Source organism: Ursus americanus, chromosome X (genome assembly GCF_024610735.1).
Source record: "Ursus americanus isolate L20-20 chromosome X, mUrsAme1.1.p, whole genome shotgun sequence".
NCBI lineage: Eukaryota > Metazoa > Chordata > Mammalia > Carnivora > Ursidae > Ursus > Ursus americanus.
The window spans coordinates 121,110,697-121,398,053 of record NC_142164.1 but is presented as its reverse complement, the minus strand read 5'-3'; the positions used below and the strand labels follow the sequence as shown (position 1 = coordinate 121,398,053).

Here is a 287,357-nt window from a genome sequence, read left to right as displayed (position 1 = left end):
TTATACGACGTGCTTATGCTCCCTCGCAGGGATGATCAGTGAAAATCAACCAATGGGAACACTTTAATGCATAGACGTCTGTTTTCAGCATACTCCCCTATTTTTTTAAAGGATTTTATGTATTTATTTGACAGAGAGAGAGAGAGAGAAAACCCGAGTGGGATGAGCAGCAAAGGGAGAGGGAGAAGCAGACTCCCCATGGAGCAGGGAGCAAAATGCGGGGCTCGATACCAGGACCTCGAGATCATGACCTGAGCCGAAGGCAGATGCTTCACCAACGGAGCCGCCCATGCACCCCCATACTTCCCTATTTTAAACATTTAAAAAATAAACTATGAGCCATGTTTCTGACTCATGGCTTTCGTTCATTTCCAACCTAACATTTAAGACAAATTTATAATAGTTGATTCAAAATATTATCAACTGCAAGTACATTAGCCATGATGCGTCCATCCTTCCACCGTTGAAAAAAAGAATTGGAATCAAAATTAGACTTTTACTCCAAATGTTTATCCAAATACATTTATTTTTAGCAGGAAGATTTTTGGTGGCCAAAAAAGAAATATCTCTCTCGCTCTCTCTCTTTTTTTTTTTTTTGGAAGTAATCCAATGCTTGCGCATAGTGCAGAGACTCTGTTTCGGCTTGATAAGGCATTCAGGTGTTTGCAAAATATTTCCATCCCTTCAGCGATGGGAAAATTGGCAACAGAACTAGCACGACATTTTTGCACACAGAAATTTTGTCGGTTAAAAGCTGCTTGGATGGCGCCTCCAGCTTGAGATTCTTACGTATCTCCTTGCAGGGCTGGGCTGGTCCTTCACAAATGCCGTGCCAAGACGTTGGGATTCTGTGTAAAACTCTTGGTGTGTTCTACGGGGTTGGGTAACCTGCTTCTTATTTATGGTTTTGCACAATTTTGTGCAATTTCAACAATTGTTCATCATTTTAATAAGTTTCTTTTTGCTTAAAGTCTTTCCATCACAGTGAAGCCAAATAGATCCAGGAGTGCCTGGATTCTCTAGCAACATTCCCAGATCCTGGAGATCCTGGAGACTCTTCCCAGTTTGCACATCTGGGGTGTCCCTCCCCCCTTCCTCCCTTCCTCCCTTCCTTCCTTCCTCCCTTCCTTCCTTCCTTCCTTCCTTCCTTCCTTCCTTCCTTCCTTCCTTCGCTGAGAACATTTTTCTAGGCACATAGGGGAGTTGGAAGGCTGGAGCCTTTGTCTTTGCAAGCAAAGCTCCCTGCCTGTTTGAGCAGAGCAGTGACTCTACAGGCAGCATCTGCAAACCCAAAGTCTCTCCTTGAACCCACGTAAGCACATGCACCATGCAGGAGACTCCCTTAGGTGAGGCCAAAGCACATACCCGGTCCGTTTGGTGCAGAGCTCATGGTGGTGTGCCCCATGCAAAGATGCTTTCAGTTGCCAGAGGCTTTCTAGCACCGCTCATGATATGTGGGGGGGGGGGGGAGGGACACACAAAGCACTTGGATTTTGCAAAAGGCTTGCCTACCAAAGCCAGATAATGCATTGATTGGATTGGGTGAAAAGCTCCTTCTTCAGATACCCAATGCCTCGTGGCAGATGGAATCCCCCTTGTTCATAGACACTGAGTACATTTATTCCAGAGCCACCTAGCAAGTGTGGGTGTCACCCTCTGAGCTCCTATGTGACCCCCAGCATCACAGCCTCCCTAGGATGCCCGTTGGGTTGAGTGAGAAGCTGAGGAATGTCATGGTGGCATTAGGAGATGTGGCCCCCAGCATCACAGCATTCCTGGGATGCCCCTTGGGTTGAGTGAGAAGGTGCAAAGTGTCATGGTGGCATTAGGAGATGTGGCCCCCAGCATCACAGCCTCCCTGGGATGCCTGTTGGGTTGAGTGAGAAGCTGAGTGTCATGTGGCATTAGGAGATGTGAGGGAGAAAGTGTGAACAGGACATGCTCTCTGGGCTGGATGGAGCTCCCACCTGGCACTGCACAGAGCTGCCGTCCAGCATTGCTATCGCCTTGCAAGCACAGGTAAATCAGTCAAGGTGCTGTGTCCAGGGGCCACCTGTGTATGCAAAATACAGCTGGAACACCAGAAGGAGGTCTGACATTGCCTGGAAAAATTCCATGAGACTGAAGAGGTGGTGGCCCATGAGCACCTCTAAAGGATGTTTAAGAGTGTGTGTGGCTAAATTGTGCCAAAAGTGTCACAGGACTGAGAGCTGGCATGTCACTTGAGTCCAGTCTCATCATAAAGTCACAGACAAGCTTCATCCACACCTGTCACCGTGCGTTGGCTTCTGGATCCCACACACTTTTCCCCTTGTAATGTTATTCTCCTTGGAGGAAAATGTGTCATCCTTAGTCTATAACCCGTATATCTGGTCAGCCAGACTAATAAGCTAATTATGTGAGAAAATTGTGTCAAGGAAGAAATTGCATTCTGCTGTAAAGGCATATGAAGGCTTTGTGCGAGATAAAAAAAAAAAAAAAAGAACGGCACTTACTTTGATATGGGGATTCAGTGACTCTGTAAGATTGTATAAAAATGGATTCAGCGACTCTCTAAGATTGTATAAAAATTAATTTAGAGATTCAGTGGTGTGTCCATGATTCTAAGAAGCACGGGTCATGTGTATTGGAAGGAGTCACCCTTAAGCACACGGGTGGGGTGCTTTAAAAAGAGAGGGGTGTTTATTAAATATTTTCATGTATGTTTGATGGCAGCCATGTGAAATGTTTGCAAATAAAAACACATACTTATAGAACCTAAAGCTAAGAGTGTCGTTAGCACCAGGGGGTTTTAGATCGGGTAAGGTACGTGGTCTACGGAAAGAAGCACCTTAATGGGAGCCACCGATGAGCGTTGAGTTTACATGCCTGCCAGTGTGAATGACCAGATTATCCTCTATCACTGACTTTGGTGTTTTCCAAACTCTGTCGGGCAATTCCTTCTAACACAAACGACCTGGGAAGCTAATTGCAGTGTCAGCAGGGAGTAACAAAGGCTCTGTGGACCAAAATATATAACAAACACTGGTCTACAAGAAGTGAGCTCTTCGTTTCAGCAAAAGTCTCCTATTCTTTAAACTTATTTGCCAAAATGCAATGAAATCTTCCCCAAGGAAGGGGTATTATGGTATCCGTTCTCGGCTTTCCCCAACGTACTTGACTACAGGACGCTTTCTTGGCTCGGGTCTTGTTATCAACATCTCGATCAGATTGGATCCCAGGGACTAACACCATTAAAATCCTCAGCTTGTTACCTGGTAGACTAATAATAGCGCTCATATAGTTGAGTTGATACGAATTGGGCAAGAGTAGAATGCCTTTCCCAAGGAAGCTGCAGGTGGAATGCACGTACACCGAGTGCCTTACGGTAAAGTAGACGATAGACACATGTATATATATATATGCGTGCATCTTAAATACACACGTGAACTTTTTTCATATGCTAAAATCTTGTGTTATCAGAGAATATTTTTCCTGAAGTAATGGCTTTCTTTCATTCCTCCAAGAAAAGTCTCTTACATCTACAACAAAGTCTTTATGACTTTCCAGAAGTCCTGCGTGTGTCCGGAATACTTAAGAATGTGACGTAAGGGAATATTACTCAGCTATCAGAAAGAACGAGTTCTCAACATTTGCTACAACATGGACAGCACTGGAGGAGATAATGCTAAGTGAAATAAGTCAAGCAGAGAAAGACAACTATTATATGATTTCTCTCATCTATGGAACATAAGAACGAGGATGATCAGTAGGGGAAGAAAGGGATAAAGAAAGGGGGGTAATCAGAAGGGGGAATGAACCATGAGAGACTATGGACTATGAGAAACAAACTGAGGGCCTCAGAGGGGAGGGGGGTGGGGGAATGGGATAGACCGGTGATGGGTAGTAAGGAGGGCACGTATTGCATGGTGCACTGGGTGTTATACACAGCTAATGAATCATTGAGCCTTACATCGGAAACCGGGGATGTACTGTATGGTGACTAACATAATATAATAAAAAATCATTAAAAAAAAAAAAAAGAATGTGACGTAAGGTTTACACCCAATGTTTATACGCGTCGTGCTGAAACCTGGCAGAGTTCCAAGAAAGTCTGGACGCACGGACTTGGTGCCTTGTGACGAAAATGTGTGCTATGGGAAGTACCTACGAGAAAGAGCGTGGTCCCTTCTTAAGATAGTTCTGAACAGTGAAGTTAAAGGACAGGGGAAACAGGGGGTTGAAGAAGTTTTTTAAATCCACGTGTAGGTCTTAGAAATTATGCATTAACCATACTATTTCTGGAAGACATGCAGGTGACATTGGAAAACCCACAGCACCTCTGTGTTTGGGAGAAATTAAATTTGGGAATGTGTGACACGCTCTGAAAATTGTAGGCTTCAGCCAAGGATAATGCCCAATAATTAATTTTCAAATCATTTTGCTTGTCAGGGCATATCTACCATTTCAATTAATAGGGAACTGGAGCACACCCTCTCATGGTTAAATTGTCCAAGAAGTTTCGGGAAAAGGATGAGCATTTTCCAGGAACTGGACAAAGTCACCAGTGTCTGTGAATGAGTTTGGAGTCTGTCATTGGGGTTCCCTTGACCTGCCAGCCTTAAGGAACCCTGGGAGACTTGATTCTGTCTACAACTTTTTGAAGGATTAAAACCATGGTCAAAGTTACCTTTGACCTTATAGCTCAAATAGCGGTCCCTGGACCAGCAACCCCAGCATTGCCTGGAAGTTGGTTAGAAACATAGCATCTTGGTCCCATCCTGATCTGCTCAGGCTGACTCCATGGTTAACAAGACCCCTGGGTGATTTGCATACATATTATGACCTGGAAAGGGGGCCCCTAGAATGATATTTATTCTGATCTGTTAAAATTTAAGAGAAGTGTATTAGTCTCCTACAGCTGCTGTAACAAATGATCACCAACTTTGTGGCTTACGTCAAACGTTTAGGGGCGCCTGGGTGGCGCAGCGGTTAAGCGTCTGCCTTCGGCTCAGGGCGTGATCCTGGCGTTCTGAGATCTAGCCCCACATCAGGCTCCTCCGCTATGAGCCTGCTTCTTCCTCTCCCACTCCCCCTGCTTGTGTTCCCTCTCTCGCTGGCTGTCTCTATCTCTGTCGAATAAATAAATAACATCTTTAAAAAAAAAAGTCAAAAGTTTAAAATCGGTATCACAGGACCACTACACAACCATCGGGACATGAATGTGTTTGGGGACATGAGTCTGTTTGCCATGTGGGGATTGAGACATGGATGTCTTTGGGGACATTATTTTGTCTACCACATGGGGATTCAAACATGTTTGTCTTCGGGGGACATTTTTTAATCTCCCATGAGGAAAACAGGACATGGACGTCTTTGGAGGCCATCATTCTTCCTACCATGTATGGAGAGAACATTGGGTTAACAACAAGGGGACAAAAGATTTTCTGCCCCTCAAAATTTAGAACAGGTGTTCTGGAAATTCAGAAGTGTGTCCTGGACTCATCATGGTTGAGACCCAGCCTAGCTCTTAGGCACCTGGGTGGCTCAGTTGGTTAGGCATCCAACTCTTGGTTTTGGCTCAGGTCATGATCTCAAGGTCGTGAGACTGAGCCCCGCCTTGGGCTCCATGCTCAGCATACAGTCTGCTTGAGATTCTCTCTCTCCCTCTCCCTCCCCCACTGCCCCTTCCCCTGTTCTCTCAAATAAACAAATAAATACATAAATACATAAAATCTTACAAAAAAAAAAAAAAGAATTCCCCTAGCTCAACCTGGTCTTGTAAGAGTTACAGACTCTGAGCCACAATGCTTTCCACTGGAAATAAGGACACTTCTTTGTCTAGAAAATAAGATGAATGGGGTAGTCAAATGAAGAGCCCTATGTGGGTAGCTGTGAAGTGTCAGGCAAACATATCATGTCCCGACCTCACAAAATAGCAAACACAAACTAGCCAACAAAGTAAGAAACCAGTTTGTGATGGAACATCTTGTCCAAAGCTGCGTGGTGCTCAGCTGTGTAGCAACCTGGATCTTTGGAGGACCGTCCCATATTCTTTGCCTAAACTTATTTCTGGTAGAATCATTGCCCAGTCACTGAACATCCCTTCTTAGCGTCTGCAAGCATCAGCAAGAAGGGCCAGCCATTTGTGCGTTCGCTGGAACTTCAGGGGTGGAGAAGTTTGATGTGTTCTTGGCCGGTTCCCTGGAGCAAAGCCTTTATTACAATACAGGTGGTTATTTGTGAAAACCCACTGCAGGAAACAAGCCGGGCTGGAAATCGTAGCAGAGTGGTACTTGGGTCCGCTTAGCTCAGGAGATGGGGATGGATTGTGGGACAGCCACTTGCATGACCCACCGTATGAAATGCACATGGCCAGGCAATGCATCACGGAGAAGACGAGGTGAACGCCCCAGATGGATCGCTCAAACATGTTACTGTTCCCAGAAACCACCAACGATACACACCTGTACAATCTTACCGCCGTCTTCTGTGTGCCTGTGTGTGGCGTGTCCCTGACATAGATCCAACCAGGGGAAAACAATTACCAAATGGGGGTTAGTAAATAATGGAGGGAAAGGAAATTTAAGGCAAAACAAATCAGGGCTAAGTAATGTGTTATGTAAACAGCAAACGGAGATACAAAGGGAATTTTAAAAATTTCATTCAATTTTAAAAACGAGTCTTGCGAAGCTGACGGTTTTTAGAACCCGTTGTGGAAAGAGGCAGAGTCCGCGTGCGGTGCTTGCCGCGGAGTTCTGCGGAGGATATCCAGAGCTGGATTCTGCACGGAGCAAAGTGCATTTGCCCAAAGGCCCAGAGGGCTCAGGACTCAGCTTTAAAAAGCAAAAGCCTGGAGGTGGTAGCTTGCCAATGCCAGTGGGTGATGCTGGAATTCTCCAGCGTGTCGATGCTAATAGGGCCACCTTTCACTGTGTTTCTTGCATCTGTCCACCTCAGTGGTGTGGAATAATTAATTTAATCAGATAATTGCTTGTTTTAACTGATAGAGCAAGCCACGGTCAAAGATGCAGTAAGGTGCAGATTCTAAACACAAAGATGTGATAATATAAAGATAAATAAGAAATAGAATAGAAAGCATGAGGTCTTCCAGGCATTACCAAATGAGCAGCGTTTCAAATATAAAGCATCCCAGACTCGTTCAGACGTTTGTCAACATGGGAGCATAAACAGGATTCTTCTGCTTTCTGGATTTCTAGAGTCGGATGTGCTCAGTTGTTGGGAACTGGGCTGAGAAGGTTACCCACCGTCTTGTCAGTGAGTAACATTCAGTATTGCAACCCGCCGTTTCCAATTTCCTGAACCATCAGGAGAGTATAATCCCTCTCTTTAGTGTTATTTATGAACCATAACTTTTGAACCAATTACACGTGGCTAGAATTTAATCTCTTGTGTGTAAAGTCACAGAAACTCTTTGGAATCTAATTGCCTCTGGAACATATATCTAAGCAGAGAGGACTGTAAAGGGATCAACACATATTGTGCAAAATATGTTTTGTGATTTCTTTGCATCATGAGGTTGGCTCTCTCTCCAGGGGAATATGATTCCTGTCAAAGCAACTGGGAACACAGGTCTCTTCCAACCAAGTTGTTTCCTTCCTTTGGATTTATTCTTTGGTGAAAATAAGAATACACCCATAAATTGTCTGCAGAATGATCCAGACTAAGACAATTCATTCATTCATGGGTGCATTTATTATTTAATGAGTACTGATTCCCCAGGCTATGGCAGGTTTTGAAGTAGACCTGAATATACATGGATGTAAATGTTTGATTTCAGAAAGTAAAGGATGGATGGATGGATGGATGGATGGATGGATGGATGGATGGCTGATAGATGGAAAGATGGGTGAATGGATGGATGGATGGATGGACAGATAGATGGTATGGTGGGTGGATGGATTGGTGGGTAGATGGATGAATGAATGGATGGATGGAAAGATGGATGATGGATGGATGGATGGATGGATGGATGGATGATGGATGCAAAGGTGGGTGGATGGATGGATGGATGGATGGATGGATGGATGGATGGATTGGTGGGTGGATGGATTGGTGGGTGGATGGATTGGTGGGTAGATGGATGAATGAATGGATGGATGGAAAGATGGATGGATGGATGGATGGATGGATGGATGGATGGATGGATGATGGATGCAAAGGTGGGTGGATGGATGGATGGATGGATGGATGGATTGGTGGGTGGATGGATTGGTGGGTAGATGAATGAATGCATGGATGGATGTTTGGATAGATAGTTGGGTAAGTAGAGGAGTGGGTAGATGAATAGATAAAAGATTCTCAACTTCCTGGCTTGCTGCCCAGCCCTTTCCATCCTTCAGGTGTTTGCTGGTCCCATGCAGAGGTTAAGAGTAGGTATGCCGGGGTGCCTGGGTGGCACAGTTGTTGGGCGTCTGCCTTTGGCTCAGGGCGTGATCCCAGCATTCTGGGATCGAGCCCCACATCAGGCTTCTCTGCTAGGAGCCTGCTTCTTCCTCTCCCACTCCCCTGCTGTGTTCCCTCTCTCGCTGGCTGTCTCTCTCTGTTAAATAAATAAAATCTTAAAAAAAAATTAAAAGAGTAGGTATGCCATTTCAGGAACCCCAGGTAATGGCTGTGTTATCTTAGGCATGAAATTCAACCACTCTGCTCCTGCACTGTCATATCCTTAAAGCAGAGAGATTCATAGTGCCCATTCACAGGATTGTCCTGAAGATTGTGAAAGAAAGTCTAGGTCTAGATGGCCTAGTGAGAGCTCAGTCCATGATACCACAGTGGAGAGAGTAATCATTACCTGTGTCGCCTCAAATGTACTTGAGGACATAACTCAAAAAGAAGGACAGTCGTTTTCCAACTGAAAACTCTGTAAATTCACTTATAGTTTTCAACTCAATGATCACAATTTTATACGTACCTCTCATCCAAGGTGAGACACTAGAACCCACAGGTATCTGGTAAGACATGCCACCAAAAAAAAAAAAAGTATGTATGTCCATCAAAATGGGGGAGATGAATAACCGTGTGCCAAACACAAGAACAATGAGCTCTCCCCGCTCAGACTGGTGAACGAAACCAACCAAAAAGGAAGTGACAATGTGTTGGCGGTTCACACATGGGTCTTGCAGTGGGACACCCAGGAGTTTGAATCACACCTGCTCCTAGCTTGTGCTTAGCCGAGCCAAGCAACTTGCATTCATCAGTTCCCCAATCTATAAAGGATCAAGAGCATGCCTCCCTCCCGCTCAGGGGTGAGAAGGAGTCAATGAGGTTACCTTCATCCCGGCAGCGCTGACTATTACACTGTGTTGATGGTGTATTTTTTAGGTATCTTTGTCTTACAACAGAGCCTGTGCTAAATGGAAATGCTTATGCTGGATTAATGCCTTGCTTGGCTCTCTTAGAATCGATTCCGGAAACTGGATCCTTCCACCTCTTCATTTGTAAAGTAAGCGAGGAATGTGTTAGCGTGTTTTCTCTTAGCTTCTCCCAGAACACCAAGCTTTTACAAAATGTACCAATACTCTTGATCGTAAACATTTTTCTCCCAACTACCAATACGGGCACTAGACACTTAGCAAGAATCACCTTCACCGTTTCTTTTAACCTTCATCATTTCTACAACTTTCGGCAAGCGTAGTGAATATACTGTAGCTAAGAGTTTCCGTGTGAATCTCGAAGATAACCGTCTTCCCGTCCTATCACCGCTGCCACAGCAGACACAGCTCCAACCTCTGATCGAGTCTTTTCCGTTTAGAAAGAGAAACATCTCTTTGCCACTCAGATTTTTAGACAAGGTCTAAGATCCTTTCTCTCTTTTTTCTAACGTAAGGTCTCAGAGAGGAGTGTAAATTCTTATCTTGTTAGCTAGCATGCCTGGATAAACTTACAGCCCGTGACTTAATGAGACAATCCTGCCCTCTTAATTCAGCAAGGTCAAACATCTATTTTTTCTAACGTTGTTCCTTGGTGAATGGAATACGTTCAGAATAAGGATCGCCGGCATGTGTTGAGAATTTACACTGGGCTGTAGTCGTTAAAGACATTCAACATATATTAACATTCTTATAACAATGGCCCCATGCAGTAGACGTCATATTATTATCTTTGTGTTTTTTTTTAATTTTTAAATTTAAGTTCAATTAACATGTGGTGTATTATTAGTTTCAGAGGTAGAGTTTGGCAATTCAACCGTTGCATACAACACTGAGGGCTCATTCCAGCATGTGTCCTCCTTAATGTCCAGTTACCCCATTCCCCCACCCCTCTATCTTCGTGTTTTAAATTGGGCCCCCTGGGGTATCCCAGTGATGAGATGCCCAAAGCGGGGTGTAAGGCAGTGAAGCCTGATTCTACACCGTGCTCTTTGCTAGGACTCCCTGACCCGGGGAATCGTCCCACCTTCTCCCACACTCGTGAAAAGTAAGGGAATGTGATTTGCATAATGGTCATGACATAATAGGATACCACTCAGGATTCTCCACGTTCAGGCCTCCCAGGGATCTTAGTATAACGCACTCCGACAACACGGCGGAAGGGCTGGCTATGTCAGGACTCCATCCCTCCGAAAGCTTGGGCGCTTAGTCCCTGACAAATCCCCTATGGGACCACGAAGGAAGCCACTTCTTGACCATGTCACCTGCTCCTTTCGACAAGCCATCTTCCGTATCAAGATTCTGAAGCCTCTTTCCAAAGAGAATATGACAACCCCCACCCAGCCCCTTCCCATACTGGATCCTTTTGTTGGGAATGAGAGTAGATACAGAAAGTATCCCTTAGCCCAGCTTCTCCCATATTTTCCTCCTTTGGATTCATAGTAAAATAAATGCATTCTAACCACAAGAGCTACTGTTTTTTCTTTCACCCAATTGAAATGGTGCTTGTTATATGCACCTTTCCAGCTCCATTCATTAGTGCTTCCACCATGTTCTGGATTCAGCCGAGAGCCTACTTTTCATTTTATGGGGTAGGGGATGTGTCCCCCAGGGAAGCAGGTCAAAAATCAGGCACAGGACTGATGAAAACTGAGGGTAGCGGGCCTGCGCAGTTCTCCAGTGCAGGGGTGGGGGGCTTCCTGTACCCTGCTGAGATATGGGGAAACCAGACCTCATTTAGGAAAATGACCTCAGAAGAGCTCTGGTGTTAAAATCCTAACCAAGTCCTTGCGGTTGCTTTTTCGTCGTGGTGGTGTTAATAGAAACAACACCCTTTCACACCTATCAAAAGCATTTGAGAGGTGTCTCATTCTGCAAAACACACAGACACTAGACGATGCCAACCTCATGTGATAAACACCTTCCTGTCCTTGCCTGTCTGCAGGGACAGTGAATTCTCTGTGCCTCCCAAGCGCAACCGGGCTGGCCAGCATGGCTGCCACGGCCCTGTTACCACAATGAGACAAAGATCCGGACCAACGCCGTGCGGTTTCAAAAATATTTTATTTTCTGGAATAGCCATAATGTCTCAGCTTTGTCTTTGTTGCCTCCCTCCGCGTGGGGACGCAGAAGCTATGACGGGACAACACGGAGGAGCCATACATCACACCTGCGAAACAGAACGATGGTCGCGTTTGAGGACAGTGTATAAAATGCTCACCAGGGTGCATACGGACGGACGGGATGAGGGAAGTGTGGGCGTTGCTGGGTTGCACACTGCCGAGTACATTCATGGAGACGTCCACGCCCCGCGTGGCAGGGCCCACCTGAATTGTCACTGTGTTTCCCTCAGGTTTGAAACAAAGCAGAGGAAAAAAGAGCTCGAAGTCCTTCGTGGTGGCCGGACTAAGGCAATGCAACTCTTGCCACATCATGCCATGGAGAAAGTGCCTGATGCCTTGTGGGAGTCCAAATGTAACTAATGCTACGTGTGTTTCTAGAATGTTCCAGAACTCTCTTATTCCACGTGCAAAGTCTCCAGTCTGAGTCTTACGGGGTTATTCATGTCTTCCAGAACATGGATTTTTCTCCTTGCAACAGAGTGACAAAGATATCTGTCAACAGCGAGGATGGGGACTTTCTTGTGTCTCTTCCTTGGAGCATTTGCTCTGCACACAGGAGAAGGCCAGAAAAGCACTGGGCGCATGTTCGTTTTTTTACAGCGTGGATGGCTTCTGAGATGACGTGAGTCAGGCCCCCGTTACGCCTGCCTTATCAGTGGTATAATCTGAAGCTGACTGTCCTCTGAACGTCTCTAGCTGGGAATAAGAGGAGACACTTCCAATGGGCTGCCCTATGGGCGTTGGAGCCCCTGTGAGTTACGACTAGGCACAAGGGGAAGGCTGATGAGAACTTCACAACAGAGTGGGCCAGGCGGGTGGGCAGGGATGGCTGGATGGGACCACAAGGGTGGATGGAGGTTACAGATGCCAGCATTGGCCCCAGAGGAGACACTGCCCATGAGTCCTGACCGCCTGGTAATGGCTTGGCAAGATGAGTGACAGGGGGATGGCCTTCATCCTCATTGGTGGTCACCCCACCCTTCAACCCCACAGTGCAGCTGGGATGGCATGCTGGCTGGCAGTCTCCAGAAGAGGGCTGAGCAGTGACCTCCAGGGATCTGGCCCTCTACATTGGAGTCCTGGCCTGCCGGTGGCCCACGATGGATATGTTCTCATAACCTCTCGGCTCGTACCTGGAGAACAGGTGAACAAAGTCTCCACAGCCACCAGAGCTCTCCGTCCCTTCAGCGGCCCTAAATAGGTAGAAAGAGAAAGAAAGAAAACAAAAGCGTAAGGGGAAAAATGGTGAGCGGACAAAACCTAAATGTCTTCATTGTGCTGAGAAGCCACTTTACCCAGCATCCACATCTTGGTTCCTAATACATGCTCAAATCAAAGAAACTGGGGCTCCCTGGAGAAGTAGCTAATTCTAGGACTAGGGCTTGGAAGACACAGATTGTGCCTGGAGCATCCTGTTGTCCTAGAAAGCAAGGAGATGCTCAAAACCCCAAAAGTTTGGGGACTTGTCAAAGGGACACAGAAGCCAGCCTGAAAGAGATCCCAATGGCCAACACTGGACCAGTTTGAGAATAACAGTGAAATGCCATTGGGCTGTAACCCAGCATGTGAAATAAATAGCCCATGAGTCCATACTCATGTAAATACATGATCGTATATACCAATAAATGAGGGAGAAGAGACCAATGTCCCATGCAAAAGCACTCCAAATAATTTATGTAGGGACTCCACTCTCAAGAAGGTAAATTCCTATTCCTTGAGCATGGTGCTGCACACGTGACTTCCTTCCAAAGGGCATGGGAAGACGAGGAGAAATTGGACCAATACCACCTCAGCCAGGTGACCATGACCAATACCGATAGTGATAAGTCATATGGATAGTAGGTACCTTTGATAAAATATGCTGAAAATGGCAGTTCATCTCTGTGGTCTTCCTCTCAAAAACCAACCACCCCAGTCTGTTTGTGGCAAAAACAGGCCAGTTCCCATAGAAGACATCCTACAAAATGCCTGACCAGTCTTCCTCAAGCTGTGAAGGTCATCCGGAACAAGGAATCTGGAGAAATTCCTTGAGAAACTGCCTGAGAAATGTCACAGCCAAGAGGAACCAAAGGAGACATGAGAAGTAAAGTAATATGGTGTCCTGGATGGGTTCCTAGGACAGATCAAGGGTATTAGGGAAGAACTAGTGATGTCCAAATAAAGTTTGGAATTTACCTTAACAAAAATGGCAGGAGGAGGCTTGACATGGGTCTTCATAAATAATATTTTCCATTCGTGGATTATTTCTATTCTGCATATGGCTGAACCAAGTGGAACCAAGATCTGGCCATCCGGGGTGTCTGAAGCTTTAGGAGACATTCTGTGTAACATAGAGGGGCACTCTGGGTCCCTGCTACTCTCAGGTCACCCAAAAAAAACAATTATCCATCAAACAAGCAGATCCTTTGGTCGTGTGTAAACCCAGTCAGGTTGTAGGGGAATGTCCCCCAACCAGGAATAGTTTTGGCCAATAATACCACATTTAGAAAACAACCAGATGGTTGATAATGCTCTCTGAGGACACTTGGCCAGGCGGACAGCTGCCCCCACTCTCACCCCCATTGACCACCGGTCTCTCCACTTTTGGCAGCAAGGGCCACAACCTTTTTCCCAGATAGGGTGTTCTGAAAATGGGGGACCAAGCCAGACCCGGTGCCTGGGGGCCTCCTCCTTGTTCCAGGTGGTGTTACCTTGGGCATGAGGATGAAGTCTCAGTCACTTCTGGACCTGATCTGTGGAGTATAAACTGTACTGCAGAGCTTCCTGCCCTGAGGCATGGGGTAGTGTGTGTGTGTGTGTGTGTGTGTGTGTGTGTGTGTGTGTGTGCTGTTTCTCTACCTGGAACGCACTCAGAAGAACCGTTCTTTGCCCTTCAGAGCTCAGTCAAGGGTCATGTCCCCTGAGAACACGTCCCCGTCACTTCCCGCTCCGGTTCTACTTGGGTTCCAACGCCATGTTTCTGTAGCATGGAGACTGAGCGGTCTGTCTACCAGGTGTTCCGTGGCATCCTTCCCAGACTTCTGTTCCAGCATGGATCAAAATGTACCACTATGATCAAATAACCTTGCTGTCTCCAGTCTCCCCAGCCGGGAATTTACACTCAGAGAGTAGGAACCACATCTGGCAGATAGCTCCTGGAATATGGAAGGAGTTCAGGAAAGGTTTAATGGACTGCTATAGGCTGAATTGGGTCCCCTTCAAAAGTTCACATGTTGAAGCCCTAACCCCAGAACCTCAGAATGGGACCATCTTGGGATATGGAGTCTTTAAAGAGGGAATTAAGGTAAAATTAGGTCACTGGACATAGATCCTAATCCAATAGGACTGGGGTCCTTTTAAGAAGAAGGGATGAGGACACAGACACTCACAGAGGGACGACCACATGAGGACACAGGGAGAAGACAGCATCTACACACCAAGGAGAAAAGCCTCAGGAGAAACCAGGCTTGGCCCCGCCTGAATTGCAGACTCCCAGCCTCCAGGACTGGGACCAATAAATGTTTAAGCCACCTGGTCTATGGTACTTTAATTATGGCATCTCTAGCAGAGTCATACAACAATTGAATGGAAAAGCACTTCAAGCAACATTCTAGCTCTGCTATCCAATATGGTAGCCACTAGCTGTGAGACTATTGGCATTTAAATCAATTAAAATTCAACACAATCATAAAACCCAGGCCCTTCGGAAGGTAGCTACCTCCAAGTGTTTGGCAGCCCCATGTGGCTGGTGGTTCCCATATCAGACAGAGCAGGTCTAGAGTTTTCTCCCTCCTCACCCATTCTGTTCTTGGTTGGATTCCTCTTGTCTGACCCTGAAGTAAGCTCTGCTTGTCTCGTCTGCCTTTGTGAACCTGTGGTCCCCTCCCAGCTGTCTCCAGATGGAGGCCCTTGGATGGTTGCACCATCTTGAAATGGTGTTTGTCTTGTCCCTGCTGGGGCTAAGTAAGCAGGTCCACACTGTTGTCCATGGGTGGGAGGAGCACCACCCATGAAGTCCCATCCATGTGTGGGCCACCACTCAGAGCTCACCACATTCCCCATGGGCACATAAACCTTTGCTCTTCAGACTCTGGGAGGGTGGGACCAAGACAAAGGTATTTCTTACAACAGTCCAAGGACTCCCACTGATCAGCCAGGGCTGATCACCACTTCACTACTAGAAACCATTTTTCTAGCTGAGCTTCTGGCTTTTGCTCATTCTTCCACACTTTGAAGCGACCATCTAGTTTCCTGGAAGCTTTCCTGATCAAGGGCTAAGTCTTCCGACACATCATGCTTTGGAACCTGCCACTTTGCCAGAAATAGCATCGTTACAGGATTAATTTGATAGAAGTCCTCAGAATGCGGTGTTACGTAATGGCCCCCAAAGATAGGAGGTCCTAATTCCTGGAATCCATGGATGTTGCCTTATGTGGCAAAGGGGATATGCTACAGATATAGTGAAGGACATGAGATGGGGAGGTGATCCTGGGGTATCCAGGTGGTCCCAATGTCCCAGCCAGGGTCCTTATCAGAGGGAGGCAAGAGCATCACAGGAAGGAGAGATGGTGTGGTCATGAGTCAAGGAATTCAGCCACCTCCAGAGGCTGGAAGAGGCAAGGAAGGATCCTTTCTTAGAACCTCCACAAAGAACCAGGACTGCCAACACCTTGGTTTTATTCCCATAAGTCTGTCTTTGGAATTCTGGCCTCTAGAAGTGCAAGTGAATAAACTTCTGGTATTTTAGGGTGCTACATTTGTGATGAGAGCTCATGGCAACCATGGGAACCGAAGGTAGATGTTATCATATCAGAGCCAGGCCCGGAGCCTGGGGTTGTCTGCAACAGCAGAATGGCATCGTGGTGGGCTACGGGAATGACCAAATCTGGTTCATATCTCTTTTTTATCATTCAGCTGTGTTCTGACCTCTTTGTTTCAAGTGCACCATCTCAGAATTGGAGCAGCCTCTCAAATTGGGGCAAGATCTTCCTCCTGAGAACATCTGGGTTGCATATGGGCAAGGGGATCCCCCTCCCCCACCCCACCCACCTGTGGCTGTGCTGATTCCAGTGGGGAAGTCCCAGACCAGGGCAGTAATGTGACATGATTTCCCACTGTCCCAAACACTGGAGCAGGTGGCCCCACCTCCTAATTTCCAGTTTTACCATTTCCTCTAAACTGTGTGTTTCATTGATTTCTTTTCTTGATAAAGTATTTCAATGCCCTCTCACATAGGGACCCAGAGTTCTTGCGTAACTGTTGGACAAAACTGGATAAGAATGTTTAACATGTGGGTGGCTCAGTCGGTGAAGCGTCTGCCTTTGGCTCAGGTCACGATCTCAGAGTCCTGGAATCGAGTCCCACATCAGGCTCCTTGCTCTGCTTCTCCCTCTACCCCTCCCTCCTGCTCGTGCTCTCTTGCTCTCTCAAACAAATAAATACAAAGTCTTCAAAAAAAAAAAAAAAGAAAGTTTAATATGATGCTCACCCCTTTGACTTATATGCAAATTTTGTTTTGTCTTTGTCCAAACATGCAAGCACTGGGGTACACACACACACACACACACACACACAGTGCCCCTGGGTGAAAATGATCAGTATTCCTGCAGAGAATGAAACTTTGGTTGAAGACTGCCATCGCACGTCTTACTCCCTGAGCCCGCTAAATCACCAGCCAAAATTATACCCCGGGAAATGTCCAATGGGATCAAGAGAGAAGCCATCATTCCGGAATCCAACTAATGACTAAACGGGGCACCCCAGATGATTTCTAGGTTAGTATCTGGACCTCCCTCGTTTTTGCTTTGTTCGCAGACAGAGACACGGTTGGCTGAAGTTCCCTCCACTGGGGATGCCGCCAGGAGTGGGGAAATGTAGGCCCCAAAACAGGTCACCCGGCTCGGAGAGAAAGCAGCTTCTCTTTATAGCACGCTGGACTAAATAAAACTGCGAGTCCGGGAGACGCGGCCTAGGGGACTTTTTTTATTCCAGGAGAAGAATAATTATTTCCTAAATATAATTCCTTTGGTATAAGACAGCCCCTCCTCATGGCTCTGCACCCTAGAAATACAAGGAAATGACAAAGAAGAGAGAGAACCACCAGACAGAGGGAAAACCTCAAGCTGCTAATTCCTGTTTTTCACAGTGACAGTTTAGTTTCCCTGGAGCCTGAGAATTTGTGGCCCTGGCCAACCTGCCTAAAGAAAAAAGCAGAAAACTAAAAGAAAATAAAGAAACACAAAGGAAAATGTCTAGGGTCGGTCCGTTCTGCAATAAGACAACATGTATGTTCCTTGAAATCACGGTGTCATGTGAATCCAAAATAAATACCAGAGAGTTTACAGGGATACGGCATTAGGGTAACACCACCTGAGAAATTTGTCACCAAAGTATGGGAAAAAAGAAATGGGAATCTCAGCAAGGGGTAGGGTAGATCTGCGAATACTCACTGTGTAAGAGACGCAGGAGCACCGCCTTGAACGGGGCCGTGTATCTGGACATGTTTGTTTGTGCGGTTGGACATCTGGAGGGTTTCAGCTTGTCACCATGAAGGGGAGGGGCAGGTGGTCCAGAATCGACAAAATTTACCATAACAGACATCGGTGTGCACATGTGTGTTTGGCTCAGTCCAACTGGGTGTCACTGTCTGGGTTCCCGCACTATTTCTCGCCGATTAACCGCATACGAGCAAACACAAATACTCCAGCATGCTCACTGCCTCTTTCCTGACCACTCAGAGGCAACCTTATATGTTGGTTTCTTACCTTTCCACTCCCTACGACAAAAGTCTACACTCCACACCCCCTTTCAAATATCTGCTTTGAGAAGGATTCATTACCTGTCTGCTTCTACCACCTTATTCGATCAACCCTTTTGTTTTTTCTTGTTGTTATTGTTGTCTTGGAGTTTTTTGCTGACAGGTGATGACGTCTGACTTTCCCGTTGTTGTCATCCCCGCGAGACTCACTCTATGGGTGTGAAAACCGTAAATGATGAGCTATTAGGAGACGAAGTCATTTAGTTGTCATAGGGGTTGTATTTGCATGCCCCAAACATGGTGGTAACATAGGAAGAAAGAGTGACACGCCCATGTGCTGCGTGCAGACCATCCTACGTTGGGAGAGGTCAAGGATGGGTTTCCCCTTGATGGCGTCTGTCCATTTTTTCTGCTGGCGCTCTGTGATGTCTCTGGGGGATGGTGTATCTATGGCACCCATCACTGTGTTTGTGCAAACACCACTGCTCCATGGGTGTGCTTACTCATATAGTGGGTCCCCTGGAGGCGAAGGTGGATGGAATGCAAGGTTTAGTCTGCTCAGGTGGATGGAATGCAAGGTTTAGTCTATGAGTGGTGCACAATGTTGTGCAAAGAGCCATTGCAGACCCCTGGCGGCCTGGCCTCCAGACCCCATAGGACATAGCTCCTTATCGTGGGGGTTGGGCTGGGGTTTCAGCAAAACCTGACAGCACCCCCCAGCACGTGTGTGTACGAATGATGGGAAATAGTCTTCATCCCACAGGAGGTGCTCCATCCATGCCCCACAGGCCCTACGTGGACGGAACGTGTGAATGGAGAATTTACAAAACAAGTGTGCTTGACCTTTCCCTCCGGGACTGCCCACAGATTCAAAGGAGCGTGAATGCTTCATGGTATTGTGGGAACTCTTTTGGAATGGCCTCCGAGCCCTGCCTAGCCCTTCCCTTACGCTCACAGTCTTTGGAGCTGAAAAGCTGCATTTATTAAATTGGCTTCCAAACTCATTCCTCTCCCCGGCTTAGCTCTGAAGGAGGGAGGCTTCAGTGTTTCCAACGCGCCTGGAAGGCACCGCACGCGTGCCCGTGCATGGGGACTCACAGCAGGGCTGGCATGGCTTGAAAGCTGCCACCGCACAAATTCAGAGAGGGGAGCCCCCCGGCGTGCCAGAGACCCAGGCGTGGGCGCGTCCCCGCCGGGGACACCTCCCATGCCCTGCAGCCCCCTTCCAGGGTCAGACCTATGTCCACGTTCTATTCCACGTTCTCAAGACTTTGACACAGAGGAGCAACTGGGAGCTGAGACGCATACGGGCTCCTGTCCCCTGCCAAGCACCTTCGAGCTCTCTGTGACCTTTCTGCAAGCCTGCATTTGTTAGACGCATCTGCAATGCAGCCCAGCTGAAACGTGGACATCTGTGGCGTGGGCCTGGGCGCGGGAAGACACGACAGGATCTTGCCACAGTGACAGGTCTCCGGGAATCACCTGGCAGGCTTGCCTGACTCGTGTAAACCGAACATAGGTGTGGAAGCGAAGATCAGAGTGCCTGCCTATTCTTTTCCCCCCAACATCACTTAGCTTGAATTTTAAAAATGTTCACTTCTGCCAGAGAAGCCTGTCTATAGGGGACGCGCGGTTCTGGTACGCGGACCAGTGGTCTCTTCCTCGATGACAACCTTGAGGACATTGGCTCTCATCGGATGGACCACCAGTCTCTTGTAAATGCCGTCCACATCCCCCTGGTGCTGGATTTTGCACGTTCTTTCTCTCATCGGATGCTTCCAAGCAGACCGAATATACTTATTTCTACTAATTATTCTCCCAAAGAAGCTAAGGATCCCAGGTCGCCCCATTGGAGACCCTCCAGTTGGGGAAGGAAGCCCTAGCCACACGACCCTTCAGTTTGGGGAAGGGTCCCTACATGCGACAGAATCCAAAGCCCAATCCATTCAAGGCTCCTACACATATTCTCAGTTTCAAATACGTGAAGAGTATTTCAACACTGTCCTAAAACACGTGTTTTTTCCTTGCATCGGGAGCACGACCGCCAGCTTCCAAAACACGGGGCACGCTCTTAAATTCATTTTTTCCCGGTCATTCATATGAATGCAGAAATAGGTGGGAAGTAGTTTATTTTTTCACCTGAAACCTGTGTCTGTACTACACTACCTGTAGTGTGCACTACAAAATACACAGTATTTTGTAATCCCTTAAAAAAAAAAAACTTAAAAGAGCAATATGATTGCTAAACCCCAAAGAGCAGCTGAACATAGAAACAGAATTTAAAACTCTTTTGGAAAGGCAATGGATGTGAGATTTTATTGACACACACACACACACACACACGTGCGTGCAGGTCCACAGCCCGGAGACGACCGTGGATTGATTTTCCTGCGATCTTGGGGAAGTTACATGACCTTTCTCCTGTGGTCTCACGTTTCCACTCTGTGTAATTGGGATAATAATGACATTACTGTTGCTACGAGGACGACGAAATGCCGTGTACATCACACCCTTTTAACCTCGCGTCTGGTACTCAGTTCCTCCCTCCGAAGCATGAGATACAATTGTTATTTATAGGAAAACCGTGCTTTGTTTTTCTGGCAGTGTGCAATCCACTCTGTATCTCGTTGCCCATAGACAATGAGGAAGGTGAGACATTGAACAGATATTTCTGTCTTGACACACTGTTCCCGGCTTTTTCCAGCATCACCCTTCTGCTTTGATTCCGGGTTCATGGTATGGGACCCAAGACTGCTTTTTAAAGGACGTTGAGTGCTTTGATATGGATGGACCTTCCCTGTTTAAATTTGTTTTTGGTGTGAGATTCCCCAAATGGTCACCATGATCTCGAGTTTCCCTGGGACAGCCGACGGACCTGAATGTCCCCGGACGGCACACCACAGGGAACCAGGCAGAGAGAGGTCTCACGTGAGAAAGAAATGCACCCCCATCTCCAGCCCGAAGCTGCTGGTGGGAATCTGTCATTGCCCAGGGACGACCCTGCACGTCCCAGCTTTGTGACCTTGGGCAGGAAAGCACTCCACCTGCCTTGGTTTCTGTACCTGAGATGGGGAACTGTGTGCAATGCCCTGGCTTCTTCCCGGGACCGTGACATACCTCGAAAGGGACACCATCTGAGAAGGGCTTCTGCAGACCCCAGAGGGGCTCAGTGAACGTGCATGATTCTGATCCGTTTTGCCTACAGGGTCCTGATCCTATGGTGGGCGACTTGGGATCTGTGCATGGTGGGGATTCGAGCACCCATGATCCCGTACGCCTTGCAGTGTGAACTCTGCAATTCTACGTGGCTGTCACTGTGCGATACACCTGTCAGCGTGGCTGGTCCTGAGTATGAGGTCGGGACATTTCACTTCATTGTGCATGGTTCCCATATATGCCTAAGACGAGTCCCTAATGGATGGGGAGGCATTCTCTGGGAAACCGAGTAAACACTGCTCTGTGGGCATGGAAATTGCATATGGGAAAAATCATCAAGGGGAGGGGGCGTGATGGACACATCAAAGAAATCCCTGGATTTCAACTACTGTGTGCGTGGTGGGGTGGGCATAAGTAGCCGTGTGGACAGACCACCCGGCCGCATGGAAAAATCCTGGCGGGTGTCGGTTATGTAATTTTGGACTATTTTAATTGTCACTGTGTTTTCATGTCCCTCCCGGTGGTGCCCAAGCTCCCCGCACGCCCCCTCCATCACAGTTTCCTCCCGGGAGGCTCACCCCAGAGCCAGGCATCGGATGTCGGTCCTTGCCTCCCGTTTCCCGACTGACGAGCCTACAGGGTATGTGTTTGGTATAATTTTGGATCCTGATTCACGTGCTGAGCGTGGGATGCAGACGTGCGGAGCTCCACTGGCCTTTCCTCCTCTGCGGGAATCGTGCCAGGGCCCCGCATTCTGGAATGTGGTCGCCAAGCTTCCAGGCTCTGCCTGCCAGCTCATTTCACCTGCTACCTGGGGCACGGGGCTGCCTCCAAAATCTATCACAGATGCTCTGTCCACCCTGGTACCAGGGGCTTGTGGAGGACGGAGGTGGTCTTTGGGTATTCGAGCTGGAAGTGTGTATGTGTGCCTGTGGCGGGGGACCCTGGGGAGATCCTGGGTTCCAGGCAGGGCCTTGTAAATATGCACACTGTCCATCTCAAGAGCTCTACGTGGCCAGCTCCACAGAACACCTTAGGAATGCATTTCTACGTGCGGTGGGGGGGTCTCTGCAAACCTTTCCGCATCCTCTCAAATACTGTTCCTTATCTTGAAAATGGGCCTCCCGTCCTCTTGTCCTCGTCCTCCTCCCACAGAGGAACCTGGAAACATGCCTTCCCCCGTTGCAAGATCACTCAGCCTCTCCACACCAGCGTTAACTACAGGAGAAAAACCACACTGACACCAGCCCTCATCCTCCCTCCAGCCGCCCCAAACACACCGCATCAGACAGTCTGGTCCCCCTTGGCTTCCGAAGAAGGTTCCGGGGACAAGGAGTCTCTGCGTTTTTCTGTCTCCTTAACCCTCAAGTGGCTGGACGTGGGGGATAGGAAAAGAATGAGGAGAGTGTGCATGGCACAAAGCAGGATTTGGCAAGCCCCAAGCCCCGGTGTGGGGTGGGAGGGGGACAGCTCCCGCAGCAGAGCCGGGACCCACATCCCCTGCCTGCCCTGATTACCCAGGAAGACATCCCCGTCTCTGCAGACGCATAAATTGGCAGTCTGTTTAAACTCGATGTTTTTCCTCACAGGTTGCATTGGCAAACCAGCTTCAAAGGAAGGCATTTTTCTCGCTAACGAGCTATTTATTTAAGTCACAAACTTGCTCGGCGCACTTGGTGGAAGGCAAACCTTCATTTTTGTCCCATCTGTCGCTCGTCTCCGGGGCAGGGGTGCGGGGACTGGAAAGCGAACCCCCTTCCTGAGCTTTCGACCCCCTCGGCGGGCCTCCCCGGGGCCGTGTGAGCGGGGCGCACCAACCTTCCGACCTGTTTTCAGTTTTGTTTGCAATTGCTCGTCGGAGGTGCCCCTTGGCGGCGGCGGCCGGCGATCGCGGGAACCCCCGCGCCGCGCTTGCCTGGCCGCTCAGCCGTGCGGGGCTGGCTGAGGGGGACCTGAGCGCCCGAGGCCCCGCGTCCTCGGGCGAGGCCCTGGGGAGCGGGCAGCTCGCGGCACGCCCCGGGTCCCCCGCGAGCCCACTCCCACGCGGCGCAGGTGGCGCCCCGAGGCTGGCGCGTCCCGCGTCCTCGGACCCCAGGCGCTGGCGGGACCCGCCGGGAAGGGCCCCCTGGAGTCCCGCGGGGAGTCCGGGCACAACGCCCACCCGGGGACAGTCCCGCGCCCGCACCCCGCGCCCTGGCGAAGTTGCGGCTCCCCGCCCGCGTGCACTCACCCGCTCTCCGCGCTCCGTCCCTGAAGGTCACGGCCCGGCGGCGGCAGCTGCGGGCGTGCGGCGGGGCCCGGGGCGGGGGGCGCGCGGCCCCCATGCCCGGCGTGGCGGCCCTCGGGGCGGGGCGCCCTCCGTGCGGCGGGGCCCGGGCGCCGCGGGGCTCATATGCCGTGGTCGCAGTCCACATCGCGGCAAATGTACCAAAGGATCACGTACAGAATGAGCAGGATGGCGAAGATGAAGAGGGCCACCAAGATCGCCTTGGTCACCGGCGAGATGAGCGACTGCATGGCCCCGGCGGGGCGCGCGGGCGGGCGGGGGGCGCGCGGGGGCGCGGGGCGCGGCGCTCACGACCCCCGAGCGCGCCCGGAGCCCCGCGCCGGCCCCGCGCCGCATCCGCAGTGCTCCGTGCCGGGGACGGGCGCCCGCGCTCGGCCGCGCTGCTGGCTCACCGGGCCCGGCGGCCGCGGGGCTGGGCGGGCGGCGCGGGGGGCGCGGGCGGCGGGCGGGCGGGGGCGGCGGCCATGGGCGAGGACGCGGACGCGGGCGGGGAGCGGGAGGCGGCGCGCCCGCCAAGTCCCCGAGAAGTTGGGCGGCGGCGAGGCGGCGGGCGCGCGGTGACAGGTGCAAGCCCGGCCCCGCGGGGCGCAGCGCGCGGCCGAACGCGGGCGGCGGGGGGCGCGGGGGCGAGCGCGGCGGGTGTGTGTGTGTGTGTGTGTGTGTGTGTGTGTGTGTGTGCGCTGCTGCGCGGGGCTCCTGCGCGCGACCCCTGCGCCCCGCGCCGCCCCGAGCCCTGGCGCCATGGCAGCTTTGGGGTGGCTCCCGCGTCCCTCTCCCAGCGCCAGCCCTCCGAGAGGCCCCTTCTTTCGTCTTTCCGGAGCCCCCTCCCCTCGCGCCGCCGCTGGCGCGCTGCGCTGTCATTACAGAGGAATGGCGGGGTTGGGGGGGGGGGGGCGCTGGTGGAAAGGCGCACCCCTTCCTTCTCTTTCCTGGGGAGGGGGCTGCGGGGTAGTGTCCAACTAACTGCTCGCTGACGCTGCTGGGCAGGAGAGGGTGTGAGGGGCGTGGGGCCCGGGAGCAGGGGGAGTCCAGACGCAGACCCCAGACGCAGGGCTTACATAAGGGGAAGGGGGCTCACTGTTCTGTGATGAATAGATGAGCAGCCTAAGGGGGGTTGGGAGTGGACCTCCAGCAACGGAGATCCAGGCTCCTGAGCCTCACAGGAAGCCCCCTCCCCATCCACACACATACAGTTGTCTCCCACCCTCCCGTCCCGGGGCATGCCAATGAGAGGAGGGACCTCGCCCCCAGCGCGCACGCTCTCGCTCTCTCTCTCTCTGACACACACACACACACACACACACACACACACACACACACACACCTGTCCTGCGGTCTGGGCTGCATTTAGGGCTGATGCCTGGTGGGCACTTTACCAGGGCAGTGAGTAGACAGAGGAGGCCGAAGCAGCCCCTAAAAAAGGCTGACGCAGAACTCTTGGACAAAACAGCTGGTATCCACCCAGCTGGGAAGACTCTGCCCTGTTCCGCATGTGGATGCCGCGAGCTGGGGGTGCAGGACACGGGACCTTGGGGAGGAATCCATGTACACATGAGCAGAAGAACCCCAGTGCCCTACGTAGGACGCGGCGTTCAGGCCCAGCTTGCTCCGAGTCCTGTCTCCACCACCTCCGGCCCCCAACACCAGGGACCGGGGACTGGTCCACCGTGCTGGACAGAAGTTGTCATGTGCGAATGGTGGGCAGAGGCCAGAGAGAGTCCAAGGACCTACAGGGAGCGACCCCACCCCTGATTCCCAAGGAAGGCGGGACGAGAGCCAGGGGTTGTAGTCTTTGTCGGAGCCCCGGGCTGCCTACAAGTACCGGCATCATCCCTGACCTTCAGAGCCTCACATAAAGACGACAAGGGAGGACCCAGGTGCAAAGGGCATCCCCTCAGATAGCAGCTGAGCAGGGATGCAGGAGAAGGTGCCTGGATGCTGGGGGCTGCACTGGTCCGGCGCGGGAAGGAATACATCCACAGCGGGCTCCACGCTGGCCCTGCAGTCCGGCTCCCTACCCTGCTGGTCAATGCATGCACCCCAGCAACTGCTCTCTCCCCAGGATGGCATAGGAAGGAGGGTACCTCCTTTCTGCCGGGGATAAAGAGGGAACTCCCCATCACTGGCTTACAGCAGCCAGGACGGCTGATGCAAGGGTTTTTCTTGGGCTCTGTGGTCTGTGAAAGGGGACACAGGCAGAAACGGGAGTTGAAGGAAGGTCCTTGCAAGTGCAATGAGCCAGCAATAGGATTTCTCATTGGGGGGCTTTTCAATGCCATATATGAATATCTCTATATGCATGTCCAATGACCTGCTGGCATCAGCCCTGAAGTGTGGGACTCGAAGCCATCCTGTGCTTTTCCCAGAGCTCCAGCTTCTCAGTCTGAAAACCACCTGCATTCTCCCCGTGTCTGTGCTCATTGGTTGAAAGAAGAAGGATCATTGAGTGTATATACCCCTTCCCCCATGTCTCTGTCTCACATGCACACACACAGTTCCTATTCTCAGGGGTACGCTAAGGGAGGAGACCCTGAGCTCCTGACATTGTGCGTGAAACTTGGTTCCGTCTGCAGAATGTGCAAGACACCCACGGCAGAGCCCAGGGCGAGAAAGGACATCCAGGTGGAAAGGTAGAGGCAGGTGTCCGAGGAAATGCATCTCCATCGCTTGCATACGCGATGGCGTTTGAGTCTTCATGTAACATGAGGAGCTCCCCTCGTGGACCAGATCCCGGCCGCACCGCCGTGCATTCTGGTCGGTGGCTGTCTGTGACGTGCCGAGCGTGTGTGTCGTGAAAGCGAATTCCAGGGGCAGCCTTAGTTTGGGAGATCATGCCATGCATACCAAGGAGAGCAGTGACGATGGACCACTGCCCACCACCAGCCCTTAAAATGCACAACGTGGGTCGGTCACCCTCGGGTCCAGCCCGCTCTGTGCCACCTTCCTCCTAAGCGATTCACGCACCCAGGCCTCCTTTGGGCTCAGCCACTACGTTATCCTGCGCTCGGACACGCGCTTGGTGTGTTCTACGTCCATGAGCTCCTTCCTGAACCCTGTCCTGCAGGAAGCCAGCATTCCAGGGAAATTGGCTCTCCCTGCAGGGAATTACTTAGGAATCCGATAAATGCTTGGTTCGTAAAGCACAGACACCCTCTCTCAATGTGCAGCCGGCCGGATGGTATTGTTGTGTGTGTGCACTGCAGGCCTCCAGACGGGGACGGGAGTCTGTTGATCCCACTCTGAGCGATGAGGGTTTCCCGTCCTTACAGCTGGAGCACCTCTTTGCCCTAAGTATGTAAATTCCCCAGAAAATCCAGGTCAGACCCTGCAGGGTACCGTGAACATTGCAAAGCTGGTGTAGCTTAATGCATGTGCCACCATCCTGCTTTGGAAACGTTCCTGAAACTCTGGGTCACGACCAATTAGGGGATTGTAGACGTGATGAGATTTTTTTTTTCTTTTAATCCAATGGATTTTAGAAGAGCAGAAGGGGCTACGTGCGGCGAGCTCTTGGAAGTCGAAAGTGTTTGCAGAGCATAGCGGCTGAGGCATCAAGAGGTGTAGACATTCAGGGATGGGGGGTCGAGGAGCCAGGCCATTCACTTTCCTTTGGGTGCAATGGAACCAAGAGATGTTCTTGGTCAAGCAAAGTGATCAAAGAATGTTGGGTCTCTCTGTGAGAGAGGAAGGCAGACCAGCCTCCTGGGATGGTTTTTATCTTATCTTCTTGGTTGATAGGCTTTAGAAACTCGTGGGCGCCGAGATCCCTGGGTTTGGGGTAGGCAGGCTGGGGCAGGGGAGGTCCCCCCGGGACCAGAGTCTCTGGCATGACTGGGGAAGCAGCTAAAGGACGTCTTCGTTTGTGACTGGCCGTGCACGCACTGGCCCCGGGCCAGCCAGACTGGGGTGCAGACCCCAGGCCAACGGCGATGTTCACGTCCGTGCGTTGAAGCGACGTGAGTGTTTTCCTGAATATCTTACAAGTCTTGGGGCTGATCCTGGAGGAAGTTGGGACAGGTCCAGCATTTTATAGAGCAGCTTGGACATCTTTCCCAAGCATTTTTGGACACTCTCGCTTGCCTCAATTTCCTAAAGTAATCCAGTAATAATTGCTTCTCCCCGAGCTTCCCTTTGAACACAAGAAGAATGTGTATTATTTTTTTTTAAATCATAGAAAGCTTGCCCAAATTCTGCACAACGCCGATAGTGTTTTGGAGAGCAGCTGATCTTGGAGCCTCGTCCCCGGGGGGGTCTGCACGCCCTGTCGGCCAACATTCAGCATCCTCGATATTTGGGGAGGGGGTGGTTCCAGCTCCTGGCTCCGCAGTTCATTTACAAAACACTGGATTTGTAAACCGCTGGTTTGTACTTGAATCTGAGTGTATTGGGGTCGGTGGGGTGTGGTAAGGATATTAAAATTAGGGTTATAGTCCTTGGTTGATTTGTGTGTGTGATGATGAGGATGAGGAGAAGGATGGGTTAGGTGAAGTCTAGGTGGTGACTCAGGTGCAAACAGACTTGGTATCTCAGGCCAAAACATAAAGCAAATGGTAAAAACCAACACAAGTCCGTGAAGGGAAGGAGGTTGTTTGCACAGTAGCGGGATGTCGGGATGTCACCTGGAGGCCCGGGGAGCATTTGGCCTTGGTGGTTCGTGGTGCTAGCTTGTCTCTTCCCCCTCCGATCTGGGAACTCAAAGCTGACACGGGGCCACCCCGCAGACGAGAGTGAAGGTTGTATGGAGAGGCTCTTGGTAAATGTATAAACTCACGGGCTTGATGGGTTGCATTTTCATATGAAGGGAAAACAAGCCAGACACTAGAAAGATTTTCATTTGCAGGGAAGCAGAGGTAGCCCTTCTGTCTTTAAGGATGGGCCAGGTTCACAAGGAAACGTGCCTTTATCGTCTGTCTTCATTGTAAACTCTGTTTTCACTTTCATGTGGTTCATAGGTGAAAAAAAAATCTGGAAATTGACAGAGCTGGGGAATACACGCAAAGTCTGACCAGGTGTCGTATGATGATTCCAAGGTTTCAAAATTAGGCTGCCATCTCTCTCTCTTTTTTTTGCAATGTTTTGTTAAGGGCCGTGGGATGTTTTTTGGAAGTGGTGGGTTCTTGACATGTGCGTTGAAAATAAGTTACTATTTGTCTGTGTCTCCACGTCTTGGATGCGAGGGGACTTTCCACTGTGGGAAGAATGAGTTATTCTGACCTATTTCTTTACGCCACTTTGGGAATCCACAGAGCACGGTGCTTGCGTTCAATTTAGAGAAGACGCACCTTGACCATCGACTCATTTATCTGAGCACCCAGCTAAGTGTGATGCTTTGAAGTCAGGCATTGTAATGCGGCTAGCTGGATTTATCGTCTCCGTGGTTTGGTTTTTTAAAGATGTTATTGATTTATTTATTTGTAAGCCAGGAGGAGGAAGAGGAGAGGGAGAGGGACAAGGAGAGTCCATGCATCATGGCCTGACCTGCGATCAAGAGTTAGTCATTCAATGGACTGAGCCAGGCAGCAGCCCCTGTCTCCATTTTTTAAAACGTGTAAACGGCATTGGTAATAATCAATCCCATATCATGCACCAGGATGCCGTGTGCAGAATGCGGGATCTGTTAACCGTGGGCATATGGACTGGTAGCGTCCCGATGAACATTTGCAATGCTCTTCAAGTATGACATGTCAAGAAGGGGTTTCAATCCACATTTTATGGTGCTGCCCTTACTAAATGGGGATTCTTGCTTCCCACCGAGTAGGGGTGTTGGGAGAAATGGACAATCTGTTTCAGAGTCGTTGGAGGAATGGGGGAGAGAGGGTCGACCGCCATGCCTATGACGCATCACGTTGCTTTCTGAAATGATTATATAGGAAATCATAATATCAATGTATTTTTGTAATATCTCATGCCTGTAAAATGATTGATACTGAAAATCAGGGGAAATCCTGCAAATAGAGAACACTGTCCCGCATAATTGTCCCATGGGCAGCTTGTATAAAAATGGCATGTGGGGAAAGCAAAGGGAGAGGTGCCCACGTTTGTGATGAGCTCCGCACCCCCGCCCTTCCAGAGAAACCAGGACAACCCAGGTGAGCCTAGAGGGTCCACCTCGGGGTTTTGTCAATCTGGTGTTGAAGAAGCAAGTTCCCATTCTTTGCAAACATCCCATGCCTGATGTAGGAATCCGCACGTGGTCAACATCCCCGAGCATCTGACGGGATATAAGGGAAGGTGGGAGACGTGCCAGTAGCGGGGAAATGAGGGTCTGGGGGATTGGAGATACAAGCAGATATTACATTAATCAATTACCCTTTCGTGGTGTTTCGTGTGTGTTAAAATATTTCCTGTAAAGCCAATCCCTTTGAGGTAGGCGGTATCGTCCCCCTCCTCCAACCAGAGAGCTGGGGGGCAGCAGGACAAGAGTCACCTGTGGGATTTGAACCCTGCCATCACTTGGGTGGCCGATCGTAGAAGTAATTCAGGGTTACTAGATTATTATGTTCTAGTTTCCAAAAGGCATGAGATGTGGGTCAGAACAGAAGTGTGATTTTTGAAAACCCTTCTGTCTTCAACACAAATTCTAAATTTGCACGTCGCAAAGCAGACTCTGATGCTCATTTGGGGGTATCCGAAAACGCAGCGGTGCCAGTGTTGTATATTTTCCATGATGTCCGGGGTCATCTAGTCATTCTTTACTCATCCTTTGATGTTTGGAGGATGTCTGCCTCCTCCCCGGGCGTTTGTCTGGCTGGTTGGCAACACCGTCGTTTGGGTTCCTTTTGGGGATGGGAAAGATGGTAAGGGAGACGGTTCTGCAAAATCATCAGCAGGAGGGTTTGGCACTGACGGAGACCCCAGGGTGGAGGGTCTTCTGCAGAGGCTCATGTGAATGGGACCTGTCCCCCTTTGCCGGTGGTGATGGCAGCGCCAGAGTCTCAGTTGGGTTTATGCCTGTCTGATGGCTCCACCTAGCGGTCCTGAAGGGCGTGGGCTGCCTGCCTCTTCCGTTTGGTCCCCAGAGGGGCTGGTGGGGGGAGGCTGTCTTGGAGGCCACCTGCAAAGGAGGCCATTTCCTCTCTGTTCAGGTGGGGTTTCCAGTTTGGAGAGGTGGGTCGTCCGGGCAGAATTTCAGCATTTAAGCTTCTATAATAAAGTGAACTGTCTGATGATGTTGCGGTGGGATCTTGAGGGGATGAAGGGGTTGGGGGACACATGGAGGTCTTGCCCCGCAATCCAAGAAGAACAACATGGCATCGCTTGTACCTCTCTGCTACACCTCTCAGTATGAAATGAGTTGCCGTAACCTAGAAGCTTTCATGGCTTTACATGCTAGACGTTTGCTTCTCACTTCCCAAAGTGTCCAGTGCAGGGGCCCCCAGTCGGTCAGGAGACTAAGGTGACTGGGTGGCCAGCTCCCAGCGCCAACGGCTCTGCACCTAGGAAAGCCTGCACGTGGTCTGGTGCCCAACTAGCTAGCCCCGCTGCACGTGTCCATGGTCCTGGGTGTCTAGTCTCGACACAGATTCATACACATTCTGAAATGAGCATAAGTGAATTAACACTCCATCACCATAGTCACCATAGTTAGCATTCTTCCTTCCTTCCTTCCTTCCTTCCTTCCTTCCTTCCTTCCTTCCTTCCTTCTATCCTTCCTTTTTCCCTTCCTTCTAACCCTTCCTTCCCTTCCCTCCTTTTCCCTCCCTTCCTTCCTCCCTTCCTTCCCTCCCTCCTTCTCTCCTTCCCTCCTTCCCTCTCCTTCCTTCTTTCCTGCTGTGGATGTGTCTTCTTTCATCACGGCCACAAACCAGCTCCCTTTTCATACTGTGAATGAGAACGTGTCCTGGGGGTGGACCAAGGGTCTCATTTTTGGCTGAGTAAGTGGCCACCCGAGTTCCCATCACACTGCAGATGACACGTGGATTGTCAACGAGGCAACCCAGGGACACCTTCTGTCCACAGCTGGAGGGGGCCCAATGGGCAAAAAGAAATCAAAGTTCATTTGGTCCTTTAGACCTGGAAGGAGCTCTGAGAGCTCAGAGTTCATCTTGACTGTGCAGATGAGAAGGGTGATGTCTGGGAAAACCAAGTGGCTTGGCCGAGGTCTTCACCTACTTCATGACAGTGTAGCGCCAGGGGTTTCTGAGGGTTCATTGTAGTGATGGGTAAAGGACCAGTTTCCCTTGCTTATGGTTTACCAACTTCCAACAACAGTGTAGAGTCCGTCTCTATTATGCTAACAGAGAGTGGAATGGTGCCCGTAACAAAACACCAAATGCTTTCCCAACCTGGCTACAGCATGGCTCCCAATGGATCCTGACCCACCGTTTGTCTTCCAGAATAGCCCACCACCCCCCACCTTCCCCCAGCTTCATTACGCTTGTGCATGCAGCGGATTATAGCAAAATGGTAGAAATCATTAGCAACTTTAACATCTCAAAACTGGGTTTAGCCTGGGAGGAAAACATTTTTTTTCCGAGTGTTGCTCTTCCGATGAGTTTTACAGAACTGCTAATTTATTTCTCAAGAATCGTTTTCATGGGGCGGGGGAGGGAATCAACTAATTGGCGATGTTCGAAGGATTGCAGACTGGGTGGGACTCACAATTATTGTTGTAACGTGGGGTTTAGATTGTGGTCATGGTGACAGCTGAAGTTGATTACTCAGGGACATGATGACCATAAAGTCAGCATTGTCATGGGCCCTAAGATAACTCCAAAGGAGCTGGAGACATACAACTGAGCTGTAGACACACAACTGAGCTGTAGACATACAACTGGGAGCTGGAGACATACAACTGAGTCGTGGGAGGAGGGCAGAGGGATCCAGGAATGGTTAACTTCATGCACTTTGGAGACGGAACCCAAATCCCATAGGGCTCATTTTTTCCTTATATTCCTACCTATAAAATGGACTGTCTCAGGCTGTTGGGGATGCTGTAGCAGGACACCACAGACTGACGGTCTTAAAAATAACAGACATTTAGTTCTGGTAGTTGTGGAGGCTGGATATCCAAGATCAAGGCACCTGCAGATTCAATGTGTGGTGTAAACCACCTTCTTGGTTCACAGACAGATGTCTTCCCATTGTGTCCTGACATGGATGAAGGGATGAGGGGTCTCTTTGGGGTCTCTTTTGTGAGAATACTAATGCCATCATGGGGCTCCAAACTCATGAGCTAATCCCTTCCCACCAGGGGTGGACCCAGGTCCTACCTCCTAATCCCATCCCACGGGGCATTCAGCATCCCACATAGGGATGTTGGAAGGACACACACATTCCGTCTACATCGTAGAGATAAAGGACCAACTTCGTAAGGCTGTAGTGAAAATAAAATAAGCTCACGGGAAAGACTTGGTAAGTGGGGCTTAAGAACTGTTCCATAAATGTTTAATTGTTCCTGTTAAGATGTGTGGTTCACATAGGAAATAATAAAATAATAGAATAGTGGGTTTGATCCCTCCTATGTGTCAAAAACCCTTGTAGTAGGCTGAATTAGTAGTAGGTTGCTCAAAATTAGGTCCACATCTTCATCCCTTGACCTGTATATGTGACCTTTTATGGATAAAAGATGTGGCCAAAGACGCCATGAAGTGAAGGATCTGAGATGAGAGCATCCCGGATCAGGTTGGCCCTAAATCCAGTGATAGGTGTGTATGAGAGACGGAGGAGGAGAGACACAGAAGAGGCAGGAAGAACCCTTTCCTGGAGCCTCGGGAGGGAGTATGGTCCTGCCCCGCATGGATCTCCGAGACCCTGCCCCGCCTGGATCTCAGCAGCCCTGCCCCGCCTGGATCTCAGACTTCTTGTCCTCCAGAGCTGGATAGATGTGAGTTATTTTCAGCTGCTGGGTTTATCATACTTTGTTATGGCTACCCCAGGAAACTGCTATAGTAACCATAGATCTAGGATTTTTGGGAACTGACTCAGTGGAACTCTTGGCAATTTCTGGACCATCTTCTACCTAATTTCCACTTGTCCCTAAAGATAGTAACTCCGGCAGTCCCCTTTGTTTGAGGGCACTGCCTCCTTGGACCCTGTCTTGACCTATTTTCAGGTCATCATCGAAAACAAGGGGGCCTGTCTTCTGCCCTTGCTGAGAATGTCAGTTTGGAACAAGGGAAATCTTCCCTTAGTGGTCTTAAAAGAACCCATAGTCACCGTCAGGACATCTCCACGAGTGTGACAGGTCCTGAGACCCGATTTATTTCACACCCCTCATGTCATCGGCCAAGTGCCCACCATAGGCTAAATGCCCACCAAATGCCCATGTCCACTTGTCCAATTGGCACTTCCAGCCTCTACTCTCTGGCTTGAGTCATCCTGGAATTCGGCTCCTGCACTCGGTGTCCATGCCCTTTGGGTTCCCTGACAATCACCTGGAATTTAGATGTCCCTTGGCATGTTCCATCACGACTCTTGGATGGGAGGTTTCCCATGGGCTCCTGTGGTCATTGCCACCTACCTTTCCTGGCCACGTGGTATGCTTTCCTGATTCTGCGCGTCTGGCAGTTTGGGGGCCCCACCCCTCCGGGTCTCCTGTGCTTACTCATGTTGCACGATAGGGGGTGGTCGGTGCCTGCTGTGTTCCTACAGCATCCTGTGTCCTCCCTGCCTCTTCCTCCGCCCGTAGCCACCACTTTGGAATTCTGCGCTTCTCCTTCCAAAGTCCGGACCTCATGTTCCTGCTCCTGGGGGATTGAGCTGAAGAGCAGCCCTCTGCACATGCCTCCAGATATCGCCTGTTTTCCTGGGGTGGCGCATTCCTGTGGGTTCCACCACCCAGCAAGGATGTGACTCGTAAGGCAGGTGTTCTGTTCCTTCGGTGACCAATACACCCCATGAGTTGGACATCAAGAAACAATTGAAACTCAGCCCTCCGTTTCCGTATAATCCCCATAGTCCTGAGATGTTCTGTTTTTGTTGGGGAGGGGACTATTTGTCACCAGATTCACTTCCCTCTTCCCTATAGGAACTGAAAGGAGTGACAATCCTGCTGCTTTGAGCAAATCATTCTGAGCCTCCAACAGAAAGGAGTCTGTTAACTCTATCTTCAAAAGAACGGGCGTCTGTCCCGTTGGGGGATAAGTACTTACGTGCTGAGCTGTGGGATCTCTCCCATGCTGCCCCTGGTGGCGCTGACTGAGTTAAGGAGCTGGGAAACCTGCACTTCCGTGCCCAGCTCCCCGATCTCCAGGCACTTCCATGTTTCCCGCAAGCATGCAAAGTCAAGAGTGCAAGGAGCTGGTCCCCTGCCTTTTTTTTCCAGAGTGTAGATTTGAGGTCAGAGCAATGTGTCCGCTGGGGACACCCCCGGCCGGTCTGCTGGGAGCCACGTGGAGCTTGATATCCAAGCATGTGCATGACTTTGCTGTGTGCTGCCCAGGTGGGGAGGTGGGCAGGTGACTTGGAGGTAGAAACACATGGTTTTTGCTAACCCAAGTCCATCTGTCCGGTGGAAGTGAAAGCCAATCACTGAGAGATCAGATTTGAAGCAAGCCAAGGGCTTACTCAAGAGGTAGACAGATGAGCAGCTGGGAGGGTGGAGGGGCAAGCCTTAACTCCACTTCCCTGAAGGGGCAAAGGACAAGTGTTTTATGATCAGAGGGGTTGAGACTGCACACGTTTAGATGAAAAGGGCAGGAAAATGTATGATGACTCATGAGGACGCATGGAGGATGTGCAGGGGGCAAACATGTATGTAACATACATCCCGTGTTCAGTGTGGGGTGGACGGGTAACCCCCCAAGGAGGCAAAAGTTAGCCCCTGCATCAAGAGTTTATCTTAGGACAAGGAGAACGGGCTCTGGGCGTGCTCCCAGAACTGGGATAAGCCAGATGGGGTCTTGGGCTCCTTATCTCTGGTGAGGAATGTTCGTAGGCTACAACCCTATCAGTCCACCTTGGATGCAGGCTTCTGCAGAGCCAGCCAGAGGGTTTGTTAGCGGGGCCTGAGAAGATACGATAGCTGATGAAGGAGACACAATTCTTTGAAAAACAAGCTTTTTTTTTTCTTTTGCTCATTTCAACCTCATTAACCCTATGGGGCATGGTTTTACTCTTTCTTAGTCACGCGTCTGCACTGCCCAAGGGCAAAGACCCAGCGGGGAAAGGGAAGATGTTGCCAGGACATGTTGTGAGTCATTCTGTGCCTCTTAAAAGTGACTGCCCAACAGAACTTTCCAGAAGAGGGAAAGGAGTCGTCGTTTTCCTTCCCCCACAAGGCAGACCCGAAGTCTAGGATGCAGGTGCAATGAGGTTACGTGGGGGATGCCTGTGGTCTGGACCTTATTTGGAAATGAGGTCTTTGCAGATGTGAGTAAGGGATCTGAGATGAGCTCGTCCTGGATCAGGGTGGCCCTAAATGCAATGACAGGGGTCCTGGTAAGAGACAGAAGAGGAGACACAGACACAGAGGAGAAGCCACGTGAGGACAGAGACGGAGATGGGAGGGACGCAGCCACCAGCCCAGGGACGCCTGCAGTCCCAGAAGCTGGAAAGGGCAGGAAGGACCCCTCCTGGAGCCTCTGGAGGGAGCACGGCCCTGCCCCGCCTAGATCTCAGTGGTCCTGTCCCACCTGGATCTCAGGGGTCCTGCCCCGCCTGGATCTCAGCACCCCTGCCCCACCTGGATCTCAGTGGTCCTGCCCCGATTGGATCTCAGACTTCTGGTCTTCAGCGGTGAGACAGGATGGATCTCTGAGGTTCCAAGCTACCCAGTTTGGGGTCCCTTGTTACTTTGGGCAGCCCTAGGAAATGCACACATGTTCCTTGTTCCCTCAGGACTTAGGTCTGTGAGAGGAGAACGTGTCAGCATACCTTCTCAGTGCCTGGATGAGCTAGCAGGTGTCTTAAGTGGACAGTGTCTCAGAGGCTCCAGGCCACAAGCTCCAAGGACAGTTTGGTTTCAGCCAAATAGAATGAGGCTCTCTGTGCCCTTCTCCAGAGGGTTTCTTGTCTGTGGGAGGTGCTGGAATGTCTCCAGTGCTGGTGTGCGCCGGCTTCGTTTGCCTGTGAAAAAAGGAGGCCCCCTCGACCATTCTTTGCTCTCAATGTGGACCACGACCTCTCCCCCCATGCCACGGCATGGAGGTCTCTGTATGGCGTCTTACACATGGAGGGAGGGGTCTCCTCTTGTGGACGTGGTCAGAAAGAGGAATGTGCATAAACTGTGAAGGACGGAATGAACCAGGTTTTGTTCGGGGAGGAGGTGAGGGGTTTGTCTCTGGTATACAGGATCTGCATTCTGGAATGTTCTTTGGTGGAAGGCTCCCAGGGACGCACTTCGCCAAGCAACCTCCCCCATGGGCTAAACGCCCACCTACCCGTCAGATCCCTGCTCCTCTTGTGGGTGTCAGCGGGGCAGGACAGGCAGCTCTGATCTGGGCTGTCCCTGTATTTCCAGCTCTCTGTCCTGAGGACGCACAGAAGGTCCCCAGTGCTAGCCAGGTGTCCTCGGGGAAGAGGGAAACGCCAGTCTCTCTCTGAACGCCTCGACCAACCACCCAAAGCAAGAGTGTTTCCTACCATAGGGGTTTGAAGGAAGGTCACATAAGTCGTTCTAGTTTTTTAGTTTTGTGTTTTTAAACCTCATCCGTTGGAAGAAGCAATTCCGTGTTTTCTCTGTGTTGGGGTTAATGTAGAGCCTGAAATCACTCATCATACCATCTCTTGCTGAAATGTAACGCGGAGGCTGCCGGAGGCCAGGGAAGGTTTGGGGGAAGGGCTTGGCCTTTGGAATGCCGAGGCCTGCGTGAGCACCCTGCCGTTGGAATGCGCGGGGAGTTGCCTCCCCGGATGCTTTCTTAGCCCAAACAGCTGCCCTGTGATCTAAGAGATATAGGCATTGTCCCCTAAGCTATGTTTAGCGGACCTCAAAGACCACGCTGATCCGCACGTGGTTTCATTCCCGTAAGCAGACTCAGAATTCTATTTTCTGTAAGACCCCTTGTCACAATCACATGCGTGAAAAACAGAGTAATAAAGATTTATGATTGTCCTGAAGGACGAATCAAGGCGAGAGCAAAGAAGAGCAAAGGGTCTTTGTCTGTGAGCGTGGACCCCCCTTGCCTGCTCTCTTTCACAGCAAAGTCCGGAGTCATCTTTCATCCATCGGTCCGGGGAGTGCTGGCCATTCCCAGCGTCTCTGGGCAGGGAGGCTTTGCAGGGAGCCTGGCCGCCACTTCTTGGAAGCTGTGCGGGGGAGATGTGCTCTTGCATCTCCGTGCTGCACGTGACTCTTGAGTCGGGATCTATGGAAGTCGACTGTCCGTGTTCCTGGGAAGAATCTTTAACATTTTCGGGTCAGCTGTCCACGACATTCTGAGCCACCTGAAGGAAACGTGGATGAGAAACATGTGGTCGACAGTGAAGAAGGTGGCGCCATCTTCCCTTCCTCGGTGCATGGCAGGGGCCTCCTTGGTCACGTGCAAGAATCAGGACCTGCTCGGGTGAGCTCTCCCAGGGAAGCCAGCAGCAGGTGCAGCTGGACGTTATCCACCTGTAGACTCACGTGTTTTCTCACTACTGTGTAGCCAGCCACATCAAAGTACCTCTAACCCGAGCAGACGTCCTTCCCCCATGGATTTGTGGAAGGTAGCAACCCAACCTCCAGTTTTTCCAAGCCTACGGACACGCGTTATGAAGATGAATCTCCATGGGATGACTGCTTTAAATATTTAATTAGTTCTCTGAACAAACAGGAGAATCTGCGATGCGGAAGGAAAATAGAACGGAAAGCTGATCCTTCACTCAGTTACGTCTCTCATAAATATCTTCCCAGGGGCAGAGAATGTTCCTTTTTAAACGAAAAATATAAAGAAACTCTTGACTTCTCATTAGCCTCTAGAAATATGGTTATGATTTCCATTATATTAAAAACACAAACTTGGAAGAGACACATCTGGGGGAGCAAACGAGACAGAAGGTGGTTTGGCTTGCCTCTGGCCAGGATGGCTGGCGGTTGATTGAGTTTTATTTTTAAAGTGTTCAAGTAATATATTAAGTAAATGGTGAAATTCATATTCAGCCCTGGCTTTGGGCAGTTGAGTGTTTGCAGTGGTTGGGTAGTCTACTGGGGAGGAACCCAATTAAACTGTCCCATGGGCAGCTCACACACAGGGACTTCATGGAACATCCTCATTCCATTTGTCTGGGATGGGATTGTGGCTGTAACCCTTCAAAGATCAGCAGGTGTGGAGAACATTGGACCACAAAGACGCCATGCTCAGTGAAGTGACTTGAGGATCTCCTGGTAAGCCAATGCTCTTGCTGCCTCCTTGCCTTGACCACAGGGACTGTCTCCTGCCCTGTGGTGCTTGTGCTCTGACATGCTTTGCCCTGCCCTGTGGTCTCTCATCAAAAGAGAGAAGTTCTTTCTTCCTCATTTTTGCTTCAGACCCTCTTTCTTTTTTCTGACAGCCACCTGCAAGGGAACAACTTGAGATGTGCCTCAGAAAATGTGTGAGTGAATCCCGCCTGTGTTATTTGTGGTCAATATATAAATAAATATCAATAGATGTTTGGGTAGATAGATAGATAGATAGATAGATAGATAGATAGATAGATATGATGGATAGGTAGATGATAGAAAGATGGTAGATGATAAATATATTACAGATTGGATGGATGAATAGTTAGATGATGGACAGATGGATAGATAGATGATAGATAAGTGGGTAGATGGATGGATAGATGGATGGGTGGATGGATGGATAAACTGATAGAAAGATGATAGATAGATATAGATATAGATAGATAATGGATGAATAGATGGATAGATAGATGATGGATGGATAAATAGATGATAGATAAATGGGTAGGTGGATGGATGGATGGATAGATGATGGATGGATGGATGATAGATAATAGATAAATACGTAGGTAGATATGTAGATTTAATAATGGTTAAAATTAAAGTGTAGATCACAGGTCCCAGCGGAATTAAATGGGAAGCCTTAAGAAGATACATTTTGGGGGTACACGTCAGAAAATGTCAAGGACTGGACTAGTACTGTCCCCAGTAAAAGAAGGAGGAGGGCATTGGGAACATATATATATCTCATCTCCCACTCAACACTGTGGCAGTGGTCAAGAATTTTCAGAATTATGTGATGTTTGTGACATGTCCTTTGCAAGGGAATCAAGGTGGTGCATCCTCATTGTGTAAGTAGGAAGATAAATCAGGTTCACCTTCAGGACATCAGCTCACGGAGTGGGAATACTGCACGCAGGGAAGGGTGATACTTGGCGTTGGTAACAAGTCATCAGAGTACCAGGCTCTTCACACAGATTGCGTGGAATCCTCCCCAAATGCCCCGAGATTGCCACAGCTATGTCCCTTGTAAGACACACCAAAAGTTCAAGAGGTTAAGCAAAGTCTTTCAAAATCATTGAGTCAGAATCCATGGTCCACTGGGAGGGGCAATTACCTGGTCAAGTCATTCAGGTACATGAAGACAGTGAGCGGACAAATCTGACCACTGTCCCCACCACTATCTTGTTGGACTTCCCTTAGCTTAGCTGTCCCCACCACCAACATGTTAGACTCTGACGGCTCGTTATGAAGGTTGAGTACCACCTTCTTCTGGATGCAACGTTCCCACTCCTTTAGCCACGTGCAACTGGTGAACAGTATGGACACAGGCTCCTGGAGGAAGCATGGCCCTAAAATGGAGAGATTTCTTTGCACCCTGACATTAGCCAATATTTGATCCTTAATGGCCTGCATGGCAACCAAGCCCCAATGTCAGTTGACTCAGGACACGGATTATAAGCAGAGTTTCATTCCCAAGTTTCACACATCCCATCCCTGGGGATTTTGTAAACAAGCTGCACCCAAGACCAAATACATCTACGTCCCTGGGCAGGGAGTGGCCCCAGCTTTGGCGTTTTTCAAGCTCCCGAGATGATTCTGTCAAAAGCAGACAGGGCTGGGAGTGACCATAGTCCAGGCTGATATAAACGTGCAAAATTTCCTTGACGACACATTTGTGTTATTGTAAGGTATTTTCTCCCATCAGCTGGAGAAGACATTTTTTTTTCTTAGCATCCTTTGCTGAAATGAGACCCCTCCTACTATATTCATTTGTAATCATTTAAAGCCAATATTCACATCTTTGAGTTGGCCAAACTTCAATTTCTGGAGAGATGAGAGACCATAGCAGATACAATGGTAGAAGACTGCTCTGGGCAATCTCAGGATAGAGGACATGGTGAGCTTAAGGGGAGCAAACTGGGAATGCTTTCCATGACGTGGTCCCTCGTGGGTGTGAGTGGAAGGGTCCCATGGCATTTACTGCATAGCTCACCTCGTCCCGGTGGACCTTGATGTACTTCATTTCTTTGTTTTACTTTTTTCATTAATTTAAACTTTTTCCTTCTTTCCATCTATCCTTCCTTCCTGCCTCTTTCTTTTCCTTCCTTCCTTCCTTCCTTCCTTCCTTCCTTCCTTCCTTCCTTCTTCCTTCCTTCCTTCCTTCTTTCCTTCCCTCCCTTCCATCCTTCCATCCTTGCTTCCATCTTTCTCTTTTGCACTTTTTAAGAAACCCACATTCCCCTTTGGAATAGCAGAAGCGGTGAGCAAACTGAGGTGGATCTATCATTGTGTCCCAATGAAACCTTGCTGGAAGTCTAACTGTGGAGGAACCATGCACCCTCCCTGCTGCTCCTTGCAGGAGCTTAGAGGCTCCTGGGGTCACATAGGGGCTCAACAGACATGGCAGTCAATTCCTAACAGAACTGAAATGAAAACCAAACCCTACCTGCCCCAGGAGTCCCACCTTTTATAAGGAGCCAACGATGCATACAGCTGGAAATCAGCAGGTGTGATTGCGGGCTGCTATAATTTTAGGCTCCCAGGTCAGGGCTGACCTTGGCGACTTCAACTATTCTTGCAAATCTGACAAAGATTCTGTAAATTTTTCTCAGCTTGGGCCACGGTCACTCCCAGCCCTGCTTAAATGCGTAAAACGATGGGAATGTATAGTCCAGCATTTCTGGGGGCCAGAAGTAGGGACTAGGTTTTAGTAGGTCAGAATAGGTTGTTGGCAGGGCGAATGTTGGTAAAGAAGCCATGCTGTGCCTTTTGAAGTGTCCAGAAGCCACCTGCCTTCCTTGGTTGGTAGACCCTTCTTCTGCCTTCAAAAGGCACTGGGGAGATTGGGGAGAGGACTTGGGAGTTTCCAACCAACAAGGGCAACGTCCACATGGGAAGGGAAAGGTATGCCCTGTATCTACAGTAGGATCACGATGGAGAAGTTACCCTTAGGATGCTGGGTGCCAGCAGCATCACTGGATTCCTTCCACGAGCAAATAGCAGTGTTATTTCTCCATCCACCATCGTCTTTTGGTTGTCCTGGTCATCTGCAGTGAGCAGAGACTGCTTTCATGATGGGAAAATGAACTTTGCTCTTCAAGGGTCCAGGGAAGGGCGTTAGCAATGGGGACGTGAGCAGCCGTGTGAGAGCCTAAGCCAGAGGGAGGGAGATGGGCAGCTGGGGGCAGGAAAGAGCTCCCAGAGAGGACATGGGGGAAAGGCAATCATAATGGAAGGCAAGGATGGCCTCTGGGGACAGCCGAAGGGACATTCTCAGGATTGAGGACTGGCCGTGGCCTCGTTCTGCTCACCTTGACTCCATTGCATGGCACACTCTAGGGGGGCATTATTCAGCCTGCTACAGTCCCGTGAATGGGTGTGTTTTCTCCCACCCCCTTAATTAGGTAGAACAAGCTGTTGTTTGTGTCAACATTATTATTTCTGTCATTACTGTGATTTCATTATCCTGCCTACCACAGGTGTCTGGAATTCTGCCCGCTGAATTTTGCAAATCATCTCTGTTGACTTCTTGATGAGATCTGCTCTGAGTCAGTGTTCAGGATCCCCAGAATGGGACCCCAAAGGCTGGGGGACCATGTAGGTGTGACAGGTGTTGGCGAAGGATATGTGACCAGATGAGGTCTTGAGGTGGCACAGAGAAGTGACCCAGGTGTGTTTCTTGAGGAGGGAACGTGGTTCAGCATTGGCAAAAGGAGCAGAAGCAACCTGGGGTGTGGAGAGAAGCCGAGAGCTATAGCTGGATGTTTGTCCGTCTTCTTCTCTGCCCTGAAGGTGTTGTGCCAGGACCTGTCAGTGTGAATGTCAGGAGCGTTCATCACGGACCCTGAAATCATGCAAGACCTCCAACTGCCTTACAGGGTCTGTTGTGGGTGAATGGCATGAGCCGAGCCTACTGAGAATTTCATCCGGATTAAGACTGTTGGAGTGTGATGTTTATCAGACAGAGACATGGGCAAAGTGGGTGTGTAGCTTGTTATTCCCAGGGCTTCTCCAATGGCATGATTTTTTTTTTTGAAGGCAGAAGCAGGAATCAATACCAAGGGTTCTCCTCATTGATGTTTCCAAAGTCTGTGCTTGCAACCAGGATATCCTGGTGGTGAGCCAGCCTCAGTTTACCTTCCTGGTACCCTTGCATAGACTTCATACCCTCTAAGCTCCCTTTCTTGGGTGACTGTATTCTTCTTGGTGGAATCTAAAGACCTCCCACCTCTTGCTCTCCTAGGTCTGAAATGAAGGAGACATGCTTCATCAGCCTCTCTGTTGTGCTGGGGACAGCCCATGCACCATTCCAGCTGGTCTGCTTTGGACTGTCATGCTTTCTAAATTACAAAAAAGAATAAGCAGCAGCAAGCACATGGATGGAGGGAGGGATGGATGGATGGGTGGATGGATGGATACATGTTTGAGTGGATGGATGGATAATTTGAGTGGATGGATAGGTGGGTGGATAGATGGCTAGGTGGATGGATGGATGGATGGATGGATGGATGGATGGATGGATGGATGGATGGATCAACAGATGGATGGATGTTTGAGTGGATGGATGGGTGGCTGGGTAGGTGGGTAGGTGGATGGACGGACACATAAATGGATGGATGGATGGATGGATGGATGGATGGATGGATGGATGGATGGATGGAAGAACAGGTGGATGGATGGATGGATGGATGGATGGATGGATGGATGGATCAATGGATGGAGGTTGTTTGAGTGGATGGATGGGTGGCTGAGTAGGTAGATTGATGGATGGGTGGGTGGCTGGATGATTGTTTGAGTAGGTAGATGTTTGAGTGGATGGTTGGATGGATGCATGGATGGATACATAGAGAGAGAAAGGTAAGTTTATGAAAATGACAACTAGGGTTTCTTCTTTGGGTCAGAAAGGGAGAATTATATCCCCAGCCCTGTGTCATTTCAGTCAGGGTGGGCCCTCCTCTCAGTGTCCTGGTGTCCAGAGAAAACCCCAGTGCAGATGTAGGGCAGTCCTAGGCATTGAGCCCAGCTGCCTCTTCGGCAAGGTGACCTTTACCAAATCCTTGAACTGTCCTGGATCTCTGTTCCCTCTTTTGTCAACCAGCACCTTCCAGACTTCTCCTTCTCTATGATATGTGGTCCTCCAGCATCCAGCTGGCAATCGAAGCCTCTTGGGGCCATGCTGGAACCCTCAGAATGTGCTCAGTTTCCTCTGGTGGGGCCATTTGTGGTAACCCCCACTCCACAAATGCCTTCTCTCACCATTCTTTCCTCACCATTCTGTCTTTCCTGCCCAGTGAGCCACCCCGGGTCAGCAGCAGTGACTCCCTGACACAGGAGCCCTTGTTCAGGGCTTGCTGAGTAGGCACTGTCTCCTGAGTGGGAACCCAGCTGGGCACAAACGACTATAGGGCATTTTTTCCAAAAGTCATGCAAATTCTTGGTCTTTTACATCCTGTCTGCAAACGCATTCACACATTCCCTCCTCCCCATTGGGCACATGCCTTCTTGACCTTTTTACTGCTACAGTGGGAAGGCTGTGTATGCTTCCTACGGGGCAGCCGGAGACATGCCCCCCCTCAAACAAAAGGGTCAAGGTTTTTGGTGTCTCCTAGAAGCCAGATAGTTGGCGCTCGGGGCCACAGCCAGCTGATTCTTGGACTGATCAGCAGGGAAGCTGAGCTGGCACCCAAGGCAATAAGGACGGGGATAGTTGGGGACTGGGTGCCATCTTCCTGCCCCAGTGGATGGCATTTTCATGACCTGGTTCTCCTGGAGTACCCTGGTTCTTTTCCCTTTCCTGGTGGGCAGTGGGGTGTATTTGCCTCCAGCTGGTCCCCAGGGCATCGCCCCACCTCGCACTGACAAAGACGGTACATGGACTAGGAGAACCAGCAGTTTTGGCCAGAGGTGTGTTCTTTTCCCCAACGGTGCCCATCGTTGAAAGAAATATAATAAGAGCGGTAGGATCAATGGCAATAAGGATCTCCCTACAGAGGTAGTTGCAGAAATCATGCCCTCATTATTGGATTTGTCTGCTTGTCTGCCTTGTAATTTCAAAGGTTATGGATGCACCATCTGTGGACATGCTCGTAAAAGTGTGATAAAGTGTAGATTGCTAACTGTGGGGTCTTTCTCTTTATGTTCGAACGAGCCTTTCTTCAGGCTAACTGCGAACCCGGGGTACCAGTCTCGTCCTGCCCGGCAAGTGCTTTGGGTTGCACGTTAACATGGTGTATAAATTTGCCAAGAAAAATACTTTCCACCATTAGGTGGTAATGCAATGTTTTCAGCCATTACACTATAACCAATTTAAAAAATAGAAATAAAAGCTGAATTTCATTTTCTACCCCTGCAGATGCACAGGACCAGAGTCACGAGCAAGTTTTAAGACTTTAACGTGTCCCCAGGGTGGCTTTAATGTGTAAAGAAGAGGGAAAGGAAGAGTTGTAGGCGACGCTGTGGAGAAAGCAGAGCCCTCCTGCTGTGCTGGTGGGCAGGTCTTATGGTGCAGCCACTGTGGGAAGCATAGAATTACCTTATGATCCTTGCGATCCCATCATCCCACTCCTACATGTGTTAACTCAAAGGAACAAAAAACAGGTGTTCACATAAATACCTCTACATCCATGTTCACAGCACTGTTCATAACAAACAGAAGTGGAAACAACACAGGTGTCCATCAGTGGATGAATGCATGAGCTAAAATGTGTTTTTCCCCCATGCGAGGAATATTACTCATCCATGAGAAGGAATGGAGCTCTGACATCTGCTACCTATGTGACTCTGTTTATATGACTCATCCAGGACAGGTGAGTCCACAGAGAGAAAGCAGGTTAGTGGTTCCCAGGGGCTGCTGTAGGGGAACGGGAGGGACTGCTCATGGAGACAGCGTCTCTCTTTAGGAGGATGAGAATGTTCTGGAACCAGATAGAGGTGGGGGTTGCATGACATGGTGAATGTGCTAAAGGCCCTCAATCGTGCACTTGAAAAGGACGCATGTCACATTATGGGAATCTTATCCCAATAAAGAAGAGATCCTAACACCTGGACATGTCCACTTACAAGTCAGATGCATGGCAGACTCAGCCCCTCCCTAGCTCTGTGGAGCCATGCTCGTAATCAGCAACATGCCTGGTAAAGGCCATTTGCTTGCAGGACATTGAAGGCTTTGTCCTGAAGGTGCTGGCCTGTCATTCTCACTGTGCCCAGCCCCACACCTTAGTCTCCACCGCCCTAGAGCCATTCATGGCTTTTCTCTGCTCCTCTCTTCCCTAGAAGCTTCTCCAGGGAATTATCCATGACCTAAAGCCCCTACCTTCCTCTGCCACCCGTTACCTTCCAGAACTTTCTGGAATCTTCTGGAAGAAGCTGTCTCTAACCACCAGCGGGCTGCAATGGTAGGAACTTAACTTTCCGCACAACTCGTACTCTGGTTTGCTCTTGTTCCAACCCAGACGTCATGGTGTTGACTCTCTTGACCCGTAACACATCAGTACTCAGAAAACATAAAGAAGAGGTATGGACCACATTTGGAGTGATAATCTTAATCGTTTTCCATAGAGAACAATCCATCTACAGCTGTTTCTTCCATGTGATTTTGATTCCAATGGAGCAAGAGATACGGCCACATTCTTGTTGCCCCAGCCACATGCTCCTTACAATAAGTTTTATTTCACCCCTGCCCTTGGATGCACACAGAACGGTGCTCTTCCAAGGAAAAAATTGAAAAAAAATAAAAATAAAAAATAAAAAAAGGGGAAAGAAACTAAGCCAAGTTCAGCTGGACCAGGAGTTCTAAGATGGAGTGAATCATCCCACCATCGATGTGGACTAACGGCATTTTCAATACTCGTTCGAAAAGAACATGGCTACTAGCCTGTCCCTTGTTTGCCTACTCGGTGCTGGAAGTTTTGTTCATGACCCTGCAAATATCTTAAAACGCCACAGGTTCTCCTCCTCATCTAAAAGTTACCGGAAATCACCAGGAGACCTGCGTCTGGATCCTTTGATTTGATGGCTATCTGCATGCATTGCACTGTTTGCCGGACACCAGATAAAGTAATGACTTAGCAATTGCCCAGGAGAATGGAATCACTTCTGACAGCTGGAACAGGTCATTCGTGATTTTTACAAGTCGTTTTACACGTGGGAGTTGATCCGGTAGGATTTGCTATCGGGTGTTTAGAGGACGCACTTCCGTGGGAGATTTTCGGCTGTAGGGTTGGTTTTAACACACCAGGTGGGTTTCCAGCAGTGGACGGATCTTATGTTGGGGCAGAACATGTATAGTCTTGGTAAGGAGTTCGTGTAAATTTGTGTGGATATGGGTGAAAATTTGCAATTCTTTGCTATATTCAGTTAAACTATAGGAAAAATTGAAGTATAGGGTCTTTCTTTTGCAATTTCTACACCTCTGCTTTATTCTTATATCATTTCTTAAGAGGCACTAATGTGCTGTTTCACAATTGAAGAATCAATACTCTTCACTGACCCAAAGTCTCAACAGACCCAGGACTATCCAGCTGGGCCTGAGGGGGACAAGCCAGCCTGAATTCAAGTACTGATTAAAATACACTGAAAACAGAATTGCCTTTTGTGAAGAGCTGCTTTACCTCAGCACAAACGTGGAGATGGTGTTCTTGAAACTGTGTTCGCAAACGGACCACTTCTGAGAAATTAGAAACCTATCTGAGCATCTTACGTTCTACTTCATAAAGGATACCCATTTGATTAAGAAATGCAATTGATTACCTGTGAATCAGAAATACAAGATATGGAAGCAACCTAAGTGTCCATCCATAGATGAATGGATAAAGAAAATGGGGTGTGTATATATACACAATGGAATATTACTCAGCCATAAAAAGGGATGAAATTTTGCCATTTGAGACAACATGGATGGACCTAGAGGGTATTATGCTACGTGAAATAAGTCAGACAGAGAAGGACAAATACCATATCATTTCACTCTTACGCGGAATCTAAAAAAAAAAAAAAACCAATGAATAAACAAACAAGCAGAAACAGACCCTTAAGTGCAAAGAACAAAGTGATAGTTGCCAGAGGGGAGACAGATTGGGGAATGGGGAGAATGGGTGGGAGGGAGTGGGAGGCACAGGTTTCCAATTACGGAGTAAGTCACGGGAATGTATGGCACAGCATAGAGAAAGTGGGCAATGATATAATTGTGTTGTTTGGTGACAAATGGTGGTTACACTTGTGTTGACCCTAGCCTTAACATAAGAGAAGTTGAATCACTATGTTGTGTGCCTGAAATTCATGTAACATCATGTGTCAACTAAAAGAAACACAGCCCTATGCAAAAAAATAGGAACGGCCTAAATCCTGCCCCAAATCTGTTTGATTTTTCTCTCTGCCCACAGTTGCGTATCCACGCCCCTTACCTGGAATGATAAATCACTGGAAGAAGACAGAAATGCATTGCTGAGCTCACTTCAGCTTAACCTGTACGCTTCCGTGGTCAGAATGCGGGCATCCCACCTTCCCGGAGCATCTCTGATTCTCCCAGTGGTTTATCGTTAATCTGGCAGCCATGCATGATGGAAATGGGGATTTTCTATATTGTGAGGATGATCTGTTGTTCTCTGGATGGTTGTCAAGCACTGTGGGCTTCGGGGATGGATGGTCCAGCTCCGTTTCGCCCACAGGTGGAGGCTGCCAGTCACCCATTTTGCAGGGGTACCACTCACAGGTATAGTGTCTTGTGGGTATGTTAATCAGGAACTCTGTGGGTGGTCCCAATTTCTCAGCCCAAGTGAGAAGCCAGGGTCTTATCTCTGTGGCGGGGGTGGAGCCCTGCACACCTGCAGAGAAATCTTGTCCGTGGAAGGTGCAGGGATGGGACGCAACTAAGAGCATCTACAGCAGACGCTCACAAGGAATTCCCTTCGCCTATTGACTTTGGTCATGGTGCGTGATCTGAGCAGGAGGGGGACAGAATGAGCATGGTTGACAGAGCGAGGGTCAGGGACCAGACCCACCTCACAGAGGAAGATTCCAAACCTCTTAGGCAGCTGGTTTCTGTTCCTCTTTGGAGGACTGGAGAGTGTGAAGTGATAAGGGACACAATCCTCACAAAATAGCAGGACCCAGTGCATGGCAATGGAAATCACCAAGGGCCATGTTTGTCAACTGAATCATAGCCTCATGTGGGAGGGGACCACAGAGCCTCCTGCTGGGACAGATACCTGGTTGACGAAATCTTGGCATCAGAGCCAAGGGGAGCTCCTGGCACCACCAAGATAGGAGCTGGGTGCAGGTGGCCAGCTCGCGACACCCAACCAGTTGGGTTCTGTCCATGCTCTCTCCATGCAAACAGCTCAGCGGAGGCCTTCTAGCAAACTCACTGGAGTCAACTTTTCGGGTCTATCTGTGCGTGCATGGTTTGCAGAGCCCACTGCTCATCTGGAGATGCAAGACTTTATTCACGGTGAGGACACTGGCAAACAAACACGATGATCTCTCTTCTTTGCACATGCAGTTCTGCTTTGACGTGAGTATAGTGTGCACAGGTGGCCAGCAGGACCAGCCCGTCCACTGGCAGACAGGCAGGAGCAGGAAGGCAAAAGCCATTGTCTCATGTTCCAGGCGGGTAACTCTACCATCCTCAGTGTTTTGACTCATCCAGCCTCTCTGCTCCCGGGCACGTTCAGACCCCCATCACCTGGGCTCTTGGGTTCCATCTTCTCGACATTGCTCCCCCAGGTGTGCTCCTGGCTCCAGCAGCCTCTGCATCCCCCGGGGGCTTGTTGAAGATGCCGCATCGGCCCCACCTGCCAGATGGTCTACACTGGAGGCTGCATGTGAGCACGCTGTCCCCGGGGATTCCTGAACCCATGAAAGTTGGCCACCCCGTGATTTGTCCTGATCACCCATACGGTCCTGGAGTGTGTCTCGGTTTGTTGAGGCTCCTCTTTGTTTGAGATGTGGGTGTGAAGACTCAGAGACCCTTCCAATCTGGAGCGTGTCCTGTCTATTGGAGGACGGTGCCCTTAGGACTATGCATTGCTTATCCTGACCTCACGCGGGGCAACGGGGTAAAGATGGGCCGGTAGACATAGAGTGGTCTCCACGGCTGCGGCTGGCTCGGGCTTAGACACGCAGACGGCTTCTCTTTGCCCAGCGAGTCGCCTTTGTTCCTTTAAAAATCTGCATTGCAGAGAAAACACCTGTTTGAGTTTCAGTTCTGTGACCGTTTGTTTTTACAGAAGCTGCAGTCTCACTGGTCGTCAGCACCTCGTTCTTTGTGGTTGAAGAAGCCTGGTGCACAGCATCAGCAGACTAATGTCTCCACGGGGAAGGCGGAAAGAAAAGCCTCAGAAACCAGAGCCAGCGGAAAAGCCGTGAGCCCTGCGGAGTGGGCGGCTTGGAGGGGACCCACTGGGGACACATCCCGGGTGGGGGTGCTCCTGCTTTGGGGGTCACTTCACTGCCTGACGTGTGTGTTTTAGCAGAAGGTAGTGCAGCAAACCAGCAAAACCCCCACAAGCCTGTCTCCCCTGGTCCTACCCACCCCCACCCCCTTCGGGAGGATGCTTGTCCTATATCCACCAATGCGGCATCCTCACTCCCCCCTGAGGTTGCAGAAGAAAGAGGAAGGACAGGGTTTCCCCGGAGAGTCGCTCACTGATTTGAGGACTCAACGAAGGAGTTTTGTGTTGTGGGATGTCTGGCTGGACTTTGTGGGAGGGCACAGGGAGAGACAGGAAAATGGGAAGGGGAACGGGGTGTGAAATTGGAGAGGGTGTGCTCTTTGGGGAGTGCACACCCTGTGAGTCATCAGAACGAGGGGAAGGAAACGGGGGCGAGCTGGGTGAGTTGGCCATGCGGACGTGTCCTCCGGGGCCCAGCAGGGCTGCACACACCCCAACAAGGTCTAGCTCTCTAGAGCTAGAAGGGAGGAGGTATTTTGGGTGTGGTTCCCCCAAAGCAGACTTGGGGTCTGACCTCAAGCGAGGCCATCCTGTGAGCTGGGGACTGACCCATAGTGAGCCCTGGAAGATGAGTCACACCTTGGAGCTCGTCAGACCCTCCTCCCAGCGGCGGCATTGGGCTGCCCCCAGAGCAGGTGACGTGATCCTGGGTCCAGTAACACCTACCTCCCTGGGGACAGTCACAGGTCCGGCCAGGAAAGCACCCCAATGTCATGGAGCTCAGAAACCTGGAAAGGATCCACGGGGACTGGACGGGCCAGAGGTCATAGCAGCTGGTAGAGCAGATCCCACAGGGTCGGGGGCTCAGCCCTGCAAGACGTCCCTCTTGAAATTCCAGACGCCAATCACCAATCCAGCTGGTCACCTGTGCTGCTGAGCCAACAGCCGCAGATCAGGGGAGGTCCCACGACATCCCCCTCCTTGGGTCCCATTAATCTGCTAGAGCGGCTCACAGAGCTCGGGGAAGCATGTCACGCACTGGATCGCTGGTCGATTAAAATAAGATGTAGCTCGGGAACAGCCAGATGATGAGATGCAGAGGGCCAGGTGTGGGGAAGCACGCACCCCTATCCCCAAGCCTCCACATGTAGGCCAACCCCGATGCTCTCCGAACACCCTCCTTTTGGGTATTTTTTTAGGGAGGCTTCATTGCACAGGCACAATGGGTGAAATCACTGCCCATTGGGGATGGATCCAACCACCAAGCCAGTCAGGGGGCGGGACTGGAAGTTGCAACCCTCCCATCACAGGCCAACCAGCTCCCATCCTTATGGGGTTTCCCCCAAAGTCACCCCATTCACACAGCAGAAGAGCGTTAGGACTGTCAGCACTTAGGACCGTGGAGGGTTTTCCGAGCTCAGCTGCGAGGCTGGAGTGAGGACACGCCAACACTATGCACTTTTTACACGATACAAGTTGGTGTCGTGGTTGGACAAGGGATCAGCAGACGTCTGCTTCTCTTCCTTGGAAAGAGTCCGTAAATGCCAGCCCCCTGCCCCCGGGTCAGTGGGCAAGAGGGCGGGATCCGGTCCTGCATATAGGGAGCGGTCCAGCGTGCAAGGGGACCGCTAGGCTGTGTGGTCCATCTGTTGCAATGACTCAGCAAAGCCGCCCCGGGGCCAGCACAGAAACGGGCGGGTGTGGCCGAGCTCCTTGCACACTTTAGTTAAGGGACACTGAAATTGCACTCGCAGGGCTATAGAACTGAGAACCGGCCCAACCGGGAGGCGCCCGTGCAGGCGTGGCCGTGGCTTCCCGTCCCCGCACATGCTGTGTTGATCAGACGCGGGTGTCGGGTCCTGCCCGCGAGCAGAGGGCACCCACACTCTTGATCTCGGTGCACCTCACCAGGTCTTCGCAATTCCGACACCACCCGAATATCCTTTTAACGGAGAATAGGGTTTTTTTGTTTGTTTTGCAGACTCATTCCGAATTCTGTAGTTGCTTGCACGTACGAAAGGTGATGGGTGCCAAAGGACTCCGCATTGCAGAAAGGTGAGCGGAAACAACGTGGGTGCTCCCTTAGACGGTGCTGCTGGCCCACCCCTGCCTCCCCACCTCCTTGCACAAAAGGATCCGTGACGGGAAGAAAACGATGTGGGTGCAGAGGGGATGTTGTTTTCCACTTGTATCTTGTGTCTGTTACCCAGGATCACAAACTGGGGCTAGGGGTGCCTCTCAAGACAGTGGAAATTTATTCTGCCTGAGGGCTGGCAAGCAGAGTCTGACATAGAGGAATCTGCTGGGCAGAGGCACTCCGGAGGTTCTCGGGGAGGATACGTCCACCCGGCGGGCTCTGCTCCATTCATGTGGGCTCAGAGACCACCTGTCTGATCCGAGAGGTGTTCTGCACCCCTAGGTCAGTGCTCTGCACGGAAAACAGCACCAAGACGGCATCTAACTGCATCCAAGAGAGCGTTGACGATAGGAGTCGGCTCACGTGATGATGGAGGTCGACCAGCGAAACCACCTGTACGCAGAATCCGGAAAATCCGGAAAGCTGGTGGTGTTATTTGCTGTGAGTCCAGAGGCCTGAGAACGTGGAGCTCCATGCGCGAGGGCAGGACAAGATTAACATGTCTGTTGCAGCACAGAGAGATGCCAAATCCCGGTTCCTACACTGCCTTTTGGGGGGGGGGGGAGAGCTATGCTGACCCTCACCTGATTAGGTGAGGCCCACCCACGCCAAGGTGGGCCGTGTGGTTTTTTTTTTTTTTTTTTTAAAGATTTTATTTATTTATGTGACAGAGAGACAGCCAGAGAGAGAGGGAACACAGCAGGGGGAGTGGGAGAGGAAGAAGGAGGCTCACAGCAGAGGAGCCCGATGTGGGACTCGATCCCGGTACGCCAGGATCACGCCCTGAGCCGAAGGCAGACGCTTTAACGACTGCGCTACCCAGGCGCCCCATCCGTGTGGTTTTTTATGGGGGGTTTTTTGTTTTTTGTTTTTAAAGTTTTTATTTATTTATTTGACAGAGAGAGAGAGCCAGGGAGAGAGGGAACACAAGCAGGGGGAGCGGGAGAGGAAGAAGCAGGCTCCCAGCGGAGGAGACTGATGTGGGGCTCGATCCCAGGACCCTGGGATCATGCCCTGAGCCAAAGGCAGATGCTTAATGACTGAGCCACCCAGGCGTCCCCAGCAAAATGAGTTCCTACAACACTGTCTTCACACGGAGAGAAACCAAATGTTTCAGATATAATTACAGAATATTTCAAACACTCATCCACATGGGTTTTTTTAAAAGCTCGATTTTTCCAGAAGTAACGTTTACTACACCAGCGCCACGGCAGAGAGGTGGGGAGGAAGGGACTGCTAGCGTCAGGAAGCACTGAGCTTCAACAAATCAAGTTGTGGGTTTTTACATCAAATTCCCTTGCCGTTGGAAAATAGCTCAATCACTGAAACCTCACCGGGGTGGAGAGTAGGGGGAGCGAGAAATACTTCCCCAAATTCTTGTCCGTGTTTTGTGTTCACTGCTCCTGAGCATAACTTGAAGGGTAGCATGCCCGCTGCTCGCATCATGTTTTATTTATTTTTTCCTTCCCCATGCATTCCACAAAGGATCTGAGAAGGCTTCCAGAAGGAATGCTTTTAGTTTGACTTTTTTTTTTTTTAAGGAAAAAATAGCAACATTGTATGAATTGGGACAAGAAATAAGTGCTTTATATATATGTCAAATATCTAACACCTGTGAATGGGATCTTGTTTAAAAATAGGGTCTTTGCAGGTATAATAAGTGAAGGATCTGAGATGAGCTCATCCTGGATCACAGTGGCCCTAAATCCAATGACAGGTGTCCCTGTAAGACACAGGAGAGGAGACACAGACACAGAGGAGAAGCCACGTGAGGACAGAGGCAGGGATGAGAGGGACACAGCCACCAGCCCAGGGATGCCTGGAGCCCAGAAGCTGGAAGAGGCAGGAAGGACCCTCCCCTGGAGTCTCAGGAGGGAGCACAGCCCTGCCCCACCTGGATCTCAGCAGCCCTGCCCCGCCTGGATCTCAGACTCCTGGTCTCCAGAGCTGGAGGAGCATGAATTCCTGTCATTGTAAGTCCCCAGTTTGTGATAATTGTCACAGCTGCCTGAGAAATTTCAACTATAATCTGCTCTCTTCCCTGAGACCTCAGGCTGCTGCCTTCTCCCCACTATCAGCCACAGTTCCTGACCCAGAGCCCAGTCCCCTGCAGCCACTCTGGCTCAGGGGTCTACAGCTCCAGGAAACAGCCCGGGGGGTGCCCATCCCTGGCTTCCCCATCCTTGCATGGCTTCTTCTAGCCCTGCTCACACCTGGGGCTCTTGGCTGTGTTCCCTTTATCTCATCCCCACCAGGGTAGCTGATAGACCATGCGTTTCCTGCTACCTGGTCTGGCCTGTCTCCTTCCTGGGGACCTGCATTCTTTTTTTTTTTTTTTTTAAGATTTTATTTATTTATTCGACAGAGACAGCCAGCGAGAGAGGGAACACAAGCAGGAGGAGTGGGAGAGGAAGAAGCAGGCTCATAGCAGAGGAGCCTGATGTGGGGCTCGATCCCATAATGCCGGGATCATGCCCTGAGCCGAAGGCAGACGCTTAACCGCTGTGCCACCCAGGCGCCCCGGGGACCTGCATTCTTAACACCAGTTCCTCAGGTGTGCAGTGTTTCTGATGGGGCCAGTTTGATGCCTTCAGTGCTTTCACATCCACTTTCATTTTCTGATCCTATAAATGAACTGGACCCAGCAGCCAGGCATAACTCAAAGCAATGGAATCCCTTCTCCTCCCTCAAGAATTCCTGGAAAGACAATGCAGGGATTGCCACCCTCTGTGGTAATGAAGCAAGACGCTGTGGCATCAATCTGAAAGGGCTCATTCAACCAGCACCATGGGAAATTGGGGACCATGAACATACCCAGTATTTGTTGCATATTTCTCCCAGAACTTAGTATAGAGCTGGCGTTCCATAAATATCTCTTGGTTGGCTGATACACGATAACCTGTCTGCCACGCTTCATGGATACAGGAGTTGGTGGAAACGCAAACACGTCCCAGTGGGTTGAATGGCTGAGTGTTGAGTTGGGCATGGCTGTTGTTTCTTAAGTAGGAGTGCGCTAGTCTTGATGTCTTGGTTTGGATTTCATGGTGTAGCTTCATGGTAAAGTGTTCCATTGACGGGCAGCTGGCTGACACAGGATGACCGGTGCTAATCTTGAGTCCCTGCCATTTTCCGTGAGCCCATAATTATTTCAAAAACGGGAAGTGCTGTGGTGTGTGTGTGTGTGTATGTGTGTGTGTGTGTGTGTGTGTTTAATTGCACTGAAAACAGTTTGGAAAAGTGGTATGTTTTATATTTTGTGGTGTACTGCAGAATCTAAATTCCCTTTGGAATCGTGAAATAGTGGGTCCATCACCAAAAAGTACCGCGTGTGTATCTTTGAAGTCGGTTTGGCGTGATTGGTTGTAGAAGAGAGGCAGTTTCAGAGTGATGTGTGGCGCAGTGAGTTTCCTGTTTCTTTGAAAGCAGGGTTAACCATTCGCCAGAATCCCTGATGAGATCAGAATAAAGTAATGGGTGTGTAAACACAGACACACACACACACAGCAGAACACATGGATGGAATTGCCATTTATTGACTTGCTGATGGAAAGAACACAGAAGCAGAACGTCCAGGCGCCCTGACTCTCCAAGAGATGTGCATGCAGAAATGAGCTCTTTCCAGGAGATGTGCATGCAGAAATGAGGTCTTTCAATGTCACGTTACAAGTCAACGGCCTTGGGTCCGTTTCCTTGATTTTATAATAAGGGTGTTAATTTCCTCAAAAGATCACAAAAGCACTCCAAATGTAGAGCTGGCCATCACCCCACTTGGTATGGCCAATACAATAGGAAAAGAGGAATATGTGGCTTATATTCAAGTAAATGTTTACTGAATCCCTTTGGGTTTCTTCTGCACATAGACAGCCAGTGTAGACCAACTACAGGAATCCTCTGGAGATCTGGGAGGAACCTATCAACCACAGACCAACTCACTTGACCTTGACCTCCAGCAAGAATTAATTATGGAAAGCAACAGCTGGAGAGCTGGTTTGCATTTAGGAAGGGAACATCTCGTATATTTCCCCTTCCTCCAAAACCAAAGGGATTGCAAACTCCTTGGGGATGTTATTTTGAGCCCCTGGAGGTGATAGGAAGAAGGTTGAGGCCTTGGTGAATAGTTAAGAAGGTGCAGACGTCTTGTTGGGAGGAGATGATGCCCGAGGAACTCCAATGTGTGCAGCTGTCAGTTTTTGCAGCAGGACGAAGCCCTCCAAAATCTGGTGTCTTAAAACAACCACCATTGGTTTCATTCATGATTCTGTGTCTTGGCACTTGGGGCTGGGGTCAGCTGGGCAGTTCTCCTGGGGTCAGCTGGACTCACTCATGAGTCAGCGGTCAGCTGCTTGGTGAATGAGGCAGGGCCGATTTGTGCCTCAGCCAGGACAGCGCACCTAGGCTCCACGGACCCTCTCGGACTTGAGCATATGGCGGCCAGGCAGGTTTCCAAAGCAGGGAGCTCAGACACTCAGCAATGTTGCTGTTCCGTCTGCTGCATTCCATTGACCAAAGCAAGTGACAGCATCCGTGCTGGGAGCATGGACTCCACCTGTCTGTAGCACAAGCTGCAAAGTCACCCTGCAGAAAATGCTGACACGGGGAGGGAATTAATTGCACTCACTTTTGCAAACAATCTTCGCAACAGTCAATGCCTGAGGGAATGTCGCTCACCCACAGCGTGTGTTGAGGACTCCCCAGCCTGGGCCCTACTTTGCATTTGCAAAATGAACTGTGCTTTGCATTTCTTAGTGCTCTGTTAAAATAGCGTCAGACCCCTCTGTGCAGGGATCAGCCTTTTGCCGTGGAGGCTGAACTTTATCTCGTGTAAGCTACTGGCTTTACTCTTCTGAGCCATGGTAAGAGGATGCAGTGTGGTCTTCGTATCCCCGAGCCAGGAACACTTCAGAGGAGGACCGTTAGAAGGAGAGAGAATGGGGTGTTTTTCCCGTGCACGCATATTGAAACCTTCCTGCCCACAAGGCACATCACAGGAAACCGCCCACTCTTGGCCAAAAGTCAATGATTTATGGCCGTCCTGTGGTGTAGAAGGGTCTTCCAACCAACAACCGGCGGCTCCCGCCAGCCATCATCCCTAACCGGACATACGTCAATCCCAGGCAGATTGCTTTGGTGAGCCCTGGAAAAGCCAGGAACACTGGCAGGAAGAAATGGGGATTTTAGTGTCTGGGGAGAGGAAGTAAATGTTCCAAAAAGTTGGAAATATATTCTTTACTTGGCTCATAAATAACCTTGATATGAACAAGAAATAATAAATTCCTCCCTTCCCAAGTTCTCTGGAAAGGATCCCCTTCTCTCCACACTGCACGTTAAGGTTCTCAAAATCTCTCTCTGCAGAGACCAGGGGGCTTCCCAGATTTCCTCTTGTTCCCCCACGTCTGCCCCATGAAACCATCCCTTTAGTCAGCCTTCAGTGAGCTACCTGTCTGAACCAAATCTCAGCCTACAGTCATCCACCTTACAGTGTTTCTGGGGTTTCCATTCGTCTCTGGATGACGATGACACTACTTGGTAAACATGCAAATCCATCCCGATCCGGTTCCAGGCTACCTTCCCAGCCAGACCTCCCTACGCTTTCCCCTACTTGTTGCATGCCAAGGATGTTTTTCCCCAGCGTCCGTGTCATTGCTCATGCAGGAAAACCCTCTAGAATGCATCCCCACCCTCTCTCTATCTGGAAACCCCGTAAGAGTCTTCCAAGACATGGTTTAAATGTAATGTCCTTGGTGAAACATTTCTAAGCCCTCGGGCATGGTCTCTGATTTCTCTTCCTTCCCATGGCTCTCTGCTCACCATCATAGTGTGTAGACTGTAGAGGGTTTTCTAGTATCCCTCAAGAGATCCAATGGGCTATTTGCTAACAGGTGAAATGATTTATTCACCTTCCCATGCTCAGTACCTAGGTCAAGATCCTGGGCATACCATATGCTAAATAAAAGTGTGCTGGATATATGAACCTAATTGCACATGGTCTTGCGTTAGAGCCCCATGCCGGAACATGCTTGGGACAGCTGTGCCTCACATACCGTGGATATTTCTGTGTCATGTCCACTTCTAGAGTCTTACCATTCCCATCTCTTGAAATTGGCCGCATATTTGTGGGTGCTTTGAGGAAGAGACACTGCATAAGGGCTGACTTGGTTTTCTCTCTCTCCGTCTGGAAGGTCACTGTGGGAATCCAGCCATCGTGATGTGAGGAAGCCCAAGCCGCTGGGAGGTGTTCTGTTTCACCAAACGTCTCAGCTGGGGCTGACTTCATGGGCTGGCGATCTGTGCAGTTGGGCCTTCTCTCAGAAGGGGGCTCCGTGCTTGGCTTAATGCTCCGTTGCCGCCATCTTGAAATTCTTAATGACGTTTGGACAAGGGGCCAAAGTTGGCCTAGCCCCTGCCAGGTTGCAGATTTTTTTTAGCAAAATGCATGTGTGGCTGCCTTAAACCACTAAGGTTTGGGCAGTATGTGACACAAAACTGGAACCGTGACACATCTTAGAATTAATACGTATGTTAGCTTTTGCCATTTTCATGGAGTTTTACAAATATATACCCTTTGCGTATGTATATATTCACACATGTTCTCTGTGTCTGTGTGTCTGTGTGTGTGTCCCTGTAGGATAAAGAAGAGGACCAGGAGCTTCATCATCTCAATGCACAGCCGTTTGTGGTGAGCTCAGTTTTGCTTTGATGCGTTCAGTGGAGTAACGTCACCTCCAAAGTGCAACGTGTGTGTCTGTGTTGGGCTTTCACCCAGGCGCTGAACTAGAAACACCACTGAGACTGCTCACAGACTTAGCTACACACAAATAAACAGAAATAAATTCAAACAGATCTTGTTCCATGTTCTGTGTTTTGGGAAACCATAGGTCAACTCCCTCTGGCCCATCACCATGACCATCATGGCCAACGTTTGTCATGGAGAAGACCCCACTCCGGGTCCTGGCCACAGTGCCAGCAGCCCACACAGACTGCAGACGTAGAGACAGAGAGGATTCATGTTTCAAATACAGTTCTGTTGTCTCCCCTTATCTGCAGTATGGGAAAGAGATAATCCTCCTGAGGGATCACCGGAAGGTCAGCAGTAGCCCAACGTGAGGTCACAATGCCTACGTCACCCACCTCACTTCATCTCGTCACATGGACATTTTATCATTTCAAGTCAACACAAGAAGAAGAAGGATGCGTGCGGAACAATAAGATATTTTGAGGAAGACAGAGACCGCATTCTCTTAACTTTTATTACAGTGTATTGTTCTAATTTTTCTATTTTATGATTAGTTATTGGGTTTTTTTCCCTTCGCGTGTTTGTTTTTAAGTAGGCTGCATGCAGAGCGTGGAGCCCAACACAGGGCTTGAACTTACGACCCTGAGATTGAGACCCTGAGATCAAGACCGTGAGACCTGAACTGAGATCAAGAGTTGGATGTTTAACCGACGGAGTCACCCAGGTGCCCCTGAGTAGTTATTGTTAATCTCAGGCTGAGCCCGGTTGATAAAATAAACTTTACCAAAGGTATGCGTGTTTAGGGGGAAATATAGTATATACAGTGCTTGGTACCATCTGTAGTTTCAGGCATGCACTTGGAGCCTTGGAACATGTTCCATAAGGATGAAAGGGGGACTCCTGTACCCTGGAAAATTGATTTGTTCTTGATTCTAAGCCAGACTAACCACGAGCTTTAGCTCCTTAAACAAAGTAGTCGTTTGTATGTTACACACCTCCATGATGTCTTTTGATTTCTGCAGGGGACCCAACCCACATTACATTTAAGAGGGGAAAAATATATACACACACATGGACTTTTTGCTAAATCAATTAAATTACTGTTTTTGAAATACACTGGACCACTGACAGGCACAGACCATGAAGTTTCCAATGTAAAAACTCTAGTTTACAACACGCTTTTTATCTTTGGTTGCTGCGAGCGCTCTGAGGAAAATGCCGGTGGTTTGGAGGCAGTCAAAAGGCAGTGAGGTACAAACAGCCTGGACTCAGAATAAAGAAAGTCTTGGTTCTAATCCCAGCCCACCACTCAAGAGGTCCATGGGCTCAGGAAGTTTCCTCATCAACAGAATGGGCTAGTCAGTCCAATACCCCTATTTTATAGCTGTTTCCCAACATGGGCATCAGTTAAATATGGCACAACGATGTCTGGTAAAACGTTCACTTGTTTGTCCATTCATTCACTTATCTATCTATCTATCTATCTATCTATCTATCTATCTATCTATCTATCTATGTATCTATCTATCTATGTATCCATCCATCCATCCATCCATCATATCTATCTATCTATCTATCTATCTATCTATCTATCTATCTATCTATCTATCTATCTATCTATCTATGTATCTATCTATCTATGTATCCATCCATCCATCCATCATATCTATCTATCTATCTATCTATCTATCTATCTATTATCTATCTATCTATCTATCTATCTATCTATCTATCTATCTATCTATCTATCTATGTATCCATCCATCCATCCATCCATCCATCCATCCACTCATCTATCAATCATCTATCTATCTATCTATTTATCTATCTATCTATCTATCTATCTATCTATCTATCCATCCATCCATCCATCCATCCATCCACTCTACCATCCATCCATCCATCCATCCATCCATCCATCCATCCATCCACCCACCCATCTATCCACCCACATATCCACTGACACATCCATCTACCCATCTTTCCACCTACCATTCTACTGACTCAGGAAATTTCTCTTCAACATCTGTTCAACAGGCACCATGTATAATGGCCAGATGCCTCTTAGCTATTTGGACTGCCCATAAGGAATTCACAGCAGGTCTCTAGTATAAACTGGATCTCACCTCTGTTAACAAAGACCAGAAAGAAAAGTGGTTTAAATAAGACTGAAGCAAATCTGACTTTAAAAAAAAATAAGATAAAAATTTTACTTCCCTCTCCCATAAACGAAGTCCAGAGGGTCAGATTAGGGCTGATATGGCCATTCTGCCATGCCACCAACACCAAAACTGGTTTTCTCTCTATGTTCAGTCATCCTTCAAGAGTAGCTCCCATCCTCTGGTTTACCTCCTTCTCCAGGCTGGCTGCTGGGGCTCCAGGCATCACCTTGGTATTCTAGGCAAGCACAAGACAAAGCAGGGAGAAGGCTCAAAGGGCCCCTTGCCGTCCATCCACCCACCTTTTAAGGAATGCTTCACAAGTCTTCTCCAACAATTTCTGCTTACGTTTATTTTATTGACCAGAACTTACTTTTTGGTTATACCTAGCTGCAAGGGAGACTGAGGAAATGGTCTTTTAGCTGTCATATTGCCAACATCCATTAAATCAAAGTCCCTTAGTATGAAAGAAGGTAGAAAGGATATGAGATGGACAATGTGTAGTCTTGCATGTACACAAGATGGATGGATGGATGGATGGATGGATGGATGGATGGATGGATGGATGTTTGGATAGATGGATGAATGGATGGATGGATGGATGGATGGATGGATGGATGGATGTTTGGATGGATGGATGGATGGATGGATGGATGGATGGATGGATGGATGGATGGATGGATGGATGGATGGATGGATGGATGGATGGATGGATGGATGGATGTTTGGATGGATGGATGTTTGGATGGATGGATGGATGGATGGATGGATGGATGGATGGATGGATGTTTGGATGGTTGGAGATTTACATGTAAGGGTAAGTGTGGACATTTATATACATGTATATCTATGTTCGTGTCTCTGCGTGTGCACGTGTGTGCCCTTATAGGCCAAAGGTAATGATAAGAAAGCTTCATTATCTAAATGCTCAGCTTTTCATGGCAAGCTCATTTTTGTTTTGCTTGCATTCAGTGGATTAATTAAGCATCTGAAAGGCAGTCTCTGTGTGTTGGGCTCTCAGCCAGGTGCTGAGATAGAATAAAAAATGTGACTACTCAAAGACTTCGGGGAGACTCAGATAAACACAAATAAATACATGTAAATCTAGGGCTATTAAAACTAAACACTGCTCTCCGAGGCAGGGCTATGGCTGCTTGATTTCACTGCTGTATTCCAGAGTGGGCCCTCGGGCAGCTGTTGAGTGGCTGAGCATGCTGAGTAGTCACGGAGAAGAGGGATCCCAAGGAACTTGAGGAAGACAAGGCTGAGGAGAGGGAGCAGGAGCTGGGTAGGTGGGGACTCAGAGGAGGGAAGTGCTGGGGGGCTTTGCCCTGGTGAAGACATCCTGGCCAAAAGGTCTAGTGCTGCCCAGGCTTAAAGAACAAAACCTGAACCTTGAAAGAGCAGTGGAGCTGATCTGAGTCAGGGTAAGGCACTGGTTATATATACAGATTGCAAATGTGTCAGTTTTCACTGACTATCCAAGAATAATTCAGGCATCAGGAGAAAGTCTGGCTAACAAGATTTGGTGTGACCAGGAGCTAAGAACATCCATCCATCCACCCATCCATCATCCATCCATCCACCCACTAACTATGCATCCATCATCCATCTCCCTGCTTACTTGTCCAGAGGCGAGCTGAGAGGGTAATCAGCCTCCATCTTATCCAGTGGCCATCATCATATTCCAGGAGCTAGCTCCTTCTTGAAGTTAGGGCCACACTCTGGGGACATTCCCCCACATTTTCACTCTTACAGTTTTAAAACACGTTCACCTCTGAGTTAGAAAATAAGGCAGATTCAGCACGGAGAGTTTAGCAAGTACAGATGACAAAGACATCCCTTGCGTTACAAGAAATAATCAGGGCCACAGGTTTGGCGTGTATCCCGCGACGTTCTCTTAGACCCCAGAGAGCGTTTCTAAGCAATGTGTATGGGTTTAGGCTGTGCTTTTTTCATTTACGAGGACTTGCAAATCCTTCAACGTACCGTAATGCTTTCAAAACGCTGCTGTTTCCTGGCGTATGTGGATTACCTGTTGCGTCTGTGCCTTAACGCTTGTGTTGTGGGATGTTTGTGTATTTCTGCTCTTTTGCTGTCGTAAATAATACCCTTGTAAGCGGAGGTTGCTAGGGAGTGAATGTTTGCATCCCTCCAGAAATTCAAGTGCAGAAGCCCTGAGCCCAGTGGGAGGGTATCAGCGGGTGGGGAACGTGACAGGTGACAGGACGGATGTCTGTGGTGTTTTGGAATAATGGCAGCCTGTGCCAGCTTGACTGTGCCCCTACCCAGAACCAGAACGGAGTCTTGTTCTCACCTCTCTCCAGCTGGGTAAACGGGGCCTGGGGTCATGGGGGTGGATGCCAAAGTCCTGGGCCAGCCGGGGCAGGGCTGTGCGTCCGATTCCAAGCACCTGGTCTCGTGCTGGGCTCCCCGCTGCCTCCCTGATCCGTTTCCTGGTGAGGGGTCCCCAGGGAAAGAAATACCAGGCACAGCTTTCTGGACAGAAGACACATCATAGGGCACCTGAGGGGCTCAGTCGGTGGAGCGTCTGCCTTCAGCTCAAGTCACGATCTCAGGGTCCTGGGATCGAGTCCTGCGTGGGGCTCCCTGCTCAGCGGGGAGCCTGCTTCTCCCTCTGCTGCTGCCCCTGCTTGTGCACTCTCTGTCTCCCTCTCAAATAAATACATAAAATCTTTAAAAAAAAAAAACCACCCCAAACAAACAGAAGACAGGTCATTTTAGGTCCCCCCCAAGCATTTTGTGATCTACCGCCGATCGCCTCGACTTGCCCCTGCACACTTCTTGCAGAACTTCCTACGACGTCATCATGACAAAAATATACACAAAGCTCAGCAGTTAATGATTTTTTTTTTTTTTTTTTTTTAGGAGAACGAAGGGATGGAAAAACAAACAGTCTCTACCCAGCCCGGGGCCAGCCTGACGGAATCAGACACAGGAAACCAGGTGTACAACTCCCCTCGCTGCGTGAAGGCTCGAGGTGGACCTGGTGCACATTCTGGAGTCCCTTCGGCAGGACTGCAAACCCCTGTGAGCTCCCCAAACAGCAGACTGGCCGGAGCCAGAGTATTGACAACACTGAGCCTCGCTGACCCTTGTGAGGTCCATCAGCTAGGATCTGGACTCTGTCACCTTAAGAGGACTTCTGCCCCGGGTCCCCCACCTTGCAAGCCCCTTTGTGATCATGCGTGCACCCCGAGCTTCAAACTCCCCCCCGTTTTGTGGTTCGGAGAAGACACTGCTTTGGGAAATTGCAAGGAAAACCCTTCCTTTTCCCGTTCTTTGGTTTGGTTGTGTCTTTGGGCTCCAGGGCCACAAAGAGGCGACCCCAGCGTTGGGTTGCACTGGGGACAGAATTTTCCCCAGGAGATGGGGACAGTCCCCCATCTGCTGCAACCTGGAAAGCCTCTTGGAATGTCCCCCCATACAGATTTTCTGTTCTGCAAACTTTTCTTCCAAAAGCTGAGGTTGTCTGCCACCCCAGCGCCCCCCATGGCTACGGTCTTTTCTCTTCTGCTTTGTAAGTTTCCTTTTTTCTCTGTCCTTTGGGTTCTTGGGGCCCATGTTGAGACCCATTTTCCAGGTCAACAGACAAAGCCCAGTGGTCAACAAAGGATGCTCTCTGAAAGGTGGGAGAAGGACTAGTCCGTAGGTGTGTGCACGCATGTGTGCGTTACAGGGACTGTCAAACACGCCCAGACCTCCCTCCCGTCCTGCGTTCCAACCGGGATAATGCACGCAGAGCTAGAATCCTGCTCCAAAAGGACCTTCCTCCCTCCTCCCTCTCTAGGTCTTAACGTATGCCCTTCAAAGCTCTTTCCAGTGGCGCTTGGATACAACTCAGGAGCCTTCTTCAATTAATTTAATTTTTATTCTGGAGCTTAGAACGTCTCAACGCCAGAGCATCTGCAAAATATGAGGGAAATGTTCACTTTGAGCCAAGGAAGGTGGCAGTTAAAAAAAAAAAAAGGAAAGAAAAAGGCAAAGTCAACTTCACAGATTAGTTAAGAGAGGTGTTCAATATGCCTGTCGGTAGGAAGATACATTTTAAAAAATAAATAAAAGGGAAAGCCTGGCTTTTGGTGCAAGTGACAATACATACTGATGATAGCTGACGATGGGGAACCTAGCCCCTCGGGGATAAAAATGCGAGCCCAGCCTGTAGAATGGGCTGGAACGCTTAGGGTGGCGTGGACAGGGAAGTTTCAGCCGTGGGGCAGCCTAAGGGACCGAAGTTAAAGATTGTCCAGGTTGAGGTTTGATTTTGAAGGGGTGACAGGGCTGAACCGGAACAGTCCGTGGGTGGGAGAGGGGCCTTTGCATTTTGAGTCTGGCCCAAAGTACACTTGGTTTCTTTCAGGCTGCTGACTTAACCTCAAGGTGCCAGAATGGCTGCAGCAGCACCAACATCCCTTTGCTGCCCAAGAAGAGCCTCCTGTGTGCCCAGGCCCAGGGTCCACATGCTGCACTGGCCCTGAGGCTGTGGCTGGGGAAAGGGGAAGTGCAAATGGGCTGCATGGGGGATGAGTCAAGGCTGCACGGGGGACGAGTAGAGAAAGATGTATACAGCAGGTGCACGGGGACTGAGGGCAGGTGGTCTCTGGCTGGGCCCCAGGGGTGTAGTCCAGTGCGCCTGGCCTGCCTTGTGTCTGTCTGAGCCTGGTAGGTGGAGGTAGGTAAGAGCACCTGGACAGATGTCCAGATGCCCTGGGAGGAGGGGCCCTAACTCCTGCAGGGGTGAGGAGAGCGCCCTGGACTGGAGCTGGCCAGTAGGGGGGTAGGGTGTGCAGGGTGCAATGCAGGAATCTGACTCAGGGATTTTTTCCCCTTCTGAGATGTTCTGTACCCTGAAGGAACACGGAGAGAATATTAAGCTAACATTTCAAAAAAAAAAAAAATATTGATAGTCTGGGACGGAGACCAGCCCCAAGACGGGGGTCTGCACCGCCGTGGCCAGAGACCCACCAGGGCGCCAGCCACCTCCCAAGGGGAACAGGAGGGGTTTCCTGCCTCTCCCCCTCTGTGTGAGCGCCCACCGCCCAGCCTGGGGTGGGGTGAGGCTTCCGGAAGCCCCTCCCAGGGAGGTCCTGGTTGAGGCTGGGGAGTAGGGGGCTGCTGTGCATCCCCAAAGCTCCCACCCCTGCTGCAAGCTCTGTCCGTTCAGAATGGACTTTGGGATGGGACTGGGGGCTGCCCCGGGGCCAGGGAACTACATACAGTTCCGGGAAAGGAGAGCATTTCCCTTTGCCCCCCCTTCGGGTTGCTCGTGTCCCCGTTAGGAGATAGGAGCAGGGAAGGGGCTCCGCGGGTGGTTTCGCGTTAGTCACTTGGGCGTTCTTGGGGGCGTGGACCCCGTTAGGGGCTGTGGACACAAGGAGGGGCCCCACTTTCTGGGTGGGGAGGGGGTTATTTGCTCCCTTCCGGGCCGCCCTGGGGTCGTTAGGGGAGGGTAAGCGGCCCCCACTTTCCGAGCAGGGAGAAGGGGGTCACTTGCTCCCTTCTGGGCCGCCCTGGGGTCATTAAGGGCGCGTAGAAGGCCCCCACTTTCCGAATGGAGGGGGCCACTTGCTCCCTTCTGGCCGCAGTGAGTAACCAGGCCTCCCCCGCTCGTCCTCTCCCCTGCGCTAGGCCCGCGCTGGGGTGTCCCGGGCAGCGGGCGGGGCGAGCTGAGGCCAGGGCGGGGCCACGGGGCGCCCCTCCACCTCTCCCGCCCTGGGCCCCGCCCCGTGGGCACTCCAGCCGCCGCAGCCGCCACCGCCATCCGCGGGCCCCACTCCCGGGACGCTTCCTGCGCGGCGCCCCGAGCACCATGGCTCGCCGGGCCGCCCTCGCGCTGCTGCTGGTCGGCCTGCTCAGCACCCTGGTGCCCGCCCGCGGTGAGCGATATGGGGATTTGGGGGGCTTGGAGGGCGGGGCGGGCGGAGTGACCCGGGGGCACGGGCCCACCCGGGGACCCGCAAGGGGACGCGCGCGCCGGGACCCCAGGGAGGGCCTCGGGGACGTCCTGCAGGAGGCGGGCCTGGGAGGGGGCAGCGAGGACCCCCGGGCCCTCCTCCCCGCCGGGCAGGACGCGCCTTGCCAGCGGGTAGCCAACGCCCCAAGGAGGCGTCCGCACGGCCCTCCAACTTTTTTCCTGGGCGGGTTTGGACTTACTCCAGAGGGGAAATGCAGCGTGTGTTTTCAAAATCACAAACTCCGATAGCTGGAGGCACTCGCGCGAGCCGCGGGCCCTGGGTGCCGGCACGCGGGAGACTTCTTAGATGCCCCCATCCGCGTGTGCACCCCTGCAGCGGCCGGGGTCCCCCCTGGCTCGCCCCGGGGGCCCCTGTCTTTGTTGGTGCGCGCGGAGCCACGCCCTGCGTCCCGGGGCCTAAATTTGGCCTGGGCTGTGCCGCCTGCGAGCCGGCGGAGCGGGGGTGGGGGTAGTCCTGAGCAACTTGGAGAGCTGGGCACGTTCAGAAGCACCGAGCGCCCACGCCTGGGGACTGGGGCGCTCGCTGAGCGCGCTGAAAAGAACGGTGTTCGCAGCAGACTGCTCGTGTGCTCCAGTGGAGAATTCAGAAAACACAGAAAAGGTGTCAGGAGAAGGGGAGGCCGGGGAGCCCACCCCCGCACCCCCACGTTCCGCCCTCGCGGCCCAGGCCTGTTTCTGGCTGTGGCCTGTTTTGCTGTCCCTCTCCGTTTCAAGGGAAACTTGCCATCCTGTTTCCCTCTCTCCGTCCTTTCCAAAGCTCGGATTTTTTGCTGGGCATGGCGTTTTGAAAGCTTCCCCCTACCTCACGGTTATTGCCCTCGGCCTCCGGGACCCACCCGGGGACTGTGGCGAGACTGGTAAGGGGGCAGCGGGGCCCACGGCTGCAGAGTTTCAGGAGCCGGGTGCTCCGAGGTGGATACATTTTGCAAACAGGAATCATGACCCAAGGCCTGCACGGTGCTGGGCGTTTTCCCTGTTGTTGGAGGACCTCCAGTTCCGGGCTAAGCGCTTGACTTTAGAGTCCTTGGCACCCCGGTTGTTTTAGGGGAGGATTTGTGAATTGCTGTGGGCGCCTTGTAAATGGGGCCCCGTGGCCTCTGGTGGCTTCAGGGGACATTAAGCCTGGTCTATGGGGGGAACCTGTTGGAACATTTTAGAGCCTGCCGGAGAGGGCCTGGCATGGCTTTCCAGGTTCTCTCTTTCTTCCGGAATAAAGGTCCTTTTTCTTTCGGCTCAGGCTGCTCCATTTCTATGGGTTTGTCCCCCCCTGGGGTTGTCTTCCTGCGGAGTTTGCTTGCATACCTGCTTGGAGGGCTTTCTGTAGATCCCTGTGGGTGTGTTTCTGCACTTTGCCTTCAGCACCTCCCCAGGGCTGGGGTCCAGGGAAATGGATGAGGAGTGGTTCTGGTCCCTCACGACGGGACCGTCCTCTGGGGAATGGGGGCTGCCAGAACGGTGACCGTCTTATCATTCAAGAACTCAGTGCGGTGACGTGGGACATCGTGGTGAGCCGCATGGGGGGCTCCCTCTGCTCCCAGTTCTGCTCACAGAGCTGGGACAGCCTTCTGTTCTTGGGACCCCACACAAGTCCTGTTGTGATGTTGTTGTTTTTTTTTTCTTAGAGAACCCCACAGTGCAATTCTCCGGGAATTATCCGATTTCTGTACAGATCGTGCCGGGCAACTCGAACACGGGGGATGATTTTACGAAAATTACTGGTGGCAGTGGGGTGGGGGCAGGGAGGCGAGGGGAGCTGGCCTCGCCCCAAAACAGCCCAGAAAGGTTGGAAGGATGGAGCTTTAGTAAGTGTTCATCTTTTTAAGAATGCACACCCCCCCCCACACCCGCCCGTACTTGATCCTTCTGGGGTGGGGGTGGGGGGGCAGGAACCAGCTGTTCCAAAGATACAAATGGGTTTTTTTAATCAGGAAAGTGCTTTCCAGTTGGCCAAGGTCAGAACACACTTTCCTATAGAAATATGTGTTTGCTGTGGTTTGCACAATGGCTATAAAACCCCATTGAGCCTGGGGACAGACCTTTGCTTTTAATAGCATGGGGCGCATTTTAAAGTGCTCAGGACCCAGCCACCCCCCAAACCCCCCCCACCCCCGTTTCCTGGCTTTCTTCTGAGATTCCCACGGGAATGGAGGGATGGATGGAGGAGAGGTAGTAAAGATGCATTTCACCTTTCCAAGAGTTGGGTTTTCCCTACCCTGGGGACACTTGGGAAATGCCTGGGGATTTTTTTTTTTTTTTTTTTTTTTTTTTTTTAGCTGTGACGCCCGGGGAAAGGGGTGCCACAGGCAGGTGGTGGGTGGAGACCAGAGACTCTGCTCGACACCGCACCTTGCACAGGACGCCCCACCCCAGACAGTCATCCAGCCCCAAATGTCACGCGCGAGTGTGGGCTTGGGGTCTCCAGTTTCCTGACGGTGGCTCTGGTCTCTGCCCCGGGCAGGCGTCTCCTTCTCTGCCTCCCTCTGGCAGAGGAAACAGCTTCCGCCTGTTTGTCTGCATGGACCGCCTGCCCTTTGGGCTCTGATAAAACTTAATTGCCCCTTGTTGACCTCTGTGCTTTGGAGCTTTTTTTTTCTGTTCTCAGTTTATGAGGCTAATGCTTTGTTTTTTGTGCATGACGAGATAGGAAAATGCTTGATTTTGGTAGACTTTTTTCCTTCCATCTGGATGACATCTTGGCTGCCTGGTCTCATTTAGAAAAGAATGTAGCTAATAGAGCGTTTTACCCAATTGAACGTGGAGGGGCCCCGGCAGGACTTCGTGGACGGAATCTGGCTTTTTGTCTGGTGGATGTCTTCCCCGCGGGACCCCGAGCAGCCCACACGTGGCCGTCATGCTATTTCCACCTCCTGAGATTTTCCAGCGCGCGGTGGCCTCTTTTAGGGGGAAGAATCGGTACGTGTCTTATGACTTACAGACAGGGTAGGGCTCTAAGACGGATGTTGTATTTGGAGGTTCAGAATTACTCAGCATTCCGGGGGCGGGGGCGCCTGGGGGGCTCAGTCTATGAAGCGTCTGACTCTTGATCTCAAATCACATCTTGATTTCGGGATCGTGAGTTGGAGCCCCCTCCCCCCTTAAAAAAAAATTCGTCAACATTGTCGCTCTATGTGGATTCATTCGGATGCCCAGAGACTGGAGGAGTGTTTTATAGGATGCCCAGGCTTTGCGGGGGTCGGAGAGACACACGGCACACGGGACATGTCCGTGTGTCTTCACGTGCTTTGTTTTAACGCCTGGGCGTCCGTCCCAAGTGAATCAGCAGAGACCGCTCTGGGACATGCTTTGGTCCTTTGCCGATTCTTGTGATGGATGACGCAGCGTGTGCTTAGGGAGGGATCTCCAAAAGTCCTTTTAGGGGCACGGGGGATACAGTGGTTCGGGAAATGCTGTCTCCAGATAGAGGCGCATTTTCTAAACATCTGAGAAGGACACACCCTGGAGAACCAGCGGGATTGCCTCCAGCGAGCGTCATCATCCACTCGGAACTTACGGAACCTGGTCCTGCCGATTATTTCCCAGTGGTGTTATTTAGCGGGGACATCTGCAAGGGGACAGGAAGGGTGTTGTTGGGGGTGGTAATCACACGCAACCTCTTCTCCCCACGCAGACGGCTTTTCTGCAGACGTAGAAGGGGCAGAACGCGGTGCTAGGACGGAATATGCACGAAACCCCAATGCCGCGTCCCATCCGCTGGGGTGGGGGACACAGCAAGGCCTCCCGCGTGCACGTGGCTGTGTGCAGACAGCCCGTCATATACGCGAGCGACGTGTTGAGCTGTTGCAATCATTTCCCTACGTTGGACAAACGTGGAGAACGTCTGCAAGGAAGGGCAGGCCTTCCCTAATGTTTCTCCCGTATTTTCAACGAGGACTCTTCCTTTTAATTAATAGTCGCCCTGAAACCTTGCAGTCCAGGGACCCGCGTCAACACGGCGCGTTTCCACCCAGTTAGCAGCTGTGAGGATTGGTGATGCGCCCCGCGGTGGGGGAGGCCACAGGGACCCTCGGCGGTCTTGGTGCCACCATGTCGCTTGGCCGCATGGCCCACCGTCCAACCCCTGCTGCTCTTTGCTGTGTGTGCCAATGTCTGGGGGTGAGCGATGGTGACTCACCCAGTCCTAGTTGTATTGGGGGATTCGTATTATGTCCCACCCGTCCAGAGACACAACACCTCCCTTTCTCGAATTTCTTGCTCTTTGCTGCCGGCCTGGTTGTTAGACCAGTTTGGGGAGATAACGCATGGGTGTGATTCTCGAATGACTCAACGCTGCCACTACCCCTCGTGCGCTCTCGCTCGCTAGCCGTGTTATTAAAATCCCTTAAACAGGAAACCAGACACTTCCTTTTTCCTCCCCCCGCCCCCGCGTCAGTCGCAAGCCTGCAAACCGGTGTGTTTCTCCAACGGCAGCTTGGGACCCATTGATGGGCTGAGAGTTCCGTGTGCGGCCGGCAGCGTTGACAAGTAGAAAATTCACTAGAGGTTTAAGCAGCCGTGTGTTCCGCCAGGAGCCTGGCGGAGTGAGCACCCGTGAGGCTTTTGTTCTGTTTCTGCGCGTCGCGGTGGGCTGGGCCAGGATATAAAATGGATCTGTTGCCCCGGGTGGCAGGCAGAGGGTTTCAACACACTTGCAGCTCCAAAGCCCCAGCAAATCACGTTCCTTTCTCCACGTGAAAGCTTTGGATAGGTCCTCTTGGTTTTGGAAGTTTTGCAGAGGTCCCCTTGGTTTTGGAAGTTTTGCAGAGGTCCCCTTGGTTTTGGAAGTTTTGCAGAGGTCCCCTTGTTTTTCCAAATTTTGCAGAGGTCCCCTTGGTTTTGCAAGTTTTGGATGGGTCCCCTTGGTTTTGGAAGTTTTGCAGAGGTCCCCTTGGTTTTGGAAGTTTTGCAGAGGTCCCCTTGTTTTTCCAAATTTTGCAGAGGTCCCCTTGGTTTTGCAAGTTTTGGATACGTCCCCTTGGTTTTGGAAGTTTTGGATAGGTCCTCTTGGTTTGAAAGTTTTGCATAGGTTCCCTTTGTTTTGGAAGTTTTGGATGGGTCCCCTTGGTTTTGGAGAGGTGCCTTCACATTGCATTGTATCAGGAACTTTGCAAAGAGCCACATAATTGCTCCAAGAGAGTGCTTTTGGAAACAACATAATAATTTTAAGTCCTTAAATGAACTGCTGTCCCAGAGAAGGCGGCTGAAGTAGCAGAGTGGCTGCATTCCGAGGCTTTGGAAGGCATTACTCATCCCGAGACAGCGGGGCCAGAGATTTCTGGCTGCTTCTGTTCACGGCTGCCTTTGCCACGGCCCCTGTGTGCTGGTCTGATTGCTCCCTGGTAAGCGTAAGGGTTGCAGAGTGCACTGGGGCGCACCGTGGACTGGTGTTATATGCAGACAAGGTATTAAGAGGTGATGCTGTCTGGGGGGCACAGGGCCTTGGAGACACGTCGATTTTGTAAATAGTGCAAGAACCCTTCTATTGCCAGTTTCCTTCTGAGACTGTTAGCTGTCTTCTCTTAGAGGAGGACGTGGGTTCTGTGCTCAACGTGAACGGAAACTGTGGCGTTTGCCCCAAACTCAGCACAGAGTGTACCCCAGTGTACCCCAGCAGGATGAAAGGAGACAGCAAGGGGAACCGCCAGCTCTCTGAGGCAGAGCAACACGGTGTCGCAGGAAAGGAAGGACGTGCTGGGGTTTCACTGAGCAGGACGTGGATGAGAACAGCTGACTCTTGCTCAGATCCGGGCTGGATGCTGCATGAAAGACGGGGCCGTGGCCCCTTCCTGCTGGGGAGCTTGCTTGAGGACTCATGGCCTGCTAGACTGAGGTAGCACTTGGAGGGTGAGATAAAGTGTTGATTGATTGATGACTGATAGGTAGATGATAAATGATAGATATAGTACACGTGATAGATGGATGGATACATTGATAATACATAGATGATGATAGATGATAGATAGATAGATAGATAGATAGATAGATAGATAGATAGAAGAATGGATAAACAGTTATAAAGATGGATGGATGCGTAGATAGATAAATCGGTAGATAGATATGATGAACGGATGGAATGATGGATGGATGGATGGACGAATGATAGATAGATAGATAGATAGATAGATAGATAGATAGATAGATACACAGTAGATATGATGGATGGACGGATGGATAGATACATAGATAGATGTACAGATGGATGGATGGATAGATATGATGGATGGATGTTTAGATGGAGGATGAATGGATATATTAGATAGATAGATAGATAGATAGATAGATAGATAGATAGATAGATAGATAGAATGGCTGGCTGGCTGGATAGATAGATATGATGGATGGATGGGTGGATGGATAGATAGCTACAGAGATAGATGCAGAGATGGATGGATGGATGGATGTTTGGGTAGATGGGTGGATGGATGGATGGATGGATGGATAAATGGATAGATAGATACACAGTAGATATGATGGATGGATGGATGGATGGATGGATGGATGGATGGATGGACGAATGATAGAAAGATAGATAGATAGATGAATGGATAAACAGTTATATAGATGGATGGATGGGTAGATAGATAAATAGGTAGATATGATGGATGGATGGAATGATGGATGGATGGACGAATGATAGAAAGATAGATAGATAGATAGATAGATAGATAGATAGATAGATAGATATCATGGATGGATGGATAGATAGGTACATAGATGTAGAGATGGGTGGATGGATGGTTGGAGGATGGATGGATAGATACATAGATAGATGTACAGATGGATGGATGGATAGATAGATATGACAGATGGATGTTTAGATGGATGGATGGATAGATTAATTAGATAGATAGATAGATAGATAGATAGATAGAAGAGAAAGAAAGAAAGAAAGAAAGAAAGAAAGAAAGAAAGAAAGAAAGAAAGAAAGAAAGAAAGAGATGGGTGATAAATAGGTAGACACATAGACATGTAGCTACATAGATACATAGACAGGAAAGCAGACAGAATGGATGGACAGGTAGCTATCCAGGTGATAGGCATGTAGCTGAGAGAGACAACCCAACCTGTCCCAAGTGGCTTCCAGGTGAGGTGTACATGTCTCCTTGCTTGGAAAGCTGCTGGACTCATCACAGAGCATCATAAGCATATCACCAGGTGACAAATGGGTCAGAATCTCTGGATTCTGACAAGAGGAAGCTGGTATGGAGTTGGGGAAAGGACTGGGGAGTGGGATGACAGAGAGGAAGAGGAGCCTTAGCCTGGCACCCTGTGTCTGGCCACAGGGCAGGAAGCTTCTCTGTGCAACTCTTGGGATGCCTGTTCTCCCTCCCCTGAGGTACCAGCCCTGAATATATCTCCAAGTTAAGCTTAATGTAGGTAACAGCTTCTAAACGAAGTCCATCTGGTTGCACCCATGGTGTCTCAGACCAATGCTCTGTATCTGGAACTTCTCATTATTTTCTCCTCAGCTTACGTCTCCTCCTTCATTCCTATCTTTTGTGATATGGCCATTTGCCCAGACTCTTAGACAGAAGAACCACCCTTCATTCCTGCCGGCTCCTTCCTCCCATATTTCATCTATTACCAAATCCTGTTCACTGGATCTTCTGATTCTTTCTTGACTCATGCTCCTTTATTTCTGCCTTTTTTTGGTCTTTCCTTTTATTTTCTTTCTTCCTTCTTTCCTTCCTTCCTTCCCTCCCTCCTTTCTTTTTTTTTCTTTTCTTTTTTCTCTTCTCTTCTCTTCTCTTCTCTTCTCTTCTCTTCTCTTCTCTTCTCTCTTCCTTTCTTTTTCAGACTTGCACCCCTAACCCTGACATTTTTCTCAGATGGATGGAAGAGCCCTTAACTGGACTTCTTCCCTGGACTTCTGAGGCTTTTTTAGGAGGCTCGGTGAGGACTGCTTCTCAGAGTACTTCATGCTTTAATGCACAAGATAAAACATATAACACTGCAGAGGTTATATTAAACCAATTATTTGCTGTTTGGGTGGAGAAGATCCCAGGCTCAGGGCTGTTCATTCTTCCACTTGCTCGCCTTCTCTGCTCTCTGTCCTGATGTCTGAGTGATGGTTGTGATTGCACAGCTGCTCAGGAACCCTCAGTGGCCAGTGGAGGTCCAGATCCAAGATTCTTGGGCCTGGCCCCACAACAGGGTCCCCCAGGAGCTTGGAGAAATCACTCTTGCCCAGGCTTACCTGTGTCATCAGATTTATGTTGGATTACAAGACCTGGGCCTTGGGGCCACTGGGCTCAGTCATTTGACAGTTGCACCAAGCTCTCCAGGTGTCGCTGTGTAGACCATAGAGGGAGATGCCTCTCTCAGTAATGTGGCTTGACAGGGAAATACAGGGGATTGCCCTACATTTAGTGAAACTTAACTCCACATGGACGAGAACTCCACTGAATCCTGATAGCAAACATATCCAATATCAGTCACTGAGGCCTCTTCAACTCCTCATGGATTCCATGTTCTGTCCACCCGTCCATCTGTTCATCTACCCACTTTCCCACTCCCTATGCATGCATGCATCCACCCATCTATCCATCAGTTCATCCATCCATCCATCCATCCGTCCATCCATCCATCCATCTATCCATCCACCCATCCATCTATCCATCCATCCATCCATCCATCCATCCATCCATCCATCCATCTATCCATCCACCCATCCACACATCTATGCATCCATCCATCCATCCATCCATCCATCCATCCATCCATCCATCCATCTATCCATCCACACATCTATCCATCCATCCATCCATCCATCCATCCATCCATCCATCCATCCATCCATCTATCCATCCACCCATCCACACATCTATGCATCCATCCATCCATCCATCCATCCATCCATCCATCCATCCATCTATCCATCCACACATCTATCCATCCATCCATCCATCCATCCATCCATCCATCCATCCATCCATTTATCCATAAGTTCATCCATCTACACATCCATTAATCCACCCGTCTACCTGTCCATCTGTCCTCTTGTCCAATTCTTCATCAACCAACCCACCTACCTATCCATCCATCCATCCATCCATCCATCCATCCATCCATCCATCCACCCACCCTTATATGTATTCATCCATCCATCCATCCATACATGCACCCATCTATCTGTCCAGCCATCTACCTGTCCCTTCATCCAACCATCCACCCATCTATCTGTCCATCCATTGGTTTATCTGTCCACTCATACTTCATCTATCCCCCATCATTTGTTTATAACTAACACCACTTTTTTCTTTTATCTAGGTTTGTGTATCTGTCTACTATCTGTCCATCCATCCACTCATCTATCTACCCACATACCAACTCACCTGTCCATCTGTGCTTTTACCCACACACCCAGCCACTGGCTCTCATGCATGCCTTCGGCCAGCATAGATTGAATTCCCAGTGGTATCTGTATTCTCTCCCTGCTGTGTGCTGGGGTCCAGACAAGAAATACCTGACCCCCGTCCTCTCTTCTCTGCCAGGAGAGAGACAAGCAAGGTATCCCTTCTGGTGCAGTGTGCAGAAGGGGTGCAGTGAAGGGGAGCAGAGACCACTCTCCCCCAGGGGTCAGAGGGGGCTCCTCACAGATGGGAACCTCTGTGGACACCGAGTTTTCATGAATAGACAGAACTTCATAGCGGTGGAAGCCTGACAAAGCAGGGAGAGGGCTTTTCAGGCTGGGGGCGGGGCTTGCAAAAGGCAAACCTAAGTGTGTGAGATTGTGGGTCTCTGGAGGATGAGAAGAGAAGGCAGAAGCAGTAATTAATGCTGAAAGAACGTAGTTTATTTCTAGCTGCAGACTTACCTGCAAGGGGATATGTGATGGGTGGCCCCCGTTGCCAGGATGTGGGTTTGAAACTCACCTGGGGGGTTTTGAGCAACAAGGTGTGTGTTTGCACTTACCTGCAAGAGAGGTAAACAGCACGGGGAGCAGGTTGGAGGGGCAGAGGTGGTTGGTAGAGCCTGGATCAGCGAATTAAAAACCTGCAATGGTGGCCACACATCGGCATCATGTCGGTAAGGCTTGCAGACACTGGTCCCTTAATCCCAGTCCTCAAAATTTCTGATTTAATTCGCCGGGAGCATGAGCTGAGCCTCCAGACTTAAGAAATCAGCCATGGCTAGAGTTGAGAAGCAATCTTTGCAAGCACTGGTGAGGAAATGCTTCATTGTGCCCAAAAGGAGTGACAGAGGGCTTCTCAGAGGAGGCAGCCTTTTCTCGGGGCTTTGAGGTATGAATAGGAGTGCTCTTGGTATGGAAAGAAGGGATTCCCATGTATGGGCAAGGAGAGGATCCGAATGAAGATTGTAGGAACACACAGGCACATGTGTTAGACACCGCAGGAACTCCTGGGGGTACGTTGTTTGAACTGAAGTGTGGTGCACTCTCCACAGTCAGTTTCCGTATTTGTGCATTCGCCCCCTGCTAACATTTCCTTGGAACTCCTGGGTGAATAGCGCCCGTGTTCAGGGAGGACGCAAAAGTGCAAAGTGTCTGAGTCACCGTCCAGCCTCCAGGTTGTCAACAAGTGTCCTTCTCATGGTCTGTCCAGGCGCACGGCTTGTGCATTTTTGTGTCCCGTGCTTGGCAATGCTGACGAATAAACAGCACAGATCCAGTAAGCTCTGCTTAGGCAGAAACACGCAGAACACAAGGGCATGCGTTGACTCGTTGGCCCCAGGCTGTGGGGTCCTAAGCCCATACATCCCTAGGAGGGAAGACGGAGTATCCGTGCATTCAGCATTCCCGACAGTTCATAGAATGTAACTTCCATGACGCATGAGAATTGACTGTAATTAATAAACAAAATGGTCGAGTCTGTTTGGGGACCTTGGGCCAGTTTCCAGAGCCGCAAAGGGCTCCGTGAGCTGACAAAGTGTGGGGCCGTCTAATGGGTCTTTTGGGGCCAGCCCAGGTGGGCAGGGTGGGGTCCTGTGTGAAAGGAGCACAGTTGGGGAGGTGGCTGGGGTTGGAGTGTGGGCTGCTAGTCTGGTTTTGGAGCTCGCCCTGCAGGGAGTAATGCCTTTGCTTCCTGCAGGGGAGAGACCGGATGTCCCTGGGGGGCCTGGAAGGAGCCCCAAGCAGCACCGGGCACAGAGCAGAGGGTCCCGGCTAGAGGGTGATAGAAAGGTGCACAGATGGCAGCTTGGTCTATCAGGAATGCATTGGCACAGGCACCCCCCGAGGACCATGACGGTCCCCAACACCCCACCCACGGCCTCACCAGATTCCTGGGTTTTGTGCACAACTTGGGATACCTGCCAGGGCTGTCCCCAGAATGACTCGAGAAAGACCTTTCCCCTCCTCCTCCAGCGTGTTGTAAACTTACATAAAAGGACCCGGCTCATCCCAGCCCCGGAGCGCTTTCGTCCCGGGGATGATGAACCGGACTGGCTGCTTTTCACCTGCAGCCACACACAGAATCGGGGTCAGGTCGACAATCCACGTGGGATGGAAACATGGACCAGAGTTGACCTGAGCCGTTGGGGTCTTCACGACACCCTAGACTGCCGTGCCCCTGAGCTTGGTTCCTTTTTGTAGCCAAGAGTGTTCCCTGGGGGGACCGCCGTGCCATGTGCTCACGGCCACGCGTGTGCAGCTCGCCAGCTTGGCTCCCGCTGCTGGAGTGGTGGTGAAATTCCGCCGGCTTGGTCTTTGTTGCTCGCCTGTCCCCAAGCCGCTGACTGCATTTTTGTGCACAGCTCCTCACCTGTTGTTAGGACGTCGTGTGTCTTTGGGAAGCTGGACCCGGGACCAGGACTCAAAAAATCTGATGGGCAGGGGCGCCTGGGTGGCAAAGTCCTTTTAGCCTCAGACTCTTGGTTTCAGCACAAGTTGCGATCTCAGGGTCGAGTCCCGCGTCTGCTTGAGATTCTCTCTCTCTCTGTCTTGTCCACCCCTCTCGCTCATGCATGCTCCCTCTCTGTCTCACAAAAATAAATCTTACCATCTGTAGGGCCGACTGTTCAATGACACGTCTGCAGGACGCAGAGAGGTATTTCTAAGCAATGCACGTCTCGCGGCAGGAAACACAGGACGTTCTCAATATGGAAACATAAAATGCAGTCGAATGCCACTCGTGGTCACCACGTCCAGCGTCCCCCTGACCTGCAGAGCTCGGGGTGTCGTCGACACCTGTGTGGGTCTCCGTGCCCCGGGCTTTGTGCCGGGGAGCCCCGTTGGGTGGAGGGGACCCTGCCTCCCGGCCCCCAGGAAGCTAGACGCTGGGTGCTCAAGGCATGCGATGTGACCGGGGGTCTCTTTCACGAAAAGCCTTTGCCTGGTGGCAGCAGACGTGGCACAGAGCATGCACGGCCCCCAGGGCTCCGTGTCATGTGCAGGTGGTTCTGCTGGGGGGACCCCGGGCGCCTTGGGGGTCTGCACTCCTCCTGTCTTCTGTGCAGTCCCTTCACTGCCTCCTTGGCATTTCTCTCTTCTCATCGTTCCCCAATTTATTTTACTTATGTATGTATTTGTCTCTGTGATTTACGGGTACAAATTATAAGATGGGCAATTTGTGTAATTTATTGGGAATAGGTGTCATTTCTTTCTATTCTCATTCTTTTTCTGTAATTCTATTCATATGTTTATATAGTTTATAAGCTCTGTATAAATTGTGATGTGTAAGTATGTATAACAAACATCTATACGTTATCACAAATAATCCTATTTTAGTCCTGTGACTTATTTCTTAAGTCCTGTGACTTACGACTTTTGTTTATAGGGTTTATAAGTTTATGTGTGTATAAATTATGCATTACATAATTTGTAATTTCCATAATTTGTTATGATTACATTTCATTTCCATTCTAGTTTTATTTCTTTATTTTTTTTTAAGATTTTATTTATTTATTTGACAGTGTTAGAGACAGCCAGCGAGAGAGGGAACACAAGCAGGGGGAGTGGGAGAGGAAGAAGCAGGCTCCTAGCGAAGGAGCCTGATGTGGGGCTCGATCCCATAACGCCGGGATCACGCCCTGAGCCGAAGGCAGACGCTTAACCGCTGTGCCACCCAGGCACCCCCATTCCGGTTTTATTTCTATAACTCATTTGTGTTTTATCTTATGTGTTTATTTATATAATTTATAAGTTCTGTGTGTAATTATAAATTACGTAATTTACAGTTTCTATAATTCATCAATATATTTGGTTCCTATTCTAATTTAATTTATATAACTTACTTTTACTTTTAATATAATTTATCTGTTGATTTTATAAAGTCTGTGTATAAGTTATATGATTTGCAATTTCTATCATCTTTATTATAACATTATATAACTTGTATAACAGTATTACATATGTAATTTAGTTTAAATTTATATTACAATTTATTCCATATACTACATATGTGTGTAATATATATAATTTATTCTGAATATATGTCTATAATTTATTCCATAGTCTATGTACAATTCTATATTCTATATATTTAAATATATAATTTATTCTAAATATATGTCTATATTTATTCCATATTCTGTATAGAATTCTATATTCTGTATATATGGAAATGTGTATAATGTATTCCATATATATCTGTAATTTATTCCATATTCTATATAGAATTTTATATTCTCTATGTATGAAAAAATATATTTTATTCCATGTATGTATAATTTGTTCTATATTCTATGTAGAATACTGTATTCTATATATGTAAATATATATTACTTATTCTAAATATATATCTATAATTTATTCCGTATACTATATAGAATTCTACATTCTATATATGTAAATATATGTTATTTTAATTATATATCTATGATTTATTCCATATTCTATATAGAATTCTATATTCTATAGACGTAAACATACATAAGTAATTCTGAATATACATCTATAATTTATTTCTATTGTGTGTTCATATAAGTTATGTTCCCCGTATGAATCCTGTCATTTGTCCTTTCTGTCATTTAGTATTATGCTATCTCTGTCCTGCTTTGTATTTCTGCAATGGTCCAGCATCGTGTTAGCATTTCAGAGAAACCCGATTCTGCCTGGGTTGGCAGGATGGAGACCCAGGTGGGATGGAGACCCAGGGGGGATGGAGACCCAGGGGGGGATGGAGACCCAGGGGGGATAGAGACCCAGGGGGGATAGAGACCCGGTGGGGATGGAGACCAGGGGGGGATGGAGATCCAAGGGGGGGATGGAGACCCGGGGGGGATGGAGACCCGGGGGGGATGGAGACCCAGGGAGGATAGAGACCCAGGGGGGATAGAGACCCGGGGGGGATGGAGACCCGGGGGGAATGGAGATCCAGGGGGGGATGGAGATCCAGGGGGGATGGAGACCCAGGGGGGCTGGAGATCCAGGGGGGATGGAGACCCAGGGGGGATAGAGACCCAGGGGGATGGAGACCCAGGCAGGGATGGAGACCCAAGGGGGGATGGAGACCCAGGGGGGATAGAGACCCGGTGGGGATGGAGACCCAGGTGGGATGGAGACCCGGGGGGGATGGAGACCCGGGGGGGATGGAGACCTGGGGGGGATGGAGATCCAGGGGGGGATGGAGACCCAGGGGGGATGGAGACCCAGGGGGGATGGAGACCCAGGGGGTTTGGAGGTCCAGGGGGATGGAGACCCAGGCAGGGATGGAGACCCAAGGGGGGATGGAGACCCAGGTGGGATGGAGACCCGGGGGGGATGGAGACCCAGGGGGTTTGGAGGTCCAGGGGGATGGAGACCCAGGCAGGGATGGAGACCCAAGGGGGGATGGAGACCCAGGGGGGATAGAGACCCGGTGGGGATGGAGACCCAGGTGGGATGGAGACCCCGGGGGGGATGGTGACCCGGGGGGGATGGAGATCCAGGGGGGGATGGAGACCCAGGGGGTTTGGAGGTCCAGGGGGATGGAGACCCAGGCAGGGATGGAGACCCAGGGGGTTTGGAGGTCCAGGGGGATGGAGACCCAGGCAGGGATGGAGACCCAAGGGGGGATGGAGACCCAGGTGGGATGGAGACCCGGGGGGGATGGAGACCCAGGGGGTTTGGAGGTCCAGGGGGATGGAGACCCAGGTGGGGATGGAGACCCAAGGGGGGATGGAGACCCAGGTGGGATGGAGACCCGGGGGGGATGGAGACCGAGGGGGGATAGAGACCCGGTGGGGATGGAGACCCGGGGGGGATGGAGACCCGGGGGGGATGGAGATCCAGGGGTTTGGAGATCCAGGAGGGGATGGAGATCCAGGAGGGCATGGAGATCTGGGCAGGGCGGCATCCACACTCAGGAGGAGCTGCCCACCCACCCGCCTGCCTGCCCAGGGGTTTTGGGGAATGCACATGGCTCTTCCTGTGTCCCGGCATGACTAGCTGATACAGGGCGGGAGGGGCTGCTGGAGGCATGGTGCCATCAGTGTGACTCATGTGTCTCTCCCTCTGGCCAGGGGCAGCCTCGCCCTGCGTGACTCACCCCTGACTTCCCCTGAACATCTGCAGCTTTGAGGGGGGTTGGAGCCCACAGGGCTGGACAGGCTTCCATGCACAGTGGTCCACTTGCAGCCGGGACCAAGGGCTGCCTACCTTGAATGTTGGACATGGAGTCTAGACTCCTGGTCCGGCAGCCCCGATCGGCAGTTGGCCCCAGAGAGTAGCCAGCAGACGAGAATTTCTGCCGGGAGCCGGGAGCCCCCTGACGTGGCCGCCCGTGATGACACAGAGTCAGCAGTGTTGGCTTGGAACTGGTAGACCCGTGGTGTAGAGGGATAGATTAGGTTAGAAGGGGGTTGGGAGGGGTTACTGCTGGTCAGTGCTGCTGGGTGTTGAATCATTGCATTTCCTGACTGTTCCCGTGGGGGTTCCAGCTGGTTATAATGTGTGTGCATCCTTTTTGCAAACATCGGCACAATCTTGGAACAGCTGGCGTGTTCATGATTGAGTTAAGGGGGGATTTCCATGGGAGCTGGCCCCTCTGTGCCCCTGAATTTCTGCGCAGCTGTGTATGGGAAGGACTCCCGGGGGGCAGTCCTTTGCATTCTGTCACCCATGGTGAGGGTGTGGCTTTGTGACCAGGAGACAGGAGGTCCCCAGGGTACAGAAGGCAGGGAGAGCCCTGAGACATGGGATCCAGGGTGAAATGGTCTCAGCTGAATGCTTGGGAGTCTTGCGTGTTGTCCTCAGCCCGTGGCAATCTTGCAGGGGTCCCAGCCTAGAGGTCAAACTGGAAGCCAAGCTCTCGCTCTGGGGCCAAGTGCATTCTCCTGGGGCACGCTGGGGGGTTGGGAAGGAGGCTGGGAAGGGGACATTCTTCCTTTGCCCGTCCACTGTCAGACCTGCCTGTGGTTGACCTTGGGGTCCTGGGAGCAGTAAGCTCCAGGTTGATTTTGGTGACTGGATGGGGGCATTGCCGTGATCTGAAGCAGAGAGCCCTGGATGAGATCAACAGCAGACAGGGGCAGTCTGGGGGTGTGGGGGGCTGGAGGGTGGTTGGAGAGTCCTCCCCCACCCCTGCTCAGTCTGCTCCTACTCGGTTTCTGTGGGGACCACGTGGGGGTCAGCGGAAGGGGCATGCAGGGGACCCGTGATCTCCTCACAGCAGTGGCGGGGCAGGTTGGGCAGGGCAAGAGGCAGCGGGAGAGTGAGTTCTCGGTCAGTGGTTCTGGTGCACACAGACACGTGCCCACATGCAGTGCATACACACGCCTAACACATGCCCATGTGCACACAGACACGTGCCCACGTGCAGTGCATACACACACCTAACACACGCCCATGTCCACATAGACATATGCCCACGTGCATGCATACACACGCCTAACATGCCCACATACATGCATACACACGCCTAACATGCCCACATGCATGCATACACACGCCTATCACACACCCATGTTCATGCTTACACACGGCTAACACGCCCACGTGCATGCATACACATGCCCTACACACGCCCACGTGCACACATTCTCATGCGAGGGGAGATGGACGTCTGAGAAAGCTCTCTGCATGGTGATGTCAGGCGAAGCGTGTGTAAGGGGAGTGGACAGGTGCGGGTTTCTGTAAATACACACGATGGCAAGTGTGTATAGACATGCAGGTTTATGCACGCGCCCAGTGGGGTCTTTGGTGTTGGTAAAATCCCCACCTGCTCCCTCAGGGAAACCTGCTGCACACGGGACTAGGTATTACTGCATTTGTTGTGTCTGGACCACGCGGTGTAGACATGGTCACTCCAGGGTTTGAGATCATGAATGCAGCCCCATTGTGGTGCTGCTGGGGGCCCCATGCACGCTGTGCCTGAGAGCACCTGCTTCTGCACCTGTTCTTAGTACACACGTACAAACACGCACACACGCACACACACACGCATACAGACATGTGCACACACAGGGACAAATACACCCAAACTAGACGTAGAGACATACAGACCTATGCACATACAGAGACCACACACAGACCTACAGAGATATGCACACACAGGCTACACACACTTACACACGGGCCCACATGCAAACCGTGCACACGTGTGCACAACCACACACACATACCGCACACACACACTTATATCTATGCGCACACGCACACGCATGCCCCACGCACACAGGAGGGAGGACACAATTACAGAGCGTCGCCTGTGTGAGACGTTCGTACGCTGAGCTCATGCCCTCACTGAGGCAGCTCCCACGCGTGTTCATGGACCGTTGATCACCCAGCACTTTCCGAGGTGGGGCAGGTGTCCCCGTAGTTTCTGGACCTTACAGTCCTGTCCCACCTGCGGTCAGTCTCCTCACCGCTGACCACGCAGTCCACGCTGGCTTCTCCAGAGTTTCCTTACGGTGCCTTCTCTGCAGCCCATCGGAAATGGGCAGTCAGCAGCGGCATGGACACAGTTTCAGTGAAAACAGCCGGACCGGAGAGAAGAACAAGGAACAGCTCAGCAGATGCCCCGTCCTCTGCAATCCCAGGAGACTGAAAAACAATTTCTGTGTGTTTCTCACTTGTCTAGAAATTCTGCAAGAAATGTAGGTTGGGTGCGTAGTCAGAGAGGTTGGTCGTGAAAGGGGATTTTTCTGTCTGTGCATGTTTTCCATCACGTACGGGACATCGTTAGTCATTATCGCAAAGGGTCTGCTGTTCATGAATGATGCACGGGCAAAATTACCCTGTTTTCCTACTGCCGTAACTGCAACTAAATTTTAGGATCACCAGCTGCTCCGAACGTTAACTATCATCTTACTTTTCGGCATAAACGTGAGCAGGTGGAAGAAATGAGAAGTTCCGGCTCGTTATACGTTTTAGAAAGCGGCTAACTGCCACAGACATCGTGAAATCCAGAAAAATTTCAGCCTCCCCCCCCTTTTTTGTATTGTCTTCTTAATGCTTACATTTTTATCTCCCCAATTTCTAACTGGTCTCTTTGTCCCCGTAGGTCAAGATTTCGATTTGTCAGATGCCCTTGGTGGTGAGTACTCTTAAGATTTAATATTTGTAAGGCGAAAGATGGAATATTAGAATGTTGACGTGAAACGGACGATGAGTGTTTTGTCTGAACGTAGTAAGGATATCGAAGCGTGTATGGGGGTGAAGGGACTCACGCGGGAGGAGGAACAGCCGGACGCTCTGGGTAGGGGACGTAAACCGAGACCTCCATGCTCTTGGTCTCACCGGAAACCATGGCCAACATGAGCCTGTGCACCTGTCCGTGGGAATCCTGGTGGGCTCAGAATTCACGCTCGAACCCTTGGCCACTGCCACCTGAGCGATCAGGGGGAGAGGTGCTTTGGACATTCTCCGACTTTTTTTTTTTTTTTTAAAGATTTTATTTATTTATGTGACAGAGAGACAGCCAGCGAGAGAGGGAACACAGCAAGCGAGTGAGAGAGGAAGAAGCAGGCTCCCAGCAGAGGAGCCCGATGTGGGACTCGATCCCGGAACGCCGGGATCACGCCCTGAGCCGAAGGCAGACGCTTTAACGACTGCGCTACCCAGGCGCCCCTCTCCGACTTTTTTTAAAAGCGCATAGGGCATCCCCAAGAGTTGGCATGGTTTCTCACCGCAGGTCTTGCTGATTTGATGTCTTTTCTCTCTAGACAACGACAAGAAGCCCACGGCACCGCCCAAGAGACCCAGCGCTGGTAAGAAGCTCCTGTTCACCCCAAGAACTGGTGGAGACACAGACTAGCATAGACACGAGTGGTTTCAGAGGCTCTGCACGCAGACTGGTTCCTACTGGAGCGATGTTGGGACGTCGGCCACAGGGCGCCATGTTTTTTGGGCAAGACTCTGGGCTGATGGGTCTGGGGGCTGCTTTCTGGGACAGCGCATCTAGACGCTTTTGCTCTGGCTTTGGATATGCGTTGTGTAGGACAAGCAAGTTTTGGGGCTGAGATGCCGGTAGAACCCATGAGCGAACCCAGTCGCCAGCCGCTGGGACACACCCGCCCGTTCTTGGAGGGGTTCCTTTCGAATGAAAGTCAGGAATCAGGAACAGGGTCTCATCCATTGCTCCTAAGCCACCCAGACAAAAAAATGATGCGAAAATCATGGAGGTCTTACCGCTGTTGTTTTTTAAATTTGTGTTTAACTGAATAGGTTTAAGGATAGGGCTTCCCGGCCAGAATGTCCCGTCAGGGGTGAAGGGATGGCACCTGTTGCATTCAAATCCACATCCTTGCGCAGCACGGGCGTGCAGGGGACGCTGGATAAGAGATTGTTGAGAACCTGAATGTTTATGGTAGTTCAGTGCCTTGCATCGGGCAGATTTGCCAACGTCCCCAGACGTAGCTGGACCTTGAAAAGGGTTCATAAAACCCAGGCAACCCGCGATGCCACCAGCAGGGGTCCCATCATTTCGTTGAGGGAACCCCAGTGTCGGTGCACACCAGCCCGAATCTGGTGCCTCATTGCTTCACCCACCACGTCGTGTCTGCCTTACAGAGGGCCCTGGCCACGCGGGAGGGGTGGTTTCGAATGGAAGGGCGACAGCAAGGGATTCTCGGCGGGCAGAGTTGGAATCTCAGCTCGGTCCCTGTAGCGCCATGGATTGGAGAGCTCCATTTTGTGGGTTTTGTTTTCTCTCTTGCTTCTTTCCTCCGAGAGGTCAGGAATTTGGCTCTTCTGTCTGGACCTGGATCAGACTGGTATTCGGAGATGTGTTTGGGGAGGCGGGGATGCAGGGATTCCTCTGTTTGTTTAGGGAGCTGAATTCCTTCCTGGATCCTCGGTGTTAACAGCCCGTTTCCCTTGCAGACGATGATGGGTTCAGTCTAGAAGATGCCCTCGGCGGGGGAGGAAACAGTAAGTACCTTTGAGAAGTCTGCTGGCTGGCTGACTTGCTATGATCTCCAAATTATCATCGTTCCCAAGAGTCTTGTCCCTCTGAAGTCAGAACGAGCTGTTACCACAAACACGTAGGGAATGGTGTGTTGTCATTGACCCTTGTTGGGTTTCTCATTGTCACCTGTCTGCTTTTGCTTTTATTTTTAAAAACGGGCTTGCAGCCTTTGGAATGGCATAAGGTCAATGTGAACACCCTTGCCTGGGCCGGTAACCCGCACTCATGCACTCACCAGGAGCCCCAGCTTTGCTGGGATGGTTTGATGCCGCCATATTGAAATTCTCAATGTGGTTTGAATGAGGGGCCCTGCATCTTCGTTTCGCACTGGGTCCCACACATTCTGCAGCTGGTCCAGACACCTGCCTTAGTTTCTAACGGAAATTTATGGAAGTATTTGAAGTGTTCAGTTCTCTCGAAGGTAAGTAGGGCAGCTGGATGATGATGGAAAGGAATGGGCAGGTGGCTGTGTTTGGGAAGCTATGCTCCACTTTCTAGCAGTTTGGGAAACTATCTGTAGGCAAACTGATGGGTTTTGTTTTTTGGGGAGTTTTTTGCTGAGTGCTCACCAACGCAACGCTTATGTTTTACCAACAGACGACCCAGTACCACCCAATCCACCCAAACCAAAGCCGCATCCAAACCCCAACCAGCCTGGATCTTCTGGTAAGACCCCCTACCCTGTAGGTGTTCTGTGCATTTCTGAGAGTATGGTAGTACAGGTTTTCTAAAAGATATTTTTGGTTTGGAATTGACTTTTTGATTTGCTGGGGTTCCCTTCCAAGGTTTTACATAATCCTTCCAAAAATGCAATGGAATAGTTTACTTATTTCTTTTTTATTAATTTTTTTTTTTGACGGAGAGAGAGAGCATGAGCAGGGGTGGGGCAGAAGGAGAGGGAGAATCCCAAGCAGAGTCTGTGCTGAGCACAGAGTCTGACACAGGGCACGATCCCACGACCCCCAGCTCGTGACCTGAGCCAGAATCAAGAGACACCCAACCAACTGAGCCACCCAGGCATCCCTAAATGTATAGAACGGATTTGGAGAAAAGTATCAGCTTGTGGTTTCCCTCGAGGGAAGCTGTTGGATTTTCAGCCTTTTTCCGACACATTCCAGTATATTTAGAATAACCCAACTGGCACCTGTTTTCTGAATTGCATGGCTGTGTGAAGACTTTAGATGCTTAGTGAGTGGGTTTCTTGCTTTAGATTGGTTTAATTTTTTACACATGAAAACATAAATGTCTCCATATTATGCCACCGTCAACATTTCGGCGGTTATGTTCCCCAGTGTTTTAGACGTAAATTGAAATGAGCAGAATCCCTAAGAGCCGGTGGCGGTCTTTCGTTCCTACTGTCCTAACCTCATGTCGAGCTTATTAATATTTCATAAACCTTTTTTCAGTCCATTTGGTCGTTTTCATCGTGCGTCTTAATGTCAAAAATGCTGTGTTTCTTCTGACGCTGGAGAAGTATGATTTGCAAAGCAAACTTAAACCTTCAGGGGCTCCTGGGTGGCGCAGTCGTTAGGCATCTGCCTTCGGCTCAGGGCGTGATCCCGGTGTTCTGGGATCGAGCCCCACATCAGGCTCTTCTGCTGGAAGCCTGCTTCTTCCTTTCCCACTCCCCCTGCTTGTGTTCCCTCTCTCGCTGGCTGTCTCTCTCTGTCAAATGAATAAATAAAATCTTTAAAAAAAAAAAAAAAGAAACCTTCATACCTTCCCTTTCTTATTTCTTAAAAGAGATGGTGGGAGTCAAACAGTTTAGGTCCGTGTGTGCTACTGTTTTTGACTTATTTTTTTTAATTGCTGTCAAAATTATACCAGTGCACCCCAGTCCACCTGTTGGTGCAAGTGTGTGTCTCTCCTGCACACCGTCTCCGGGACTCGTTGTTATCACTTGGAAACATTTGCCAGACATATGGAGTGACAGGTTGCACGGTCCTCGGCCCTAATTTCACGTCTTTAGTTCGGAAATTACAGGAAGTTAATTCGACGTGTCAGTTGGACGTGTCTGGTTTCTCTTTTGGGCGTTGCTCGCTGGTGTCTCTGGTTCTGGGTTACATTCGAGGATAACCGGCATCTCCTTCCAGATCGAGAAGCTTGCTTCATTCACATACAGGTGCTCTTTCCCATCATTTATGATGAAAACATTCCCCCCCCCCTTATTTTAGCCTTTGGGTATTTTTCACACTGCTTTTTTGGTAAGTGAGTCTTTAAATGTGTGTGTGTGTGTGTGTGTGTGTGTGTGTGTGTGTGTGTGCGTGTGTGTGTTTCCTCGTGAGGTCTTTTATGTTTGCACGGTTTCCCTGCGTCTTTGCGGCTCTCCGGTTTTTCCTTTTAATTTAACACTCACTTAGTCATTGTCTCTGATCCCTCTCGGGAGAAAGACAACCCTCCTTGTATTGTCATTTGAATGCTTTCCAACGAGGAATCGATTTGGAGAGTGCTGACCGTTTGCAAAATTGAGCTTTTTTGCTTCGGATTCAGTGTTCTGTCCTGCTTTCTCATTGTTGTTCCTATAAACATCATTCCTCAATGGCTTTTGCCTGTTGGTATTCGTGTCTGTGAATACATTGCACGCCCATTATTTTTCTGCTTATTTCCGTGATACGGAAGCGAATTCCGTGCCTCTTTCCTCACCAGCCACGTCACGATGAATCCTTGCTACCTGTTAATACGTTTCCCTTCGTTGTGTAGTTATCACATTATTTGCAAAATGATTTTTAAATCAAATCTGTATATCTTTTTATGCTTATGTTTCGTCTTTCCAGTTTTCTTGTATTTGAATCATTTTGCCTTGGCTGGAAAACCCATATTACATTTCATCAGGTGCATGTCCTTATCAATGCATACGAGCATATTTTTTTTTCTTTTAACCCGTGAATATGACAAGGTATAATGAAGCCTGTCTTTCTGCAAAATTCATCCTTGACTTTCTGGAATAAACTGTACTGAGTCATGATAGGTGTTGTTAAATCGATGGGTTAAATCTGATATTATCACCTAGCTATTGCTGAAAAACAAAATATACCCAAACCCAATGTGGTTTAAAATTTTTAAAATTGTTATGTTTTGGGGCACCGGGGTGGCTCAGTCTGTTGAGCGTCTGACTCTTGGTTTCGGTTCAGGTTCTGATCTCAGGGTCACGAGAGCAAGCCTCACATCAGGCTTGCACTCAACATGGAGTCTGCTTGACACTCTCCTCCCTCCCCCTCTGCACCTCTCCCTGCCCACTCTCTCTTGCTCTCTCGGTCTCCAAAATACATAAATAAAATCTTGTTTAAAAGATGTGTTGTGTGTCATGAGTCTGGACCAGGCACGGCTGTCACGAGTCTGTGGTCAGCTGGTGGGTCTTATGGGGTTGGCTTGTCCGGATGACCTCAGCTGGGATGACTAAGGGTTCTCTTATGTGTCTCCCACACCCTGCCACTAGCTTTGATGAGCCCCTTTCAAGGGGCAAGAGCATCAGCCCCAACGGAGACTATCTTAAAATATTGACCTGGCTCCCATTTTGCCAACTTACCGTTGTCCAAAGTACGTCTCGTGGCCGGGTGCAGAGTCGAGAAGTGAGCAGAACGTGCCACGCGTAATGGGGAGAGTGAAAACTTAGGGCCGTTCGTGGGTTGAATCTATACCCGACCAATTTACATTCATCCAAAAGGTTGGTGTATGCTTTCCATTTCTTTTGGTGTCTTTTTCAGATTTCCCAGCAGAATGTTTGGTGAGACTAATCTTAGAAAAACAGAATTGGGAATTCAATTGTCATTGCATATTTGAAGGGGTTCTCCGATAAAGGAGAGCCCTTGTTGGATTGCCCCTGCCTGCCCCAGATCTGCTTTTGAGTCTGATGGTGTTTTCCTTCATTCCAAGACATCGAGACCCTCCCGACAGTCCCAATATGGGAGCTGACACTGTGTTTTTGTCTCCTAGGTGGGTTTTCAGATTCCGATCTCATCGACGGGGTTGCAGATGGAGGTATTCTTACTACTTCTTCTCTTTTCCCCCTATCACCCACCTGCTGCACACAACGACACCAGGGTCTACAGTCCTAGCCCTCGGCGAAATCACAGTCGGCTGCTTGGAGATCTCTTCCCATCTCCTCCATTTGTAGATGCATCAAGGACGTAGACTGTCCGGCCTGCCGCACAGAGGCTGGTCCCTGGGAGCTGGGTTAATGGGTCGGGGAGCTCCCCGCCATATGCATGGGGCTCGAGGCCAGCATATTGGGCATTTCTCAGACATCTCCTGAATTTCCCAATCACCTGGTTTTTTTGGTGACTGTTGGGTGTTACCAATGACGTGTGTTCTATTATTGAACGTAGAAATGAAAGCCCTGAGAATGAAGTCATGGGACCCTTGTTGGTAGAGTTACAACTGGAAAAGCCAATTATCTACCTCTCTCTTTAAAATCTTATGTTTTAGAGTAGGGTCCAAAGCAGTACTTAGATATAACACGTCTTGTATAAATAAGTAAAAATATAAGTATACAATAAATATAATAATACATGTGTTCATAGTAGTTGAATATATTAATATTTATTTATTATAGTTACGGGTAGCTCATCGTAATATGCACTCACCGTTGACCCTTAAACAACACGAGTTAGGTCTGCCCGGGTCCATTTATTTCAATAAATGCGGTATAATCCTGTAAATGTATTTTCTCTCCCTGATGATTTTCTTTCTTTCTTTTTCTTATGATTTTCTTAATCACGTGTTCTTTTCCTAGCTTTCTTTATCGTAAGAGTGCAGTATATAACACATAGAACGTACAACATATGTGTTATCGAGTATTTGTGTTATCAGTAAGCGTCCCACTCAACCGTAGGCTATTAGTAAGGAATTAAGTTTTTGGGGAATCAGAAGTTGTTTGTGGATTTTTGACTGTACCGGGGTTTGGCTCTCCTTATCATCTTGCGTTATTCAAAGGTCACAGGTACATGTCCTGGGAGTCAACAGGAATGTGCCTTGGATCACCCTGTAGCCATGGGCCGGGTCTCAGACGGGCTCCAAAGCCCCGGCTGGGATTCTCCCCGAGCCCAGCAAGAGGGGTCAGAATCCATGAGGCACCCAGGACTTACTGGCTCTCCTGCAGCCAGCCCACCATGGGAGGGGAGCTTTGAGTCAGGAGCTGAGCCTGGGTGTCAGGTAAATGGGAGCAAGTCCGATGATACAATGGGCAAAGCAAGGACTCAACAAAGGGAAAGGACTCTGTGAGTTCCTTCACAGCTCAAGGTCCCAGGAGTTGATCTTTGGGATGAGATTTTCTTTACCAAAAATCTTCCCAATGCAACTTGTCTGCAAGCCTGTTTCTCCCCTGTAGGAGGCGGTGGTGGTGGCGGTGGAGGAGGCCAAAAGCCTGATGGAGGGGAGCAGGGTATGTACACATGGTTTCTGACATCTTGGGTTTCTTACGTGCACTGTTGAGAGAAATGGAATGCAGCGGTCAAGACCAAACGTGTCGTGTTCGCTGTGTCATCCTAAAGCTGATGGCGCAAAGCATCAAAGGGCGGTACTTTGCGCTGTGGGTGTCCCAAGCACCCTGCTCAAGTAGCTGGTTGATGTTCTTGAATAGACTCAGCAACGGGGTACTGATGGGGCCCACAGGTTAAGTTCATTCATCTTCCCACCGTAGGAAGGAATACCGTCTACATTCCCTGGGGTCCCCCCTAGAAACAGAACCATTGGGATCTATCTAGATATACATGTAGGTGTAGATATCCAGAAAGAGATTGATTATAAGGAATTGTCCCACATGGTTACGGAGGCTGGGAATTCCTGTGATCTGTTGACGGCGAGCTGGAGGCCCGGGAGAGGCACTGGTGTGGTTCAGTCCTAGGCCCCAGGACTGGGAACAGGAAAGCTGGGCGTGCAAGTCCACACCTGAGTCTCAGATCCCAAGAACTAGGAGTGCCCGTGTGCAAGGGCAGACGAAGACCTCCAACTGTTAGGACCCCTGCGCTGGCCATAGGGATGGGAGGAGGGAGGGTGTGTCGTCCACCGGAAACCCGTTTTGCATTGGAAGCGGTATGTGTAGTCACATGAATTCCAATTCCAGGTGGGACTTTTGGGGAGCAGTCCTTTGTGTCATGCAAATGGATTGGAGGCGGCGTTTGGAGTTGGGCAAGGTTCTAGAGTGGGGTTTCCTCCACGGTCACCCTGGGGCCCTGTGTCTTAACGCTCAATCCCACCTTGTTCCTGTGGGCAGTGCCTCCAGCCACATGTCCTGGGCGTGGTCTGATCTCCACGAGTGTTCCCAGTCACGGTGCCGTGTGCTTCTTCCCTCAGCTGACTCCCCTGGGGTAGTCCCTGGCATCATCGGGGCCGTCGTGGTGGCCGTGGCCGGAGCCATCTCCAGCTTCATCGCCTACCAGAAGAAAAAGTTGTGCTTCAAAGAAAACGGTAAGGTGTTTGCGGCCGCTTCCTGTCCTTCGTGCCCTACTAACTTGAAAGCTGTGCTTTCTCAAAACTAAAACAAACCGGAAGTCCCGTTGGCATGAGACACGTGTGAGGTGGATGATTGTTCAAGAGATCGCTGGAATAGTGGGATCGGACTTTGTAGCTTCCATTCCAGCACTGCCCATGTGGAGTTGTGCAAAGTTTGCAAGTCACTAACCACCCCCGTCTTTGGGTTTTCTGTCTCTAAAGGGGGGAAATGATCGTCTGCACACCATAGGACTTTTGTGAGGATCTATAGGGCTGTGTGTGTAAGTCTTGACAGGTTGGTTGAAGAAATATTAGCTCTTGGAAATGTTTATTCATCCTATTTAAAATTGCTGTCATCCTCATAACCTTTAGGACAAGAGCGATGGCTGAGGGAGCCGCCATATTGTTTTCTCCAACCAAGGGAATTAAACTCAAAACACAGGGTGGCTGATTCCCTTTCTGGTACCACCTCATACCAACAGGTGCTTGGGAGGGTTCTTGGGTGGGATATAAAATTTACAGGCGAATGTGGAGGATGTCATGCCTGCCCACATAGGGATTGGAACTCCATCGTTTTGGGTGTTTGGGGACTGCCTAGGCAAGAGTCTTTGAATTACATAGGATTTTCCCTGATGTCCGTAAATTGTCTTTTGAACATAACTCATGTTCATGCGTCTCTGGGTTGCTCTAAGTCTTGGCTTCTCTCTTGCAAGATGAACATGGGGGTTGGACTCTGATGTGTCTTTAGGGGTCCCGTGGTCTGTGGATGGAGCCTCATGATGTCTGAACTTCTCAACCTACCTGTGGTTTCAAGACCAGATTCACACTTAGCCGTTGACCTCCATCCTCAAGGACCACCGACTGAGGACTGTAGGGAAATTCACAAAAGATTTGAATAGATGGTGATACAAAATTTGACTATAGGGAGGGAGTCTGCCCTTAATCTCTCATCATTCTAGATTTTTAGATTCACAGATTCTGTTTGGAGCCCAAAATTAAAAGTCCCAAACAGCTTGTGGGTTTAGAGATGTAACATAAGCTGCTGTTTGGCATCCTTCTTTTTGCAGTGAAGGGGAAGGGTGCCTGATTATATCTATTTCCCATATGTGACCAGGCGCCTTCCATCAGGGGCGCTCAGGAAACTGTGCTCAGTTGCCTGAATGTTGACCATCCAGCACGTCCAAATGCACAGATGACCAAGGTCAAGGACGTGCCCAAATGGACTTCATTTCTGCCCCCCGCTCTGAAGACACGCTGAGCTCAGAGCATGACGTCCAGCCAGGAGAGGAGGAAGGCATGCCCGCTAAGGAAGGATGCTTGGGAAGCCCGGGCACAACGATTTTCTGAAAATCTGTAGGTGACTTTCGAATCCAATTTGGATTTCCAATCCAGTCGGATTCTGGAGTTGCAAAGCATTTCTGTCACCGTGTGTTTGGGATATATGGCCCCCTTGGATGCTATGATGCCGATTGGACATTCGTATGCCGAGGCACAGGGATTTGGGGAAGGACCCAAGAACCTTAGTGGACTTGACATTGTCTCGTACTTGGAATGGTTTCATGAACTTGGAAAACCAGTGGTCTCCATCCCCCTGAACGCCATTCCTGGGTCTTGGTCTTTCTTTGAAACATTACGTTCCTAAAGGGGTAGAAAACAGAAAGTTCCCCAGGTAGGAACTGTTGAAGTCACCAATTTCAAAAATAACAGCGTCCTTCCTGAAGAGTGGGCTGAGGGCAGCCTGGGACTCAACGTATGCTCTGAGCAGCCAGCTAAATTCATTTATCCAGAATTTCATACAGTTCTTCATTCTGCATGAGCCAAGAGGACACTGGGGGCGACTTCACAATCTGGATTTGCTTTCTGGTTTTTATGGGGTTTATGCTCTTTGCTGGTGTAGATGCACAAAGAAAATGTAAAAAAAAAAAAAAAAAAGCCAACAAGGGAAGGAAGCTGGTGGTTTCGATTTTAGTCACGACGTGCCTTTGTCTGGGGCCATAAAATGCCCAGTGCTAAGTCAAAGAAAATTAGGTGCTCTTTTTCTCTAAACCCCAGGACGCTAACACAGGAGAGTGAGTATCTCTTCCGAGTCTGTGAAGAGACATTTTGGTGTTTTCGACCTGCATTGGCAGGTGAACTCCGTGTTTGTCTCCATGACGCATTTTCTTTTTTTTTTTTTTTTAAGATTTTATTTATTTATTCGACAGAGATAGAGACAGCCAGCGAGAGAGGGAACACAAGCAGGGGGAGTAGGAGAGGAAGAAGCAGGCTCATAGCGGAAGAGCCTGATGTGGGGCTCGATCCCATAACGCCGGGATCACGCCCTGAGCCGAAGGCAGACGCTTAACCGCTGTGCCACCCAGGCGCCCCTCCATGACGCATTTTCATGAACAGACATAGAATTGACGCGTTGGGTCCAGGCATTGGGTTCATGAACATCCTAGAACGTTTGGGGAGTCTGTGCATTACCGCTTATGGGTTTTCTTGTAGGGGCGGTGGTGTAAAGAAGCACATATCCACGTGTAGTTGTGAGCTTGGACGTTTCCTAAGAAGCATGTGGCCACAGCGCGTCCCAGCGCTTGAAGAGACCATTTTTTGGGGGGAAAACCATTGCGCTACAAGCGTGGCTGTTTTTGTAGAGGGTGGTTTTTCCCAGGATCTTGTCATTGTGTTGACTGTTGTAGGGTGTGTTGAGTTGGGCATGAAGGTTAGTCTTACGCAGGTGCTTTTTAGTGTCATATTTTGAGCTGAGACACGGAACAGTATCCGTGGCCAACGAAATTTGGTAGATCGGTCCTTTCCATTGCTGGAGATCGGGACGTGTTTGGATGAGTTTAATGTGGTTTTCTTGCACACGGCTCATGCTGGTCTTGTAAGAGCCGTTTCGGGCGTGGGCTCGTGGCCGGTGTGTATTTTCGTGGTTTGCTGTGCTGGCTTCAAGGGACGGGTTTGAGCGGCAAATGGCATGGAAGGTGACCTGCTGGCACAGAGTGCAGCTTCGGGCGGCTGTCACTTGGTATGCACGAGGCTGTCCTTCCGTGGGCGTGGTGGCTGATTCGTGTGCTCACACGCGTGTCCGCCTGCCGTTTCCAGCAGATGCTTGAGGCGTTGCTGGGCTGAGCGGCTGGCGTGTCCCTTGTCCTTCCCTCCCTCCCTGCTTTCGTCCTCCCTCCTCCACCTCCCTCTCCTCCTTGATTTTGCTTCGGTCTCTGAGCCACGCCTCCCATTGCACCTTGGGCTTTAAGCATCGCTTAAAAAAAAAAAAAAATCCTGGTCTACTCTTGAGCGCGATGAGTGTCTTTGTCACTCGGACGTGCCTGCACCTGTCTCCGAACCGTACCTTTTTGGTTTTTGCGTGGTTTTGTTGTTTGTGCTCATTTCTCGACCTTTCGTTTCAGATGAGCCGAGGATGTAGGGACGAGCGGGAAACCGTGCGCGCGCCTGGAGCTGCCCCTGTGCGATCCGTGTCCGCTAGAGACGCAAAGTCTAAAGCCAAGCCCGGCATGTGCCCTGCTCCCTATGGCTAGTCAGTTGCCATGGTGATGGCATGCCTCCCAGACCGGATTCTGTGTTTCCCCCACCCCCCTACCCACCCGCTTGTACGTGCACGGAAGCTCATACTATTATATCGTATTAACGGGCGGGAAGCTTCAGGACATGGAGAGGAATGCAAATATTTTCTTGTAAACTGAAATCCGAGGGGAAGAAATCACGGTGGGAGGGGTAGCAGGTGGGTGGAGTGGGGGGCGCTTGTATGCATTCATCCCGTTCACGACCGTCTGTCAGGTTCATGTTTGCCGGTGAATTGGGCTGGACGGAGGGTCCCGAGGCAAAGCCCACCTGGTCGTATGGTTTTGCCTCGCAGTGCCATTTTCCACGTCCGATTTCCCCCCTTCTGTAGTTCTTTGATGGGTTGCCCACCCCAAGTCCCACGAAGCCGGTCCTAGCTGTCTCTCTGACCAGTGTTACATTTTTAAAAAATAGGTGTATGTCCCACTTGACCCACTTCTCCAGGTGGGAAAGGAAAAAACACCCACTTATTTAGGAAAAATGAAAATCTCACGATCTTAGCATTTTAAAGTCCGTGGAGCATGGGGTGGTCCTCGCCAACACTCGAGAATCCGCACATCCTGGATCTTCCCGCAAACGTGAAATCATCCGGGGATGTTTCCTCCCCCTGTGCACGTCCGGGTATCTCCTTTCCTTGAGCGTAAAAATCGCTCTTCTCATTTGGACCTCGTGCCGAGCTGCCGCGGGATGTCCGGCCCCGGGGGTGGGGCGGCGGGGTGGTGGTGATGTGAGGGCTGGGTGGCGGGTGGGTTGTGGGGTTAGTTAGCATTGGTGGTTAATGGGGAGGGGAGCTGTCGTGGGCGCTCTAAATGCTTTTCTCATGGGTCTGGCCCCCCTCCGTGGTCACCTTGGCCCCCACCTGGCCTGTTGGAGGAGGTCCCTGCAGGTTTCTCGGTTCTTATAAATAATGAAGCTTGTTCCCCAGTTAGCAAAGGGGTGGGTTTGAGTCCAGTGTGTCTGTGCCCCCAAAAAGCAAGTCCTCAGTGTAGCCTAAAGTCAGGCACTGCTGGTCAGTGGTCCCCCAGGGCTGTGGTCCTGGCTCCAAATGCATGTTGTGTGTGTACGTAAATAGTCCCCAGGCACGGACACCTGCTAAAGCTGCCATTTCCATGACGGTTCTACCAGCGACAAGCAGTCCCTAGTGCAGACGAAAAGCATATGCCTTGCTTTTGTTTATTTTGGGATGTGCTGTGCGTGGCCTTTTCTGTTTTGAAGGCAGGGCAAAGTGGATGGGAGTCAGGGTGCGTCCTGTGGAACACGGTGTCCCCTGAGGGGTCTGCGGCACGATGGGGCACAGGTGCATGGTGTCTCTGGGGCTCGCATAGGCCGCTTTGGGAGATGGGGAATCTGGCTGTTGGGTCCCTGGTGCGCACAAAGCTTGGCCTCCCTTTGAAGTGTCAGCCTCCGCCAAGGGCTGTGTGCAACTCCCGCAAAACACGTTGCCAGCAGGATCTGGGAGAAGCGGCCGGGGGACAAAGCCCCGTCGGAATCACAGCCAGCCAGCACCAACGGTGCTGGTGTTCGTGCTGCATGCCCCGTGCATGCGGATTCTGGGGAGCAGGGGTTGTGTCCTGCTCCCCAGAGGACAGACACCTGTCCTGGGCCATGCAGTGTCCACTGTGCTCCCCATGCATGCAGATTCTGGGGTCCTGCTCCCCAGAGGACAAACACCTATCCTGGGCCATGCAGCGTCCACTCTGCTCCCCGTGCATGGGGATTCTGGGGTCCTGCTCCCCAGAGGACAGACACCTATCCTGGGCCATGCAGCGTCCACTGTGCTCCCCGTGCATGCAGATTCAGGGGTCTTGCTTCGTCCAAAGTGCAGCCGTGACATCGTTGCCTTTGGAAGGTTCTCCAAAAGCCGGCAGTGTGTGACGGTAACGTCAAAAAGCATCAGCAGGGAAGATGCCCTTCTGCGTGTTGTCCCCACACGGCTGTGGCCGTGACGACGCTTCCTTGCGCCAAGTGGCCGTGTTGCACTTTGCTCTTATGTGTGGCCGGATAAGCTGTCCAGCTACAATCTGCTCGAAAACCCGTATGCGCCCACGACAGCCACCTGCCCCCTTCCTGCAGAAGACGCGACATTTGATCGGTGACGGTTCTCTTGCAACTCTGGGTCTCCGGCAGGGGTCTGCGTTTGGGGCTGGGGGGACAGGGCGACTGATGCTGGGCTTCCTTGCATCGGGACCCGTTCGTCCGTGACCTGCAGCAGAATGCGCGTGGCGTGTTCTCGTGGGACGGTATTCTCGCCCCGGCAATGCACTCTGTACAAACTTTCAAGCTCTGTGCACAGTCTCGATGTGGTTCTCTGGGGCCCCTCTGTGGCCGGCGCTCCTGAGACACCAACATCGTCAAGAAATAAACCTCTTTTGCCTGTGACTCTCTCGCTTGTCTTGAATTCCGTCCACGTGTGCCGTGTATCTCGGGAGGGGGGCGAGTGGGGGCGGCGGGGGCCGTGGTCATGTCTGCTCTGATGCATAGTGCTCACATTTCCAAATAGAGATTTCCCCCAAAAATATTTTAATTGACCGAGAACAAGAAAACCCGAAATCAAGCTGATGGGACCCCGCGAGACCCCCTCAGCCTTCGATTCCCTGTGCACGGAGTTGCCCTGGGGCAGGATGGGTAGGGGGGGCGTCTCTGTCTCCATCCCTCCAGGTCCCGTTGATTTTGGCGGGTAGGGTGGAGGATGGGCAGATTCCGCTTGCCGGTGACCTTAGGGGGCCTTCTGTGTATTCACCCCCTTGGGGAATCTTTTGTGCTTCCTTTCAGCCGACCAGGGTGAGCCCAGCCCCAAGAACCAGGAAAGCACGAGCGCGGACCAAACAGGTGAGCCACGGGCCGCCGGCCCTCACCATGTATGTCTCTGCATGAGGTCCCTCCCACGGGACGTGTCCAGGGGACGCCGTATAAACCCTCCAGGGCTTGAGGCTTCCAACGACACCCACTTTTGTCCCTCTTTCCGTGTCAATGGCCGTACGTTCCCAGCGGCACCCCCTGCGTGCACACTGAGCTGGCCGGGCGGTCAGGCGGCGGGTGTGCGGCGAACGGTGAAATGCATCTCTCCCGAGACACAACTTTGTATCGTGATCTTGTGGTTCCTTGTGCCACGTCCTTCCGACCACGTGGAGAAGGTGGGTTTTTTTAAATGAGGGGAATCGTCTGCTATTAAAAAAAAAATTAATAGCAAGACTCGACGAGGTGCCATGGGGACCGCTACCTGTTTGCCCAGAGAGAGGCAGCCTGTGCTGAATGGGACGCGTATGGAATTGACAGAAATGTTTCATGAAATTGTAACGTCCTCGGAATTCTAAAAATAGACACTTTGAGGACGGGTGTGTCTCGCTGTTGCCTCAGATTGGGGACACGTGTGTAAAACGAGCTAGCGTGTTTAGGCGCCCAAAATGCACAAGAGACCTCTAATCCGTAAATGAGTCGGTGAGCAAAATCTTAACCCCAAATCACTTTAAAGCAATAAAAACCACGGAACCGGATTATGGAAATTACGTATGGTGAGATTTGGGGGATCACGGACATTTTGGGCTGCGTTAGAAAAGTCACTAGAAGAAAATGCCTGCTCGGATTTTTTTCCCCTACTTTTCCTGGGTATTTTTTTTTTTCCTAGGAAAATATGCCTTCTGTGTTTCATTCCTATTTTTCCTGGAGTTTTGGGGTTTTTTTTTCTAGGAGAAAATGCCTTCTCCTATTTCTTTTTCCTTCTTTTCCTGGAGTATGTACTTTTTTCCCTAGGAAAAAAATGCCTTCTATATTCTTTTTCCTATTTTTCTTGGAGTACGTTTTTCTGGGTTTTATTTTTGTTTTTGTTTTTCTAGGAGAAAATGCCTTCTCCTATTTCTTGTTCCTATTTTTCCTAGAATATGTACTTTTTTTCTAGGGAAAATAATGCTTTCTGTATTCTTTTTCCTATTTTTCCTGGAGTGCATTTTTCTGGGTTTTATTTTTGTTTTTGTTTTTCTAGGAGAAAATGCCTTCTCTTATTTGTTTTTCCTAGAGTATGTATTTTTCTTTTTCTAGCTAGAGTTGATCGTACTCTGAAATTTGTTGAATTCCCCGCCACCCCCCCCCCCCGAGCAGTAGAGTTGGTTTTTGCTTTCTGTGGACGATGCGTTTCGTGCTCGTTTATCTTCCATAGCAAGGGAGTCACCTGCGTCTGAAATTTTTAAGAACCAGACCGTGACGTGCGGGTTTTGGGGGGAGCTGGGAACGCCTTGTGACGTCTTTCTTTGTCTGTTTGTCCTTGCCAGTTCAGTGGAGTCTTCTGGAAAAATAGCAGCTTGGCTGCAATTTTTGCAGCTTCCTGCAACGACGTTCCCGGGAGGAAGACAAGACTCACCTTCCGTGTCTTCCCGAAAAACACATGCACCAGGGCAGCGACCTCCAAGCCGGGATCCAGCCCCATCCTGCCCACGCCTCTGCTCAAAATGAGACTCTTTGTTTTGACCTTGAGATGCGTTGTGCCCGTTTGCACCATGCTGGGTAGACGAGGGATACTAACGCCGCGTCTTGCACCCAGAGGGGAATTGCGCTCACCCTGCCCGTGGCCGTGAGGGGTTTCCCCGTGGGGTGTGAAAGGCCGATTGTCCATCACAAAGTCGTGCCAACACCGACCCCACTGAAGTTCCCCCACCCGGAACTCTGGGCCGTCGACCCATTAACGTGTGAATTAAACCGAACCTTCCCTGGCGACGACCCTCGGATACAGTGAGATAAGCCTTCCATTAGTGTCCTCAAAATTTCCTTCATTGAGTAGGATTTTTTTTTTTTCACACCAGACTAATAAAAAGAAATAAGAAACCAAGTACTTTTTACTTAAATGTTTTACCATGGGGTAACGTTTAAGAAAGGCTGTGGAAAGTAGTGGAATGGACCCTGTGGTCTCTTTTCTGGGGCTCTGAGACAAACGCTCAACCCAAGTGTATCTCTGCATTTTCGGGATTTTTCTTTCTCTGCCTACTTGCCTCCACTGGCCTTGGTACATCGGGGACAAGGACTTCTCAGCATTCAGATACTCCCCTGTGTTGCATACTTCTCTGTATCCAGATACTCCCCTGCATCCAGATACTCCCTTGCATTCAGATACTCCCTTGCATTCAGATACTCCCCTGCACCAGATACTTCTGTACATTCAAATAATCCTCTGTATTACATACTTCTCTATATTCAGATACTCCCCTGCATTAGACACTTCTCTATATTGAGATACTCCCTTGCATTCACATACTCGCCTGCATCAGATACTCCTGTACATGAGGGTACTCCCCTGTATTACATACTTCTCTGTATTCAGATACTCCCCTGCATTAGACACTTCTCTATATTGAGATACTCCCTTGCATTTAGATACTCCCTTGCATTCAGATACTCCTGTACATTCAGGTACTCCCCTGTATTACATACTTCTCTATATTCAGATACACCCCTGCATTAGACACTTCTCTATACTGAGATACTCCCTTGCATTCACATACTCCCCTGCATCAGATACTCCTGTACATTCAGGTACTCCCCTATATTATATACTTCTCTATATTCAGATACACCCCTGCATTAGACACTTCTTTATATTGAGATACTCCCTTGCATTCACATACTCCCCTGCATCAGATACTCCTGTACATGAGGGTACTCCCTTGTATTACATACTTGTCTATATTCAGATACTCCCCTGCATTAGATACTTCTCTATATTGAGATACTCCCTTGCATTCAGATACTTCCCTGCGTCAGATACTCCTCTGCAGTTCAGCTGCTCCCCTGAATCGGATACTCCCTTGCATTTCAGATACTCCCCAGAATCAGATACTCCTCTGCAGTTCAACTACTCCTCTGAATAAGATACTCCTTTTCATTTCAGATACTCCTCAGAATCAAATACTCCTCTGCAGTTCAGCTACTCGCCTGAATCAGATACTCCTTTTCATTTCAGATACTCCCTTCCATCAGATATCGCCCTGCATTCAGACACTACCCTCTTCCTCCATGTCGGTTTTTTGTGGAAATTTGTTGACTGTCATGTCTTTACAAAGTGTCTTAACTGCTTTGGTGTGAGAGCTTGCTTTAACTTTGGGGCAAAACTGCTTTATGGCAGAGGAGCTCCTGCTGTGTTTCCTAACAACTTGAAATGAACTGAAAGCATACTCTTCCTTCTTGACGAAAATGACTTTGTTTAATTATTTCTCAGCTTTTGTATGAAGACGTCATAGTGTCACGTTTTTGAAATCAGGATTAGAAAATTTATGTAGAGGGACGCCCGGGTGGCTCAGTCGGTGAAGCGTCTGCCTTCGGCTCAGGTCGTGATCCCGGGGTCCTGGGATCGAGTCCTGCGTCAGGCTCCCTGCTCAGCGGGGAGATTGCTTCTCCCTCGGCTTCTGCTTCTCCCCCTGCTTGTGCTCCCTCTCTCTCTGTGACAAATAAGTAAATAAAATCTTTTTTAAAAATCCTTAAAAAAAAAAAGAAAGAAAATTTATGTAGGCTGGCGGGAGACGGAAACACAGTTGGAGGGTTTAAACCTGGGTCATAATGTATTTATTGTCTGAGGTCAGCTTTGTTACGATGTGTGTGTGTGTGTGTGTGTGTGTGTGTAAATGTTGATGGGCACTCCCTAACCGTCCTCCAAGAAGGTTGTGCAAATTCATGGTGCTCCCCGTGATGTCTCAGCTGTCCTCAAATAGCTCTGCAAACATGATGGACTTTGCCAACCCGTTGAAAACATGGTATCAAATCAATGGTTTACATTGCATTTGTCTCAACACAGGTGGGATGGAGAATGTGCGTGTGGAAAATCCATGTGTGCTCCCTTTGTGGGGGAGCCATTTGAACGCACCCTTTGCCCATTTTTACATGTGTCTTTGTTCCTATTGTTAGTGATCTGTGGGAACTCTTTACATATTAAAGACAGTGCTGGTTTCTGACCCTGAAATAGGTAGCCAAAAACTTTTTTCACTTTATTTTTAGCCTTTTAACTGAAGTGATGTTTTCTCCATTCATTGTTATCATTTTTATGTAGTGAAATTACTTAATGGTTTCTGGGCAGGCTGTTAGAGTTAGAAAAACATCAATCTTACTAACATTTTTTTTTCTTTTAAACATCGGGGGCAAATAGGTGGTTTAGTTGGTGGAACACGAGACTCTTGATCTCAGAGTTGTGAGTTCAAGTCCCATGTTGGATGTGGACATTTACTCAAAAATAAAATCTGTAAAAAAACAAAAAACAAAAAACAAAAAAAACCCCGCAAAACCTCAAACTCTGTTCCAACACGTTAATGTGGGTTATTTTACATTAAAATACTCGATCCCCTAGAAATGCATGTTTGTATAGGAAGGAGGAAGAGATTCTGTTATGCGGTTTCCCCCCTCCACCCTCTGTGTAGGGTATCATGCCATTATTCCCAAACCGTGTACCCAATATTCCATATATATGTGTAATCATGGAAGAATATCCCTCTTGATGTCTAAAAAAACAGAATATCCCTCTTTAGAGCTTTCGTCAGGAGTGGGTATCGAATTAAGTGCTTCTGCAGAGTCTGTGGGGATGGTCGTAGGGTTTTCCAGTTTATTCTGCTAATATGATGGATTCGATACGATTCCATGCAGAAGCATCCTCTTGTCCTTGACCTGGGTCTTCGTTGGTGGTGGGCTGGTCACTTGGGGTAGGGCTTTTGTGTCCGTATCCGAGAGTGACCTCGCTCAGTGTTCTGTGTTTGCATAATTTCTGCAGATTCTGATGGACTTTCTCCTTTTCATCCTGAGATATTGGTTTGGCTGCAGCCACCTGAGCCTGGTGTGTGTGTGTGTGTGTGTGTGTGTGTGTGTGTGTGTGTGTAGACGGGATAATTGATTCCTGTCTTTCGTTCCTCTCTTAGGGAAACAGAGATTTAAATTAAAAAAAAAAAAAGCTTTATTTCCACTTTTTCATTGGAAAATCATCCACGTTTCCTGAGCGTTCAAAACACCTCCGCATAAATTTGAACACAGAAGTTCCTCCTAATTGTTCCATATTCTCTGGGTCCACGGGGAACCCTTCATCCTTATGACTTCGGTTTCGGTTCTCGAATAATGGTTGGATGATAAGCTTCGCCATTTCTGCAGTTTGCGCTTGTGACCCCTGTCACTGGCGTTCTTTGGGTTTACCTGCCGTCCATGCAGACGCGCCTTGAATCGAACGCTAATTTCCACGATTTCTCAACGTTTCGTATTGAATATCATAAATATTCCAGGCTCCGGCTTTTCAACGGAGCTCAAGGGTAGACCCAGATCATTCTGATTCCTATTTTCCAGAGAGTCTCCATTTCCCGGTGTTTTTTCTTGCTCGTCAACTCAAGGATTTTGAGAGTTTTTTGTTTTGTTTTTTTAATGACCGCGTGATATTTTTGTGTTCTCTGCTTTCTTGGACGTGGTTACCAGTCTCCCGGCGTTAGACGATGCGAACGTTCTATGTCGTTTTGTTATTTTTAATTTATGTCTTAGAAAGATTTTGTTAATTAATTTATTTGAGAGACAGAGAGCACGAGCGGGGGGCGGGCAGGCAGAGAGAGAGAAGCAGACACCCCGCCGAGCAGGGAGCCCGACGCGGGTCTCGATCCTGGGACCCCGAGATCATAACCTGAGCTGAAGGCAGACAGTTCACCGACGGAGCCCCCCAGGCCCCCCAACTCTAGGCGGTTTTAAAATCTCGTAAGAACAGGCGTATTTTGTGACACGTGATAATGTGGCATTCGAAATCTCGTGTCCATTGATCGCGTGTGATGGACGCACGGACCTACTGTTTTCGGATTGCTCGTGGCTGCCTCCCACCTGTAATGGCCAAATGGAGTGGTTTCCGCAGAGCCCGTGTGCGTGGCTTGCAAAGACGGACACAGTGGCTCTCGGGCTCCGTAGGGCACACAGTTGCTGACAGCTGTCTGACTTCACGCGAAATGCTCGAAACTGTGTCTTGCTTGCCTTGGGCATGATGCCCGGGTCCGCTATGAGTCCGCCGCTTTACGGCACCTGCAGGGACTTCTGAGCTCGGCCGTGCCCGGTTCATTGCTAGCATCTCCGGCCACGAGTGCCTGACAAGGGAATCGGCATGCACCGCTCTGCTGCTCAGAGGACGCCCACGTATGGCCAGACATGACTGCTGCATACAGCCCGGTTTGCTCAAGCCGGCTTTCCGGGGGCTGGCTGCTCCTTTCCTGTTCTGCCCATCCCCTTCTGTTGTCATACCCACCTTCCCGGGCACGTGGCAGGTTGCAGGGGTAGCAAATGCATGGGCTCCCTCCCCCTCTGGTCCTGGGAACCAACGTGGCATCTGTGCCCTGCATCCTGGATGATTACCTGCAGGCAGGAGCAACGTGGTCGGAGGTCCCATTCTGGAGGTCGGCATCCCCCCCAGACAGCTGTGGGCTTCTCTGCCTCCCTGTGCTTTCTTTACTGGCTGTCGGCACGTCACCTGAGCCCTGCATCCCTTGCTCTCTCCTAGTTAACCTGGGGCAATTGAAACAGGTGTTTTATATTCTGTGCACCTTTTTATCTTTATATGCAACCGTATGGGGTCGAGGGAGGCTGTGGACACCCCTTCATGCACGTGGGAGCCCCCCTGCCTCAGCAGGTTAGGATGGGGGTCGTTGGAGCCCGTCGTCTGCTGCAGACAGCCAACGACATAAGCAGAAACATAGGCATATGGTCCTGTCCCACCTGACTCCAGGGTGACCCCATCCTAAGCAATTCCATTTACACCCACCCGATGTGCAACAAAGGTCGTGTTCTGCAGGACGACCAGTGACGACTGCAACGTAGGATTTTGGGGGAGAGGTAAGGGGGCCACGATTCGATTGCATACCCCGGGGCAACCACCCAGCTGCGTTCTGGACAGTTGGTGGACACGGACTCACTCACCCACGACGTGGCCTTCGGTGTCTGTTTTCTGCCCCTGAACGTACACTCTTGAAAGTTTATCCACATCGCGGTGTGTACGTGTGTGTGCCAGACCTCCGTTCCTTTTCGTCATCGCGGAAACGGGGAGAAAATGTCTTTCCGAACGCGTCACGTGCTGCTCTTGACTGTCCCACGGAGAGTCTGGGGTTGCAAATGCAGGTTTCTTTAGAAAGAAACACCTGCGTGCACCCCAATCGGATCTGAGTATCTAACGTCGCTTTATAACAATGCTCCGTGGAGAGAAGCTGAACCGAACAGCAGACACTCAAAGGACACGTTTCTAGGTGCCGAAAAAAAAGTCAGGATTCATTTCCCCTTTCACATCTGTTTAGCCTAAATCCAGCTTTCGGGGGTGGGGGAGGGTGCTATAGAAACAACTTTCACCACCAGGATTTATTACTTTTTTTTTCTTTCTTGTGCACGAATGCCGTTTCTCAGATGGGTTCAAAGCCTTTTGGAGATGGTGAGTTTGTATTTTTCCCCGGCACACGGAGGCAGGCAGCCAACAAGGGTCAGTCAACGTCTGTGTGTGTGGATAAGAGAGACACAATCACAGAGCCTTACAGAGTAAACCTAATAAATTCTGGGGAAATGGGGGGGGGGGGATTTGCCACCCGGCTATATTTATGTCTTCTGCAGACAGATTCCCAACACAAGATGTAAAGAATTTGGTGCTTCCATAAAATGCTTCCGACATCCATGATGTGCACTGATCCATATGCCTTTTGTGGGGAACGAGGTAAAAAAAAAAAAGAGAGAGAGACAAAAGGGGAAATTTTGCAAAGTTAGATGGAGCTTGAAAGCTCCGGCCCTCGGTTTCCATCCTGGATGGCACCGTGGGTCCCAGAGGGGGCAGAGCAGGTAATTACTGCAAATAACATCTCAGACCCTCTTCCAGACAACTGAGAGCCTCTCCAGTGGTAATGACAGCGACTGATGGCGGTATTTATCTGGAGCCCTAGCCCCGCTTTTTTCTCCCATGCCTTCTCCAGCTTGGGGTGGCCACGAAAAAGCTGGGCTCTGTGTCCCGAAAATTGCTCTTAAGGTGAGTGCCTGCGTGTTTCACGTGGGTCAGCGTGTCAGGAAGGACTGATGGGCACTTTGGAAATGCATTCGGTCCGGCTCCAACCCTTTCTCGGAATTATGACGTTGCGTCCGAATCCAAGTGGTGATGGAAGGAGGGGGAAAGAAAGAAAAACAACCCCTCAACACAGAAGAGGTCCATGTGTCGTTCCGTGCAACGGTGCTGATTGACATGACGTGGCATTGACATCGTGGCAGTGGTGATGGTTCCCTGATGCATAGCATGTGAGGGCTTGGGGGGTTATTTCTGAGCTAGAAGAAAAATGCTAATGCTTAGTACTTTTTTGTTCTTTTCTTTCAAAGAAAGGAACATCTGTGAATGTCCCATTCCTACTGTGACAAAGAATCACCAATCAGGTGGCTTAAACCACAGAGATTCATCTCCTCCCAGCTCTGGAGACCAGATGTCTGAGATCCAGGCGGGGTGGGGCTGCTGAGATCCAGGCGGGGCAGGGCTGTGCTCCCTCAGGAGGCTGTAGGGAGGGTCCTTCCTGCCTATTCCAGCTTCTGGAGCCCCAGGCGTCCCTGGCTGGTGGTCGCGTCCCTCCCTTCTCTGCCTCTGTCTTCACGTGGCTTCTCCTCTGTGTCTGTATCTCCTCCTCTGTCTCTGAACCCACCTGGATCATCTTAATTAATTACATTTGCAATGAACCTCTTCCCAAATAAGGTCCCATTTTGAGTTCCTGGCCATTAGGACCATAACACATCTTTTTGAAGAGACACAATTCAGCCAAAAACGGATTTGTGCATCTCCCGAGAGCAGGGTATCTTTTGAGTAAGCTCAGCGTCACATCCCACCTCTGGGCTTGACACCGAGCAGGGAATTGCCAAATAGTTGGTGGGTGACAGACTTGAGTCTTTGAGATGTGAAGAATACTCATGAAACCAGGGAAACAGATGCCCTCCTTACCGAAAAGCCAAGCCATCTTGAGCAAGAGTTCTCTCCTGATGGCAAGCACTGAATGTCACTCTTGACTTTGCTCCCTCATTTGGGGGTCAACCCGACCCACTCTGGACCAAAGACGGATGGCTGGATGGTCACCTCCATTCCCTTCACCAGCCACCTTCATCCGAATTCCCCTCAGTGTAACTTAACGGGTGATTTTTGAACGCGTGCTTTGGGCCAGCCATCATCAGGACAGGTTAAGCACGGACAAGCCTTGGACTCAGGTTGCCATGCTTTTTAAAGATTTATTTATTTGAGAGGGAGGAGAGAGTGCATGAGCAGGTGGAAGTGTAGAGGGAGAGAAGATTCTCTAGTATACTCCCAGTGAAGAAGGAAGCCCCACGCCGGGCTCAATCTGATGACCCTGAGAGCATGACCTGAGCCAAAATCAAGAGTCAGACGCTTAACTGACCGAGCCACCCAGGTGCCCCCAGGCTGCCTGGTTTTGAATCCTAGCTCTGCCATATGCTAGTGACTGAAATTTCTCCAGATCCATAGAAGAGTATTTTGAAGGTCCATATGTGATTGAATATGGGAGCCATGTTTCCATTGGTTCTCTCTCCAAAGAATGCTTGAAACCCGCTGCCCCCCATGACCATTAAGTTTGCCCACCTCTGCTGATGTCACCTCCCCCAGCATGACAGCCATGTCTTTTGTGACCTCCTTGTGTCAAATTCAGCCCCATCTGTAACTCATCTCCTGGCCACTAGTGGGCTTCTCTTCCCATGAGGTCCCCATCTCCATCCTCCCCTGATCACAAGTGCAGTGTGGTCCCCTCTGCCTGCAGAACCGAGATCTTTAAATAGCATTCAGGACTAGCAAAGTCAAGACCTGGCCGGTCGTCATTTTAATCCTCAAGGGACCCAGCACAGACCTTATTATCAAGACCAAACTCAAGAGCACAGAGGTCCACACCTCCAGATTTGCTTGCCCAGAATGTTCTCCCTTCCCTTTCCCTTCATCAGATTTGTACTTGCGCTTGAAGGCCCAACTCAGATGTTTCATGGTCCTGATTTTTGGGGGGAAGGAAGGAACAGCCATAAGATAACTTTCAATAGGTCCTGTGTCTCCATTTCACATGGTCATTACCTCCCTTTGCTACGGGACAAAATGAGACACAATAGACAATGGAACTTGGGCTGCTTTCAACATAATTTGGAATGTGCGCTATCCATAAACGTCGAGTCTGACAAAGTCCATAAATATGGGGGCAAATGCATTCTCTATTCTGATGGCCCACAAAGCAATGAATGTCAGGTCCCAGTGTCAACAGTGCAACACCATTGATATCTGAATGCCACACCCCCAAACCTACATGGACAAGGAATGGCTTAGCAGAGAAAGTATCATCTCCAGGTTGTACAGAATCTCATAAATTCTCTATCAGATGCTGTCACATGGACATGAGCTAAGTCACACTCTAGGTCAATACGGAAAGAGGCAAATAATGGCTACTGTTCACCTCTCGATCATTCGTCCTAGTTGGCATGGTTGTCCGCTTGGGCTGGTATGACAAGATACCAAGGACGGGACGGCTCAAACAATAGACACTTATTTCTCACTATCCTGGAGGCTGGGAGTCTGAGATCCAGGCCGGGCTGAGGCTGGAGTGTGAGATCCAGGCGGGGCCAAGACTGGTTCCTCCCGAGGCCTCTCTCCTTGGGGTGTAGACACCATGTTCTCTCTGTGTCCTCACGTGGTGGACGGAGAGAGCTATGAGGTCTCTATCTCTTCTTATAAGGACATGAATCCCATCATGGTGTCCACCATCATGACCTGATCTCAACGTAATCAGTCCCAAAGGGCCCACCTCCAACTCCATCCCATTGGAAGACAGGGCTGCAGTGTATGAATCTGGGGGGACCAAACCTTTAGTCTGTAACAGTTGGCCATGTACACAGCGCCCCCTAGAGTTGTTCCCCACAGTGGCCCTGGGCTTCCTGTTTCCTACTGAGTGCCTTTACCCCACAACTTGCCCGAACGCTCTGTCCTTCCCATCTTGCGTCCTTCCTACTCAGCTTTTAAAATCATCTCGAGGCTACAACCCTCTCCAGAAGGTCTTTCCGACACCCGGCTGAGTTCAGACTCTGCCAGGTATCCCCCTCCTGCCCAAGACCTCGGTGTGCGCCCCTGAGTTATGCAAGGTCACACTGCCATCGTCTGGTTTAACTTTCGGGGTCCCCTCCTCTTTGTAAACAACGACTCGTTTTTCAACCCCGGCACCCAGCGTGGGCCTGGCTCAGAACAGATGTGAACTGACCTGAAGCAGCACGCCGGCAGTCTCCAGATGTGTGGGCAGAGAGCGTGTCCTCCCTGCGCCCAGGGTTGGCAAAGCTTTGATCTCGAGGCGCCTCCCACGCCTGCAGGGAGCAGAGCAGCCGAGCAGGTGTGCCGGCTTCCCGAAGCGGAAGATGCCCACTGATGCCAGGTGACGCCTGTTTCCCTGCCGTGCTGAGAGCTGGCCGGCGAGCACCGCTGGGGGAGGCCCAGGTCGGCCTTCAGCGTGCATGCACTTGCCTCATCGGCTCCAGGCTGTGGGGTTTGGAATCTGCGCACGGGGCCCATTAGCTTTTGGCAAAGGGATTGCAGCTTGGTTCATACTTTCCGCTTGCAACGTCGCCTCCCTTCCTTCCCAGCTGGGAGACAGGAAGTCAACACACGGAGGGTGGGGTCCGGGAGGCCGGATCTCACGAGCCGCTGGGCTGTGGCCTGCACGGGGGCTCCTTCCTGCGGCTGCCAAGGATGGAGAGCCGGTGGGGCCTCCTCTGTGTCACGGTGCTGGGCTTCCTGATGCACGTACAAGGTAAGAGGCGTCTCGGTCCCGAGGGGGAGCCGCGTGCTGTCTGGTTCCCTCTCGAAACTCCTTCCAACGCAGCTTCAACCACACAAACGGCGAGAAGTTGCCAGGCGGGGTCAGGAGAGACAGGAGTGGTGCAGAGGGGACAGGGGGCCACTTCAGAGCCCGGAAACTGGACCGGGAACCGCAGAACGCGGGCTAACCGCATTTGGAAGCAAGAGGGTTTCTCTGCTTTTCTGCTCTGCGTGTCCGACACGGCCTGTCCTACTCCGTGTTTTAAGCTCGACAGGGTACGACGGGTCCTTTACATTCCTTGTTGCTGATGGAAAACATGAGTTCTGCCCGTTTTCGTGGGGGCAACGCAGAGTTGGCACACGGGTTGTTTCTGGGGGACGGCCTTCCTGGGGCTGTGTTGCTTGAGGGGGGTGGGCTTTGTTTGGATTCAGCAACTTTTTGGATAAATGTCATCCTTCCCTGTGGCAGAGGGAAATCGTGTGACTTGTTTATGCCCAAAGCTGCAGCTGGAGCTCGCGGGCTGTCTCCCAGATGCTGGGGTGGGGTGGGGGTGGGGGTTGTTTGGTTTGTTGGAGGGTGGGGCAGGAGGCTATGAGATACAGGACCAAAACAGCCCCTCTGGTCATTTTAACGTTCTCATTGCAAGCATGGTAGGCTGGGTGGGAAGGAAGCTTGGGAAGTGGTGTTGGTTAGGAATGGCGGGACGGTGGTCAGATGTCCTTGTAGAAGTGCGTCCTGTTTGTCCTGTTCAAGGTGTGTTCAGGGACGAGGCGTCGGTTGTCTCGGGGCCGATGGGATGTGGAGGGTCCCCTGGATATCTCACCCAGCATGAAATGCATTCAGGAGCTCCTGTGTGCAGGGAGAGGCCAGTCCCCACATTGACCCACCCAGGAGCCAGAGGGCAGAGCTCCGGGTTTCACGTAGAGACGTCCAGCTGCAAACCCAGCCCCTCCTCCAGGAAAGCGTGTCCCAGAGTTGACTCTCGTCACCCTGCAGGGACAACGGGAGGTCGAGCATGCCCGCTCAGGACAACAGACCCGCACAGTGCTGTCCATTTGATGCTTTAGGGACAAGAGAGGCAAAGTCCTTCAGCAGCCACACGGTTCCTCGGGCGTCCATGGGAACGTCCCCTGGGTGTTTAGCAGGTGTCCTTGGCGAGGCCCCGGCCCCAGCCCACAGGCACCAAATTCTTTCTGCGACGGCAATGCGTCCTGCACCCCACGCACACATCAGCTTCCCAGCTGATTCTCACGCAGCCCGATGATGGTGCCGTGCTGGCCGCCGCCTTATAGATGGGTAAACTGAGGCATGGGGTGGTGTTCCATCAGGTGCTTGAGGTCACAGTGAGGAAGCAGAAGCAGAAATGAAACTTGCCAAGGCCAGCGTGTGGTTTGGGTCTGTTGAGAAAAAAGGAAATATCTATATCTATCTATCCTTATGCCCCCAGATATATATTATCTTGTGTATATATATTATTGTAATGTATTATTACTTATTTAATCATGGGCTGCATTCGGCTGTGCGGGGCATAGTGCTTTGGTGATGCGCGGAGGATGGGATATGTGCCCAACGCAACAGGCCAGGCCACGCTGGGCCACGGGACTCCAGTCCACACTGGCAGCACCCCAGAACCAATCAAGAGTCTCCCTTGATTCTGCCTCTTTCCTCGTGGCCCCCAAACCACGTTGGATCTAGCCAATCTGTGGGTGTGAAGGCCAAGCCCCAGGTGGGTCATTTAAGCCTGTTTTGTCACCATGCCCATCGGTGGGGCTGAACCTGCCCAGCTATGTAGGGCAGTGGTTCTCAATCCTTGGTATGCAGAGTCACCTGGGAGGGAGCTGGATTAAAGGTGCCACGCCAGACCCCGCCCCTCGAGATGCTTGTGTGGTATGTGGGTGGGGCTTGGGACCTGTAGGTTCAGAAGCACCCAGAGCCATGCCCTGCAGAGTCAGGGCTCCCTCAGAGGGATGATGAGTAAGCATCGGGCCATCTGGTTTATCCTTGGGTGGAGACTCATGCATCGTGGCACTAGGGGGTGGCTGCTCTGGGGTTCCCCATTCAGTGATGCATCATCACCCAGCATGGCCAGGCCAGAAGGGACATTGTCTAGGTAGACAGGCTGCAGTCCGCCATTCTCAACTAGGGGCCACTTTGCCCCCAGGGGACTGGAGTCATGTTTGGCTGTCAGAACTGTGAGTAGGTGGGTGGGTGTCCTCAAATGGGTAGGGGCAATGTCTGCCGCACATGTCAGAGAGGGATCCAGCCCGAAATGTTGCTGGCGCTCAGCTTGAGAAAACTTATGTTAGCACGGGAGACTCCATCTGCCTGTGTGTCTGACCTATGTATCTAAATATTATCCATCTACTATCTGTCCACCTATACATACGTACATCTATCTGTCTGTCCATCTATCCATCATCTATCTATCCATCTATCCATCCATCCATCATTTATGTATTCATCCATCTATTCTTCCATCCATCCATCCATCCACCCATCTATCCATCCATCTATTCATCTAACCAGCCATCCATCCAGCCAGCCAGCGAGTCATCATTCATCTATCTACTCACCCATCCATCCACCCACCCAACCAGCTATCCACCCATCTAACCATCCTTCCATCTATCCATCCATCCATTCATCCATCCATCCATCCATCCATTCATCCATTCATCTATCAATCCATCCATCATTTATCTATTTACCCATCCATCCATCCACCCACCCATCCATCCATCCTTCCGTCATCCATCCATCTATCTATCCATCCATTCATCATTTATCTACCTAACTACCTACCTACCTATCCACCCATCCACCCATCCATCTATCCATCCATCCATCCATCCATTCATCTATCAATCCATCCATCATTTATCTATTTACCCATCCATCCATCCACCCATCCATCCATCCATCCATCCATCCATCTATCCATCCATTCATCATTTATCTATCTACCTACCTACCTACCTATCCACCCATCCACCTACCCATCTATCCATCCATCCATTCATCCACCCATCCATCCATCCATCTATCTATCCATCCATCATATATCTATCTATCCATCCATTCCTGCATTCATCCATCCATCCATTCATCTATCCATCCATCATGTATCTATCCATCCATCTATCTATCTATCTATCTATCTATCTATCTATCTATCTATCATCATTGTCATTATCATCGTCAATCCATAGACTCAAATTTATTTTAAGTAATTGCCCCACAGTACTATGGGGCTGGCAAGTCCAAAACCTTGAGGGCAAGCTAGAAACTCAGCTACGATGCAAGCCTGCTGTGTTGAGTCTGACTCCCTTCTTCTCCTGGAAACGTCACTTATTACATTTAAGGCCTTCAGCAGATCAGGGGAGGCCCACCCACATTACCGAGGGTGATGTGCTTTCCCGGCACGTGACTGCAGATGGCAATCCCATTGACTGGTACAGTGACAGCACACTAGCATTTGACCAAACACCTGGGCACTGAAGCCTGGCCACATTGACACAAAATATGAACCGTCTGGGATGTGTTTATGTTTCCACTTCCACTGCTTGAGATGCCAATTCTGCAGGTTTTCCGGAGGGTTCCACGGTCTTTGTGCCTGTTCTCAGCACCTGGGCTCCCACGGCTGCATAGTCAGAAATACTCCTGTGTGTGTTTCTGCTGGAGGTCTGGAGTGGAGCCAGGGCTGTTAAATCCTTCATCATCCCCAGTTTCCCTATGACCTTGAGCTACGCCCTTGAAGGGGGTGTCTCTGTGGGGAGCACGGCTGCTGCAGAAATTGTCATATTCTTGAGAATGGAAGGGGCAAAGAGTGCAAAGCTGTGCACTTCTGCTGTGAGCATTCAGACAGCTTTCCCAGGCAGCCCTGGAACAGACCATTCTCAAGAGTTTTCAGAACTTTTCTGCCAATATTTTGTTTTTATTCTTGTGGATTGCAAAAAAAAATATATGATCTGGACAAAGTGCTAATACTCAGGGGAGGTTGTTGGGAAACTTTTCTGGGCGGTGGGCGTCAGGATGGCTGGGGGACAGGGTCAAGATGCACAGTCCTGGGCTCCACCGCCCATTCCTGGAGCCCCACTCTGGGTGCTTTCTGAACTTTGCAGGTGGTCCTCCCATGTCGACAATTCGGGGAGCCCCTGCCTCTTTTCTAGGGCATGTGGGGAGCATCTAGTGTCCCCGCCCCAGATGACGTCCATCAGCCTCTCTAGTTGTTAAGACTCTGGGTGAATATGAGGCCAGATTCACCGTATTCAGGGGTCTCTGGGGAAGCAGCAATGTCCCGTATGCATGCAAGCCATACCCGAAAGGCAGTGGGTTTCCTTTTGCACGAGAACAGAGCTGTCTCTACTCAAGACCCATGACCGTCCCTTGGAGTTTCCTAGAGTTACTGACAGAGCTGCCCTGAAGGTGGTCCAAGGGGCATCGACTTGGCATATTTGCACGCTGCATGGATGGAGGTCCCCACGGCGGGTGCAAAGCTGTCTTCCCTCCTGCTCATGGGAGGAAGCAGGCTGGGGTTCTTCTTTGGCTCTTATTTTGAAGGGGGTGAGGACCTCTTGGATCCTGAGGGGTTCGGTGAACTGGATAGAGCAGAGAGGAAGGATGTCTTTCCTGTTCACACGGTGAACATGTAGAGTGGGGTCCCCAGGACAGCAGCACCAACACCCCGTGGGAGCAGCTGAGAAAGGCAGTCTTGGCCTCACCCAGACCTGCCAACCCACAATCTGCTAATAAGCTGATTATGGGCTGATCCACAAGCCCTCGAGGGTCTGAGAGGCACGGAGGCAGAAGTCCTGAGGCTGAGGAACAGTGCTGGTGTGGACCCAGCACTCCCTGCGTGGCTTGTCCTCGTGCAGCTCTGCCAAAAATCTCCTTCCCTTTCCTCCGAGTCCTGGGGCCGGGTGAGGGCCTCCCTTCTCTCCCACCAGAGTGTCTGGTGGTGATTCCTTGGTGGTTCAGCTTCTCCTACTGGTGTAAATCTGTTGTGGGCTGAATGTGTCCCTTCAAAATTCACAGGATGAAGCCCTAACCCCAAGATCTCAGAATGGGGCTGGGTTTGAAGATGGGGGTCTTTCGAGACGGGATTACGGTGAAAATGAGGTCACGAGCGTGGGCCCTGATCCCATAGGACTGGAGTCCTTAGAAGAAGAGGGGATGAGGACAGGCACGGAGGGACGAACATGTGAGGACACAGGGAGGACACAGGGTCTACACGCCAAGGAAAGAGGCCTCAGGAGGAACCAGCCTCAGCCCCGCCTGGATCTCAGACTCCCAGCCTCCAGGACCAGGAGGGAATACAAAGCCCTTCCCCTGCAAAGTGAAGTCCACAGCCCACAGCCTCAGTCTCCCCCAGGAGCTGGAGAGAAACACAGCCTCTCGGGCACACCCAGAGCTATCTTGGCACAGGCTGTGTTTCACCCACATCCCCGGGGGTCCAAATGCACATGTCACTCTGGGAAGGTTTAGGACACAGACTCCAACCCTGCTTTGTTGAACGATCTGCATTTCATGACAGGTGTCTTGGCTTTTATGATGAATGACCATCCCTTAGTCCTTTGTGACCAAGTACTTCCCCTCCCAGGACTGTGCACGTCATCAGGGGGGAGGGCTTTCATCGAAAGGGGACCTGAGGACGCTAGGAACCGGGACAACTGGTTGACCTTGCAGGGTGAGGCTCACTGGCAGTCTGCTGCTGGGCAAGCAGGATGGGGTGGGGCTCCAGGAGCAGCCAGTGCCCAGGGGCCACCTGCTGGGCTCCACGGAGGGTCTGCACTGCTGCCCCTGGGAAGAGTGTCCCTCGTGGTGTCCCCATACATGCATGCTGAGGTGTGCAAGATGAGAACCCAGCCCTCTTGCATAACCCTTGCTGCTGCTGGAAACAGAAACCTCACGAGCACCCCGAGACTCTTACCGATTTATGCACGGCTGTTCCAGCGGAAGAATGCGGAGCCCAGCTGCCATGCACCCACACCCACCTGGGCACGCCACCCCGGGGCTCCTTGTCACTGTCTGTGCAAAGCTTAACGGCTCACCTTGGTGCACTGTTAATTTTCTCTATCCTGGGTAAGAGCCCTGAAAATATGCGTTCTGTACATTTATATATGTGTGTATATATATATATATATATATATATATATATATACATTTTTTTTTTAAGAACAATGGAGCACAGGGCAATGTTGGTCGGAATAATAGCAACTCAGAGCTTGTCTGCATTCATGAGTGAGTGATGGGTCTCGTGATGGACGTGGTCACATAATAATCATGCTGTGGTTCGGTTTTCGGGTTTGTTTTGTTTTGTTTTGTTTTCTCTTTCCTTTACTCCGAGGTTACCCGGGGCTGATTCTCTCCTTTAGATCAGAGTCAGTAATTCAGTAGTTTGCAGATTGCCCTGTGTCGCGTCGACTCGAGGGTCCCCACCGTAGCTGAGAAATTCAGGGCGTGAAAAGTGCAGTAGGAAGCCGATGGGAGTCTCGTGGGGGTCGAGGGGCTAGTGCTCTGGGTTTGGTTCCTAGAGATGACAGAACAAGACCGCAAATAGCTTCTTTTTTTTTTTTTTCTTGGGTGGAGGGAGGGGGGTCTTGTGTATAATGCTGACCGTCAGCCCCGCACCAGCACGAGCCACCGTAAGCCGACATCCCAGGGATCTCAGTGGGATTGCCAGTGTCACGACCCCAGGACGCAGGACGTTGCTTTCTCCCCGGGTCACGGATCCAAAACATGTGGGTTTGATTAAAAGTCCCCGAGCTCGCTAAGCAAAAGGAGAGACCAGATCAGAAACAGGTCTTGGGACACGAGCCGCGTCATGTGCTCCGAGTGGAAAATAATGCTGGTGACAGCACTGGCCTCGTGAGCACCCTCCCTCCCTGGGTGTCTCCAGGGACGGAGCCCCAGGAACAGCCTCGGCAGCCCGAGAGAGCTCCCCGCCCAGCAGGATGTGAAATGCAGGGGGACCCCTGCCACGGGTGGACCATTGCCTCTCCGGAGAGCACTGGGCGCCTGGCCCATTCCACCTGCCTTGCAGGACTGGACGGTCCCCACACAGGCACCTGATGCTGGCCAGAGTCTCCAGCTGATGCCAGAGGTCCCGGGGACCCTCCCCTCCTTGCACGCATGTGTCCTGCTCACACACCAGCTCATGCAGTGCAAACCCCACGTTTGCACATGTGGCTGCCTCGTGACCCGTCTGAGCAGCCAGGCTGCGCGGAGTCCTATGCGTCTGCCCTGGAGGAGGGTGGCCAGAGAGAGCCCCTGGGGCAGCACACGAGGCCCAGGCTGTTTCCGCACCAGGAACAGGCAGAGGCTGGAGTAACGCAGACCCTGGCCAGGCAGGCAGGCTTCCCGAGCGACGTGGAGCCTCATACAGTCAGAAGCGGCTCTCTGCGATTGGCTCTGGAAGGGGGCGCGTCCTCCGGGGCCTCCCGCGTGGACCGCAGGGCTGTTGCTGCGTGCTTCCTGGCCTCCGTGTCCCCCACCCTCACAGGTCTGTGCTTGGCCAGCTAAGCTTGCTGCAAGGGAAGCCACCCAGCGTCCAGGGATCACCTTGTTCCGCGACGCCCAGACTCCTTCCCGGAGCGCGGGGCTGCGAAGGAGGCTGCCTGAGGGTCCAGCGTGAATTCGGACTCTGCCCGTAACGCCCCCGGAAACGCGCTCCTGGTCTGTGCACGAAACCTGCTCCTGGTCTGTGCATGAAACACGCTCCTGGTCTGTGCACGGTAGCCATTCCGGCGTGGGCGGAAGGCCTGCCCCGTGCAAATGGGGAACTGCAGACTGGGCCATGCCACTCCGTAGACAAACCTCAGATGCGTGCTCCGTGGGAGATCCCAGACCCCTGTGATTTCCACACAGGCCACTCTGCAGATGCAGAAGCCCATTCGTGGTCACCAGCGTCTGGGGAGGGGGCTGGAGACGGGTTGCGAGTGGCTCTCCTTTGCAGACAGGGGAATGTTCTGGAAACAGAGGCAGGTGGGAGTTGCAATCCCCCCCCCCCCCCGGGGGAACTTGCTCTGGGCGCCCAAGTGTGTGCATTACGTGGGCGAATCGTCTGCATGGCGAATTCGATCTCCGTGAAGCTGTTTGGGAAAAAAAAAAAAAGTTAGCCAAAGAGGGGATTCAAATGGGCAGACTCGGAAGCATCCTTTGAGGACGTTTCGTAATTTTGGAAGCAGCAAGAGGGGCAAAGCCGCTTGGGAAGGAGAGTCTGAACGAGCAGGAGAGAAACTCGGGGCAGCCCTGGCCACCCTCAGCTGATTTAAAACATTTTGGGTTTTTTGTTTTTTTAGAGAAAATGCATATGGATAAGGGTCTCCAGGGGAGCATATCAGACGGAGAAATTTTGGTAAATGTGGGAGGGGGTACCAAGCACCAGCACCCTGGGATTGGAGAGCCTCTGAGCCGTCTGCCCAGACAAGGGGGACCCGGTCCCCAGAGCTGGAGAGCCCACACTCCCTGCCTCCCCCATGCACGTTGATGCACGGACAGTGTCTCTGAGATGAGCCAGCAAAAAAGCAGAACTAGGGTCTCAGCTCCTCCCCAGATGCCAGAAAGCCGCAGGCATTTCTGAGCTCAGGGAGGAGGGCCTGGAGGCTTCCGGGGGAAGGGCGATGGCAGAGAGCGAGGGGGTGGTGTGTGGCCAGCCGGCATGGCACACCCGTGGGTCTGAGCGCAGAAAGGAAAATAGCCCAGAATTCTGCACATGCATTTCCCGGGAGCATTCCCAAAGCTAGAAACGGGGGTCGGGGCCGGCTCCTGGGGCGTGTTTCCCCAAATTCCTGCAGGGCAAGGACTCGGTCAGAGATCAGGGAAGGCTTTGTTGTCAGGCGCAGTGTGCAAAGCCAAAGTAGCAGTTTGCAAAACGAAAGTAACACCAGGCTGGCTTGCTCGGCAGGGGGAGGCTGGGGCCCGGGGTTAAATAGGGGAAAAGAGCCATGGTTGGGCAGAAACACGTCCCCAACGGTGGCTTGGGGAGCAGAGGGACAAGCAGGGTGCAGCTCGCTATTCCTGCTGTCAGCTTGAGGCCGTGGCCGCCGCTTGGCACAGTAAGTTGCAAAGCTCTTTGTGCAAATCTCGTTGCCTTCTGTGTGGGCTCTGCCGACTGGTTTTGTGCCCACTCAGCCCGATTAAAAATATTAGTTTCTCTCGCTGGACGTGAGGGGACTTATCTCGTCTCTTGGTGCTGCTGTCTGATGATTGGGGTGTTTCGTTCTCTTGAGTAAACGGGCACCTTTGAAACAGCTCACACTCCTCCGGGAAGACCTCCAGGTGTGCTCACACAAGAGGAGCAATTGCACGCTGCCTCGTTTTTGGTCCCCTAGGCGGGGTGCTCATGCATCTGACCCCTGAAAAAGCTGGGAACCAGGGCTTGGGGGTTCACTGGCACACGCCCAGCTCCCAGCGGTGCTTGCAGGATGCGTGGATGCTTGGCGTTTTGGAAACATGCCCGTGTTCTGCTCGGGAGCTAGAAGGAGTTGAGATCCTAGGGGGATTCCTTCCTCCTTTGAGACAGCGATACGGTATAACTTCCTGTAAGATGCGTCTTGGGTGAGGGGCACTGGCTGCTGGGAAAGACGAGATACTTGTTTAACAAACACAGGGGGAGGTCGAGACACTCCGACCCTGCGCTGAGCTCTTGCGGTGGGCCGACCTTTGCGCCTGGCTTAGCACGGGCAGACGGGGCAGAGGGGAGCAGCCAGGAGCCAGGACCCCTGACGCCTCCTGTCCGTGCCACTGACGCCCTCTGTGCCCCCCACAGGTCAGCGTGACTTCGACTTGGCGGATGCTCTTGATGACCCCGGTGAGTGACCTTATTTCGTGGGCTCTTTGCTTCTGTACCGGCTTGGTGGTTGCTTGGGGGTCTGGGGTGCCTCCCTCCCGGCGGGTTCTCCATCCACATCCATGAATGGGGCTGCTCGCTTTCCCTGGAAACAGGGCGTGGGATTGGAGAGACCCCCACGCCCTCTCTGCAGCAGCCTTGAGCCCAGCTTGACGTTCGTGCTGCCAAAAACCTGAATATTCAGCTCCTGGACCTCACAGGAGGGTCTGGGTTCAGGTCTAGCTGGGAGGAAGGGGTGTGGTGGGCGGCACGCACACAGGGCCGGATGGAGGGTCTTCTTTGGAAAGAAAGACAAACGCATTTCTGCTCTGAGCAAGACCGTCAGCGGGTTCTGGATGCAGCAGCAATCAGCAGTCACTCAATGCAGACAGACAAGGGGCAGAAGCAATGAAGACGGGGTGGGAGACCCCTACCCTACAAAGGACAGACACCCTGATACAAAAGCACCTGTCCTGATTTTCCCCGTGCACGGAGGCTTTTGCGGATATGAACCACAGCAGAGCGGATAGGGGATGACGGTCCGTGCAGTTGGAGAAGCTAATGGTGGACGCACGTCGACGTGGAAACTCCGTTTCCCCCGTCAGGCTGCAGTGGGGGTCCTCAGGCTTCACGGTCCCCGCTTTGCACAGCTGCAAGGTCAGGGTAGCCCCAGGGCAGATGGTTGTGGCCCGCCGTCGAGGCCATGGGGCGGCATCCTCCGAAAGTCAGTCTGAGCGGTGGGCACGAGGGGATGGGATGCACGGGGAAGGGCCACAAGGCTGGGGGAGGGGGTGAGGCCGTAGCTCGTTGGAAACAGCACTGGCAGAGGACCCAGCCGTTCCCGTCCCAGGGAGATGCACAAGACAAGGACGCGCGAGGACCCAAACATCCACGTGTGCATGCACGTGGACAGAGGGCTCCTCACAGTAGCCACAAGATGCACGGACACGGTCCATGCACGGAAGGAATCTGACTCAGCCCTGGAAAGGGAGGAGCGCTGACACCTGTCACCCTGTGGATGGACCGTGAGGACACGTGATGCTAACTGCGGAAAGGGAGTCCAAGCATGTGGTCTCCTCTGCTTGGAGGACCCCGGGCTTTGTGCACCGAGGCCGTCCCATCCATGCTCCCTCAGCCTTGTCCATCCTCCCTCCGCTGAGCTCCTGTTGCTCCCGTCTGCCCTCCCAGACCCCACACCCAGGCTCTCCCAGACTGTGCTCAGCACCCTGAGCTCTGTCCCCTTGATGTCCACGCCCTCGAGCAATCGCTTGGGGGGCCGTGTGCGTCCCCGTTACACACCCCCCCCAGCATCTGTGGAAAGTCAGCGTTTGTTGAATGAATAAACACATACGTGAACTATACAGAAAGAAGCAGCATGGTGGGAGCAGGGAGTGTCTCTGTATGCTCGTCTTTTCCTCTCCTACCTCTTCCCACCGGACACACGGCCCCCTTCCTGGTACACTTGGCACCAGGCACGCGCCCACCTGCCCTGGATGCTCTCGGCTAGGTCAACCTTTGTGCAAAGTATCTCTTCCTCGCCTCTGGAAAGGCTTTGCTCTAACTTACGTGCTCATGAGCCCAGGGGACCACCTCACCGAATTTCCCCCAACCCACCCCAACCCTGCACAGCAGCCGGGGAAGACTGGTAGGTATGCATTCCAAGCATGTTTTCTTTCTTTTCTTTCCCCCCTAAATACACGACGGGATGCGTGTTCGAAATACGCTCTACGCAGTGCCTTGATATTTTCACGTTTTGTAAGGCTGTTCACGGTTCTTTCTGTGAGCCGGGGACAAGTCTTTGATGCTGATCGGATTTCTTGTCTCTCTTTGTGCGCAGAACCCACCAAGAAGCCAAGCTCAGGTGAGTGTGAACGCACGGTGTCCACGGGCATCCCAATGAGGACGGCCCGCCAGCAGGAGCGGCAGGGTAAATAATGCCAAATGGAAGAGTGCTCCGGGAGTCGATGTGGAGAGTGCTCCCCACAGGAAGAAAGGAATGTGTGGTAACCGGTATCGATGGGGATGGGTGATAACTGGATTCAGAAAGGGGGAGAAATACCCAATCGCCACCATGTATGCCTGAAACGAATGTCATCCTCTATGCCAATGATACCTCAGTAATACAGGCATAATTTTTATCACATGTGTATTATAATATAATATATAATTATATCGCACATATGTAGGTCACATGCAATACGCATTCTTAAATTGTATATAAAATAAATAACATATACACCATGTAATAAAATATAATATAGGATTATATATATTATGTAGCACAAATATAGCACACATACCATAAGTTATACACGGCACGCACATTATTAAATTATATATAAGGGGCGCCTGGGAGCCTCCGTCGGTTAAGCATCCGACTCTTGGTTTTGGCTCAGGTCATGATCTCAGGGTTGTGAGGTCGAGCCCAGCGTCTGGGTCCACACTCAGTGCAGAGTCGGCTTGAGATTCTTTCTCCCTTCCGCTCCCTCCCCCTCCGCTCCTCCCCTGCTCGCTCTCTCTCTGTCTAAAATAAATAAGCAAGTAAAATCTTTCCAAACATAAAAAAACTGTATATAAATAAATAATATGTTTATATACCATATAATGAAATATATAATTATATACATTATGTAGTATATAATATAGCCATATGATATACATGTAAAATAAATAATATATAATAAAATATAATCTGTAATTTTATATAATTTAGCATATATATTATATAGCATATATACTATATAAATAAATAATATATTTATATTATATGGTATATAATTATATAGTATATGGTACATGTATAACACACATAATATATATTACATGTAGTATATACATTATTAAATTATGTATAAAATAAATAATATATTTCATATATTTTATAACAATAAAATTTATACTTGTATATAATAACATATATGATAGTATGATACATATTATATATAAATAAATAGTATAGTTAAAATGAAAGAAAGAGAGAGATAACCAACAGCCAAGAGAAGAATATGTTTAGTAAGAAAGCACTGACATCAATTTAAAAATACACCAGGAGAATTTTTCTGCCTTTTTTCTTTTTAGTTGCACGCTGGACATCTTAATTAAGCTGGCACCTGCCAGCAACCTGGGGTCATAGCACCCTCTTGCAGGAAAGCGAGCTTCTAGGAACAGGTTGTGTGTCTGTGTGTCTGTGTGTGTGTGTGTGTGTGCACGCCCACCTGTGGGTTTTTTTCTCTAAATTGTAGTTTTGAGATTTTACGTCTATGGACTCAGTCGTGCCCAGGGGGTCGATGGTCATCTGTACCACCGCGAGCAGCCCATGTGAATGAGATAGAAAATCTATAGTCCTTGTTTCCTAGGCTGCTTGAGACAGAAGGCTATTTCTCTCCACTGAAAATGCAATGTCACTTTCCCCGCAGATATCTACCCAAAGCCGAAACCCCCGTACCGCCCCCAGCCCGGGATGTCGGACGACAGTGGAAGTAAGAATTCTCCGCCTTTGGGTTCCTTTCCAACCTGGTTTCCTGAAGCCCACTTTGTCTTTATTGGGGGGAGGGGGCTGTCATCGGGCTGCTTTTGAAATAAGGAGCAGCTCCCTCTGCTGGAAACTGAGTCACGGTCCTAAGCAGGGGGAGCCAGAAGTTTGAACCGACATCACTCACTTTATTTCCCGTTGCTCTGAGCCCTGGAAGATACCACGTGCTCAGGGGGTATTGTACGTTCTTGGGATGGATTTTTAATTAGGCTGAGGACAAGTTCCTTGCCCGCTCGTTTGCAGAGTTCCAGATCACGTCCCGTTCAAAAAGCCCACCTGCATGCCCTGTGCGTTGCAAGTCATTTACCCTCTGGGTCTCCTTGGCTTCAAAAACCTGGCAGACGCGGTTCCCATAGATTTCTTTAAAAACATAAATAAATAAAATAAAAGGAAACATTGTCAATAAAGTCCTTAGCAATCCAACAGTGCCCAAAACCTTAAACCTGCACAGAATTTGAATGAATCGTGATCCTTGTTTTATGTCCCTTTGTTGTCTCTGTTCAAGGAGAGCCTTCTGTATTTTAGGTGATTTCATGTTGAATTCAAGAAATGGCACTTGGCGATAGGATACGTCTACCTGTGAGCTCCCTTCCTATCTCCCTGTCTCCCCATCGGGGTTCAACATGATTCTGAATTTTCTATACATTAGTTCCCTCACTTTGCGTCATTTGGATTTCCCGTGTATATTGTAATGTATACATTACATTGCAATAGACGTATTACATATAGATACAACATATTTCTATCTGTATATGTTGCAATATATACATTACATTGTAATATACATATTATATACAGATATAACATATCTCTATGTGCATATGTTGCAATATATACACTACATTGCAATATACATATTGCATACAGATACAATATATCTCTATCTGTATATGTTGCAATATATACATTACATTGCAACATACTTGTTACATATAGATACAATATAATATTTGTATTACATTGCAATATATATTGCATTCTCTTTTATACCTATTACATATAGATAGAATATATTTATATATATCCATTATATTGCAACATATATATTACATTCTCTTTATCCGTTCATCTACCAATGGACACTTGGGGTGCTTCTATCTGTTGATTGTTATGAATAATGCTTAGTGAACGTGGGGGTGCAGATATCTTTTCAAGAGAGTAATTTTGTTTCCTTTAGATAAACAGCCGGTAGTGGAATTACTGGATCACAGGGTATTTCTGCTTTTAATATGTTGAGGAACCTCCCTACTGTTTCGCACAGTGGCTGCACCAGCTTGCATTCCCACCAAGAGGGTTCCTTTTCTCCACATCCTCACCAACATCTGTTGTTTCTTGTGTTTTTCATGATAGCCAACAGGTGCAAGATGATATGTCACCATGACAATATATTCTTTAGTTTTTATTATGTTTGAGCTTTCTAGCTCGGAAGTAGACCTTCATGAAGCCCAGGATGATTTAGGGATGAGGACAGCCTGTTACTTCTACAGGGGTGGACACATTCTTGACCAGGGGTCTAGACAAGAAAGCCCAGACACAGAGCCCAGGGAGGGTGGAAGGCTGAGGCGTGACCAGGGGTAGGGTGGCAGCTCAGGGACCAAATTACGTCTCGGTACCTGAGAGAGGTCGGAGCCAGCAAACAGTGGGAAGGGAGCACGTCCCGTAAGCAGGGCCAGGGCGAGTGGCTGTTCTCGTGGATAATAGCTAATTCACTCTCAACCTCGTGCAATATTTAAAAATAAAGTCGAGGTGGATTACAAGCCTTAATGTGCAAAGGAACACTTTGCAAGTGTTGGAAAAATAGAGGGACATGTCTCATGAGCTCAGGGTAGAAAGAATCCTCTTCGTTGAGATACAAAACACCACCTAAGTGTCCATCAGTGGGGTGGTTGTGAGAGGCGGGCCACAGAGCCGTGGGTATGAACGCAGAGTCCACGTGCATCACAATGAGGACGGCTCACGGCACAGTTAATAACATCTCATTGTGTGTTGGAAGACTGCTCAGAGGGCAGATCTGAGAAGTTCTCCCTACAAGAAAAAAATAATATTTTGTAGCTGGTATCTATGATGATGGATATTAATTAGATTCTGAAATATGGAGAAATACCCAGTCATCAGGCTGTACACCTGAAACTCATATAATCTTATATGTCAATTATACCTCATGATTTATACCACATATGTATTATAATTATAGAGCACGTATGTAGGTCACATGCAATATACATTCTTAAATTATATATGAAATACTAACATATTTATACACCACATAATAAAAGACAATATAGAATTATATACAATAGACAAGATATATAATACGGCATATATAATATACATGTAAAGCAAATAACATTTAAACAGTAAGATATGATATGTAATTATTTATAATGTAGCATATGTAATATAGTATGTACCATATATACTATATATAAAATAAATGATATATTTATATTAAATGGTATATAATTATATATCATAGAGTACATATATTATACACATGTAATATATATGTATCATCTACATTATTAAATTATATATAAAATAGATAATATATTTATATAACATAAAATTTAACATGTTATATATAATATAGCATATGTAATACGTATCATGTATGATATTTGATATATTATTTGATATTATATCATATGATGTGATATTATTTGATATTATATGATATGTGATGTGATATTATTTGGTATCATATCATATGATATGATATATATACGTAAATAATATAGTTAAAATAAAAGAAAGGGAGAGAGACAGAACCAACAACCAGAAGAAGAAATGTTTAGTAAGAAAGTATTGACATCAATGTAAAAATACACCAGGAGAATTCTTTGCCTTTTTTTTTTTTAGTTGCACGCTGGACATCTTAATTAAGCTGGCACCTGCCAGCAACCTGGGGTCCTAGCACCCTCTTGCAGGAAAGCGAGCTTCTAGGAACAGGTTGTGTGTCTGTGTGTGTGTGTGTGTGTGTGTGTGTGTGTGCACGCCCACCTGTGGGTTTTTTTCTCTAAATTGTAGTTTTGAGATTTTACGTCTATGGACTCAGTCGTGTCCAGGGGGTCGATGGTCATCTGTACCACCGCGAGCAGCCCAGTGTGAATGAGATAGAAAATCTATAGTCCTTGTTTCCTAGGCTGCTTGAGACAGAAGGCTATTTCTCTCCGCTGAAAATGCAATGTCATTTCCCCGCAGATATCTACCCAAAGCCGAAACCCCCGTACCGCCCCCAGCCCGGGATGTCGGACGACAGTGGAAGTAAGAATTCTCCGCCTTTGGGTTCCTTTCCAACCTGGTTTCCTGAAGCCCACTTTGTCTTTATTGGGGGGAGGGGGCTGTCATCGGGCTGCTTTTGAAATAAGGAGCAGCTCCCTCTGCTGGAAACTGAGTCACGGTCCTAAGCAGGGGGAGCCAGAAGGTTGAACTGACATGGCTCACTTTATTTCCCGTTGCTCTGAGCGCTGGAAGATACCACGTGCTCAGGGGGTATTGTACGTTCTTGGGATGGATTTTTAATTAGGCTGAGGACAAGTTCCTTGCCCGCTCGTTTGCAGGGTTCCCAATCACGTCCCGTTCAAAAAGCCCACCTGCGTGCCCTGTGCATCGCAAGTCATGTACCCTCTGGGTCTCCTTGGCTTCAAAAACCTGGCAGACGCTGTTCCCATAGATTCTTTAAAACAAAACAAAACAAAAAAGAGAAGGAAAAGAAAACATTGTCAGTAACGTCCTTCTCAATCCAACAGCCTGAAAACCCTAAACCTGGTAGAGCCCCGTGAGGCTGGGCTAAGTCTGTGCTTGCTTCGTTTTGGGGGCTGGCCCGTGGCCGAAAGCCGCCGTGACTTTCCTAAAGTCCCCCTGCTATTTTCCGACAGGTATCTACCCCAGGCCGAGGCCACCCCCTCGCCCGCAGCCCGGTGGTTCAGACAGCGGGGGAGGTAAGCCCATTACGACGGGATTCAGAAGCGTGGGGGATGGATCCACCGTTCACAGTGACCCTCTCGAAATTCAGTCCTCGATGGTGAAATGACAGTGGTTTTCAAAAGCCCAGAGGCTGTTTTACGAGGCACGCACGCCAATGTCAGGGTTGGAGGACCCAGCCCTAAATCCCTCCATTGGGGTGCACACCCTCAGCTCCGTTTCCTGCAGTGCTCTCTCTACACAGCCCCCTGTGCCCTCCCCAAAATCCCTCACCTTGACATTCAGTGTCCTCCAAAATGTTAATGAGGGGTCCTGACTGACGCTGGTCACGGCTCAGAGATGTTTCCAGAGACGCTCCTTGAAGCAAAATTAATGAGAAATCATGAGCTCTCCAGAGCGTCGAGACTCAGCCTCTTGAAGATGCCGCCATGTCTTCGACGGCTGACCCTTACTGCATGGCAGGACAGGTTTCGGAAACTCCTTTTCCGGGCGTCCCTGCGGCTCTGGGCAGGCGTCTGTGACAGAGCAATTTTTGCTGAAAGAAATCAGGTCACTGACTGATTTTGCATTTTGCAGTTTTACGCAGATGGATTTTGCTGACGATGCTTAGGGCGTCTTAAGCCCCTGTACATGCATCTTTGGGGCCATGTTTTGGCTCTTGGGGAGGCAGCATGCAGGCTTCGGGCATCTGGGAGCAGAGAGCAAGGGGACGCCTTCTCTGGGGTTTTCTGTTGCGTGCACATCTCCCAACGGTGAGGTTGGCTGCCTGTGTCTGCATGGCATTGACGACTGGCCAGCTCCGACGTGAGGGCTGGGGTCTCTGCTAGGACCTAGCTCCCTGTGGGTGCAGGAGGCAGCTGGAGGTGGGCAGCCTGTGGCTTGTGGCCAGGGCAGTAGACAATACACACAGCTTTCCTATCTGGGACGCGATCAGTGCCCACGGGTGATACTACTGTTTCCCGACACCCCCTTAGCATCCCGGCATCCCAATGCAACTCACATCCTGCACCCAGGCTCTGCAGACAGGTGGGCCCCCCGCCTCTCAAGGCCCCCAGGTTTATTCTGATTGCAAACACAAAGGTCCCCCCAAGACCCCAGGGGGCAGCTCAGAACCCCTCAGCAGGCTTCATATATCAGCATCCCCAGAAAACGGTCGGGACATTTGGTGCCTAGGAGAATGTTAACAAAGGCAATCACTGAACCCCAAAGTGAGCGGTGGGGACCCAAGTGCACAGTAAATTTCATTCTATTTTGAGCAAAACAGAAAAGGAAAAGAAAAACCCACAAAACCCAGCTCTGGGAGTAAGCAAGTTTATTCAGAAGAGGGCAGGGAAATTTTGGAAGGCATGCATCACCATATTCTAGGTTCCCACACGGGAACGTGCTTGGTGTATCCGTTTGCTAACACCACCGAGCAGTTAACTCGCTTTGGATGCTCTTGCCCGAAAATAGCACCGGATCCCACAGGGTACGGGCTCCGTCCGAGGACACCGTCCCCAGTTGAGACAAGAGTTGCAAAGGCAGGTGGTCCCCTGAGCTTCTGAACATCTGGCTATAGAGATCGGAGGTTCCCAGGACCCTCTCCCTGGGCTCCGTTAATTTTCTAGAGGGGCGGACAGATGCGGGGAAATACGGGGGCCAGTTTTTCGTACAGGATGTGATAAAGGATACGCACGAGCTATTGGGGGAACAGGTACGTGGGGTGAGGTCTGGAGGGGTCCCAAGTGCAGAAGCACGTGTTCCCGGGGAGCGGCGTTGTGTCCCCCTCCGGCATATGGATGTGTTCACCAACCTCGAACCTCACTGGACCCCGTCCTTTTGGGTTTCAGGCAGGCTTCAATTACATAAACATGACTGATTAAATCATGGGTCATCCCGGGGATTAACTCAACCTGTGGAGCCTTCCCCGTCCCCTGAAGTCAGGGGACGGGATTGCAATTTATGACCAGGTCATCACAATCACGGGGGGCTTGGTTTCCCTGGCAACCAGCATCCGTCTTTTGGGGCTTCCTTTAAGTCAGCTCAGGTGTGTTTCTCAACCTTATGACTTGGGAAATTCCAAGAGTTTCAGTAGTTTGAGCTTGAGGAATCCCAAAGTGTTTATGGGAGTGTATACTGAGTGCCAAGGCTGGTTCTGGGCAGGGGGGTGCAGCAGTGACCACGCATACGGTGTCCCCCCCGCACTATGGAACTAAAGGATGGGTCAGTGTGGGGCCTTTGGGGTCCCACCCAGGGTGGAGGTGGTCTTAGCACAGGGGCTGAGGCAGGAAGGGAAGGGAAGCTTGCATTCAGTGCAGAGGACACGTGCAAAGGTCCTGGGGCCTGGGGGTCTGAGAGAGGGTGGATCACTGTCTTCCTGTGCATTCTGCAGTTTCCATCAGCTCTCAGATCATAAGGGGCCCGTCCCAGCATGTGCCTTCCCTGGGCTGCCGGGTCCCCCGTACGCTCTCCCCGCAGGAAGGATGGTGTCCCACCTGCACAGCAATGGGAACACCTGTGGTTTGGTCCCGGTGTCCTGGCATCCTGGAAGGGGTCTGTCGTGCCCTCCATAAGCTACCCACGGGCTGGGGCTTATGGAGCGCCGTCTGCATAGGGTCTGAAGGAGGGTCTCTGCTCCACCCCTCAGGTTACTTCGGCAACACCGACCGGGATGACGGCCGCTACCCCGCCCAGACCCAAGCCGCCCGCAGGTAAGCCCGTGGCTTCTCTCACTCTGCTGGCGAGGTGTCGGGGAGGCCTGGGTGCAGAGTCGGCCCCGAGCGTAAGATACGGTGCACGGGCCGTCCGCGTCCCATGCCGCAATGCAGGCCGTGCTCTGTGCACCTGTCCCCCCTGGGGGTTTGAGTCGTGGGCGACACTGGCCACGGGGCAGATTGCACGTACAAGGGGTGGTTGTGCCTGTGCACACGTGTGTGCATGTGTGTGTCTGTGTGCACCTGTGTGTGCAGTTCCTTTATAGCTCTGCTCACACCTGTACACGTGCCTTTCTCACGACACTTCTGTACGTGTTGGTATCCCGCAAGGCTTCATGTGTGTATGGCTTTACGGACATGCAGCCCTGCACGCATCTGTACGTTCACGTGTGGATCCCTTTACAGACCTTTACATGTGCACCTGTGTGTACGCGTGTCTCTGGACAACTTCACGTATGCGTATATCCCTTATAGAGAGATGTATATATTTATATATCTTTATATTATGTATGGATCCCTTTACAGACATTTACACATGCGCCTGTACGGACGCAGGTCTCTGTCTAGCTTCACTTATGCCTATGTCCCTTATACACATTTATATAAACATCTTTATATGCATACGTCTCCATAGATCTTTACTTAGGTATTTATACCTTTTATATGGATGTACATATTTATATGTGTTTATACTTATGCACAGATCCCTTTACAGACATTTACATACGCACCTGTCTCTGTACACAGGTCTCTGGACATCGTTACTTATGCATATGTCCCTTATACACATTTATATAATCATCTTTATATGCATACGTCTCCATAGATCTTTACTTAGGTATTCATCCCTTTTATATGGATATACATATTTATATATCTTTATATTTATGTATGGATCCCTTTATACTCATTTACATATGCACCTGTATATACATAAGTCTCCATATTTATTTATGTATATATCCCTTTATATACGTCTGTACTTATTTACATGTCTCTGTTTACATATAACCTTTTATAAGTATGAATCTCTGTATCTCTTCGTTCGTCTGTGTGTGTATATATGTGTGTATATATATATTTCTCGACATAGGAATTACATACCATTATGTACACATATATGTTTATATATAGTGTATATAAATATTTATATGTGTATTTCGATGGACCTTTATATTTCTATATTTTTATATGCATACACACCTCTGAATATGTATATATGTCTCCATTTGCATGTTTATACATATACGTTCATGATACTGCACATCCATATACCTTTATATATGTAGAGATGTATCTTTATATATGCATATATACATTTATATATGCACATTGAGACAGCGTTATATGTGTGCATACATTTTGAGTATACATATCATTATATATGCATCTCTACATATTTATATGTGTAGATATATCTTTATGTATATACTTATATATATATCTATGCTTTTATATGCACATGTGTCTTTATATATGTACTTTTACAGATCTATATGTACCTTTATTTGTGCATATGTGTGTATATACCTTTGCATAGAGATATAAGTTTACTCACACACACACACGTATATATAAAGCTTTTATGTGATGCTCTCTCTATCACTGCAACGGGAACACCTGCAGAGAATTTTCCTATGGACGCAAAAGCATGGCGGTAGGGGACAGAGCTCTAGACAGTCCTGGGCTCCAGGGTGCAGGGCGTGAGGCTTTAGTCATGTAGGCGAGGTTTCTCCCCTGTTTCATCGTCCAATGTGTTTCGGAAGAGGTAAGGCCTCCGCCCCGATACTTTGCCAAGGGGCACATGGGTCTCCTGGGCAGGCAGGGTACAGGTGCACCTTCTTTCTGCGATGTTCAGCACCGTGAGCAAACAGCTTTGTCTTCAAGGTTGTGACGGTCACCATCGGCCAACGGTCACCATGCCTGGCCCCTGATAAAGAACGTTCATGATGGGGTTTGCTTTCCTAGTCGTCTCGTCTCGTAAAGGTGCTTCTGTATGAAGGTGTCCAGTTCCGCTCAGAGGTCTCTGCAGGAGGAGGATGCCCCTGCGTCACGGGGAGCTCTCAGGGTCCCTGTGTGCTCTCTGAAGTCACCGAGCTTTCCATAGGGGGTCTGTCTTGGCGTGAGTGTTCCTACCAGAAAGTTGTGGCATTAGGGGGGCAGCCTTGGATGTGCCCTGGTGGCCCCCGCTCTTTGCCAGCACGTGGGGCTTTCTTTGGGGTGAGTCCTGGGCATGGCTTTGTGCCGTCGCCAGGAACCCCGCACTTCCCAGAAGAGCATCCCTGACATGGACCTTCTCTCTTGCAGCAGGTGGTGGCAGTTACTACCCCAGCCATGACGGGTCCGGAAACACGCACGGTACGCCCAGCACCTGGACCCCGGTGGGCAGTGGGGTGGGGGTCGTCTTTGCAGGGGCTCCCCCTTGCATCCCTATAACAGCCTCCTCCTGGGGTCTTGGGTGTTGGCACTCTGTCTGCTGGCGTCCGGGGTTCCGAGCCTTCTCTGCACTGCCCGTCTGGCTTGGCCACGTCCTGCCGTCCACGGTCCTGGTGTCCAGGTAGCAGGAAACAGACAGGCAGGTAGCCACAGTCTCCAGGGGGAGACCATCCAACACATCGGGCACTTTTTCTTACGCGGCTGACCTAGTGCCAACAGAAAACGCTTCGGGGTGTCAGATTCCGCCAAGAACGGATAGAAATGTCCACTGGTGATTCGAGGGGTTCTTGTCTACACTGAGCTGTTCGTAAATGGATCAGCGGATCTTGAAGCCCTCAGACGCTCTCTGCTTCCGCAAGGGAAGACTGAGAACAAAACGTCATCACTGGGAACACAAAATGCTACGGGTTGATTTTTTTTTTTTTCTTTGGATTGAGATACAATTGACTTGTAACATTGTATTCATTCCGGTGTGCGACACAGTGATTCAACGTTTATTATATGTCGCAAAGGAATCACGGCTCTAAGTCTGGGAAGTGTCCATCAACATACGTAGTTATAAACTTTATTTTTTTGTGTCCGTTGGCACACACAGTTACAAATTTTATTTTTTGTGCCCATCACCACGCACAATTTTTTTTGTACATTGGCACATGTAGTTATAAATTTTATTTTTAAAATTTTTTCAAAGATTTTATTTACTTATTTGACAGAGAGAGAGCAAGCACAAGCAGGGAGAGCAGCAGAGGGAGAGGGAGAGGGAGAAGCCGAGCCCCTACACGGGGCTCGATCCCAGGACCCCAGGATCATGACCTGAGCTGAAGGCAGACGCTTCACCGACGGAGCCACCCAGGCAGCCCACACATTTTGTTTTTTTATTGTAAATTGAGAACCTTAAAGATTATCCCTTAGCAACTTTTAAATATAGGCTACAGGATTGCTAACTACGGACCCCATGCTCTACGTGATGTCCCAGGACTTATCCTGTAACGTCTCGTTTCTATCTTTGACTCCCCTTCTCCCATCAATAGATTTATGGATTGATTTCAAAGCATTATTTTTCTTCTCTGTTTGCCACCTGTTAAGGGTTTTCTGCATCATACGTGAATTGAGTGATTTATCTTCTGGTTGAAACGGATATTTGTATGGTGCGTGTGCAAGGTCCTTTTGGAGATGTGGTCCCAGTAAGGTCCCTAACCTCTGAAGGGCAAATTATTCTTTTCTATCCTGTTTTCCAACATAAAGGTGAAGCACGGTGCTCAAACAGTCTGCTTTAAGGGACAGATATCTGTCATGCTATAGATGGCCCCATCCCCATAACGCTCCCTCCAAGGTGCACAAATTGCTTATATGGGACAGGTGGCATGTAAAGGGTCCTAGTTGAGAGGGGTCGAACGTCGTAGGGTCAGATGACGCCCCCACATTCCTCCAGGCCAGGGAGGTATCCCGATTCCGAGATGCGTTTACCCCATGCGTGTGTCTCTGAAGGTTCTCCCTCCACGAGGATCCTTTCCAGAGCCTCTTGTTTTATTCTTTGCCGGATTCATAAACGGGAAAGAAATGGCTCATCTAGCAGTGCTCTCGGGAGCCCTAAGGATGCCTACATTTTTTCCCCAGGAAATTAGTCAGGACTCTGATCACAGGCCACCATTTCTTGGAGACCTGTCTCCCTGCTGCGTGCAGAAAAGCAGACTCATTAGGATGATTATTCACCCCACGGGCAAAATGTCTGCAAAACAGCCCGTGCTCTCTGGCGGGGCCGGGGTCAAGCGCAGAGAGCTGCAGGACAAAGCCCGGCTGACGTTCACAGTTTTCCGGGGGGCCACAGTCACCGGCGTGTGAGGCTCTTGGCAAGAGCATCCGGCCCCGTCCATGTGAGGACCCCTGTTTCATGGCACTGAGCTGCACCAGGCTGTGAATCTGCTCTCCGATTAGCACTGAGGATTGGGTTCATGCAACAGGGGACCAGGCCACCCAGCTTCTCCATGCAGGTGGCAGAACGCGTTGGGCACCGTCCCTTCCTCCTGCACAGATGGCACCAGTCCTAACAGATTAGTGACCGCCTCCTAGTGACCTCGTTTTACCTTACTTTTGAACGTTGCTACCTTTAAAGTCCCCACCTCCAAGTGCGGTCCTGTTCTGAGGTCCTGGGGAGCTAGGACTTCAACATATGAATTTTGGGGAGGGGGACATGGCTCAGCCTATAACCCCCATCACCCAGTTGGAAGAGACAGTTGATCAAATGACCCATCAGTGTGCAAACAGCGCCCACAAAAACACTCCCGGTTCCAAATTAACAAAATTAGCATCAAGCGGTTCGTTTGTCATCTCATACCTTGGTTGAGAAATTGGTCTCCAGACATCAGAAGAAGTTACCAGAAATATTTCTGTTCCACCTGCTGGGATGGCTAGAGTCTGTGCCCACGGCCCTCCAGAGGTTGACCTCACAAAAAGCGTGTTTGCACGTGAGCTAAGGCAAGCCCCCGGTCTTTGGGGATGAGCGTGGCATGTGCCCCCGTCGCCATGTGCTCCAGAGGGCGTCAGGGGAAGCTGTGCATTGTGCAGGCTGACGTCAGCAGCCGCTCCCTGTGTGGTCAGAGGCCACCCCGTGGTGACCGTGCCCCTTCCCTTTGCACGGGGAGTGTGGCCTGGAAATCTCCGCAGCCTCACGCAGCATCTCGCTTCGGGTGTGCTGGTTTTCTGAGCGGTGTCCCCGAAACTTCTGGAGGGGTCTCTTCCGTTTCATGTGGTCTTTCTGTCCTGCAGGAGGAGGGCGCTCTAGACCCAACTCTTACGGAAATAATTACGGTAAAGGAATTATTTCTTATGAGCTGTGTGCAGAGAGACTGTCCTTGGGGAGAACTAACACCCCGTCCGGGCGCTGGCGGGAAGCTTGTCCTATTGTCCCCTGCGTGTAAACTAACTGACCCGCTGGGACTAATCTGTGTGCTCAGCGGTCAGCAAAGTTCCTTTGCCTGCGTTACAGCCTTACTTTCTTGCAAGGAAGAAAGTCAGCCCTGCTTACGTTTGATTTCTGTGTGTGTGTGTGTGTGTGTGTGTGTGTGTACAAGCTTGTGTGTGTGCGTTAGTGTTCACCTGTGCGTGTGCGTGTGTGAGCGAGTACAGAAGGGTGCTAATGCCCGTGGGTTTGTATTTCGCCTGTGCACACGTGTCCCTCTGGGGGCGTGCGTCTGTGCACAAGGATCTGCATCTAGACGTCCATGTGTCTCTGTGTGCGCACAGTGCGTGTGCAGGTGGAGGTGTGCACGTGTATATGGGTGTGGCGTGTGCGCGTGCCTGCAGGTCTGTTAGCGTGTATTCTGTGTGGACGTGTGCACGCGCGCATGTGTGGAGGCATGGACATGGGTGGAGGGCACGCATGGGTAGAGAAGCGGGCATGCGCGGCTGTGTGCGCATGGGTGGCGGCCTGGGTATGCACCTGTCCACGAGTGTGTGTGCATGAGTGTGAGTGTGTGCTCGTGCGCATGGGAGGACGCGGGCGCACGTGGGTGGCAGGGCGCGTGTGGCTGGCGGAGTGCGCATGCGTGGCGGTGAGCATATACGCATCCGTTCACGTGTGCACGAGCATGAATGCGAGTGTGTGCTCGTGCGTATGGGTGGCGCGCATGTACGCACCTGTGCATGTGTGCCCATGCGTGAACGTGGCTGCGTGCACAGGCGTGTCGCACCTGTAAATGTGTGTGTATATCCACTGCGCCTGGAATGAAAGACGCGTTGCCGTGTCCATCCCTTGCCCCCTCGCACTCTCCAGCATTGGATGTAGCGTCCACACCCCCCTCCTGAGGCTGGGGGTCCGCCCCGTCCTCCGGGAGAAGGTGAGCTCCCTGCACACGGAGATCCCCGGCCGCAGTGCTTCCAGCTGCACGCCCCGCGTCTCTGCAGCGCCCGGCGGTGGAAACTCTGCTGAATAAACCCATGACCATGTGCCTTCCTCTTTACAGACGGAGACGGATACTCGACCTACGGGAACGCACAGGGTAATGGATCTGAGCCATCCCGTCTTTAATAAAAACACGCTCTTGCGTAGCGTTGTGGGAGGGCCCACCTGGGCTTTCATGGAGAAGCAGCTCTTACATTTGGAAACAAGCTCCCGAGCAGCGCTGTCTACCTCTCCAGGGCGCTCAGCTCCCTGGGAGCTCAGAGAAGGAGGGAGGAGGGTGGGTCTCAGACTGGAGGATGTCTCGTGGTTTTGACCGCGGGGTAGGGCTCTGCACCTGTTCCAGGGCCACGAATGGCTCCCAGGTGTTTGAGCAAGCGCCGGAACGGGAAGCCAAGAAGGAGAACCGGAAGAAGGGTGTGGACATTCTGCCCTAGAGAAGCCCCCTAGAAGTGCACTGCACGCCCCAGAGCAGGTCAGACCAGGCAGGGGTGGAGTCCAGAAGGCCCACGCTGGTCATGCCCCTCTTAGCAATCCGGCATTCACGTTGAGGATGAATGCACTCCACCCCCCATGCCAGGCTTCTGTGAGTCATAGATACTCCAGGAGAAGGACGCATGGAAGGGCTTTCCAGCCCCTGCGTCCCCATGTGTGTGCAGAGCCTCGGGGTTGCAGCTTGATGGGTGGGTGTGTTGGTGCCCTTAGGACATCCATCCCTTCTGTTCTCCTCTGGGACACAATCCAGGGGCTGCAGGGGCGAAGCCCAAGAAAAAATCAAGGTGGGACACACGTGGTTGCATGGAACGTATGGGGTCCTGCATCCAGACACAGGGACCGATGCCAAACTGGGGTGGGGAGAGGGCAGGAGATGCTTTGGTATCCAAGCCAGGGTCCCATGGGGGTCACGTATCCATCCCAACAACACACCAGCTGCCTGACCCACTCTGATAGGAGACACAGGTGGTTCTCGCCCATGGAAGCGATGGTTTCTTGTTTCTCGGAAGCGTTGATTTTTGTCTCGCAAGGTCCCACGCAGAAAAAGTCAAACCGTTCGCAGTGAGTTCATCTCAAAGGGGCAGGTGTGTGCCTGTGTCCAGAGCTCTGTGGGCAAGCATATCAGAGCATGTGTGCGTGGAATAGTTATTTTTTGCATGGGTTTAAACATTGTGCTTCGAAAAAGGTACAAATCCTTCAAATTCAACATATGCACAAAAAACAAATCGAGTATTTATTTGCAATACTCTGCCTTGAATGTCCTCAATGGGTAAGACGTCACCAATAATCTCAATGTGGGATAGAAGCAGAATCCTTTCCTCTGGCTCCTTGTTCTGATTTGCTCTTTTTATTATTATTATTATTATTATCATTATTATTATTATTATTATTATTTTCCGTGCATTTGAGGGTGGGAAGGGCCCAAGGTGACATTGTGGGATGATTTACAACGAACAGCGTTCTTGCTGGCCATGTGTTTGTTTTCTGAGACCCTCTTTGGTTTCTCGATCTCGCAGGTAACACAGTAGCGAAAATCGTGTCTCCCATCGTGTCTGTGCTGGTGGTCACGCTGGTGGGGGCGGCGGCTGGTTATTGCCAACGGAACAGAAGAAGAAACTGTTTCAGGGCAAATGGCAAGTTTCTGGCTCTAAAAATACTTCCTGGAGTCTGTCACTGGGCAGGGTTCTTTCTGGGTACGTCCCCTCGAGTGGCCTTGCCTAAGGAAGTGGTTTTAAGTTGGGTCCTCACGAGGGATGCTTTTCCTTTTTTTTTTCTCCATATTTTTAAGCAGCTTTGTGACCTGCAAAACTGGGTGTTCCTGCCAGTAACTCACATAGACTAAAACCTTATCAGCTCAGGGTTGCAATCGGCTGGGCTGATACCATGTCGATGGATCATAAGAGACTCGGAAAGCGTTTGGGTTTGAACCTGCCGTGTTTGTATTCCTCTCCAAAAACAAAAGTATGGAAGGACAGAATCGGAAGGTTTTCTGTTGAATTTGTGCACGGACCTCAGAGAAATGGGTGCGGGGCTGCTGCGGCTTTCTAGTTCAGGATTTTTCGGGGGGGCGTAGGCTCCTGGGTTTGGAGAATTCGGGTGTGGTTGGCTATTCTTGGGGGCAGAGGTGGTGGGTGCTAGGCAGTGGCCGACCCTGAGGACCTGTCTGCAGGGAGGGTCCGGTCACAGAGAGGGGGGCTCTATTGCACAAGAAAGCTGAGGGTGTGTTGAGGGGTGGTCTACACAGCAAGCACCCACATTGGACTCCATCTGGGTTTTGCAGGGTGCCCACATCTCCTTTGTGGCCCTAAGGACGGAAGCCTGCAGGAAGGGTGTTTTAGGTAGGATTGCAAAATCCCAAAACCTGCCCGGGGCCTCCCTCTGCTGGCAGACGGGCAGTACTGACCAAATCCAGACACCCGGGAGCTCAGGTCTACACCACACCTGCCCCCCGCCCCCGGAAAAGCTTGGTGGGGAACCGAGTCTCTGAAAAACCCCTCCTGTGGCTGGCAGCTCCCATGATCCTTGCAGACGCACCTACCGTGACTCTGGATTCCGCCTTCTGCGTGGATACATGGGCATTTCAGAACCCATCGGTGTAGACCTGAGTTGGGTTTTTTTCTAGTGCCTGCCAGAATTTTGCACCCAAAGCCTCACCTTACCTGACTTTCTTTCTGCAACAGATGGAGTCTTTTTTAAAATTTTGTTTTGTTTTAAATGTGGGTCATGGTCTCCCTGTTTATCTGAGACAAAGCCCTTTTTTTGTTTGGGTTGGGTTGGGTTTTCCTGCCTGGAAGCTCTTTTGGTTTTTTGGAGACTTAATAACCCAACTAGTTTTTCAATTATTCTTTTTTTTTTTTTTTAAGATTTTCTTTATTTATTTGAGAGAGAGAGAGTGAGCGTGAGCTGGGGGAGGGGCAGCCAGAGGGAGAAGCAGGCTCCCCGCTGAGCAAGGAGCTCGATGCAGGACTCGATCCCAGGTCCCTGAGATCCTGACCTGATGCTTCACGGAATGAGCCCCGCAGGTGCCCCTCCGTTAGCTATTCTTGAGGGATCACGTCACCGGATCCAGTGGGGACCGCGTTTGCTTGCCCTTCTGCTAAAGCTAGGGCCCTCAGACCTCAAGAGGGCACGCTCGCTCTCACAGCACGAGGGGACCCTCCCAAGGTGGGCAGGGCTCATCCTGGGGCTACCTGGTCTTGTCCGTTGCCAAATCTGCAAACCATCTAACAAGTAGGACCATGGTGAACCCATGTAGGGTTTTATCTGAGACCCGGGTTGTGGAGGGGGTGGGGGTGGGGGTCTCAGCATTGCAGCGAGCCTGGCTCCACGCTCACACTGACGCTGCCCGGCTGTGCGGTTGGGTCCGGGAAGTCACCTGTCTGCTAAAGGACGGCTGACAACGCTGTCTTGGGAAGTGGTAGGGGGATGAGTTTGCAGTGCGCAACCTGCGGAACTGGACAGGTGCAACAGCCCCACCTTGAAGCTGCCACACCTTCTTGGGGACACACTTCTGGGGATGGAGCCTGTTACAGGGCGACAGGTGGACTGTTAAAGCATGATGCTTCCGCTTTATTTTGTAAACTGCAAGTCATAAAATCTCCCGCTTTCGGGGGTGTGAGGGTTAATGAAACCACATCTGTAAAAGGGGGTTTGCACAAGTATCAGCTGCGACCAAAAAGACGTCGTCGGTCAATTCACTGATGATGTTCGAAGCCCTAAAAAAAATGGCAAACCATCAGAAAGGACACTTATGGGTTAAAATCCATCGAGACAGGATTTTTTTTCTTTCGTAGTCAAGACGTGTGGTTCTCCATGTTCCCTTCCAGAACCAGTGCACGTGTGAGGGTTCGAGATTCAGCAGTCGCTGCGGGAGAAGCTCGGTGTGGACCAGAACCCCTTCGGCCGCGCCTGGGACACCTCCTTCCGTTGCCGACGTCCCCCGCCGCCCCGAAGTGTTTTTTCTGTTTGGCACAGATGACCCGTCAACGAAAGCATCCCCCGTCCACTGCATGGGGTGCGTGCATGAGGATAACTGGGCTCCTCCTTGTGTCCTACAAAGATGATTGCTTCATCTGTTGGTTCGATCGTGGGTGTGGATAGATGCCGAGTGTGTCTTGGGTTCCCAGCACTACCTCAGGGTTTGGGACGTGCACCTGGGTGACCCTTGGGTGTGTCACCCCAAAGCCCAGTGGGGGTCCCAGGGCATGGGGTCGTGGGCAGGGGTGCTGTCTTCTTTGGGGGTATTGGGAATGCCACTGGGGGTGGGGGGTTTGCAGCAAGCTCTGGGGAGAAGCTTGACCCGGGCTGAGGGTTCATCAGGGAGCCAGTGCCCACCGGTCTGGCGGATACGGGAATTCCTGCCACTCAGGGCCGGCTTTGTCCAGCCCTCCCTCCCCTGTCCCCAACTTGCACACATGGAGGCTGGGTTTTGGGATTGTGCATGCACAGTCGTTCGAATGCAAGCCGTCTTGGGGGTGGGGTGGGAGTGGGGGGAGGCAGCGTGGGGATGCTTTTCCTTTCCCCGTGACATCTTACGGTTTTGGGATTTCTGGGAAACTAGGGCACGGCGATCGCGATGTGTGTCTCTTGACTGTTCTCGTATTAGTTTCCATCTGATGCTCTGTAGGTCTCTGTTCGAGCAATGCCATCCTTTTTCTTAGTTGATGCTTTGTTCGAGACCCGTAGTAGAGAACCTTAAATGCTCACGCATCTGAAATGCATACTACCTATTTGCTTCTATGTTCATATCATTTTCAGGGCAAGGAAAAAGGACCCTTTGGGTTTATTGGTATAGTTTCATTCGACTTAGGTACCTTCTTATAGAACTTTGGCACTTCACCCCAAATATCAGAATAGAGACAATTATTGCCATGTGGGACTCACGAAGAGGACCTGGAGAAGTCCTAAATATGCATGCTTCATGCTCACCGTGATGGATGGAGAGCTCTGTCTCCAAACAGGGGATGCCGAACGCAGAAAGCCCTAGAAAGAGCTCCCCAAATGCAAAAAGGAGGTCGCAGCTGAGACTCCCCATGGGGCGTCTCACGTGAGGGATCCGTGTACGACTTGAGCCATTCCAAGACGGCGGCCGCAGTTCCTGTTGGGACGGAAATGTTCTAGCCATGTCTCAGCTGTTGGCCCTGGGGGACGAAGCCGCGTGGTGGCCGCACGTTTTCTGCGTGTGAGTTTCCGCGTGAGTGTCTTTTGACTCTGGTTAGAAGCGCGTGTGAATGTGTGTGTGCACGTGTGCGTGGACACACGCATTTTCACCTTTGCATACAGACCTGGACACAACAGAAGCATGTATACAGACATACATCCATCTGGGTTGTTTTTTTCTTTTTCTGTAACTGTCCTACATCAATTTCCACCATTGCCAATACGTGTAAAAGAGAAAAGAATACCCCGCTTGAGTTGCTGTGTTCTTGGTTTCTGTCGTTTCCACCTAAAACGAGGAGGCATCATGGGATAGGTCTCTGACCGACAAAGCTATCTATGCAGCTTTACGGGCATCAAATAGATTCAGTCCTGAGCAGGCTTGGGTGTCCGTTGGGTGTGGGTTTGCCTCCGGCATGATGTCTGCTCCGTTCCGAGGGTCATGGCAGGTGTTTGGGGAGCACATGGGCACCTGTCGCCTTCCCGAGGAAGATGTGTTGTCATTGGCACCATTTGGAATATGGTGGATGGGGGACACTGAAGTGTAGTTACAGAATTGGGGATGAAAATCACTCAAGTGTGGGACGCCTGGGTGGCTCAGGTGGTTAAGTGTCTGCCTTCGGCTCAGGTCATGATTCCAGGGTCCTGGGATCGAGTCCTGCATCGGGCTCCCTGCTCAGTGGGGAGTCTGCTTCTCCCTCTCCCTCCCCCAGCTTGTGCATTCTCTCTCAAATAAATAAATCAAATCTTAAAGAAAGAAAAAGAAAGAAAGGAAAGAAAGAAAGAAAGAAAGAAAGAAAGAAAGAAAGAAAGAAAGAAAGAAAACAAAGAGGAAGAAAGAAAGAAAGAAAAGAAAGAAAACAAAGGGAAAGAAAGAAAGAGAAAGGGAAAGGAAGGGAGGGAGGAAAGGAGGAAGGAAAGGGAAAGGAAATCATGTAAGCGACAAGTGGAAACCGGTTAATGTTCAACCTAGTTAGAATAAGAATATTTGAATCATGGGCACTGGGATGCATATCTTTTTTGGAGGGTAGGGATTACACAGCAGAAGCAGTTGATTGATTGATTGACTGATGACTGAAGTATGGTTGACCCAGAGTGTTACATTAGTTTCAGGTGGAGAGCATACGTTCTTACGGACTCACCCAGGGCCACCAGGACGGCATGCTTTCCTGCTACAAAAAGGACAAATATTGCAATTAGCTGCACTCTGCGTGCCCGTGAAGGAAAGAAAGGATGGTGTTGACTGTATTGTGTAAAAAGCAACACTCCTCTCCTCTTCCTGGGAGATCGAGTGTGCCTGGGGGGTCCAGGCCTGGAGGAACATCTTCACGTTGCAATGGAGAGAAACATGAAATCAAATTTTAGGCGGGTCGAGGGGATGGTGACCCCCACAGGAGTTGTAGATTTATTTCCATTTTCCTGCATGTGCTTAGAAAGAACTCCCGCTCCCTTCTCCAACCCAGTATCCATGGCGAGATGCAATGCTTTGCAGTAGCAGGGGGAGGCATGGTTACGCCGATTGCCGTGTGACTTGTAAAGTGGGGAGAAGAAATCACACACACACACACACACACACACACACAGACCCAAGTTAATATGTTGCAGTTGTAGCTCGAAGCTGCTAGAATGTGACCTTATTTGGAAGTAGTGTTTGCAGAGGTCATGAGCTCAGGTCATCCCGGAGGACGGTGGGCTCTAACCCCATAGGACTGGTGTCCGTGCGAGAGCGGAATGTGGACACAGACACGCACACAGGGAGAATATCATGCATTGCTCAGAGCAGAGGGACCACTAGCCGAGGACCCACCAGACGCTGGGGGTGGGGCCCTATAATCCCAGCCCTGGCCAGATCCCACGCATCTTACCTCCAGAACTGAGAGAGAGAGAGAATAAACATCTGTCGTTGAAGCCCTGAGTCTGTAAGACTTGGTTACAGCAGCCCGAAGAAACTCATCTCTACATCCCTACATGTTCGGTACATGTGTTCCTAATTTAGAGGGAAGGATGGGGAACTCACTGAGCTCCTCTTGGGACGTAGCCGTGAGGCCAGTCAGGATTCATCTCCGGATGCCGAGCCCAAGTCATGGGTTCACAGGCTGCCTTCTGCATTTCCAGCTGTGCAACTTTCGGCAAGTTAAACGACCTCTCTGGGCTTCAGTTTTGTCATCTGAAGAATGAGCCTAAGAATGGGCTCTGCTTCCCCCAAATGGTGAAGGTCAATGAGCTCATATGTGACAGGCGTTCGCAGTCGGCCCTGGTAGGTAGCGAGGGCTGCAGGTGGGACGGAGGAAAAAAAAACACAAATGAAGTTTTTTTTCTTAATATAAATAGAATTAGGCTCATTGCAATAAATAGGATATTTGTTAGAGTCAGGTGAGAAGTTGAGACCATGAAATCAAAACTGCAGACACTAACTAAAAGCACAGAGTGTTCGAGAGTGCAGGTTTCCCTCCCCCAAACCTGTTCTTTCTGTTTTCTGAATCTATAACACTCCAGCTAGGTGCAAGGTTTCCCAGCTGAACTACACTTCCCAGCAACCTTTGCAGGTCGTTATGGTCATGTGACAGCTCTGGCCAATGGCATGCCACCTTGATTTCTGGGGCTGCAGGACCCTCCTGTTTCTCCCAGACTAGCACCTGTCGTCCTGAGGCCCATCAGGAGTTTGGTTTTGGGGAGGGGCTGCTGTGTCACGACCCGGTTGTCCTGATGGAGGGACCCTTCTCCTGTGGGTCCCCACACCCTACCAAACAAAAGGGCACAAGCTTCCAGGGATAAGACCAAAAAGTCCTGGGGCATCAGGATGGTCACTATTCTGCACGGTGCATGGGAAAGTCGCCGAGAGAGCGGATAATTGCGTGCCAGGAGGGAGGCGTTGGCTAACATGATGTTGGTAATCCCATTGCCATGTGGAAATCTGTCAAATCCTCACGGTGCGCGCCTGGCACTTACAGACGTTTCTACGTCGATTCTACAAAACACTCGAGCTGGAAAGCACACAAAAAACCAGTTCTCATCTTCCCGCAAGCAGTTTTGCTGGGAGCGTGCGGGGGTCCCCAAGCCTAGATCTGGCTTGTAGTGTCTTTGGAAAGATGCTCCTGTTTCTTTGCATAGCGGATGCACTATAAATGCAATATTCCGTGATAATTCACGACATGTATAGAATTACATATATACAGTATACGATATGTATACACAATGTATTTATATGTGAATACATGATACAATATAAACTGTATAAAATGAATATACAGAAAACACGTGTGTGTATATAAATACATATATACATTATATATAATTTTATATCCACATGAATCCGGTTCACTAACGGCTTTCCATTTGCGCTGACATTTGGCTATGCGTGGAATGCATACTCATTCCATGCGTGTTCTGGAATCTGACTTTCAAATTGCATTTTTTTTTCCCCCTGACTGCAATGAAGCTTGTCCGTTTTGGAGACTTTTTTTTTTTTTTTTTAAAGATTTTATTTATTTATTTGACACAGAGAGAGACAGCCAGTGAGAGAGGGAACACAAGCAGGGGGAGTGGGAGAGGAAGAAGCAGGCTCATAGCGGAGGAGCCTGATGTGGGGCTCGATCCCACAACGCCGGGATCACGCCCTGAGCCAAAGGCAGACGCTTAACGACTGCGCCACCCAGGCGCCCCCGTTTTGGAGACTTTTTAACAAGCGCTGTCTGGGCACCATTATTTTATCTTGTATCAGATAATTCAGCGTAGTTTGGGCTGCTTTTTTGTCCCAGAGAATTTGAGACTTTATGTGACCACATTCATCATTTTCTTTGAGTTTCTTCCTTGTGATTCGAGGTCACCTGGTCTCATGCTTTTGTCCCCAATTCCAAAGACCCAGCGTCCGTAGCAGCGTGACGTCTACCTTGAGCAAGTATTTACTGACATTGTGTTTGCTTATTGATTTTAGTTACTTTTTCTTTGCATCCTGGGGCTTCGTAGAAAAGCGGCTTTAGTTAGGTACCCCTGAAGATGGGGATTTCCACCCACACCATCCGTTCTTACTGCCTGCAGGGGAGACGGTCGTCCTTAAAGCTTGTGGATTTTTCTTTTTCACGGCTGACAAATGTCATGTCAGAATGTGCTCCCAAGGATGGACTTCAGACCCCGTCAGACTTCTTCCTATCGGGTATTTCAAAACAATGATGAATGTAGCCTCAAGTCTGCACACGTGGGGCTCTGCTCATTCTCATCGTTCTTTAGGAACCAAATTCTGTCTTCAAACCTTGCAATGCTGGGCTCTCGAGGGTAATTTTCGCTCTGCACCCATCAATTTTCCGATGCCTGTTAATGTTCTTTCATGAGGGCCTTGAATTTTTTTTTTGTTTGTGTGAATCTCAGATGGTCAGAAACATAGTAAATAATAATAATAATAAAATAAAAATTTAAAATACCCAGAAACATAGTCAAACAAATCAATTGAAGCAAATAACTAACCTCTGAAAATTGGTGACTTTAGCATTGTTTTAAAAAAAAATTATTCAGTTCTTTTTGCTCATGCACTAGTGATGGGAACCTATTTGGAAGGTTTTAGGAAGAATAGATGTCTGTATTGTGACCCCGGTTCCTCCCATGAAGTTTGCAAGGACAGGAGTGCAGAATGTGGCTTTCCAGAAATTCACCGTTCTGATGCAGGATGCCTATGCGAGGCAAACTTTTCATAGCAGAACTACTTTCCGTATTAAGCACTGTGTTTCTTGAGTCTCTGGGTTTCCGGGCACCCCCTCGATACACATAATGCTTCCACGACCCGTAGCCTTCACCTTGGCCCAAATGTAGTGGTTCTTTGAAAACACCTGAATCTCTTCAGTGGGTTTCTTGACCCTCCCCCCAGCATGTTCCCTTCCCAATGGATGATTTTCCATGTTCTTTCTGCTCTTTTGTAGGAGGCCAAGGGCAGGCCCCCCCCAAAATGCACCACGTTAGCATATGCATTATTCTACCTTTTAAATTTTTTTTAAATTACAATATAGTTAGCACACCCTGTTACATTAGTTTCAGGTGTACGAGGTAGAGATTCAACAATTCCATACAACACCCAGGGCTCATCATGACAGGTGCACCCCATCCCCATTCCCTGTTTCACTCATCCCCTCCCCATGGTAACCATCAGTGTGTTCTGAGTATTTATGAGTGTTTTTGTGTTTGTATCTTTTTTTAAGTGTTCATGGATAAAGAAGGTGTGAGATATATATATATATATATATATATATATATATATATATATATATACACACACATTTATATTGCATTGTGTGTATGCATACAAAATATATACATTGTAATATATTTTATATAATAAATGATGCATATATAATTTACATAATAGATATTGCATATATATTATATTCCATTGTGTGCATACATATATATACATTATATATATAAATGTGTGTATACATATATATACATTACATATATAATGTGTATATACATATATGTATTGCATATATATATAAGGTGTATATATATAATATATATATGTATACACACAATGGAATATTATTCAGCCATACAAAAGAATAAAATTTTGCCATTTGCAAAGACATGGATGTTTCTAGAGAGTATTGTGCTAAGTAAACTAAGTCAGCCAGAGAAAGACAGATACCATATGATTTCACTCATATGTGGAGTTTAAGAAACAAAACATATTATTTAAATAGAAGTTATTTAATACACAGCCAGGGCAAGGATACTCAGACCCTCTTCTGTCCTCCTGAAAGCAGGAAACAGATATTCTGTATGAAAAATGCCCTCCCTGTACTTAGAAGCAAAAAGAAACCCTGGTCACCAGAAACTGGGGCTTTAAAGCTGAGAACGCTAAGTAAATAAAGCTTATTTTTTTCTAATTTGCCTCAGCCCAAATTCTGCTCAGAATTCCTTACTTATTTCAGCTCCCAAACACCTGTTTTGTTTTGTTTTCATGCTGCCCATGCCTCACAAATATGTTGTTTTTTCATGGAAAATGTGTAAAAACTGCCTGCCTTGGTCGTTTCTTCAGGTCTCAAATTTCAACGTTGGGCCTCTGTGCACACATAATAAAACTTTGTGGGGGTTTTGTTTGTTCTCTTGTTAATCTGTCTCATGTTGATTTTATTCCTAACCCAGCTGGAAGACCTTGAAGGGTAGAGGAAGAATTTTCTCTTCCCGACACCGTGAAGGACTTTTCTTTAGGAATTGTGATAAAAATAGAGCTACCCTATGACCCAGCAATTGCACTATTGGGTATTTACCCCAAAGATACAGATGTAGTGATCTGAAGGGACACCTGCACCCCAATGTTCATAGCAGCATTGTTCACAATACCCAAACTGTGGAAGGAGTCAAGGTGCCCTTCATCAGACGAATGGGTAAAGGAGATGTGGTCCATATAGACGATGGAATATTACTCAGCCATCAGAAAGGATGATTATACCCCATTTGCCAAGATGGATGGAACTGGATGGGATTATGCTAAGTGAAACAAGTCAAGCAGAGAAAGACTATCACAGAGTTTCACTTATTTGTGGGACATAAGGAATAGCATGGAGAACATTAGGGGAAGGAAGGGAAAATGGAAGGATGAGCAATTAGAGAGGGAGACGAACCATGAGAGACTATGGACTCCAGGAAACAAACTGAGGGTTGCTGGAGGGAGGGGGTGGAGGGATGGGGTAATTAGGTGATGGACATTAAGGAGGGCGCTATTGCATGGAGCACGGGGTGTTATACACAACTAATGAATCATTGAACACAACATCAAAAATTAATGATATACTGTAGGGTGACTAATGTAACATAATAAAAAATATTGAAAAATAAAAAAAATAAGAAAAAAAAAGAATTGTGATGGGAACGGTCCTTGAATGCAGCTGCATTGCTGCCCGCAAGGTTCATCAGCGTGTGCAGAAGGGATGCTATGTGTGGGTTCTCTCTATGTCTCGGGATGTGCCCAAAATACACCTGCCAAGAGCACAGTGCGAACGTGACACCTTTCCCATCTCCTCGGCCTCGCTGGTGCAAAACATGGTGTGGACGGCTTCCCTGTGGAGTGTGAAGCGAGAGATTCAGCAGTTGTGTGAGGCATTTGGGTGCAGGTGGTAATTGCTTTTGGACACATGAAATGCTGCTGTCCCAGGCAGACAGAGGGTTGTGTATTACACTGTGTCCTTACAGACCCGGGAAAGGGTGCAGAGCTTTCTTGTGGGTGCAAGGGATATGGTGTGGTACAGAGACACGCATTTCATGATATGGCATATATTTTGCTTGTGCACAAGACCTTGGGGCCGAGGGAAAAGGCTGGGTGCAGAATTTCCAGTGGACATAAGCCAGGTTCACTGACGATGGCTACTGTGTTGTCTTATAATTCTAATGCATTTGGCTAAAGGGAAAAAGACATATATTTTGTATATATAATAATATATATTATTTAATAATACATTCTAAATAAATATGAAATATATAAAGAATATATAAATATACATAAACATGTTTATATATTTATACATATAAATTATTATATATCTATATTATATTATATTATAAATATTATAAATATATAAATATACTTATAAATATATAAAATATATGATTTATATATGATTTATACAATTTATATATTCTATATATTTATATTTTACATCTATATTTGTATACATTTTATTCACAAATTTTATTTACAAATTATATGTATAATTTGTATATGTATATGTATAATTACATAATTAAATTAATTAAAAATTGTATTTGTGAGTTTATATTATCTATATATGTATATAGATAATTTTATATTATATATATTTATTTACATATACAATTTATATATAATATAATATATATTATAAATATATATATACACAAATATAAAATATATATTATAATATATATTATAACTATGTATTATAAATATATATAAGTATATGTTATAAATATAGTTATAATATAAAATAAATATATAATAATATAACTATCATATATGTTTACATATATATTACACATGAAATACATTATATATTTATATGTAAATACATATTATAAATAAATATAAGTATATATTATTTAATAATAAATTAATATAATATGCAGGATCTAGAATATATAGAGAACATAATATATTACATAAATTATTATATTATTATATTACATAATATATTATATTGTTATTATATTACATTATATATAATATAGATAGATATACAAGATACATATATGAATGCCAATACATACATGATAGTAGCAGCAATACCGTGCACATATACATTCTATTTCATCAGGAAACTGTGCGAAAAATAAACTGTGAAAATAAATTAGATTTTACACAGGTGCATGTGACAATGGGCATCAATAATATATTGTCAGTAGAGATGCAAAGGACAGGTGCATGGAGCACGAGGAAGGATAGAGTCTTACGGAACCCACCACACGCCCTCGGGGTTAATATGCTAAGCCCAGAGTTCAGGAGGTGTATTTAAAGGCATAGGAAAGTGCCGGGTCTTTGGTTGAGTCCCGGCAATTTGTGGATGGCTTGAAAGTTGGGGGTCGAAAATGCATCAGCATCCATAGTGCCGTCCATGCACTCTACCCAGGTGTGAGGTCTCCCCTGGTTGTCCCGTATCACACCAGTCCCCATTGCAGTTCCTAATGTGGAAGCTTTTGGGGTTGGGGGTGTCCAGCCTGGCTCCCCAACCCCATCCCCATCCACGCCATTGACCCCAACCAAATGCATATACATCAGAGTCTTGTCTATGAGTAGGTCAGGACGCAGAAATAGTCCACGGGGGGACAGACAGGGTTTGGACTTTCCTTCCACTGAAAACATTCGACAAGCACCTGACATTTTACCCTGGGGGGGCAGCCAAACCGGGGGCTGGTCCGGGGGCTCCAGGCAAATTCCAACACCGTCCCCTTTGGCCAGAGACCAAAGAGGAAGCAGGAAGTTGGGACCATTGCAATCCCAGCCCCTTCCCCCAGCATGGGCTTGCCCTCTCCCTCACTCCCCATTCACACCTTGGATTTATATCTCGTATCCACGTCCGGCACACTGAGAACACGCTTTTATCCTGTCTTGTCTGGCTTTTCCCCACATTGGGCTATAAAGTCTGCAAAGATTAGGGGTGTGTCCCCAGCAATTGCAACAGTAACTGGCACATAGTAGGTGGTCAGTAGGTATTTGCTAGTTGCATACATGCTAAAATGAATGAATGAATGTATTTCATTGTGCTCAGACTGCCTGCCTGCAGACTCCCGGGGCGGGGGGGGGATGGGTTTAAACACATAAACAGATGTGGGGTTTTAAAATCATACATGACAGGGATGCCTGGGAGGCTCAGTCAGTGAAGTGTCTGCCTTTGGGTCAGGTCATGATCTCAGGGTCCTGGGATGGAGTCCACTGTCGGTCTCCCTGCTCAGCAGGGAGCCTGCTTCTCCCTCTGCCTGTCGCTCCCCTTCCTTGTGCTCTCTCTCTCTGTCAAATAAATAAATAAAATCTTGTAAAAAAATTTTAAAAATATACATGGTGTAATGAAATATTGCACCTTGTAATATGCCAATATTAGGAAGACCTCTGTTCGACCCATGCATGATATTGCAAAATCATAAATGAATTTAGCAGACCTGTCTGCAGGTCAAGATAAACTTGTGCATTTTGACTTTGTAGAGTAGAAAAATTCACTGATGGGTTCCCAGCTATCACGTCGCTTTACCTTAAAGAAACTACCGATTATCAAGTTTCGGTGTGGCATCAAAGCAGGGGGCTCCATATTAGCTTGAAAAGGCAATTACCATGTTCCTCTTTTCCAACCAGTCCTCTGGATGAGGCCAGATATTTCAGACTAAACGGTGTTTTGAAAACGAAGGAATGTGTAAGCAGGAGTGAGAAAGCAGTCTTCTTCTAGGAACCCAGGTATCGAAGAGATCTGCAAATGTATAAAACAAGGCTGCTCTTCCCCCTCCCCAGAATTTTTGTTTGGGAAAATATATTTATTTTTCTGCTGAAAATGTGTGATTTGTGTAAAACGTAATGGGTTTTTTTTTGTGATTACCTTCAACGTATTACATAAACAAACATCTAAAATTTTCTGGTTACTATTTCTAATACGGAAAATAGGGATGTCGTTAACCCATGGAAACAAATGTCTTGGGGTTCCTCGGTAGTTTTTAAGAGTGTCAAGGAGTCTTGTGACCGGAATGTTTGAGAATGTGTGCTAGGTGGTATGAATCAGAATGTTGAAGTCACAGAAAGCCCATCTCAAAATGGGTAAAACCATAAAAAAAAGTATCACCTAACAAGACCTACTGAGGTTTGAGCCTCTGGGGTGGAATGACTTGAGAGTTCAATAATTTCCTCCAGTGGTCAGTCTCTCTGTTTTGCGACCACACCTGTTGCAAGCCATTAGCCAGTTTTACTCATGGCCAAAGACGGCTGCTGCAGCTCCAGCCATCACTAATATCCGGGATCCTAATTAAAGACCGTTTCCTTTCCCTGCCTTCTTTTAAGGATAGAGATTTCCTTCTGGAAGCTACCAGCCTACTTCTCACTCCTGATCAACACACGATGGGCCCCACTGCAACGTGTGTCTTGATAAGAGCGTAAAATATGGATAGATAATTGCAATCTATATATGGCAAAAATTTTCTCTCATTCTCTTGCTTGTGTTTTAGGTTAATTCATAGGGCCTTGGTCACACAGAAAAAAGCGTGGTGCACAATTAAATTGGCCGGTGTCTTTTTTATAGTTTCTGGGTTTGAAATCTATGCCAACACATGATTACTATCATTATTTTTTTTTAAAGTAAGGTTGTATGCCTGTCCCATAATGCTGTTTCTGGCGTATGAACGAAAAGTCGCATTTTCACCGCAGGGCCCCTTCAGAGAGAACGTGGACTCACTTCTGTGGTTAGCAAACGCCTTTTCCCGGGAACCCAGAGGAGAGCACTCGTTCCGCCCAACGCGCCCACAGTGGATGTCGCCAGGTGTCCCCTCTGCACGGCTTCCTGGAGACCCACCATGCTCAGTAGCCCGGCGATGTCCACGGCAGAATGCCTGCCCTGGGTTTAAAAACAGACCAAGCCTTTGGCTGGGGACGGGGAACCGGGGAGGCTCGCCTGTGGCTTACTGCCTTCTGCCCTGCTTTCTGAGCACAAATTCAGAGCAGCAAGGGTCCCACGGGGCAGGCGGGTGTGTGGGGCAGAGATGGGGTCACGATGGAAGTGTTGGGACACAAGGCAGCTTGCTGGGATGTCCTCATCCTTCTGTTTAAACATCTCTGCATTTTCCCCCATTCCGATGCCCTCCGGGAGCCCTGCATCCTTCCCCACTGTCTCCTGCGACCTGGGGCTCCAGCAGCCCCAGCCTACCTCGTCCAGCAATCAGAGCAGAGCTTGAGGTTTGAGTGTGGGGCATGAGGCCCCCACCGGCCCCCAGACTCAGTTTTCTGATCCCAGGGTCCCAGGGCGGTGCTGGACGATGTGCGGCCCTCCCAGGTTCCCCAGGGGGCTGCTGATTATGCCTGCTCGGGGCTGACCCAGGGCTGGCGGGTGGGTGGGAGGCTTGGAGGCTGGGGCGGGGGCCATGCTTCCTTCTCTCAACCTCACCATGCCCCTGGTGTTGTTTCCCGTTCTGCTGAGAGCGGCTAGAACACCAGCATTCCAACTCCTCCTTTTGGAGAGCTTATGGGGGTGATAGGATACAGAATGGCTGGTTTAGGGACAGTGGGAGCAATGTGGGTTTTCCTCCCCCACTCAGCAGGAAAGCGCTGTTCAACTTTAACCCTCCTACCCTCTCAGGGAAAGGGAGTCCACTCTTGCTTTCAGATCCTGTCTGCGTTTTGGAGGCTGGGGAGGGGGTGCTCCTGGCATCTGGGGGTCGAGACCAGGGGTGCACTCTGAACCCTTCGGTGTGCAGAACGCCCCACCCCAGCAAGGGCTGGAGCCTTTGAGAAGCAAGACCCCAGCAGGGAGCCCAATGTGACCTGACATTTGCTCCTGGTAATTCACCCAGATGCCCGCATGGGCGTCTACACAGGAGCAAGAGGCTTGTGATCTACTTGGAGAGAGACGTGCCTGCCCTGAGGCCACGGGAGAGGCGGGAGGCTGCCCTCTGCATGGCTGACCCACCACCAGAGACTCCATCAAGCACTGGATGGTGACCACTGCATTTTGCCTTCGTCATTCCCCACAGAGACCCCTGAGACATACGTTGGGGAAGCTGTGGGGGTGACTGGGGAAGGGGAAACACCCCCATTTCTTTCCTCGGGGCCTGGCAGAGGGCTCTGCCTGGCTCAGCCCCAAGCTGGCTTCGACCCAGAAGGCTCTCTTGCTACAAGACCGTTTCTGGACCAGGGGTGACTTTGCCCCCAGAGGCCACAGGGCAATGTCTGGGGATATTTTCAGTTCTTACAACTGGGTGTGGGGGTGCTCCTGGCACCTGGTGGGTGGAGGCCAGGGATGGTGCTCAGGATTCTACAGTGCACAGGATGCCCCGCCTCAAAGAATGGTCCAGCCCTGGATGTTAGTCCTGCTGATGCCAAGAAACACTGCTTCAGCACAAGAGACTCCATCCATCCATCCATCCGTCCATCCGTCCATCCATCCATTCATCCAAACATCCATCCATCCATCTACTCATCCTTTCATCCAACCATCCATCTACTCATCCTTCCACCTGCTCATCCATCCATCCATCCATCCATCCATCCATCCATCCATCCATCCATCCATCCAACCAACCATCCATCCAACCATCCATCCATCTGTCATATCTATCTATCTATCTATCTGTCTATCTATCTATCTATCTATCTATCTATCTATCTATCTATCTATCATGCATCATTCTATCTATCCATCCATCCAACCATCCATCCATCCAACCAAACATCCATCCATCCATCTACTCATCCTTTCATCCAACCATCCATCTACTCATCCTTCCATCTGCTCATCCATCCATCCATCCATCCATCCATCCATCCATCCATCCATCCATCCATCCAACCATCCATCCAACCATCCATCCTATCTATCTATCTATCTATCTATCTATCTATCTATCTATCTATCTATAATGCATCATTCCACCCATCCAAACATCCATCCACCATCCATCTATCCATCCATTCATCACAGTGGTTAGCACCCCAGGGGTGATTCTGCCCCTCAAGGGACCATTGGCAATGTCTGGAGTTGTTTCTGGTTGTTACAACAGAGGGAGGGAACACCATGTTCCTGGCATCTGGTGGGTGAAGACCAGGGACCCTGCTCCACACCCTACAGTGCCCAGGATGCCCCACCTCAGAGAGTGACCCACCCCACATTCACTGGTGCCAGGCAGAAATCCTGCTAGTGGGGAACGTCTAACCCATGGAAAGGGGACAATTTGGGAACCTCGCTGCCCAATGTGGTAAAGGAGGCAGGAGCTGTCTGGGACATTTGGAAATAGATCTTTTATTGTTGGAGGTCTGTCCCAGGATCCATTCCTCAGAGGAGGGCCCCTGCACACAGCACTCCACAGTTTGCTCACTTGAGGCCAGAATGAGGCCAACCAGAACTAGCCATGGCGTGGATGTGTGGGGATACCTGGCAAATATTGGAGCCAACAGGAAGACCAGCACAGAGGACAGGGAACATGTGCCTTCCCCTGGAAGCGAGGGGGCTGTCGGGGCCTGAGCAGGACTCACATGGGACCTGACCCTTCCCCCACGTGTCCAGTTTCACAAGAACGTTTCTCCTCTTCCAGGCTGGCAAGCTGGGGATAGAAAACAGGGTACTGACACTGGAGGGGGCTCGCCCCAGATACTTCTCAGACCCTGATGCTCCCACTGCCAGATCAGAGGCTGCAGGGATTTTGAGGAAACTTCTAGAGCCTCCGAAAGCCCTGCAGATACATGTCCAGACTCCAGAAGGAGTCAAGCATGTGCACACAGCCCATGGTGGAGGCAGAGAGCTCTGTGCACCTTCCCGTTGGGACAGGCCAGTGCATAGCAGGTGTGCATTCGGGAGACGGCGAGCGTGGAAATGGTCGGTGTGGTGAGGCAGGCGCTACACTCATGGTTTCTAGATGGCCCTGCCCAGTGCCTGCACCTGCCAGCAATTCCTTAACAGCTCTGGGCCTGTCTGTGATGTGGGGTGAAAATCCCCACCAATATCTATCCCCCAAGGCTGATGGTCATTGTTTGAAATGGAGAGAACCTGGAGCCCTTCCCTTCTCTGTCTCTGCCCCTTCTTTTCTGAGGCCAGTGAGCCCCGATGGCTTTGGAGCATGCCAAGCCCCCGTTCCCCATGGGGTCGCGAGTGGGTGACTTTTCACAATGGGGAACCAGATAAAATCCAGCAAAGCCTTGCTCTAGGAAAGCTGAGATGCTGGGATCATAGTAATAATAATATTGCGCTAATAATAACATTGCTTGGCAATATCCCAGTCTGATGGGCGACGGATGACATCCCCCCCCGACGGTCACGATCGTTAATGAAGTTTAGCATCGGGGATGTCCTCTTGGACCTTTTCCTCTCACTTCTGGAGGCTCCGCTGTGCTGGTTCCCAAAGTGCGGGATGTGGAACCCTAGGTGGGGGTTCCCTGACACCCCCGACGTCTGTGGGGGGTTGAGAGAAGCCGTTTTCGTAATAATACGAAGACCTTGTTCATTGGTATGTAGGCTGATGGTGTAGACATGATGCAGGGTGAACCTGCTGGGCAGGTGGCTGGTGAGAGGGGAGGTGACCCCTCCCCCCCAGGACTCCTCTCTCCCCTTCCCCCACCCCAGCAGGAAGCCCCAGCTGTTTTGTTCCTGAGCGACAGGCATGTCAACTCCCCCTGCAGATATATGTCCCCTGGACACCTCAGCCAGTGGACAATGACAACCTGCTGGATCAAGGAGGACCACAGAGAATGGAGAGTTCCGGAAGTAGTTGCCTGGTGTTTCTGAGCACTGGTCCCTATGCTCTCCTATGGCCCAGCCAAGAGCTGTCTCCTCCCCCAGGAGTTCCTGGCCCATCTGGCAGACGCTTCTCTCCCTCTATGAGTCTCCATGGCTCACATGTCTCCTGTCCTAATACCAACTCCTACCCCACATTCTTCTTCTGACCCTTCAAGGTGTGTGTCCAATATGTTCAGCTCTCCAGGGCAGCATCCCTGGGTACCCACTCCCCCGTGCTCCCCTTTCTCTGTACATTCAACTGTACTGGAGGAAGAGCGGGAGGGTTCAAAATGGCGGCTCCTGGATCCACACCCAAGCCACCTGTCTCCCTGTCCTGCCCAGTTCTGGATGGTTGACTTGAATGACTCCCTCAGTTTTACTCATCACACTGACCGCTTCCACACTAGCGGTCTCCAGAATGAACACCTGCTATGCACACCTCCATTCGTTCATGAACACACGCATTCGCTCATTCCCTTGTTCATGCATTTGATTCATTCATTCACTCCTCACACATTCATTCATTCATGAATACACGCATGCACCCATTCCCTGGTTCATGCATTTGATTCATTCATTCACTCCTGCACACATTCATTCACTCATGAATATTTGCACTCACTCATTCGCTTGTTCATACATTTGATTAATTCGTGCACTCCTGCACACATTCATTCATTCATGAATACACTCATTCACTCATTCTCGTGTTCATGCATTTGATTCATTCATTCACTCTTACGCACACTCACTCACTCATTCATGGATCTGGACCTTCACGCACTCATCCAATTATGCATACATGAACTCACTCATGCACGCATTGAGCCCACGCATCCCGCATTCCTGCATTCCTCCTTCATTCACGCACGCACGCATTCAGGGTTTCGGTTATCCCCGTCCGTACTCACTCACGCACTCGTGCGCGCACATTCCCTCCTCCTTCATGCGTGGATATGCTCCTGCGTTCACGCATGCGGCCGGTCACTCACACATCCAAGTCAGGAGCGCATGGACCGCTCCCCTGGCTTCCCGCTCCACGCCTGCCCACATAGCCGCACTCCCGCCTGCGCACGCGCGCCCTCACCCACGCACGCACTCCCTGGGGCATCCGCCCATGCGCGCCTGGATTCAAGTGCTGAGGCGCCAAGTCTTCATTTATCTTGTGATCCCCTCAGGCGTCCGTGCGTGCGCCCATGCTCGACTCTTTCCTTCGCCTCCCCCTAATTTAGTAAGCTCGAGCGTGCCGCTGTCCCCGAGGGTAGGTTTCCAAACGTGGACTCTCCTGCGCAGCCGGCTGGCCTTGGGCCAGGCCTCCGGGCCACTGCAAACATTTACTCTGGAGCGGGCTGGGTAAAGGTTAAACGTCCAAACCTAGAAACCACGGGCTCCCGGACTCCGCGGGGAGGGGGCCGCAGGGGGCAGGGGCGGGGCGCGGGAACGGAAGGCGGCCGAGGCCCGTCTGCGGCTTTCTGCCGGCAGCAGGACAGGCGAGGCGGGCGGGGGCTGCGGCTCGGCGGTGGGGGACCCGCGCCCTGGAGGCCGAGCGGGGGTGGGGCCGGGCTTCCGGCGAGCGGCCAATCGCGGGCCGCGGGCCGCGGGGCCTTCCCAGCGCCGGCTGGGCGAGAGGCCGCCGGAGCGCGCAGGAGGTGTGGGGCGCGAGGGGTTGCGGGGCGCTGGGGAGGAATCTGCGGAGGGTGGCGCGGGGGCTGCCCGAGCGCCCCGGCTGTGCGAGAGCGCGAGGGAGGCGCGGGGCGGCGGGCGCGGGTAGGGCTGGGGCGGCGGGAGCGCGCAGGAGGTGTGGGGGCGTGGAGGCCGCTTGGGCGTGCCGGGGACTCCGGGGGCGTAGGGCTGCCAGAGAGCCGAGGGACGAGGTATGCAGGGTGGGGCGCGCAGTGGGGTCCTCGCGAGAAAGGGGGTGACTGGGTCGCGGGCCCCGGGTGGGGTCGGGGCCTCCGGGAGCGCGGAGGAGGGGCGGGGCGCAGCCGGGCCGCAGGTAACTGGGGAGCGGCGGACGAGTCGAGGGGCGCCGGGCGGGAGCACACGACCCACGGGAGCCCGGAGGAAGTGCGGGGAGCGGCGGGGACGCTTCTGACACCCGGGTGGGCAAGGGCCTGAGAGTGTCCCAGAACGGGAGTATAGGCAGGGCGCAGAGGGGTCTCAGGTGACTCCGGGGCGAGGACGGGGGTCGAGGGGAGCCTGGCTGGAGGACAGAGGCTGCCCACGATGACGGAGGGTGAGCTGCAGGGCAGAGGAGTCCTGGAGGTCCCTTAGGTTTAGCGGGGCCCAGGTGACTCGGGGAGGGTGGGGGGATGTTGGGCTGGGGCTGGGGCTGCAGCTACGGGTATCTGGAATGCCAAGCTGTCGCCTGCAGGCCCGGAGATCAGCGATCGGCCAGCCGAGGGTCCTCTGAAGACCACGCCTCTGCTAGGCCTTGCTCCGGGCGCCGGAGTCCACCCACCACGCCCAAGAGAGCCCAGGCGCACGTCGGCCCCACTGCGCCCAAACCATGCCGGGTGAGTCTGCGAACGCTTTCCGTGTCAAGCGTCCCTGTTCCTTCTGGCACCTGTGAGATTGATCTGGTCTCCGGGAGAACCCCCGCTTTGCCCGCACAATCACCCCAAGGGCCTCGCCTCCCCAATGCCTTCCCAGTGTGTCCCTGCATTTGCAGAGACTGGCGCTGCCCGGTCAGATGGAGATGGGGTGAGTCTCACCCGCTGGGAGGGGTCCATTGATACCCTGGTCAGGGAGCCTTGAGATTCCTGAATTTCCCTTCTGTAAGAGGCAGTCCTAGGAGTTTAGATGGGCTCCTTTCTTGGGCATAAAATTGCACTGAGTGTGTTTCTGACCGACTGGTAGACAGATAGGAAGTTCATGCCCCTAAAACTTTAGGAACACAATGCCTTTAGGGTTTCCCAAGTTCAGACCACAGGCATAACTCTGTTATTCCAGTAAAGACTGGGGTAATCCCCCAGCAGGACAGCGGGCTTCGAATGGCCACATGGCTGGGGCTTAGGGCAAGGCCTGCCCCCTGCCCCCACGGAGGGTCAGATTCAGTCCTACACACCTGTCCTTTAGGGGGGTTTGTGGACATCAGATGTGGACGGTTCAGAGGGCTAGAAATTAGATAATTGGACTGTGGCCTTAACCCATACGAGAGATGCCTGTCCTATTTTTATCATGAAGACGCCCCATCTTGCACCAGAACAGACCTGATCATCCTTGAGCCCATTTTTTTTTTTTTTTAAGCAACAGGTAACTTTGTATTCAGAGGAACAATCTGGTAAAATCACAGAGCAGCTCCCATGCTGTTTTCCTCCCGTCCGACCTCAGAAAGGACGATGGTTGAGGTGGGGGCCGAGGCATGGTTTCCTGTGGTTCCTCCTGTAGGACTCTGCTCCGAGGAGAGGCAGAACGGTTTCTCTGTTCCAGGGAACGGTTTACAGGTCTCCTGAGTGAAAACCACTTTCCCCCAAAGCCGCTAGGGCCCGTATAATGGCAGCATTCAGCGAGCAACCTTCGGACGCATCTCCATCGGCCCTGGAATGTGCTCGAAGACCCGAAGTGGGTATTTTGACATGTTTTCGGGGAACAAAAGCCACCTTTGAGTAAAAGGGGAGGGGCCGAGGAGGAAGCTGGCCATGTTATTTCGGGGGAAGGAGGCGGATAGAAGATGGGTCGAGTGGAGGACACACGAGGAATAGAAACGGATAAAAATGAACCTTTCTCCCAGATTCGTTACGAAACTCTCGGCCACCACGTTCTTCGGGCTGAACTTGATGTTGCGAGAATATCTGGGTTTTTTTTCCCTTAAACCCGTGGTTGGAGTACAGCCACCCGTGTTCTGTGCGTCTCCCCGCTCCGTGGCAGTGCCCAGAGTCCCCACCCTGGCTCCGTGTTGGGTGGCAGGTGACTCTAATTACGGTGTCCTTGGACGGTCGTGGATGTTCTCCGATGCCACAGCGGGACTCGGTCCTCAGTGCGTCACTTGGGGTCCCCAAAGCCCTTCCAGGGGATGTGCTCCCCCCCATGGACCGTGGAGCAGCTCTGCTCCCAGAACCTCCTGGCCTCCCCCTGCTTCACACGTGACTGTTTCTCACATGGAAGCAGTTGATGTGTTCAGACAAAGTAGATCTGAAACATGAGATGATTGGAAATCTAATTGTTCCGGTGTCTGCATTGATAAGGCTCCGGGGAAGGAGGCCCATCTTTATCAACTATGCCGAGTCAAACCAGACCCGGCCAATGGGATAACAGTGTCCTTCGCAATCATTGAGAGGATAAAAGAGTAGGAATAATCTAGTTGGATGTTTTTCATGTCTTTGTGTTACCTTCCGTTTAGAAAGAATTCGATGTTCTTTTTAGGACTATGCAACCAAGCTCTGCTGCAAATTTTCTTTTTCTTTGAGGAGAATCTAATTTAAATTGTTTACGTACAAATATATAGCCAGTTACAATGATGGAAATGTAGATTCATAGAAAAAGAGTTTCTTGGCCTGAAAAGGGCAGTTGCATCTAAAATTAAACCTGAGTGTGTCAGCAAGTGATTGCTGTGCTCCTTTTCCCCGGTGTGGGTGTGGCATGACTGGGTCTGCTTCGTGTGTTTAATGCTCTGATTTATTAGGGTGCTAGGACTGCCATAACAAATCCCAAGGATGGGGTACCTTAAAGAACACACATTTATTCCTCCCAGTCCTGGAGGCTGGGAGTCTGAGATCCAGGCGGGGCCGAGGCTGCATATCTGAGATCCAGGCGGGGCCAAGGATGGTTCCTCTTGAGGCCTCTCTCCTTTGTATGTAGACGCCATGTTCTCCTTGTGTCCTCCTGTGGTCGTCCCTCTGTGCGTGTCGTGTCCTCATCCCCTCTTCCTGTAAGGACTCCAGTCTTACAGGATCAGGGCCCACCCCAGTGACCTCGATTTTACCTGTATCCCCTCTTTCAACACCTCATCTCCAAATATATCCTCGTTCTGAGTTCCTGGGAGTGAGGACTTCCTCTGAGTTTGGCCAAGGGATGGTGGTGGGGGGCATGTTTCAGCTCATAACACCCGCTGGTTATAGCACTTACATTTATGTCCTTATAAAAATGCAGCAAAACCAGTGTATGCAGTTACCAATTTGGGTGACTTTGCTGTTTGTATTATATTCCACCCAGTACCTTCCCTCGGGCTAATGCAGCTGCACCTTCCTCGTGTGTGGACAACCATCCCGTCGCAGGGTGGTCTGTTCTGGACATGAGACTCCCTTGTCACCCTGAGGTCTCTGGAGGACCCCCGTCTTTGTTCCTATGCCTCAGACATGTCCACGGGGGGTGTCTCCTGTCCCTCAAACACCTCGTAGATGTGGGTAGATACATGATAGATATGATGGATGGGGGATAAAGAAATATGATGGTTGGATGTATGGATAGATAGATGATAGATCTGATGGATGGATAGATATGACAGATGGGTGGATGGATGGATAGATAGATGATAGATAGATAGATAGATAGATAGATAAATAGATAGATACGACAGATGGATGCGTAGATGGATGGATGGATGGATGGATGGATGGATGGATGGATGGTGGATGGATGGATGGATAGATGGATGGATAGGCAGGTGGATGGATGGATAGATAGATAGATACATAGATAGATAGATAGATACGACAGATGGATGGGTAGATGGATGGATGGATGGATGGATGGATGGTAGATGGATGGATGGATAGATGGATGGATAGGCAGGTGGATGGATACATAGATAGATAGATAGATAGATAGATAGATAGATAGACAGACTGACGTAGTGATGGATGGATAGATCGACAGACATAGGGATGGATGGTTAGATGAATAGGTGGATGGATAGATAGATATGATGGATGGATGCATAGACAGACACAGACAGATAGATACATACTTTGGGGGGCTGCGAAGTTGACTTTGAAACTTCACTGTCTGAGTGTAACCCACAAGTCACAGGGGAGACATCAGGAATTTGCACACTCTTCTTAATTCGGGAAAATAGCAGCAGCAGCAAGAACGTGCAGACAGGAGCCTGTTGTAACAGGCGCATTCTGGAATTTACCCCCATGGAATGTAAAAGGTCAAGGAGCCCCCCCGCCCCCCGGGAACCGGGCCTCAGAAGCTTGTGTTTGTCGCGTTATATTTAGCGTGAATGCCAGTCCTTTGGGCCCTGCTTCAGGAGCCACTGGCCCGGGGAGCAGAGGACGCTCTGCTCTTTGAGAAGCGAGGTCTGTGTGTTCTCGCCCCGCAGAGCGTGCCGCGAATTTTAATTTCTGCAGACAGCACAGGAGCCTGCACAGGATTTCTTTAAACTGTTGTCTCTCTCCTGGCAACACGCTCCTGGGGGAGCAGGAATTAAGTTGGTTGGAAGTCCCCATAAAAGCTACCACCACCACGAGTATGCACTTAGACTGGAAATTGCCGTCAATTGGATCCCCCGTCAGCATTTCTTTCCCTCCTAGTGAGACACTGAAACTAGGCAGAGTTTTGTTTTGTTGTCTTGTTTGTTTATTTCTTGTGAGTTGGGCAGGCATCTGCATCCTTGCTGAGATAACTAGGCAGTTGCTTACATGTTTTGTTTGTGTCTCAGATTCAGGTATTTGGGATGAGTTTTTTAGACTTGAATGCAGAGCAAAATAAGGCATTACGTGTAGGCTCCTTACGCTCTGTGTGTGTCTGCATGTGTTGGTGTGTTTTCAAAGGAAAAAGACGTAGGGGGTGCCTGGGTGGTTCAGCATGTGAGTCTTGATCTTGGGACGTGAGTTTGAGCCCCACATTGGGAAAAGAGATAGATAGAGAGAGAGAGAGAGAGAAAGGAAAAGAAAGAAAGAGGGAAAGAGGGAGGGAAGGAAGGAAGGAAAGAAAGAAAAGAAAAGAAAGAAAGAAAAAAAGAAGAAAGAAAGGGAGAGGGAGAGAAAAAGAAAGGAAGGAAGGGAAGGGAAGGACAGGGGGAGGGAGGGAGGGGCAAGAAAGAATAGAAAAGAAAGGAAAAGAGATAAAAGAAAGAGGGAAGGGAAAGAAGGAAGAAAGGAAAGAAGGAAGGAAAGAAAAAGAAAGGAAAAGAGAGAAAAGGAAAGAAAGAAAGAAAGAAAGAGAAAGAAAGAAAGAAAGAGAAAGGAAAAGAAAGAAAGAAAAAAAAGAAAGAGAAAGAAAGGGGGCGGGGCAAGAAAAAATAGAAAAGAAAAGGAAAGAGATAGAAGAAAAGAGGGAAGGAAAGAAGGAGGGGAAGAAGAGAAAGAAAGAGAAAGGAAAGGAAGGGAGGAAGGAAGGAAGGAAAGAAGGGAGAAAATGAAGTGTTCCTAGTGAACATCTGTAATCTATCGAGCAGTTACTTGGTTCGGTGGGTGAAGCTTCAGAGAGAGGGGTGACGGCCAGCCCCGCCACCTCCTGAGATCCCCTGGGAACGTGACTCTGGTGTCTCTGTTCACACCCGCAGTGTCTGACCAGGCGTTCGTGACGCTGGCCACCAACGACGTCTACTGTCAGGGCGCGCTGGTCCTGGGACAGTCACTGAGGAACCAGCGTGCGACCAGGAAGCTGGTGGTACTCATCACCCCTCAGGTGTCCAGTCTGCTCAGGTAAGTCGGGACGACCTTCCCGTGCCCGGCCGGTTCCTGCGGCTCTACGCCTTGCTCTCGGAGGACCGTTGGTGGGTCTGGAGCTCCGGCCGACTTGGTGGGCGTCCGACGCTCGTACGCTCAATTCGTCATCTAAGGAGGCGAGTCTCGTAGAGAAAGTGAGAGATTGAAGGTTGGACGTCGTCGCGAGTCACATGTGGTTCTCCACAACCCTGCAACGTGCAGAATGGATTTCTGCGTCCTGGCGCGTCTCTGTCCCCGTGTAGGATGTTTCCCGGGAAGATGAGTCGCGGTACCTCCAGGGGGCCGTGCCGTGTGCATGGCTGTGTCCTGTTGTGGTGCTGAGTACATGTCTAGGGGCGAAGGACAGCTCTGAGTTTCTCTCGATTGCTCTGGAAAACAAACGCAGGAGGCACGGTGTTCGGCCAGGCTTAGAGACGTTACAGCAGGTGGGACGTGGGGGCCGTCCGAGCGTGGGATCCGTATAGATGAGCAGCAAAGAGCAGAGCCATCAGGCCGAGCGCACGTGCGGCTCCTTAGAGCTGGAACGCGTGGGACACCTGATAGCCACGGGAACAGTGCCACGTGGCCGGCTCCTCTGTGAGCTTTGTACACAAGCTCACTCATGTGAATTGCACGGTTCCCCTTGGGTTGGGTGCTGTTGGTGCCAGGCTTGCCTCCGTTTACCAAGAGTCCTCGGGCAGGTGTAGCAGAGCGGGGATCCCAGCCTGTCCCCACCTCGTCATGCTCCACTCTGCCGTCTACTCCCCATGATGAGAGACGGTGAGCTGTCCGAAGGTCAGCGGTCAGCGAGGCTGGGCTTGAGGGTCTGAGGGAGAAGAGGGGAGACCGAGGGGTGGGGGCAGGGCAGGGCACACACCACCAGCCCAGGATAAGCAAGACTCCCCCTTGGTAGCCAGTGAGGTCACACTCAGTGGACACAAGGTCTGTAGAGGAAAGCATGGTTGGCAGGGACAAGGAAGTGGGGCAAGTTCCTGCCATGATTGGTCCATGATGTGTCTCCTGGAAATAGCCACGTGCCCATGCAGTGATCTGAATGCACGTGACTCCTACAGTCCGGGAATGGCGTGCTCTTGGCTTGAGAGTGCCGTGCTGGCCTTGAGATGGGAGGTCAAGGATGACTCCATGCTTAGATTGATAAGGATGCCCGCAGGTCTATGAGTGTGTGCTCACAGATGCGGACACCTGAGCCTGTTGGCACCCCGTTCTGTAGAGCGGGTTGTGCTTTCCAGCCTGAGTGTGGGGACCTTTCCATCTGTAGACACGCGGTGGTGTCCCCACAATGTCATGAATGGCGTGAGTTCCTTGGGAGACCATTTGTTCCGGATGCTCCCAGGTGATGGCTGTCAGCTCGGAGTAGCCGTGTGCATGGAGACTTCTCTGGGCGGCTGCTGTGAGAGCAGAATTTCATGAATTTGGGGCTTCTGGAGGCAAGGTCGAGATGCCTGGAATTTGGAGGACCTTGCAGTTTGCCACGGGCAAATAAGTGCAAGGAATGACAGAAGAGTTTTGTGATAGACACGTGGGCATGGGGTGTTCTAGTTTGTCCTTGGCTGTGGGCAGTGTGGACAGGGCTGTGGTGTTCATGTGTGGGGTGAGCCTGGAAGGGGACTGGGAGGTTAGAGGAGGCCTTCCTGGAGGCAGGGGTTGGCAGACAAGAGTCGGGCTCTGGGCGGGCAGCATTTGAGGACATGGGGAGGCCCAGAGTTCGCAGAAGCCTAGGAAAGTGTGCATGGGCTCATCTCTGGTACTCTGATGGCCACTCCAGTAAGGGGTTGTCCCAGTTAGCAATGGGGCACCAGGAAAGGAAGCTGGGGCAGGGCCACTGGAATTCAGCCCGGCTGTAGTAGGCACAGAGACTTCATTAGTCAGTGCAAGGATGTGGCCCCTAGAGCGGTTTCCCGCTCTGTCCTTCGCTACTCATTAAATGAGCGATGTCAGGTTCGCTTGGCCAGCTCTCCGGGCTGAGATCTGAAAGGCCAGTTCTGATCCGGACTCGGTAGTCTGAGGGAATAGGGAGAACCCACCCACCCCGTGAGGAGGCATCAAAGTGGGAAAGCCCACTTCTTGTGTCAAGGTGAAGACACAGAAGAATTAAAATCAGCATGGAGCCTGCAAAACATTTCCCCGAGTGAAGGAGAGGACATCATATTAAGTTCAGGGGAGAGACCGTATTCATGAAAAAAGTTAGTGCAGGGAACGGAAGGACTTTGGAAAAATTCCGAGGTGTGCTTTCAATAAAATTCGTGGAGTAGAGACTTGTCACAAATGGAGCTGCTAGGATGGACTGAGTTGAAAGGGGCCTGGTTGTGAGCTGAAGAAATGTTAGCAGCAAATAAAAATTACTAAAAAAATTAAACTTTTTAGAGACTCCCCCCTTACATGTAATCTGCCCTGCAGACTGTGAGAGTCATTGTTACGGAAAATGTCAGATGTTTCCCAGTATTTGATCAGAAGTTTACAGAGTAGGAAGCTTTAAAAGACAGGTGGGCCTGCTCCAAAGCTGAGAGCCAGTGAAACCATCTTGGAAACAAGGATGTATTTGAAAAAGATTTCCCAAGGTGAAGAAACGCCAGGAAACATGGGTACCACCAAGCGTGACAAAAGCAAATAAAGATCCCCAACGTAGATGTCCATATATTGACAACTTTTTAAAGTGGTGGTGATACGGATTTCTGGATACATCCAAGAAGCCATCCAGCCAAGTTCATTGGTCATTAGCAATGTGGTCGGAAGGGCTTCTCAAGCACGCAAGTCCTTAGGGACTTTGCTGCTTAAATAAAAGCTGAATGCTCTATCAAAAAACAGAACTTGGGGCTCCTGGGTGGCTTAGTCATTAAGCGGCTGCCTTTGGCTCAGGGTCTGATCCCAGGGTTCTGGGTTTGAGCCCTGCATCGGTCTCCCTCCTCCACTGGAAGCCTGCTTCTTCCTCTCCCACTCCCCCTGCTTATGTTCCCTCTCTCACTGGCAGTCTCTCTCTCTGTCAAATAAATAAATAAAATCTTAAACAACAACAACAACAAACAACTTAGCGAGAAAGTTCTTTCTGGCAGGACAAGGAGACGAGTAAAAACCTAGTATTGAGGGCAAATAATTGTTGTAAATATATTTATGAAGCTAAGCACATGTAAAAAGGACCCATGTTATCTGATATAAATGTGTATTTTATTTATCAAGTTTTAATTTAAATTCCAGTTAAGTAACGTACCATGTAGTATTAGTTTCAGGAGTACAATATAGTGGTGCAACACTTCCATACATCACCCTGTGCTCATCCCAAGTGCGCTCCTTAATCCCATCACCTGTTTCACCCATCTCCTCTATCTGCTATATTTATTTAATAAACGATGGACAGAGTTATTGGATCACGTGTAGAAGAAAGGAAAAGCACAAACGATCGTGTGGTTTTCTAACGGTAAGAATCCAGGCAAGAGATGTTACATAGTAAAGAGAATTCACATTTCAGATATACCGCTCAAAATCCTTTGCGTGCCAACGATCGCCGTATAACGCACGTCAAGAAAACCCTATTCGATACACAGGCAAATGCAAAGAATGGTAGAGGGAGAGTCTCTTTATATGGTTTTCCTAGTGTTTAACTCACAAATGAAGCGGACACGTGAGTAAATTGATCTAATGAATAATGCATGAGGTATCTCTTAAATGCTATGCATTATGTAAACAGTGATCTTTGTTCTCATCAGACATGGACCACTTAGAAAAATTGATTTTATACTCCTGGTACAAGGAGGCATTTAACGTGTCACTTGAAGCAGGAATTGAGTGTTATAGACTTTGACTATAATGTAATGAAAGTAGGCATTAATGGCAAAACGAATTTAAAAACTGCATTACCCTTAGACATTTTAAATCAGAAATTCCTAAACACTCATAAGTGAACAAATCAAAGTCTGTGGTACTTAAAAAAGTACTAGTAATATGGGCACCTGGGTGGCTCAGTCGTTAAGCGTCTGCCTTCGGCTCAGGTCAGGATCCCAGTGTTCTGGGATCGAGCCCCACATCGGGCTCCTCCGCTGGGAGCCTGCTTCTTCCTCTCCCACTCCCCCTGCTGTGTTCCCTCTCTCAATGGCTGTCTCTCTGTCAAATAAATAAATAAAATCTTAAAAAAAAAATACTAGGAATGTGAATGCTACCTATAAAACCAAAGGGGAAAGCTAGAGTCATTCCAGAGAGAAACATTAAAATCGGTGAAGAAGTAAATTACCGAGTTCAAAACAATTTTACATTAAAACAAACAAAAAATACAGAAGGCAAATAATGTAAAAACTAAAATCAGTGAAGAAATTACCCAGTTTGAAAATTTTTTTTATTAAAACAAACAAAAAATACATTAGGCAAACAATACGAAAATTAAAATCAGGGGCTCCTGGGTGGCACAGCGGTTAAGCATCTGCCTTCGGCTCAGGGCGTGATCCTGGCGTTGTGGGATCAAGCCCCACATCAGGCTCCTCTGCTATGAGCCTGCTTCTTCCTCTCCCACTCCCCCTGCTTGTGTTCCCTCTCTTGCTGGCTGTCTCTATCTCTGTCGAATAAATAAATAAAATCTTTAAAAAAAAAAAAGAAAAAAATTAAAATCAGTGAAGAAATTGTCTAGTTGGAAAAAAATTTAAAATAAGCAAACAAAAAATACATAAGGCAAGAAGGAAGAGATTCATAAAAACTGAAAACTGGGAACAGGAAACAAACCAAGTGTTGGATTATTTAAAAGTAAATTAAGATGACAGAAAACATAAGTATCCAAAATGAAAGTGAAAAAGTAGTCATTTGCATGCAATTTCAATTTTAAAAGCAAATAGGACACAGAGCACTTTGCTGGTAATCCTGACAATATACTAGATCGTTGTAGGGAAGCTCAGATGACCCCACATTGATTCTAGAAGACACAGAAAACTTTGCTCACCAGTGCCCCGGGGTGGAAAACAGAGAATGTTATCAAAGGCTTATCTGGTAGAAGGTTCTGAGCCTGGGCAGTTACAAAGGACGTTCTGTGACGTTGGCCACAATGAATGAATTTCCATGTGATTGGAGCTGTCTCAGAGCTGAGGAAAAAAATGAATGTGTTCATTTATTTTAAGAAACTGTCCTGATCTTGATACCCAAACTTGATTTACAGGTTTGGTTGTGTTTTACATATAGACGAGAAAAGCCAGCGAGTACACAACAGCCGCAACACCTCGAGGTGTATCATAAGGAAATGAATGGTGCCCTAAGGAAGACATTCTTGATCTCCGTGTCATTCAGCCCATCCATCTATCAGAGAAAGGCAGTGATGTGGTCCTTTGAATATAACGCTAAATGTGTACTAAGATGAATTCAAGTAGATTGGGAGTGTGAAGGTAAAGTTTTTAAAGCACAGAGAAATCTTAGAAGTCAGTAGATCAGGGTGTCTCAGCCTGGGCACTACTGACATGTGGGGTTGGATGGCTCTCTGAGTTGGGGAGTCCTGGGCACTGGAGGGTGTGGAACAGGGTCCCTGGTTTCCACCTGCCGTATGCTGGTAGGATCACCGCTCACAACCCACAATCTGCAGAAAAATGTCTCCAGATACTAACATGAATGGATGTTTCACTCATCTGAACGTGGGGAAAGCCATCTTAAATTAAAGCAAGAGAGGACACCAGGACCTCTACAGGTCAGAAATAGTATGTGTAAAAGTAAAAGATCAAACAAAGAAACTAAGGAACACATTTACAAAATCTACAGTGGGGAGGAGGCTTGTTATCTATATAATATTCAAGAAGTCTTCCAACCAGGCTCCACAAACGGACAGACAAACGTAGCAATGGTGGAGGGTATGAACCATCAGTACGTCTACGGGGGATATTTATGACCAGCTAGGTTGGCAACTGTCTTTGTAAATGTTGGTGTTTTGGGGGGCAGACTTTCATCTTTGACATCAGGTGACGTCATTAGACTAGAGGCAAATTGGCTATAACCCATTCTCTCAAAAGTGTTTCAACTTAATTGATACATAAAGTGCACTTCCTCTTGCCAAAAATGAGCTCTTCGGCTCCCAGAGAGAAACACTTTCCCCTGTGTCCAGACCCCTGACTTTCAGAGTCAGACCAGAGGCTCTCGCAGATGCAGAGCTGGGAACACTGACCCTGACATAGACACACGTCCTCATGTGGCTTGTTTGGAACCAAGACAGGAAACATGGGGTCTTTCTTGGTTGCCTGCTGGCCCTTCAGTCCCCCTAGTGATTGGGGCAGTCATTTTTTTTTTTTTTTAATAGAACTGTCCTGATAAAGCCAAAAAGACCCCAGAAGAACACATGATCCTGTCCTCCATTCCTGTTTCCTCAGGGTTGGTAAAAGCTGCCAACACTGACTTTCTTCAGTCTCTTGGTCCACTCAAGGAGAACTGTAAAATATTCAGAAACATCCAGGAATCCTGGGAAGGTTCAGTATTACAGAACCAGTTAGCTTTTATAGGACGCATTACATACTTTGCAGTCATTGGGAGGGCTGAGGAACAGTGCCCTGTGGTCCAGTGACAAACAGTGACAGGTGACCAAACGTGACCGAGGGTGTGGGTATGAGGACCACCACTCTGCTCTTCCAGGCTGTGTGGTCCAAGTGCACAGTGGGGTAATGTTTCTGCAGAAAGCTTCAAACAAATTGTCTTGAAACTTCATTCTGAGCCCAGGCACTTATTTTGAGAAAACAGGCAGAGCTGAACAAAGGAATTTAAGGACCTACATCACGGTCTATTTGTAGCAACATGGAGTGATATTTCTTTTGCCCTCCACTCCCCCTGCTCCCGGATCTTTATACAACCCTAAGGATGCCATAAATTCCACAAATAACTGGGTTAAAAGCAAGGGAAACTTGGCGATGAGGTAGTACTTTCTCAGAGACGTAGGTACTTTCAATACCGTTCGATAAAAAAGCACCGAAAAATTTAAGGTACGAGCCGGTACAGATAGACCCCGGAAGCACCAACATCTGCCTAATAATGGAAGTTTCAAATGGAGCAAAAGAGAGAACAGATTGTAGGAAATAACTCCTCTCCTATTTCAGCTCTGAGAATGCCCCGTGAGCGTTGAGCAGAATGAACGATGTTGATCCCGAGGGGTGGCGTTACAGACCACCAAGAACCGAGAAAGGTCGTCAGGTTGAGAGAGCTGATGTCTCATATGTTCTAGAGCAAAGTAATTTCATGTGTGTGTGTCTTCTAAAGTATACTGACGTAGAGTATTACGTTAGTTTCACATGTACAGCACGGTGTTCGACATTGCAGAACGCTCACCACAGTGAGTATGGTCACTGTACAAAATTATGACGGTATTATTGACTACATTCCCTATGCTCTACTCTTCATCTCTGTGACTTACTCACTTTATATGGGAAGTTTGAACCTCTTAATCGCGTCATCTGTTTCACCCTGCCATCCTCCCATGGGGGTAAAGTAATTTTGGAATGAGATTTCTGTATTCAGCCAAATTAGTGCAATTTGAACGCAAATTAAAGATGTTCCAAATACATAAAAGCTTGTATCTTGGAGGAGATACTTCAGCCTATGAAAACATGCTATTTCTTCTCAAAACCTTTACCCATTGATTTTAGCCTCTACCGATGGATCTTGTCAGCAATAATTATTACTGTGGTATTAGCCTAACTGTGATTTTCTATTTCCCTTGTTCCTGATGCATTTAGTATTTGGAATTCTTCTATAGCGAATTGCTGCTCCTTCTTCCCCATTTACTTATTTTTCAATTATGATATTAGTATGGATCCATGAATATTCATTGTATACTTTAGGTTTGTTATTTGTTTTCTTATTCAAATTTGATTGGCTCCTGATATCCTTTTGACATTCCCCCATCTTTTTTTGGCTCCTCCTTAATTTTTCATCATTGCAAGAAAATCCAGCCTATGATGAAGTAGAATTTAAGCAAAAATAAAAAAATTAATGGACTAGAGGAAAATTTCATTTTGATAAAAAGTACAGTCTTTCAGAATTTGAGTCTTGAACTTGTATGCAACTAACAATGTAGGTTTTGAATACATAAGACAAAAACTGATCGAGATTGTAGTGGACATCTGTCAGTTTCTCCCTGCTCAGCATTCATTCCCATGGCCCGTGCATTTTTCAAAGAGAAGTATCTTCCTAAGGGATAGTGGAATCAGTCTACCTAAGACAATTGTGTACAGTTGTAAAGATTTTCAAGTTTGCATAAGGTTTAAGCATGAGTGGACAGTGTGCAAAGCTCCCTGGGAAAAATAAAGCCTGAACATGAAGATTGTGGTGAATTTGATAGGGTTTTAGATCTGTGTTTCATGTGTGTGAGTAGCAAAGGGGTGTCATCTTGAAGGGGTAGCATGTCCTGTGTTGAGTGTTCCCTTGCTCTCCTAGTACCTGGCGTGTGTCTTTTCCAGGGTTATCCTCTCGAAGGTTTTTGATGAGGTAATCGAGGTGAACCTGATTGACAGTGCAGACTACATCCACCTGGCCTTTCTGAAGAGGCCGGAGCTTGGGGTCACCCTCACCAAGCTCCACTGTTGGACCCTCACCCATTACAGCAAGTGTGTCTTCCTGGATGCAGATACTCTGGTGAGTACAGGGGAAGAATGAGGACCAGACACTCCACTTGATAAGGAACCCCTCAGAGACAATGCCGTTCCCTGTTTACGGAGGCTGCTAATTCTTACAGGTGGATTCCCAGCAAATAACGTGCATCTCTGTCACCAGCATTGACATTCAGTGCATGAAAATCAGGTATAACACAGTGTTTGCACTCCAATAACCGTGCCCAGGACACTAACGGACTTGAAAGCATGCTCCTTCCCTAGGAGGGCTTTATAATGCATGATTTCATCGACACAAAACAGAATAATGAGAAAAAATATTTTGCCTTGATTGCACCTTGAATGACATCGTTCGGGCTGGACCGGCACACCTGGCTTCTTAGGCTGTGGCTAGCATCCTCCACTTGTCATTTCGGGCTAGACCTGCCGTGTAGAAGCCTATGATGACTACTTTCAAAAACAGCCACGGGAAAGTTGAAATGTAAAATGAAGTTTGGGTGTTGGCATCCATTCTAGTTTGTCTCAGTTGTGCCAAAGCAACAGGGTAGGAACATGGACAGGTGCAGAGGAAAATAAGACCAATAACACAATCAGAGACTTGTGTCCTTTTTTCCAAACAGATCACACTTTAGAAAGGCAGTGGGTGTCAGAGGCGTCTGTAATCAGTAGGCAAGTTCTGGAAGGCGACTGATGACATTGTATTGACTTGCAAACCTCTCCCTTCACGTGTTTTCAGAGTTTTCTTGGTCACATTTGCTAGATTAAAGAGGATACACAGTCAGGCGAGTTCCATAGAGGATTTTAAGAACCTTGAGAAAATAATTTAGTTTCAGACGCGGTGTTACTTCAGTCACTTGAAATAAACCGGAGAGCAATCTTACACACTCTTCTCTTTTGAATGTAAACCGAAAATAAGAGTCAGTCCAAAAATCGGGGTGGCTCAGTCTGTTAAGCATCTCCCTTTGTCTCAGATTATGATCTCAGGGTCCTGGAATCGAGTCCCGCACCAGGGCTCCACACTCAATGGGGAGTCTGCTTCTTCCTTTCTCACTCCCCCTGCTTGTGCTCACTCTCTTTTTGTCAAATAAATACATAAAATCTTTTAAAAAATGGGCAGGAGTTTCCAATCACTAGACATTGAGCATCCTCACGTTTCTGCTGCATTTGTCACCTGAGTCCCGGACGTAAGAGAAGTCTTGCTACAGGTCCCATGCTCTGCTTTGCCAGGTGCTATCCAATATCGATGAGCTGTTTGATAGGACAGAGTTTTCTGCAGCCCCCGATCCCGGATGGCCGGACTGCTTCAACAGTGGTGTATTTGTCTTCCAACCGTCTCTGGAGACCCATGGCCTCTTGCTGCAGTATGCCACTGACCACGGCAGCTTTGATGGTGAGTGACGGGAAGCCGGAAGTGGGTGGAAGAGGATGGGGCTGTTTCTGGGACCCGTACCCCTGCCTCATCCTCATTTCCCCCCAGATACGTGAATGGCAAAGACAGTTAAAGAAGCAGTGGAAGAATGTGGCCAGACAGGATGATAGGAATAAGTGAATTTAGTAAGTAAACACGCAACAGAGAAAACCATTGAAGAAAATATCCTTAGTGAGTAGGAAGAAGGGTTCCCCAATCCTGATCATACAGAAATGCATAGGCAAACCTTTCTCTGAAGACCAGATAATAGATTTTTTTCAGCATCACGGGCCATATGATCTCTGCTGCAAATATTTAACCCTGCAGTTGTAGAGTGAAATGACAATACTTACATGAACATGGCTGTGTTCCAATAAAACTTTATTTACAAAAATGGATACAAACGTCTGTTGGCCAGGCCCTGATATAGAATAAAGGGAACAACTCAAGTAAGTAATGAGAAGCTGGTGTCTGACTTGAATGGGCATTAATAGATGGGGAAAATGCTAGGATTGTTGTCACATAAAAGAGTAGACTGGGGAAGAATCATCTATGGGTAAGGACGAGGAGTTAGAGCACTGTGGATGTTGGATACAATTCCTTGCGGTAGGCGTGGAGAATTTGGGGGACAATACAAGGGTTTGTTATCAATGGTTTGGGTTATGGGTGGAGGATTTTGGAGAGAATACGCGCTGTTAAAATGAATGGTATGGGCGATCCGTCCTTTTTGAGACAAGCGGTCATATTGTCGTGGGCAGAGAGGACATAATGGGACCCCGCGTGCAGGTGTGTGTGTTAAGCCCTTCAAACACATCTTGAATTCTTCGAATTCACATGTACCATCCGTGATTAACCTCCTGGAGTGTACGTTCACCGTTTAGGGGCAGATCAAGGCTTATTGAACAGCTTCTTCAGTAGCTGGTCCACGGCAGACATCCACAAGCACTTACCGTTCATCTATAACTTGAGCAGTAACACGGCGTACACCTACAGCCCCGCGTTCAAACGGTAAGTTCTCCACTTTCTAGATCCTTCTACGTCTGCTGCCCTCCGGCAGCCCTGTCTCTAGAATCTTTATCAGCTTTTGGCATTTGGGGAGGAAAAAAAACGTAGATCATCCCTCCGTTTGCCTGTTGCTTCAAATTATAGGTAGTCAAGGCAACAAGTCTGAATGGTGGTGGTTCCCAAAGTGTGTTCTAAGGAACCCCCCAGGGGTTCCCCCACAGTTCTTCGGAAGTCGTTCTGAAGTCAGAACGACTTAAAAGAATAATTCTTCTAAGATGTTATTTTTTCTTCTCATTTTTTTTTTTTTTGTAAGTGTACAGGGGGATTTTACAGAAACTCCATGACATGATTAAACCATGCACTAAAAAAAACAAAACAACGCACTGAACGGAGACCCAGACATGAAAAAGCAGCTGGCTCCTCTTGCGATCGTCAAAGTCATTCTTTCGACCGTTGTGTTTTGAAAGTACAGTTATTTCTCATGAAAAAGTAGGAAATGAACATCCACATCTCGAGGGTTGATTGATTTCTAACGAATTGATTACATCCGTTTTGGGATTTCTGTTTTGTTGTCCGTTGCGATAAATATGGACAGGTAGAATCCACGTGAACAAAGCTCAGCTCTTGGTCCTCCATGTGTTTTAAGAAAGTCAGGAAGTCCTAGGACCAAAATATTTGAGATTCGCTGCGGTGCGTGATGTTGTTATAAACAAAAGTGGAAAATCTGAGCAGAATGTAGGGAAAGAGTAATTCTAGAGCATACATTTTTAACAAACAACACGTTGCCTCTAAGGAGCAGGAATGGGTCCTCAGGGAGTGAAAACATCCTATTCATTTTAATGTATAAAGCAGAGGTGTACGTACAGAACGTGGATATATGGTGCAAATGTAGTGCTAAAATTTCATGGGAAGATGATTATGGGGAAAAAATGCTTAAAAAGGTAGAAAGGAGAAAATTTCCGATCTTGTAAAGAGAAGCCAATTTTCTTGTTTTCAGCTTGCGTTGTCTACTCTAAAAGTGGTGGTTTTTGTTTTTTGGGGTGTTTTTTTTTTTGGTCCCTGTTGTTTCAAAGAGATGTTTTGGGATACCTACCCTACCATCTATCTTTGTAAGACTCTTAATGTATTCTTCTAGTTTGAGGGAATTCCCCCACTGGGTTATGATTATGTTTCTTGGTAGACAGAAAACGAAATACTATAAACGTGGATTGTTTAAAAAAATTATCTTTAGGGAAAATAACCGCAGGCCCCCATAGCAGGGTTGAGACAAGTGTTCGTGTGCTGCTGTGTTTGACACGTCTTGTGGTTGTGGGGAATTTCCGTGCGTGTGTGATCCCTTCCAAGTGGAAAGTAGGATGCTTTGTGTTTCTTCCTTAGATTTGGTTCAAGCGTAAAGGTAGTCCACTTTTTGGGGCCCTCGAAGCCATGGAACTACAAATACAACCCGCAGACGGGCTCGGTGTTGGAGGAGGGCTCCGGGTTGGCCAACCAGCACCAGACGTCCTTCCTTAACCTCTGGTGGAAAATCTACCAGCACAGCGTCCTGCCTCTTTACAGCAGCTTCCAGGATGAGGAAGAGCGCGCGTCTCCAGGACACTCCGTAAGCGGGTGACACCCTCTAAAAGCGGGAGTCGAGGATGGGTATACACTCTGCGTGATCGAATCGATACCCGGTGTCCTTTCTAGACATGCTCCCTTCTGTTTCTACGTGCTGGGTTTTGTAAAGGACGCCAAAGATAGAGACGCCCTGGTTTGTTTCTTTCTGGCTCAAAATCATGAATGTTTAACTAGCCAAAATGTGGCCGTGATTTAGAGGGTTGGTGCATAAATTATTTCGGTTAACCGCCTTCATCAGGGAAAGAGCCACTCGTAGCTAAGTGGCTGCGGATGGTTGATTACCGTGTTGTTCAGGGAGACGCTTGCCAATTTACATCATCAATTCAAGTAGCTCTTGAAGGGCTTTGCTGAAGAGGATTTTTGAAACTCCTGATGGATACCGATTTGACTTTTTTATAAATGTAATGGTAACCCTTCGTGCTCTAAATACTCACATTTGTGTAGTTAGTCTACTATGGATAACACCTGCCGTGCAAACGACCTCTTGAAATTCGGTTCCAGAAAACTTCGTGACCTGATCATTGTTTACCAGGACGTGTCTGAGTACCGTACGGTCAATCACCAGCCACTGCATTGATGGGAAATGGAAGAGAATCCATACTTTGGTCTTGGCCACGGTTTTTGTTGGGTGGAATTAGGTGGTGCTTCTCTTTGGAAGGACTACGTTTCTCCCATCGTTTCTCACGAGGGAGTAAGAGTTTATCTGTGTTTGTGTTACCACTTATGTTCTGCTGGGTGGTTCGCTAGGCATCAGGTTGTATGGGAAGGAAATGAAGACGTAGAGTCAGGCAGTTCTGGGAAATAAGGCATTGAGAGCAGTCTAGGAGATGTGTGCTGTGTGGTGGTTCTCACCAGAATGGTGGCAGCTTCCTGGAGGACCACCTGTCACCTGTTTTATCAGAGCTTACCTTGTGAGTTGTCATGTGGACAGGAGGCCTACGGCCCTGGGGGCTCTCTGTGTCGGACCAGGGGTGTGGGACTGCTTCCTCTTGTTTCCAGAGCGCCAGGCTCTGTGCACGGCCAGCTCAGAACATGGATAGGTTGTTTATAAGTCTGTGTGCTTTCGTGGGCAGGCTTCTGTTTATTGAGTGCAGATGATAGGGTTCAGGAGCTCTGGCCATACAGAGGACGGGATGGGTCCTGGGGTCCCCAGGGCAGCCAGAGAGTTAAAAAGATGTAAGGAGGACTTAACAAGTGCATCCATCTTTCTGCAGGCTGACATCGGGGAGCCGTGTACAAAACCAGCGGTGGGGTCCAGCCAGCCTTGGCCTGCTGAGGGCCCTTCAGAGCAGACTGTGGTCATGGATGACACCCCACCCTCACCCAAGGGATGCCATTCGGAAGACGTAAGTACCCGGCCTCCACACAGGTGTGCCTGGAGAATCAGAGAATCAGACGCTGGCTCCTCAAGGAGACAGAGCTGAGAGCCTGCTCCCGGGGCTCCCGGGGAGGGAGAGGGCATGGCCCCATCTGCAGTCTGCTCTGGCTTCGAGGGGCTCCTGTGTTCATATAGATCATTGCACCATGACCTGTGGGGTACATCCCACCAACATGTGCACGTCCTAATTCTGGGAACCTAAACATGTTACCTTATCTAGAAATAGGGTCTTGGCAGGTGTGGTCAGGTTGAGGACCTCCAAGGAATGATACTGGGTTTTTTAGGTGGGCTCTGTGTGGTCACCAGGGTCCTCTTATGGGGGAGGCAGAGGGAGATTCGCTGATAGAATGTGACGTAGAAGAAGAGGCCAGACAGAGATGGGGAGACGCTAGTTCTGCTGGTGTTGGGGGAATGTGGCCACAAGCCAGGGCTGCAGGGGCCTCAAGAAGTGGGAAAAGGCCAGGAGATGGACTGTCTGCAGAAGCCGCCGGAAGGAACTCACCCCTGTGCACACCTTGACTTCAGCCCAGTGACCCCCATGTTGGACCTCTGACCTCCAGAACTGCAAGGTGGTCAGTCTGCGTTGTTTGAAGTCACCCAAATAGGCAACAAATGTGGGCATTTGTCACAGCAGCTACAGGAAGCTAAGACACACCCTGAGAACAGGTATTGGGTCTCATCCTGATATTGCGGGGTCCCCAAACTTTAATGTTCAAAAGGTGTTGCTTGCATCTCCCTTGAACCCAGCTGCCAAGTCACGTGGTGCTACGTCCGGAGAGCTTTTGCCACGCCCCTGATGCGAATATGACTTGGAGACGAATGTTGACCCATGTGCTCATTTCTACTGAGGCTGGGCCTGCTGAATTCCCGTCCTTGGAGAAGAAAAAGAGTACCGCATCTGATCTGCAGAGGGGTAACACCAAATGAGGCTGTAGTTTCTCCATCCCTGATTTCTAAGCAAATACATTGGAATAATGTCCAGTGTTTAAAGATCTCTGAATTTGAATCCTCACATTGAAAGGCATTTTTATTCCCTTCACTTCTCACCAGAATTATTAGGAGTTTGTCGTTGTGGCTGGGGATGGATCTCAGGAGTGGGTCATGGGACGTCGTATTTTTCTGTGTGCTTCACACGGGTTTGGGAGAACTGTGTCTCATTGATTGGGAGCAATCGATGTTTAAATTTTAGCAAACGTGTCTGTGGACAGCACTCGATTCTTTATTATAATTTGGAACAAATTACATTGTCAAGTTGTTAATAGCCTTTGAGTTTGAATTTCACATCAACTGAAACAAATTGAAAAGACCCTCCGGTTTGTACAGTAAAAACAGTGGTAGTAGAAAGGGGAGCATTTCCTGGTTTCTCATTTCTCCTGATGGTACACTGAGCCCACCACAGTCTGGATGTGGCCCCAGGAAGTGCCACATGTGAGTTCAGTAAAGGCATCTGCTTGTTGCAGGAATGTGAAGAATCAGTGTGTTAAGCTCTTACACTGCGTGTACAGCTGCTCCCTGTTCTGTCCCCAGGAGCCACGCCTGTAAAAATATCTTTAAGGAAATTGAGCATTCCCACCAAATGTTGAGCAGACACTTGGACTCAGTGAAGCATTGCTCAGAAAAACCCTTTCTCCACCATGATGGCTGATTTTAATCTGTCAGCGTGGCTGGGCTACGGGACCCCCAGATAGCTGGTAAAATGTCATTTCTGGGTGTGTCTGTGAGGGTGTTTCAGGAAGTCATGAGTGTTTGAATGGGTAGGTGGAATAAAGAAGATCCCCCTCCACAAGGTGGGTGGGCTGCATCCCAACCCATGGAGGGCTTGAATCGAACAAAAAGTAGAGGAAGGGCAGACTTACTCGGTGGCAGCTGGGACTTGGCATGAGCGTTCCTGCTTCTCCGGTCTTTGGACCCAACTGAGTATCACTACTTGCTTTCCTCGGCTTCCGTCTTGCAGAAGATCGACTGGAACTCTTCTCGGCCTTCATCATTGTACAAGCTGGTCTCTCATAATACATCCCTGTAAATCTGTAAGTCCTATTGGTTCTGTTTCTCCGGAGAGTGCTGACTCATCCACAACCCTCTTTCTAAATCCCCATGATCTCATTGTAATCATGTTCTATCATTTGATAGTGTGTATTAGCTGTTTTCTAGCTGGGACCCAAGGATCATCACTTAAAAGGATGACCTCAAAGTCATTGATAAAAGCCTCTTCTCCATCACATGGACACCACTCCATTCCCAAGGACCGCCCTCCTGTTTCAGAAGCAACTGTGGGTTCCGGATCCTTCAGCTGCTCGTGGGACCCCATGGGTTGTCGCCAGTCCTGAAAATCAAAGAGCGCAGTACAGACAGAGATTTTGCAGAAACGCTAGAAGGCTTGCAGTCCGCGGCCCACGCTATGCCCATCTCAGAAGAACCGGAACCACATTCACACTGCAACGAGCACTTCGGTTTCATTAGAACTGTCTTCTCCACATTTGGTTCATTAATTTCAATTTCCTCGATTGCTGTGGGTTTTCTTGGTGTTTACTTCATACCTTAGTTTTGGCTTCGTAATTGTTGGTGAAGATCTGACATAGACAACAGATATTGTCTTTGCGTCTGAGTGTTTACAAGCGGCGTTTCAATCCAAGCCAGCAGAGCCAGGCCCAGGGGAGCTCTTCCTGCAAGAGGGACCAGGGCTTCTGGGCAAAGCCGATGGAAAGAATCTCCATCTCAGGATGGTGTTCCCTCGATGCCTGCTGAGCTGGACACCGGCAGCTAAAGCGCACAAGTCCGCCACCAACAGCCCACACACGGGGACAACTGGCTCCATCCATGGCAGAAGATTGTGGTGCCACTTGGGCAAGTTTGCTGTGTCCCCAAACCCTACCCCATCCTTAAGGGGCAGTATTGGGGAAAGGAGGAGGGTGGGAAAAGATCCCAAGAATTGGAGAAAAGTGGGTTCAGAACAAGTCCTTATACAAAAGGAGGAATGTCATTGAAAATGAAAGCCCTTCTTGTGTCCCTACAGGGACTGGGGTCTATAGATGGGACCTGGGGCTACCGTCTTGCTGCACTCAGTGGAGTCTGAGCCCAAGGCCAGGGGTCGGTAGAGGGGAGATGACTCCCCAGGTGGGTTGAATGTGTGCAGTTCAGGGTATTTAACTAGTCCTCACAAGTAACTGTGGAACTCCGATCTCTCATCTTGGTGGCTGTAATGGACTGGCCGGGCTCCAGCTCACCTACACGCTCCCAGACGTCGAAAACATCTCCAAAGGTGCAATGAATGATCTGCATCTACAGATTGCAAAGGAAGCAGCCAGAGGAGGGAATACAGAACGATCCACCTGGAGATATAACTTTGATTGGTTTTAAAGTGCTCAGAGGAAGAAGGGGTCCTCCAGGCATGCAGAGGCATTCTTGTCTATTGATGTGTAATTATGACCAGAAGGGTGCCGTCTCTGAGGATCCAAGGGAAAGGGGGGTACTCAGGTATCTGAGGTCCCACTGAGCTCACTCCTCTCTGTCCTGGACACTCAGAGGAGAAGGGGCTCCAGGCAGAGTACTGTGAGCACCCCTTACGTGCATCATGTTTCCCGGGGAGGAGGACACGGATCCAGACAAGAGCTCAGGAATGGACAGCTGCTGGAGAAAGAGCTGGAGGTGGAAATGAAGCCACTTTGATACATAAATACAGACTTGACCCTAAGCAGCTGGGGGAGTTATGTTGGCAGCCCATGGCACATTGAACACTTTGCTGGAATAAAAAGAGTATAAACAAAGAAGAGTGTTTCGGGGTGTCTGCTTCATTCTTTGATCCCCTATTCCCGCCCCCTGTGTCCCCCCTTTCCATTGTACCACCCATTAATAATGCATTGTGGTGATTGACTTTTGAAGAAATCTCGGTGGCTTGACTGAAGAGGACAATGTCTCTAAAAGTGATGAAGTCCTCACCCTTTTATAAGGAAGGGAAGCATCACTAAATTCTACTCCTGAAACGAATATTACACTATATGTTAACTAACTAGAATTTAAATAAAAACTTGAAATAGAAACAAAAACAAAAAAAGGAAGGGAGGCTTTCACAGTATCTGGGGTGTAGTGCCGTATTTTGGAATTAATTATGCAGCATTGCTGCCACCTACCGGGCATGTATTGAATTATTGACTTTGGGGCTACAATTTGGGGAGCTGGAACGCAGTCTAAAAAAGAAAGAAAAGATTATTTTCATAAATTCCTATAAACGTACAAGAGCTGGGTCCTGAATTTGGGATCCTTATTGAAGATAGCAGCCTTCGAATGATGGCAACAGTATTGACAATGTTCAGTTTCAAAAGTAAAGCCGAATGTCTAATTTTCTTCCCATAGAAATTAATGTATTAGAGAAATAATATTTGCCATTTACTGTCTTCACAGCCAAGTGTCTTGTCCTCCAGTATCGTGGGTGGGGAAATGTAGTTAATGAAAAGATTTAGAATGCCCTTTAGTTTTTTGAAGTTATTGGTTGTTTTTGTTGTGGTTTCTTAGAACATCTTATTTTGTTTTTTCATAAAACTTTTTGTTGACGGATAGCATACATGTAAAAAAAAGGGGCACGTATGATAAGTACACATCTTGATGCATTTTCAGAGTGAAAAAAAAAAACCTAAATAGCCACAATCCAGATCCAGAAACTCACCCCAAAAGACCTCTTACATCCTCCTACCCACTAGGAAATGCTATCCTGACCTTGATTCATACCACTTACCTGTGAGTGCTTTTGAGCTCCTTATAAACGGGATCCCACAGTACGTGCTTTTCGGTCTGGTCTCTTTCACTTGACATCTTCAGGAGATCCATTCATCTTGCCGAGTGAATCCATAGTTCATTGATTCTCGTAGGCTGCCTATTATCAAATTGTAGTGAGACATAATGTTTTGATTAATTCTAGTGTTGGTGGATACACTGCCATTTTGGGTAACGCAGGTAACTCTACTAGGAGCAACCTTATACATGCGTTTTGTTGCCTTTGCTAAGCATTTTTGGAGAGGTTATCCTTGATGGCGGGGTCGCTAGATTAAAGGGCATGCCTGTGTACCCTTTTGCGTTAGTAGATTCTGCCAAGGATTTTGCAAGTGGTTGTACCCCTAGCAGGATATAGGGGCCCCGGTGGCTCTTTGTCTTCAGCAACCTTCCAAAGTGCCAGTGAGCACGTGGGGCATCTCCTTGTGGTTTTACTTTACACGTTTGAGATGATGTTGAGTTAACTTGCACCAATTCTTAGGTGCTTATCAAGCTTTGACTCTTTTGGAAATGCTCGTTCCAATATTTTGACCATTTTTTTCCTCCAGTGTTTCCTCTTTTTTTTTTTAAGTTAGAGTCTTAACAATGTGTATATAGTCCAGATGCCAAGTTCTTTTTCAGTGATGGTATAAATACTTTCTCCTACTCTGTTCCCCTTTCAGTCCCCACGTGGCATCCTTCGAGGATAGAAGTTTATAGTGTAGCCAGGTTTTCAGATTTCCTTTATGGGTCCTATGTTTTGTTTACTCTAGGAAATCTGTCCCTAAACTAAGGTCATGGAGATAATCACCTTGGTTGTCTTACAGAATTTTATTGTTCCTGTCTTTTATAGGTAACTGTATAATCCACTTGGAATGAATGTTAGATAATGAATGAGTTTGGAGTCAACATTCATTACTGTTACATTGGGATCTATCATTAACTCAGCACAGGTTATGAATAACACCATTATCTCCCACCTCCTTTGTCATGATTCCTTTGCCCATATGTAGATGGGTCTATTTCCAGATTCTCGATTCTTTTATTTTTCCTTTTCTTGCACTGAAATTGTCGTAATTACTATGGCTTTAAAATAAGTCTCATTATGGGTCAAGCAAGTACTTCAACTTTTTTCTTCTTTCCCTGCCTCTTCTAAATCTCCTTTAAATTTCCATGTGAGTATTAAGATCAGCTTTGCAGTGTCTTGGAAAACAAAAGAAAACAAAATATTCTGGAATTTTGACTGGGATTGCATTGAATCTATAGATGGGTTTTATTTATTTTATTTTATTTTTTTAAAGATTTTATTTATTTATTTGACAGAGACAGCTGGCAAGAGAGGGAACACAAGCAGGGGGAGTGGGAGAGGAAGAAGCAGGCTCCTAGCAGAGGAGCCTGATGTGGGGCTCGATCCCAGAACACTGGGATCACGTCCTGAGCCTAAGGCAGACTCTTAACAACTGCGCCACCCAGGCGCCCCTATAGATGGGTTTTAGAAGGATTAATATCACCGAAGTTTGAGTCTTCCGTTCAATGGACTTAGTATATTTCTACTTTTAGGTCTTCTTAAATTTCTTTCAGTATGTTAAACTTTTTAGTAAAGACCTTGCATACATTTTGCTAGAGTTATTCCTGGTTTTTGGTGGGTTTTGAGGTCATGATAAATAGTGTCATTGTAAACACTAAGATTGTGCCTGGATTCTTTGGGTTATTCTATACACGCCATTACATCATCTGCAAGTGAAAAACTGTCCAGTAATTTCTTTAAATGTTGCTCATACATCTAACATGTGAGCTAGCCATTCCACTCCTAGGTATTTACTCAAGAAAAATGAATGTATATGTTCATACGAAAATAGCAGATTGCGTTGTTTTGGGTTTTGTTTTTTTTTTTTTAAGATTTTTTTTGAGAGAGAGAGAGAACACAAGCAGGGGGAGTGACAGGCAGTGGGAGAAGCAGGCTTCCTGCTGAGCAGGGAGCCTGACTCGGGGCTTGATCCCAGGACCCTGAGATCATGATCTGAGTTAAAGGCAGACGCTCAACTGACTGAGCCCCCCAGGTGCCCTGCAGATTGATTGGTAATAGCTCAAAACGGGACAGGACTCAAGCGTCCATCAGCATGTCAAAGGATAAAGTGTGGTCCATCCATACACTGGAATACTACTCAGTAGCGAAGAGGAATGAACTATCAATCCAGGCAGCAAAGTTGCAAAGGATAATTCTCCCGAGTCGAAGAAGCCAGAGAAACGATAAAACATACCATGAGGTTCCATTTCTGTATAATTCTAGAAAATGTTAAATAATGTACAGTGACAAACAGAAGATGAGAGTTTCCCTGGGGATGGTGGAGAAAGGAGGGAGAGATGATTATGGAAACTTTCGGGATGATATGTGTTTACTCTCTTGATTGTGTCAAAATTTGCCAATGTGTACAGTTTAGTCCAACATATAGTATGGAAATTATACTTCAAAAAAAAGCTGTTAGCAAAGCAAGACATTTAAGGTTACTATATATTCCTGGCACATCTTCCTATTGTTATGAAATATTTCCACTGACGTTTATTGCTTTGTTTTGGTTAGTACTTTCATGGTGTATCTTGTTCTTCTTTTTTCCTGTCAACCTTTCTATGTTCTTATGTTTACGGTGTAACCCTTTAAGATGTTCAGAATGAGGTTTTGTTTTCCTTTTATCCAAATAGTTTTTCCCTTTTAACTGGGGTACTTTGTTGACATGTAATATCATAACTGGTATATTTATGTTTCAATCTGTCCCTTGGTTCGCTCTTTATTATCACCAGTGTGAGAGGTGTTTTTCTCTCTTTTTGATCTGTCTTTGGATTAATGTATTTTTAGGTATCCCATTTTAGTCTCCTTCTACGTATCAGTTTTGCATTATTTTGATTATGTTTTAAATGGTTACCCAGAGATTCCAATTCTCATTCCTAACTTAGACATAATGTAATATATTTAGGACTTCGCCACTTCCGGGAAATAGAAGAACTCCAGAAGGCTTTCAGACTGTTCTTTTCCCCCCGCGGTTGTTCTCTTGTTGTCTATTTTAATTCAATAGCTACTTTACCCAGGCCAAGTTCACTTAGCTATATCATTTTATTCTCATTCCATATTTCATTCTTTCTGTTAATACTTGTCTTCTCCCCAAAAAACTGCGTTTATTATTTCTTTTAATTCAGGCTTCATGCTGAAAAGTTCCCTCCATTTGTATATCTGAAAATTCCTTTCTTGAACCTTCATTTGGGGCCATATTTTCCTGGATGTAGAATTCTCACTTGGGAGTTCTTCTTACAAGGGCATCTTGACGATGTTGTCTGTTAATCTTCTGACTTTCTCTACAAATTCAGTAGCTTGAGTCTGTATTCCTTTTGCCCATTCTGGCTCTCTTGGTCTCCCTCTTTCTCTCTTTCCCTCTCCCCACTCTCCTGTCCTCTTGTAATCCTAATTACACCTTCAGTACGACTTGTTACCATGTTTGCTATATCTGTGACTCCCTTCTCTTAATTTTCCTCCTGTCTATCCATGCTTCTACCGGCCTATTTTCCAGTTAACCGATCTTCTCTTTGGTTGCATTTAATCAGTTGTTAAACCCACGTCCTGAACACTTAATGGCAGTGATTGTGTTTTTAACCCCAATAAACATCAACATTTAATAGGACCGTTTCCACACTTTGTGGAAATGCGCCAGCTTGTCCCTTTATTTCATTTAAAGTATTTCTTACACTTGGTTATGGTCCGTGTCTGATAAATCATAGAGCTGGATTTCATGTGGATCTGTTCTTGGGGTTTGATTCTGTTTTTCCTCTTGCTTTTCATTCATTTGGTCTTGTCTGCCTCTGTGCTAGTTGATTTTTGATATGACACAACACATTGCATGTGAAAAAATTGCAGGGATCACTGGGAGCTCTGAATCATATTATCATCATTCAGAGAGCATTGCTTTTTTTTCCCCCCCCGGAGGGAAGTTTTCATAGAGGTGGTTTGCCCACACCCTGTGGGAGGTTGACCTGGTGTGAAATTGGGCTTCTGTTTTGTAAGAGCTGCTCTATTTCTGGTCCTTCTTGTAGTGTGGTCCCTCGTGAAGGCTTGTGGTGTTCAGAAGGTCCCTCCTGAATACCTCACCATTTATGGGTTCCTCAGCCTCATAGCACTGCCAGACTGCTCAGATTCTTCCTACAGCCCCTTGGTTGCCTCAAGGGGGAATAAGATGCCAGTGCTTTATTATGTTCCTATCGCAAGCACAACTCCGCCTGCCCACATGATTTCTGCAGTGTGTTTGCAGGGACCATTGGGAAATGCGTCAATGTTCTCTAGCCTCTTTGGCAGACAGTGATTAGGTTAGTCTTGCAGAAGCCTTTGGACCATGTATGGCCCCCAGCCTGTGGGCTCAAGCTTGCTTCCTGACCATGAATTGATTAGGCTTTCTGTATGACAATCAGTCCCAAATAGGTAAAAATCTATGTCTATGTCCCAGTCAGCTGTGGTGGCAAAGTCATGCTGGGTTCCATGCAGTCACCAAGGGGTCCAGGATCCTCCTGTAGGTGTGGTCCAACTTCTTCTAGGGTGTCCCTTGTCCCCTGTGGCTCTCTGAGAGAGAATCAGGCTGTCCTGCTGAAGCCAGCCATCACACACAATGCATTATTTTATCTCCTCTGCACCTGGGATGATCTTAGCTAAGGACCATCCTTAGAAGCACTGAGAAAATAGTCACTCGAATTGCTTTCTGTAGGGGTTTGCTTCCTCGTGAGACCCCGGTTGAAACAGGTTGGAGGGATCTTCCTCTTCACCTGACCTGTGAGTAAAGAAGGTAGGAAAAGCGTATCCCACGTCAGTGGAAGTGAGTCACATCGCATCTCAGTGGTGTCAGTGAGAAGCTGTCGCGTGGCTCCACTTAGGTACACAGAAGGCAGGGGCACGTGAGCCCAAGACAAAGGAGCAGACGCAGGAATTGGTGAGTCTGGCACCGTCTGCCCCACAGCTGTTCCTTGTCATGCTGCCTTTGTGTCGTGGAGGCAAACAAAATAGATTGGGTGTTTGCAGACATTTGCAGGACGGTTATCCTAATTTTCTTTTCTTTCTTTCTTTATGACAGACAATAGGGTGGCCTGAACTTGACACATCCGCTGGAGTGAGGTGTGACCCATTGTCGCCACCCTCCCCCCAATGTGCAGACTCCTCAGGGACCCAGACCACCTCGGTACACCTCATTTATACTCCTTACGCACATCCGCAGCTCCTACTGTTGTTCTCTTGGCCTGTCTTTGTCCATCGAATACCAAAGAAGATGCCCCATGCTTTTCTTCTTCATCCCGTGATCCTTCTGAACGGTTTTCCCAACCCTGAATACATGTGTGATTAGTCTATACAGGACCTGGGTGTCTGTTCAGATTTCTGGTAGTCATTTGGTTAGCCCATTTTCCTTCAGGGAGAATCAAAAATGGCAAAGGTGTAACATCACCATGACATATATGTTCCCTTTAAAAAAATTTTTTTTGGTAGGATTTTGGACCCATGTTTAATATCAGTATGGTAGGATTATGAGTCCTACTCGTTTCTGCAAATTTGCCCTCATGAATCTGGGCTTTTGCTACCATGCATCACCAGCAAATTGAGGTCAGACTCTGCTGTGCTCGTTGAGACACGAGCTTAGTAAAGCGTGTGCATGGGCTTTTGGTATAAACTGTCGTCAACCCTTGAGCGACTCAGGGTTGAACTGCATGGGTCCACTTACATGTGGAGTTTTTTCGATTAATACAGTATGGTACTATAAATGTGTTTTCACATCTTGTGATTGACTTAATCACACTTTCTTTTCTCCAGCCTACTTTATTATAAGAATACAGGCTGTGATATATAGAACGTGCAAGATATGTGTTGATCGACTTTTCATGTTATTGCTAAGGCTTTCGGTCAACAGTTGGCTATTGGTAGTTCAGTTTTGGGGGACTCAACAGTTATACTTGGATTTTTGACTGTGTGTGGGTCAGTACACCTAACCCCACGTTATTCAGGGGTGAATGGTAATCGAATCCCTGTCTGAAAAATTAGCTTTGGTGCATTCCATAAACACTTGCAGCATCTCATCTTGTGTGAGAAACGGTGGGTGTCAGGGGAGAAGGTGGAAGTGGGGAAGCTCCCCTTTCTAGTCTTTGCGGAAAGGGCCGTTTGGCACGGCATGTTCCTTTGATCTTATCCCCCCCGCCCCCCGGCAGAGTTCTCTGTCCTTGTGGTGGAAACTGTAGTTGCCTGAAGCCGTCCGCAGACTAACGATGGAATGGTTATGTTTCTAGCAGCCCGCGGATAAAGCAGAAGGTGGCCCACCTGTGGAAACCTTGGAACCAAGCCAGGAGCCCCCTGTGGATGTCACCGGGGACCCCAGTCCTCAGGATGCTTTGGAGGTGGTACCCTCATTGTCCTGTCTGGCACTCCTGCTGGATGCCGTCCGCTATCACGGGGGGCCGCAGTCCTCACGTACCTACCGCTGCCTCAACGTCCGGCCTGACTTGGTTGAAATAAGACTCTGCCTGCCTCTCTTGGTGCTTCTGATGCGTCTTTCTCCTTTCCCGCGTTTGCCTGGGGTGCTTGGTCACTTTCTTTCCCGTCCTTACTCATCACGGCCTTTCTCTCTTTAAACGCTCTTCGCAAAAGTTAATTGACGTTCAGGGGCTTTGCTGTTCTTCTGTCCGGCGGGCGATCAAGGAAACGCTTGCCCAGCGAGCCGTTGTCGCAAATGAAGAGGGTAAAAGCAAAAACAATCCGGGGGTAAATGTTTGGAGCCAAATGGAGCATGCCATGCTTTCCTTCCTCTTCCAGATGTCCTTGTCTTAAATTTCCTTCTTTCCGCGGGAACGCTGAAAGAAAGTAATTGCAAAAAAAAATTTTTTTTTCTAACAGCGATTGAATGACACCTTTTGGTCTTTAAGAAATAGTTAATATGGCTCTAGAGCCAGCATTGGGTGTCTGATAAGTTAGTATGCAGCATGTGTCTGTTTGAGTGGCTGTTAGCAGAATATGATAGCCTGGGGGGGGAGGGGGCTTATGCACATAGTGCATTTTTTTCTCACACTTCTGGGGACTGGAAGTCCAAGGTCAAGGTGAGACCTGCTTCCTGGTTCATAGACCTGCATCTTGTTGCCATGTCTTCACCCAGAGCAAGGGGCGAGGAAGCTCTCTGGGGTCCCTTTTATAAGGACACTCATCCCATTCATGGGGGCTCCAGCATCATGACCAAAGCACCTGCCAAAGGCCCGCCCTCCTCATACCATCCTATGGGGGTTCGTATGAATTTGGGAGGGACACCGATATTTAGTTTATAACAACATTTGCAGTATGGTCATCTATATAATACCTACGTTAGTCTGCACGACGCCTTTACTAGAATGTACTGCTGGAGAAAACGTGTACGCTTTTTCTCCTTCTTACTTTGTCAGAGTCGTAAATGCCAAACGCACCATTTTGAACCGTTGGCAAGTTCATTACCTTCTCTGATCCATGAGGTGGAGATGGGGGTGCCCACCTGGGAAAGTGGGAGGTGGGGGTGGGGATTAGACCCAGCAGCGGTTTGGAGGAATCTGTGATTGTGCCTGGCTCGTACAGATTACCGCCAGCCCTTCCACCAGCGCTGCTCCCAGCGGATGGCTCCTGGGGAGGGAGCGTCATGAGCGCCCAGGAAAGAGGCGCTCCATGACTTGGACGCTTAACTGGGGCACGCTGACTTTCTCCTCCACTATGTGTCTCTACTGTGGATAACCCTCGCTGTTCGGTATGATACCGTGTGTCATCAACCCAAGGTTGTCGGGCGATACTGTACCGTGTGCGCTGTGGGTCCTGTTCATTCCAGAAAGTTTTCGCTCCCAGACATGCACTGAGCCCGAATCCAAGCTCTTAGAGGAAAGGAGGGCTAAGGTCTCATGGAAAATCATTGTTTTTGAACTCTTGCTATTGCCTTGGCCAATAGGATGGCAATGTTTGAACGCGATGTACGGGAACAAGGGTGGAAAACAGAAAGTTATCCGTACAAATTCTTCAAAGGCACTGTTGTAAATAATCAGAGTAGAAAGTCCCATAGGCCCAGTGGCTTTGAAATTCTAATTTCACCATCTGGCATCTGGTATCATCTCACTGACACACACAGCATCTGGGGAATACCTGAGTGTCACCTGTAGGGTGCGTGTGTGTGCGTGTGTGTGTGTGTGTGTGTGTGTGTTATCAGCACATGCATATTTTTAGACCTCTCTTTCTAATCCATGGGAAGAAATCTTTAAAGCAAATGTATTTACTACGTTTGTTGACCCATTTGAGTGCCGAACGAAAGGTTCGTGTGCGTGCGTGTGTTTGCACATGTGTGTGTTTATATATTCTCTCGTATTTTGGCTTTAAGAAGATAAAAACCCTGCCATTTGCAAACAGAGAACCACTGGGGTTATTATTTAAATGGTTTTGGCGGGCTGTCCAAACTACTATAGGTTTTATTCATGTAAGGTGAAATTTTCTTGATTTCATGTAGTTTCATTATATACGGTGATACAAAGCATTGAGGTTTCGGGTGGGTGGAACCATCAGGTCGGTACAGGTGTGTGTGCAAAATGGTTTAGTGGTAAAAAATAAAACACTTCTTATAAAAAGGTGAGCACACGTACAGTGATATTTTATAAGATTTCGCACAATGTGGCCAGGAAAAGCGTCTTAGAAGAGTATTATATTAAACTCCACGTATTTTGTTCAAAAGAACGGAGGTTTGTTTGTAGAACTCGTCATTAAACCGGATACCGTGTTATGCCAGTGATGGCTCCGAAAACCTTCTCCTGTGTGCTTGTCCTCCCTAGGTTGACCTGGCCATGTCTGTTTTCGAGATTTCCATCGAAGAGAAGGTCAAGGAGCTGAGTCCCGAGGAAGAAAGGAGAAAATGGGAGGAGGGACGCATCGATTACATGGGGAAGGATGCCTTCGCCCGCATCCAGGAGAAGCTGGACCGGTTTCTGCAGTAACCCGAGGGGTCGCATTCCGTCGCATGTGGTTAGGCAGTGTTCTGTTGCATGGTCCGTGAATGCGGACATCTCCTCCAGGCCCTTCGAAGGGAACAGGTGTCCAACTATGTGCCTCTATTTATGGCTGACCAACTTGAGTGCCTCACAAAAATAAGGTAGACCATAAAAAACCCAGCTTAAAGCCCCCCTACCCCCTGTGCCCTGCTGATCCAAGCTACCCATGCCTTCTCGGCTTCCCTGAGACATCAGTTCTTCTCAGCAAACGGGAGCAGGGATAAACTTCTGGTAGACCCTTGCTCATGTTCTCTGGTCCTGCTCCAGGGAGCTCCGGGTTGCTCTCTTGGGCGGGTGCTACCATCGCTACCCCACGTAAGGTTAGACGTCACTGCAGATTCTCTTCTGCCCCTAAGCTAATGATACTGGTATATGTATTCAGGACCTCAGGAAGCCTCGACGTTGGAAAGTCCTTTCCTTGAGGACTAGGTAGATGTTCAGACATCTTGAGGGTGACTCTCCAGTAGGCTTCACGGAGCACGTCTGAGCAGCACTACAGCTCTGGTTTCTCTTCTGCAAAACCCAGTGGGACTGCCAAGTGCCGTTGGCGGATGCCCGGTTTGGGAAACGCCGGAGGTAATGCGGAAGGGAGATTCTAGCTGGCTTGGGAGACGGAGCGTCTTCTGGTTGGGAAGAACCAGGGGTTTACTCCAGGTGGTTCTGACGACCCGTCACTCACACTGACAGAGCCTGGAGAGGCTCTTTGTGTAGAGACAGATCCGTTTGCAGTCCATCACCCTGGACCGTGCTCTGCTGGATATCACTACCTCAGTCCTAAATAATGAGTCGAGTCACCGTGTTCTCCAGACCATTTCAACATGGCTGTTTTGGGGAGAATGCTCAGTTTTATGAGACTGGATGCTTTATTCTATGAGAAATCCTCATCTTCAGAAGTATCCTAATTTTGTGAATTCATGCAGTGTGTTGGAACGGCGCACAGGGTCACTGCTCGTGGCCACCAGCATTATTAAAAACGGGCGCCACTGTGCAAGAGAGGGAAATGTGGTTTCTTATGAGTTAGAATGCTTTGTTTTTCGTGCACACAGTGTGGAACAGCGAAGGGTTTCGTACAGACAGGTTTGGACCACGGCGTGATGGCTATGCTGGAACTTGGTGGGTGCGTTTGGCCACATTGTACGTCATGCCAAGCCGCTGAGCCCTTGGGTAAGGGAATCTGGGGGAGTGCGTGACGTTATTTGTGGTGTGAGCTTTTGCAAGAAGTGAGTTACGGAGGGGTGGTTTCCTTTACGTGCGGGTGGCTAATGGTCTGCGGTCTTGACTGGACATCATACATTCGATGCTTCCAGAGCTGCGTGAAGACAACCATATGGGTATAGCCTTACAGAGATTGAGTTGGGATGGTAACGAACCATTAGAGTAACACTATAAACTTGTTCTGGGGAAAGACCGTGGGTGCTGGGTGCTGTGGTGTTGGGTTATGAAAAACAGGAGCCTGGGTCTGACATACTTGAGAAGAAGAAGTCTAGGTGACAAATCTTTGAGTCTGGTTCAGCTTCTGTGGGGAAGAGAATTCCTGTTTCTGGACAGTGGTTCAATGGCTTAAAGTGTCTGTTCAATACAGACTTTTGTTATGCATTCTGGTCTGTATCTTCTGATTTGAATGGGTGCTGATGCACTTTGATTAAAATTTTAAAAGAGCGACATGGTGTCCCTTCTGGTGTGTGTTTGTGTGTGTTCTGAGCCATCAGTATAATATTTTATATGTAACAGAGGGAAGGGACGTGAGTGTCTGTCCTACAGTAAATTTAAATCACTATTTTTTTCAGAATTGCTCGTAGCACTAAAATGTGTAGAACTGTTTACTTCTCACTGTATGAAATTCCCTAAAGTCTTTCTAGGGAAGGTACCCATTTCCCAGCACTGTTTTTCAATGTCACACATTCATTCATTCAATCCATCTATCCATCCATCCATCTTCCAGTCACTCATCCATCCATCCATCCATCCATCCATCCTTCCATCTACTTATCCACCCACCCTTTCATCCATCCATCCATCCAAACATCCATCCATCCATCCAAACATCCATCCATCCATCCAAACATCCATCCATCCATCCATCCATCCATACATCCATCCATCCATCCAAACATCCATCCATCCATCCATCCATCCATCCATCCATCTACTTATCCACCCACCCTTTCATCCATCCATCCATCCATCCATCCATCCATCCATCCATCCATCCAAACATCCATCCATCCATCCATCCATCCATCCATCCATCCATCCATCCATCCTTCCATCTACTTATCCACCCACCCTTTCATCCATCCATCCATCCATCCATCCATCCATCCATCCATCCATCCATCCAAACATCCATCCATCCATCTATCCATCCATCCATCCATCCATCCATCCTTCCATCTACTTATCCACCCACCCTTTCATCCATCCATCCATCCATCCATCCATCCATCCATCCAAACATCCATCCATCCATCCATCCATCTTCCAGTCACTCATCCATCCATCCATCCATCCATCCATCCATCCATCCTTCCATCTACTTATCCACCCACCCTTTCATCCATCCATCCATCCATCCATCCATCTTCCAGTCACTCATCCATCCATCCATCCATCCATCCATCCATCCATCCATCCTTCCATTTACTTATCCACCCACCCTTTCATCTATCCATCCATCCATCCACCCATCCATCCATCAGCCCATCCTTTCATCCAAGCACTCACCCACCCACTCATCCATCCACTTATCTACCTATCATACCTCTTTTCATCCATGTATCCATACATCCGTCCATCCACCCATCCTTTCATCCATCCATTATCCACCCCTATTCATCTATCATCCATCATCCATCCACCTATCTGCCTATTCATCCATCCAGTCAACCAACCACTCACCCACCCATCCATTCATTCATCATCCATCTATCCATTATCTACTCATCCACTCATCATACTTCTGTTCATCCAACTGTCCATCCACTCATATATCCATCCATCCATCCATCCATCCATCCACCCACCCATCCAGCCATTTATCCGTCCTTCCACCCAACTACTCATCAATCCATCCATCCATCATCTACTTATGCATCCATCATACCTCTATTCATCCATCCATCCATCCTTCCATCCGTCCATCCATCCGTCCATCCCATGGTTATTGAATTCTCTGTATGGCAGGCACTGTGACATGTACTTATTCAAAAAATGAGTAGTTCAGAACACTCTGAGGGTTTCTCAATAACATCCGTGTGAGAGGTATAATACCTTACCTGAATAAGGCCAATGCCAGAAACTGTGCTGGGTAAGGTCAGGACTACACAATTGTATAAGCTGAGTCCCCAAGAGGTATGATTTGACCTGTACTGTCACTAATATGTTGGTACATAAAAGGTGTGTGTGTGTGTGTGTGTGTGTGTGTGTTTTGTTTTTTTACACTTTAGTTCTAGAAATATTTTCCAATTATCATTTGGGGACGGGAGGAAATGCCCTGCGGGGAGAAGCACCTGTAGATAGAGTGACTTTGTGGGGCGGGCGAAGGGGTGTAGATATAGACAGAGTATAATATAGTGCCTGGGTCGTATCTTGCTGAACCCATTGTTTGGTACTTGAATGCCCATGAACAGCTCGGTGCCGATGGGTTTTGGCGGGACTGCAAACAAGTTGACACAGAACGGGGTTTCTTTCTGGCAACCGTTCCTGAGTTAGGAGATGCCGACCAATTATCCTTGGATGTGCTTATTAGTCATTGTTACCGTCTTTAGGAAAATGCACATCTTTTGCCCACTTTTTAGAGTGTTTGTCTCTTTGTTATGGAGTCGTATCCATTTGGAAATGTTTTTCTCCCCATCGGCTTATCTTTTCCTTTTCTTCATGGTGCTCGTTGAAGCACACAAGCTGTGAGTTTTGATAAACTCTTCATTTATTGAGTTTTAGAAAGTCGATCAGGCTTTGAGTGTCTTACCTTTAAAAATCTCTTCCTAATCCCGGAGGACAAAGCTTTTGCCCAGAGTTTTGTGGGTTTTTTTTTTTTTTTCCTGATTGTTTCTGCAGATTTTCTCTTTTACGTTTAGGTCTCTGGTGGATTTGGCATTCGCTCTCAGGCATGGTGTGAGAGGTTAAGGGTCTAAATGTGTGTGTTTGCATGTGAACAGCCAACTGTGCCAGGGAACCCCCCTTGGATGTTTAACAGGCTGATCTGTGGGGCCTGCCAAAGCTGACCGTGTCCTGCAAACGTTCCCTAGTTTGGATATTCGAGTGCACACCCAGGCCCCTCAGAGCCTGTGCACACTCATGCAGAGCTTGCGATAAAGGCATGGGAGAGGAGGGCAGCCAGAGACGGGAGCTGGCAGGCAGCCCTGGGGTTCAGCAACAGCCCCTGCAAAGCTCCCTATTTGCTGAGCCTGCAGACGGAGCACCGAGGTCTGTGGGCGGAATCTCGGTTTCGAGCTGGCTCAGAGCAGGCCGTGGAGGGGAGGGGTCTGTCTTGCCTGCGGGGAGCACTGAGTTCAGCCACAGCCCGTCTAACCGGTTACGCCAGTTGGCCTATGTTTCACTGCAAGTAAAGACACAGAGCCCTGGAGATAAGATCAGGCTTGTGCAGTCTGGTGGTAAATCAGCTCGGCTCTGCAGGGGACCCCTGGAGTGCTTCCTGCTTATCACCATCCTGGGGCTCGGCGGCGCCTCCTTCCCTGGTGGGTCTGCAGGCAGCCCCCTTGCTCCGGCGTCTTTCCCCATGTCCCTCCCACCCCCCTCCCTGCTGCACGTCTGATTTTCTGAGTTGGTTTTGCATTTAATATATATATATATAGAGAGAGAGAGTTGGAGGTTTCACTCAAGACTCTTGAACGAGAAGCTGACAAGAAAGTCATAAAAGATGGAAAAAAAAAAAAAGGAAGGGGAAAAAAAGCCCAGAAGGAGGTTTCTTGCAGAAATTCCAGAGGCTTCTAAGCCATCGGGAACGTCTAAATTTGCTACATAAGTAATTTAATTTGGCAATGAAGCGATACATCAAAGACCTTGGACAAGTCATGGTAAAGGCTGTCTCACCTTTAGGCTGATGAGATTAACCTGATTCTACCCCCCCCCCCCCCCCGCAGGTATGTGCCCACTTAGTGCATTTCTCAATTCTTGGTTGTTTCTATGGATGGAAGCAGGAGTCCGGGTTAGGACATATGCAGAATCCCCTTCACAGGGGCTGAGTTAGCTGGGAGGAATGCACTTCTTCCTGCAGCCTGGAATGGCTGTGGGGTCGCTGGAGCGGCTGCAGCCATCCTGAGGCCATGAGGCAGAGGATGGTGGAGCTTGGCATTGCAAGGAGGCTGTCAGCCTGGGGTTGCATTCCACCAAGAGAGAAGACACCCTTCCCTTGTTAATGGCATTTATTCCCCATGTCTGTTACTAGCAGCCCAAAGTAATTTCTACCAAATAAGATGAGGACACAGAGGCGGTGAATGTAATGTGTGGGGTTGAATCAGCCGCTTGAGATCAGTGAACCCTCCACACCAGACACGGAGCTGTTTTATGTTTGCTCCGTCAGCTGAAAAGAGTAGGCTGCAATATGTCTGCCTGCCCTTTTGTAAGGCTGTCCACGGACCCAGGGAAACCCCAGGTATGCTTTAAGATGAATGGGTACAAAAATGAGACATTGGCACCGTGATAACTCCCGAGCTTTAGAAGAGGGTCAGGACCGGGGGCATTACTGGGTGTCCGCTGGGATGGTCTTATGTCACAGATGAGAAAGTTGAGACCCACTGCCTGCCCACGACATGCTCCCCAAGAAAGGGAAACCCAAGCTAAGCTTTTCGGTGTGCCCGTTCTCCCGGGTCCCCTGTCACAGTCCTGGCATTGGGGGGAGCTGTGCTTCTCTCCTTTAAATATTTATTTCGCAACTTTATGGGGGTAGAACTGACCAATAAAATTGTATGTATTTATGGTGCACAGTATGATGATTTGATATACGTATCCATGGTGAAATGGCCACCCCAGTGAAGTGAATTAACACACCCATCACTTAGGGCAGCGATCGGCTTCAAGGTAAATGGTGACAATACCTGACATCTCCTCTCTTAGCATATTTCAAGGATCTAATACTTGGGATCTAGTATTAGGAACTAGAGTCACCGTGCTGATCGAGAGGTCTCCAGAACGTGGGTGCCCTCTGGACGCCCTCTCCCCATGTCCCCCAGCCCCTGGCAGCCACTATTCCACACTTTGCTTCTACCTGTTTGACTTTTTTTATTGTTAAGATTCCACGAATCGGTGAGATCACGCGGTATTTTTCGATCTGTGTTTTGCTTCCTGCACTTTGCATGCCGTCCTCCAGGTCCGTCCGCGTTGTCACAAAGGGCAGGATTTCCTTGCTTCTCACGGAGGAGTCGAGTTGCATGGCATGCAAGGACCACCTGCTCTTTACCCATCCGTCCATCGATGGGCCCTTGGGTTGTTTCCAGGTCTTGGCTGCTGGGAAGAACGCTGCTATGAACATGGGCGTGCAGATAGGTTTCAGATCCTGTTTCTATTTGCTTTGGGCAAATACCCAGGAGTGGAATCACTGGGTCATAGGGTAGCTCTAGTTTTAATTTTTTTGAAGAACGTCCATACTGTTTTCCAGAGTGGCTGCCCCAGTTTGCATTCCCAGCAACAGTGCAAGAGGGTTCCCCTTTCTCCACATCCTCGCCAACACGTTCTGCCCCGTCTTTCTGATGACGGGCATCCTGCCAAGGGTGAGGTCATGTCTCACTGGGATCTCCGTCCTGCCTGCATGCACACAAGGGGAAAGTTCCACAGCACGGCTGCAGCCACGGCTTCCAGATAATGTTGCTCAGGGAAAACTGGGGGGGCACAGGACTCAGGGTCCTTCTGTGCTGTTTCACTGCCTCGCCCACCCGTGCTACCACCACGTGGTACTGGGGTTCGGAGCCGGGGGACAGGGGCCGTGCCTCTGAAGGGTCCCTGGAGAGGTCGAAGAGCAGAGGCGGGCTGTGCTGGGTCACGCCGTCCCCGGAGCAGGGGCACAAGCGTCGGTCGTAGCAGGCCCCTGCACCCTCGGGGTGGAACCGTGGTGTCATGTAGTGGACCTTCCAGAGTCTTCCGCCTAAAGCAGACGGGGAGGTGGTCAGGGCAGGAGAAATGTGCTTGACAGTGAACACCTGACCTACATACCAGCCCTGGGGAAATCATCAGCATCCCACCCAAATAAAAGGAGAGGAGAGAAGAAAAGCAGGTGGCTCTCCCAAGTGCGTATACACGCTGTGCTCCAGGCACACGCAGGGGAAGCAAACAGGACATGGCAGATAAGAAAGCCAATCAGAGGGCGGCACGGGGTGGAGCCCCCAGGTTCCCTTCCCCTGTACATGTGCCCAGCACCAGCCATGGTTCTCCATGATTCACTGATTCTTCTCAGCGTTTCAGAAAGAGATTTGCTCTGTGATAGTGCGTTTCACACGCCATCACGGCCAGGCTATGGCGCCCAGACATGCTGTCAAATACTAATCCATATGTCGCCATCGTGGGGGTTTTTTTTGGTTTTGTTTTGGTTTTTTTCTCCAGTGAGTTGAACATTTACATTACTAGACTGTCCTCCATGCCGTGGGTGGGCCTCACCCAATCAGGTGAAGGATGCAAGAGAAAGCTGACTGAGGTCCCCTAAAGAGGAAGGGATTCTGTCTGAGCTTCTAGCCTTTGGACTGAAGATGGCAGCATCCACTCCTGCGGGACTGCGGGCTAGCGCTGAAGATTTCAGACTCGCCAGTCCCCACAGCCACGTGAGACAATTCTTCAAAATCTCTCTTCTTCTACCCACCCATTCATCTGTATGTCTTTATGAACATGCGTTATCTACCTCTCTGTCCTCTGTCTCATTATCTATTAATCAATCTATCCTATCATCCATCCGTCATCTATCATCTATCCATCCAACCTTTATCCATCATCTGTCTATCCATCCATCCATCCATCTGTTCGTCCATCCATCCATCCATCCATCCATCCATCCATCCATCCATCCATCATATCTATCTATCTATCATCTATCTGTCTGTCCGTCCGTCCGTCCATCCATCCATCCATCTACCCATCCATCATATCTATCTATCTATCTATCTATCTATCTATCTATCTATCTATCTATCGTCTATCCATCTGTCCATCCATCCATCCATCATGTCTGTCTATCTTCTATCCATCCGTCTGTCTGTCCATCCATCCATCCATCCATCCATCCATCCATCCATCTATGCATCCATCCATATGTCCATTATCTACCCATCCATCCACCCTCTTTCTCTTCTTCCCTCCCTCCATCCATCCACTTATCCATCCACCTACCTTCCTTCCTTCCTTTCTTTCCTTCCTTCCCTTCCTTCCTTCCATCCATCCCACACACTCTTGGTTCTGTTTCTCAGGGGGAACCCTGACTAATGCAAGCCCCCCTCCCCTGCACCGGGAGAAGGCATGTACTCACTGTCCTTCTCGTGCCAGCGTGCCGCATGGAGGTACTTCCCACAGTAATGAAACAGGAACTCATGTGCAGAGTGCTCAGCAGTCCCCCGAAGCAAGGGCACCAGGCTACGGCCATCGATCACCCTGATTCAGTGAAGAAACACAGGGAGGAATCAGACCAAGGCGGCTCAGGCTGCGTTGCACCTGAAAATGAAACTCCAGGCTTGTAAGGGCTCCTGCTAAGGGCAAGAGGAGCAGAGCTGGGCTGTCTCCCCAGCTCTGTCCAGACTGCAAGTCGTTGAGCAAGATGCATGTCATTATTTCTAAACCCAAAGTCACTACGTTGTAGGGTCATTTGTTACGCGGCACTCCATACGCAGTGAGCACACAGACATCTACACACCCTTCCGACCTCGCCTGTCATGGCCACGTGACCATATTTCTAAAAAGCCCTCCATCTGAGTTTAGCATACAAATGTAGTATTTTTCTTACAGTTGTAAAACACTTTTAATTATACCCCAATTATGATGGTTCCATTTCCTGTGTCTCCGTGGCTGGGTCATGGTGTTCAGTGAGTTGGTGAAATGCCAGTCTGAGTGTTGCTGTGAAGGCATTTTTTGGATATGGTTAACATCCACAATCAGTGGGCTTTGAGGAAAGCAGAGGACCCTTCACAATGAAGGTGGGCCTCGCAGAATCAGTTGACGGCAGCCAAGAGCAAAGACTGAGGTTTCCTGAGACGATGGAATTCTGCCTCCAGACTGTACCAGGGAAATTCTGCCTGAGCCTGCAGCCTGCTGGCCTGACATAAGGATTTCATTTTGTCAGCCTCCACAACTGCCTGAGCCGATGCCTTACGATAAATGTCTGATTTTATAAACACGCAGACATCTGTACATACTACTGGTCTCTCTTATACGGAGGTATCTATTTGTTTCCTTAAAGGGAGTACTATCAAACCATTATCAGAATATTTACTGCTTTCTTTTTATCTTGTATTAGCAAGAGTCTTTGTTCCTGTGCTAATATCAAGGTGATAGATCATTTTAAAGCCTCTTCAACATATGGGCAAGAGATTTCTCAGGAAATGACAGGGAGATGTGTTTCAATGGATCGACTTCTAATGCTTTCATTTCCCTGCTATTGTGCTGAGTTATGAAATTTTACCAAATGGCAAAACGAGTAGATGGGCACAATATTGTATTTAATCGCGTTTTACTGAATATGATCGTTTTGCATTAGGCTGTCCCCTATATTTGAGGGATTCTACCCTACGTGTGAAATAGTAAAAGGACCGCTGTCAGGAACTAGGGAGGAAGGAGGTCTCATTACACGTGTACCTGTCCTGGGGCACATCGCCGCCCCCCAGCTGGACCACGGTGGGGAAAACATCCATCAGGCTGGTGGGCTCGTGGATCACTCGGCCGGCCGGCAGCACCCCAGGCCACTGGAAGATCCCTGGGACGCGGATGCCGCCTTCCCAGCCCCCCATCCCTTTGCCACCTGTAAGTAAGTGCCATTAGAATTCTCCAGGAGATGGTCCCATCCACACACACACCTGGGCGCACCTGTCTGTCTGTGTACCTGGGTACTTTTGCACATAAAGGCACACGGTGGCAGCCTGCACTTCCCAAAAATGCTGGCAGCAATAATTCCAGAACCTCGTCACACCCCAATGGGCAGGTGGAGTCCATATGCTCTCCTCTTGAGATCTGGCAGGTCTCTGTGACCACCGGAACACACCCCATGGTGTGCAATGTGTGGCTTCAGACGTGTAACTGGCACTGGGATTTCACACCGTGCACAGCTGGTGGCCCCATCTTCCTCTGTCCCTTTTCGTTCTGGAAGGACTAGGAATTGGGTCTGGGACCCCCTGCTTCTCCTCCTCTCCCACCTGCTCCCCATACCATCCACCTGTTCCTTTGCTCCTTTTCCTGGTTCTTCTTCATTTCTGGGACCCTTAGCAATGGGTTGGGGCCCAGGTTGGCTCCTCAGGAAATGCATGTAAGTATTGATAAAGTAACCCTATGTTACCGAAGCAGAGTTGTAAACAGGGAGGGATGTGTTGAGAATCTTGCTAAATAAATGCTTCCTTCTTGCAGGTCACAAAGTGTAATGTGCTTGCCTCTGTTTTGCGCTGCTGTGTAACAAGTTACCACAAATCATCAGCCTCACTCCTGCGTATTAGGTCTCCGTTCTGTATGTGGGGAGTTGGGTGTGGCTTGGTGGGCACTGTGTTCTGGGTCATACCGTCGGAAATCAAGGGGTAGGCTGTTTGCAGAACATACCACCAGGGACGATGAGAGAATATACTCTGCAGCTTGGGGATGTATATGGAGGACTGGAGGGAAAAGCTACTTCCAAGTCAAAGAAAACAGACGCCATCGACTCTCATTATTCCCCGGAGTGATGTTCTGCAAACTCGCCACACAGACCCAGTTAGTACACACTGAACCATGACGCTAACAGAGGGCTCGGTTCCAGGGAGACTCTGTTCCCTGTATTTTCATCAGCCAATTGGTGTATTTCTGTGTGTTTTGGTGGAAAGACTCCTTATTGAGTGGACATCATAATTCACTGGCATTGAACTCACGGCCAACAGCACTAGAACTCCCATCTGGATGAAGCCAACCTAACACCCTCATTTTCTCCATAAGGCTCATGGCAAACCTCTTGCCCTTGGGAACAGGGGACAGCCCTTCAGCACTACGGTCAGGAGCCATTTGAAGCAGCAAAGTCACCAACAAAAAGCAAACAAAACTGCAAAAACGTGGCCACGGAAGAGACCGTGAAAAGGACAGGTTTATAGTCTCAGAGATGAAATGTAGGCACAGGGTAGCCTCCCCCAACCTTAGTGGAGAACACGCACGTTGGGCAGCTAATATGCGTACTGCTGTTCAAATGAGGGCAAAGGCATCGCAAAGTATGGATTTTGGGGTTACAGATAAATTTGAGCAAGGAGATGAAGTCATAAACATGGAATCCATGAATCATGCAGAACGACTGTATCAGGCTTTTAAAAAGATGGCCATATGAAGGTGTCACGCCGTCAATCTCGCATGACATTGTGGAATACAGGGACACGTACAACCGAGGTTGTAGTTACTGTGCTACCCATGAGTTAGGATGGCATTTATTTTATCTTAATTATTTATTTGTATATCTCACTCTTCTGCTAACATGTAAACCCTTTAAGGGAAGTGCACGTGTGTTTTTTTTTCTCTCTCTTGGCATCTGGATAGAATTTGGAGTATAACAGCAGCTCAAGAAATCCCCCTTTACAAGCACACTCTTTTCCCCTCTGCGTGCTCTCCAGCCTATACCGCTGAGAATCGTTAGGGGGGTCCCGTAATGCCTTTTAACCCCCAATATCCATTGGTCTCACCTCTGAATATTCCGTTCCATCCCCCCAGCTGGCCGTGTTCATCTCTTGCCTCCAAATGTCCTCCGTGATCAGAGGTAAAATACGTGAATGTCGTGTTTTTCAAACCGTTTACTTCAACAGCTTTGAGGATTTCGCCTTGAAGAGAAATGGAACAATTCAGGACAGAGCTGGTGACACAGCATCCACGAATTCTACGTAACTTTCTTGCTAGAAAGTCCCATCAGGGGGCTCTGCAGTCACCAGGAGACCGCTGTTATGAACGTGACCACAAAGTGTGAACCCCTATCTGATTTTCCTGATACCACAGGATTCAGAATCTTGTTTACAAAGTTATCACAAATACAGAAAACAGAATAAACACCTAAAGCTAACACGGCAGCAATGGGGTGTTCTGAACGGGCACTGTGGGCTCGCATACATGTGTCCATAATAAGTGCATGCCGGGGGGGCGGGGGCGTGGTAAGAAAGGGTTGGATGGGAGAACCCCATCGAGATAGGAGGAAGCCAGAACTGCAAGGATCCACCTGTGGTTTTGGCACATGGGGGCCAAGGCTCAGGAGAGCACAGCCATCTACAAGCCAACCACTCGCTTTATCCACGGAGACCAAACGCACATGTAAAGCACTGAAAGTAAAGATTTTAAACCACACGGGCATGCATCGCAGTGAAATGCATGTTTTTAAAGCATGATGTAATCCACCCTCCCATTTTGGGGGTGTTTGCCTCTTTAGTTGGTCTACGGTAGCCCTATGCTTCTCCCAGGATCAGCCCTTAGATCCTGCAAGGGTTTAGATGTCTACGTTCTTTGAAGAATCTATATACACTTGAAACTAAGGTAACACTGTGTATCAACTCTACTTCAACGTGAAAACAATCTACAATCCCAACGGATCTCTCCAGGCTTCCTCCAGGCCGTAGGAGGAAAGCGATGTTGGTCTGTTGCCCTGAACGGTACTGTTCTTGCTTCACTTTCTGCAATGTCTCATGATGGCTCCGTTTTCTTTTTTTTTTAAGATTTTATTCATTTATTTGAGAGAGAGATAGAGCATGAGTGTGGGGGAGAAGCAGAGGGACAGGGAGAAGCAGACTCCCCACTGAGCAGGGAAAATGATGTGGGGCTCGATGCCAGGACTCTGGGACCATGACCTGAGCCGAAGGCAGATGCTTAACGGAGTGCTGAAGGAGCATGTGAATGATAAGGGCAACTTCCTCCCTCTTCTTTGCCTTTTCTCTTACTCTTTATTGCAACTTGGTTCCGAGCGAGGCGGCGGCCCATCTGTTACCAAAGCTGAGCGGTGAGGCCGAGACTGAACGAGGCATGGCCGCGCCTTGACTTACCTACAAGCCAATCCATCTCCTCCACGTTGTCGCCATATAAGCCGTGCTGGCTCTTCCCAAGAAAGTGTTTTGTGGTCGCCAGGGGAACGTGTACGTGCAGCAAGGACACGAAGAGGAGGAACGGCCTGTGCTTATTTCTGAAAGAAGAAAAACATCCTTCACAGATGATGACACCTGTTTCAACACCATTCGATCCACCTGAATCCTTGGAACCCGTGTCCCCATTGGGGCTGGTTTAAGGAATCCCAAAGATGATAAAGAGAGTCAGGTGCTAGGAGAACTCGCCTCTTCTTTAAAAAAGGGATTACCTTTTTTAAAAAGATTTTATTTATTTATTTTGACAGAAAGAGAGAGAGAGAGAGCACAAGCAGGGGGAGGAGCAGAGGCAGAGGGAAAGGCAGGCTCCCCACTGAGCAGGGAGTTTGACGTGGGACTCGATCCCAAGACCCTGGGATCATGACCTGAGCCGAAGGCAGACCCCCAACCGGCGGAGCCACCCAGGCGCCCCAAAAACGGGACTACCTTTCAATATAAGAAACTGCCTCGTGTAGCATGCGACCCGCCGTTGTTTCCAAAACCATGGGCTGCTCTGTGACGTCATGGTTTCTCATCAGGATACAGTTCCAACGACGTACAAACCCGAAGCTGGCGTACCAGGTGACGAAGAAGAGGAAGACGAGGCCGGCTGCACCCAGGACGACCTTCCAGGACACAGAGATCAACCCGCACGTCTTGCCAACAGCGACGGTCAGGACCCCCAGGGCCGCCATCTGGGTGTAAAGCCGCAGCCTGGCTCTCGTCACGGCGTCCAGTTCCGGGCTCCCGCCTGGCCGACAGTCGTTCACCAGCGTGAAGGGCATGCCGTAAAAGTAGTCGAATCCGTGGTTCAGGGGGTGGTGGCAGTGGTCAGTGCGGGATTCACAGTTTACACCCTGATGCCACTTTCCTGAAAACAAGAGAGACGTGAAACAAGAAGACCCACGGGAGGCGGTCTGTCTGACGCCAACCACCTTCCGATAATTTGGGTGCTCCAGGGACAACGATGGTACGCAAACAGCAAAACCCGCAGGAGAAAAGGAACATGACAGAAGTTCGAGATTGAGAGGAAGACGTTGAATGTGTTTGATACGGGTGTGTTTTCCCATGGTTACATCGCACTTCGCAATTACTGAGCAAACGTATGGAGGTCATAACCTTTATCAAGAGATTAAAGGTTTAAGGTTTTCTGGACCGTTAGGAATTATAAGTTTGCATCCCTAGACTCTCCTGCTATTAGATAACTCAGAAAATATCATTTACCGGTATTTCTTACTTAAAAGACAGCTACGTGATAACAGGCGTTGGCTCTAGAATAATTTTACGACGAGTAGAAGCAACCAACTCGCTCCACTCATTATTACGCAAGAAATGCTCATAATAGATTTTTTCCAAAGGGAGTAATCTTATAATATCATCGAGATGGAACACGAGGAAGCCCATATATCAAATTCCAGCAGGATATACAAGAATTGGGTTCTCTCCAGAAGCTCAGCCAGCTTAAATTTAGCTACAAAATACGACAGAAAAGGGTCCACCGTACCATTTGCCACAATTTCCGAGTGCAGAGGTTAAACCGGGTCCCCGCCCTGCGCTTCCCTCCCATGACTCACTACGCGTCTCCAGGACCTATAGAATCGGTCCTTGATCCAAACTCGGGGACATGCCTTTACATGCCTGCTTACGTTTAAGGAAGCGAAAATGCTGGGAGGGGGTGAAACAGGTGGAGAAGAAAAGTATACAGACAGTCTCCATCTTGTCCACTTTCCACCACTTGGAACGTGAACAGCTAAATACAGATGGGGTGTGAGCACCAGAAGAATAAAGATTCACAGAAGGAACTGCTACGCACACCTGCAATTGCAGCAAACACAAAATAAATCTACTTATTTTGTTTTAAACACAATTCCACCCACAGACTGGAGATATGTGGGTGGTTGTGGGGTCAAGGACATTGACCCAATGGTGGGGAGTTGGTAATGCAAAGGTCCAGTCAATTTGGGTGGCTAAGAAGTTTTGCTCTACTTCTTAGGATTGGAAGACAAAGACAGGTGATAGAGCGGATGCGTGCAAAGTCCTTGGAAATGTCCTTGAAAATGGCAGATGCTATGTTCTGAATACGTGTGTCTCCCTAAAATTCCTATGTTGAGACCTGACCCTGAGGTTGATGGTATCTGGAGGTTGGACCTTGGAGAGGAGATTGGGTCCTCAGGGTGGAGACTCCTGTGAATGGGATTAGTGCCCCAGAGAGACCCTCGCCCCTTCTCACATGTGAGGACACGGAGAGAAGACGGTCCTCACCAGACACGGAGTCTGGATCTTGGACTTCTCAGCCTCCGGAACTGTGGGAAGTAAATCTACATAATCTCTACTTCTAACGTAGCAGGACACTTTTAAAGGGGGGAAGGTGGTTACCCCTCCATGCAGCCAATCACCACCCTGACAAAGTGGGGGTGTCACAGTCCCCTCTGAACTCGACAGTGACTCCTGAGTGTGGAAGAGCTGGTGAGGAATCGAACGGGACCCCAGCACACAGAGACCCGACCCAGCCCTCCCTTGACCGAGGGGAAGACGCCCTGGTCATCTGGCCTCTGGTTCCTGTAAGACGGGATGCTACGTCCAAGCACACAGGCTGAGCAAGGAATGAAAGCGGTCATGAGCCATCTGGTCCATGACAGGTGGGCGCCCATCTGTAAAGAAGTCACCTGGCAGGTGTCGGAGTGCCGTTCTCAGACAGGTGGTGTTATAAGGTTGGCCCTTGACTAACGATGTGTGAGAATTGGCTCTCCAGAGGATTCCCATCATTCCCTAACGGATAAACGTGGCTCTGAGTCTAAAATGCTTGCACAAAGTGGTTTTGCCGAACACCTGCTTTCCTTCTGGAGGCTGGAGTTTTGGGGGGGGGGGTGCCAGGCAGCAGGTGCCTATGAGACCAGCCCCTAACACAAAGCCTGGGAATGGAAGAGAAAAGGCAAATCTCCCAAGATGTTGAATTAAAATTGCTTGTCAATGACAGAAGTTCCAAAAGCGTGACCAAGAGAGATCAGATGGGGCCAGCACCCGATTTTGGTTCTGACAGGTGACTTTTTCGCCTTGAAGGGAAACAGGTGTTCTTCACGGTTGCTCCTCGGGCTCCCTGAATGGTATGAGTACCTATGAGGCCGGTTGCATAACCTTGCTGCTGTAGGATTCTCGCAAATGTGGTTTCGTTCGCGGGGAGTCCGCCCGATCCCCCGTTCCACTGCAGGACGCGGTAGCCGTCATCGGCTTCCATGCCTGTGGAGCAGAGCAGAGAGCAAGCACTCAGTCTCCCTTGACTGCAGCAGGGGATGAACCCGGCCCACACCTGTGGACTCTTCACCCTGTCTGGGGCAGGTCTGGGCTGTCACAATTGCAGGAAGGGGTACTACTGGCCTCTGGTGGGGGAAACACCCTGCAGTGCCCGGGATGCCCCCACCACAGAGAATCATCCAGCCCAAATGTCAGCAGTGAGGGGTTGAGAAACCCTGCCTTGGCATGAGAGATTCTCTCTCTCTCTCTCTATCATCCATCCATCCATCCATCCATCATCTATTCATCTATCAATCCACCCACCCATCTATTCATCTATCTACCTATCTATCCACCTATCAATTAATCTATCAATCCAACTATTATCTATCCATCCATCTATTCATCTATGTATCATTTATCTATCATCTATCCATCTATTAATCTATCATCTACCAAAAAATCTATTATCTATCTATCTATCTATCTATCTATCTATCTATCTATCTATCTATCATCATCTATCTCTTTTATCCATGATATGGCAGTGGTTCCCAAACAAAGGTAGTTCTGCCCCCCAGGGAACAACCGGCAATGCCTGGAGACCTTTTTGGTTGTCACAACTCGGTGGGGAGCTGCTACCAGCATCTTGCACATAGACACCTGACCCCCAGTACCCCAGAATGTGAGTGTGTTTGAAGATAGGGTCTTTGAAGAGGTCAAAATGAGCTCATCGGGGTGGGCCCTGATCCCATAGGACTGGGGTCCTTGTAAGAAGAGGAGGCGAGGACACAGACACTCACAGAGGGACGACCATGTGAGGACAGAGGGAGGAGGCAGAGACTACATGCCCAGGAGAGAGGCCTCAGGAGGAACCAGACCTACCCACGCCCTCAGACTGCCAGCCTCCAAGACGGTCAGAAAATTAATCTCTGTTGGGTCCATCTGTGCTATTCGGTATGGCAGCTCAGACAGACTAATACGACAACAGTCCAATATGTGAATGTACCAGTTTATTCACCCACTCCTGCCCCGATGAACTGTGTCCGTGTTTGCACCGTACAAACAGTGCTGCTGTGAACGTTCTCATTCCGTCTTCTGCAGAACGTGCGTGTGTGTACATGCTGGGCACATACTTTGGAAAGGCGAGGTCATGGGCGTGCATGCATTCAGCTGAAGACGACACTGACAAATCAGGGCCCTTCCTGCAGCCTCAGAGTGCCTCTCACCAACCTCTTCCTTGTTCCTCCCTGATTCTGACCCTCCTGCTTCCCCCTTAGAAGGACCTCTCTGGGGGCACCTGGGTGGCTCAGTTGGTTAAGCGTCTGCCTCTGGCTCAGGTCATGATCCCGGGGTCCTGGGATCGAGTCCTGCATCGGACTCCCAGCAGACCCCCTGCTTCTCCCTCTCCCTCGCTACTCTCTCTCTCTCTGTGTCAAATAAATACAAATTTTTTTTTTAAAGGACATTTTCGATGACGCTGGGCCACCTGGATAATCTAGGATAAAGTTCCCATCTCAAGATCCTTCACCTAATTCCATCTTCAAAGTCCCCTTTGCCATATAAGGAAACATTCGTCCACTCTGGGAATTAGGATGTGGGATCTTTGGGGACCACCATTCGGCTCCCTACACGCTCCCCCAGAGCCTGTCTGAAATCATGACTACACATCAAGACTGACTGAATTTTTTAAACAAATAAACACAAAGTCAACCATAACCAGACACCCCAAGAAAGTTCCGGTCTCTGAATTCCCAATCAACCCAGTCATCGCACGACTACCTAAAACACAGTATGCTTTATGTAAGTTCAAGGTGATGCCACTTCTGATTCTATCTGCACTATTTTCCCTGGATCTCAACCATCGCTAATAATATTAAGGACAAGAAATGAGCGGATGCAGACGTGCCACTTTCTCGGTCGTCCCCGCAACACTCACCTGATCGGAAGGAGTGCCTCCCCGTGAGAAAGGAAGATCGGCTGGGGGTGCAGACGGGGGCGGCCGCCAGGTGCTGGGTGAGCTTCACACCTTCCTCTGCAAGCCGGTCGATATTGGGTGTCCTGAGCAAACCACACACAAACATCCCGGTCAAGACGGTGCTTACAGGGATCCCTGCACTGAAATGCATGGCACGGAGGACATCAGTATTTCTTGAGGGTTTTACCATCAGTTGCATATGGTGTCTTGCAGAGGCAGATGGACCCACCCCCAAAACCACCAGCATGAGCACATGTACAGAGGACCACTTGCTGCAAAAGGTGCTGAGCCCTCGTCCCGGGATCCTGGGCCGCAGCCCAACCCACTGCATGCATAGCCACCATCTGAGCCCACCACCATCACCCAAAGGTCTTGGCCACCAGAAACAAGCTTCCCTTGATGCTCTTGCTGTGTGTAGCCATAACAGTTGTGCGCCATCTTGTTTTTGCTGTCTGCTCTCATCAGCCAGGAAGCTGTGGACACATCGAGCTGTTTGCTTGCAAAGGTGGGTCCTTTAGACCTTTACTCTTTGCTCCTCTGTGAACACGCTCTATTTCACAAATGGGAAACAGCCTTCCCAGTCGAATGGGGAAGGAGTGCCCCTTTCCTGCCTACACCACCCGGTTTCCATGTGGATGGGTTAACTAGCAGAGAGCAAGTGAAGTAAAGAGAGCAGGAAGACAGCAAGACCAAAGGCACTGGCTGATTTAAAGTGGACGGAATACAATCTAGGAGAGCTGATACCTAAAACTTCCTTACTGGGCAGGTGGTCCGATGGCCCCAAGGTCAACGGGATCTTTGGAGGGAACCTGAGGCATGGGTGGAGGGCTTCCTTGCTGAGCATGAGTGCTGGCGGAGGGTGCTGAGGGACTTGAGAGTGGTCCACAAGCATTACCTACTGGGGAGAAGAGCCTCTGAGGGTCCTTGTTCTCCCAGCGCTGTAGGAGGGGATCGCAGAAGTGACTGCAGCTTTGTTGAGGGTCTGGGCAGCCCCAGGCTGAGTCATGGGGCCAGTCAATACTATTTTCTTGGACACAAGCCACTTCCAAAGCCCTGTGACCCAGACTGCTTACTAGTGGGGGGATGCCAGTTGTCTCAGAGGGTCCCTGTCCATAAGTTTTGTGCAGAGAGGATACAAATAAGATGAACCCTGAAAGAGCTATTAGTCAACTGAAGGACGTCTAGGAGCCGGTGGGCATCCCAAAGTCCTAGTGTGGGTTTTCGGGTTCAAGAACTTCTGATGCATCGAGATCACCGCCAAGACCAACCTCCGAACGTTGCCGTAAATACCTTTCTTCCTAACTCAGATGGTGTCGCCAATTTTGAAGAATACATTTTTAGTTTTAATTTCTGCTTTTGTTTTGGTCCCTCTGTGTGACCACAGTACATGTTGTCTGAAAAAAAAAATGAAAAATTACAAGTGTAGTCTTCAAAGTCCTTGAAGCTGGTTAAGCACCAAGGTCATGGGCAGGAGGAAAATGTTCAAAAGATGTTTGGTGTGAATGCATGGGAGGTCAGTAAGTAACTTCTGAGTTAGTGTAGTAATATAGTAACATAACAATTCTGGAGACTCTTAAAGGGAAAAGCTGCATTTTTGGACTCGCTGTTATCTTTAGTCCCAACGATTTCTTGGTCAATGGAGTGATCTCCCCGTTGGCAAGGAGACAAGCAAAGCTGGGAGGTGGAGCCACTCGTCCCTGGTCATGGAGCTAGAAAGGGCCAAAGGAGGGTTTAAACACCTCCTTAAATCGCACCTGATCCGTGTGACTTAAAAAATCCAGCGAGTGTGGTGTTCTGGGGGTTGTGGCTCAAACATCTCTACCCTCAGACTCACACCTTCCATTAATCGTGGATTTTCCGATGCTTTACAACCACCCATCCACTTTGTGACCACTATGGCTTTTTTCCTGATGGCTTTGTTCCTATTTAAAGACAGAGTGCCCTTTGTCCTCTTGCATGGAAGCTGTGGTCTGTACTCCTTCAGCTGTGGCTTCCAGCCCGTCCTACATGCCCGGAAACCACAGCTGAAGCCAGCACTGCAGACACCTGCTACTCTGGGCCGCTGCTGCGGCCCTGCCGCGCCTCTGTTTTCGGAGAATAGCTGAGTCCGTCAAGGCGGGTCTGGCCGCTTTGGTCACCTTTGACTCTTTTTACAATGGCAACCAACTGAAATATAAATGCTGTTAGTAAAAATCACCCATTCGGTACTCATGCTGGTTGTGTTCAATAACCCAATTGTAAAAATTTACTTTTGTTTTTTTGACTAAATTATGAACACGCCTTGGAAGGGCTTATAGGATTCTACCAATTAAGTATCATTTTAATAATTATAATTTATAATTACCAAATAAGTGTAATATTAGCTCTGACCTATTTTTCAGTTTACAAAAGTTCTATCTCTAGTTTGATATCCAATAGTCCATTTATCTATAATCTACCAATCTATCATCTTTCTACCCATACTTCCATCTTTCCATCCATCCATCCGTCCATCCACCCATGTATCTTCCCATACATCATCCATCCATCCATCCATCCATCCATCATCCATCCAAGTTCCATCCATCCATCCATCCATCCATCCATCCATCCATCCATCCATCCAAGTTTCCATCCATCCATTCATCCATCCATCCATCCATCCATCCATCCATCCATCCATCCATCTTTCCATCCATCCATCCACCCACCCATCCATCTTTCCATCCATCCATCCATCCATCCATCCATCCATCCATCCATCCATCCATCTTTCCATCCATCCATCCATCCATCCATCCATCCATCCATCCATCCACCCATCCATCCATCTTTCCATCCATCCATCCATCCACCCATCCATCCACCCGTCCATCTTTCCATCTATCTATCTATCTATCCATCCATCCATCCATCCATCCATCCATCCATCCACCCATCCATCCATCCATCCATCCATCATTTGTCTGTCTAGCTATCTACCTCTCTTCTATCAAGTATTTATCTCTTACAGATGTCTTCATGATTATCTACACACTGGAACAGAATGAAAAACACCACAGGTTTCAACCTCAGCACAGATATCTTCTGCTGCAGAATCTCATTCCTCTACTTGTTAAAAGATTCCTTAAACAGGAAAAATGCTACTGGTTTTAAATTCTGTGCTTCTCAATCAATTTATGTCAATTCCTTCTTTCCCTAACCAAGTTGACTGGCAAATAAAATCCTAAAATACTGCTCTCAAGTGCCTTTCATTTTTTTATGCATTCTTTTTCTTTTAAATAACCCTCTGGCCCGTGGGATCAGAGATTTTTATTTAAAAAACAGAGAGAAAGCATGAGAGTGTCTGAGAAGGATATAAATATGGTGAGAAACAGCCCAGTGACTCTCAGGGAAGGAATGGAGGGGCAGGGCATAAATGAGATTTTCCTGAAAGAAGAGAAATTTTTTTCTTCCTATCGTGCTAATAAAACAAGCAGCTTCCACATGTATTTACACACTTGTCTCTGACATTAACACACGTTTGGTGTGGCTTTGCTCTCAGAGCCTCAGGGGGTCACTTCCATGTTTTGCATCATGGACCCAGAAGGAAAGGTGGAGATCATCCAATGGCGTCATATCAAGAGGGGAAACTGAGGCTGGACGTATGACTGATGGCACAGCTCTTCAGAAGCAGGGTCGGGGCCACAGGGCCAGTCCTGGGGCTCCCTCTTCTGTCCTGACCTCCTGCTCCCCTCTCAGTGGCTACACATTCATTGCACACCTCATGGGTTCTCGACTTCCCTTTCTTAGGAGGCAGGATATGAAAGAGACCCAGTGTGTCCCTCACGAGCGACCGGAGTGACTGACAAACAAGGGTGTCCGACCCCTGATTCCGAACGCAAGCCCCTTCTAGCATGGAAGTTGCTGGAGAGAATTCTATGGGATGGATTTACTAGTGCAGAATGGCTTATATGCTAGAGGAGTCGGAATGATTTCACAGCAAATCTCCGAAGGATGTCTTATATACTATAAGGGGAGCCAAGTCGCCTCGAAAGTAAAGACAGTTTCTCTAAACTGAGTGGTTCTTAAACGTCTTCCCCCGTCAGACCTGATAGCTTACTTGGGCAGAATTTTTCAAGGGGGTGTGCCCTGCCCGCATTAGGGTGGGTGGACGTGCCGTGGAGCAACGTTCTGAAGGCCAGGGAAGTGCAGTAGGTGTGGGCAGAATGCCCACATTCCTTTTGGGCGGATGGCGAGGGGCATGGCCCCCACACCTGTAAGGGGCGCCCTGCAACCCATGTAGACATGGGCTCAATGTCTTCATCAGTGAGTCAACGCATTAAATTAAGAGAACATCTTTGCCGGCTTTAGGATGCCCCAAAGACCCTCCTTCCACTCTGCCTGTGTTTTAGCTGGAAGGAGAAACACCGGACATTAAAAAAAAAATCATGGGGGCTGCCCCCTAGGGGTGGTAATGGGCGTGCAATCCCAGTCTCTTAATTAATTTCTTAATGGGTTCAGATTTCTTTACCCAAAGCAGCAGGCCGCAGAAGGTCCTGCGGGGTTAGGAATTCATCCTACGAACTCTGGGGGACACGATTCAGTCCATTACGGGAAGTGATGGCTCAGAGAGGGCAAGGCGTTCTCTTGGGGTATGAAAATCTTCTAAAATGCATTGTGGTGATGGATGGACTTGTCTGAAGATACCAGAAGCCAATGAATTGTCCACCTTAACTGGGTGAGTGGTCTGTTCTGGGAAGAATAACTGGGCAGGCTCAGTGTCGGGGAGGAAGATCCCTGGATACACAGGGCAGATTTCTGCTGCTGTTGGAAAGGCCGTGACCAGAAGGGGTGGGCCTGGGTCTGTGTAGGCCGGTCCCACAGTGGGCAGTTAATACAAGGCAGATGGTGTGATGCTGGGGTGGGGGTCTTCCTAAAAGAAATGGAATGAGGTACTTTTCTATGTTTTTTCCTGCTGTTGCACAGACTTCGCAAACATCAGTGTCCACGTTGGCCAGCAGGGATGGCCTAGGAGCCTGTGTACTGTGGACACGCGCTGAGCTCCCCTACAGTGTGACTAGCAGCCTCAGAGCTGCCATTTCCTAATTCCCAGTATTTGTGAATAGGACCTGACTTGGAAATGGGGTCTTTACAGGTGTGATTAGTTAAGGATCTAGGAATAAGCTCACCCTGGATCAGGGTGGCCCTAAATCCAATGACGGGGTCCTCAGAAGACACAGAAGAGGAGACAGACACAGACGAAGAGCCACATGAGGACGGAAGAAATGGGAGAGACGTGGCCACAAATCCAGGGATGCCTGAAGCCCCACAAGCTGGAAGAGGAAGGACCCTCCCCTGGAGTTTCAGGACGGACCACAGCCCCACCTGGATCTCAGCAGCCCTGCCCCGCCTGGATCTCAGACTTCCCGTCTCCAGGACTAAAACAGAAGAAATTCCTGTTGTCTAAAGTTACTCCATTTGTGGTCCTTTGTTAAGGCAGCCCTAAGAAAGGAATTCACCCTCCCACCAGAGTGCCATGTTGTTTGAACATTTCAGTTTAGGACCCTGCTTTCCGGTCAAAAAATAATTTACTTGGTGTTCAGATCTGATGCGCTAAGGACTTTCCCACGACAGGTATATTTTCAATGCACTGTTCAGCAAGATGTCCCGGCTAACACACACAGACACACACACACACAGGGTACCAGGACCACCAGCATCACCAGCACATTATACCTGAGTGTGTCGTTCCCATAGCAACCAAGATCCCCAATGCCAAGGTCGTCCGCCATTATCAGTAGAATATTGGGTTTAAGCGCATTTGCTGCTTGTAACTCGGAAGTCCTCAAGAGCAAACACGGGAGTAGAACCCACAGAGAGTCCCTGGAGAGACAAACAAAGAGGCCAAAAGGAATGTCTAGGATTTGGAAAGTCCAGGGGGCATTGCAAAGCGGCTTGCTCGGAAGGCACGGGTATTTGCCGTAAAGGAGGATTTACCAAGGGATCGCATCCAAGCGCTGGTCCCTTTGTTCTGACTGCTCGCAAACTAACACGGGGCGCGGAAAACTGGAACGCGCTAGGGTTTTGTCCGGGTACCTCCTCCCCATTCCCCACTCCGTCGGTCACTAATCCTGCTACTTCTGTGGGGCGCTCCCTAAAGGGCTGGATAAGAGGGCTGAGCCCTTGCCTTCCGGGGCGCGCCTCCCTCCCTTTCCCGCTGTAAAGGCGGCCAGAGCGCGCCTTCCGTCCCCGGGGCGACCCCACAGGAGGGAGGCGGACCCAGAGGCTCGGAGCAGCGGGGAACATGCATTTTAAAAGTTAGAATGTGGGATTCAAAGCACCCCCGCCACCACAGGGAGACACAGCACTGCTGGTGTGACTCAGGAGTTACAACAAGGACGTGGAGCTCGCGTTGCCCGCAAGGCCGGGGCTCTTCCCGCCCCAAAACCGGGAGGGATGCGGGGCCTGGGCGCCCTGATCCTCATTCCTGGTTCCTGGCTGGCAACAGGAGCGTGCCCCGGGGTCCCCAGCAGGGCCCCAGTGCTGTCCCGTTCGCCGATTGCACCCTGGGGCGCCAGCAGTCCGGAGCTGGGGGACAGGGACTGAGAAGGCCCGGGCGGGACGGGGCGTAGGCGGAGTGTCGAGAGGGTGGCCGCATTCCGGACGGGGGACGGGCCTGGCGCGTCTTAGAGGGTGGTGGGGAGGGGTAGGAGGGGTCTCGGGGAACCGGACCAGTCTTAGTGTTGGAGTTGGAGGCCTCGGCTCCGCTCTTGTTGGAGGGGGGGGGGGGGGGGGGCGGCGGGGCGGGGCCGTGTAAGAAGGAGGAAGAGGCGCGTTTTGGGAGGCGGGGATCCAGGGGCTGGACCGGACGTGTCTCCAAGTGGGGGAGGGTGCGGCCGTGCTGGGATGGGGGGGAACGGAACAAAGCCGGGATGTGGGGGGAGGAAAGGAGCTGGGGGACAGGGACGTGTGCTAGAGAGGGAGACGCCGCCGTGCTGTTGGGGGTACGAAATCGAGGGGACCGGGCGTATCGTGGAGAGTGGGGTTTGGGGACACGGCCGCGCTCCGGGGGTAGGTGGCGGGAAGCGGGAGGGGGCGTGTGCTAGACCGTGGGGGCACGCAGCAGGGCTCCGAGGGCTCGTGGGGAGGGGTACTCGGGGCCAAGGAGCTTGTGGTACGCAGTGGGGGATGGGACCAGGCCTCGCTCTGCAGGGGCGTGGCCTCCAAGCACAGCCTGGCGGCTCCCCTTCCTCTCGCCCTCACTCCCTCTCCTCCCTTTTCCTGCGTCTGGCTTCCTCTCCCTTCCCCTCCAACGCCACCTCTCCCGTCCCGCGTTCCTGCGATTGCGAAGCGAACGTATAGCTGAGTTTGGGTGACTCCAAGGCGCACACATCGCCCGCCCGTCCCGGGGGCCACGCTCGCCCAGTGCGCACCCTCCCCAAGCCCCCATCCCGGTCCCGAGTGGGGGCCGCGTCTCCGAGCCCCGCGCACCTGGCAGCGGGCGCCATGCGTCCCCTCGGAGCCCTGGGTCCCATGGCCGCGCGCGGGCAGGGCGCGCAGGACTCTGCCCCCAGCGCGCGGCGTCCGGACCCGCCCACGCCGCCGAGGCCCCCCCCCCGGGGGGTAGGGCCCGGTCCGCCCCAATCCGTTTAATCTCCTGTCGCCCCGGGCCTTCCGGGAATTGATCTTGGAAACCGGTTTTCCGGAGTCCCCGGCGCCTCCGGGCGGGCACTCCCAGGAGACTGGGGCGGAGGAGAGGATGATGAATCTAATCCGGGCTGGGTTTGGGCTCGGGGAACCCCAGCAGCCCTCGGCCAGGGAGTCCCCTTTTCCAGCAAACCCGGAAAGTCTGGGGACTGGCCGCGTGCAATCAGGCAACCAGAATGTTAATTATGTTTTACTAGGGGCCCAGGACGCCAGCCCCCTTCTCTATGGCCAAGGTGGGGCCCGGGGTCGGATGTGAGCTAGGCTAGTTAGACCCTCACCCACGGGACTTGACATTGCGGGTGTACTTGGTGGTCATATCCACGTCCTGGTCCCCATTAGCTGCCCGGAGTTCCCTTTTTCCCTTTCCAACTCAGTTCTGCATTTTGGGGAGATACCCTTGGGAATTAAGGCCTGCCAAAAGCTTGGGAGTTGGGGTAGGTTGCCCTAACACCCTTGGGGGTCTTTCTTGAAAACTCATTTCTGAAGGAGCTGTTGGGAGAAAAGATCTTTTTGCCTTTGAATTGATAGACCAGTGAGCTCCCATTTCTGGAGAGGACTCCAGAGAAGCCCACCCTGTCCACACCTTAATCTCAGACTCCCCCTCCACACACACACCCTAGAGCTTTGAAAGAATAAATTCACGTGGTTAAAGCTGCCGCCATGGTGGTCCTTTGTTATGGTGGTCCTTTGTTATGGTGGCCTCAGTAGAATGATAGTGGTGGGGCGTAGGGGTGCGTGTGTGCAGAGAGCGGGAATTGGGTGCAGGGTCTGGAACGAAATCCCCATCCTGCTGGTGTCCCGTCCTGGACATGTCCAGTGCAAAGCCAGTGGGCTAGGGACCTTGGTCCTCATGCAGTGACCTCCCCACACAGAGCAGAAGAATACTGAATGCCCAGCACGGCCCCCAAGGTCTGGGTTTCCCTAAATCACGGGGAATAAACGCTTGAAAAGAGTTTCAGTTTGAAACAGTTGGTGCAAACCTCCAAGAGATTCGATGTGGAAAGTAATAAACCTACACGCTTTAAATTGGCCCCCGTCACCCCTTTTCAGGGCTAATTATACTTGGTGCTCACCTGGCTTTTGTCTGCAAATCTTTTTGACACAAATACCTTCCCCTGGGATTGTGAACTCCCCTGCAGGTGGGGCTGGGGTCCAGTGATGGAAATCCCCATGGCCGGAGGGGCTCTACTCCCCACTTCCTTGTTGGGGTGCGGCCTGAACAACCCACGGTGTTTGGGTTTACTTGGGAGTGACTGCACGCCACTGCGTCTTCCTTATACTTTTTGTGTTTTGAAGAGCAAAACTATTCCAGCGACGTAAATGGGCGACTTAACCCTCACAGGGAAGTTGTATTTCGACCAGCAAAGACATGCAGGGACCAGGGAGGGAGCTAGTTCTCCCTGGCAGGCAGTGATCCCGGGTCACCTTCCTGATCACACCAGCACAGGGGGAAGCGACCGCAGCAGGGCTGGAGCCAGGGTGTCCAGATGTTGCCCCATGTGTCCAGCTGCAGACGAACCGGGCTGAGCGTCCGGCGATGGGCTTCCACGGCCCTCGCAATTGTGTCCGTCACCTGATAGAACAAGGGCTCTGTGTCCGGCGTGAGGGCGTGGGCTTCAGCAGGGTCTCTGGACAGATCGAAGAGCAATGGTGGGTCGTGATGGGCTACGTGGTCCCCGGAGCACGGGCAGACCCCTCTCCCGTAGCAGGCGCCGGCTCCCTCTGGGTGGAACACTGGGGTCCTGTAGTGCACTTTCCATAGTCTTCCCCCTGGGGGAAGGACAAGAATCTCAGGGCACTGACGTGGAGAAACGGAACGCACAGCTGGAGAGAAGACCAAGTGCCCATGAAGCGATCACGGATGCACAGATGTGGTCCATCCACACCATGATGGGATTCAGCCGTAAAAATAAATGAAGCTCTGAGACCCGCTACCACGTGAATCAACCTCAGGAACATGTTGCTGGGTAAGACAAGCCAGGCACACAAGGCCACGGAGTGTGTGATCCCATCTGTATGGGATGTCCACAGCCGGCCAATGCATAGACCCAGAAAGTACACGAGTGGATGCGAGACTGGGGAGGAGAATGGAGATGAGCCCTAATGGGGACAGGGTCTCTTTGGGGGAATGCAATGTTCTGGAACTAGATACGGGGGGTGTTTGCACAACATGGTGAATACGCCAAATGCCCCTAAGCTGGACATTTTAGAAGAGTGAATTTTACAGTGTGTGAACGTTATGCCCTGAATTTGTGTCCCTCCAAAATTCATGTATTGCAGCCCTGACCCCCAACAGGATGGCATTGGGAGGTGGAGGGTCTGGAAGACTCACAGGTCACAAGGATGGAGCCCTCAAGAGTGCAGTGAGTGCCCTTACAAGAGTCCAGACAGAGCTTGCTTCCCTTGTGTCTCTCCACCACGTGACGACACAGTAAGAAGTAGCAGTCTACCGCCCAGCAGAAGCCCATCTAGGATGTCCAGCCCCCAGAACTGGGAGAAGTAAGTTTATTGTTTGTACGTCCCCAGTCCCTGGCATTCTGATAAGACTGAATTACAACTGGGTGAAGCTGTTTGCAAAGGGGTGAATTCCTCGTGTCTTAGGAAGTTCCAGGCAGGATGCTCAGAGGCTTAAAATGGCAACAGCTGTTCTCCTGAAGCTTGCTCCAAGGCTCCTGGCAGCTAGCTGGGAAGGCAGCCACAGGAAAACATCAATAGGAAAAGGAAGGGAGGGAGGGAAGAAGGGAGAAAGGACGGAGGAAGGGAGGAGCAAGCTACAGCAAACCACCTCCAGCCTCTGGGAGGGCACCAGACCGAGCTCTGCCTTAGGAAGGAACTTTGAAAGAATGGAAGGAAGAAACATGGAGGTCCCTGCACCAGGGACCTGGAGTTGGGTCATGCCAACTGCACAACTTGCCCTCCCTGGCTTCCTGCTCTTTGGGAGGGAGGTCCCCACACCCATCCTTTGTATCTGCCCCCCAAAGCCATGTGTGTAACCGGAGGGTAGACAGCAGGATTCTGATGGGCCTGCCTCCTCCAGGAGCAGCTCCAGAGGCAAAAAGACCACGAAGCAGGAACAGATACGGGTCAGGATCAGGGCTGCTCCTGGTATCTGGGAAGCAAGGCCTTGTGCACCTAGCACATATGTGCAAAGAAAGGCATGCCTCCCTCCTTCCTATACCCGTCTGAGTCCTGGTTCCTGGGGCTGGCACCACTGTGCTTTGGCGTGTATAGACATGCAGCCTGTGAATAAAATCTCTGGCTTCTGTCCACCTCTGAGCACTTGTGGTGACCTAGCAGCTCCCCGCATGCTCACCTGTGACCTGGGGATAGCCATCGTCATCTGCCATTGTTCCAGGGTGAAATGGAATACTGTCCATCACCTGCTCATTAAAGGTCACTCATTGCTGTCATAATTCAGCAAATGAGTTGAGCACAAAGAGAAGACAAAGTCTCAGTGAAGGGAAACAGGCCAGACAGTGGTAAACACACAGAAATAAGAGAACTGTGAAGTGTGGAAGGTGATGGTGGAGGTGTGAGTGTGTGGGGGAGCAGGGGTGCACTGTGGGGGGATTCGTTTGGGTCAAGAAAGCCTTGCTGAGAAGGTAATATTGCATTTGAACATCAAGAATGAGCCAGTTGCATGGAGACCCAGTCCCCCATGAGTGTTCTCAGAGATGGGGAGAGGACAGGTCATAGTACAAGGAGGAATTTGGAGGAATGTGTTCTGATGTATGTGCAGTGGGTGGTGTTGGGATGGTTTTCAGCTGGGGGCTAAGTGGATTATGTGTGTAGCATAAACAGTGGATTCGTGAACACAAGTTAGAGTGCCACTGCAGAGGCTTGGGCAGTGGGAATACATTCCCCACCTACTCCCCTTGAAAAATATAAGTATTTGCCCAATGACTGAGAGGAGAGATTATGGGGGTAGCCACAATGTAAAAGAACAGATTTGAACACTGGACCCAGTTATTTGTGCTGCCAGGCATGCATGTTTGTAGATTAGGCTGTAAAATGAAATGACAGTTTTTTTGTTTTTAGAGATTTTATTTATTTATTTGACAGAGAGAGAGACAGCCAGCGAGAGAGGGAACACAAGCAGGGGGAGTGGGAGAGGAAGAAGCAGGCTCATAGCGGAGGAGCCTGATGTGGGACTCGATCCCAGAATGCCGGGATCACGCCCTGAGCCGAAGGCAGATGCTTAACCACTGCGCCACCCAGGCGCCCCTGAAATGACAGTTTTTAGAAAACCCTCCAAAGGGGAAGGAAATGTGTGATATGTAATTTTAAAAAAATGTAGCAATAAAAACCATACCAGATTACAATAATATTGAAAAGAATGGATGAAAAGGGGGGACATTTAAAGACAAAAACATCTATGGTAACTTCCTCAAATAAGGGAGATCCCAAGAGGTATTCCTTCACTCTTGATTCAGACAGCTAGAGACTTCTGGAGAATGATTTTGAGGAATAGGAAGATAAGAGTTAAATCACAAGAAGAATACGGGCCTTCCCAAACACTGAAGGAAAAAAGAAAGAATCACAAAACCTATGCAATCACAAAGTCACAAATCCAATCAATCTGTAGGGCAAATCCAAAAGAGAGGAGAAAATGTCAGGAAATGGCAGAATAATAGGGAAATAAAAATGCAGAAAAGTCACTCAAATAGGTGAAACTGTGTCATCAGAAGACAAAGGTAGCAGCAGAAATCAGTTGTGTATAAAATTTAACAACAGTTCTTGAGTAAATGCAAGAACTGGATTTTTAAAAGAAAAATAATCCCTAAAAACAAAATACATCTGAGAATGCCAGTTAGGCCAAGATGGACAATAGATACATAAAAACATGGAGGCAATTAAAATACAATGAAATTACTTGGGACAGGAACAATATGCTTGATGAAATGCATACTTTTTAAACAAGAAGAGTAACTGGAAGGACATAACATGTTTCAGGTGGGAAAATCTGATATTGTAAAGATAAGCAATCTTTTCCCTGAGTTAATTTACCCATGGGATGCAAAGCCAATTCAGATTGCCCTCGGATTAAAAAAAAAATCTTGCAAATGATTTTACAGTTCTTTTAAAAGCCCAGGAAATTCTGAAATGCAAAAACTATTCAGTATGAACATTGCAGCTTATCTCACAAAGTTATGATTATTACAAGGATGAAATCATGTCATTGAGTTAAGGCGGTTGAGACAGGGTCGGGGGGGAACCAGTGTGCAGACTTCCAAGGTGAGAGGCAGACCAGAACACTCACGGACAGGAAAGCCATATGAGAATCCCCTAAGCAATGGTAATATGGTGATAAGGACACTGACGGCTTGTATCAGGAAGGATGCTGCTGGTGTCAGGGGAAGACAATGCCAAGAAAGAGAGAAAAGGGCTAGTGTGAAGCAGAGCCGTGGGAGTAGAAGCCGAGATATGACTCGGTCACCCAGATTACTCACCGTCCCGTTGGTGCCAGCGGACCGCGTGCAGTAAATTCTCACAGTAATGCAGCAGGAACTCATGGTCTGAGTGCTGCACTGTCCCCAGCAGCAAGGGCAGCAGGTCCCGGCCATCAATCACCCTGCAGACAGGATCACAGGGGCTCAGAGATGCTGCAGGTGTGCACGGAAGGCATGCTCGTGCCTTAGCAAGCTTAGGGAAGCACTGGAACAGTCACCTCCGTTATTCGTCAACAAACATTGCCTTTGGCTTAAAGATCACCAAGGATCCAACATGCTCAGCTTAAGTAATTACCTGCCCAACCTTTTTACGAACGCAAGCCTAAGCAGATGATTCAGGGAAATGCCTTTTTGGTTTTATAGTGTATTGGGCTCTAAGCCATTCTAGCACCCAGTGTGCTCTCCATCAATACTGGGTATCATTTCCCTGTCTGCAGAGCGCCCTGCCTCGGCAGACCCTCCTCCATCCCAGCCTGCCTTGTCCTCCTCCCCCTTCCCTTCCTTGTCTTCTTCAGCTTCCAATATCTAGCTCCATTCCCACTCAGGATGGAGGTTTCTTGGGATTCCACTTCCATTTTCTCCGCCCTTCTTAGGAGAAAGCCTAAATCCACCACTTGTGATTTGCAGGGATGGCCCTGAGCATTTTATGCCCCAGGGACATGGTCCATTCGCAGGATCTTGTGTGTCAAATGTAAATCATCAGTACCGAGGGTAGATTTTGACAGATACTATCAACTTAGAAAAGCCATAAAAAGGGGATCTTTTTCTCTAATTTGACGGATGTTCTTTATCAAGGTAAAGAATTCAGAACCCCAAGGACATCTTACTTAGAGTTACTAGTTACCATGAAAAATGAAATAAAAGAATCTATTAGTCTATATGTCTACATATGTGTGTGTATATAAATATATAATTACACCTCCAAATATATATATTCATATACACATAGACACACATACAGCTTTAGGTGTCGTGTGTATATCCATCCAACACTATATGGCTATATTTATTTTAATTTCCAGTGCTCCAAGACATTTGCAATATACATGTCAGACAAATTTTTATTTTTAAAGCAAATAATACATTATAAATTAATTTAAAAATTAGCTAATTTAAAAATTAGCACCCAATTAGGGAAAAATAATCAACCAGAGATATGATATTCAGTGCAAGAAAAGAAAAAACAGGAGATGTTCAGGTATGAAATATTCAACCTGTCTAAGGATAAAACAGTGAAAATGATAGTATACGCATATGTCTATTTGTATAGACACATATGAGTAATTTATATATGTGTGTATATATATTACATGTACAGAATTTATTTTAATTCTGTTGTTTTACCATAGACATCTCACATATGGCTGGTAGTGATCCCTAAGGAACACTTGGGCAAAATACATCAAGAGATTTACCCATTAACGGTCATACTCTGACTCAGGAATTCACCTTCTAAGGAATTCTTACTAAGGAGGTAATTATGATAGGCAATGACATGACAAGAGAGTATATTTTTTAAAGCAAGGCTAATGCCCACATATAAGGGGATGGTTGAAAGAAAATAACATGAAGGCATTAAATTTTTTTGTCTATGCACAAAAATTCCTAAATATATATATATTTGCGTAAATATATATAACACATGGAAAATATATGTAAATGATTTTTCTGAACTACATATGTAGACAGATCTAGATAGATCGAGATACAGAGCTAACTAAATGATATGTATCATACAATTGTAATTGTAGGAGAATCACACATTTATTATTCTATGATTGCATAATAATTATGATTATATGAATTATCAGATTCTGAAAAAATTTTATTTTCTATTTCCCCCAAATTTTCCTATAATTTTTAAGACAGAGGAAAATTGGAATCTATGTGAAAGCTCTACCACAAAGAGGAATTTCCTGTGATGAGTTGTTAGATATTTCAATGACCACCCAAATGAAATGACTCCGCTTAAGAATCAGGAGAAGGAAAATGGACCTTCTATGTATGAAATGAAGCAGACCGCTGATCCCAGTAGCTAATAGCAGGGAGCCTAGAGTGTTTTCCCAGAGACGCGTTTCATGGATGGGTTACGCAATTCCCAAAGTGACAATGACATTTCACATACGTGTTTGTATGCAAAATTGAGTTGTTTGGGTTTCCTTGGGCTGTTCTGTACCTGTCCTGGGGCACCTCACCGCCCCCCAGCTGGACCACGGTGGGGAAAACATCCATCAGGCTGGTGGGCTCGTGGATCACTCGGCCGGCCGGCAGCACCCCAGGCCACCGGAAGATCCCTGGGACGCGGATCCCACCTTCCCAGCCCCCCATCCCTTTGCCACCTGTATGTAAACATGAACAGAAAAGAATGTGATTGTGCCATGTTTTTTTTTGGCAGCGTGGTTTACAATCTTTGGGGTACACCCAATAATGATGCCTCTGTAGTTGATTGAATTTCGGTTTGAGTATGATGTGGCCACCACGGTTCCCACTCTCCTCGGATGCATTGCCTAACTCCTGAGTCCATCGCTTGATGAATGCATCATCAAAATGTGGTCCATCCATACAATGGAAGATTACTCAGCCATGGAAAGGAAGGAAGCACTAACTCCTGCCACATGGAAAACACCATGCTCAGTGAAGCAAGCCACTTGCCAGGGACCACATACTGCATGATTCCATTGACACGAAATGGTTACAACAGGGAAATATACGGAGGCTGAAATAAGTTGGTAGTTGCCAGGGGCTGGGCACGGGGAGGGGGCGGGAACCAGGGAATGATTGCGAACGGGGACGGAGTTTCTTTTTTGAGGAGATGACCATGTTCTGCAAGTAAGTGGTGGTGACGGTTGCACAGTTCGGTGACTATGCCAAAAACCACTGCATTGGCAAAAGAAAAAAATCAAGTGGGAGCATGACAATTATAATTTCTACCCTGAATAGAAGCGGTAGTCCCTGGCGACTCTCTTGAGGTGGATGGTCCCATTCCACGGGAAGGGTTGGGAACTGTACGGCGGGGATAAAGACCATACACAAGGATCTGGTCATCTCTCTACCTTTGTAGATTCCATTCCAGCCTCCATATTGGTGGTTTCTCAGTTGAGCCTCTAAAGATCCCCCATGATCCGATGTAAAATAAACGAGGGTGCTGTTGGTCAAACCTTCCATATCCAAAGTATCAAGGATCTGCCCTGCAAAGAACACGTGGATTTGAGAGGATCGAAATGGAAAATTATCTCAAACCAAAGCTCAGCATCTTGGACCTCTCCGTGAGAATGAGCCTTTAGTGTTTGTAACGGCAGAAACTAGCAGTAAAATCGTGCTATCCCGAGTATCACTGACCCAAGGTTCATATACGCCCCACTCTGTTTCCAAAAAGTTTTAGGCAAGCTACAGGGTAAAGAGTACACAGGACAAAATAGCAAACACCTTAAAAGGAGGCAAAAGAAGAGTATAGAGTCAACCATACTTCAATTAAACAAAGGGAAAGAGGAAAAAAAGAAAGGAAAGAGGTCAAGAGCGTCTAGGAAAAAGGCTGACAATGGCATTGGTGATGTACATTCATCAATGAAGGATCCTTTACAACCGTGGTTCCAAGTTTTATCTTATAGTTACGTCAAAGGGAAATCTTATGGTTGATGCAATTCACCATGACTATGAGATTTTTTCTTTTTAATTGGACGGGAAGAATCATATTATTTTGTTTCTAACAGGAGACAAAACTTTCAATCTACTTTCGTGAGGACCCAGTGTTGTGAAAGTTGACTATGTTCTCAAACAGATCCTGGTATTGGATAGCTTTTACTTCTACCTTACGTGTGTCTTTATATTTAAACGGTATGTCTTTTGGGTGGGGTCTTGCTTTTTTCTACAGTCTGCATTTCCGGCATTTTCACTAGTTTGGTTGAGCACAGTGAAGACAATTGTCCATTCGCTTAGCTTGAAATGAACGATGTCGCTATTTTTTCTCTTTCTTCGCTCCATCCATCATTCAGCCATTTCTTTGTCTTCAGTTGCTTTGTTTGGGACACAGATTTAAAATTTGTGGGTCTATGAAATCCCCCTCCTTTAATTAATAGATTTTATTTTACTTTTTTAGAACAGCTTTAGGTTTTATAGGTAAGCTGAGTCGTAGTGTCAACAATGAGCCAATACTGATAAACTGTTACTAACTAAAGTCTGTAGTTTCTATGGTGGTTCACTCTTGCTGTTGTACATTCCGAGGGTTTTGACAAATGCATAACCATGTATCCAGCATTATCGTATCAGAAAATAGTTTCTCTGTCCTAAAAATCACCTATCTTCCACCTACCTACGCCAGGACAATGATTTTCATTAAAAAAATTATCATACCGTGGCTTGATTGAGTTTGAAACTGGAACAGAGAGGCACGGGAGCCATAGAGAAGATTCGTGAACTATGTCTTAAGAGTTCCTTATCTTGATGGACTTAGGGAGTTCTTAACTCTGTACTGTAAATTTCAGACCTTATCATTCAACATGTATTTGATGACATATATCTGCCCATGTATTCATTTAAAAGATTTTCCCTCAAGTTGTGGCATGGTGAATTCTGTTTCAAACACTCAAGATTTGACATCACATCAAATAGCCTGTATTTTCCAGTGATTCTTTATCTTTTCCACACAAGTACTGTAGAGGCATGGATGAGTGAGTCTGTCCTGAAGCCCCACTGGGGACGTGATGTGACATGTATCTTTGCCTACATGTCTCCCAACCTGCAGCATTTTCCATAAGAATTCACTCGACTGATGCATTTTCCTCCAAGGTGACATTTTCAATGGATTTTTTAAAAATATGTTTTACCTAAAATCTCTGAGTCCCATTATGCTGCAGCCCCTATCCCTCTCTGTCCAGCACCATGTCAACCTAAGGGCACCCAAGTCCTTGCTTGAGACTCAGGGGAGCGGCCATGTCCATATCCATGTACCCACTGAAGCAATGTGCACTCTGTCATGCCAGGCATCATTCCAAACCCAGGGCATGCATGGAGAGAACAGAGCAAGACAGTCCCACCCATGGGGATTTTAATCTATGTTCTCCTGGGGAAAAACCAAAAACCAACCCACCTAAGACAGTGTGATGAGCAGAAAGAAAGCAAACCCAGTGAGGAAAAGGCTATACTCGCTTACACCCTTCGTGTTCAATGAGATGGCACTATTCACACTTCCTCTTCCCGCTTCAAGCTGGGTTAATCTCCTCTCATTCTGTATGTCCTTTCCTCCCACTGTTTTAGAAGGGGCACCTGTCCTGTTTTCGCCAGGAAAAGGCACTTACCCAACATCCAGTCCATCTCTTCCGTGTTATCCCCGTACAGCCCGTGCACGCTCTTCCCGCGGAACGTCTCCGTAGTGATCAGAGGGGTGTGCACGTGTAGAAAGGAGACGAAGAGGAGGAAAGGTCTGTGCTTGTTTCTGAAAATAAGGAACAGTGACTGGGGTTAGTTTTACGTAAAGTGCAGATTGAGGTCCTAGAGACGCAAAATACGGATCTAGATTGGGCTGTCCTTAAACAAGTGTATCTGCTACTCTTGAATGTGATGACTTCACCCTTCCAAAGTCTGTTGAAAAATTCACACTGATATTATACATATTTTTTCCTGAATTTTATGAATGTGAAGCTAACACAGAGCAGGCAAATGTCTGATCTGACATTAATTTCAATTAGTTCAGTCTATGTTCCCACCTCGAACCTTAGGGTGTAGAATAAAGCGATATTGCATTTTTGGTTTTCTTTTTCATTGCTCTCAAGCAACCAAGTTCAGGATATGACACGGTTATTTTAAAACACACTTTGAAAATCATGAGTATTAGGTTATTAATTTCAATTTGATTGTGCCCCATCTAGGTGGTGCCGCATCTGTCCCTCTCTCCATCTGATCCCTATGGTCCACTCTGTGTCCTTCAACTACAGAAACAAAGGTGAACATCTTCGACTTACTTAGGACACAATAGGCTCACCCACTGTAATTTGCGAGCTCTGGTTGACCCTTGAACAACACAGGTTTGAACTGTGTTCAAACTTACATGTGCATTTTTTTAAAAATATGCAGCACAGTGCTATAAATGTATTTTCCTTATGATTTCCTTAATAATGTTTTCTCTTCTCTAGCTCATTTTACTGTAAGAATTCAGTATTTAACATACAAACATGTGAATTTCAACAGACATGGTGTCAGTGACCCCAAGACCCCCATGTTGCTCAAGGGTCAATTGTAATTATCAGCATCATTTCTTTCTTTCTTTTTTTTTTTTTTAATTTTTTTATTTATTTATTCGACAGGATAGAGACAGCCAGCGAGAGAGGGAACACAAGCAGGGGGAGTGGGAGAGGAAGAAGCAGGCTCCTAGTGGAGGAGCCTGATGTGGGGCTCCATCCCATAACGCCAGGATCACGCCCTGAGCCGAAGGCAGACGCTTAAACGCTGAGCCACCCAGGTGCCCCATCAGCATCATTTCTTTTTTTTTTTTTTTTTAAAGATTTTCTTTATTTATTCGACAGAGATAGAGACAGCCAGTGAGAGAGGGAACACAAGCAGGGGGAGTGGGAGAGGAAGAAGCAGGCTCATAGCAGAAGAGCCTGATGTGGGGCTCCATCCCAGATCGCCGGGATCATGCCCTGAGCCGAAGGCAGACGCTTAACCGCTGAGCCACCCAGGCGCCCCTATCAGCATCATTTCTGACCCATGTTAGGCAATTCCATGAAAAGAATGTTCTGGAGCGTGATCACAACCTCATCACCACCGGTGGAATCGGGGTTCAATGGTGTCTCCCGCTTTAAGGAACACTTGGGGAACATGGAACTGCCCTGTGTGATGTAGCTTTATATCGTGCCTGTCTTGGCTCTGACACAGTTAAGTCCCTTTGTTATTCAAATTTACATTTAGGATAGAGTTACCAACAGGACAACTTAGTTCTGAGGGTAGAGCTTTAAAAATATTTAGAATTTATTGTAAATCTCCAGCTAATTCAGTTTGTTTTGTTAGTTAAATATGGCCCGTGGTGGTTATGGGGTGCTTACATAATGGGACTAGCTCCAAGTAGGAGGGGACAGCAGCGAATTTCAACTGACCTGTCACCTGTTTCAATGGGCACAATCAAGTTGGACTCAACTGAACATCATCTCTGACACATTTTGCCAAATATATCTTTCTGGCCCGGGATGATTTCACCATTCCTATCTCCATTACAGAAAGAAAGTGGAAAGACTTTTCGAAATGCATTTTCAATGTGGTTTTGATTTGAATTTCCCTGATGGCTAATGATTTTGAACATTTTTTCATGTGTCTGTAAGCCATTTGTATGTCTTCATTGGAAAAGTGTCTGTTCATATCATCTGCCCATTTTTTGATTTGATTATTTGTCTCTCGTGTATTGAGTTTGAGAAGTTCTTTGTAGATCTTGGATACTAGTCTTTGTAGTGTGATTTGCAAATATTTTCTCCCATTCCGTGGGCTGCCTCTTAGTTTTTTTGACTGTTTCCTTGGCTGTGGATTAAAAAGATGCGGTCCATATATACAATGGAATATTACTCAGCCATCAGAAAGAACGATTACACAACATTTGCAGCAACATGGACGGGACTGGAGGAGATTATGCTAAGTGAAATAAGTCAAGCAGAGAAAGACAATTATCATCTGGTTTCACTCATTTATGGAACATAAGAAATAACAGGGAGATTGGTAGGAGAAGGAAGGGAAGAATGAAAGGGGGGGTAAATAGAAGGGGGAATGAACCATGAGAGACTGTGGACTCTGGGAAACAAACTGAGGGTTTCAGAGGGGAGGAGGTGGGGGAATGGGATAGGCTGGTGATGGCTATTAAGGAGGGCACATATTGCATGGTACACTGGGTGTTATACGCAACTAATGAATCATGGAACATTACATCAAAAACTAAGGATATACTGTATGGTGACTACCATAACATAATAAAAAATTATTATAAAAAAAAAGAAATGCATTTTCATCATGGACCAGAGCTCTAGGATGAAGCTAACTCTTTGACACTCACCTTTGGACAAAGGACGAGACCTCTTTGAGAATAAGAGAGGTCGTCCTTTGAAAGTGCATGGGCTGCTCAGTGATGGTGTGGTTCCTCATCAGAAAGCAGTCTGCATGAACAATCAGGACCCCCACGAAGTAGGAGGTCATGAAGAACAAGAAGGCTGCAGTGGTTAACCAGATGACCGGAGTCCACGAGCCCGATGTCAGGCGGGTGAGTTTCCCAGCGGTGAGTGTCAGGGCAGCGAAGGCCATGATTTGGAAGCAGACGTTGAGTTTGTGCTCCATGCCTGCACGCTTCTCTGACAGTTCCCAGTGGACGCAGTCTCCCATCATGGAAAATGGCATTCCGTAGAAATGGTCAAATCCGTGGTTGAGTGGGTGGTGGCAGTGATCATTGGAAGAGTCGCAGTTGAGACCCAGATGCCATTTCCCTGAAAGGCATAAAGGACGCCCGTGTGACAGCTACGTGATCACGGGTTAGTAAAGTACTGCGTGCTTGCCGCATCCCAGCTGCTCTGCTGCGTGCAGGAGCAGGGCAGGGAGGTGGAGGGGCATAGCTAGTGTTCACTGCTATTTCAGCCGCAACCTGGCTTCACTGTTACAGGGGAATGAGGACCTGTGCGGCAGCATTTCGTGGTATGTTGTTTCCTGAGCTGCTGAAACAAATTACCATAAACATGGTTGCTTAAAACAGTAAGAATTTAAGCTCCCACAGTTCTAAGGCCAGAAGTCCAGAATCAAGGTGTGACAGGGCCATGCTCCCTTCTGTCGGCTCCTGGGGAGGATCTTCCTGCCTCTTCTAGCTTCTGGGGGCTCCAAGCGTTCCTTGACTTGTGGTCATATCCCTCCCATCCCTCCGTGGCCACACTGCCTTCTCCCCTTCTGTGTCATATATCCCTCTTCGTCTCTCTTAAAAGGACTCTTGTCCTTGCATATAAAGCCCACCTGGGTAATTCAGGATCATCTCCTCAAGATCCTTAATTTAATCACATCTGCAAAGACCCTTTTCCCACATAAGGTACTATTTTTTAGCCTCCAGCGTGTATGGCATGGTATCTTTGGTGGCCATTATTCAGTCTACTGTAGCTGACTTTGCAAAGGTGGGGCAGAGCAATACAGAAGCCACAGAGTGCTTACATTGTTCTAGAAAACAACCTGCTGTACTCAGGGTGGGTGAAAGATTTCCCGACTTTGGAATTGTCCCTCTCTTTGTTAAACCACTGGCATGGGGGTCAGGGTCATGGTAGGCGATTGGTTCTACAGAGCCAGCTTTCAAGTTCAATCAATGGCACGTGCTTAACTTCTCTACTGTCACGCCTAGAGCGTTGATAGAGACCTGTGTGTCTTCCCACCACCCCAAATGGCGTCTCTCATCCAGAAAACATTATTTGATTTTCCAAGGAGAATAGTCCCATGAGAATAGACTTCTGTCTCAAAAAACTGATAATGAGCCTATTGGATTCAACATTCGGTGTATCAGCTGGTCTTGCTCTTCATGATCAATACATGGCACTGTTAATAATCAGTGTAACACGATAACGGCAGGGTCAGCTTGGTCCCCTGTCAAGAAACTACCATCCTCAATTGTACTGCATTCTATACATGACATGGTTCGTTGACATCCAGAAAAATAAGCATGCTATTTATGGGAGCACAGAGGGAAGTATTAAGCCCTGCAGTCACATTTCTGTGCAGAATTAAGGAACAACATTATGGAAACGGTTGGTAATTTGTTGACATTGGAAAAAATTTTCCTTTTTTTTCTTTTAATCATGATGCATCAGCAAATACTATGAAATGTCAGGTGTTTCATTAAGCTGATATATCTTAGCATCTACTTTGCACTAGGCAGTCTGGGTTGTGAGGTCATTCCTGCATTCATTGGGTGTTCCATCTGGTGGAAAATCCCACTGCATCAAAACCATTTCATTTTCAAGCTTTTTGGTTGAACACACTCTCCGTATAAAGGAAATGTGCTTAATACTTAAAAAATATACATACCTATTAGCCCAGTGGCATAGCCTCTGTCTTTTAATATTTTTGCGAAAGTTGTCTCATTGGTTGGGAGCCCTCCAGATACTCCGGTCCACTGGAGAACACGATAACCATTGCTGGAAACCATACCTTTGGGGAACCATTTTCAAAGAAACGTTACCATCACACATTGACACTAATCATTATTATTAATTTTTCATTTAAAATAGGCAGTGAAAAATGAATTGAAAACTTAGTGAGAAGACGTATTGTTCCGTTATGTGAAGGTGATAAACACAAAGAGAATTAAGTGAAAAAGGAACAAGAACTAAAAATGGTTTTATAATTTCACCAAACTCTTGATATAATCTAGGGATTCTCAAATTGTCCGTACTTTGGAATCATTTGGGAAGATCCAAAGAATTCTGAAACCTGGTTGTCAATCCAGAGGTTGTGATTTTATTTTATTTTATCTTATTTTAAGATTTCATTTATTTGTTTGTTTTAGGGAGAGAGAGCAAGCGCGTGAGCAGGGGGAAAGGCAGATGGGGGAGGGAGTGGGGGGGAATCTCAAGCAGACACCAGGGTGACTGTGGAGCCCAATGCAGGGCTTGACCTCACAACCCTGAGATCACGACCTGAGCTGAAGCCAAGAGTTGGATGCTTAGCCAACTGAGCCAATCAGGTGCCCCCCAGAGACTGTGATTTTAGTTGGTTGGGGGCAGAATTTGGGATTTGGAATGGTTGCAAGGTATCCCAGATGATTCGTATGTGCTAACAAACTAAGGAGCCATGGATATAATTCACACTGACCCTGACATACCCAAGGCATCTACTCAAGTGTTTAAAAATGTAGATTAAATATTTGTCCAAAGCTCTGCAGTATACGGCCAAGAACCGCTGACTTAGAAGATGCTCTGTGCCTCCTAGACCATTTTGATGAATGCAGGTCAGTCTTCCTACACAAGATCTACCTGGTTCTAAGAGTGAACATATCTCATCGATCATCGTTTGGGAACTTGGAGAATTCTTTCTGAGATTTTCCAAAACTTTGAGCATGCATCTGGTTCAGAAGAAGACCAGTGGAATATAAATTTACGTTAGCCAGGATTCCTTCTTCCCTGGGGGCATGAGAAGGTGCCAGGGACCCATACACATGAGGGTCTGTGGGAGTCAGTTTGGTGTGTCACATGGCCAGGCCAGTCCCCAGTGATTCAAACACTAGTCCACTAGTTAAGGTGTTTCAGTGAACATCTTGCAAGATATGGTTAACATCTACTATCAATTGGCTTTAGCTAAAGGAGATAACCCTTGATATGGAGGTTCCTTATCTTTAGGGCCAAAGGGCAGAAGGACGCCAAAGATATCACACAGACTTTCAGACTTCTGGTCTGCTGCCTACTCAATCCCTTTACCCGTGTCACCTCATTATCTACAGGGCTCTATGGCTCTTAGTGACTCTACTCTGATGGTAGCAATGTGGAGGGCTTAGATTATTCTCTCCCCACTGTAGCAGTGGACCCACGCTTTAATACCTCTAATACAGGTTGTGTGTTCTTCTCCAGAGCCACGGTTAGACACGAAGGAGGACAAACCTGATCGGAGAGGGTATCTGCCCGTTAGGAAAGCAGCCCTGCTTGGGGTGCACACTGACGCAGCTGCCAAGTGCTGGGTGAGCGTCACACCGTCCTCTGCAAGGCGGTCAATATTTGGAGTCCTACAGAGGGAAACACAGTGTTATTCCTTCACAAACAAACACATAGGTTTCTACAAGCATACCTACGTATTTAATAGACATTTAGCCCATCAATGTCCACCATAGCCATACTAGGGAAAGAGCCCAGATGTCCACCAACAGATGAATGGATATGGTTCGTATATACAATGGAATACTACTCAGCCATCAGAAAAAATGAAATCTTGCCATTTGTAATGACATGGGTGGAACCAGAGGGTATTATGCTAAGTGAAATAAGTCAATCAGAGAAAGACAATTATCATATGATCTCACTCATGTGGAATTTAGGAAATAAAACAGAGATGAACATAGGGGAAGGAAGGGAAAAATAAAACAAGATGAAATCAGAGAGGGAGACAAACCATAAGAGACTCTTAAGTATAGGAAAAAAACTGACAGTTGCTAGAGGGGAGAGGAATGGGAGATGGGGGGATGGGGTAACTGCGTGATGAACGTTAAGGAGGGCACATGATGTGAGGAGCACTGGGTATTACATAAGACTGATGAATCACTGAGTTCTACTTCTGAAACCAATAATACATTATATGTTAAATAACTGAATTTGAACTTTAAAAAAAGAAAGAAAATCGACCCATCATCATTTAACACATCAAGGTGTTCTTGGGAATGACCAAAAGGCAGTGGCAAGAACTTCAAATGTCATCCGTACCATTGAAGGAACATAAACTCGATTCAATATTGTCTAGGAAGTTTCTGTAGCATGCTACTGGTACGGAGATGGGCATCATGGGAAATCCAGGATCGAGAGCCTGGTGCATCTTCTCCCGTGGGACTCACAGTTATGATTGGAACGTTGGACCTCACGGCACCAACGTATTGTAGTCTGTACGTGAGGGTGGGATTCAGACGGAGGTTCATGGTGTTGCCCGAGCTGGGTCCCCAAGGGCAATTCGAATGTGATCAAGGCGATGGGGTGAGCTCATTCTAAGAGAGATGGGCCAGCAATGACAGATGAGCATGTCATATCTGGTGATGACGGGGACATGGGTTTGTCCATCAGAAGCAGAGCTTTTCAGCAGGGAGCACCGAAGTCATGCATGAGGGGTGGACTTGGGCTGATGGGTGAAAATGGAGCATGAGTAAACTCAGGTTTTTGACTCTGATGCAACACCAAAGATTTTTTCAAACATTGTCCGTCATGGACTGTGCACATGGAAACCACGTCTAAAAGTGAAGTGACGAGTCACAGGTAGGATAATTTGAGCTGGGGTTAGCGCTGGGGTGGGAAGAAGGAAGGGTTAGGGGGCGTGAAAGGAAATGCAGAGTCCTGTTGGAGTTTGGATGGCACATATGAACAGTTAGATTCATTGTCGGCGGTTCTCATCGGATGCCAGGTGAGCGGCTCTCGGATCCTTGCCTGATGCTGTTGTTGCCATAGCAGCCAATGTCGCCAATGCCGAAATCGTCCGCCATCAGAAGAAGGATGTTTGGACGCGCTCCAGATAAATCCCCACAAGCCGAGGGCCTCACACCGAGAAGCACGCCGACCGTCACAGCCAGCCAGCTCCTGAAAGACAACGTGCCCGGGAACGCTTAACATTGCTTCCCGTGTCAATAACGTGACTTCTGTATATGGGACTTTTTCAGGCGTGTCAGCATTTTAGGGGACCTTGATATTAGCATCCCATTGCAGAAGAGTTTGAATACATTCTTAGGCACTTGATTCTTTTTTTTCTTAGTTGAAAATGACTCACGCTCTTGATGGCTTTATTTCAATTGTAAACATTTTTTTTTTTTGAAGCCCTGGGGTCTGTTGTTAGGTGATCATACCCATGATTAAGAAAAACCCTTATTTGGTTTCTTTTTATGAATGGATCAGGTCCCCAGAACAGTGACAGCTCCTTCCCCTTTACCCCTTCTCAATTTTTCCTTAAATAAGTAAACCGTGTTGGGTATTTGTGTTGCTTTGTAGGCAGTTAAGCCACTGACCAGAGCAAGACAGAGATGAAAACCCAGGGCAAGGGCTTACCAATGCCAGCTGGTGATTCTGAGTCTATTAAAAGTCTCCATATAGTCCAGCAGGAATGTGACTGACTTTTTTCACTCAAGGATACCTGATGGGAAGTGATGGAGGTTCTATCCCAGAGCAGAGACACCTGGTGGTGGCATATCAGGAGAAAGAATTGCCATGGGGCTTGGTGGCTTTCCCACCATCATCACTACCATAACCGTGGCATCCGTGGAGCCCTTTATATATATATATATATATATGGCACGAGCATACACAGCAGGACAAGAGTGTTGCAATCCCCGGTGCCATGGAATAAAGATGGGATCTGAAGTTTGCAATATGGGCTCCCTGGAAAACCAGACAACTGGGTTTGGGAAGAGTGAAATAGAATTCCTTCAGAGGCTCCTGGATGGGGAAGAGTGGATCACTGGTGGGAATCCTGAATCCCATGATCACTCCCCCAGGTGCACCATCAGTGACTAGGGGAGCAAGACCACTCTGTAGATCCTGACAAAGGGACAAAAAGAAACGTAGAAGCAGGAACAGAAGATCAAAGATTGCATGGAATCTAGTCTTACCAAGAGTGCTCCCGAGGTAACATGTTCTTTCCTGCCTTTTATTTCCTGGAAGAAATAAAGAGGTCTATCATTACAAAGGCGGCAAGTATGCACTAATTCCGTGTATAAAATACTAAGTACGTAAGGAAAGGGAGACTTTGATTCTCTCTGATGCTATCAGTGAAACCTTAAAACAAGGACCGAAAACTCATAAAGAGAATGATCTTCCCCATTGAAAAGGCTTTTAAAATGCTGAACACTGGGGTGCCTGGGTGGCTCAGTCATTAAGCTTAAGCGTCTGCCTTCAGCTCAGGGCGTGATCCAGGCGTTATGGGATCCAGCCCCGCATCAGGTTCCTCCGCTGGGAGCCTGCTTCTTCCTCTCCCACTCCCCCTGCTTGTGGTCCCGTTCTCACTGGCTGTCTCTCTAACAAATAAATAAAATCTTAAAAAAAAAAAAATGCTGAACACCGTGTTAAGAAAGTAGAAGGTGTGTCTATCGAGGGCCAGACGCTACCTATTTGGGGCTTTTCTGCACAGGTGGTCCTTGTGGCTACTATTCCGCTTGGCAGCCTGTAACGTGGCAGCCGCCGTGGACGGTACACATAGATGACTGGGTGTTGCTGTCTTCCCCTGAAGCCTTATTTACAGATCAGGTGAGGTTTGCCCCCAAGAACCATAGATTCCTGATTTTTGATACAGAAGGTAGAAAGGAAAGAAAATGCAACATGAAGTGATACAATTATTGACTTGAAATGATCTACAATACATGTATTTTGTTTAAATTTTTACTTGCCGTAAATACAGATAACAAAATTTACCATCATAACCATTTGTAAGTGCAAAGTTCGGTGGCATTGAGCATATGCACTCCACTGTGCAACCATCGCCACCATCCACCTCCGGATATTTCTCATCTGTCCCAACTGCAACTCTGGCCCCATTCATTAAATACGAACTCCCCATCCCATCCCCAGCCCCTGGCTCAGACATTAAGGCAAAACCAACTTTGGATTTCTGTGGGTCAATGACCTTGACCTGGCTTGGCCCTTGCAGTGACCTGGAATCCCTACTCATGAGTTGTTTGAAGAGATCTTGGCTTCCATGGTGGGGGGGCTTCTGAGTCTGGGGAGCATCCAGCCGTCCTATGAGCACCACCCTGCCCCATGTGAGCTGCTCCCTGGGAAGGGCCAACGGGCTCCAGGTCTTTCCAATGCAGCCCAACCTTTCTACATCCTTCATGTTCTGTGGACCTCAGTCCTTGGCCACAGGTGGTGTGGCATTCTTTGCAAGCTCCCTGGACATCTCAGGTGATTTCTCACACCTTTGCACATGGCATTCATCTCAGTGGAAGGACAGGGCAATGAGCCTGTGGTCAACAAGATGGCTGTTACGTGCAGCTGGGACAGCGAAAAGCTTGTGCAGAAAAAGACCCCACGGGATAGGTTCCTTTGTGGGCCATATGTGGACACAGCATCCATAGCAGACACGTTTTCAAGTGCCATATAGGCTGATGGGTTCCACCCCCGGGCAAGGTCTAGCACCAAGTCACGGCTGTTAATTTGCTTTACTCCTTTCCAGGAAGGATTTTAGAGAGTGTGAGCCACCTAGCTCAGTCCACATTTTTGTTTTGCTTTTGGAGGGTAAGTGATGCCACGTCTTGTGCTATGTGCTTTTTCTATCATCCAAACTGTTTAGTTGACATCGGGGCTCACTCTTGGTGGTACTCATTCTATGGGTTTGGACAAACGTTATAATGACATGGAACCTCCATTAGAGTATCCTACAGAGTGGTTTCACTGTCCTAAAAATCCTCTGTGCTGCCCCTGTCCATCCCTCCCCACCCCCAACCCCCAGCAACCACTGATCTTTTACTATCTCCAGAAGTTTGCCTTTTCCAGAAAGTCCTAGAGTCAGAAGTGTATAGGGTGTGCGTTGTTGGTGAAGCCATTCCACTCCTCTGACGGAGAGCTAGAGTGTCGGGGATTCTGTCTACCTGACTTGCTTTTACAGTTAGATGGTCTGGACAGCGTGTCTCAGAGTGAGCAGAGGAGGGAAGCTGGAAATGCTTTCTTCTCATACTATCCACATGCAACCTACCCTTAGTTTGGACCAGCTTATGACTTCTTTGGGCTACAAATCTTAAATCATGACCTCTTAGGGGGTCTGTATAAATATTTTTATTTGTGTGTATTTATAAATTTCATAATATATTATACATTATATGGTAATATACATAGGCATACAACATATGGTCGTATTTAAAAATATGAAATATATGCTATAGCTATGGCCGTTATGTGCAGCTGGGACAGGAATTTTATCTATTTCTACCTAAAATTTTGTGGTTTTTTGCCAGAAAGAGCGTATTAGGGGAGGCTTCTGACTTTTCTGGGAAAGGTGGCTGGTTATGTCTGTCATATCTGCTTATAGTTGAGACTCTGTATCTGGCAGTCAATCATAATTGAAAAGTCATATGTGGTTTCCTTACACCAAATCTTGGCCTATCTTCTAAATGATATCTTTATTTTATATATATATATATATATTTTTTTTTTTTTCCAGTGACCTCAGCGGTTTACAGAATGCTCATACTTTGCTTCAGATTGGCTTTCTGTTAGAAGAGAAAACTTTAAGAAAACACAGCGGAGGAGAAAAGCAGACAAGAGCGTGGTGGTTCCCAGGGGCTGGGGCGGGGAAGTGGGGGAGGTGAGGTTTAAGGGACAAAGTTGGAACCAGAAGACAAGAAAGTTCTGGCGATCGAATGCACAACATGGCGCTCATACTAATGGCACTCCAAGTCCCTCGTACACCAGATCTTAATCCTTCTCCAAGCCAAAAAGGCGTGGTAACTACGTGACACCTGGAGGTATTAGCCAGAGCCGGTGTGGTAATCACAAAGCGATTTCTGCACCTATCAAATGCGCACACGTTGTATCCGTCAAACCAGACAATGTCATCAGTCAGTTGGACCTCAGCTTTTAAAAAAAGATGAGGAAAGCACGGTGCAACCCGTAATGTAGGCTTTAACTCTCTTCCAGGCGGGGACGAGACTGCACGCCAGCTTTCTGGCCGTCTTCCACCCCCAGGGCACCAAGCCTGCCTTGGCCACTCGGCCCAAGCCCTGTTCCCAAATCTAGCTGAGTTCCCAATCTCCAGGATCCCTTCCATGTCCTTTCCACAGGCTCTGAGACCTGTAGGAATCTAGGATTTTTCCATGTGCCCCCGCCTCTGGATTATGTTTCTAGTTTGTTCCAATCTGCATTGCTTTTTGAAATCGCCCCAGGGAAGGGGGCGTGGAAATGTGTCACTAATGTGTTTGCTTTCATTTTTTTTCTTTTTACAAAATTGCTTCTAAAAGATTGCTAGAGACCGCCTCCGAGGACGCCGTGTGTCCTGCACCGCGGCGTGCTGTTTGGGACAGCTGCCCAGCATCCCTGGAGGTGCCGGGACCACCCTGCCAGGAGACCCCAGAGATCTGCTTACCTGGATGGCTGGAGGCTGGAGGCTGGAGGTTGGGGGCGAGGGGCTGGTCGTGCAAGGCAGGGAATGGCCTCTCCTTGCCTGTTTGCCGGGCCGGAGGCACTCACCGGCTGCCCGTCCCCAGGCCTGCTCAGGCTGCTGCACGCATGTGCACAGATCGCTCTTCAAAGCCACAGCAAGGAGGTGGCAGAAACCAAGTTCGGTTGTCCAGAGAATGGACAGGGCAGTCGCCGGCGACCGGGTGCTACGGTATTCTCTGGATTCTACAGAGACCTTCTGTTCCTCGTTACAAAACGGAACCCCCCCCAGAAGGAGCCCGGAGCGCTCCTGCTGTGAACAGTGACTCATTCATTCCCGGGGAGGTGGAAACCTTCCTGACCTTTGTTCAACTCAGAGGGGTATTTGCTGGCTGTGCGCCAAAGTGGGAAAGCGGTCGCCTTAAAAAATGCCTCTTGAACAGTCCTTAAATTTTGTAGCTTTTCTCCCCCCCACCCCCAACCCCTGGCATCTGCCTGGGAAATTAAACAAAAAGGGAACAGAAAACAGTTCTGCTTCCATCAGCAAGCACCGTCCTATGCAATTAGCTTTGCACCTTCCTAGCCCTGTAACTGTGTGATTTCCTTCTGGGTTTTATGCCATATTTGTTTGTTTGTTTGTTTTCTGTTCACAAGGGAGCACGTTCCTTCCTCGGGTGGCAGGAAGCTGATTTCGGCAAACGTGATACTCTCCAAAGACTTTTCGGAATAAGAGCTTTCTGAACACTCCCTGGGAGTGGAATCCTATCAAAGGATCCATCCTCGAAGCCCCGCCTGTGTCTTTTTTTTTTTTTTTTTTTTGCTCTCTGCCGCCGGAGCATGGCCGGTTGTGATTTGAGGCTTATGCTTGGCAGATAGACTGTCTTACAGCCTCACACAGTTTCAAAAATTCTTTCTGATTTGCACAAATCAAAGGGAGGAGGGTAGGCGCCATGTCCACAGGGATACCTGGCGCTCCGTGGCAGGTCTGCTGGATGATGCTGGTAAGGAAGGAAGACAGCCGGACTCCTTCTGTGGTTTTTACCCAGTGTCGAGTAAGAGAAGGCAGGTCTCTGGGATCTAACTCGGAATTCCCAGCTGACCTAAGGTTGTGGAGACTGCATTCTTGGCCGCGGCCCTATTGACATTTCGGGACCAGGAACTTTTCTTCTGTAGGGACGGCCCTGTGCATTGCGGGGTGTTACAGGCGTCTCTGGTCTGCACCCACCAGATGGCACTAGCATGCACCCCACCCTGGGGTGGAGACAACACACAATGCCTGCAGACATTACTAAATGTGGCTTGGGGGCAAGACCTCCGCAGTTGAGGGCCCCGGTGACAAAGCATCTCACAGATGGCTGGCATGCCCATGTTCACCATCGGACCGCTGGCTGTCAGAGTTCTGCAGGGCACGTGGCACAAGGGGGCTCTGAACCCAGACTTACAGCTTCTCGCTCCTTCTCGTGGGAGCTGGGGGTTCTTCTTCATAGCTGAGAAATCCAGGAACAAAGCCCTCGGCTACTTTTTACAGTACGCATCCTGGATTGAGCCTTTCCCGAAAATCTTTTCTGCTGCCCTGAAACCAGGTCATTGTGTGTTTGGGTTTTGAGTCGTTTGGGGGCTCTAAGAGGACATGTGACTGTGTGTCTAAATAGCTATCATGAATTCCTGCCAGGGTGAGTTCTAATTCGGACTGGATCCCCCTCCCCCACCAGGACCTCAGCTTCTACTGTATTTGCTTTATGCCTCACGGCTGTGGAGTCATATTTTATAGTCCGCAACAGCGGCCCAGACATCACACCGAGGGTGCAGAATTGCCTTAAAGGCACAACATGCTCACCAGGGAGCAGGGTCTGTTTGCAGAGATTGCATTGCAGGGTAAGGGCTTGGAGGACCCCAGGATTAGAATGTCCTTGAAGCATGACCTCCTTGCAAGGCTGGCTGCTTGCTTGTAGCTCCAGAAATTATGGAGCCTTGGGTGAAGCTGTCTTGCTGGGTGATGAGATGCCTGTCTTTTTCATGGTCATTCTCCTGTGAACGTCTCTCCTTGTCCTTGTGCACCTATCCCCATTTTCACACACATAATAAGACTGTGATAAAGGGCACAATTAAATGAGAAAAAGTCCTATGATAAAAGCAATTCTTATATCCATCCATCTATCATCTATCCATCCATCTATCATCTATCTATCCATCCATCCATCCATTATCTATCATCCACCCATCCACCTATCTATCATATCTACCCACTATATCTATCTATCCATCCATCATCTATCTCTTCATCCATCCATCCATCTATTATCTATCTATCTATCTATCTATCTATCTATCTATCTATCTATCCATCCATCCACCATCTCTATTTATCTATCCATCCATCTGTCCATCCGTTCATCCACTTATCTATTATATCTACCATCTCTATCTACCCATCCATCCATCCATCCATCCATCCATCATCTACCCATCCATCTATCATCTGTCTATCCACTCATCCATTTATCATCTATCTACCCATCTATCATCCATCTATCCATCCATCTGTCATCTATCTATCCATGTATACATCTATCATCTATGTATCAATCTATCATTCATCCATTGTATCTATCATCTATCTATCCATCCATCCATCTATCCATCCATCCATCTATATATCCATCCACCCATCATCTATCTATCCATCCATGCACCCACCCATCCCTCCATGCATCCATCTGTCCACCCATCTATCATCTGTCTACCTATCTACCTTCTAAGCATTTCTTCCATCATCTATTCTTCTGGGAGTGTGTAACTGAGTCTTGCATGCAGGCTATCTCCGTGCCATGATATCTCCGCCTATAAATGCCGCTGGCAATGCTGACCCTCCTCAGAGTGTGCGTTGAGGCTTAGAGATGCAATGTGTAGAAGACACATTTAGACCGGAAGACAGAAGCTACTCTTGAAAGTTTGCAACAGGATTTAAGGTGCTGATATGCACCTTGCTGTACACGTACTCTCTCTCTGCTGTTTTGAAAACCTAAATGGAGTCGTTGGTGGAGATTTTTTTTAAAAATCTTTGCAAAAAACTAAAAAAAAATTTTTTTAAATTATCCTGGCAGAAAATGTATTTGATTTAGTTAAGTCTCCTTAATTACATATGTACATTTGGTGGCAGTTGAAAGCTGAAATGAAAGATCCCTTTGCTAAATAACTATGTACCACCTGCCATGGTAGGTTATGCTGACATATAAAGATAATTGACAGACTTGAGTAGTGCCCGACGGTGGTACTTAATCAACGTTTAATTATAATAATGAGCGTAGTCACTTGGAACTGTGGCAGGAGCCTGGACACACAGGACCAGTATCCACAAATGCGGGAGCTGGAGAACCAACTTGTTTCCAGTAAGTAAAATATGTTAAGTTCATATAATTCAATAGAAAATATGTGAAGTTCATGTCATTCCGATTTGCCGTGGTTTAAGATTTTAGTGCTCGACAAGGTGGAGAGGGCAGGGCGGAGGATTACTTGTATCAAATCATCCCTCTCTGTCTCTTTTGCATTTTCTAGCATTTTATATAAATGGGCTCAGGAGGTATTCTGTGCTGTTTTGTGTGGCTTTTTTCCACTCAGCATACTCAACGGGGAGATCCCTCAAGGTCGTGGACTGTATTATCAGTAGCGTACTCCTTGTGGGTGCTGGGCGGTATTCCATTGGATTTGGGATGTCAGACTTGATTTATCCATTCACCTGTGCGTGGACACTTGTGTAAAATGTGGATTTTATGTGTTTAAGGGTATTTATGCTATTTCCAGGAAGACAAGTAAGTGGGCTTATCAAAGGTCATGGAGGTGGGTGACCTTTGCTTGGTAGTAAAATAAAGTCTGTACTAGTAAGTTTACAAACTTTAAAATTAGTTTTCTTTCTTTCTTTCTTTCTTTCTTTCTTTCTTTCTTTCTTTCTTTCTTTCTTTCATTCTTTCTTTCTCTCGCTCCTTCGCTCTTTCTTTCTTTTCTTCTTCTCTTCCTCCTTCCTTTCCTTCCTTTCCTTTCCTTCCTTCCTTCCCTTCCCTCCTTCCTTCCTTTTCTTCTTCTTCTTCTTCTTCTTCTTCTTCTTCTTCTTCTTCTTCTTCTTCTTCTCCTCCTCCTCCTCCTCCTCTTCCTCCTCTCCCTCCCTCTTTCCTTCCTCTTTCTTTCTCTCTTTCTCCTTCTTTCTTTCTTTCTTTCTTTCTTTCTTTCTTTCTTTCTTTCTTTCTTCTTTCCTTCTTTCCCTCCTCTCCCTCCCCCTCCTTCATCATCTTCTTCTTCTTCCTCTTCTTCTCCTCCTCTCCCTCCCTCTCTTTCTTTCTCTCTTTCTCTTTCTTTCTTTCTTTCTTTCTTTCTTTCTTTCTTTCTTTCTTTCTTTCTTTCTTTCTTTCTTTCTTTCTTTCTTTCTTCATTCTTTCTTGATGTGATCTGTTATAATCCCTGAATGGGATAATGCAGCTCATACCATCACAGTCACTTAGTGAATACCAAAATATTGAAAGTCATAAGTTGACACATAGCACAACAGTTTTGCCAATTTAGAAACCAGGCTTCGGGTCTCTGAATTTACTTCATAATGGTTGTCATTTATGTTTTACTAGTGGACTTTTTCTTGGTGGAAAGCAAATAATGGAGAGGTGGGTTTATCTCATCCAGTGGAAAATGTGGATTTTATGAACTGTTGGGAAAAAAGAGAATGTTTTTACAGATGTATTTAAAATTTTTCATGCTGTCAAGTATTCTCTTTTATGTTTTATAATAATGTTGCCAGAGTTATCGAATAGGGGCACCTGGGTGGCTCAGTCACTTAAGCGTCTGCCTCGGGCTCAGGTCATGATCTCAGGGTCCTGCGATCAAGTCCAGGAATGAGCTCTTTGCTCAGTGGGGAGCCTGCTTCTCCCTCTCCCTCGTTTCTCCCTCTGCTTGTGATCTTTCTCTCTCTCTCTCAAATAAGTGAATAAATCTTTTAAAAAAAAAAAGAGTCATTGAATATCAGTTAATCTGGAGGAAGTTTGAGGATTTATGTGAATCTTTTCAGAAGTCTCTTGTTTAAGTGAGGAACCACAAGATACCACAGTCAACACACTAAATTCTTTCCAGCAGGAATGAGTAAAATAAAGCAATGAGAGAATTGTTACGTTCAATTTTTATTCATTTATTTAAATTAGGGGGGAAAGAATAAAATTACAGAGATTCTATTCTAAGTCAACAACCCTGGACGAGAAAATCAGAATCTTGCTGATGCATAAGCAGCATTTGAAATCATCCGAGAATGATTTCTTATGTCTGGTTCAGGGGAGCTCACCACAGAGAGAGGATGATCTCATGCTCCAGGGGACACTTGGCGATGTGTAGGAATAACTGGGGTTGTCATATCTGGGGAGAGGGTGTTCCTGGAACATGGTGGGTGGACACCAGAGATGCTGTTCGTCACCCTACAGTGTCCAGAATGCCCCACCTCAGAGAGCCAGCCAGCCCCAGATGCCCACAGTGCTGAGATTGAGAGACCCTGACCTGGTGCACTTGACCCATTTCCCAACCGTGTCTCTCATGGTCTTGTTAGGGGCACACGTGGGAATTTATGTCTAAGTATCTCCTCTGCTTTAGCAGTTTTGACTGGCCCACTGCAGGTGTTGGTTCTGAGCACAGAGCAAAGGAAGGAAGTAGATATGCTCAAGTGAAAACAATGATCGATTGTCTTCTCCATTTCAAATACGATCTGCTGAGTTTGGCCCAGTTCTGCCTGGGATGCAATTACGTCTTTGATTTGCTTACGTACACACGGACTACTCCCGTGAAGATAACTTCATGCCCCCACTGGGCATCAAGCCATCACCACGGGTCCACTCTGCAAGTCAAGTGTGGCTTTGGTTATATAATTGCATGATTTTTCCAGGTGTGTAGGGGAAAGAAGGAACTTCTGTTTTTTTGGAAGAACATACAGGCACTTCCGAGACAGGTCTCCGTGGCTAGAAGACTTTTGTTGGTGAATATTAGTAGGGAGAATGTTTTAATTAGTGGAGAGGCTGCATTTGGCTTTATTAGTTGGCCCTAAGCTATACCCTAACTCCTAGAGCCCCCTGTATCCACAGAAGAGTGGGAGTAATCATAGTATTACTGTCCTTCCTCCGAAGCTTGAGGAGATAACATCCAGGTAGCATCGCTGTGTCCTTGGATGAAAGGTCCCATAAAAGTAATTACTGTTTTGATTTCAGCTGCGGTTGAGGAATGCCTCACAGAATTATACAGCTTTACCATCAAAGAAACCCAAAAGATCAATCAGGGCCTCTTCCTTATTTTAAAGGAGATAGCACAGATTTCTGTACGATGAATGGACTCCCGTTTATCCAGCCGTCCCTCTTCAGCCTGATTTCAGTTGGCTTCCGCCTGAGTCTTTGTAAAAGCCACATTGCGATGAACACCGTGACTGCTGCCTTTTGCCTGCTGGCTGAGGGTTTCTCTGGGGTGAGAAGCCCCAAACGGTGTGTCGTAGCTTATGATTTCTTACAAATTTAATATTTCGCGGCAACATACTCTCACAAACGCTTTTGCTGCGTGCATGTAAGTTTCTTGGAGTCTTTCTCAGAACTGCGGGCTATCGAACTTGAAGAAATTCCGCGGATTCTGATAGATACGCACCCTGATGATCCTTAAAATTTACTTCTTCTGGTTTCTGAGGAGACTAAGCATATAGTTATGACCTTATTGATCACGTGTGTCTTCTGTGAATTGCCTGTGGACACCGTATGTCTAGTTTTTCTTATCTTTATCTGTTGTGTCTTTATCCCTTTTCCAACTGATTTATAGAAAATATTGCAGATATTTTTTCCTTCTCTGAACGTGCCTGTTTTGCTTTGTGGATGGAGTCCCCTGTTGTAGAGAAGTTGGGTTGGTTTTTGTTTTCCTTCCAATTGCTTTTATTTGTTTCCCGGGGCTGCTGTAACAAATGACCATAAACTGAGGGCTTATAGTGACAGAGGAATAACCTCTCCCAGCTCTGGAGACCAGAAGTCTGAGATTTAGGTGGGGCAGGACCCCTGAGATCCAGGCGGGGCAGGGCTGCTGAGATCCAGGCGGGGCAGGGCTCTGTTCCCTCTGGAGGCTCCAGGGGAGGGTCCTTCCTGCCTCCTCCAGCTTCTGGGGCCCCAGGCGTCCCTGGGTTTATGGCCACATCCCTCCCATCTCTGGCTTTGTCCTCTTGTGGCTTCTCCTCTGTGTCTGTGTTTCCTCTTCCGTCCCTTATAAGGACACCTGTTATTGGATTTAGGGCCACCCTCATTCACAATGGTGTCATCTCCAGATCCTTCACTTCATCACATCTGGAAAGACCCTATTTCCATATAAGACACCATCCACAGTTCTTCTATATGACTGCTGGATAACCTCTCTCTCACTAAGGTGTCCATGACTGATATGTTTTGCTATTTCTGGGTCATTGGGAGTGAACCTCTAAGGACAAAAACATGAAACTCTGGAATTTTAAAGACTTTTTTCCCAGTTTTATTGAGACGGAATTGACACGGAGCACTAAGTTTAAGATGGTCCATGTGATGATTTGTTGTCGGTATGTATTGTAAAGGGATTACCAAAAACAGGTTTGCTAATACCTCAATCACTTCACAGAGTTGCATTTTTTCCCCATCACTTTGGAAGGTCCACACCACCATCCAGGGGCACTGGTTTTGGGGTTTCGTTTTGGTTTGGCTTTTGACTCTCTCTCTCTTTGAGGGAATATAGTCCAAACATCTGCACGTGCCTGTTCATTCATTTGGGGATTCGATTCTTTTGTTGGCTAATGTGTTCCCGGCTTTTTCTATTACTGACATGACCTTATAGACTAGTTTTTGAGCTACACTTCTTGATTAGCTCCATAACTTTGAGCATCTCTTCAAAGACAGCTAGAAAATAAAACCAACTTGGAAAACCACATTCGTATATGACGCCAGCCGCGTGCATTTGTACATGTCCAGAAGCCCAGGTCTGAGTCACCGGGGCGCCCGCCTTTATCAAACTCTTCTGTTCAAATCTGGGAGCAGGGCGAGGAGGTGCAGAATGGGGTCATGCAGAATGGGTTAGAGGTAGAGGAACCTCCTGGGTAGACACAGTCTTCTTGATATGCCTTAAAATCCAGCTTTGATATGTATAATTCTTTGAGACAGTAGGAGCTGTGGTATACCATGAAGTTAACTTTTATTTCCATCTCTTTTATGAATAGCCTTTATTCCTTACTAGTTAGGAAGAACTTTGCATAGGTGACTAGAGCCATCCATTGTGACTTTACCCATCTTGGGTTGGAGAGACAGGTTGTTACAAAATGAGGTGGACATGGCTACAATCAGTCAATTTAAAAAAAGCACTGTTCTTGCTTCTTTTACAAAACCCTTGGGAAATGCTCGATGTCTTCAGTAAGCACATACTGGAAATGCATTCTGGAAGTTACTGGAAATTTACAGGAATGCCACGTAATGTGGGAGGCAGTGGGGCTGGAGAGAGGAAACATTAGAGGATGGCTTTGTGGGAGGTCACCGTGGAACCAGGTTCAATGCACAAGTCCTGATTGGGGGTCCATGGAACAGAGACAGTGGGAGTGTAGGCTTCACCGAATGCCCCAGGAGAGTCAGCCTCTAGAAACATCCCACCTGAGAGCCTTCCTGGAGGTCTAAGATGACAAGGGAGTTCTGGGAATTGGACCCACTCACATGATTATAAGGCAGAGACCTCCTGAATGCCACATCTCCAATTTGGCAGCCTCCGTGAAAGTGTTCTAAAGTCCATGACCCCAGCTTGCTCTCCCATAAAACAAGAGAAGTGTCATTAACCCTTCGAGGCAAGCAGGGTGAGGTATTTTGAGGATCCAATGGGAACACTGGAGATGCCTTGGGAATGAAAATGCCTTATAAACTCTGGGGTGGTGTCATTAATTGTTAGTACATAGCCTTTGTCCTGTGGGGTGGTTCCTCAGCCTACAAAGCATCACCAACTTGAAGCCATGTGAGGGTCTTCTGTGGGGAGAATGCAGGACTCTAGCACTCTTTAGACTCTTATAAAAGGATCATAATTACAGCTGCTGAACGTGCCTTCTTGCGCTCAATGAGTTTGGCCAACATCACCATAGGTCCCTAGTGTTCATCACTGTGCTTTTTCAAGGTAGACGTTGCTTACCCACCTGAGGCAGAAAAGTGTTCTTTGTAGCAGAGGGCCATACATACCGTATGCATGATACAAATTGTCAGGGGACGCATGCCCATTCGTGGATGACTTCTTGATTTCGTGTCTCTGCCATGAAGGGTTTTTGTTGCCATATTCACATCACGTGCTGGAAATCTGCCATGACGTCTACCCAGAAATGACTGGGTCATGCGTGTTCTCTGTCACATTCTCTCTGCACGGACATGACTTGGTTGCAGTTAGCTGTGAAGAATGGAGAGGATGACCACATGAATAGGTTCTTTAACACTTTGGATCAAGCGCCTGGCTCTGAGAGTAATGTCAGCTCTGCAGCTGCTCTGGTTTTTCTTTTTCTTCCCTAGGGGAGCAGAATACGCAGTCATGAAGCAGCCAATCTACACCTGGTAAGGAGGCGACTTCGTAAACCTTCCTCTTTCTCTGCATCCCGGAGAGAAGGGTTCTCCATCCCAGTGTTCCTCACCCTGGCTGATGTTTGGTCTACTGCCTGACACCTGCTAAGGACAATGAGGGGTGCGCCAGGGGCTGTGGGTTGCTGGTGTCCCACAGGATGGCTTTTCAGAGGAAACGATGCTTACCTTAGGAATGAGGGCACGTGTGCTAATTCATAGGGTGAAAGGCGGGATATTGCAGAGACGGGAGTTGCCCAAGGTCCGACGTCAAGGATCGTTGTAGGGATTTTAAGGATGACCATGGACGAGCCAAGGCTGGGGGGTGGGTAGTGAGAGGAAAGAATGATAGAACAGCAAAGAGCGCCATTGGTGAGGCTTGGCAATCATGGCGCAATGGGAAGCCGTTGGACGTGGTGAGGGAGAATTGCAACCAGATTTATACATTGATACAGTTGCTCAGCTTGGCCACATTTTAGAGCCCAAGCCACAAAAATGGGACAGGACAGGCCATTTAGGAGAGTTTTGAGATATCCAAGTGAGACATGCCATGACTTCCTTGGCCTGCCATGATGGGGGTGTAGGTGGATGGATGCAGCTGGATTTAAGACGCATTTTTTTAAAAAGATTTTATTTATTTATTCGACAGAGAGAGAGACAGCCAGCGAGAGAGGGAACACAAGCAGGGGGAGTGGGAGAGGAAGAAGCAGGCTCCCAGCAGAGGAGCCTGATGTGGGGCTCGATCCCAGAACGCCGGGACCACGCCCTGAGCCGAAGGCAGACGCTTAACCGCTGTGCCACCCAAGCGCCCCTAAGATGCATTTTTTGAGGTACAGCGAACAGTGCTTGGAATGGATTGGATGGAATTTGGGCATGGAGAACCAGTCTCGAGCACGAGATAGTAGTCCTTAACTTGGAGCGAATGTCCGTCAAGGCTGTCATGCTTTTCTGAGCATATGATAGCATTTAGCAATTTCAAATGCATGAGTCTCTATACAGCCTAACATTTAGTAACATATATACGTATGTTAATTTTCCTTTTTCAGGTGTTAAATGAATGTTACTTTAAATATATATTTTAATGTACTAAAAAGTACAACTAAGCATCAAAAAGAAAAAAAAAGCCAGACTCGCTGGCGATTTGCCTACAATTTTCTATTTTGTTTACATTTTTTATTCAAATAAAGCAAATTACTAGGCCTTGCACTTAAGTTTAAATGCAATTAGTGCTTCTTTTAAAGGGTCTCCTATCATGAAACCATTGGGAAAGTTATAAGAATTTCACTATCACAAGGCATAGAATATTAATGTGTATGCTATACTATGTTAACAGAGAATAGGACTTTATAAAAATATTCTGGGGGCACTTGGGTGGCTCAGTCGGTTAAGCGTCTGCCTTTGGCTCCGGTCATGGTCTTGGGGTCCTGGGATCGAGTCCTGCATGAGGCTCTCTGCCCCCCAGGGGAGTCTGGTTGTCTCTCTCCCTCTGATCCTCCCTGTGCTCGTGTTCTCTCTCTCTGCCTCAAAAAAATAAATGAAATCTTTTAAGAATAAATAAAAATAAATAAATGAAATGAAATAAAAAGAATTCTGGTTTCGGAGTAAAGCAGTCCAGCTTCCCTGTGTAGCGGGAATTGGTAAGAGAGCGTGATGTTGTATTTTCAGTGGCCCGCGATGCAAACACGGATTGACAGTGTGTGTTGCTGTGTTTGTCACGTCCCTCAATGCTTCCAGGACCTGCCGGCTGTCAGTATGCCTGTGCTGTTGGCTTGGGGGCCTGAGCGCAGCGTTCGTGACGAGGAACTCCAGGCCCAACATCGTGCTGCTGATGGCGGACGACCTCGGGGTGGGGGACCTGTGCTGCTATGATAATAACACAGTGAGGTAAAGAAGCCGCCCCTGCCTGGCTGTGGAGGGGGGCGCCTCTGGCCCGCGGGAGCACCTGGGTCCTGGCAGGGGAGCGGCGGGCCTTGGCGGCCCGTGAGCACCGGGAATAGCCGAGGTCGGCCTAGGAAGGCTGCAAAACCTCAGGATGGCACTTGGCATCCTGGCCTCTGGGTCTGGTAGGTTGCTGTTGTGGTTTTGTGGTGAGATACCCATAACACAGCACGCACCTTTGTGACCCACGGAAAGGACACTGTTCAGAGGCGTGGAGCCCATGCACAGGGTTGTACACCCATCCCCTCTGTCTGCTTCCAGAACTTTTGCATCGTCCCCAAAAGGCAACTGCACACCTAGTACCGGTAGCCTCATCCCTCAGCCCTCATCCCACAGCTCCTACAACCACCGATGTGCTCTCTGTCTCTTGGGATTGGCTCATTCTGGAAATTTCATATGCACTGAATCATATAATGTAATACCGTGCTAGGGCCGCCATAACTTATGTCACATCCTGAGTGGCTTCCACAACACACATGTATTCCCTCCCGGTCCTGGATGCTGCAAGTCTGAGATCCAGGCGGGGCCGAGTCCGGTTCCTCCCAAAGCCACTCTCCCTGGTGTGTAGACCCCGTGTTCTCCCTGTGTCCTCACGTGGTCGTCCCTCCGTGTGGGTCCTCATCTCTTCTTCTTATAAGGACCCTACTCCTGTTGCATTAGGACCCACCCCGACTTTGTTTTCACTCAGTTTCCTCTTTAACGACCCCACCTCCAGAAACAGTCCCATTCCGAGGTCCTGAGGGATAGGACTCCTACTTATGAATTTTGGGGAACCTCCATTCAGCCCATAGCACGCCTTATGTGCCCTTTTGTGTCTGGCTTCTTTCACCAAGCATTGTGTTTTCAACGATGGGGTAGCAAGTATCACTCCTTCCTTTCTGTCTGCAACTGAGTAATATTCCACGGCAGAGGCCGATGATATTAGAGTTTTTCAGGGTCTTCCCTGAATTATTTCGAAGCCTTTGGTGACCACGATCCTTCTGTATGTCCTTGCTCCCCAGCACCAGACAAATCTCATTCATGTGCAAACACAAGGTGCGTCTTAGCATGAATTTAAACACCATCGTTTCTCCTTGGAATGTGGCTCCTGGAATAGTCCTGTATTTTAAGCATATTTTTGGACTTTGAAAGGAGCTGGTCCTCTTAAAGGCATTTAAGGTCTACACGAGCACCTTGGTTTCCCTATTTAATTCCCACGGGGAAGTAATGGGTAAGGCAGGAGACACTGCTTGAGAGCCTGGTCCTGTCCCTCTCAACCGGACACTGACTCTACCTGTACAAAATATCAGGCTGCACACAGACTCTCCCCCACACAGATCGGAGAGTGTTTGGCGGTATAAGGCTCTGTCCCCCATCATATTGCTGTGGGGTTGTGAGACTAGTATGTCATTCATGTGTTATTCAGACTCGGGATACCTTAGTTTATGGGATTTGCTAAAAACACCTGTGTGAGCCTATATTCTATGGATGCTCTAAAAAAATTTTGGAGACCTTAAAATACGAGATGAGCAATGTGGGTAGTAAATTAAACTCCAAAATGTCACCATTTGGTTATTTAAAAAAAAGATACATTTTACTATAAGAAATACAGTGAAATTTTATGTAATCCAAATCACCCCTTCATTTCAGGAATATCATATGAGCAAACGGGCTAACGTGTGCATCTAAATGCCTATGAGCTCAGACGGATTATAGTTTAATTACACCCGTGGACCTATATTAGTCTGCAATTGTTTTGCCTGAAGATATATTGTTTTAAAGTCTGCTTTCCATTTCCTTGCGACCAATGAGGAGGCATCTAAACAGGTAGATGGATGGAAGCTTAAAATGCATGTATTTTAGGTTTACTGGAAACAGAGTCAGTAGGGCTCAACGCAGGGTGGCTTTCAATCTCCTTTGTTTTGTTGAAAATTAGAAACCCGCACGCTGAACCCTCCTTCTGTCCGCAGCACGCCGAATATTGACCGCCTGGCCAGCGAGGGTGTGAGGCTCACCCAGCACCTGGCAGCTGCCTCCGTCGGCACCCCGAGTCGGGCTGCCTTCCTGACGGGCCGGTACCCCATCCGATCAGGTGGGGAAGGGCAATGCAAGACAATGTTGTCTTTCTGTCATGCTTTCTTCTTTATTTTTTGTTACTGTTTGTAAGGGTTCTCAAAAGGTCACTTAGGTTATTAAGAATCTACATGCAAATGGGGGTCCTGTTGCTATGCCTGCAGAGCTGAAACTTGCCAGGGGCCACGAAGCCTGCTCGCCTGTGTGCATAGAATGAAGGGTTTGCAATTTCCCAGCTGCTTGTAGGATTTGCAAGTACTTGTAGTCACAGCCTTCAAAATGCTCCTCTTGTGTTCAAGCTAGTAGAGAGCTTGTCATAGTTTCATGAAAAGTGGGTCTGTCCAGTGTCTGGGGATGTGATTGGAATCAGACGGAGATCTTGGGAAGATCAGGGAAAAGAAGGAGACTCATATATATTCTCTCTCTCACACACACACAACATGATGTTGTAGAATCAACATTATGAGTATCAATTTCTATACTCAGCCACAACATATTGAATCTTTTATGATGTAGGAGTTACTAATATTCCCGATCCCTAAGTTTCTAAGTTTCTACCTAAATATAGAGACATCTAGATAGGACCTCAACTTCAGAGGAGGGTCTAGAGGAGACGTGGGTTTCTCACCATGTAGCAAGATGGGATCAAAGTTCTGCTCCATCAATTTTTTATACACACACTAACATCTATAAATTTATTTATAATTAATTAAAAGATGTAACCACTCTTCTTGAAAACGATAGGTAAGCTTCTGTCTTTTAGGATTTGGCAAAAGGCATCCTTTTTAAGGTATCTGTTTCTGTTGAAAACGGAAAAACAAGAAGCCAATTGGATCACAATACTATTTTAACATGTTTTGATTTTTTAAATTAATTGTGCGTGTTTGTGTGATGCCTTTCATTTATAGGTTTATTCTTGTTAGTTGTAACGTAAGTAGGACATATGCATCTCAAGATGAAAGTGTTCCAGTGGTTGAGATGCAAGGAAGAATAGTTATTGGGCACAGGAAGCCCATAGGGGCCCCTATAGCATCCCAGGAAAGTCCTTCTGGATGATGTTCCTTGAAATGTGAGGAGTCAGGAGGGAGGGTGTGCTCAGCAGAGGAAGCGGCATGCACAGACAATGCAGTCAGGCATGAGTGTGCTAGACGAATGAGGTAGCCACAGCAATAATCAGTCGTCTCAGATTACCAAACGCTGTGTAAGTTCTACCCCAGATTTAGATTTCAACAGAGGGTGATGCACAGACAGTGATGAGGTTTGCCCAGGGGAGGGACATGGGTTGGAAGGGTTCTTCAGAAGGTGCTGGGATGGTAGACAGAGATTGAGCTGGTAGACATCATAGCACAGCCCAGCTGAATCTCTGCTCCAAAGCTATGGCATTGGAGACAAATATCCAAACTGTTTACCAGGGTACAGTTATCAGGACTTGACAGAGGATTGGATAGAAGACGTGTGGCTGACTGAGAGGGAGGATCCCAAAGGAACTTGTGCACTGGGTAGCTGAGGGGATTATGGCGTCCTCTGTTGAGGCATGTTTGAAGTACGATAACCACGGACTCTGTGTTGGTCATGTTGAGATCCGGATCCCTAGGTACAGAGACGTCTAATAGGACCTCAACTTCAGAGGAGGGTCTGGAGGAGATGTGGGTTTCTCACCATGTAGCAAGATGGGATCAAAGTTCAGAACCGAGATCCAAGGATATCATCCAAAGACCCATGCAGTTACATTTGAATTTCGAATCATCAATGACTGGATTTTTAGGACAAGTATGCCCCGTGCAACGTGTGGGGCATCCTGGACTAAGAAGCCATTCATTGTTCATATGAAATTCCAGCGTGACTGGGCGTCGTGTATTGAGCTGGTGATCCTGATCCCTACAGAACATCTGCATTTGACAGATGTGAGGACAGGCTAGAGAGAGACCAAAAAGCAAGGAAATGTTAGGGAAAGAACAGAATGGTGAAGGCTCAGTAGGAGACACTTCAAGGAGAGGAGAATGAATCTAGGAGTTTGTCATGAGTGTCATGAAAGAGGGACCGTGGGACTCATGGGGGGCCTCCTTCTTTGACTTCAGGAATGGCGTCTCCCTTCAACCTGAACCGTGCGCTCACCTGGCTTGGAGGCTCAGGCGGTCTGCCCACCAATGAGACGACTTTCGCTAAGGTGTTGCAGCACCGCGGCTACCGCACGGGGCTCATAGGTATGGCCCGCAGGACTCTGAACTCGGAAGCACGCTCATGCACATACACTTTCGCTGGCACTTAGCCTTCCTGGGACGTCAGCTGAACCCACACCAGCTGACCTCCTGTTGAGAGGAGACACGCGGGGTAGGGATCTAATGCATGAGTATTCAGGACCTTTGGTATCTCGAGCAGGGTATTGGCAGAATCATGCCAATGAAAGCAAATGGGCTCATCTATTGCTCTCACCAAAATGGAATACTCTGTAGGGGGTGAGGCGGGGGTATACTATTTTTATAACATCATTACTAGCAGAGAAGTGAATGCATTTTTTTAATTAAATTCAAATTTTATTTAAATTTTAATTTAAATTTTAAATTTATTTATTTAATTTATTTTTATTTATTTATTTTTTTAAAGATTTAGCAAAGGGGTTTCTGCTGCCCTGTTTTAGTCTGAAAGATGCAGGGCGTAGGGAAAGCAGTATTGGTGACAAATATGGGAACCTTCTCAGCATCCCCCAGGGAGGTGACTGTGGTACCAAGAAGATACCCCAATGGCAAGGGAGGTCAAGTCGTAGTTAACTTTTGTGAAACGAAGCCCACGTTTAGAAACAGGTGGACGTGTCTGCTGCCATTTTGTTTCTCCTGTAGGCAAGTGGCACCAAGGTTTGAGCTGCGCCTCTCGGGACGATCACTGCTACCACCCCCTCAACCATGGGTTTGACTACTTCTATGGGCTGCCCTTTGGCCTGATCAGTGATTGCCAGACGTCCAAGACACCAGAGCTGCACCGCTGGCTACGGGTCAAACTCTGGATCTCCACGGCGGCGCTCAGCCTCGTCCCCCTCCTGCTCCTTATCCCCAAGTTCACCCGCTGGTTCTCCGTTCCGTGGAAGGTCATCGTCACCTTCGCCCTTCTTGCCTTCCTGTTTTTCCTTTCCTGGTACTCCAGTTACGGGTTTACTCGGCGTTGGAATTGCGTTCTTATGAGGAACCACGAAATCATCCAGCAGCCGATGCGGGAGGACCGAGTGGCTTCCCTTATGCTCAAGGAGGCTCTCGCCTTTATCGACAGGTATGGAGTCATTTCCAGCTCGAGTCCTTGGGTGGGAATTTCGCTTGTGTTCCGGAGAAGTCAGGGTTATCTTGGGGATGTGGGCGTTCTTGTGTGTGTGTGTGTGTGTGTGCAAATGCATGTGTGTGTGTGATATTTGCCCTATACTACACTTTCTCCTTAGAATAAAATTGAGCGTTCAATTTCCTGCAGATTGTAAACACGGAAACGGTAAGGAAATAACTTGTGGTCACTCTTTTTTAGAAAAATCGGAATCCCTGTAGCTTGATCCATATCGCTTCAATATGGATTGGGGTCTAAATGGATTCAGCCTTTGGGATTGATGTTGATTTTGGTGTGCCTTAGAAGCAGCCCGAAAATACTTCTGCATCCACGAATGATGAGGGAGGGGGTCTATGTATAGATACCTAATTTGAAGTTTTATGTGTTCAGTAGAAGCCACGTGGGCATGAAGGTAACAGTCTTTGCATACCAGCTCCCTTCTAGGTTACTAACTAGAAGCAGATTCAATTGTGGGTGTGGACACTCATTGACCTGGTGTGAATGGGGTACAGGGGAGTGGACAGAAGAGAAAAAGGCATAACTCTGTGGGGTTAATGCATCCGACAATGGGATCTCATGCACTCATAGGCTTTGATTCTTTGCTTTAACACAACGGTCAGAATGCAGTCACTCAGGTCTGCTCGTCACTCCCATGGCTGTTGTTGACAGAACACACCCAATCTCTATGCCCTTCCCCCTCTATAATGCCCAGTTGTGAAAGCGTGTGAAGGAGGAATCTTAAATGGCTCAATGTGACATTGAAATGCAGAACACAACAAACAAGACGTATTAACACGTTAGCTCCTTCTATCTTGCTACCTGTGGTTCTGTGCAAGCAGCCTCATGGCCCAAAGTTAATGCCAAAGCTCCGGCCATCACGTTTATGTCCCAGATATCATAGAGGAGGAAGAGGAAGAGGAAGGAATGAAGAAGTCTTACTTCAGAAGACAGACTGCACTCATTATTTTGTTGCTAATGCAAATGTCCCGATATTCTTTATTCCTACTCACGGCCTTTCCGCTGATGTCCTTCTGTTCTATTGTTTACTCTCGTGAGTGGCATTGGTCACTTAAGGACATAGACAACCTCTATCAACTGTTGCGAGATCTTTCAGAGGATGCGGAATCCTATCCCAGTGGAGATAACGCCTTTGTTTGTGATGATAACTCAGTTCACATTCCACCCCTCAGGTATAAACGCAGCCCCTTCCTCCTCTTTGTGTCCTTCCTGCATGTCCACACTCCGCTGATCACCAAAGACAAGTTTGTGGGGCACAGTAAATACGGACTCTATGGCGATAATGTCGAAGAAATGGACTGGATGGTGGGTAAGTGTCGAGAAAAGCAACGTTAAGTAACTGATGCATGGGCTCGAGAAAGTGAATGCATATTTGCTTTTTTCAAAAACCCTTTGTCCCCAGGATGCCTGGATGGCTCAGTGTGTTAGGTGCCCTTGCGGACCTTGGGCAGTGAGTAAGCATTTGTTCCTAGGAACTGAATCAAAATCTGGCTGTAGGTGCAGCAAAATCATGACTATTCCCCCAAGAAAACAGTCCCAATGATACATACGGGATTTTCCCATCTTTAAAATAAAGACTGTTCAAAACTGATGACGTTACTTTGTAAAGGATACTCCCCTTCTCCATCATTTTGATGGATATAAAAGGAAATGTGTTTTTCTCATTAGTTCACTTTTAGGAGACGTGCTTAGGAATGCAGGAGGGAATTTACCTCAACCGAAGCCATTTGTGTCAAAGTCATAAGGGTCAATGTGAAAACGAACACAAAGGGTCATAAATGAGGATGGGGGCTGCCGCAGAGACAGGTGGGGAGGGGAGGGAGGACCACATGCATATCAATAAAACAACTCATCGTGCATTCCAAACAGCATTTTCCCTCGATTGGACATGATGCAGTATTTCTTCATCTCAAAAAGCGTATTTTACTTTCGAAGCATGCGCTAATTTGTTTTTTTCTTCTACTACTGCAAGATGCTGAAAAGGGTTCTGTGCAGAACCACCTCAACTAATAGTCACAGAATTTTAAATTTTTTAAGTTTCTTAAATATAAAAATGTGACTTTTATATATATTAGGTCTATGAAAACATGCATTTAATATCTATTAATATTAAACCAATTAAGAATATAATTAATTTAAATTATTATTTTAAATCTACTCATGCACATTAAATATAATGTTCATATATGGATACATACACATATACTGTTTCTATGGCTATATGTGCATACTACAATATATATGTATTTTTTAATTCCCTGCTAGATACAGACGAACACTGAAACCTGCTACAGTAAAAAGAAGCTCTAACATTGTAACTTTAGTGTAGTTGTAAGATGATGGTTTCTTTCCTTGATGTCTATTATGGTCCAGGATACTCTGCTTTGGAAGCAAGGCATTTTGCTGCATTTGTATCTTGCGAGCAGTTTTATGCAAAAAGACGTTGTGACCATGTTTCTATGCACAGTTTGCCACGAAGAGCTAATGAGGTTTATTCTGTGCTCTATGTAATTACGAGATGCAGGTGCTCTGTAAGTACTATTAACAGCATTTAGTAATACTTTTAACGGTATTCCCAGCGTAATATCGTTTATATGGGAGAAATGGAAAGTAGGTATTTCTCTGCGTGACATTTTCTCAATACGCTGTGTTTTTTTTCTTCCCTTCATGGCTTATGAAAGTCGTATCAAAACCAGAGGCAGATCAAAAATCAGACAGGTGTCTTTTGTATGTGTGTGTGTGTGTGTGTGTGTGTGTGTGTGTGTGTGTTTCTACTTGGCAATAGAAGCCTAAAACTTAAGCTCATTTCCTAAGTTAACCTTTTCAGGAAGAAGCCGTAAGAGTGCTGTCCTCAGAATGACTTGCAAAGCAAATCCTCTGAGGGCCGCAAGCGTTAAGCGATATTTTAAATTCTCTACTCGAGGGCACTTGTACTTTAAAAACATACTTTCGCGGCTTTTCATTCTTGCCTTCTTTCCTTGTATTTTTGTCTTGTAAGAGATTTTATGATTCTTCTGTTGCGATATGCACATAGATATGTACACACGTTTCTACATGTTTTATACATTGCATACGCAGAAGCTTGCATATATGTATTTCCCAAAACTGAAAGGATTCACGTGTATTTTATGTACTTGGTATAAGTTACAAATAACCTTTATGCTAAATACGATAGCTAGCTCTAGTGAGAACGGATAGTTCACATGTAATTATTCTCTTACCAAGAAGCCATAATAATCTTTCTCTTACAAAATCTGGGCTTTAAAATATATTAATTTCTAGCTGCAACGTTTCTAAAAAATGGCCAATGTGGCTTCCAAAACAAATCACTTTTAAACAAGGAAACAGAAAGGTTAATGAGTTTATGCTTAAATAAGCTTTCTTTGCACCTGGCCACGTTGTCTTTCCATGTTTGAGCGGCACAAGATTGTGGTGGAGGGTGTCACGCTGAATGGTAAGACCTTGGGGTGACATTAAGAAGCCCAGGGGGAACGTCCAGCTGGAATCAGAAATTAAATCAGGGTAGTTTGGGATGTGGCTAGATCAGCTTTCTACTTGTTTTTTTCAAAAACCCTTTGTCCTTGAGAGACTATGGACTATGAGAAACAAACTGAGGGCTACGGAGGGGAGGGGGGTGGGGGAATGGGATAGACCGGTGATGGGTAGTAAGGAGGGCACATATTGCATGGTGCACTGGGTGTTATACACAACTAATGAATCATCGAGCCTTACATCGAAAACCGGGGATGTACTGTATGGTGACTAACATAATATAATAAAAAATCATTATTAATAAAACAAAACAAAACAAAACAAAAAAAACCCTTTGTCCTCCAGATGCCTGGGGGCTCAGTGGGTGAAGCATCTGCCTTTGGCTCAAGTCATGATCTCAGGGTCCTGGGATCGAGTCCTGCATTGGGTTCCCTCCTCAGCGGGGTGCCTGCTTCTCCCTCTGCCTGCTGCTCCCCCTGCTTTTGCTCTCTCTTGCTCTGACAAATAAGTAAATGAAATATTTAAAAGAAAAAAAAAAGCCCTTTGTCCCCTGAAGAGATCATCCACACATCAGCACGATGCTTGCTCAGTCTACAAGTATTCATTATGCTCAGACGCTTAACTACAAGCTGACCAGCAAGAATAACTTGCAAGTCAGATGCGACCTTCAGAGGGACGTGGGGATACGCATCCTTTACGGGGTGGGGCTCATGCTGTCTGGATCGAGGGTGTGACTCTGCGGATTTATGCCCAGACATGTCAGCTTTTAAACTGTCTTCTCTGTTTTATTAGTGTTTGTTAAGTTTCTTTTAACGGGCAGAACTAATATTTAATGGTTGTTTGAATTTTGAGTGATGATGGTGCTGTATGCTACATACTAGTTCATACTTTCTAAAATATTGTATGTGTATATGTAGTGTACATATGTAATGTGTGTATACATTATTACATAATTTGTTAAATAAACATATTTTCTTATACATTATATAATATATATTTCTTACATGTAGTGTGTATTATATTTTATATATATTATGTTTTTTTAAAAATATTACGTAAGAAAATTTATTACAAACTAAAATGATAGATTAAATGTTATATAATAAAATTACATATTACATGATAAGATATTATCTATTAGTATTATATAATAAGTAACCATTATATAATACTATTATATAATATATATAATTATCAAACATTATACAATATTTTATTATATTATTTATATTGTATAATGGATTATATTATATATTTAATATAATATTTTAAGATAAGGCACCTGGGTGGCTCAGTCGTTAAGCGTCTGCCTTCAGCTCAGGTCATGATCCCAGGGTCCTGGGATCGAGTCCTGTATTGGGCTCCCTCCTCAGCGGGGTGCCTGCTTCTCCCTCTCCTATTCCCCCTGCTTGTGTTCCCTCTCTCACTGTGTCTGTTTGTCAAATAAATAAGTAAAATCTTTATTAAAAATAATATGTTATTAATTATAAATTTATAGTTATAAAACTTTCATTATACTTACATATCATATATTGCATATTTGCATACCATATATTACATATTGCCATATAATATTCATAATATAAAAAGTATACAGGATTTAATACATAAATTATATTTTATATATTTACATACAAATAATATATTTATCATATAGTATATATCATGTATCACAATTTATTATTTACAAATACATTATAATATAGAAACACCTTTTATATTTTTAAATATAATTATATTTTTATCATATTATTAGATATAATTTATATTCTATATTTAGTATTTATTATGTATTTATACTGAATATATGCTTTTATATACATACATAAAATATTATATAATGTAAAATATGTAGTAAATAATTATCAACATATAAAGCTCAATTTCATATTGTACACTAGTGTATGTATTCTATGGCATATAGGATATATTTATGTCTCTACTATATAGAATGCTTATATATACTACACATGTATTAGAGTAAATAATCATGATTTATTATATATTATATATAAAAATATATATTATATAATATATATTAATCATGATTTATTATGTATTTATTATATATGTGATTAGTAAATAATCATTATTATATATATTATATATAATATATTATATTATAATGTATGTTATACATTATATATTTATATATATAAATAATCATGATTTATTATATATTATATATTATATATATAGCGCCTATACAATAAAATAACCCTGAATTATACTGTTGTGCTCACACATGCCTAATAATAATCAAGTCATGGACTGACAGTGGTCCATGGTGAAAGGTGAGAGTTTCTTGCTTCCCCCCGACCAGGTAGGATCCTGGAGACCTTGGACCGGGAGCGCCTGGCCAACCACACGCTGGTGTACTTCACCTCAGACAACGGGGGTCGCCTGGAGGTGCAGGAAGGCGAGGTCCAGCTGGGCGGCTTCAATGGGGTCTACAAAGGTGATGTGCAGAGAATCCCTGTGTTTTGGTTCAATACCTCAGTGGTGTCTACTTCGTTTTGCCTGCACGTGCATTCATTTGCAAATTCGGTTTGGAGATTTGTGTGGGAGTTATAGTCTCTTATGAAACTAGATGGAAAGAGGTGCAAGGTTTGGGGCAATGTCTGCGAATGTAAGACAAAAATGCCTGAAGTAATGAGAGCCTCTTGAGTGCAAATGCAGAGGGTTCCAATGACCATCTGAAGGAGAGCTCTCAGGCTTGGCATTCTGAACATTTGGGGCTGGATGACTCTGATGTGGGGCGTTCTGGGCACTGTAGGGCACTGAGCAGTGTCCCTGGTCTTCACCCTAGAGTTGCCAGGAGCACCTACAACTCCCCTCCTCATCAAAATAGTGACAACCAAAACTGTCTCCAGACATTGCCCAGTGTCCCTGGGGCCAAAGTCCTCTCTAGTTGAGAACCACTTGTTCTGGGATAATACTCACCTGAGTACCCAAATCCAGGTTGTTAATGGAATGAAATCAACTATGTTATCACTATGCTTCAAACACTGTGAAATGATCAGGGAAGGAGTTGTTCATTTGGAGTGGGTGCCTTTCTCCTCATTGTGAGTGGATTCTTCTGACTTCTTAGATGTAAAATCAGAACTTTAGGAGTTCCTTGTACTTTATGAAACAATTGAAGATCGATAGGTAGATGATGGATGGATGGATGGATGGATGGATGGATGGATGGATGGAATAGAGAGATGATAGATAGATGGATAGATAGATGATTGGATGATGGATGGATGGATGGATGGATGGATGGATGGATGGATGGAATAGATAGATGATAGATAGATAGATAGATAGATAGATAGATAGATAGATAGATGATTGGATGGATGGATGGATGGATGGATGGATGGATGGATGGAATAGACAGATGATAGATAGAAGGATAGATAGATGGTTGGATGGATGGATGGGTGGATGGATGGCTGGATGGCTGGAATAGATAGATGATAGATAGAAGGATAGATGATAGATAGATAGATAGATAGATAGATAGATAGATAGATAGATAAATAGATGGATGGATGGATGGATGGGTGGATGGATGGATGGATGGAATAGATAGATAATAGATGGATAGATAGATGGTTGGATGGATGGTTGCAAAGACATGATAGATAAATGAATAGGTAGATAGATGGTAGATACATTGGTTGATCCTTAGATACATAGATAGATAAATGATAGGTGATTGATAGATGGATAGATAGATTGTGGATAAATAGATATAATAGAAACGTTATATACCGTGATTGACAGCAAGTGAGCTCCTAAATATATTCACCTTTTCTGGCAGGTCATGTCAGCTTGCTGTAGACAGACTGTTAATTAGCGTAGACCAAATTGGTGGCAAGCCTAGTAGAAAAGGTGTGTAATAAAATTAATATATGCCATTATATATGCCATCAAATGAGATGCTACGATTTTAATAGTGACATTGCTTGTGTATGTGTATGGGTGTGTGTAGTGGGGGGTTGTGTGTGCATAAAACCACTACTCTAAAAAGAGTGTTCGCATACCTCGCAAAGAGGCATGGTACAATTGTCGTGAGCAGTTTTTACCTTTGGAACTGGCCTCCAGCTCACCAAGAGGAGCTGAGTCCCTTTGACAGACGAATTTGGGTGTCTGGGTAGTTGATTAGACTTGTAGGTCCTAACACAGTTGCTGGCCATTAAATATGACCATGAAAATGGCAAGGTGGGTTTATGTTTGCTTTTTTGTTTGTTGCATATTGGTGTACAAACATATTCAGTGCAGGGAGCTTGTTAAGTTTTCCAGACAGAATAGTGCTGGTGAGCTGGGATGGCTTTGGACACTGGCTAGACTGGAGTCTTTGTCCTAAATGTTTTCCCCTCTACCCTCCCGTGTAGAGAGACCCCGTCTTGTCTTTTCTTTGTAATTCATACTGCCAGAGTGACCAGCATGTAAAAGGTGTTCCATGAACATTTCATGTTTGTTCTACTTTGGAAGAGTTTCCCCCCACCCCACCCAGAGAATCCCATTGTTTTCCCTTAAAGAGTCTGTATGATCTTGACTACGTCATTTGGCTTAGGACTGTATCTCTATTCTGCAATGAACATCTTGACCTCAGGATAGGTCCTAAAGCATGGGCTCATCTATTTTGTGCTCAGAAACACCCGAAATGTCCTTTGTCTGAGATGGGATCTCAACGCTTTCTCTGCATCTGCACCATTCATGTTTCTATGACCCCTCTGTCTTCGTCCATATGGGGGATCCAGAATAAAATCCAAGTTCCTTAGTTTCTCTCAAGGATCAGCATGGCCCAGGTAGAACATATTTCTCCAGTCTTACTTGGAGCCTCATTGACTTATCCACCTTTTAGAGCCCAGTGTGATTCCAATAAAGACTGAAGATTTGCCAGCTTTCAGAATGTTCTCTTTTCTCATAATAGTGAAACTTGGTGGCACTCATTGGCACAAAATAACACATCGTATTAGGACGGCACTTGTTTTTATTTATTATAGTTGGGTTTGTCACTTGATGGCCGGACGTTCAGAAGTCGAGTTTCAACTCCTGGAAGGCAAGAAATCTATCTCAGGTTGTCTGTATCTCTCTCCGTGTGTGAATGTAGCACACTGGCCGTAAATTTGGCAAGCGACAGAAAACGTCCCATCTAGATGTAATTTCCAATGGAGTGGAGAGATATGGTTGACTTGACTTCATCTTTGACTTTCATCTTTGGTTTTAGGTGGCAAGGGGATGGGCGGATGGGAAGGGGGCATTCGTGTCCCAGGAATATTCCGGTGGCCGACAGTCCTGGAGGCTGGGAAAGTGATTGACGAACCCACGAGCCTGATGGACATTTACCCGACACTGTCTTATATAGGCGGAGGGATACTGCCCCAGGACAGGTATGGAAACAGTGCTTGTTCCGAACCTAGGCAGATATACCGACATAGCCTTGGATACATCTGCGAACGTGCTGAGTGTATGTGTGGTGTATTACTGAATTTTCAGTGATCTGCTAATATGGCCAGAGGCCATCTTTCTCCCCTTAATGAATGGTGGCATAGCTTGTCTGTTTCCCTATTAGAATACGTTCTACTTTGTCTCTCATACTTACGCAGACACAGGCTTGGTTGTCCTCATGGTTGGGATCAACCCTCATTGAGTTGTATATCCCCCACAACACCTAGACCATTAAGCAAATATTTATTAGGTGCATTACGGAATAAAAGTAAGTACGTGTCAATGGATGTGTGATGAATTATGTCTTATTTCTCTATGGGCTTTAAGATGAACAAATGCATTTCATGCTCTAATAGTTAAATTCCATGTGTGAGGACTAGTATCTGTTCCTCTGTGGTGGGGTTTTATTTGAATCAAATGAGTGTCAAGACCTGAATTTTCTAATCTGTGACACTCACCCATAGTATCTTACAAGCTATCAGAACAATAGCTAAGACACCTCCCCTACTGTCTTAGAAATTGTGTGAGATTTACCTCATTTTCTGGGTTTTTTTTTCTTTTTGATATAAAATGAGTGAAGATGTGTAGTAATTTTTTTTTAAGTCTTTTCCTTTTCTTCCCTTCCCTCCCCCTCCTTCCCCTCCTCCTCCTCCTTCTTCTTTCCTTCCTTCTCCTCCTTTTCTCCTTCTTCTCCTTCTTCTCCCTCTTCTTCTTCTTCTCTCTTCTCTCTTCTCCTCCTTCTTTTTCTTCTTCTCCTCCTCCTCATTCCTCTCCTTTTCCTCCTCCTCCTCATTCTTCTTCTTTTCCTCCTCCTCCTCCATCTCCTCCTCCCCCTCCTTCTTCACCATCTTCTTCCTCCTTCCCCTTTCCTCCCTCCTCCTCCTCCTGTCATAATATGTGTGACCAAACCATGCTTACTTCACCACTTCCTGCATCTCTCCCTCTCTCCTAAGAGTTATTGATGGCCGGAACCTAATGCCGTTGCTGGAAGGCAGGGTGTCGCACTCGGAGCATGAGTTCCTCTTCCACTACTGTGGGGTCTACCTGCACACAGCCAGGTGGCATCAGAAGGACTGTGAGTATGAAAATGGCAGACTTGTGGGAACGTAATAAAGACAAAGCCCTTTCCTCATCCTCTTGGGGGAAGTTGGGCTGTGTACAAACACCACCCAGCCATGATGGTTGTTTTTCCCTAGGGAAGTTAGTTAAGCAGTCATTGGTTTGTGGTAGATTTTAGAGACATGTGAGCTCGTGTGCATGAATATATCAGAAAGAGAGAGAAAAGATATGAATATCTACAATGAAGGACACTGAAATAAATAGCAACAAGGAGAAAAGTCTGCAGTGTAACCCACATAGCAGTTACTATCCCCTTCCAATTAATCATCTCTCCCTTACCTTCATGCTATAGGATTCGTGGAAACAAATATAAATTAACAAGAGATATTCGTTTCCTTACATCTGTAGACACCAGAATTCTTACTTGATGGGACTTAACTTAATTTGCAGAAAAGATATGGATTTTTCTCCCATTGGGACCCACGACTTGTGGTGTGATCCATTCGTCAGGTCAGTGTGGATGGGTCTCCCTCATAAAACAAGAACAATCCAACAAAAGACTCTTCCTTCTAGATTCTGTATCAGTTAGGGGCAAGGTCAATGGTAAGTAACAAAACAAAACAGCTCCCTCAACAACAAAGTCTTCCCAAATTTAACTACAGAGGGTTAAACAAATAGAATTTTACTTACATTTTCATAATAAGGATTTCAGAAATTAGAAGCACAGAGCTGGTACAGTGCTCAACACCATGACCATGGTCTGTCCTTCTCTATTTCCACTCAGCCCTCTTTGGCATGCCAGTTTTCATTCTCATGCTCCTTCTAATGCTCTGGTTGCAAAGTGGCTGCTGTTTCTCCAGCCATCACCTCTGCACTCCATGCAGGAGAGAGAGAGAGAGAGAGAGTGCAAAGGGGGTAAAGGACTGAGTTAGGTGATTTAGCCCAATTTTATTAGAAAAGCATAGCCTTTCTGCAAAACCCCACCCACAGACTTCCTTGTAAGCCTCATTGATCAGAGGCTGAGAAACACAATGTTTCCCATCTAAAATTGATCTTTGGAAATAGAACTACTAACCACTTATGCAGGAAGAAAGAAAGGAAACAAGGAAGGGAAAAAGAGAGAAAGAGGGACAGAGGGAGGAAGAAAAGAACAAGGGATGATGGATCCTGCCAAATCACCTTTGTCAGTATCAGACCTGAAAGTGGTATTTAGCCTTAGAAAATTTTCCACTTTGCCTATGCCACGTTGGAGAAAAGTAGTGATAGGAGTTAGAATTTCCAGGATCATGGGTGCCTGGGTGGCTTATTTGGCTAAGCATCTGCCTTTGGCTCAGGTCATGATCTCAGGGTCCTGGGATGGAGCCCCACATCAGCCTCCCTGCTCAGCAGGGAGTCTGCTTCTTCCTCTGCCCCTCCCCCTGGTCATGCCTTCTCTCTCTCTCTAAAACAAACAAATTAAATCTTAAAAAAATAAACTCAAAAAAATTATCAGTTGTTGGTGAAAGTGTTTGAGAAATGTATCTTCAATGGAAAGAGTCCTAAAATGAAAAGAAATATGGCCTTCCAATGGAGTCCTGTTTTCCAGGTGCAACCGTGTGGAAGGTCCATTTCGTGACCCCCAAGTTTTCTCCAGATGGAGCTGGCGCCTGCTATGGAAGTGGAATGTGTTCGTGTTCTGGCGATGTCACTTACCACGACCCTCCACTGCTCTTCGACATCTCCAGAGACCCTTCTGAGGCCCGTCTTCTTAACCCTGACAATGAAGCACTATTTGACTTGGTGGTCAAGAAAATCGAGGCGGCCATCAAAGAGCATCGCAGGACTCTCACACCTGTCCCACAGCAGTTCTCCGTGTTCAACACCATTTGGAAACCATGGCTGCAGCCCTGCTGTGGGACTTTCCCCTTTTGTGGGTGTAACAAAGAAGATGACATCCTCTCCACTGCTTGGTGAGCAGAAAGGGGACACTTGTTACCCACCACCAACACACTGTTAACCGAGGTCATGGGAACAACTCTCAGCTGACTCATTCCTTCCATGTGGGGCAAATAATTATGCCCTCCACCATTTTTTTTTAAACCCTCAGATTTTAGTTCTTTCTTCCAGTCATGTCCAGGAGCTCAATGAAGTGAATGTGGACCTGGATACCGTGTACCTAGAGTAGAGCTTTTGTGGTGTCATGTTTTTAGATAATTGTGTCATTGTTCAAGCAAAAAGATAGACCAAGGTGACCGTCTGCAGCTCCTTATGGATCTGTGGTTCTTAGAAGACGATTAGAAGTAGTAGGTCTGATGGCATTGTTTCTATGTGGTAATGGTAGAAACGTCTACTTGTGGGTCCTCAACCCAGACATCTCATTTTTATCATCAGTGATGATAAGTATTTTGTTTCAGCCTGAAGCAGATGGTGTACATAACGCTGGAAGTGATGTCACACTCATTTCCACTCCTCGATTTCCTGTCTTGTCTTCTTTCCTTCTCTTCCTGTCTTACAAAATGCCTATCTATACATCTCGGTTCTTCTTCCTGCTAACTTTTGATTGGGGAGGACTTGTTGTGCCTTGGTGTTTTCATGTGTAAAATGGGGGAAACCGGTGTCTATTGCATCGAGGAGCTGTGAGCATTACATGCATTAATTCACCTGAAATCACTGTATATACAGTAAGCACTCAATCAACATTATTGTAATGAATGTTGTAATTGTTGTCCCTTGTAATTCATCATAGTCCATGAAGTACAGAGTAGGAAGCATAGAGAAGAGGCAATATTTGAAACAGGGAAAAATGGATGAAAAATGTTTTTAATTGATGAAAGGCATTCAGGAAGCATACTTAGAAAACGATTCTAAGCATCATAAACAAAAATAAATCCATACCTTGAATAATCACAGGAAAACTGCAGATTACAAAAGACCAACAAAAGATCTTTAAATCAATCAGAGGGAAACATCAGACTTCCTAAGAAATAAAAATTATTAAAACAAAAGTAGATTTGCTAATGGCCCCAAGGGAAGCCACAAAACAACAGAATAATCTCCTCAAATTATTAAGAGAAAACTGTCAACCCAGAGTTACCCACTTAAGTTATTTGATAATGATGGTGAAAATTTTAAAAACATAGACAACAATTATTTTGGAGTTTTTATCCTTTTAATCCTGCTTTCATGTATTTTGAAACTCTCTGGTATTAGGAGTTTTTTAAACAATTATTTTCCTGATGAATTGAACCTTTGATCATTATGTAATTTATCTCTGTATATCTGATAATGTTCTTTATTTCAAGTCCAGGTAAGCTGAAATGAACATAGCCTTTGTGTTAAAATAATTAAATTAAAATTTGCTTTAAAAAATTAAAATTTTGCTTAGTATTTAATGGTGTACGCTTTCTCATCACTTTAACCGATGTGTGGCTTTATATTTAAACTGCTTCTCATGGTGTGTCAAGTATTCTCAAATAAAAAAATAGATTAATGAAAAAAATAGATTGTTTCCTTTCTAGACATCATATAATTGGGTGTTGCTTTCTTATCCATTCTAATAATCTCTAGTATTAATTGGAATGTTTTGTCCATTAACATTTAGTGCAATTATTGATATGATTGGATTTAGGTCTTCTAATTCTGTTTGCCCCATCTGTTGCTACATTTCCCTCTTCTTTGTGTTCCCTGATTTTTTTTTCTTTTAGAATATTCTTTTATCTTTTGTTTTTTTGCTATTCCTCTGCATTTTTTAGTGCTGGACCTAGAAATTATATATGTTTAGCTTATTATGGTCTAATTAGAGTTAATATCCTATCACTTCCCCTAAAATGGACAACTTTGCTACTCTCTCTCTATTTGTCAACACACCATCATTCTATATGCTCTAGGTGTTATATGTATTACAACTACATGTGTTACATAACCCCTAGATAGTGTGATTATTTTGTTCTAAACTGGGCCTATACTTTAAAGAAATCAAGAGAAAAAAGTCGTCTCTTATGTTTAGCTCACTATTGACTATTTCTCATGTTCTCTGTATCTGGGGACTTGTGTTTTCATCAGTCGTCATTACCTTTCAGACTAAAGATATTACGTTAGCATTCTTTTTTTTTAATAGTTCAGATCTTTAGATGATGACTTTTCTTACCTTTAACGTTTTCCTTAACATCTATCTAAAAATGTTATTCTATCTTCATTCCTGACAGGTACTTTCCCAGGTTACAGACTCACACGTTGATTTTTCTTTGATTTTAGCACTTTAAATATGTTGATCCCTCAGTCTCCATATTTTTCACGAGTATTTGGCAATCATTTGAGTTCATGTTCCCTTGGATCTCAGGTATTATTTTTCTTGAGCTACTTTCAAGATTTTCCTTCTGCATTTGGTTTTTTGCATTTCGTTTACCGGGCGCTTAGACATGTTTTTCTTCATATTGACCCTACTTGCGTTTTGCTGAGCTTCCTGAATCTGTAAATTTATGGGTTTCAGAAAATTTTGGAAATTTTCTATTTATTCAAATAATGTTTCTATCGTATTCTCTCTCTCTTCTCCTCTGTGACTCTAATTTAGACTTTTTGATATTGTTTCATAAGACTTCATTTAATTTTTTTCCTCCCTGATCTGAAAAGTGGATCATTTCTGCTGATCTGTTTTCCAATTATTGACTCTCTCCCCTTTGTGCTCTATTTAGTTCTCAGGCATTTACAGTGAATTTTTGCTTAAGGTCTACATTTTTTTTTTTAAAGATTTTATTTTTTTATTCGACAGAGATAGAGACAGCCAGCGAGAGAGGGAACACAAGCAGGGGGAGTGGGAGAGGAAGAAGCAGGCTCACAGCGGAGGAGCCTGATGTGGGGCTCGATCCCAGAACGCCGGGATCACGCCCTGAGCCGAAGGCAGACGCTTAACCGCTGTGCCACCCAGGCGCCCCAGGGATACATTTTGATTCTAGAATTTACATTGAGTTCATATTTGATCCCTACTCTGTCTTTGCTGAGATTTACTGCTTTGTTTTTGTTTTGAATGTACTTTTCTTCATCTCATTGAGCATAAAGATAACAGTTGCTTTAAAGTCCTTGTCTAGGTCATCTTGGGGTTGGTTTCTGTTGGTGTTTTTATTTGTTGGTTTTATTCTTGAGAGTAGGTCACATTCTCCTGACTCTACATACACAGAGTAATTTCGGACTCTATATTGGATATATTGAATGTGGTGCATGGGGGTTTTGGTTGCTTTTATAGTCATTGAATGAGTGTTGATGTTTTTGTTTTATCAGGGAATTAACTTGGTTGGACTCAGATCAAAAGCTCTGGCTACTAGGTCGCAGCTCAGAATACCCTTCCAATCTTTTCTCTTTAACTGGTTGTTTTGTGTTTGCCGGGCATGTGTGTGGTTTTGGCGCCAGACACAGATCTGAGATGAGCTCATATGCAGTGTTTACAACAATCTCACTCGGGCTCTTTCTTTTCTTTCTGTGAAGCTCACCTTCCTTTCCATCTGTTTTGGATGTTTTGGGCTCTATGCTCGAATCCTGTCTAAGCTTTAGCTGCCCCTTGTGGTATTACACGTAGGTCACTCGTGGATTTAGAGCCTTAAAAACTAGAAAAACTCACCTCTTGACAGTCCCTTCTTCCAAATGTTGACTCTTCTCCAGTATCTGCCCTTTTTTTGTCCACTCTTCAGAGCTTTCACTACTCCATTTTTGTATTTTGTGTAGAGATCATAGCTGTGATCTCTGGGAAGATGTGTCTGTCAGGACCTTGCTCATCCATTCTTGAGGTAGAAATCAGAGCAATTATTCTGAGCCAATGGATTTGGGGATCAGACATTGCAATAAGTCACTTCAATCATTCTCAATGACACTATTCTATTTTTGTGACTCAGTTTCATGGCTGAATCGTGGAAATTGGTAAGTGTCCATGAACCGATAAGAGTATGTATGTTCTTACTCTGAACGATCTTTGTGCAAGTGTTAACAACAGGCTTACTTCTTGCTTAAAAGAAATAACTCAGCCAACCTCACTAAGTAAACTAAGCCCAAGGGCCGAACTCATCTTACCTCTAAGGAGAGTCACCTCTTTTAACCCCGTAATATCTCACCTGGAAAATGCAGATAGTTATCCCTCCTCATTAAAGGTTAATGACAGGCATCACAAATTTATTTATGACGTAAATCCCACACAGCTATTATTGCTATTAGAGTGACCACAAGAATTTCACAGTCATTAAGTATGGAAATTTACTCATTGGTCTCACAGGATTACTTTTTTTTTTTTTTTTAAAGATTTTGTTTATTTATCTGACAGAGATAGAGACAGCCAGCAAGAGAGGGAACACAAGCAGAGGGAGTGGGAGAGGAAGAAGCAGGCTCACAGCGGAGGAGCCTGATGTGGGGCTCGATCCCATAACGCCGGGACCACGCCCTGAGCCGAAGGCAGACGCTTAACCGCTGTGCCACCCAGGCGCCCCTCACAGGATTACTTTTAATCATTACTGTGTTTTAGGAAAAATGCATAGCTGTTTCCTCATCACAGATTTAATCTTAATGTCCTCAGTAATTACATCTTTTTCTTCCATAACCCTCGTGATGATTTTGTGGGGCCGGGCGCACGTTAAGTGCATAAACACATGGTAGATTCAAATCTTGCATGGCTCCACTTCCATGAGGTGTCGAAAATAGTCAGACTTGTAGAAATATGTAGTAGAATGGCGGCTGCCAGAGGCTGGAGGAGAGGGGACGTGGAGAGCTGTTCAATGGGTATAAAAATTCAGTAGTGAGAGATGCATAAGTTCTAAAACATTGTATCTACAGTTAACAGTATTATATTCTGCACTTAAAAATTTAAGAGGGTAGATCTATGTGAAGTATTCTTACCACAGTAGAAAAATAAATAAATAAAGGAACTTTCAAGGCTAGAAACCGCCTTGAATAAATTAGGTCAAAAATTGGATGCCATTGCTACTCCTTGCGTCCCTGGAGGGCTCCCACATTTGCCTCCCTCTTAAAGAAAGTAGGATATAGGACTGGAAGGATCGGTAAGAGAGGGCAAGTAGAAACTACCCATGGTCACGGGGCTTAAAACAAGGTAAAGAGAAAGAAACTTTTGCGTGAATGAGTCATTTGACAGATCAAAACTATATCACCTCATCAAAGAATTTCAAGGTAGTGCCCTATTATTATGTCCTTTAAAACATACAATTTGCAAATCATGGTCCTGGTCACAAGACACACCTGAGTGTGTTTATAGTTTCTTCACTGAGATATGAAGAAGCTTGTGTCGAGATACCACATACTATTTTGGGGGGGGAGCGTTTTTTTTGAATGGGAGGCTGTTTGATTGGAGGATTCACTTGTATAAAACAGATACTGAAATTATGCTCATGAACTTGCTTCTAGTAGAAAAGAAGACTGTTTTGTCCTGTGGGAAGGCTGTCCAGGGTTTGCAAGACTCCTTGCCTCCATCGGTGTCATACTGCCTGCAGATGGCCATGTCTTGCCTTACTTTCTGCTCCCTTGAGGCTAATGTTAGTTGTCTTCTGGCTTCTAGCTCTATCTCTCTTCAGTTTAATGCTTCCCTAAAAGCTTGAGAGTATCAGGACGGAACACAAAGAGTCAGTGTCTAGCATATCCCTGTGTAAAGGAATTAATCCACCATGACTTCCCTGTGTGAATGTACAAAGTAGGTGACGTAGCGTGAAGATACGACTGAAAACATACTTATGAAGTCATGCGTTCCAAGGGTATTTGCACAAGAGGAATGAGACACATGGTCATGAAAAGCCCTGTACAAGGATGTTTATAGGACACAGTGGTTTCCAAACAAACTAGTCAAGCATTGGTATGTCTGTCTTATCACGGAACTAAGTCTTTGCCATATTTTTTTCAGATTTTTTTTCTTTCTCGTAAACTTTGGTTGTTGGGATTTCCTGTAAACATTGTATTCATAATAGCCATTAGTTACTTCCAGTCCATTGATAGAATAACGAAATTCTGTCTTTGTTGATAGAATAGCAGATAGACAAATTGCATAGGATGGGGTACTTACTCAACAGTAAACGAGAAGAGGCCTCGAGTGTACGTGACACCCATAGAGGAATTTCAAACCCACCGTCCAGAAATTAAGAAATAAGGCACCAGGGGCGCCTGGGTGGCGCAGTTGTTAAGCGTCTGCCTTCGGCTCAGGCGTGATCCCGGCGTTATGGGATGGAGCCCCACATCAGGCTCCTCCAGTGGGAGCCTCCTTCTTTCTCTCCCACTCCCCCTGCTTGTGTTCCCTCTCTCGCTGGCTGTCTCTGTCAAATAAATAAATAAAATCTTAAAAAAAAAAAAAAGAAAAAGCTTTAAAAAAAAAAAAAAGAAAAGAAATAAGGCACCAAAAGAGTACATATGGTATTATAGTGTTATTCTAGTTATAGGAAACTCTAGAAAAGGGCAATAGAATCTAGAGTAGGAGAAAACAAATCCGTGGTTGCCCAGGGCTTGGATTTTCGGTGGGCAGATAGATTTTCGTAGTGGTTACATCAGTATTACATTAAACAAATGTTTTTCTTTGTCAAATGTCATGGTCTCAACACTTGACACACATCTATTTTGTTGTGTGTAAGTTATTAGTTGATAAAGTCGACAATTTAAAAAATGTACCTTCTTTTCTTTTTTAATTTTTTTATTATATTATGTTAGTCACCATACAGCACATCCCTGGTCTCTGATGTAAAGTTCGATGATTCATTACTTGCGTATAACACCCAGTGCACCATGCAATACGTGCCCTCCTTACTACCCATCACCAGGCTATCCCATTCCTAAAAAATGTACCTTCTAAAATATTTATGCATTGACCTATAAATTTTTCATTGCAAGCTCACACATTGCTTTTGTAAACATTGCTATCTAAAAATAAAACTGAGGTATCTTGAAAATGCATTCAATTCAGTCTAAATAAGTTAGGTTTTGACCCTCATCCTTGAGCATGTAACAAATACCTGAATGAGCTCCTTTTTAAGACCCTGAAATGTACATCTTTCTTTGTTTCCTTCCAGATCTATTTCTGTCCTGATTTTCGACACAGAATTTTGTCCTGTTGAGAAATGCATGTCATCTTGAAACTCTTATGTAGATTGCCCAGGGACAGAGAGGAAGGGAACTAGAGGGGGGAGAGAGAGAGAGAGAGAGAGAGGGAAAGCACACAAAATTATTACAGAAGAAAGGAAACTCAAAATCCTACAAATACTAAAAGAAAAAGGAAGAAACCAATACAATACACTTGGGAAATCAGATGTTCTGGACGCTGGTGACCCTTGGGTTCACTTGGTGGAAATGTATCAAATCACACACTTGCAATGTGTCCTTCCTCTTCCATGTATATTTCAATGACAAAATTACATAAAAACAGCCTTTTCACATGTTGTTCTTAGATGCTCCTATATGCATTTTCCATTAAAAAAAAAAAAACCAAACTTGCAAAGTATGCTGACATCATAATAATCTTCAAGGATTAAAAAGAAGTTGAGGGCTGTAAGGAGAGCTGTGAGGGTTTCAGCTAGTTTTCTGGTTGTTGGGTGGCTCCGAACAAAGGGGATGGGCGTTCCCCAAACCAGGAGGGAAGCCACCCACTGTGACGGCTCAGCTCCTGCAGGGTAGATAAATGTGTTTTTTTTTTTAACACGCCATGCAACTTGAATGAGGCAAGTGTTATGACCTCCGTTTTCCCACGGGGAACATGAATTTTGGAGTGTTTAAGTAATTACCTGAGCTGACACAGATGGGCTCAATCACACTGCTCCCTGAAAGGGGGGGTCCAGTGGCAAGGCAGTGGGTGTGTTTTTCTGAGCTTTCCTTGGCTTTGTCCCTGTTCCTGCGGGAGAGTTGGTGGCCTTCCTAGGGCTTTGTAAATACTGATGTTTCAAGATAACAGTGTTACACTGTGTTTTAAATACTTTCAAGGGCAGCAGACCACTGGGCTTTGAAGATCTAATCTTGCAGGCGTTGAAAGAAAAAGAAAGAAAGAAGAAAGAAAGAAAGAAAGAAAGAAAGAAAGAAAGAAAGAAAGAAAGAAAGAAAAAGAAAGAAGGAAAGAAAGAAAGAAAGAAAGAAAGAAAGAAAGAAAGAAAGAAAGAAAGAAGAAAGAAAGGAAGAGAAAGAAAGAAAGAAAGAAAGAAAGAAAGAAAGAAAGAAAGAAAGAAAGAAATGTGAAAATGCTTGTCTCTCCCAGTGGGAAGGCTTAAATAGCTTCTTCTCCGTGAAATTTTGTTCCCTTTATCAGTTTAGCACTTCCATTGCTTTCCACATGGTTTTGACTTCAAGTTCTTCTGGTGGTTACTTTATCACATTCCTCTACCGTAAAAATAGTTATCAGTGATGTCTACTTTCAAGTTTCCATTAATTTTAAATTATTTAATTTTTAAAAATTTAAAAAATATTATTAGTTTTCTGTTTTTGTTTTTGCTTTATGTTAAAAACCGTTTCTGCTTAATTGGGTTGTCAATACCATCGTTACTGGTCTAGAATGCAACAAAATGCATATCCGCATATTACCTGTTTTTGTAATGAGTACAAACGAAAGCTGATATTTTAGTAGAAGCCTATCCATGAAGGGGACGGAGCTGGATTTCTATTCAGCGAACTCCTGTATTTGTGCGTGAATATTATTCAATGCCAGAAAGAGATGGTATACAGGATCACTTTTCTTCCTGGTTGTCTTTTTCTTTCTTTCTTTTTCACGTTTTAAGAAAATGCAAAAAAAAATAAATAAATGGATGGAGTTGCAGAAGGAGGTTAGTCATTCAACAGGAAATCATATAATGACTGTTCAGAGCTGCAGGTTGGTTCTACTGGGACCTAAAGGGTCTAAAGGAGCAGGATTGAGGGGCTGCAGATGGGAACAGGGAGGGAGGGAAAGACAGTAGGAGAAGCAGGCAGCAGACTTCCGAAGAGAAGGACAGAATCGTTCGTTCGGTGGCTGGGAGAGAAGCCGAGTCCCACTGGAGGTCGGCGTGCAAGGGTCTTCACTTGCTCACGAGTGGGCTGTGGCCCCATGAGCCTGACGTGTGTCTCTCTCTGCTCTCCCGTTGGCCAAATAGGCGGAGGAGATCCAGAGCGGGGACCCAGAATGAGGTGGTCCCGTGGGGCTGAGATGCCTCCAGATGTCCGCTGTGCAAACCAGGCAGTGCCATCTGTGGCTGGGGTACAAAGTGACCCAGAAAGGTGGGCATGGAGCTGTCACCAAAAACGTTTTTCATTCGACTCTCATGGGAGTCCTGGTTACCCGTTTCTGTTTCAGTGAAAGCAAACAATCCCAAACTCAGCTCAATCGCAATAGGATATGTGTGACACCATCTTAGAACTGATCGGGTTTTTTATTAAGGACATTTTCTGAAGTCTTACCAGGATGCCTTATTGAGAATTGTGGAATAATTATGGTTTGCAGGAGAAGGAGAACCTACCAACGTTCCAGCTAAGTGTGTTTACTTATAGCGGTTCTCGTGACATCCTTCAATGACTTGGAACGTCAGAGAAATGGGCACACTAGCCTTTCCGGCTATGAGACTACGAGAGGAAATAAATGGTGTGCTTTCCTTAAAACCACACCGTGGTTCTTAAACATGAACCATGCAAGCATCACACCCTAGATGCATTGGAGCTCCGTGTCTCCTTTTTGCACGTGCAAAGGCTCTTAACATCTGTGCCAGGAACGCGTGTCTTTGCCAAGCAAAACTGAAACAGACAGGAGTAACTTCATATATTCTGCATACCCTGAGCTTACACAGTGGATGAGGATAAGGAGGGTTTTTCGTGTGGTTGGTTTTTATGTTTACAAAGGCGGGTCTTATGAACCATGGCTTCCGCCATCTGTAGTTAGTGAGCAGAGAGGACCCTGCCAAAAATCCAGAGACAAGTGCGTCTGCTGACATGGGAGCTGTGAGCTATCAGATCCAGCCTCCCGAGTGACCCTCTGTCCTGGCTCCAGAAAGATAAAGCGGACTAGGAAACCAAATGAGGTCTGGATAATGAGCTCAGAGGGAGGGAGGCACGCCAAGCTTTGTGCATATGCGACAGGCAAGAACAGTGACAGCACCTAGGAATCCAAACGCAAGGTGTGGCCATAATATGTAAAAGAATTTCTGGGGGCGCCTGGGTGGCTCAGCGGGTGAAGCGTCTGCCTTTGGCTCAGGTCATGATCCCAGGGTCCTGGGATCGAGCTGCACATTGTTGGGGGGGGGGCGGGAAATCCCTGCTCAGCAGGACATCAGTCTGCTTCTTCCTCTCCCTCTGCCGCTCCCCCTGCTTGTGCTCTCTCTGCTAAATAAATAAGTAAAATTATTTTTTTAAAGAATTGCAGTATTGGGATAGAGATATTGGCAGCAAAGAGTGCCCTCCTCCTCACCCCTGAGAACGAAACCCAGGGGCTTTTACAGACAAGAGGGAACGCCCGTGTATGCTGTTTTATAAGGCATTTTGGTGGGTGTTTGTGGCAGAACAGAATCTTGGCGGAACCTGACTGTGTGTAAGGTTTTCACTAAGCCAAGCATCGTAGGGGAGGTTACAGGGCTCAGGGCTGAACCCTTGGAGGATTTGTGTTTTGGCTCAGTTCTCAAGTTCACGGTTTTGCCTGCGAGGACATGCAGAAGGTCCACCTCCTCAGTGGCCTCCTGGGTCCATCCCACCTTCCACGGAAGTGACCCGGGTCACCTGCTGGTTCTAGTAGAAGTTGGTTTGTTAGGAGTGAGTTGGACACTTAGGGAGTCAGGGGCAGGGTCCCCAACACAGGAACATGCAGTCAGGACAGCTAAGATCCAACAGCACTGACATCCTGTTTTGCTGCTTAGACAGGACCCCACTGACATTCTGCTTTGCAGCCTTTGCAGAAAACACTAACGCAAATCGTCCTAAAACAAGACAATGAACCATAAAGCATTTGTCACTATCATGGGCAAGGGGCAGTGAAGACCTAAGCCCCCAGATGTGAGCAAAAAAAAAGACCAGCAGCACGTGGACATGGACCTCATAGGTAGACAGATCCGTGACCAGAGCCCTGATTGGCATGACTCAGCACATAACCCCGATCGCTTAAGAAAGTTCCGCAAAAGAGCTCATAAAAACCCTAAACTTAGAAACTCCAGGGGCAACCCTCTTGGGTTCCGTCCCTCTCCAGGAGCTTTGTTCTCTTGCTCAATACACATTGCTTTGCTTTCCTCTGGTCTACTTCTTCATCTGGTCTACCTCTTTGTCTGGTCTACGTCTTCATTCTTCAAAGCAGCGTGACTGAGAACGATGGGCACTCAGGGGACACAAGTCCTGTAACAGGCTGTCCCACGACACTCCTTCTGAAGGCTGCCACCTCGCTCGCTGCTCGATACAAAACCAAAGGCTCATCAGGGTTTATGTCCTTCGCGCTTCCCAACTGAAGCCAAGTTCCGTAAAAAGATGGACAGATATCTGAAATCCCACAGTTGGGATAGCTTGCATTTAATCCTCAGAATGAGAAAAAATAATGAAAGGATTATAAGCCTCAATACATGTTGACATGACTTTTTTTGTTGTTTTTACTAACAGTAGAGTAAATAATAGCATAGGTCAGATCATATCTGTGTATTGACAATACAATATTATAAATAGTATTACAGGTCAGTTCATGCTTCTTTACTGAGAGTAAAACAGGATAAGTAATAGCACAGGTCAGTTCATATTTGTTAAAATTAAGCAATGGTTTAAATGACATGTTTTTGAAATGAAAATGCATTTTGCCCCCAAAGACAGCATTTAACATTTCGGACAGTTAATTCATAGAAAAATGAAAATATGAACCCAATTCTTAGGCTCCTCAACGTATGTGTGTTTTGAGGTCCAGTTGTGAGATCCAGTTTTGAGTAGATAGAGTTTAAATAAATAGATAAATAATAGAATAAATACTAAATAAATATATATAAAATAATACAATCTAGTATATAGTTCATATATTCTCTACATAAATGTGTTAATTTATATATAAAATATAAGCATTAATTTCATGTATTTCATATAAATATATGTAAATTTATATATAAAACATAAACATTTATTTTATACGTAAGTTTATATAAATGTATGTTATATATTATATATAAAGATAGCATCCCTTAAGTTTAGAGGGGTCATTTATACATTTCACCCTTTTTCTGCTTGAAAGCAACATTTTGGGGAGTGCCTGGGTGGTCAGTCGGTTGAGTGTCAGACTCTTGGTTTAGGCTCAGGTCATGATCTTGGGATCCTGGGATCAAGTCCCACGACCAGCTCCCTGATCAGCGTGGAGCCTGCTTCTCCCTCTCCCTCTGCCCCCATCCCCCACCGTCACTTCTGCTCTCTCTCTCTCTCAAATAAATAAGTAAAATCCTAAAAACAAATTGCTGGACAAACTTTGCTTCTCTCTTGTCTTAAAAGTAAATTTCTAACATTGAAAAGTAAAAACCACTACAAAGAATATAACCAGAATCTATATTTCCACCACCCAGACATAGCACTCTTAAATCCTTGTTCAAAATCATTAGCCATCAGGGAAATTCAAATCAAAACCACATTGAGGGGCGCCTGGGTGGCACAGCGGTTAAGCGTCTGCCTTCAGCTCAGGACGTGATCCCGGCGTTATGGGATCGAGCCCCACATCAGGCTCTTCCACTATGAGCCTGCTTCTTCGTCTCCCACTCCCCCTGCTTGTGTTCTCTTTCGCTAGCTGTCTCTATCTCTGTCAAATAAATAAATAAAATCTTAAAAAAAAAAAATCAAAACCACATTGAGATACCACCTTATGCCAGTTAGAATGGCAAAAATTGACAAGGCAAGAAACAACAAATGTTGGTGGGAATGCAAGTTGGTACAGCCACTCTGCAAAACAGTGTGGAGGTCCCTTAAAAAAAAGTTAAAAATCGAGCTACCCTATGATCCAGCAATTGTACTACTGGGCATTTACCCCAAAGATACAGACGTAGTGAAGAGAAGGGCCATATGCACCCCAATGTTCATAGCAGCATAGTCCATAATAGCTAAATTGTGGAAGGAGCTGAGATGCTCTTCAACAGATGACTGGATTAAGAAGATGTGGTCCATATATACAATGGAATATTACTCAGCCATCAGAAAGAACGATTTCACAACATTTGCTGCAACATGGACGGCACTGGAGGAGATAATGCTAAGTGAAATAAGCCAAGCAGAGAAAGACAACTATCATATGATTTCTCTCATCTATGGAACATAAGAACTAGGATGATCGGCAGGGGAAGAAAGGGATAAAGAAAGGGGGGTAATCAGAAGGGGGAATGAAACATGAGAGACTATGGACTCTGGGAAACAAACTGAGGGCTTCAGAGGGGAGGGGGGTGGGGGAATGGGATAGACCGGTGATGGGTAGTGAGGAGGGCACGTATTGCATGGTGCACTGGGTGTTATACACAACTAATGAATCGTCGAACTTTACATCAAAAACTAGGAATGTGGGGGCACCTGGGTGGCACAGCGGTTAAGCATCTGCCTTCGGCTCAGGGCGTGATCCTGGCGTTATGGGATCGAGCCCCACATCGGGCTCCTCTGCTGGGAGCCTGCTTCTTCCTCTCCCACTCCCCCTGCTTGTGTTCCCTCTCTCGCTGGCTGTCTCTCTCTATCAAATAAATAAATAAAATCTTAAAAAAAAAAAAAAACCCTAGGAATGTACTGTATAGTGAGTAACATAACAATAAAAAATCAGTATAAAAAAAGATGAAATCTATTAAAAGATACTAAATCTAGTTAAATCTACTAAATTTTACATTCTATTACATCGACTAAAAAGAATCGTTTGTTTTTGCAAACGTGTGTGCATGCTTTGTATTGGTAACTGATCGTTGCAAAATCGTTACGTCTTACTGCCTATCAGAGAGTTTGTAGATGTATTGTTTCGTTACGTGTCCTTGGAAAGGCTTATCTGCAAGGCTGTGCCAATTCCTGGAACGGGGCATGAGAAGCACACATTATATCCATATTATTACATAGTTATTATTACTAATAGAATACATTTTATTATACCCGCAACACAAAGGTAGTTGCTGCCAACAAGTGAATTCAACTACCATGTCGACAATGTGAAACAATACCGATCTCATCTCTCAGTACGAGACTCGTCTAGAACCGGTTTAAGCCAGGAGCTCATGGGGGATCCTGCCCTGAGCTCAGTATGGGCGCATTGTACGGATCCTCTTTGTGTGTGTGGACATTTGGATTAATCCACTTGTTGGTCTCAGGGTGCATGGATGGCCATTCCTCTATGACTTTGGTCACCCCGTCCAAGTGACCAAGGAAGGGGTTGGCTTTTCTCCAGCTCCCCTGTGTGTAGAACTCTGGGGTTTCTACCTCCTGGCATTCGCCCCAAGTTCTAGGTCCTGGGTGTGTTTCGATAATTGCACAGTTGATGACAAGTAATGTAGACACATTACATGCTGGTTCCCCTTTCTTTCTTACACAGTGAATTCATCGCATTGCTGTAGTTTGATACCACGTTTGGGCGTCAGGTCAAATTATGTCGTGATTGTCTAGAGAAATACTTTGTGCTTTGCTCATTTTCCTAGATGAAATTCAAGGTCAATTTGCCAAGTTACAAACACAATGTGGTTTTTCAAAAGGATTCCTTTTAAAACATGGATTCTGGTAGGGAGAAGTTGTATCTTGAGGGTACTAAATTTTGCCATTCGGGAAAATGTGTGTCTTGTTCTTTATTCAAAATTTTAAAAAGACACTGCTTTGTGGAATTATTGGTGTTTGTTGATTTGTTTGTTTAATATAGATTTTATCACTCCTATGTATTTTATGTTTGTTGCCGTAGTTTTCTGGAGCGATTTTTTCATTTTATCGTCTATGTTTTATTTGGTTATGTGAAAGATGCTAATTTTGGAAGCGGTTTGGAAGCGGCGTGACAAGAACCACCGGCACTCGGGACACAAGT

The 287,357-nt window shown here is 48.0% G+C and overlaps 6 protein-coding genes and 1 long non-coding RNA gene across 20 annotated transcripts; 4 read left to right on the top strand and 3 right to left on the bottom strand.

Annotated features, from left to right (window-relative positions):
• The first annotated feature begins 67,130 nt into the window (after positions 1 to 67,130).
• On the top strand, positions 67,131 to 102,500 carry LOC123802732 (CD99 antigen). 4 transcript variants are annotated; one of them, XM_045813607.2, is made up of 10 exons: positions 67,133 to 67,302; positions 85,781 to 85,813; positions 86,442 to 86,486; positions 87,601 to 87,648; positions 88,283 to 88,351; positions 91,619 to 91,663; positions 93,012 to 93,065; positions 93,977 to 94,090; positions 100,454 to 100,510; positions 101,947 to 102,500. In XM_045813607.2, the coding sequence occupies exons 1-10, from the start codon at positions 67,236 to 67,238 to the stop codon at positions 101,970 to 101,972; spliced, it is 558 nt and encodes a 185-aa protein (XP_045669563.2). In that variant the 5' UTR covers positions 67,133 to 67,235; the 3' UTR covers positions 101,973 to 102,500. The 4 variants fall into 4 exon arrangements, with proteins under 4 accessions (XP_045669566.2, XP_045669564.2, XP_045669563.2 ...); XM_045813608.2 differs by lacking the exon at positions 93,012 to 93,065 and having other exon boundaries at positions 67,132 to 67,302; XM_045813609.2 differs by lacking the exons at positions 100,454 to 100,510; positions 101,947 to 102,500 and adding an exon at positions 97,510 to 100,060.
• On the bottom strand, positions 92,971 to 112,271 carry LOC148107018 (uncharacterized). The gene is made up of 3 exons (XR_015723321.1): positions 111,907 to 112,271; positions 93,880 to 94,982; positions 92,971 to 93,108 (listed from the first exon to the last, which is right to left on the bottom strand). It is a non-coding gene; the product is annotated as an uncharacterized LOC148107018 (long non-coding RNA).
• A 3-nt stretch (positions 112,272 to 112,274) lies between these two features.
• XG (Xg glycoprotein (Xg blood group)) lies at positions 112,275 to 144,178 on the top strand. 5 transcript variants are annotated; one of them, XM_045813611.2, is made up of 12 exons: positions 112,309 to 112,449; positions 122,228 to 122,269; positions 124,125 to 124,148; positions 125,704 to 125,766; positions 129,021 to 129,083; positions 129,698 to 129,760; positions 132,370 to 132,433; positions 134,744 to 134,794; positions 137,639 to 137,680; positions 138,835 to 138,870; positions 140,282 to 140,398; positions 142,592 to 144,178. In XM_045813611.2, the coding sequence occupies exons 2-12, from the start codon at positions 122,252 to 122,254 to the stop codon at positions 142,606 to 142,608; spliced, it is 558 nt and encodes a 185-aa protein (XP_045669567.2). In that variant the 5' UTR covers positions 112,309 to 112,449; positions 122,228 to 122,251; the 3' UTR covers positions 142,609 to 144,178. The 5 variants fall into 5 exon arrangements, 3 of the variants coding, with proteins under 3 accessions (XP_045669567.2, XP_087715838.1, XP_087715839.1); XM_087859712.1 differs by lacking the exon at positions 112,309 to 112,449 and adding an exon at positions 121,389 to 121,514; XR_015723319.1 differs by lacking the exon at positions 142,592 to 144,178 and having other exon boundaries at positions 112,280 to 112,449; positions 140,282 to 140,344.
• Positions 144,179 to 160,356: 16,178 nt separating this feature from the next.
• On the top strand, positions 160,357 to 195,868 carry GYG2 (glycogenin 2). 7 transcript variants are annotated; one of them, XM_045813624.2, is made up of 11 exons: positions 160,358 to 160,485; positions 161,211 to 161,352; positions 166,287 to 166,428; positions 174,852 to 175,026; positions 176,229 to 176,391; positions 177,291 to 177,417; positions 178,792 to 179,014; positions 180,246 to 180,377; positions 190,258 to 190,362; positions 191,459 to 191,563; positions 193,991 to 195,868. In XM_045813624.2, the coding sequence occupies exons 2-11, from the start codon at positions 161,346 to 161,348 to the stop codon at positions 194,150 to 194,152; spliced, it is 1,341 nt and encodes a 446-aa protein (XP_045669580.2). In that variant the 5' UTR covers positions 160,358 to 160,485; positions 161,211 to 161,345; the 3' UTR covers positions 194,153 to 195,868. The 7 variants fall into 7 exon arrangements, with proteins under 7 accessions (XP_045669582.2, XP_045669581.2, XP_045669580.2 ...); XM_045813622.2 differs by having other exon boundaries at positions 191,456 to 191,563; XM_045813623.2 differs by lacking the exon at positions 160,358 to 160,485 and adding an exon at positions 160,576 to 160,710 and having other exon boundaries at positions 191,456 to 191,563.
• A 4,553-nt stretch (positions 195,869 to 200,421) lies between these two features.
• Positions 200,422 to 220,255, bottom strand: ARSD (arylsulfatase D). Its single transcript, XM_045813627.2, has 10 exons — positions 220,112 to 220,255; positions 218,357 to 218,503; positions 212,621 to 212,742; positions 210,565 to 210,687; positions 207,898 to 208,321; positions 207,376 to 207,512; positions 206,038 to 206,172; positions 203,993 to 204,155; positions 202,674 to 202,795; positions 200,422 to 201,305 (listed from the first exon to the last, which is right to left on the bottom strand). Exons 1-10 carry the CDS (start codon positions 220,153 to 220,155, stop codon positions 200,941 to 200,943), a joined length of 1,782 nt encoding a protein of 593 aa, XP_045669583.2. The 5' UTR covers positions 220,156 to 220,255; the 3' UTR covers positions 200,422 to 200,940.
• A 1,393-nt stretch (positions 220,256 to 221,648) lies between these two features.
• ARSL (arylsulfatase L) lies at positions 221,649 to 243,760 on the bottom strand. The gene is made up of 11 exons (XM_045813664.2): positions 243,526 to 243,760; positions 240,062 to 240,106; positions 238,890 to 239,039; positions 237,369 to 237,490; positions 235,801 to 235,923; positions 233,807 to 234,230; positions 231,072 to 231,208; positions 228,831 to 228,965; positions 227,954 to 228,116; positions 225,778 to 225,899; positions 221,649 to 222,097 (listed from the first exon to the last, which is right to left on the bottom strand). Exons 2-11 carry the CDS (start codon positions 240,082 to 240,084, stop codon positions 221,718 to 221,720), a joined length of 1,779 nt encoding a protein of 592 aa, XP_045669620.1. The 5' UTR covers positions 240,085 to 240,106; positions 243,526 to 243,760; the 3' UTR covers positions 221,649 to 221,717.
• Positions 243,761 to 253,100: 9,340 nt separating this feature from the next.
• On the top strand, positions 253,101 to 272,386 carry ARSH (arylsulfatase family member H). The gene is made up of 10 exons (XM_087860084.1): positions 253,101 to 253,123; positions 254,861 to 255,010; positions 257,014 to 257,135; positions 259,195 to 259,320; positions 259,954 to 260,377; positions 261,610 to 261,746; positions 266,253 to 266,387; positions 269,154 to 269,316; positions 270,328 to 270,449; positions 272,019 to 272,386. The coding sequence occupies exons 1-10, from the start codon at positions 253,101 to 253,103 to the stop codon at positions 272,384 to 272,386; spliced, it is 1,770 nt and encodes a 589-aa protein (XP_087716210.1).
• The last annotated feature ends 14,971 nt before the right edge of the window (positions 272,387 to 287,357 follow it).

Coding starts and splice junctions, on each gene's coding strand:
- LOC123802732 (XM_045813607.2), top strand. CDS start 67,236: ATGGCTCGCCGGGCCGCCCTCGCGCTGCTGCTGGTCGGCCTGCTCAGC. Junction 88,352..91,618: donor CAACCAGCCTGGATCTTCTG/GTAAGACCCCCT, acceptor TTTGTCTCCTAG/GTGGGTTTTCAGATTCCGAT. Junction 91,664..93,011: donor CGACGGGGTTGCAGATGGAG/GTATTCTTACTA, acceptor TCTCCCCTGTAG/GAGGCGGTGGTGGTGGCGGT.
- ARSH (XM_087860084.1), top strand. CDS start 253,101: ATGAAGCAGCCAATCTACACCTG. Junction 255,011..257,013: donor TATGATAATAACACAGTGAG/GTAAAGAAGCCG, acceptor TTCTGTCCGCAG/CACGCCGAATATTGACCGCC. Junction 270,450..272,018: donor CAGGTGGCATCAGAAGGACT/GTGAGTATGAAA, acceptor CCTGTTTTCCAG/GTGCAACCGTGTGGAAGGTC.
- XG (XM_087859712.1), top strand. CDS start 121,404: ATGGTTGGGCAGAAACACGTCCCCAACGGTGGCTTGGGGAGCAGAGGG. Junction 122,270..124,124: donor GGATGCTCTTGATGACCCCG/GTGAGTGACCTT, acceptor CTTTGTGCGCAG/AACCCACCAAGAAGCCAAGC. Junction 138,871..140,281: donor GACCTACGGGAACGCACAGG/GTAATGGATCTG, acceptor TCGATCTCGCAG/GTAACACAGTAGCGAAAATC.
- ARSL (XM_045813664.2), bottom strand. CDS start 240,084: ATGTTACCTCGGGAGCACTCTTG. Junction 237,491..238,889: donor TATGGCAACAACAGCATCAG/GCAAGGATCCGA, acceptor TTCCCTCTGTAG/GACTCCAAATATTGACCGCC. Junction 234,231..235,800: donor CTATGCCACTGGGCTAATAG/GTATGTATATTT, acceptor TATGCCTTTCAG/GGAAATGGCATCTGGGTCTC.
- GYG2 (XM_045813622.2), top strand. Junction 175,027..176,228: donor TCCTGGATGCAGATACTCTG/GTGAGTACAGGG, acceptor CTGCTTTGCCAG/GTGCTATCCAATATCGATGA. Junction 180,378..190,257: donor AGGGATGCCATTCGGAAGAC/GTAAGTACCCGG, acceptor TCTTTATGACAG/ACAATAGGGTGGCCTGAACT.
- ARSD (XM_045813627.2), bottom strand. CDS start 220,155: ATGGGACCCAGGGCTCCGAGGGGACGCATGGCGCCCGCTGCCAG. Junction 208,322..210,564: donor TTATGCAACCGGCCTCATAG/GTACTCATACCA, acceptor TCTTGTTTTCAG/GAAAGTGGCATCAGGGTGTA. Junction 207,513..207,897: donor GCAGTTTCTTATATTGAAAG/GTAGTCCCGTTT, acceptor TTCTTCTTTCAG/AAATAAGCACAGGCCGTTCC.